The sequence below is a fragment of the Abramis brama genome (genome assembly GCF_963993115.1).
Source record: "Abramis brama genome assembly, chromosome: 7".
Classification (NCBI taxonomy): domain Eukaryota; kingdom Metazoa; phylum Chordata; class Actinopteri; order Cypriniformes; family Leuciscidae; genus Abramis; species Abramis brama.
The window spans coordinates 21192693-21481050 of NC_139969.1; the positions used below are offsets into that span (position 1 = coordinate 21192693).

The following is a 288358-nucleotide window of genomic DNA, read 5'->3' on the forward strand; positions in this document are numbered from 1 at the left end:
CATTACATAAATCTATACAGACTAGAGTGAGCTATATATTTAGGCATACATTTAAAATTTGCATTTAATTGACAGCAGTAGGAAATCCCTGGCAGAAATTATTTTTGATGTGTCACAATTAGGGGCTGTGTGCCATTTTCAAAATGACAGCATGGCAGAAGGCCAATGATATGTGCCAACAGCTTAATGCTGAGCACTATACTGCTAAACCATATTTGAATTTGGCAAAAAAAATAAAAATTATCTGAAATTAGCAGTGTTATTCAAGTATTTTATTTTTAATTGATAGACACATCAACTAGCTGTAACTGTTTGCATAGTATGAATAATTTATGAAAAAATCAATGCATTGCTGTGAAATGATAAAAGTACTTTTTAAACTTATGACATCATATAAACCATTAAACGAGTGGGCTTAGCCTTGAATTTGTTTAATTTAAGATTTGGCTGCAGTTTTAGAAAATTAGTTGTTTATAACATTTTTGCAGTAGGTACGTTTGATCCACCAAAGGTTTCTGGAACGTCAAGATGTGGGAGCAGAAAAGAGAATGAGAAAGAAGTGCTGACAAAAGGCTTTGAAGCGATATGGGACCCTATATGTTTCATAAATAACGTGAAATCTGCATATATGCGTCTCTGAGAGACTGAGAGAGATGCTGTAGGTGGGAGAAGATGAGTGAGAGGCAGTCGACCCACCAGAGGACCTCCGCCTCACAGGAGCTCAACCTGAGACGAATGTCAGGAGCGATAGTCAGGAGGGATGTCAGGTGGAAAAGTTATGTGACGAGTCTAGGGACACACACACACACACAAACATACACACACACACTGGTAGTCCCATCATTATGAGGACATTCCATAAGCATAATGATTTCTACTGTACAAACTTTAAATTCTATCCCCTTACACTAACCCTACACATCACAGAAAACTTTCGGAATTTTTACATTTTCAAAAGACTGATTTATAAGCTGTTTTCCTCATGGGGACCAAAAAAAATATGTAATAGTCATTTTTGAGCTTGTGGGGACATTTGGTCCTCATAACAATAAGGTTGACCACACTGTAAAAAAAACAAACATGATTTGTTATTACAAAATGTTTTCTTTTGTCAAATGTACTTAGATAATTTGTGGTTCAGAAACATAATATTTAGAGTTTCTGTTGATTAAACCAATCTCCTTCATTGTATTAACTAAATTTTTAATTTCAATAAACTTATTTTTAAGTCAACCAGGAAACTTACATTTTTAAGTTAAACCACACACACACACACACACACTGTTTTACAATAGTTAATAATATATAATCATTTCTTACTAATAATAAGTAAAGTAATATGGTTACACTAAAAATGTATACTATGAAATCAATGCAGACTCATTTTCTGAATGAAAATAATGTTTAACAAAATTATTATAATAATAAATATATTGTTATTTCATTTGAAGTCACCATAATGATGAAGTGTTCCCTTTGGGTAAAATATGCCACAATGCACATATAACACCATTCAGCATACAAAATTCAATATGGGGATAATCAACAAACATAACTTTAGATATAACTATAGAGTTTTTTATCTAAAATATAAAACATAAAACGCATATTACAAAAGTTACAACAGCGCTATTACAGTTAACCTGAACATATACAAGATATTTCTGTGATGTCCCATAGTGTTGTCATTTAATTCTAACAAGTTGTATATTAATATCATCCATATATTATATTGCTACATAAATATATTTGGTCAGTATTTACTGAATAAAATATAAAAACATGGAATGTGTTAAAAATTACAAATATTCAATAAAAAAGTTTTTTTTTTTTTTAAGTAAATTCTAAAAATTACTGGAGTGGCTCTTCGTTAAGTTTTTCCATTTATTTCACTGCAGGCAACATGACATTAATAATTATAGTAGCATGAGAATTACAGAATCAAATAATTCAATAAAAATAATCATCTGCTGTCGTTTAGCACTGCTGTATGATGCTGTGTAGGATCATACTTCCTTTAATGGGTGGTTTGGACATCACAGGCCACAAGCCTCCACACAGGAGATCATGATTGACTCTGAATATGGGCAGTGAATACGCAATGAGGTCCATCTGATTACACCTCTGCAAAAACCTGACTTAATTAATTAGTGCTCACTCCTCTGTGTCTTCACTCACATACACACTTACATTTGTACACACACACACACACACACACACACAGGGTTCATCTGTTCCCGCCTTAATTAATTGCAATAACTCCTTCATGCTGCACCTGCGTGCTTGGCTGCACAGAGCATTGTGTCTCTATACCTGGGACAGATTTAAAGCCATTCACTATAAGATAGCCCACACATGCTATGTCCAAAATCACATAAACTCTGAATAGGCACTTCTTTTGAATAAGTACTTATTTTGTGACCATTTAAAAAGTATCTGGAAGTACTAAATTCTTCATATTGTCATTGTCATATGACTTACAGTACTAGCGTCATTGCATCACTTCATTGTAGTTTACAACTCTGGCCTCATGGGAAAGTAAAGTGTCCACTGGATGCGCACTTCAGAATCTCGCAGGAAGTAGGTCATCTTGGTACTTTAGTATGAATGTGTATTAGGACAACTCTTTTAAACTGTTTTTCACCTCCTTTATAGCAGGGGAGACTCAATCATGTAGTATATGAATGAGTAGAATGTTATAATAAATTTCACTGTTGACACTTTTTTGACTCTTTTTTCTGCATGTATAATGTGATCGGCCTACTTTATCATTCATAATGCATTTTCTTGTTAAGCATCTCTTGATTTAATCTAAAGTGTTACACGTAATGTGTAATAAAGCAGTATTTTTGTCTGTGTGTGTATGTGTGTGTGTGTGTGTGTGTGTGTGTGTGTGTTATGAATTTTGAGGAAAAGGCACACAGGGCACTGTGTTTGTTGAGCAGTGTTGGGGAAGCTACTTTGAAAATTTAGCTTACCGAGTTATAAGCTATTGTATTTTAATGCAGTTTGGAAAAGATAGTTAATTGAACACATGCTGACCTTTTGTCACACTATGCAAGTTGCCGTATTATAGACTTTTCTACAACATGTAACTAGAAAAATAAATATGAAACACAAAACTATTTATGAAATAGAAAAACGTTGAATACTAAAACATCAAGCTGCTGTTTTCACTGACAGAAATTGTAGAATACATTTAAAATCTGGCATTATGTAAAAATAAACAATACAATTAAAGGTTGTTAGTATTACTTCATAATTCTCTCGTCTGTGTTATATACACGTGTGTATGATGAAGTTAACTTAATTTAACAGAATTATTGCAATGTTTTCAATCATAACAATTATGACGATAAAGCATGATGTGGAGGGGTCACAGTTGGTTTATGCACTTGAAAGAAAAAACCTTTACTTTTAATTTGGCTAATGAAATGCATAAACTGATTAAAAAATATATATATATTTTTGCAGACTAAAAATATATGTAAAGAAAAATATGAAAAGACATTAAGGCTGGTGATTATGTGTCCATATAAAAAAGCTATATTTATTTTATTTTGTATTATTATTTTTTAAGTTTAAGACTGGAAAACAAATGTGCCAGGGGTGAATCACGAGACACTTGAGCAGCCCTTCACCACAAGCCAGCAGTTATCAACCTAGCTACTCTCTGCACACCCGCTGAAGCCAAGCAGGGTTGAGCCTGATCAGTACTGGGAGATCTCCTGGGAAATCTGAGGTTGCTGCTTAGCGAGTTAGTAGGTGTTAGCTTAGCGGGTGTTAGCGAGGCCAGCAGGGTGTGCTCGATCCAAACGCCCCAATATAGATCAATGAATCAAGAAAGAGTGGGTTTTCTGAGTATCTCAAGTACATCAAACTAGACCAAAGAGGTTTGCACTTAATACACCTAAACGGATAGTTCTACCAAAAATGAAAATTCTGTCATCATTTACTCATCCTCCTCAAGAATGATGAGGAGGATTCCCATTGACAACTATTATTTGGACAAAAAAGACAATGGAAGTTAATAAGAACAAAAACTGTTTGGTTCTACATAGTGCCTGGCAGAACCCTTTAAGGTACTAGAATATTTTCTTCTAAGAGTGTAGCTATAAATCCACAGAATTCCACTGATTTCCTGCCCAATTCAGAGCAGAAACTGTGGAAAAAACACTCCATCTGGGCCTATAATGATCTCTGATGAAAAGTTTGTCTAACTAGTTCATCTGGTTAAAAACCCTAATATGCAGATGAGCAACCCAGATGTTTTGTGCGCTGAGGAGACACAAACACAACACAAAGGTTTGAAACAGTTTCGTGGGAATCTCTTGCTCTTCAGCCTCCATTAAACTCATTCCCCACTTCCTCTTGTCTTTCTCTAACCCCCACCAGCACTTACCCTCACCCCCTCCTTCCCTCTAGTCATTCCACCATCACGTTTTCTGCTTGGTTATTGGAGCTGAACATGATTCAATCAGAGTTGCTGATGAAGAAAACATTTTTTATTGAAACGGGGAAAGTGGAAACAAAGGAACGCATAGATTGAAAAGATGCATCTGGAAAACAATAGCCCAGATTCCCACCAAGGGATGCTGCGAGAGACCACTTTGGGTTTGCTAGACTCAAAGAGTGTATTTTATATTAAATCTGTGAGTGAAAGGACTTATGTTCCCAGTTTGCAATATAAAGTTTCTCTTGCACTGACAACACAGTCTTGTTTTCACCATTTACATCAAAGACAGAGTCTTTTTTTTTTTCTTTTTTTTTTGCAAGGCAGATAAAAATAAAAAAACTGATTTGTCTAGGTAGCCTAACCTTTGTGGAAGTGGAAGATCTTTAGAAAAACACAACTACACAGTATCACAATGTCACAGACAATATATAGACATGAGGGACAATATACCGTATATATTATCAAACGGCATGTGCTAAATAACAATGACAGAAAAGTTTCAATTTCAGAAACCGCTGCATTAGTGAGCTCAACCATCTTGGATTCCAACTTTATTTGTTTTTTATATTCATATTTTATATTTAGTGGAGAAAAATGTAAGTATGATGGGGGTGGAAGTATTATTTTCATGCATATTGTAATCAATCTGTTAACTCATTATATAAGGTAATAACACCAAAAATGTATTTGCTGAACAGTGAGATTTAATACAAGGGGCAAAGGGCAAGAATTTGGTTAGAATTCATCATGGACATATCTTAATGAGGAGCATTAATAAATGAGGGGAAGCGGCAGAGTTCAACAATCTCTGTATAATGATATGAAGAGCAAAGAGCTTTCTTGCATTCCCATTTAAAAAATTAAACCTCGCCAAAATCGCTATTTTCCTTCAGGCGGCTCATTAAACGTGTTGCTGTCCACCTTGCTCGCTTTTTTTAATCAACCTCCCTCTGTTTCTGACTCTCAACAAAGGGGGGTGGATTTAAGAGGGCGCCATCAATGAGCGGCCCTCCCCTACAGCAAGGAGTTTCACTGGATGAAACGTCTGAGTGCCGAGGTAATTAAGACTCTTCTTGCAACTGCAGACTTTACTGGACTCTTCAGCCATCTCAGGAGAAGTGTTACTGAAGTCAGGAGAACAAATTAATCATGGTCAATGTCAAAAATAGAGTGCTAGAACCATTGGCCTTGCTTTTAAAGTTGAGTATTTTTTGTATATGTGCAATGTCTAACCTGCGCATTACACATAGTCTGTATCTTCTTTCCATTTACTTCATTTTAATTTTTAAAGGCACAGTAAAAAAAAATTATATAGTTAGTAGTCAAGTTAGTAGTAGTGTGGCTTGAAAAAATGCTATATCATTACAGTCATTTATGGATCATCTCGAAGCGAGAAGCATCAAGCACACTCAATATCACTCACAAACAGCTTTAGGATTTGTGATTCATCTCTAGCAATCTGGTTTAATAAACTGATTCGTGACTTCCCAGAAGTTCATGCACACCGTTTTTCTGTGTGTGGTTTATTTGTGGTGAAACAAAGGTTTAATTAAAGGGATAGTCCTGTGCCAAAAATGAAAATTCTGCCATCATTTATTCACCCTCATTCCCCGTATGACTTTTTTTCTGCAAAACACAAAAGATATGTTGAAGAATGTTGATAAACCCTGGTTCTATACAGAAACCCACTGAATGTTTGTTTTTTTAAGAGTTTAGCGTTATATGGAGTTGAGAGTATCTACGTTCTTATTGACAACTGAAAGCATTATTAAAGTAAGCAACATATTTTAACAAATAAATAAATAAATGTTTTTTTCTGTTTGTCAAATTTAATTCTTCATTATGTTCAATCCACAAACATATACATTGTTTAATTAGAAATGGAATAAAAAGATGAAATAAGATTAAACTAATAGATAAAACAAGAATAAAGATTTGGTATCTGAGCATGTGTCCACTAAACCATTAAACTGCATGAAAGCCTAGCCTCTCACATTATGACCCAACATTTCTAAGAGAAGGAAGGTGCACTTTTTGTCCCCTAAAACAGATGCCTTAGACTGATCAAGTGAAGCATAAAACATTCTCTCCCCCAGATGTATCAGATGTCTAAATTATAATAAGGTCCATATATCAAACACACTGCAACCATCAAAAACAGGGAATATGGGGCACTCCTACAGCCACTATTATGACTGACCTTCATTACCTTGGCAACTTTCTCTTTTCAACTGATGATAGCCATAAGCTAATTGCACTAAACTTCCCAAAGAAAACATCATTACTCGTGTCTGCTGTTTTAGCCACAGATGTCACTCTTAATGAACCCAATGATGAGACAGACATGAATCTTTTTATCTCACATTACACAAATCTGTATAACTGAAAACATTAAAGAAATATTTCAGGTTATTTTCAACTTAATGTGTATGGACCGCAAATGCGGCATGTTTTTGTTTACCACAGCAAATAAATGTATTTTGTTCATCAGTTTGTAAAAACAAATGGAAAATGTATTTACGGTAAAGGAAATATTTAAAAAAAAAATACTGTTTATATATTCAATTCAATTCAAATTTATTTGTATAGCGCTTTTCACAATACATATTGTTTCAAAGCAGCTTTACAGAAAGTGCATTTCAGAAATGTACATAGAGAAATATAGTTAGTTAATCATGTATTGATTTAGGGCATAAACATATCGCCATCGTCGAGTCGTCTCTTCACAGGCGCCGAGTCATCTCTTCACAGGCGTCGAGTCGTCTCTGCACGGGTGTTGGAGAATCTGTAGTTTCCATGAGAGGCTGGATACAAACTGGAGCTGACGATCTGTATTTACCTTGGGACTGGCGTCCCGAGATAACAACAGAAAAGCAGATGGGAAATAATTAGCGTAGCTGCTGTTCGTAATATTAATGTTAATGCATTCAATCTGATTCAACTGTAGTATAAAAGGTAGGTATTATGTGAATGCTTGGCTAAAGAGATGCGTCTTTAATCTAGTTTTAAACTGGGACAGCGAGTCTGAGCCTCGAACAATATCAGGAAGGCCATTCCAGAGTTTAGGAGCTGAGTTATATACACTCACTTAAAGGATTATTAGGAACACCTGTTCAATTTCTCATTAAGGCAATTATCTAATCAACCAATCACATGGCAGTTGCTTCAATGCATTTAGGGGTGTGGTCCTGGTCAAGACAATCTCCTGAACTCCAAACTGAATGTCAGAATGGGAAAGAAAGGTGATTTAAGCAATTTTGAGCGTGGCATGGTTGTTGGTGCCAGACGGGCCGGTCTGAGTATTTCACAATCTGCTCAGTTACTGGGATTTTCACGCACAACCATTTCTAGGGTTTACAAAGAATGGTGTGAAAAGGGAAAAACATCCAGTATGCGGCAGTCCTGTGGGCGAAAATGTCTTGTTGATGCTAGAGGTCAGAGGAGAATGGGACGACTGATTCAAGCTGATAGAAGAGCAACTTTGACTGAAATAACCACTCGTTACAACCGAGGTATGCAGCAAAGCATTTGTGAAGCCACAACACGCACAACCTTGAGGCGGATGGGCTACAACAGACCCCACCGGGTACCACTCATCTCCACTAGAAATAGGAAAAAGAGGTTACAATTTGCACGAGCTCACCAAAATTGGACAGTTGAAGACTGGAAAAATGTTGCCTGGTCTGATGAGTCTCGATTTCTGTTTCTTGTTTCTGACCATGTCCATCCCTTTATGACCACCATGTACACTGTAAATGCAAACATGGTATTTAATTAAAAATAGTAATTTGACCTTAATCATTTTTTTTTCAACCTGCTATTAACACTCACTTTTAGTAAGTTACTTGTACTTTGAGGTTGAAAAATCTTACCAGCTCAGTCTAATTGAAGTAAGTAAGTTAATGACCTGTGGGCATGCGCAGATCAGTCCTCTCTACGCTAGACGGCGATATATGGCCACGCCAAGACTCACCCTTGAATAGCTACTATTGGCTGAAGGTGAAAACCGTCATTTTAAGCCACCATTGTGGTGATTAGTGTTTGTTTTAGTTGGGCTCTTGACCCTTATATCATTAATTTAACATTTTGTTTGGCTGCTGTACCTGAGTTATAACAGCCAGATGAACAAATAGAAAAGGTGATCTGATGGTGATGGTTGTGTTTTAACATAATCGTTATTTCACAATCATTTGACCTGATTCACTGAACTCATATAGAGCCCAATTTCTGAGTTAGGTTTACTTTATTAATTATAGCAGCACTGTCCTGGTACAGCATAGTATTTTTAGCGTTTTCAATGAAATCCAAATAAATAATAAAAAAAACTTCAATTTTTTTTTTTTTTATGTAGGCACACACAGACATCAAGAATTAGCATATGAATCTCAACAATGGTGACAAACAGATCACCCCTGATCATAAGCTCATTATTTATTCATGCAGCAATGCATGATGGGAGCCATGAATGAGTTTTGATTGGTTGCACCCAGAATGAAAAATGAGTGAGCAGAACTAAAAGTGTTAAGTTGTAGGTATTTAGTAATTCTAAGTGGGGTTAAATTTATATCAAGCAATCCACACAAAATGAAAAAACTAAGTTAACACTAATCATGGCTATTAAGTTACATGAACATAAAAAAAACGTCCTAGTGGTACTACTTGATTTAGTACTGCACACTTAAAATAAACAAGCTTTTCTAACTCACTAATCTAAAGATTACTTTGCTTAATTTTTTTGAGGCAACGAGTTTGCATACTTTTTTTAAGTAAGGTCAACTAATTACATTTTACAGTGTACCCATCCTCTGATGGCTACTTCCAGCAGGATAATGCACCATGTCACAAAGCTCGAATCATTTCAAATTGGTTTCTTGAACATGACAATGAGTTCACTGTACTAAAATGGCCCCCACAGTCACCAGATCTCAACCCAATAGAGCATCTTTGGGATGTGGTAGAACGGGAGCTTCGTGCCCTGGATGTGCATCCCACAAATCTCCATCAACTGCAAGATGCTATCCTATCAATATGGGCCAACATTTCTAAAGAATGCTTTCAGCACCTTGTTGAATCAATGCCACATAGAATTAAGGCAGTTCTGAAGGCGAAAGGGGGTCAAACACAGTATTAGTATGGTGTTCCTAATAATCTTTTAGGTGAGTGTATATACTGTATTTATCTATACAATGAAATTCAATGGTGCTGTCTGAAAATGTACTTGTTTTTTGTGTTCTTCTAAAAACTAAACGCAAACAGTTTGAAATGACATGAGGGCGGTTAAATAATGACAGAATTTTCACTTTGGTGTGAACGATTCTCTTAATTAATGTGAGCTAATTCAACACAATACCTGAACATTTTGCCACAGAGTTAAGTGGATCCTTTAAAAATATCTCATTGTCTTATTTTCTGACAACAACAAAAAATTGACTAAACTGAGTGTAAAAAATGATACCAATGTGATTTAATTTTTTTCATGTGGAAAAATGTTCATAATTACAATTTCCTGAAGCTTATCTACTTCTACTTGAATTATTTAGTAAATATTTGTTTGATGTCTAAATCCTTAATGAAAAATAAATTAAAACAATATTCCCAAAATATGTTTTTTTTTGAAACATTGGTAATAAGGTTTCATTTGTTAGTCAACTAGTTAATATAAACTAACAATGAACAATACAGGGTTTATTAATTTGGTAACACTTTACAATAAGATCTCATTAGTTAACATTAATTATTGTATTAACTAACACAAACTAACAATGAGCAATACATTTGTTACAGTATTTATTAATCCATGTTAATGTTAGTTAATAAAAATCTAGCTGTTCATTGATTGTTCATGTTACTTCACAGTGCATTATCAAAATATTTTTTATACTTTGTTAAAGTTGGTTAATAAAAATGTTCATGTACACAGTTCGTTAACTATGTTAAGAGATGCAACTTTTGATCTTAAAAAAATGTGTTTGTAAATGCTGAGATTAAAGAGATAAATCACACAAAAAATGAAAATTATGTGGTCACCCTCCAGGTGTTCCAAACCTGTATGAATTTCTTTCTTCTGCTGAACACAAAAGAAGATATTTTAAAGGATATTGGTAACCAAACAGTTTACGGGCCCCACTGACTTCCATAGTTTTGAAAAAAAAAAAAAAACATATATATATATATATATATATATATATATATATATTCTATGGAAGTCAATGGGGCAATATTCCAACATTCTTTAAAATATCTTATTTTGTGTTCACCAGAAGAAAGAAAGTCATATAGGTTTGAAACAACTTAACATTAGTTAACTACTTTAGTTAACATGAACTACAATACTTCTACATCATTTATTCATCTTAAGTAATGTTAATTAACGTTTACTAATACATTATTAAAATCAAATGTTGTATTTGTTAACATTAGTTCATTGTTAGTTCATGTTAGAGAATGCATTAAATAATGTTAAAGAATGAGACCTTATTGTAAAGTGTTACCGAAACATTCTGAGTAGAAAAAAAGGAAAAATTAAATAGAAATAGAAATAAAAACAGAATCACTTCATTGTGATAAAAATAAAACTAATATATTATTTTGAGGTAAGACATTTCTAGGCAAATAACAGCAACAAGGCCAATGACTTTTTATATTATATTAGTCTTGATATCTAAAAAGCAGCAATACCAAATGTTAAATGTTTTTCATATCACAGTTCAAATTGTATTTATCAAAATAGTTTTTACCTATGGTGCAGCCGTAGCTTTCATTGCAAGTGTATTACTGTACATGTATTTACTGTTTATTACAAACGAGACAAGACATTTTCTGTGGTTATCGACAAGCCACAGATGTGCTTCAAAGTCGCTGTCTTGAAAATATCCCAGAACATTCTTTTAATGCAGCTTTTGAAACACGGTAAAAGCAATGTGTGGATCATGAGAGAGATTTCCTCCTTTTTTTAAATTCTCCTTGCAGCTTCTCCTCCTCTGCTCGGACCAAAAAGTTTGGTTCAGATCAAATAGGGCTCGGTCCCCAGCGTCTACCCCGTCTGCTCTTCTTCACAGAGGAAGGGAGGATCACCTGTCATCCCAGTGTGTGCACCTGCTCCCCATCCTCCTATCTCTCCATCCTCCACCTTCTTCATCAGATCCTGCTTCCCCTTCATCTTCTCCTTGTCTGCTTCATTTTTTTTTTCATGTTTTCATTCTGTCAAGCTTCCACTTGTCTTCCTGTTCTGCTGTGTGATCTAAAATGTTCTGAAGATGCATTTGTTATTCTAAAAATTTGATCAAAAAATATTAAATACAGCATCTCTGAGCTTTTGAGACAAACTGACTGTGCATTGGCACACATCAATTTTATCTCTGGTCATGAAGAAATATGTTTCTACTGCTAATGCTTCTTTAGATCCTCCGGATATTGCACAAAGCAAATGAGCCTTTCAGTTTTGCTCTTCAAATTCCTGTATAAAAGGATAGACCGGATTTTCAGGAAGCTCAAAAACAAGCACTTAAAACCATGAATTATCACTTGTTTTCAAAATGTCAGGAAAATTATCAGGAGGCTTTCAACAGGATTGAAATGAAGAGGGGAGGAACTAACAGTTACATGAGAGGTTAACTTCAAGTAATTATATTTGTTTAAACATCTTTTGAAATGTTGATGTTGTCCTTTTTTTAATGTAAATTCATGTTCAAGTAACACTTAACCCATTTAAGCCCACCGCAACTATAGTTGCCGCAGTGTATAGTGTCATTTTCCTTTTGTAAGTATTTAGATGTTATCCATGTTTTATGTCTCAATGACATGCAAGCAAACAACCAAATAAAGGATTTCAAGAAAAGAAAAAAAGGTATTCACTTCCTTCCTGTCCAGAGCATGTGAGCGGAGTGGAGCGGGAGCGGGCGGATCTTGGACAGAGCGCAGAGCGGCATTTTTAAAAGGACGGAGCGTCGCCTTATTTCCCGCTCCAATTTCGCTCCGCTCACACCACGAGTCTGAAGCATGCTCAGTCAAACCTAAACCAGGATCCATCTGTCTTGCACAGTCATCGACAGTAGACTATTTTCAGTCAAAACTCGGCTCAATAATGGAGTTCAAAAAGTAGGCTACTTCAAAAAGGAAAATGAGAAGTCATACAGGTCAGGTGTACTATTAATATAACTAACTAACTAACAATGATAATGTGGTAGGCTACAAGAAAACGAATGTGGAGACATCGTTTCATTCAGCAAAGATTCATTTTGGAATCTCAAAAGACACATCTCTCGAAAACATGAACGTGAGCTACGCGAACATGCTGGGAAGAAAACAAAAGGTTAGCAAATTGAATAAGGTAGGCTAACTTGTAACAAAGTGTAAATTAAATATAGCATAATATTCAAACAAATTCCTTTTTTCATTCAAGTAGACCTAATGGTTCGTTTTATTTAGCCGAATTTGTGTCGTCCGTAATAATATTTATATTATTAGGCCCATTTATTCCATTAATTTTACAGCTATTTGTGTGTATGGAAGCCAATTTAAATTTTAATCGTGCGCGTTGCGCAAAAGTTCACTTATCAAAATTCTGGCCTTATAGTTAATTTACTTTTAAAAAATGTATCATATTTTTGTTTATATAATTTTTATTTATATTATTAGGCCCATTTATTCGTTTAATTTTACAGGACTTTTTGTGTAGGCTATATTCCTTCTTACATAGGCCTGTAATTTGAAATAAAACATTTCTATTTGAAAAATGTTGTTGTTACTCGTTAGTTCTTTAGGAGATAAGGCTGTGGTCTAAGCTAAAAGTGATATACATGTAGATTTTTTTCCTTTTTTGGAGCGAGCGGGGGGCGATTTGAGTGGAGCGCGAAGCAAACCTGGTTGAGCGCTGAGCGATAATGAGCGGAGCGGCCTGATGTAGCTTTGAGCGGGGGGAGCGGAGGGGTGAACAGTTCCACTCCGCTCACATGCTCTGTTCCTGTCACATGAGGCTGTCAGCCCTTTAAATGACATCTCTACTGTTCATAAATTGTCACTGTTATTTTTGTTATTTACCATTTTGTTATTTGTTTTTTTGTTTGTTATATAGATATAATTTTTTTCTTCATTCTATTTATTTGTATTTATTTATTTTCATTGAACTTTTTGATATACGATACCCTGTTATGGCTGCACTTTGTTCTGCACTATATGTTCCACCACTTTAAGACAAATGGATTTGTTGTTTGTTGTGTTTTCATATTCAAGAGATTAAAAGCTAGATGCAGCTTTTTTGGGTTCGCATCAAATTTTCTTTGACTTTTATTCATAATAAATTTGTTTATGAATAAAGATTGATCTGTTTTCTCCTTCCGGAGCTCCTCCGTGGGACTCGAGACTGGTGTGGCGGTATACATAAACCCGTGTTACTACTCAAATACACCGCCAACACAGCGGAGAACTATCCTCTTCGGCTTGATGAGACGGCTGTTGGTGCTGCTAAGATTGATGGAGGGAGAGAGCAAGTGACCCGCTCTCCACTTTCTTCGCCGCAGAGCTGCCAAATGCGACCTGCATGGTTCAGGCTGAGAAGGACTAAAATAATAATAATAATAATTTGTTACATTTATAGCGCTTTATCTGGGTACTCAAAGCACTTTACATGGAAGGGGGAATCACCGCAACCACCACCAATGTGCAGCATCCACCTGGATGATGCAACGGCAGCCGCATTGCGGCAGAATGCCCACTACACACCAGCTTATTGGTGGAGAGGAGACAGAGTGATGAAGCCAATCACTACATATGGGGATTATTAGGAGGCCATGATGGACAGAGGCCAATGGGCTAATTTGGCCAGGATGCCAGGGTTACACCCCTACTCTTTTTTCGAAGGACATCCAGGGATTTTTAATGACCACAGAGAGTCAGGACCTCGGTTTAACGTCTCATCCGAAGGACGGTGCTTTTTGACAGTATAGTGTCCCCATCACTATACTGGGGTGTTAGGACCCACACAGACCACAGGGTTAGACCCCCTGCTGGCCTCACTAACACCTCTTCCAGCAGCAACCTGGTTTTCTCAGGAGATCTCCCATCCAGGTACTAACCAGGATCAGCCCTGCTTAGCTTCAGTGGGCAACCAGTCTTGGACTACAGGGTGATATGGCTGCTGGCTACTCGAATGAGGTCGGGTTATATCAGAAACTTGCTACCGATGGTAAAATCAATTACATGAACATGTCATGATGATATAAGTATTGATTACTGACTGATTCTTAATTGTCAAATGTGCCCCTAAATAAATAACCTAATTTGAGGATGCAAGTATTGTTTTCAGAGAAACACGTGATCAACGAAAAACAAAGCCTCACTTTCTTTCCAGTCACATGAATGCTTCACTTTGCGTGTCGGAATGTTTGAACCCAGACAACTACTCTACAGGTTTTTGGAAGTTTATGTCCATTTACTAACATTTTTTTATATATAAATAAGCCTATGTTACATGATCATTCTGACACAAACAGCATAGAAACCATAAAATAATTAGACCAACATTTACTTGAATCAAGCAACTCTGTTGATATTTTTATAATTAGTATTAATATAATTGTTACATTTAATTTATTGCCACACTTTAATATGTGAATTATATTATCAAAAAACTGAATATTTAGCGTTGTCAGGCTTTTATTTGTGCTGAATGGATAAAACAACGGCGCTGTGCGCTCAGCTGCTCATAAACATGGCTGCTATAAATTTGACCTGCATCAAGATGGTGCTGTTTTCGACACTCTTGATGCTTCGAATCTTTTCCCCAAACATTCAGGGGAAGCCTCAGTGCTTCATGAGGTTTCATTTGCCCATCCCTATGGCATGGCATGGCTAGTGACCAGACGTCCCGAAAAATTCGAGACAGTCCCGAAATCTAAGCTGTTGTCCCAAATCCCGCATCCGGCCCTAATTGTCCCGAAAATTATACTAAAGCAAAATCTTGAGTAGTTATTGTCTGATAAAACATTAAAACTGTCCGTGGAGGTTGAGTCGTCCAGCTCATTGGCTGCAGCATCTTTTTTTGTTTCTTTTTTTGAAGTTCTACAAAGATACCATAGGCTCGAATTTAGATATGCGTTGATAAGCTAATTTTCATTCATTCATTTCGTTTCGTTGACATTCCCAACACGCCGCTAAAAAGCAAAAACGTCTCTACAGGTTCAATTTAATGATAGTAGATTGTAGTTTATCTTTCAATAGACATTTGGGCGTTATAGTCACAAGCTGGCCGAAGGAAGATTTAGCTTTGTGTATGAAGGGACTCAATGCAAGGATGGTTTCTTTTTTTCTTTTTACTTTCAAACGTTCCTTATCAGTTCAGGATTCATGACTGGCAGGACATGACTTACCTCTGTGCACATGCTTATTGTTAATTCTTTGTTTTGTTGATCAGATTGCTGTGAAATTTTCAGTGAAGGGGTCAAACATGCCATAATATCAAAGTTGTGAGTAAGCTGCACTCTCTATGTTATGTAATGATAATGTACATCCAGCCGGTTGTTATCTCAGAATAAACCCCAACAGGGTGATCAGGCAGGGACCCAAACACAAAGGTTATTACATGGCTACTTGCCACATAAGTAAATAATTAGACACTAAATATTGATCTGAGTTTAAATATTTTATTAGGTCTTTAAACGCAAAGCTTCAGCGGAGAGAGCAGTTGCTAGAGCAGCAAGTTCAAACTAGACAGACATTTAAGGGATACGGTACAGTCATATCATTTATTACACAGCATTTCGCCACATAAATAATTATGGGGATAAGAGATATTAATTTTAGATAAAACTGTTTTAAAATCGTACGTGTCTGTTGTCTTATAATCCAACATTATACAAAACAATAGTCGCAAAATGGCAGCAGCTGCTTTTGTATGAAATGAGAGAGCGAGTCTGCGATACCGGATGACATAATTAAATAACTGTACACAAAAAATTATTTGACTGAGTTTTAATATTGTATTAGCTCACCAAACGCAAAATTTCCCCGAAGAAAAAACGTTCCTAGCAAGCGTATAACACTGCTGACTTCAGTAACCTGTGTGAGCCTGTGTTATCTGTTTTCAGCGGTTGTTATTAGGGAATAACAAATAACTGAATACTAGGAATGACCCAGTTATGTTATTTTTCCACCTGAATGCGAGGAGTACAGCTTTTTCTTGCAGCTGATTTGTGACATTCACCAGGTCTGTTGCTCAGAAAGACTGCTATTCCAGCAGCAGTTAACCATGCTCTTATTTTTATACATCAGCTTTTTAAAAAGTTTACAATAGATTGACAGAGAGAACTGTGGAGAAAGACAAGATAGAGAGGAACCATTCTTTGATGTTGTTTTGCACATGGCTGCACCACCCCATTATTTGAATATCACACGGCGCACAGTTTGAGCCTGGACACTTTCTTTCTCTCTCCTGATGCTTTTGTGCGAGCAATTAAAGCTTGTGCCACAAAGGGATGTGTTTGTTAATGACATCTAGCATTTAAAAAGCTGTCATTCCTTTGTCACCACTGAGAATTAGTTTCTTGTGTTGCATATACTTTACATAAACTTAACCTAACAATGCAAATTATCTGAAGGGGAGGATCTGTTTGTTTAGTTTGGGTTATTCTGAGCTAATCACCTCCAGAATTAGGAAGACAAACAGGTCTATGAAAAAAATAGTATTTTAGATATTCTTTCCAGAGATTTTTCTAACAGAATCATTTTTCATGCATTACTAAAGCAGCTGAAATTTCTTGGCTGTATCAAATAACAGGTTATTTAGTTGAGGGTAAAATAAAACATGCCATTCTTTTCACTGGCCACCAGTTAAACACAATCAAGCTATTTATAGCTATTCTAGCCATACACATGTAATTAGTGGCTGCACAATCAGTCCCAAGTGTTGAAGGGTGTAACTTTTAATAATTAGCCCCCAACCCTTTCAGTGCTGAAAAGTAGCCATCAGTTGCACGATGTATCACTTCAGTGTAACTCACACTGAGTATATGATTGTACACCTTAATAATGTCAGAGGCCCACAAAATTAGGGCTGCCCCCGATTAAATATTTTCCTAGCCGAGTCGTTCATTTAAGCCATTAGTCGATTAGTCGGGGGAAAAATACCAAACCATATTAATAAGCATTTAAATTAAGCAATCTAGCACGAACATAAAGCTTGCCACGATTAAACATCGCATTAACTTTTCTGAGATCAGAACACAAACTAAATAAATAACATATAATATAAATAACAGCCTTATCTTTAAAAAAAATACTACATTTAATGAAAATAATTTAAAAATGTAGGACATAAATATAAAATTATATTATAAATATAAAGCAAACTGAAACACTTAAAAGAGCAGTATCAGGGCAAATATAATCAGGCAACATCAGAGTTTAGCCTTATAAAAACTCAGAGGTCCGAACACAAAAGAAATACATTATATACAAACCGATTAAATAAAATATATAGCAGGAAACTGAAACACTACAACAATATGGACAATTAGGCTATACCTAGGCTGCATCTGAAATCGCATACTTCCCTACTATATAGTTGGCTAAAAACAGTATGCGACAAAAGAATAATGTCCGAATTCACAGTACTCATAAAAGAGTAGGTGAAAAGTACCCGGATGACGTACTTCTTTCGGCGAGAAGTGTGCATACGATGGACACTTTATTATCCCATGGCCATGAGGCAACGGGAGAGGATTTGTGAATGGCAGTGGTAGGTCATACGATAATGACAACATGGCGAATGTAGTATGTCTAGATTCATACTACACACATTCATACTATAAAGAATATACTTTTTTCTGCTTATTCAAAATAACTACCTTCTCAAGTTTGCAATTTCTGACTCATCCCTAGTCTTGTGTAGACAGACCTTCAGACTGACGGCAGAAGGTCTGGACTCTATCGCAGATTTCATTAGCCAAGGACCGCCCAGAGGCCGCCTGACTGACATGTAATCAATCACAGTTTGATTTGTTCCACGTCAGGTTTAGAGGCGTGAAAATGTAACGTCGATGTCCTTACAAAAACAGACCGGTGTGTAAACTCTTGGATGTATTTTAAAGAGTCTATGCCGTGAACTGTACATACTTTTGAAAATCCAGTGTTTAGTTGATCCTGATAAGCACTCATTGTCACAGTTGTAAACACAACGGCTTGATTTATCCATAAGGGGGTTTGCCGTCATTGCATCTTTGTTTCCAGGTGGACACGCACATCTACTAGAAATCCTGTAGAATTCAACTAATCAGATCATGACTTTGAAACTCCTGAAATCGAGGGCTTGGAGACAGAGGGGCGTAAGTGGCTTTTGACAAACTTTACAGGAGAGACAAAACAAAATTTTGACCACACTTCAATCACCTGTATTATTAACCTTAAACCACAAACATTGTAACCACAGGCATACTTACATGAATGAGTATTTAAGTAATAAACTTATGGCATATTAACACAATGAACATGTTATAAAACATTTTAAAATCAAAAAAATATGGCAAAAACGTCAGATACGCCTTTTTGGCACCAAACATTTCCAAGTCTTCTATGGACATATTGGGCGTATCTGCTGAACAATGCAGAAAATAATTGGTCAAAAGGGGAATTGATTGAATAATTAACACTTGAATAACACTTGAACAAGTAATTCATTTTCATTTAACGCATTAATTTATTTATTTATTTATTTATTTTTCATTTCACTTTTCCATTCTGGGCATCTGCTGAACAGTAGCCTACAGACTGTAATAAAAGTCACTGAACTTGCTAAACACACTTCTGATTGGCAATTCATGAGTTGTTCAATTTATTTCATTACATTCATTCATTTTTTTTTTTTTTCAAATACTCTATACAACTGACAGTTATCTCGTGTTCTTTTTACTCATTTCACTTTTCTTTTTTGTTCAACCATTTCAATTACTCTGTGAGTCTATTCATTGACCACATCCAAAGAATCATGTCACGTCTTATTTGCTTTTCTGTTCACTAGTTTGTTTAGTTCTACTCACTGTCCACTGTCCACTGTCAGAGCATTGTAGAACTCTGCGTATGTGTGAGGAATACCCTCACCTACATGTATTTTTCAGAGCCAGAAGGGCGTAAGTGTGGATTTACGCCCTTCTGGCTCCAAACATTACTCACACTTTTGTGTTAGGTCTTTATTGTTTTGTTGCTTTATTCAATACAGTTTGATCTCAGATAGATTATTTTGGCACCATTGGATAGAGCTCATTGAGACCTTTATTTTGATATCAATAACTCATATTCGCCCAAAATGCCACTTACGCCCCTCTGGCTCCAAGCCCTCGAAATGTTTTTTTTAATTTTGCGTGCCATATGCATTAGACGTTCAGCCAACGGCCGTGGATGTGACGTCTTATTAGGCTGAGACTAGGCTATACCTGACTCACCATCACTTTTTTTTCCTCTTCTTAGTCTTCTCATATTATGAGGAAGGAACACGAGTTTGTCCACATTGTCGGGGAGAAATTAGCCGATGACGACGTGAAAGTTATGCCGTGTTCAGACTACACAATATCAGCCTGATTTTGGCTCAATCCGTTTGACGCTACGTAGGGTGTCGTGTTGATAATGGGCGTCGGGAATTTTTTCATCTCCTTTAGTGTGTCATAGTGGATGACAACCATCCATGTGTCTGTGACGCTTCACTATGAAAAGACAGAAAGACTAGCATGTTTAATTTTTTTTTTGGTCCTCCACAAGGGGTTCTATGATGTTGACCAATAAGAGCACAGAATATGGAGCTAGAATTGTGTCTTTATTACATGCGATAAAATAAATGATCTGAGAGAAAAAAAAAGTTTGAGAGAAAAAGTTATCACACTGATAGCAAAAAAAAGCATTTCATGAGAGAAAAATAATATTTGAGAGAAAAAGTTTTCATACCAATAGCAAAAAATAATAATATTTGAGACTAAAAAAAGTTTTGAGAGAAAGTATTTTCTCATAGAACATAAAAAATTTAAATTTGAAATTTTTAAAATTATTTCTGAGAAAAAGAAATCTCTCTCAAAATACTTTGAAAAAAACTCTCAAATATATTTTTTTGCTATCAGTGTGAAAACATTTTCTCAAAAAAAAAAAAAAAGTGTTTCTCTCAAAACGCTTTTCTTTGCTCTCGATGCATTTTCTTGCTCTTGTGTCAGAATTTTGCTTTTGCTGTGAAAATTGTGTCATGGGCGGGGCCACGTTCCTATTGGCCAGTCGGGTGAGCATCGTCTTGTCTTGGGAGTCGAACTGAATCATTACACCATTGTTCGGTTCACCGGCATAGATGCTCTTCTGGGAAAATGTTTTTAGATAAAAGCTGAAAAAGTTGTCGGAAGCTTAGTGGTGGTGATGTTGAAGTTGAGCGACCGTGGTGTAGTTCGTTTATAGTCTACCTTTACCTTTTTGCTTCTGGCGACTGCATTTAGGCTTCAAAATTCATAAAATCTGTGAAAATTATCTTGATGGACAAAACATGTATCATAAACCTTTGTTGATCACAGAGCTTGTTTTTTTAGTTATAATCCAAAAGCATCCTACTGGGTTTTTGTCGAGGGAACCAGTGTGATGCTAACTGCCAACTGGCCTACAAAGTGACGTCATACCTGCACCACTTTTTAGCTCTATTGGTGCTGCTAGGTGATACTATGTAATAGAGGAAAGGTTCCTGGAGCTATGGCATCAATCCCTTTATGATGTTTCCTAGAGGTACTACCATGACAGAGTGTAAAAAGATAAATGCTGGCTAACGATAGCGAAGGCGCTTCAGCAACCATAATGAGTTTATGGTTATTACCAACTCATGAGTTATCAGCACATAATGTGTGCTGGACTTAGCATTAAGCTAACACACCATTTTGGTAGCCTGTTTGTTTACATTCTTGTTTTCAGAAGTCAGTCATCATTAAAGACGGCAATCAATGATTGGTTGCGAAGCAACGTGTAGTCTTCTAAGTTTCTTGTGTTTGCACCCAGCCTCTGCCGAGACACGTCATGAAGAGAACAGATGTCATTGAAAGAGGGATGGGAGGTTAATTAAAGATTATGTGTACATATTAATAAAGAAAAAAAAAGTGTGCTTGGATAAATCATTTATAACGAACACTGCAAAATTCTGTAAAAAGAAAAAAAGAAAAAAGAAAAATTTTAGATTTTATGGTGACTTTGATATCGGCCATTTTTCAGTTATCATTCATAAAATTTAAATAATTATCAGCTTATCTGTATCAGCAGGTTGAATACAGGTAAATACTTCCTTTAAGGTGCAGTAAGTGATTTCTAAAAAGCACTGTTGATATTTGAAATCAACCCAAACAAACACACCCCTCCCTTCATTGCTCCGCCTCCAAAATGCATAAACAATCTTTATCATAGCAGAAGCAAAGCAAAATAATGCTTTGCAAAATATAAAGCTAAGTTGACAAACAACATGGAACAAAAAAAAATTAACATAACCAAGAGTATATACAAGCAAGAGTTCACTGTTAGTCGCCAGCAGCATACCAGCTCCAGACAAACAATGACACTCAAAACTGTCCTGTTACTATAGCTAACATTACAACAACAGCATATCTTGGTTCTGTGAAACCGCAAAACCAAAGTTGCTCACGTTTGGAGCAGAAAAAACGCAATCACGGTGTCCGTTTTCAGGCCTTCCCGCTTCCCAGCACTGGAAAGCTTTTCTAATATTAACGCAGGTCCTGGAGCTCTTGTCTGATCATATTCCTTCTTTTTCCAGTGATATTCCTCTGACCTTTTCTCTTTTGTAATGTCTCTCAGGCTCAGCCATCTCTCTTTGTCTTTCTTCAAATCTCCCTCTTGCTCACTCTCTCTCCTCCTCCATCATGTGTGGATACACCCCCATGCTGATTGGGTACAAGTGTGTTGTGGTGCTCGTCTGATCCACTTTCAACAGCGTTTCTCAGAAATCCTTAACTATACATTCTCATTAATTATATATATGATAAACTTTCTCTTATATCATTTTTTTATTCTTGAAATATATCTTAACTGAGACAAAAAATAAGTTCAATCCCCAAAGTATGAATTCAGTATGCATAATAACATACAATCTCTAAATCTCTAAAATGTTATAAACAAAAGTGCAGGTACAGTACTGTATGTATCAGGTCCTTTGCTGAAGGTCTAAAGTAAGGGAACAGGGCTGGAGTGTGTTATCTTGGCATCTACTTGTCGCTCATGTGACTCACTCAAACAGCTAATTAGAGGCAGCCAAGCTTGCTCTGTTACCAGGCAACAGCGCCATGGGGCATTGGTGAGATTAGCGAGTTGGCGAGCACCGTGCTCTGGATCGGCTGGATCAGACTGTAGGTCCTCAGCAGGACTGTTTCTCTGAGTCACACCTGCAAGGCTCTGCAGCTGAGCACTCCTGGGGTGAGCCAGGAACAAAGTCGAACACCCTCTACACCTTCGCATGGTGTTAGGGGCAAAGGAACAGACACACTATATAAAATAAGACAAATTTAGGTTATCTACTAAAAATGGATAGAAAATCATATGTGTTTGGTATAAATGCGTCACTCGTACTCGTACACTTTCATTACCATTCAAATATTACTGCATAAAAGGGGACAAGTAATTGAAAAATGGACAAATGAACATTAAAATAAAGATTAAAATGCCCCATTATGCTTTTTTTTTGTATAATTACCTTATATCTAGTATATAATAAAGCTTTTTGTGAATATAAAATGTATGCAAAGTTTTAAAGATTAAAGTGCATGACAAATGGAGTTTTGTCTGCCAAAAAAAGAGCCAATTCTAAACTGCCTGAAACGAGTCGTCAGTAATTCCAGTCTAACTTTCTGTTAGACTGTACAGTTTGTGCGGTTGACGTGTCAAGAAGATGCCATTTTCTGCACTGCGAAAGTAAATCCACTTTTCTAGCACTTCCAAAAGATGTGGACTCGGGCTCAAATTGATACTGTAAAACCGACACCATCATTACTGTTTGTATCACTGTGTATCCAAGTGCTGAGGAAGCCGCTGGGAGCTGAAATTCAGATATGGAGCTGAAATGCATTTAGTTTCTAACACGCGCTGTAAGCAGACAAATCACAACAGACTGGGCCATCTGGCCAATCAGAGGAGGCTCTCAGAAAGGCGTGGTTTGGAAAGGATCCTTCATCAAACCGTTTAAACACTGCAAAAGAGGTGATGCTGCAATGTATATTATGAGAAAATTAAAGTGTTTTTTACCCTGAATGCATGTAAATATATTGTAGGAGACCTCCAAAACAAAATTAAGAGCATTTAAAATAGCACAACAGGGGCACTATGCATATGGCTACATACAATTAATGTATTAGGATGTATTTAGAAAATCTGTCCATCTGCACTTATATTCAGACGTGAATTATTAGAGGTCTTGGAATCTGACCCTGGAGGTCCAATGCCCTGCAGTTTAACTTCGTTCCTAATCAAACTCACCTGCACAAGCTAATCAAGGTCTTCAGATTTAGTAGAAAACTTCACGTTTAGTAGTTTGATTAGGCTTGGAGCTAAACAGGACATTAGACATCCACGCCCAAATTTCAAGAACCCTCTAATCACATATTAAAACATGGAATATTATTTGTAATATAATTGTTGCAACATATTCAGTTAAAATACTGATATAATAAAGAGAAGCAAAGCATTTCATTATGTTAGGACTCAGCTAAGGCAGAGCAAATGGTTTGCTATATTTTAATACTTAAGTGTTCATATGTAACACATGTCCATATGTTTGCAATTACAAGCCAGCACCTTGTAGATGATTGCATTTATATATGCATGGATAAATCATTCACAATAAGACCAGTAACATTCAATAAAAACATTTCCATGGATTCACAGTATTGTACAGGGCTAAAAACAATTTTATTTTCTCATTTTTAACTGTTCCATATAATGTCTCATTTGATTTGTTGTTTTCAGTAGGAAGCTCAAATTGAGGTTGTTTTTAAAGCACACAATAAATTAGCTCTCCGTGCATCTTACTCCCACAGCCAGAATATGAATTTTATTCATTAAGACAAAGAGTTTGTGAGAGGGTTTTTTCTTCTTCTTCCATAAGACCTGTTATGATGATTATTACACCAGAAATTATGTGCTGCATTCATTTGGTACTTTTTAATCTTTTGTATTTTTGTTTATAATATTGACAACATCATTCCATCAAGGTATTTTTAAGCATACAGAATTATCATGCTCTAGTTAGGAGCAAAACAAATATCTGTTGCAATACTATATAAAATGAGACACATGAGCAAATAATAATAAAATTAAACACCTCACAAACCACATCTAGTGATGTGATTTAGAAGTTGTGTCTATTCTATACATTTTCCCCATTTCTCCAAAGCTCACTAAATTTCCTAATTGGTTAATCATACATTTGTCTACATGTTCTTAGCTTAGAAATGAGATGTGATTTTTTTAGAGCCACAGACTAGCAGACTAGATTGAAACCGGAAGTTTGTACCCATCCATTTTTTTTAAACATTAAATGAGTTAAATCAAAACCATGAACACCTGATAGTTGTTTATAGGTGGAATCAGTGGGAGGGATGTTCTCATTCTAGACAGCATTTGATTGGGCAAACATCTGTGTAGTGCAAGATGAGTCATCAATATTTGTGATCCATTTTCCTAAAAGATAAAGGTAAGTTGGTTAGAGCCTGGGCTGACATTTTAAATACAAATCTACTAAAAGTGAATATTATTAACATTTAGGATCACACTTACATATAAATGATCTCAAAGCAAAATCGTGGACTAAAAGCCACAAAACTTAATTTTGATCACATTTAAAGCTAGTTGATCTGGACATGAGAGCCTTATCCCTGTTGCTCTCTCTGTCCTCCTTTGCTTTTTGAGGCTAATTAAAATGAAAAGCAGATTTATGGGTGGGCTCCCTCTTGTCACTTCATGTTGGCAGGACCACTTGTGACTTTCACCTTGAGGGATCTGTGCCTGTTAGTCACAAGTCCTCCCAGCAAATGACTCCCAACCGTTTGATGACCCACTCCAACCTGCTGCAGCGCTGTCAACTCCTTGAAACTAAAAAATCATAATCATCATAATCATCATCATCATCCCGCCAGCCTGGACTCAACCCTGCCCTGCTCTTTACCCCTGCCTGATAAAACCCTAACCCTGAACAACAAACACCAATAGAATGTAAAGAGCAGGCCAAGCAAACTGGAAAGTAATCTACTGATAAATGTAAACGAAAAGAGGAACACTGAACAGCAGTGTTGTATTTAGACATTAATAAACTTCCATGGACAGCTACAGCAGTTTTGTAATTATATTTAAAAGTGCATTATAGAACTTTAGTCTCTTTATCGCTATCTGTGGTTAAAACACTTATTTTACACTAGGTTTTACACAAGACCCACTGACAGTAAGAAAGTCTGTCGAGGCTATACCTGAAAAAAATGTTGTCTGAGCAGGTAAACAGCATATCTGTCACCGTAGTAGCCAGACCTTCTTTTCCTTACTTATGGACATGCCCACTGTTATTTTACTGATACTAAGTCATAATTATGAGGGGGAAAAAAACAAATTATGACATTAAAAATGACCTTCCACTATTTACCATAGTATGACTTTTCTAGTTTTTTTTCTACCAACAAGAATGATTTTTAATAGTTTGTTCGTAGTTAACAATAACAAAACTGGACATGACATACAAGGACAAATGATGAAAGCCTTAAGAAACTGCCAAATCGTAAATTACCAATTATAATATCACAATTCTAGACCTACCATAGTGGATCAGAGTAAGACAAGACAGTTTTGCATGGAGTTTAGTAAAATTAGTCGCACGTAAATTGTGTTGATTTTTACCCAAATAATCATCCGCATTGCACTTTTTAAAAAACAATGTTAAGGCAAGTATACATTGTCAACTAAGGAGTTGAGTGTTTTCAATGCCCTATGACAGTTGACCAACCTTCTCTTGCTCTGGAGGAAGCCTGTGGGTGCAGGCGGTCTGGATGGATGAGGCAACTCAGAGGCCTGACATGATGACTGACAGCCACAGGGAACAGATGTGAACACACTTCTCCGTCAACGTGGCAAGAAAATGCATGTGTGTGTGTGTGTGTGTGTGTGTGTGAAATCTGAAGATGTTTGCATTTGTGCATCCCTTTGTGTGTGTGCGTGTGCCTCTGTGTGTGTGTGCGCGCGTGTGTGCGCGCAATATAACAACCTCCTGAAATGAGATGACGATACACGTGTTTGTGTGTGTGAGAGTGAAGGCATATTTTCAGCAGTATTCTTGGAGGCCTTTCCTCCCCTAAGATTCTCTTTTCACACTTTGCTGCACAACACATCTGCATCCAATGACCTGACTTAATGTCTCACTCAGGCAAATAAGATTGCAGAAGTGAAGAACAAAAGACCTATCACTCACAAAAAGGGACGCTTTCGGCTCAGAGTCATTTGACAGTGTGTAACAGCATCCTCTGAGAGAGTCTGAAGGTAATTGATTTTTTTCTCTTTTTTTTCCCCCATTTCACCCATTCTCCATTGTCTACTAATAGAATTAAATCAGGCCAGAGGAGAAGGGTCCTGTGGAGGTGTTGTCAAGGTGCAGTCATCAGCATGCATTAGCAGGCCCTGAGAGGCTTCTGTGAGCACGCCTCATCTACCGTCCTCCTTCAAGGGATTAACAGACAGACAGCAATAACCAGGGAGATTTACTCACAATTAGCTTCAAACTGTAAACATCTTATAACAAAATGCGATTAGTGGTCTTTGCCGAACATGGAAGTCTTTACATGCTTCATTAATTGTGGATGTACTACTTACGAAATTGTTTGTGTTGTTTTATTATTAGTTATTGTTTTTAATTTTGTGTGCTTGCTTGTTTTCTAAATCCCACTATAACGGCTAATGCTCTAAATAAAATGTGTAGAAATGGAAATTATGCATTTATAATAGGGAAAAGTAACTGATGGACGCTCCCTTTGAAAATTGTTTCAGTAAACAAAGCAAACACTAATAATAATGTGGCAGTATCCGATGAATAACATGGTGCTTTTACTTATGTTACTAAATGTACCATTGTATTTAAAAATAATTTTAAATAATAGTATATAGTAGTAAATATTAAATTCCATGAATATGTTAACTATACACTAACACCACCGTTGGGAGCAGGCTGATATTTACGCTACCATCATGACTGCTTTCATACAACAGTTTAGTAAACATTGAGTTAGTAGTGAGTTACTAACATTTTAGACACAATATTGCCAATGAAAATAGTTCAAAAGAAGTCAAAGCGGAAAGAACTGTTACACGTCTCTGAGCAGCACACTTTGGTGGTTTTTCATTCTTGAATGAATTGGTTGAGTGAATGATTAAAATGATTCCTTCATAGAGACAGTCACCTGTTGCCACCTACTGGTGTAACGGTGTAACCTGCAGTAAGAGTCACTTAAAAATCCCCATCACTAACAAAAAGCAACACAGCCAAGCGATGCAATCAGTGAGAAGTGGACAGTAATATATCAACTTAAAGGGTAACTAAACCCCTGGTCAGAGCCTGACTCCACCCACTGGCAATATTTGAAAAATGCTGGAAAAGTGGGCAGACCCCAGCAGAGATAGAGGGGACGAACCGAGGGCGGGGCCTGAGACCCGCAGTGACTGATTAATTGACAGCTGCTGTCAGACTCTAAAATGGAGAGTGACTCACAGGGTCGCAAGACGATGTAAAGTACATGCATCTGATGAGTTTTATCGAGTTGATGTCAATAGCGCGCGCTCTCTGTAGGCATATTCATATTTTGCCGCTATGTGGAAAAAATCCAGCAAAATGTGCCGGCGCGTTTGTCGACCCCAGAGGATTAACTTTAGCCTAACCATAAATTGTGATTATATGATCACTCACATCAAGACGCCGCTGCGGTGGTGGAGTCCATGCAGGAGGAGCAGCATTTGGCACTGCGTCGCTGTTTAGCGCAAGCTGTGTGGAGAAGCCCATTACCACCTCTATTGCGTTGGAGAAGCAATCCTGCGTAAAATGCAGGTTGCACACTTGAGCTCCACTGGCGCCTAATTTCCAAGTCTGCTGGAAAGCTATGCAGTCCAGCAGTGCTGTTGCAACCACCCTCCTGACCACTGTACTAAATACAGATAAATCTACGCTAACTTGAAGCTATCCTAACTGATGCAATACTATGCGTGTTATCTCGTACCAAGAGAGGGCGTGGTGAGCTGGAACCTGCTTACGTCACGCAGCACCGCAAACATCCAATAGGAAAATTCAACTGCAGTAGCCACCGTTCAACCTGAAGAGGGCAGCACTCAAGACGTTTTTACACCATATATTGTAGAATTAAAACACTTTATACCCAAATGTCAAAAAAGTTACTTGAATCAATGAACAGCACTAATAAAGCCCCATTCTTAGAGATCATTAACTAAAAAAAGTTGGTTTAGGGTTTAGTTACCCTTTAACAGACTTTGTCACTACATAATTTACAAGTAAATGATGTGTGAATTTGATATAATGATACAGTAATATAATATAATTATATTACTTCAATGAATTTAATGCAGCTGTTTAATACAAATTTTGTTTATAATTCTGTTTATATCTACTTAATTTGCTACTTATAATTACTTAATTCAGAATACTTACTTTGTCAAACCTGGGTGGTATGATGTTGGACATCAAAAACTTATTCATCATAACCTCAGGTGATTAAAATATTGGGGTTTTCTTGGAATCAATAACTGTGATCTCTAAATCTTCTCCTCATCAAATATAAAATATGAAAGAAAGCTGTACCTCAAAAAGATAGCTCAGAAAGAGACCTCAAAGAGTTCCAGGACTCAGATTCATGTCTGTGTTCATCCAGACATTTTCATCTCTGTACTTAAACACAATGTTTCACTTTTTCCATTTTTAAAACATACAATGAAAGAAATATAAATAAAAACAGAATTTGATTGCTTCAGTAGAGAAAAAGCGAAAAACTGAATGAAGACTGATTGATTTGAGATCCATCCTAGAGATCTTTTCATTTATTTTAGTTAGAAGCTGTAATCTAATTTGAACTAATCATAATTCAGTCCAGTCTTGTTTGCCTGATATTTCTGTTTTTCCATATCTCCACCTCAGTTCTCCAGTAACTTGTCAGCATTTACACAAAATCTGCAATGTCTTTCAAACATATGGCGTATACTGTACATTACAAAAACTTATCAAACGAACTATTTCCTTTTGGCTGCAATGTCTCAGAGTTCTTTAAACACCGCTCCCATCCAAAAGTGAGTCTTCTTTTACATTCCCCATTGTTGATGTTTGGGGGAGGGGGGGGAGGGAGGGGGGGGGGGTGTATGACAGAATTCAGAGAAATGTGTGCTATACTAAGTCAGGGCTGTGGCAGAGGTTTAAAAAAAAAAAGAAAAAAAGATGAGTTCTTTCATCTGTCCGTTTTTGAAAGAGGAGATAAAAAGACTCAATAAAAATCTCCTTGAATCTATTCCTCTCCAAAATCATATTCCTGACAGATGTGTAACCTCTTGTTATTCATCCCCTTTTTGTTTCACTCCATTCATCCCCCTTACAGGAGCAGAGCTACATGGCATGCGCTGGTTATTTCCAGACATTAATATATGCATTTTAAAGACTTTGCCTTCATTTGAAGAATGCAACGGTTACCCACACCGAGATATCAGAGAAACGTTTGAAGTGAGTGCTCTCCTGCCCGCCTTTGTGTTCTGGGCTTGTAATATGAATGAATAATGTATCAGGGATTAGAAATTCATAATGCTCTTGTTTTCACCTTCCATGAGGCTTTCCCCCTCTCACATATCCCTGCGCTGGCCCGTGAGTAAAATCTCATTATGGCAGATTCCCTGAGGTGGGCAGGGCCAGGCCTCGAGAAACGGCCCGGATGGCACCGGGAGACTGTACGGATGATGGAAGCTGGAGGAGAAGAAAAGTTTTAATCACCTTTCACCAAAACCACTCCACCAGGGAAGGCAGGTTTGTGTTATGTGCTGGAAATTAAAAGCACAAAAAACAAACAAGCAGAGTTTGCCTGTGGTGATTAATGCTTCTGGGGGGGAAAATCAATTTTGTAAAGCAAAAAAAAACATGACGTCTGTGTGGTACATCACCAGGAATGTGTTTATGGAAAGTAAGAGTGCTGGTGACAGGAGCTTAGCTGTACTAAGAGCTTGTGGAAGGTGTCAGTGATCGGTTTACACGTATTTTACAAACCGAAAAGAAACCCGTGGGCAGGGCTTACAGAGAATTTTCACAGGTGAAAATGAAGAACATGTCTCGCACAACATCTACAAAGCAGTTTTGCCTAGTAATGAAGAATATCCACAGGGCATTTCTTTCAGGATTGTTCATAGGATATGCTGATTAGAGGTAGGAGAGAAAGCCCTGTAGCTAATATCCTCTGAGATCATAATTTCAACCAAAAAAAACAAAGAAACCTGTGCCTTCGTTGAGATCATATGGGGAGTGGGGAAAAGATGTCAGTGGCTATACTAGTCTTAAATCTAGCAAACTGTGCAAGTTTTGTTAAGTAAAACATTAATTATGCTCGGTTGCATTTATTTGATCAAAAGTAAAACTTGTGAAATATTATTACAATTACTATTTGAATGAATTTTAAAATGTCGAAGCTGAATTTTGTTGAAAACGGTTGTACTGCTTAATATATTTTGTGAAAACTGAATTTTTTTTCAGGATTCTTTGATTTATAGACAGTTAAAATGGAGAGCTTTTAAATGAAATAGAATCTTTTGTAACATTATAAATGCCTCTGTCACTTTTGGTAATTTTAATGCATCCTTGCTGAATAATAATACATTAAAAAAAAAACAGCACATCCAGACCAGAAAACACTTTTGTTCTCATTGATATATGAATGTTTCAAATGTTGTTAGATTGTCCTGAGATTCCATTATCCTACCTAATGATTGTTTCCTACATTCATGAATTCAAAATGTTTTTCAGCACTAATAACACCCAAGTGTTATTGTGACACTAAAATTATGATGTTTTTGAAAAGAGCAACATTCAAAGTAAGCTTTCTTAACCACACTTTCCTATTGGTCATCTTTTGCATTTGAACTGTGCTGGTTTGGGAATAAAAGGGAATATTTCTCTTCAGGAATATCTCCTCTTCTGTGCAAACATGTAGGGTAAAACTAAAGTTTTCTTTTGTGATCATAAAATCCAGTTAGGAGTAATAAGATCCTGTTGGGAGGAGTTTAAGAGGTGTGGGAGACAAGCAGAACGATGGGTTAAAAATGTTAAGAGCTACAGAGGAACCACTGCAACACTGAATCAGCAGAGAAAGAGTGAGATTTATTCAATTAATAAACTCTAAGGATACAATAGGGAAGCTCTGATATATTTATTTTGCATTGTTGTAGTTATTATTTTCCTAAAAGACTATTGCTTTAAATGTATTATAGGACTGAATAGAGCCACCTCGCCTTAGTTCAAGTAGGGGCAATGCTCGTACTTTGCAGAAGTTGCTGCTGACTTGCCCAGTTTCTGTCATAGAGATCTGCAGGAAGGAGGGTGGTAGGTCACCATGGAAACCCAGGATATTTCATGTCTGTAAGCCACCTAGGGATCAATGAAATATTAAACTCAAAGACCATTCAGCAACTAAGGGTATTAATAGTATTCCAACTTCCAGCCAGTGTGCTCTATAGCCGCAATAGTTTGTAGGTACGCAAAAAGAGAAAGATACTTTATTGATCTCTGAGGGAAAACTGTATAACTAAGCTGATCATCCAACAAGACGATTAAGACAAAATGTTTAATATATATATCTTTGATCCTGATATTGTATATGTGCTTTTCTCTCATTTGAGCTATAACAAAATGCCTTTCCCTTGTTTTTCTACAACTTTGAGGAAAGAGAGGACATAGTCGGCTGACCAATGTATAAATGCAACAAATCATCTCAAATTAAAATAGATTCTAACAAGACAATCCTTTCTTATTACCCCGACCAAGAAGAATAGATTGATTAGTGTGGATCTAACTGAAGGTATTCCTGTGGGGAGAAAACATCAATTCAAACGAAATGCTAAATCTGGATTGATAAATTGAGCTTGCAGCTATGCTGTAATTAAAAATAAACCAATAAGTTGGATTGTCTTAAAATTCATTACAGTTCAAATAACTTAAAATTCAACCAATTAAGATGTTTTTGAAGGGATTTCTTGCACTGTAAGATAAGAATCTGTATAGAAGAAGAAAAAGAAAAGGTACTGATAATTTTATGTCAGGACATTACTTGTTAAGTTTATGAACATTTCAGTCATTACAACTCTTGGAGTGGATTATTTCAAACAGCATTTATTGGTATGGCGTTGGAAGAACCAATCGGCACTCGGTTAGAGTTTCATGCCTGAACTATGTATCTCCTTTAAACCTAAAACACAACAAAAGGCAATGCGTAATTCAAAATACAAGGAAACACCTGTGAAAAGTCAATACATAAAATTCTTTCATATAAAAACATGGGCCCTATTTGCATGGACCTTTGTGTTTCTTTTCCCTCACCCACCACAATCCGGGGTACAGAATTAAGTTTGATATTGTGTATAACATAAATGCACTCTAAATATCAACGGTTCTCCAAATAGGGATAGCAGTAAGTGAGAAATTTGCTCATTAAAATTAGTTTTTATTCAATACTGATCAGTTTCATGCTTGCTGGACTGGAGCAAAGCATACAATGCATAGCAAAAAGGCAGACTAGCTGATACAGAGGTGATCAATCATTTTAATTGAGGCCATATAGATATCTACTTGATCATGCCTTGAGAATCTACACGCTAGAAAATATAAATGGAAACATTATTACCAATAATGCACACATTTGATTTCTCAAGCGTTTTTCTTATTTCTCAAAGTCAGTGGAATTCCAGCAGTTCTGCTAATTTCTTCTCCATCTGCAGGATTAAACACAATTAAAAAGGAAAGCATATGAAATTCCTGATGGGATTAACATTTACAGTACATTCTCTGTGTTACCTTGGTACAACCTTGATACTTTGGAGAAAGTTCAAAATAATTTTCACAATAAATGCATTTAACAGCATTTTCATGAACGTGTCTTCTGACATTCAAGCATACATCTCACGATAAAGATTTACCAAAAATGTACTCTTGCAAACGTAGATGTTTTATGACGGATGCATGTCACCCCTGCACTTACAAATAAATAGAACCTGTCCATCACAAGATCTGAAAAGATGCTGTCATTTTTATTGGTGGAACCACCAAATTGAACTATGATTGATGATGTAGTCCAATGTAATCTCACTTATATGGGAATGTGGTTCAAATCAGCTTTAACACTCTTTTCAGTTTTCTACAAGCTTAATGTCATGACAGCTGCCATATTTATACCATCACTTTTGCTAATTCAGCATTAAATTTGTTTTAACTGCAGGTAGTTTGTTTATATATGCTGTTTTTATTCGATCATATCTTCTTAAAATCTAGTGTGTCATTTTTCTTGTTAGTCTGTTGATGCAAGTAGAATCAGCAGACAATAAAAATGGACAATAAAAGATGTTGACAAAATGAGTAATGAGTTTGATCAATCCTTACTTGGTAAAGCAAATAAAAAAAAATGAAGGTAAAAAGTAAAATGAATGAGATATATCTCATAAATCATTAAAGAGAGAGGACTCTGGGTAGCCAAAGCATCTCAGGAGAAGAAGCCCAGATACAGATACATCATGCATTTGCATAGCAAATATGTCACAAGCTCAACATGATCTCAAAAAGAAAAAACGTAATGGTGACAATTTCATTTGAATTTGTGTGAAACGTAAGCATGAAGGTCCACTCCTAAATATACCCTTCATAAGCAGATAGTACGAAATGTATAAATGAGATTCATACAAATTAGCCACCAACTCACCAAAATGTAAAATAGTTACGAATTACCACAGGGACGGAGGACAAGTTAAAGATAAACATCAGATGCACGTCTTGCTTCCAAGTGTTGAAGCATCAGCATGTAGTGTAGAAAGGTCAACTTTAACATTATTGAGGCACACGCTTACCCAGATTCAGATTTCTGAAATTGTGTGAGCAAACAAATGTTTTGTATGTGTTAAAGAACTTCAGATTTTCTCTCTAAAATAGAGCAAATGAACTACGTGCAATACATGTGTATATTATCAATTAAACAATCAGTGTAAAAGAATAAAATTATTAGCATAATTAACACCATTGAAAACAAAAACATCATCTACATATTTCCTCATTCTGATAATAGTCTAATAAAAGTGCTATCTGGTAGTTTATTTTGTTAAGCATTACAGAAAACAGTTTCCTTATTATCAGGGTGTTTTACAAACGTAATCAACACAACAGACTGCATTCATTGTAACGACACTGGTGGAGCAACAATTCACTTTGGTCAACAGAACTTATTTTAATTTTTTATTTCACCAGCATATAATTAACCTACAAATGGCCCGAGGTGGCCTGAGTTCAAATCATGATTACTATATTTGCAACTCTGCTCCATATTTAAGCAGCACTTTACTTGTGTGAAAGCTTGCAGTAAAGTGTGATGCAACATTGTATGTAGCCTAGTTTGAACAATGTGTGGAATATTTTATTTATTCAACTCTCAGGTGACTTTAGAAGCACTTAGAGTCTGACTCCTCATACAAAACCCTCAGACAGAGCAAGAGTGAGCGAGATATATGCCCAAAATCATTGCCACATGATGTCAGGGCTACAATAGCCCACTGCCATTCTGAAAGCTTGATAACAGTGTTTGAACATGATGGGCAGCATGGACGGCATACTCCCTGAAAGGTTTCCTGTATTGTGGTGGCTTTTGATTGGCCAGAAAAATGGGTTACGTTCTTACCCAAGTATATTGTAGATCTTGGACCTAATCCTCAATAGAGCAGAAATGTAGGTGTGTTTGAATTTGTATGAAGTCCAGTGAGTATGAAATCGGTAAGCTCAACTTTTTTTATAACCTTCAGGATGGTACCAACTGTGCCATCTTTTTTCGTATTTCAAATTTATAATTGGACCATTTTTGTGCAGCTGCGCAACTGTAAGAAGCAAATGCATTGACAACTACTGTAATTTGCTGTCATTCAACATTTGTTAGTACCCTTATAAACTAACAAAAGTAACTTACCTCAACCTCAGTTTCACAATCTGTTCTGTTTCTGAGCTTATGAAAGAGAATATCACACCCTATAGTCTCGTGAACTTAACGGACACACGTATGTGTTGGCCCTATTCACAAGGCCGCAAGTTAACATGTAGGGTGCCATTTGGGAGAGGGCCCTTTCCAATGTAAATTAAATGAATTCTATATTACATCTAATTTAATAGGAAATGTAAATTGTTGCACATTTTATTGGTGCATAGAGTGTGTGTAGGCTATTTTGTAAATGTTTGCAACTCAATCAAAAGCACCACAATTTGACCCACGTGAACACTTGGTCCAAATACAGGAAATAAATAATATATGTGAAAAGTGGTAAAGTGCAAAGGTGTAGGTATTGGGACATGCCCAATGTCTTGTCTGAGTGAGTCCATGGATCATTCACTCAAGTGATTTGATTCAACGCTGATTCATTTGTGAATGAAGCATTGCTAGTGTCTGTTGCCTGCACATTATTTTCATATTCAGAGTAAAAACAGACATCTCAATATTAGCTTCTTGTTTTATTGAACTGTTGATATTCAGAACAACAGCATGCACTCTTGCTTGTGTGATATTGCCTTAATTGTTATGACAGGTCGAGGCAAGGAGAGGACATGTGGATCTTTTTTTTTTTCAGAAGACATATTAAAACAAAGGCGGTATATCCAAATGGAAAAAAAACATAACAGCTAGGCATAATAACATAGACAATACAGGACTGAGAACTGAATCAAACTGAGGGCTTAAATTCACAAGAAAACGAGGGACTAAAGAAGACATGGGTAAAAGTAATTACCACTGAAAATAAACTGGACATGAAAAAAACAGGAACTAATCAATTAGCCTACAAATCAAAATATTTTTAATCTAGTTCTTGACCATTTAAACTATGCTCATGAGGGTCAAAATAGAGAGCAAAATATTTAGCAGTTAATTGGTTGTTCTATTTCTAGATTGATAATTCACTACATGTTCATATCAAGTGTAGCTTAATGTTGACCATTTGTTATTTGAAACTAAAGTAGATGTTTTTCAGGCAGCAAGATAATGTTACTGTGCTGTAGGGTTTTCAGGCTAAATGGCATGTTTCTTTGACCTAATAACATGCTTGTGTTAAATGTGCACTTGCAGATGGTTAAAGAGTTCATGCAGACGTGGATAGCTTTAGAGAGGTGCTGATGGAAAATGTGCTGTGGCAAGCTGAAGGGTTAACGGCCGACTGCTCTTTTCCAGTGGGGGGTTTCTCTCTTGCCTTTTCCCTGTAGTAAAGCAAGCTGAGCACTGGTCAGGGATGCCCACTGGCTCTCATTAAGAGATGCCAAATCATTATGGATCCCTTCCCTTCCTGCAAAGCTCCCCTAAACCTCTGGCGGCTCACGGCTGTGAGCTATCATTAGCAGATGACAAACCCCATTAGAGTGCCCCCTCTCTGGGCTGGAGTGGATCTGACAAGCCCTCTTTAGCCTTCAACCAGTTCAAAAGCGCAAAGCAATGCATTACATTTCCTTTTGGTAAATACATGCATACAGAAGCTCAACAACATGTTACATATGCACATAGCCTTATTTATAGACATTCACGAGAACAAGCCTACATAATTTTAGAGGACTTTTTTCTTCTCTCACTTTTCTCTTCTATTCCCTTTTTTGGCAGTAGCTGCAACTCCTTTTCCATAAAAGTTGGCATGGCAAAGTGTACAGTCATTAGGTGTGGATTTTGAATTGTGCAATACGTAATAAATCAATTCATGAAACTGTATTTCCATTTATTTATTTATCTATCCATCCATCCATCATCTATCTATCTCGATCCATCAATCTATCTACCAATCCATATCCATCTATTTTCTTTTTAAAGCTTGTAGATCGAAAGCCCTGTTAAGAAAAGTTTGGGGGGTTTTTTCCACTTTTTACCATTTGGATTGCTTTTACTTCACAATCCCACCCTGACAGCCCTCCACCCTGCACCAGGTTTTAATTAGAGCTATCTGGTCGGGACCAATAGCTTTGCTTCTTAGTCCCCGCAAAGTCTTGCACGCCTACTAATTTAAAGGGACCTTGATGCCTGTGGGACTTTTTATATCCTTCCAGGCAGGAGTGTGCAACGCATGCCCACTTTCATGTGGAAAACTTTGCATGTGACAAAGAGACTTAGCTGCTAGTAATGCCGCCATTATTGAACCTCAGAGAGGTTTTCAAATGGGCCCTCAGACAGCATCGGTCTGTTTGAGCCTGGATTCAAGTGTGCGTGGCAGCTGTGTAGAGCCTTACCCTGAACCAATAAAGTCTGTGAAGCCTTGTGTGTGCACTTTGTGGTTGTGTGTGTGCGTGTGTGTGATGAGAGAGGGGACTTGCAAGGCTTAATGCACAGCTGGGGTAAATTTACTCCAGGGGCAATAGCGGAGAAGGCCTGCTGTTGCCAAAGTGAAATGCATGGAGAGCCTGTTCAATGAAGTGTGCTTCCATTGTCTGGAAGTAGGGCAGTGGCACAATGAGGACTGGACCTGGGAGACCATCTCACCTTGGCTGGAGAAAGCTGTTGTTACAACAAGCCGATTCGCACAAAGATTTTGAGAGTGTGTCTGGGAAACTATTACATTTATGGCGTCCTGGAAAGCCTTGCAAAAAGTAATCTTGTTAGTAGGCTCACTGACATTTTTAATTTGCTGTAATATGTAAGGGACAATGTACAGTCAACAGTCAACAAAATACACCCTGACACAGAGGGGTTGGGTCTTATTTCTGCCTATATTTTGTGATAATGAACTGTACTTATGTGCCAAATAAATTAATACATGCACATGAGATATTGAGTTTCAATATTTTATATAGGTAATTATATTATCTTTAAGCTTCCACTAATAAAAGAAATATAGCGTACAAATCAAGACGAACACTGCAACAATATTCAAGTAATACTAATACGAAAGTCGTCCAACGTCATTTTCGCGTCACAATCGATAATTGACCCTTTGGAGGGAGTTTGATTGACAGGCGATCTGACCAATCATAATCCACCATTTTTGTCCGACAAAGCAGTCAGGAGAGTTAGTAGATTAACGTTAGAGGATTTGAACTTGAAAAACGGTGTGTACTAACATCTTTCCGCTGTTAAAACAACATTCCTTCTTATGTTAATTCATGATTATTTTATGCTATAAATTAACTAGAAGGAAGAGATGATCGGTTCACGAGCAGCTTTAACTGAGGTGCTACATTAAACGGTACGGTACACTACGGTATTTATTGTTTAAATTTCTTTTAAAAAATGACCAAATTTGAAAGGTGAGACTTTGTTTCATATAACATAACCTGCTCTGTCCTGTCTGTCAGCGCGTTGTCAGTGTCCTCTTTGCTCCGCTATGTATTTTTTACTGTGTGAGAACCATAGGTGAGAACATGGTGTGGCGTGAGAGAGGCGTGGCTTGTCGGACATAGAAACAGTGACTAAAACGGGCGGGTCTTTGTGAACGGTCAATTGAGATTTAAGATGGTGTAAGGTTTTTAACTTGAATCTGATAGGCTTCCGGTGTTATAGCTGCTCCAGTTATTTTGATTGTACAACAACAGTCCGTTAAGCTGCAATTTGATATTCATATTATTTTAATTTATTATCGTATTCATAAACACACTGGTTTGTTGTGCAAATTTTACTGTTTATTGCACTGTGTTGTTCTTAGTTATTTACCTATGCATGTTTCCTAAATTATTACGTTTTGGCAAAACGTAAGAATATAGGGAACATACAATGAACATTTATGGTCATATAGACATTTGACCTATATTTAAAACATCTGGTGGACTAAAGAAGAAAAGGTGGTTGAAATTATAGGCTATTGAAAATCAAAAGGCAACATCTATCAGAATGCCTATTTCCCCGATGCATTGGCCCACTTTCAGCTAGCGGACTTGCTCATATTAGGGGTCACCTTCACACTATGGCATAATCACACATGGCAGGAAGACATTGTCATCAGAATCCCGGGTCATGTCATCACAATTGAGTGACAACTACATTCGTTTCACTGCTTCTCTTATCTCTATCTTTCCATCATAAATCACTGTTCTTTCTGTGGCCTGTCTGTCCACTCCCTCAGTCCAGTGTTCTGATCACCACATGGGTTCAGAAAAAAATGAACTTGGAGGATGGGAAATAAGTCCGAAAATTAGTCAGTGTTATCTCAGTAGGATAGCTCAAGATTGTTTTCGGCCAACTACATGGAGCTTAAATTCTGGATGCTGTCTGTCACTATAAAACCATGAGATGGCCAGGGAATCAGACTTTTTCTTTCTCATAATATTTAACAGTTTTTATGAAGCAAGATCAGTTTGGAAATACAATTTCATGGCTTTAAAAGGTATGATATTCATCGATTCTTGGGATAAAAATATGTCCTACAACTTTACCAGTCATAAGTTTTAAAATAGCTAATGTACCATTCCATTTTTTTCTCTCTCTGGTCAAAATTCGCATTACATTGGCACTCAACATAAAACCACAAAACTTTCATAATAGATTTGATTATATAAAACATATATTTTAAATAAACATTACAGTCTGCCATGTCCTGACAGAAGCAAGATATTCATTTAAAAACATTTATACCTCTTTTGTATCACAGATTTTTGTCAGCATTGTCATATGCTGGGGGGCTAATTCAAAATAATTCTCTATTACACAAGCTTTTTGTATTGTTCATATACAAGTACATGTTGAATAGGGGGAAAATGTTTTATGTGAAATGTTTTAAATGTGAAAACAAAAACCACTTGCATAATAATAAAATGTTATGCCAATATTATTACAATTTATTCCTGTGACGGCAAAGCTAAATTTTCAGCACATTACTCCAGTCTTCAGTGTCACATGATCCTTCAGAAATCATTCTAATATGCTGATTTGCTGCTCAAGAAACATTTCTTATTATTATCAATGTTGAAAACATCTGTGCTGCATTTTTGTGGAGACCATGATGGATTTTTTTCTTTTTCAGAAAAACAGCATTTATTGTTTACATGTCTTTACGTTTGATCAATTTAATGTAATCTTGTTGAATAAAAGATTTTTTTTTTTTTTTTTTTTACAGATCTCTGTAGCTGCTCAGTAATTAAAAGCTGACCTGTTCTGTTCTCTCGGTGTATTAGGATGCAGTGCAGAGTCCTCAGAGATTTTATGTGTTATACTGACATCCAGTGGTACTGCAACAATGGACGTTGTTCATTGCCAATATTAAATGCTCGACAAACAGGAATATTGTTTTAATCTGTGCTCGACTTTTGCCTCTAACTCCATGTCATTATCTAGAACAAAAATTCAGTTTGGCTGAATCACTGGTGTTTGATAAATAAATATCGGAATAACATAAAACTAAAGAAAATCTCGAACAGCTACATTTCTGCCACACTCAATATGGCAGACAACTACAGCCATGTTTCAACTTTCGGTGTCAACGAGACGTAGTGACGTTCATGGGCAATAGAAACCAAAACTGGCTTTATGACATGTAAACTTAAGCGATGGAGGAAGCAAAAGATATGAATTCTCGTTCTGATTTTAATATCACTTGACGCTGAATGCATGAGCGGTGCTCGTGCAGTTAGAGGATGGCGCGCGTTACAGCCGATCTGAATTTTCAAACACTTATCGAGGTAGGTTTACTGTCAACACCAGCAGGCTGACTGTAATGTTTACTGAGCTAACAAGCTAATTACCGATAGTGCATCAAGATCAAAACTGAGCCAGATGATACACTGAACTAGATATTTCAATATGATCAGCTGTCCGGTCAGATATCATGATAAACTCCCTCAGGGATCTCCTTTCAGAATCTTCAGTCATTCTGTTTAACGTTACTTTTAATCCATATTAATCTTCTATTAGTGAAATTTGTCTTGTTGACGTTGTGGTGCATCAGACAGGATCCAGATGTCACTATGTCCTGATCACTATCTTGACATTTTCTCAATAGTGTAATTACTGCTACCCTGATGATGTGCTTGATGACATCAAAGATGTGTCGGCAGTTTTCCCAAACCTGCAACTATACGTGGACTATTACCGTAAGTTGATATTTGAAAGCACAACAGTGGTCTAACAACAGATCTTTGTCAAAGTGTAGCAGGGGTAGTTTGGGTTATTTCACCCAAAAGTGAAAATTCTGTCATCTTTTACTCACCCTCATGTCGTTCCAAACTCGTAGGACTTTAGTTCATCTTCGGATCACAAATGAAGATCTTTTGGATGACTTTCTGTCCCTCCATTGACAGTTCACGCAACTGACACTTTGAAGCTTCAAAAAGTTAATAAAGAGATCGTAAAACTAATCCATATGGATTAAGTGCTGAAGAGACACAATCACTTTATATGATGAACCGATTTAATTGAAGCTTTTATTCACATATATAAACATTCATCAACTTACACATCAGTTTTGGTAAACGAAGCACACAAGCATGTTCGCTCGACGTGCAAGAACCATTGAGGTTTATTCTCGTGTACGCAGCACTTTGAGCTTCCGCAAGAACCAATGAGATTTGTTCTCTTTTGTTAAAGCATGTATGGTTGAACTTCTGTTTATGTCATGGGTTTATGTTCGTTGATCTGTTATGTCAATAAAATCCTAAATTCAATCTGTTATATTAATACATCGAACAAAAAAACAATAGTTGCTAACACTTAAACTAAAATTGCATATACATTTAAACGAATTCAAAATTTTAATAAAAAAGCAGTAGTTAAATGGATTATGGCAGTCGTTTCATGTAAAATAAATAGGGGAGATCATGGCTAGTTGTCTTGTCACACAGGAAAACTAACTATGTCTAACTATGAGTCAAAGGTCTAATTACAGAGGTTTTTTAAAAACAGAGGTTTTTTTAACACATTTGTTCAAACCCCGCTTAAATTTAAAAAAAAAATTGTGACTTCTAAACTGAAACTTCAATATCACCAACAGAACAGTGGACACAATAAAACCACAATGGCATACATGCAGAGAAAAGTTGTCACATGTTTTAAAAGTTATATATTTAAACAATTTATTAATTGTCATTTTTGATTTTTGTTTGGTTTGACAAAATAATAGTCTTTTATTATTATTATTTTTTATTTTCATAATTACTGTTTATATTTTGCCTATAATAGCCTTCTGAAAGGCCTGTAATAGTCTACACACCTTGCACTTGGGGGATATTGTCATACAAGTTCAACACGTTTCCTTTTTTACTAAAAATAACAGCGAGCTATGTTATAAATAACGTGCTATTTTCAATAGCATTTTTTGTTACCAAGACTAAAAAGAAAACAAAATTTTGCTCTAACAAGTCACACACCACAATTATAATGATACCGACACTAAGGAACAATATAGTTCCGTTGACTTGAAATCACTTTCAGAATTATTTTTTTTTTCAGCTGAAAACGATTCACAGCCAATCAAAATCCATTCACATTCATGGAACATAACTATAGCACATACCCGGAATAAACATAATGTCATCGTCCATTGGCATGGATGCTAATAAACACTATCTTTCATAAGTTTGGGGTCTTTTTTCAAATGTTTTTGAAAGAAGTCTCTTATGCTACAGTAAAAACAGTAATATTGTGAAATATTATTACAATTTAAAATGTAATTTATTCCTGTGATGGCAAAGCTAAATTTTCAGCAGTCATTACTCCAAACTTCAGTGTCACATGGTCCTTCAGAAATCATTATAATATGCTGATTTGCTGCTCAAGAAACATTTCTTATTATTATCGATGTTGAAAACAGCTGTGCTGCTTAATATTTTTGTGGAAACCATGATGGATTTTTTTCAGGATTCTTTGAGTATGTGGTAGATTTTTCTTATTACGCACCTGACTACGTCTCCTACACCTTGGGCGTCTCCAATCGATACCAAAGCGTCTACAGTCGACACTTAATATCTTTATCTGGGGCGTCTTCAATCGACACCCAAGCGTCTACAGTCGACACTTAATAATCTTTATACTCTAGCACTGCGTCTACAGTCGACAACTGGCTTCAAGTTGGACGACGTCTCGTCCCTTTTCCTATAACACTATCAAAGTGTCTAGTAAGCTTCCCTTACTAACTTTCTGCACAGCATTAACTAGACAGACTCTAAACAATGCCTTTGAATATGCTTTAATCACGGCCGAGAAAATTCTGAGAGAATCCCACCAGCAAAAAGAATACAACAGTTTTTATAGAATAGGAGCATGGCAAAAATGGCACGATACATTACATAATTTCCCTACAATTTGATTGGTTCTTCATATGCAAACCCTTCTGTTACTAGGTAGAAGCAACTTAGACCTCAAATCATTAAAAAAATGGAAAAGGTTAGAAGTCCAGTTGATTACTCAATATTTCATGAGACTATTCTAGACTGTTATATTTTTTATATTGTCTAGCCAGCATCTCAGAATTTTCCACTGGTTTTGACACAAACTTCAGAGTACATTTTGTTCAAGTGTTAGAATGTTAGGCCTAAAAGAGAAGTAAAGTTAGATGTTAGAATTAGAATTTATTGTTATTGCATGATAGTGTAGTAATCTTTATAGTTTTAGTTCTTGGTGTGAATTGACCTTAAGGTTTGTGCCTATACAGAAATTGACTATTGAAAGTATTGAACACTGATAAATATTCACTGGCGTACAGATTGTACAGATTATCCCTGTCTTCTATATAAAACGAAAACTCTTAAAAACAAGTGTATAACAGATATGTAGAATTTTTGCTTGCTGTGCACATTTTCTTGCATGTGTATTTGCTGAGTTCGGTTGTCTTCTCTTTTTTTTACAGTCTATCCCAACAATGATAAGAAGAAGTTGGTTTATTTGGGTGGCACTGTTCCTGTAACATATGAAGGTAAACTGGTTTCAGAAGATCTACTGCAACATATAACTCATCCCTTCCCATGTTTATATTGTTCTTTGTTCTTTATTTATTCTATTGGCTTTCCACCAACTGAAACTCATATAGTTTGTTTTATGTTGTTACAAAGACTCCAAGTACAATATTCCAGTTTGCATCTGGATCCACGAGACCCATCCCAAAAATCCACCCAGGTGTTACGTCTGCCCTTCACCCTCCATGGTTATCAATGCTAAAAGCAGCAATGTTGATGACCATGGTCGCATTCTTCTCCACTGTCTCAGCAACTGGAAGATTGTAAGTCAGTTGTGTAGTTATTTCACCATTACTTCTTTGAAGTTAATCATTTATATTTGTCACTCTGGATTTAAATGTTTGATTTCCAGGGGTGGTCAAACTTGTCTATAGTTCTGGAGGAGATGATTGCCGCCTTTCAGCGCGAAACTCCTCTATTTGCCACCTATTCTGTCCAAACCCCTCCACTATGTTCTCAAGCAAAGCACCTACCGGCTGAACTGGTAGTTCAACCGAATCCTGTTTCATCCTATGGCAGGTCAGTGCTTGTTTGAGTTGCAGCTTAGTCATTCTTATCAAAAGCATTAGGCCTCAGTCTCTCAGTTTATCACCTTTTTAATGATCAGTGGTACTGATGTTTTCTTCAATTTTCTTTTTTGTTGTTTGTGCAGCAGCTGGCCACATACAGGCAGCAGTTCAATGCAGAAAACGTCAACAGCTCAACACGAAGCGTCCACTTCATCTGTGCCTCAGCGTGCCAGCAACAGTAAACATTGATTTTCCTGCTGAATATTAGATTGCATAGGTTGTTCACTACTTCAGATTTTTAGTTTTATTCATTTTTTTACTCTCTATATACACCAGTGTTATTTTAGTATTATTGAGTTACTATTATAGTTTTTATTAATTTGTGTTTATTTTTCTGTTTTAATTTAAACTTTAGTAAAAGTATTGTAAATGTTTTTGCCATTTTTATTAGTTTTCGATATTTTGCTAATATGTCCATGTAGTTTTTATTCTCTTTTTTTTAGTTTTAGTTATTTTTAGAAAATGAAAAATGTTGACTTGGCAACTAGCTAAAAAGTTTTAATAGGTTTTTTTTTTAATATTTTATTTCAGTTAACTTTAAAATTTCAAGTAACAAAAATATTCTTATGGTTTTAGTTTTAGGTTTTAGTTGACTATAATAACCCAAGTCATTCACAGTCATCACTGTAATGTGTTGAAATAACAGCTGAATTCATACTTGCATTGCCCATCTGATCACCACAGTTCAGTTTGTGAGAGGATGTGATCTTTAGTGAGTTGGTGAATAAAGCTTAAATCTCCATCTTGGAAGCAGAAAGCAGGCAGCATGCTGATCCATTACAGTTTCCGAGATTATCGATTTAGTGCTACGAATTAATGTTTCAGACTTTCACTTTTGATTCCTGGCTAACCATAATGTTTCCTTCACTAGTCTTACCCAAGAGTACAAAGTCCCAAATGAACCTGAATCAAGTCAGTGAAACAGAGATGAGTGGGGTAAGGAGATCATACACGCAAGAGTTGCTGGATTTTGGAATCACATTTGATGCACAAGCTTTGGACACCAACCACCAAACAAACCCATTCATTTCTCCTGCCTCAGGTAATATGTTTATGTAATATGTAAATATGTTCAGGCGATATTTTAAAACGCCCTTTGTACAGTTTTGAATTAATTAAAGATTACCTCTGCTTCAGCTCCCACCAGCAGTACTTCTAATGTAGATGACATAGACGACATGTTCAAAAGCCTTCAGTTACAAAGAGTTGTCAACGTGTACCAGTTAAGCAACAGGGAGAAAGGTAAATTACACATCATTTAACCTTGTTTTTAAAGACCTCAAGAAGTCAATATTGGAGTTTTGTGGCTTTTTGTGCGAGTATACTCTTAAAAGATGACAAAATAAACTTCTTCAAAAAATCATTTTCTTCCAGTGAAACATTTTTCCAATCAAATTATCATTATTTTTATTTCCTTTTAAAATAATCAGAAAAATTCATGACATATCACTTCATTCTATAAAACCTATTTAGTTTGAATACATTTTTAATGCATTTAAGTAGTACATATTGTTATCTTAATTAAGCCCCAAAATGTCCGTTGGTGCAACTGTCTGAATGAACAGACTAAGAAAACTATTTAAAATTGTCTTAATAATAAAAAATAAAAAATGCTATGGCATCATTTTAGGTTTGAACCCTTTCATAAACACATTTTATAAATATCATTAGTTTTTAAACTGTTGAGATAATTGAAAAACTTTTGTCCATCAATTTGTATATTCTCAAATGTCAGGATGGAACAACTGCAAACAAGACTCTTTTATTATGAATTGACAAGGTAATAACGGTAAACATGATAATGCATCATCCAGAGGAGCCCAACTGATCCTTATGGCAGAATGAAACAATTTATCTCTCAAATACTGGTAAAAACGTCTAATTTCAAGTATTGGTAGGTTGGTACACTTTCATGTCAGGTGGTACAACTACAGTATGTATACATACAACTATTTGGCTGTACCACCTGACAATTATTTAAACATTTTGAAATTTTATTTAACAACTGAAACTTGTTTAAACAGTTTGTTCATGACTCAAAAATATGCATTACATCAGTTTTGAAAATATTTTTAAAAAACAGCTTTTTTGAAGCTTTATTTGTCAATGACACACATACTGTATATACAGTGAGGAAAATAAGTATTTGAACACCCTGCTATTCTGCAAGTTCTCCCACTTGGAAATCATGGAGGGGTCTGAAATTGTCATCGTAGGTGCATGTCCACTGTGAGAGACATAATCTAAAAAAAAAATCCAGAAATCACAATATATGATTTTTTAACTATTTATTTGGATGATACAGCTGCAAATAAGTATTTGAACACATGTCTATCAGCTAGAATTCTGACCCTCAAAGACCTGTTAGTCTGCCTTTAAAATGTCCACCTCCACTCCATTTATTATCCTAAATTAGATGCACCTGTTTGAGGTCGTTAGCTGCATAAAGACACCTGTCCACCCCATACAATCAGTAAGAATCCAACTACTAACATGGCCAAGACCAAAGAGCTGTCCAAAGACACTAGAGACAAAATTGTACACCTCCACAAGGCTGGAAAGGGCTACGGGGAAATTGCCAAGCAGCTTGGTGAAAAAAGGTCCACTGTTGGAGCAATCATTAGAAAATGGAAGAAGCTAAACATGACTGTCAATCTCCCTCGGACTGGGGCTCCATGCAAGATCTCACCTCGTGGGGTCTCAATGATCTTAAGAAAGGTGAGAAATCAGCCCAGAACTACACGGGAGGAGCTGGTCAATGACCTGAAAAGAGCTGGGACCACCGTTTCCAAGGTTACTGTTGTTAATACACTAAGAAGTCATGGTTTAAAATCATGCATGGCACGGAAGGTTCCCCTGCTTAAACCAGCACATGTCAAGGCCCGTCTTAAGTTTGCCAATGACCATTTGGATGATCCAGAGGAGTCATGGGAGAAAGTCATGTGGTCAGATGAGACCAAAATAGAACTTTTTGGTCATAATTCCACTAAACGTGTTTGGAGGAAGAAGAATGATGAGTACCATCCCAAGAACACCATCCCTACTGTGAAGCATGGGGGTGGTAGCATCATGCTTTGGGGGTGTTTTTCTGCACATGGGACAGGGCGACTGCACTGTATTAAGGAGAGGATGACCAGGGCCATGTATTGCGAGATTTTGGGGAACAACTTCCTTCCCTCAGTTAGAGCATTGAAGATGTGTCGAGGCTGGGTCTTCCAACATGACAATGACCCGAAGCACACAGCCAGGATAACCAAGGAGTGGCTCTGTAAGAAGCATATCAAGGTTCTGGCGTGGCCTAGCCAGTCTCCAGACCTAAACCCAATAGAGAATCTTTGGAGGGAGCTCAAACTCCGTGTTTCTCAGCGACAGCCCAGAAACCTGACTGATCTAGAGAAGATCTGTGTGGAGGAGTGGGCCAAAATCCCTCCTGCAGTGTGTGCAAACCTGGTGAAAAACTACAGGAAACGTTTGACCTCTGTAATTGCAAACAAAGGCTACTGTACCAAATATTAACATTGATTTTCTCAGGTGTTCAAATACTTATTTGCAGCTGTATCATACAAATAAATAGTTAAAAAATCATACATTGTGATTTCTGGATTTTTTTTTTTAGATTATGTCTCTCACAGTGGACATGCACCTACGATGACAATTTCAGACCCCTCCGTGATTTCTAAGTGGGAGAACTTGCAAAATAGCAGGGTGTTCAAATACTTATTTTCCTCATTGTATAGTGTGTGTGTGTGGACAGAACAACCTCATAGCTCACAGTAGGTCTATCTATAACTGTTTATAAGTTATTATTAAATGTCAATTGCCCATTGGAGATAGTGAATGGAATTTTTACTTTACATTCTACATCTTCCGCAGACGAAAAAGTAGCTAATCAAGATTCATGGCTATAAAGTAGCTTCAAATGTCCCACCCAGATCTTGTTTCAGTCGGAAATACATCAACACAGGAATTGTCAAGCAGTTTAACTGGATTATAATTGAGCTTGAACTGTCCAATTGCTGGACATTTATTTTCTGAATTTAAAACAGATATATTGAACTGTATGTATGTTCAGCGTAACATTCAAGTGATTGTAACATTGTTCCAGTTTGTACTGGTGCCTCTTACACACATTGTGTAAAATAATGCAAACGTTACACTGAATTAAAATTGACTTTAATTTTCTCATGAAGATGTTCTTAATGCTGGAGGACCGTGGCAGGATTGTGGTGGGAGTCCCAGGGTTCACCCAGGATTAGTGGACAACCATCACAAGGTGGTGGTGAGCAGGCTTCCTGTGGGCATCTCTCCCAGTAAGATGAAGAACAAGCTCACCATCTACTTCCAGAGAAAGCAGAATGCAGGAGGAGAGGTTCTGGATATCAAATACCCTGCAGCGCAGCCAGACCAGGCCTGGGTGCTCTTCAGAAATCAGAGAGGTACTATGGGACATAACTGGTAACCAACACTAAACAAAGTTTACTATTTCAGTGAAAAGTTTTAATATCCACTTTTGTGTTTTCTCAGATGCAGAGCATGTTCTGAGGCAGCCTGACAGGGTGATTAGCATTAACGAGCAAGGATTTCTTATTCAGCTGAAGAAGTTTGAGGACATGGAGGTAAGAGAAGGCCAAATCAAGATAGCCTTTTCACCTATTTTTCACTCACCCATTTTGTACAAGATTGCATTATACAAAGAACCTACTGTCAGATCCCAGATGGAGTCCAAGGTGAGAAAGCCGAAATGTTTAAGAGCATCTTGAGTCTGGAGGGGTGCAGTTTCAGCTCCACAGATGTACTGGAAGCAGTGCAGTCATGCCGAGACCTCCCTTCTGCTTTGAAATATCTCTGCCACGATTGCCCTATATGCCAGGAGCAAGTTTCCTTCAACAGGGTGAGAATAAATGAATTGTGTTCTTGACCTAAAAATATGGAGCCACCTTGAAAATGTTATTTACCTCAAATGATAATTATGCATTATATTGATATTTAATGATAATAATTAATACACTACTGTTCAAAGGTTTTGGGCCAGTAATACATATCTTTTTTTAATGAATTAATACTTTTATTCAGCAAGGTAGCATTCAATTGTTTAGAAGTGACAGTGAAGACATTTATAATGTTACAAAAGATTTATATTTCAAGTAAATGCTGGTCTTTTGAACTTTCTATTCATCAAAGAATCCTGAAAAAATGCATTGGGTTTTCTCAAGATATATTAAGCAGCACAATTGTTTTCAACATTGATAATTAGAAATGATTGAGCAGCAGAATTAGAATGATTTCTGAAGGATCATGTGACACTGAAGACTGGAGTAATGATGCTGAAAATTCAGCTTTGCTATCACAGGAATACATTACATTTTAAATGATTAGAGTTGTTTTAAATAGTAATAATATTTCATAATATTATTGTTTTTACTGTATTTTCAATAAAATAAATGCAGCTTAGTGAGCATAAGAGACTTCTTTCAAAAACATTTAAAAAAAGTTATATTTATTATTATTCACTTATTATTGTAATAATCATATTACTATGGTTATTACAATATTTAATACTAATATAATTAAATGATTATGATTACTGCAAATTCAGGACTTAATTTTACAGAACATTTATTTTAAGCATAAAACTCTCTCACTCTGGCCCCAAGACATCCAGCCATTCTTATTGTTTTAGCCCTGATATTAGTTATATCATATTATTGTACACATGAGGATAATACACTGTAGGATATATCTCTTTCATAGTCCTAAATGTAGTATCTGCCTCTCTTTTCCTCTTCAGATGGTCACCATGACACACTGCTCTTGCACATTCTGTGAGAGCTGTTTTAAGAAGTACTTCTCCTCTGTCATTAAGGAGAAGAATATAGTACATGTTGTGTGTCCCCTCTGTAATCTTCCCGATGTACGAGGAGGCCGCAGGGAGGAGTCTATGGAGTATTTCAGTCTACTCGACACACAGGTGTGGAGCTTTTTTTACCTTGTGCCTGATTTATTGAAATATAGACCATATGAAATTGAATATAGAATATGACTAACTGTAAATGTTTTTGTATCTGTAGATCAGGTATTATTTAGACCCCGAGATCCATGAGCTTTTCCAGAGGAAGCTCAGAGACCAGGCACTGCAAGAAATGCCCAACTTCCGCTGGTGTGCACATGTAAGTTCCATCATTCACAGATTTTATAATGCTGTATAATGTCAGGTCTGACCATGATAGCAATTTATGTCTGGTTATATTTTTGTTTTTTTAATTATTTTTTTAGTGTTGCTTTGGACTACTTCATGAAGCAGACAGGCTGAGGATGGACTGCCCCAGCTGTGGGAAAAGCACATGCTTTCAGTGTAAAAGGCCGGTAGGTTTTACCTTTGAAAGCCACAAAGTAATGCTTTGCATCATATGCCTTAGGCTACCTTCAGACTGCAGGTAGTAGTGGCTGATTTTTTTTGCTCATACCTGACTGTTTCAGAACAGTGTGAGCAGCACACTAAATTAGGTCCTAAATCAGATATAGGTCTGGGTCCGTATTCACAAAACTTTATCATACCACTTAGAGTTCTCCTAAATAGCAGTAAAAGTTCTTAAGTAAGAGTTTCCTCTTAAAATCTATTCACAAAGCTGCTGAGACCAACTTTTAATAAGGAATAGAGAGAGGTCTTAAGCTAAACTCGTTGCTATGGATGATCTCAACATGCTTACTAACTATGACTACAGTGATTGGCTGATTAGTTTTTGTCAGTGATTTAATCATAGAAATATTGTAGAACAAGGTATCATGTTACCATATTCAAATAAATGTTTTAAAATAAAATGTTGCTGTATTCAAATAAAGGTTTTAAAATAAAAATGTTGTCATATTCAAATAAAGATATTAAAATGTAGGCTAAGTGTCACTAATTAAACAAGTATATGTTCAGCTAATTGTTAGCCTCTTACATTGTCTGCATCTTAAGAGATTGCAGAATTCAAATGACAAATGATGTTTTATAAACAAGAATCGAGAGGATTGAGGCATATATACATACTGTATATAGTCAGCCGAATTTTTCTGCATTCCTCCGCCACCCCGACTCCTCACTCTCGGCTGGTTCCTATCCCCAGTCGTGGATACGGGGGAGTATTCTGGGTTTGGGCTAAATTCTGAGCTCGGAGCCCTCGATCCCCTCGGACAGCACGCCAAAAATGCTTATTTTACTCTTTTACTTTTTTCGATTCTTAAGCGTAAGCGTAAACTCGTGAAACAACTGCCACAGGTAATGGGACATGGTTTATTTATTTATGACATTTTTGCCTTTTTATTATGATAGGACAGTGAGTAGATAGGAAGCGAAGTGGGAGAGAGAAAGGGGGGACGGGATCGGGAAAGGTCCACTAGCCGGAACTCAAACTCCTCAAGCTTCCCAAAAGGCTATTGGCTCTGACAATAGGACATTATTTTCAACTCGACTGCAATGCTTTATTCTACATAATCAATGCATATTGCCTATACAGAAATTAACTTTTATGTTATGTCATCACAGATGAAAGTTTATAAATCAAAATATTGATTGCATTTATGAAGAAAAGGTTCAGCACCCAAGGCTCTATCACCTATTATAGTGTACAATGTCTTTGGGCGGATTTTAGGATTGTTTGTGATTTGGTCTTATAGTGATTTAGGAGTCCTCTTGACTACCCCTAACTTTTCACAGATTTAGGAGCTGGTTTTAGCTCTAAAATGCTTTGTGAAATACTCTTAGAGCAAAAATTTAGGAGTCCTACAATTAGGACTGACACACCCATTATTTTTAAGGGGTTTCTCCTAAATCGGCAAGTCAGGAGCTACTTAAGCCTACTTAGCCTTAAGATGTTTTGTGAATACGGCCCCTGATGTTTTGCAATGCGACCTCAGTCTGAACAGTCATATCAGAATTCATACAACTTTTATGTCACTCTAGATCAACATTTATCAAAATTTTGCGCTGATGGGTGTCATTCAAAAGATTTTACATACTGGTAGTTCTTTGTTCGCTCAGTGAATATGGAAGATGGCAGTTAGTCAGTCATTATAAATAAATAAAAAATGTTTTTGGGACATTGCTAGAAAGAACATGTAAAACTGGGGCTACTGAAAATGGTGGCCAGACAAGTACACATCTGAACTAAACCATTCTTAGGCTGTTTCTCAAAATGCATTCTTAAGTGATCTTACATCTTTGTGTTTTTGTACTACGTCATCATCAACCGTCAAAGTCTGTTTCCAATACTCAAGAACACAAGTACAGAGAACGTGTGAAAGTACCCGGATGTGTTCTTAATATCAAGGATGCATCAAGTATAGACTTGAGAGTATTGAACGGTTAAAAATCCCAGAAGTCATCTCAGGCGGACTACGTACGGAAGCCTGTAAGCTTGTTCTCACTCAAGAGATTCCTGCTGAAAGCTCATAAATATGTGACGGCTCATGAAAGCAAACATTTGTTGTTTTGTTTGGCATAATTTTAATAAAGTTATAAATACCTGGAGAAAGACTTTAGTACATTTTAATTGGCATATATAAAAGAATCTTGACAAAGCGTAACATTATATATACATACTCGTCATTTACACAAATACGCATGTAAATTAAAAAGATATCAATTAATAGCAGTTATGTAAGTACATATTTTAATAGGTTATGACATCTGTGAAGTTATGTTTTATTTATTGTGTATTGGATGGTGCTGTCCCACTGCCTAAAATGTGCTGAACGGTCAGTTGAGCAACAAGATCACAGCACATCTCAATTCACATAAAGATGTGTTGTGTCCTTCCTAGTTCGTTCTTTTCAAGGGAGCCTGGCAAGAACAGTCTCCGCGAGAATGCAAGTCCGTTCTTTGCATTCTTAGAATTGAGAAGCAGTCTTATTGTTGATTACCTGCATTGTGCTTGTACTTGTTATCTCATATTTATGGATGCTGTTGATCTGATGCTTGTTTTCTAGTGGGCTCCACAGCATGAAGGAATCTCGTGTAAGAAGTTCAAAGAGTGGGAGCAGCTCAACAGCCCCGAGTACCAGAACTCAAGGCTGGAGCAGCTCCTCAGCAGGAACAAAATAGGTAAAACAAAAACTCTCAATGATGGTTCTTGGTGCAAAGTTTCTTGTTGGAACTTTTTACCAGGTTGTAACGTTCTCCATGACCCTTTCAGATTGTCCAAAATGCAAATTTCGCTTCTTCCTGGCTAGAGGAGGCTGTTTGCATTTCAGATGCACTCAGTGCCAGCACGAATTCTGTGGAGGCTGCAGTCAGCCATTTAAACAAGGCTCTGTAAGTTTAGTTCTCTCAGCAGTTGTCAGTGTAGTTACCACAGAGCTCTGTATCAGTTAATTAGCATCTGTTGTCCTTACAGGCCTGTCATTTTTCAATCGAGTGCACAGCTAAAGGGTTACATGCTCACCATCCTCGAAACTGCCTATATCATCTGAGAGACTGGAGTGTCCCGAGACTACGGACCCTGCTGCAGGTGACAGACGTCTCTACTGTAATCTAGCATAAAGGCCCCGATATACTTCAAGCGAAATCAAAGAGCAAACTAGTTTGATGTAATTTCGATCAAAATGAGGCCAAAATTAAGTTCATTTCAGGAGTTCAAAATAGCTCACCAAAGCTGGCAAACACCTTCGAACTACCATGGCGATTACGTATCGGGTAGGTGTGCTGTGAGGCTCCGCCTTCTCCAGTTCATTTCTTCTATTCAGTCCGTTGAGATCAGATGCATATAAAACATGAGCACACTGGAAAGCTGCTTCATTTAAAGCAATGCATTGTATTAACGTGGATTATAAATAAACATGACGTGACTTGACTGGAGTGCCGAAGCTCGTGCAAACATATCTGTGTCGCAATGATCAGATGCTTTCTTAACTGCTGTTTTCTCACCGCTGTCATTTTTGTTGTGTTTGTTATTCAAAGAAATAATACATATTACATATTCATCTAAACACCGCTCTCAGCAGTATGGGTGGCGTCAGATGTTCACTAACGTATACCGCTGCTCATTAACGAAAAAGAACTTCATTGTGAGTTTATCGGGGCCTTAAACCCGAAACATCCATCATACCCTGCCGCAGTTAAAATTGGCTAAGCTACATTTATTTATCTTTTCAGCACTATGGGATATCACATCCTCTCATGTTCAGCCCCAAAGATTCGGTGGGGAGACACTCTAAAGGTACATCATTTGAAATAAGCCTACGTGTGAATATCGGATGTTTAGATGTCACATTTCAGTGCATATTCAAATGTGTCCTTGTAGGCATCTGTGGTGTAATGGAGGTCCAAGAAACAGGAGCTGTGAAAGAGGAGCCATGTGGTCGAGAAGCCAAGTACAATGGTTACTGCACGTAAGGAGAACTTACTTTGATAATCCTTTATCATTCAGTGAAATATGATCTGTCATAAATACAAACCCAGAGATTTTCTCAAATGTCATGCTCACTTTTAGGTTACATTATAAAGAGTGTCTGGTGGAGCTTATAAACAATAGTGCACTGGATCCTGTGGTACTGTTTGATGGTGCAGAGTTGAGGGTAGAAATGGACCGCTGGAAAGTGCAAGTCCCAGACAAACAACCTTTAGAGCCGGATCACCGGTACGAGGAAAGACTGCGGCAGGTTAGTGCTTACTGGATTCAAAGCATTCATGTTACTATGTAATAGACCAAAGCATCATTTGTGCACTGTGTAGTTAAACTGTCATATCCTGTCATTTGAGATAATGATTATTGTACATAATAAGGGAGTTCTAAGTGAAAATAATAATGCCATAAAATGCACATTGTTGTCTTGTGGTTTTAATTGAACCACCTTAAAGAACCCACGCAATCTTAGTTATTTTAATGTCCTTTAATAAGGAATAATAATAAGATAATTTCTGGTTCTTTAGCTAACATTAGCATCGCTTTAATTTATGTACTTAAAGTACGAATACCACAACGATGTTAGACAACCCACACCATACATAAACAGTTTTTTATAGAAAACTGTCATGAGTAGAGTCTCAAAAATACAATTTATTTCTTAATGTGTAAAAAAAAAATTTGGCACCTGAATGCACCTTTAAAATTATGCAAAAAAATTACGAATTTATTATATTTATAATTATTTACATATTTTGTTACACGTAAATATTACATGTATACATTAGTTATTATTTTAATAATGAAAAAAATATTATATTTGTTTGCAATATTTGTTTGCAGTCTTTAAAGAAATACAGTCATACTTACATTACATATACAAGCTCACACTGTGACATTAATAAAACAATGAAGTTGTTAGTTGCAATTATGTGTTATCCAGAATGTTGTGATTGTGACTGCTTCATATCATGTCAAGTGTTGTATCCTCTCAGATCTTAAAAGAGAGGGTGGGTCTGACCAGAGTTGCAGCTCCTGGATTGAAGACAGCTGCTCTTCCCACACCGTCCCCCTCTTCTCCTCCTGTAGCGGGAGCTCCATGGTACTCCATCTTGAGCCGTGCCGTGCCTGAGGAATCCCAGCAACTATTGCTGCTGACTGATTGAAGAGCATGGACTGTATATGCGATTTTGCTGTCACTATTAACACAAACAAATTGGCAAATCTCTGGATCCAGCCAAATTGTTCTTCAATACATTATTATGGAGAAAAAAAGAAAGTCTTTCTTACCCTTACACAATTTTAATGTTATGTCAGTGGAAAATTATGCCTTAAAATGAGCAGAGCGACCAGCAATTACAGATTTTTATCCGTTTTTACAATGTAAGCACTAAAGTTTCTGAATCATACTTATAGTCACTTTACATAACCCTACTTCTGTTAAAGCTTGTGATTTTCAAAACTTCTGAAGTTCTCTAATTGTTGGCTGTGAGTATCTACTCATACTGGTTTTAACTGTTTTATATTAATTTTATATTAAGTCAGCATACAGTATATACATTATACTGAGCACAAGTTTGCACTTTTGGCCCTCGTGAAATGGGTATTAGCATGATCTGTAAGAAGTATGAGAGGTTATGTGTTGCAAAGATTATTATTTTCTGTGTGAATAACGGTGAATAAAACATTTATTTTCTCACAGTCTCATTTTTTTTCTGTTTATGAATGATGAAATAACATGGCTGTTAAAACCAAAGCCTAACAAGTTTTTGTGTGTGTGTGTGTATATTTTCAGCAGCCAGAAATATTTGTGCTTTTATTAAAAAAGCTGGCATGTTTATGTTGGAATCACTCCGCTTGTCGGTATTTGTCCGTGCCAGACAGGCGCTTTTTCAGCAGGTTACATTGTAACGCCAGTAGGTGGGAGAAAGTGGCTTTTTGTGTATTAGTTTTACTAAACCGATTCATGCAAAACACTCATTTGGAAACGACACTACTGTGTTTGGAAACCCAACGGCTGATTCTGCTTTGAAGTCGTTTTAAACAACTGCTGTCGAAGCAAAAATAAGTAAGGTCTCAAAGGTAAGTTACTCATTAACTTACTGTTTATTGAACTGCTGTATAAAATATACAAGTAACAGATATTTAATGGCAATGAACTGGACCTTCAATAGCTAAACGTTTATAATCAAACATTTGCACATAGGTTTAAACAATACATTTTTCACCATTGTAAGACAGAAATAATTTACGCAACATACAAAAGATGATAAAGTACTGAATTTAAAATGTACTATAATATCATACTTCGATAGCACAGGAGCTTTCTTCAAAATACGTTTTATTTTATACTAGGGTCCACCGGTGCGTCATCTCTAACAGCTGAAAATGCCTCAATCTCTTTTATGATTCTCTCTCCAATTATGTTGTTATTTGCTGCAACAACTCTTCTAGACATCAGGTCCATCGGTCCACCTGTGGGCATTTTAGGGGGGAAAAACATGCTTTTAATAAAATAATTTCTAAAAACACATATTTTGGAAAAGCAAACTACTGACAAAAATAGAGTAATGAGATACAGTTGGTGTTAACATTCAAAATAGTGTTATTGTTATCCAACACTATTTTTTAGAATTGTTGTAAAAATAAAATTAAAAATAAAACTTAAGCTTTGAAAAAAACTTCAATGATAAATGTTGCCTTGGCAACTAACTGAAATAACACAACTGAACGCTAGCAAGAGCTCTTTTTACCTTCAACATCCATGAGAACTCCTCCTGCCTCTGAGACTATGACTGCCGCAGCTGCTACATCCCAACAGTGGATCCCAATCTCATAATAGGCCTCTACACAACCAGATGCAACCAAGCACATGTTGATGGCAGCAGATCCAACACCACGTATCCTTAGGAAGGAAATTAATATTCAAGAGGTATTTGTTAATGCACATTACAGTATAATCGTGTACACATGAGCTGTGTGTGGAAGAAACGTGGCACATACCCATGAACTGGCAGACACAAGATCTTCCTCATACTAGAGAAAATCTTATCAACAATTTCAGGATCTCTATTAGAGCCAAACTCTGTAGCGATGATTGACTGGTTAATCTCTGTTATATGATTTGGAAACAATTGGAGAGAATTCAGATGACTGCCGACAAACAAACATGGATCAACATGTTCAAGAAGAAAGGTCACCTTTTTGGTCCGACACTTGCAGCGGCTGTCCATTGCAAAAAGCACCCTTCCCTTTTCGAGCAGTGTACATCTTGTCTTCTATGCAGCTATATACCACACCAAACTCTAACTGCAATAGAAGAATGATGAGTTTGACAGACACTCTTCCCACTGGAAAACTTCCAAACCTTGATAAATGATCAAGAAAACAAAGTAGGAGCAAAGTGGCAGTTTCCGATTTCATCGAACCACACAGTTGCAAAGATCCATTACAAGTGCTGTCAATTTGTTATTCTAAAAGTGCATTTGAAAGCAAATGATGCTTACCGTTTTGTTGACCGCAAAGCCAATGCATATAGCAACACATGGATATCTGGACAAAGGAAAGCATATTTAGTGTAGCTCATGCTAGAAAAGTATGAAAAGTCGCAAAGTATAAGTCAGATATGTAATTGATCAGATATATCACGTCTCACTAATGCCGGGGTCACACTTAACGACTGGCTGAAACATTCTAAGACTGAACTGAACACACAGACTGTGAACACCAACTGAATGCAACTGGCATGATCAGTCGTAAGTATCAAATTACACTCATAATCGTCCTTACTGTCGTTAAGTGTGTCCCCTACTTAAGGGTTTCTCATAGTGATAAAAGTCATTTAACTTTCCTGAACATATGCCAGTGGGGTCCAAAATTGAGACCACATTGAAAATATGGGGTTTAAAAACCCATTTAAACCTGCATAAACTGACATTTTTAAGATTAAATAAAATAAATAAAAGTTATGCATGAAAATTAATAAGAAATTTTGACTTCATGACTTTTTCACTCAAATTGTCATGCTGATTTGTAATTTGTTACAAAAAATTATGTTTTTTACATTTTCATTAAAAAAAAATGTTTTATGTACATTTATAACACTATACTTTGTATTATATGATCTTTGCATCAAATTACAAAAAATATTTTACAAGTGAAGCTGTTTCTATTACAGCGGCTGTGGGAGTGACCAACGCTATCTCACGACCAATTCGTACGAGTGAGTAAAGGTGGCTAATGAATTCATACGATTTGTCTAAACCCACATGATGGGTAGGTTTAGGGGTGGGGTCAGGTGTAGGTCATTCTTACGAATTCATACAAATTGGGCAACTCGTAAAATATGTACGAGTGAGGTCGTATGAATTCGTACGAATTAGCCACCTCGTAAAATTCGAACGAATTGCCGTGAGATCGGGTTGGAGTGACTGTAAAATTTACGTCTTTCTCTCTTTCGAATGCCGTTATCAGTCTCGCTCTATATTTTTCCTCTTTTTGAAAGTTGTGAAAACACTATTGTGGAGTTTTTCTTTTGCTATTTGAGCAAATGGGAACACAAAAAATATATTTAATGTAGTCTCTCATTCACCACTATATAGTTTAACCCAACAATGACAACCCCGGAAATGTGAAAATGGTCTATTAAAATATGACATATTTAATTGTTTTTTCTTTTTTTTCTTTACATTTATTTAATTTCACAAGTGGTCGGAGACCTTTGAACCCCACTGTATCAGTGAATACAATTTTAATACATTACCCATGCACAAAGTTAGTGGTCCCATCCACAGGGTCAATAATCCATGTTGGGTTTTCAGTCAAAACACAAGGTTCTCCTGCAGCCACTGACTCTTCACCAATGAAACTGAAACAAACAGGAGCAGACTATGGTATATTCTCTTTACTTTAGATTCAGTATGCTCTATCTTGGAAACTATAGTGTAATAGGTCTTCTGACCCTGTGTTAGCATGAAGGACTCAATACCTGTGTCCAGGAAACTTCTCCTTCACTGACGTAATAATAAGTTGCTCCACATTCTGGTCTGTTTTAGTGACCAGGTCAACAGAAGAGCTTTTACACATGATCTTTAGGTCATTCTGCAAAGTATCCCTCACAATCTGAGGACAACAGAGATAACAAGGTTTCAGAACAAGAAAATTACAACAACAACAACAAAATTGCATCGTTTAAAAGAACGATGGTATCTCACCTCTCCCGATTTCCTGGCCACAGTCACGGCATGGTCCATAGCATCCTGCCAAAGGTCAGGCATTGTGAGAGCCCCTTTCTGATTGGACATAAAAACATATTTATTCTCATCAATATCAGATGTATATATTAATATGTAATGTTGCTCTAAATCGATTTAGGAGTCACACTAGATAAAAGCTGCATTTTAAACCTCATTTTATTTGATGAGGCAGCTTGTTACTGATTAATTCCATATTTTTACCACTTTTCTGGCAGTCCCTTAATCCCAGCACACACTCCTTATATAGTGTTCTTTCTATAAATAGGCCTCCAACTGGGTCGAGGACTTTCTTTAAAAAGCCCCTACCCTAGCAAAAACGTACTATACTCTTAAGGCCAATTCACACAGCACAGACAAACACCAACAAACACGTTTGTTGAGTCCCCTGTCGGCGTCTGTTGCCGTTGGTCGGGGTTTGTTTTCACCCAACTGAACATGTTCAATCAGAGTTATTCGGTGTCTGTTGGGGCTGTGTGAACATGACAGTTATTTTTCATAACATTCTAAATGCTTAGGACAACTTGTTGGTGTTTGTCTGTGCAGTGTGAATTGGCCTTTAGAACAAAAGATTCAATATAGAACCTTAAAGGGTTCTGTCAGGCGCGTCATAGAACATTTGAGTTCCCATTATGGGATCATTTTATGGATCTAGTTTTAATTAATTAATTTTAATTCATTATTTATTTGGATTAAATTGTATTAATTAAACAGCCCATAAACATACGTCATCACTAGAAAAAAAATTAATAACCCATTAAACATGAAAGTTTTATGTAATCATTTGAGAACGTGTAAAACCTAAATCAATTATAATGTGTGTCTTTCATTTAAGATCCATTTTGACAGTGGTGGCTAGTAAAAAGTGCTTCAGTGTCATTTCCACCTCATCTAATTTCCACCACATTTTGCACAATGAATACTGTAATTGTGTGCACTTATTTCACTCTCTGTTTAGATTATCACAATTTTGAAATGAAATGGAATCATGTTTTTGTTAGATATATTTCTTAGTTTAAAATTCAAAGTCTAAGTCGGGGACAAGGGTAAACGTAAAAAGCTTAAATCAGCTGACAACTAGAAACCCAGTAATATCTGACGGTACTTGAGCATTTTAAGCATTATATTCCATAAAGTGTATGTCTGAGCAATGCATACGTGTTCATCCTAAAACTGCATGACAGATGAGTTCTAGCTCATCTTTAGTGAAGTTACTGTACAAATCTGCTTTTTCATCGCCATTTATCATTTAGCCAAGTATAAACATCGGTGCAAACAATGCATTATGATCTACATGTATATATAACGACATTCCAAAAACGAACTTGACACAATAACACAATAATAACACAAACATCTTACCAATCAATGACCGGCGAAATGAAGACTTTCTGCTGTTAAGATTGTTGTGTTTCCGGGTTCTTCTTGAAGGACCCGACGAGATTAACCCTAAACCATAGGGTTATTTTCGAATAACTGACTAAGCATTTAGTACAATGAAATATCCCAATTCTTCTTTTATATAGTTAAATACTATACGTTTAAATGTTCTGTTTAGCACATAGGTGCGTTCTTAAAAAAAATATATATCTTACTGATGCGCATGCGCCGTATGTCTTTCTTTCTCTTAGCATCCCTATGACAGCAACTGCCTGACCCTTTGAACTGGGCATGTAGCTATGAATCAGTATTTAAATGTGAAATGCTGTGAAGAGTATTCTCTGAATTTACGTTTTGTTCTTTGGACAACAGAAATCTCCCTATTTTTACTTTTCAAGAATAGACATCATAAAAAAATAAAAATTGTAACAAGTCTTCGTGCTTCTTTTCATTGTTGTATTTATTACATGGATCGGAATTGATTTTTGTAAACAAAAAAAGAAAAAATACTATTCGACTTTGTTGTCCCAACCTTTATTGCAGCACTCAAACAAAACATGTACAGTTGTTTACAGATTTGTGTCACCCAAAACTCCCTATATTTTCAATGCCTCAATAACTTAAAATGAGTTAGCCTATACAGCAGGATTTCATGTAAACCTCTGAATAGAAAGCCTTGTGTAAACATCTGTTTGTATGTGGATTTCAATCAAATAAAAAAATACCCCCTATACAAATGGTGTTATTGCTGGTCGTGAGGTGTCTGTCCCTTAAGAGCACAACCCATACTAAAGCTGCTATACCCAACCTTTCACATATGGCTTTGAGAAGTTAACACTTTTGTAGAATTAATTCAATTTGACTATAACGTGTCAAATTCTAAATAAAATAATTCCTTAAAAATCCTAAACAAGAAATGAATACCACTTTAAAAATTCACATTGACTTCAAAAGTGTTAGGGGTCAAAAACACCCTCTAGTTTTGTAGAAAGAAGAAACCCCTAAAAACTACATTGCAGCCATATGTTATGAAACCATTGAAGAGATTTGCAGCATTTCCTAAAGTCTAGCACAAAAACAACATCTATTCTGGCAGGCCCCATAAAACCACAGTGTAACACACAACATTACAATGAAAAAAAAACAATAAAATAAAATCCACAGTGAAACACTTCAAGAGCCAGAATTGGGTTTCCTTTAAAAGATCAAACCGGTTTTCAGTTTCTTAACTGTTTACTCTGCATCAAGGGTGAAAGCTACATTGTTGTGATAAAAAACATGACAACATTAATAGTAAATAAAAACATTTTTTGTCTTTCTGTGATATTAATGTGACAAAATACCATATTCATCTTCCTTTCTGAATGTAGTACAGCAAAACTGTATTGTTTCTATATTGTATTCTTACAGATGTGCCTGCAACAGTTGAAAGGGCCAGAATAAATGCACTGGGAATTCAATCCATAGGCAGTGCATTACATTTGACAAATTAATTAGCACATACTGACTTGTGATGTCTCACAAAAAGCACTAGGAAAAATCTTGCTACAAAAATAAAACCTTTCGTAAAGTAGTTATGTTGGCATCCTTCACCAGTTATTACATAAGATGACAATCCCATTAAACAACACTGTTTCTCATACGCACACTGCACAGCAGCTGGAGTGTCTGCCTGAAATGGAGCTTGTCAAATCATGAGCCTATGACACAAGACTTACTGAAAAAGGCATGAGTATAAATAAAAAAGTTTGATGGGGAGCAGACATGTGCTTCTGAATTTAAAAATGTGAAATCTAAATATGAAGAAATGCAAAAACAAGTTCTCCACTCACTCTCTGAGCTCTTAGCAGAACAGTTACAGTATTGAGGAAAATATCAACAGAGGTACTTAAATGTTGACCATACACTGAAAAACACATAGGAAAACACCATTAATACATACTAGTGAGAAAAATGGCTCAAATGATTGCTTCGCATAAAGTTAAACAAGATTTTTTAAATTGACACAAACATGCACATGCACGCCCATTCATACAAAGTTCACATAGCAATTATCTTGGTTAACCTGCCAGCATAAACTTGTCCTTGATATGCAACATTGGAAATGTAGACTCAATACATATTGGTAGTACAAAACCTAAGGGTAAAAAGAGCAAAAGATCAGTGCAGCTTTGCATAGTACCTTCACATAAAAGCGATTAGATTTAACGAAGAGAGACAATGATGATTGTGAAGATATCTGAGCTACAAAGCAACATGAAGGTGTTTGTACATACATAGGAAACCAAACTATCATCCATGATCATTAAGAAATGGCTACTTCACATCTATGTTAGAGGATAGGGAAAAAGCTTTGTCTGTAATTACAAAATAGGGATTAGAAAAGGGAAGGGGGGGGGGGGGGGGGGGTTGTCAAACCACCAAACAAACGTTGACAAAACATTCAAATAAATGTGTACTTGTACACAAGAGACTACATTATCAATTAACAAAAAGGCTTGTTTTAAAAAAGAAAAAGTCCAGGAAAATGAAAGGGTAATATAGTAGCACTCTCTTTTTTTTACTCCATGGTGGGAATCGGCAGCTGCACACTTCCAGTGGAATGCCATGTGGTGCTGGTCCTCTCCGCATCTTACACACTGCCTAATGTTTTATGTTTCTGCAAAACATGAAATGATTGACATTAAATACACTTAACCAGCTGATGTTTTTAGTTGAAGCAGACAGTGTATTAAGCAGATAGTCCATTTGTACATATGTGAACTGGAGAAAACACCTTTTTGATAGAACAGATTATGAATAAATTAAATAGAATTGTTAAATGCATAAATGCCAGAGTTAAAGAAATTGTCCTTAATCAAATAACATTTTCACCCATTATGAAAAGGAATATAAATGGCAAAACTGTATTACCTGTGGGCTCTAATTGTTCTTCTGTTTGGTTAATATCCTCTGTTAATAAAGAAGCAAGGAAATATAATTGTGTTAGACATTAAGCATAGAATGTATGATTCTAAAAAGTTCTGTACAGATTTTCCACATTAGAAAGTCTTCCAATTCTTTATATATTTTTTATAAACATAAAATTAAATTACCAACCTGCAAAGTCTTCCTCAGTCTGCTCCTCCTCAGAAGCTGCATCCTCTGTAACAAGACAGGCACATTTCACAACAAAGCAAACAAAGAACTGCTCATCTGTTCAGTGTAAATTCTATAAATTTGTCCAATTCCTCTTTTGTCTCCAATTGTGCAGTATCTGATGTTAACAGATGTCTGCATACACATGAATGTACTATTTTAATAAGACATTTTGTGTATTATTGCTTGTTGCTGCATAATCGCCACCAGAGTGAACTTGCAAAAACAAGAAAACGTACCCTCTTCTTCCATATTCTCTTCCTCAAGCTTGGTTTCCTCCATTATGGAGTCTTCTACTTCCTCATCTTCCTCCTCAATAAGTTCCTCTTCTGTTACAGTCTCTTCTACAGGGACAGACTCCTCAACTGTCTCTTCAGGTGTTTCTACTTCTTCCACTTGCTCTTCTATTTCAGGTTCCTCCACCTGCTCAGGTTCTTCCACGGCTTCTTCTACTGGTTCAAGCTCCTCAACAGCTTCTTCTACTGGTTCAAGCTCCTCAACAGCTTCTTCTACTGGCTCAAGCTCCTCAACAGCTTCTTCTACTGGCTCAAGCTCAAGCTCCTCCACAGCTTCTTCTACTGGCTCAAGCTCCTCCACAGCTTTTTCTACTGGCTCAAGCTCAAGCTCCTCCACAGCTTCTTCTACTGGCTCAAGCTCCTCCACAGCTTCTTCTACTGGCTCAAGCTCCTCCACAGCTTCTTCTACTGGCTCCAGCTCCTCAACAGCTTCTTCTACTGGCTCAAGCTCGTCCGCAGATTCTTTTACCTGTACAAGCTCCTCAACAGGTTCTTCTACCGGTACAAGCTCCTCAGCAGGTTCTTCTACTGGTGCATTCTCTTCTACTACTTCTATTGCCTCTTCCACTGGTGCATCACCTTCCTCCAACACTTCCTCAATTGCTTCTTCCACCGGTGCAACCTCTTCAGCTACCTCCTCCTCCTCCTCTGGGGTATCTTCGTCTACTACTTCTATTGTCTCTTCAACTGATGAATCTTCTTCCACTGAAGCAGCTTCCTCAACTGGTATGACCTCTTCCTCTGTTGCAAGCTCTTCCATTGCCTCCTCAAAAGCCTCTTCCTCAACTGAAACAGTGTCTGTATCCTCTGGCACTTCCTCCACAACTTCAGGTTCTTCCTCAGGAACTTCTTGCTCTTCATCAGGAACTTCTTGCTCTTCTTCAACCTCTGGTTCCTCCTCAGCTACTTCCTCTTCTGCAGCAATGGGCTCTTCGTCTACTGTCAGAGGTTCTTCCTCAGCAACTGGCTCCTCCTCCACAGTTTCTGGTTCTGCAAGGGAAAATAAGGTAGCACTTTATTTTACACTGTCCGTGTTACACATGTAGTTACTGTAGCAATAACTATAAATTACACATAATTACATGCAACTAACTCTAAACCAAACCCTAATCCTACCCTATAGTACGTACATGTAGTTAATTATTATTACTCAGTACTAAATGTATAATTACACTGTAACACAGAAAACCTTAAAATAAAGTGTAACCAAAAATAATTATAATAAAATCTAATATACTATGCTCCTATTGTGCCAATATATTTCATACATTATCCAATTCAGAGGTTAGGTAAATTTATGCGAAGATATTTTTTTAGTAAACACTACATGGCATGCATACACCTATAAATCACAATACTTGTGAGTCAAAAAATAGCAACAATTACAGACTGTAACTTCAAAAGGACATCCTAAAAACTGTACCTGGTGGCGGCTGAGCTGCTTCTTCAACTTTAACAGCTTGGATCTCTTCCTCCACAATAGAGTCTGGAGCTAATTCGGGAAAACAATTTTATTACAGTTTAGCTTGTTTTTTTTATTAGTTTTTATTTATTGTTAAAAGCCTTTGTTTATCCATCATAAAGGTGCTTGTGCAATAATGCTTTACGAAGATTTAAACTAGATCAATCATGCATGTCTGCTATTCATAACAAGTCAATGTGATTACGCTCATGTCATGTTACACAAGAGCTTTTTGTGGTATGTGGCAAGACTAGTTTATAACTGGTGGGTATTTCAGATAGGTGTTCATAGGTGACCATCAAAATCATTTCTATATAGTATACAAGTGGTGCATGTGCATATGCATAATAGTACACAGTCCTTGTGTACACAGAGTTAATGTTTAATCCATACGCAAGATAAAGATAATTCCCCTGCAGTCAAACAAGTGTTTTCTTTCATATACTTTTAATTATACATACTTTTAATTAAATTTATTATTTAAATATATATATTCAAAAAAAAAAAAAAAAAAATGAATTTCATGGGCAGGCAATCATTACATTTCATCTTGTAATAATGGCAGTAACTTGCATATTTTCATTGCAATTTCCATCACAATGTCTATTAGGATTATAAAAACCTACATCTAATTTTAGATATTTCTATGATCTATGCATCAATAAATTCTCACTGCACCCTTATTTACTGCTTAAAACTCGTGTGTGATTCTACTTTACCTTCTTCCACAGGTTCAGCAGAGTCTGCCTTAACCGGTTCACTGTTCTCAATGGTGGGCTTATCTTTCAGTCCTGAGGATTTTACATGTGGATGTGCATACATGAGGCAAGTGTAAAATATAAATCACATAAAACAAGCATATGACTCTAATCTATGAAGTGCATTAAATAACCTTTACATGCCATTTGGTTTACTTTTGCACTAGAGATTTGAGTTTTACAGGTATGTATTTAACTTACAGACACAAAGGTATGTGTTTGAGATTTTAAAAACAGACAAAAAGGGAAACAGAGGAGAGGAAAAAGGAATATTTATAGAAATGTTTATAGATAGTATTAAGGGACAGACAAGCATTCTTGTGGAGGAAAAAAGGCCCATTTCAATACTGTGCAACAGTGCAACTGTTTGTTCTTATATCAATCAACACTGAAAAGAAAACTCGAAACACCGAAAAAGCAAATCAGGATACTCATATATTTTATTGATATCACAATAATTTTCTCTCTTAGTTAAGTAATGCAACTCATTTTATTTATTATAAATGAACAAAATCAGAAAAACACCAATGTTGAAATCTCACACTAGCTAGTATTTCGTAAGAATAAACCAAAAATCCTACCCTCAAACAAAAACATTAAGGGAAATAAAAGAAATTCCACCTGACAATCAGCATATAGCACCTTGTTCTGATTCTGCTTCTATTAATCTCAATGTTATGATTAACATCACTGATCATAGAGACAAAAGGTCTTGCCTTCGGCCTATAAGGGGTGGTCTCTGAAAACTGCTCATAACGGACTGAGATCAAGTTCAGCCAGATGTTAACACAATGTACACAAAAGACAACATGTTCTGACATTTAATGCCTTACAGTTTCTTTTTAGCTGCAGCCTTCTTGGATTCTTTGCCTTTTGCATCTTTCTCAACCTTTTTAACGTCATAATCAACGGGTTTCTCATGGGTTTTCTTTTCAACTTCTGGCTTTTCTTTCACCTCATCTTTTTCCACCTTAGTCTTCTTTGCTTCTTCACTTTCTGCCAGTTTCTCTCTTTCCTCCTTCTCCTTTCTAATTCTTTCCATGGCCTTTTCAACATCCTCTTTCTCTATTCTCTCCCCTTCCTCTTTCAGTCGAGCCTCAGCCCTCTCCCAAGCTTTGGCTTCGGATTCCTCTCTGATGCGGTTCAAGGTCCTCTCTTCCTCCTCTTTGGCTAGGATGTTCCTCACTTCTGCCAGTGCCAATTTAGCTATTTTCCTGGCTTCCACTCTTTCATGGATGATGGTGAGTTGCTGTTTCAGAGCTTCCCTTAGCTTCAAACCAACATCTTTGGCATGTGAAAGCTCTGGGGAGAAACTTTGTTTGATGACGCAATCACTGTAACTGGATTTCTAACACTACGCACGCCAAAACGCAATTAGTTGGAAAGATACAAATCATTTCACATCAGAACTCCATTAGTATGTTAGAATATCCTCTACACTCAACCGATTTAACTAAAAGGCCTCCCAACTGTCCAACACAATATTCAAAGGCCGGCCATTTAGGCCAAAGTAGTTCTGTTGTAATTGATATTTTTAAATGAATTATTTTGATTGCAAGTTTCAAGAACTGCATGTTTTTCAATAAATGGTTGTTTATGGAAAACAAAAATCATTACATTTTTTATGAAGTTATATTTTAAATATATAAATAAAAACAAACCTAATTTACATAATTTAAGTCATCCAGTGGCCCCCTTGGAAGTTTGCTTCCCAGATGAGAACCACTGCTCTACACATTACGCTAGAAGATGATGTAGTTAGGATACGTTTATGACAAGTCCACAGTTCCTTAATATTATTTGCAAATGGCCTGGAAAATGTCATTGTTCATGCAGGCTCATAAATGTCAACTACAAGAGGTCTTATTGTTAAACACTCCTTGGTTAAACAGAAAAATAATATATAGCTTTAAAAATTTGATGTGAGCTCAGTCATGCAAACAAACAAGTCGATCAAGTAAACTTAGAAAATCCCAAACCACACAAGAGACTTGTCTGCTGCATGCACAGATCAAGTGAGCAAAATACCTCCTTTTCTCCTGGAAACATCTTTAGAATTTTCATCTAGTGCAAATGAGACAGTGCAAATTTAAGTCAGTGACTGCTACTACAACTCGTACATTTTTGTGTTACAAAACACTGCATGATGACTTATGTAATGGTTGGGGATGCATACTTTTAAATATTGCTGAGAGAAAATAAAATCTTTGTAAATAGTATGCTTATGCTATTGAGACAAACACCTTACAATGTGAATCACCCAACTGAAATCTGCAAGTAGTGGCTATTTGTACAACATTTGAGAATACCCAATCTTATTAACAAATAAAAAGCCAAACAAAGGAAAAATATGGCAACAATGGCAAAATAATTAAACCGAAGGATCTGAATTGCTGATTTCCGAAAATAAACACTAAACCTGTACTTGAAATGTTTGAAGGTATAATTACTTAAGTGGGAATGAAGGAAAAAGTACTAACTGTATCCCTCAATCTAAACCTAATTCTACACACTTAATTCTCTTAGAATACACGCCGTTTTGTAAATAAATCCTGATATGTATGCCGTAAATGTACTTTTTGTGCAAGTACTAATTAAGTTATTGACACTCATAGCCCTCTCAATTCCAATCTAGTAATACAGAAGCCGTACATAAACACTGTATTACTTCAGGCACACTATTTCAGGTGCTTTAGATTGGCAGGTAGGAACTGATTGTTGACGGTAACAGTACTCTGGGGTTCAGGTGACGTCTCCTACACAACGACCTTGAACTAGTTCTTGTCTAGAGCAACTGATGAAATTAATTAATGTGCAATCTCTTTGTTAGATAAGTAATAAGTCTGTACAGACCAGTGGTTCCCAAACTAGGGTGCCTCTGAGTTTTAAACGGGGGCGTGGCAAGGCTAAGGGATAGTGTATAGTCCGAAAATTGTTATGCAAAAGAAATCTCTTCAGGTTGAAGAAATTATTTGCTTATTATGAAACTACTTGCCAAGTAAATTGAACACAAAACATTAATTTGACATTTTATTATCTCAAGATGACTCAGTACCCGTTTGAGCGGTCTGTTATTAGTTGTAGCAGTTGTTAACATGGAATAACAGACCGCTATATGGCGTGATTAAAGAGTCAGAATTGAGTATTGCAGGGAGCCATGTAAAAATATAAATGAATGATGCATGGTTCTGCACTAAGCATGGACAAGTTTGTGAATTGACTGCTAGTTCAAGGTAAACAAAGCAGACAATGAGTAGATTTCACAACTACCAAAACAACGCATCTACACCAGACAGAGCATCACAACATGACAAAATCAATTAGAACCCATTATAATCAGTGATGCCATCTACACTGGATGCAGCACGACGTGACAAATTCCCGACTATAAACTGATGCTCCGCTCCATTTCTGATGTACTCCAAGCACTTGTGCAACTTCAGACACAAAGGACAACTGGATTTGTAATGTTCACATCATGAACAAAGAGAAGCCCGTTGAAGTTGAGAAGTCTGAGAGTGTCTTTATGTAGGTGCATGTAGGTGTACAGTATGTAGATGGGGCTTGAAAATATTTTGCTCTACAAAAGGGGGGCCCGGCAGAAAAAGTTTGGGAAACACTGGTATAGGCAATAGTAAAAGTTTCTTGTCTGAATTTAAAGGGTTAGTTCAACCAACAATGATAATTCTGTCAGTAATTACTCACCCTCATGTTGTTCCAACCCCGTAAGACTTTCGTTCATCTTCGGGACACAAATTAAGATATTTTTGATGAAATCTGAGAGCTGGCTCACTTCTTCATAGGCTTCTATGTAATTGATATTTGCCATCCCAGAAAGTTAGTAAAGACATTGTTAAAATAGTCCAAGTGACTACAGTGGCTCAACCTTAAGTTTATCAAGCGACGAGAATACTTTTTGTGTGCAACTTTATTCAACTATTCATTTTCTTCTGTGTGGGCCTCTGAGTGAGTTCACGTAGTGTAACAGCGCAGCACTTCTGGGTTGTATGTCAGAACGTAGGCTCACTATTTGCCGACGCTCAGATTTCATCAAAAATATCTTAATTTGTGTTCCGAAGATGAACGAAAGATTTACAGGATTGGAACAACATGAGGATGAGTAATTACTGACAGAATTTGAATTTTTGGGTGAACTAACCCTTTAATTGAGGTAATACTGCAAGAGGGGTGGGATATATATATACACATACTTTATATCCAAGCCTATCAATATTCTCTACAGCTTTGATAAAGGAGAGCAAAGGCAACTCGCATAAGAATAAAGAAACAACAACGTAACAACTTGACAATGTTATGTAAAACTGCCTATTTTGTAGTACCAAAAAGGTTAAAGGAAATACAAAACACAAAATGATGAGTTGCTGAGGATGCAAATCATCCCAAAATGCAATTGTGTAATTTAAAACGGCTCAAAATAAACCATTCACTGCCAAAAAATAAAAACGAGAATCAGATTATAAAACAAGAATGTGTCAAATGTACAGTGTTAAATTACAAGACTCAAATAGAAATACATACTATTGTTCATGATATAAGGGAACTGAGGCATGCAGCAAAGGTGATATGTTCATCTTTCAGCAATAAGGTCATATGCAAAAGGTAAGTAGTATATTAGTAGTTAAAAATAGCAGTTGCAAAAGAGCTGCAACAAAGCATAAACTACACAAGTTCAATATTTACAAAGGTGTTAGTGTTCATAATGACATCATCTTCTCAAGAGTTCACAGGTTCCAAAGTGACTGTTGGCAATCTTCCCAACAAAATATTTCTTCAAGTGTTAGGAACAAGCCGTCAAGGGAGTAAGTCCTCGTCTAATAAAGTGCTTCTGTCACAATCGCAGTAGAAAACACAACTATTGGTTTTGAAGGCCTAAAATAACGCATGTCTTTTGGCCCTGAACCCCTTCAGTCTGTGACGCGCCAGCAACATCTTCCGCTGCTGCCTCGGTTTCTTCATCCTCTAGCGTTTCAAAAGGACTCATAACGTCATAAAGGAAGGTGAAGAAACCTTGAAACCAATCAGTGCCCTCTTCTGCTAAAATATCGAGGACTTCCTCAAGTGAGTCTGAGTTTTCTTTGCTGCCATCTTTGGTCAGCCCTACGCAAATGGGAAAATAAGGAAAAAAGAGAAAGAGAGGGAAAGAAAGAACAGTGGGAGAGCAAGAAAACAGAGAGAGGGTGGAGGTGGTTTGGTTTGCAAGGTTTAGTAGATAAGGATTCAGTGCTATAAAAAATGGGTAAAGATGCTATTAAAAGCATATGAGGTAAAGGAGAAAAGGAACATGCATGCATGGGAAGCACCAATGAAGCAGTTTTTAATGAATGTAGAGCTCAGTTACTTGTGAAATCAGTTAAACTACCTGCAAAATGAGAAAATAATTCTTAATTTTCTCTCCTTATGATATGATGTAGCCGTTAAAACATAATATTGGCAAGCTGGTCTAATTCTCAAACTCATGCAATAAGGCAATAACCTCATCATCATGTGGTTTGAAAAAAATGATTACAACAAAGCATGAAAAAGTACCATGCACGTGAATTAGTCCCATTTAATTTGTCATTGCACAAAAGTGAACCAAAGTCAGTCATGCAAAACAATCAGGTAAGAATCTCATTGAAATCAGTGCACTTGCCTAGTAGTACTTTAGCGTCTTCCACATCAAAGTCCCCATCACCATCAGCATCATAGGACACAAGTTTACCTAGTAAAGTAAAGTGAATCTGATTTAGTCATTTGGCAAGCACCGCGAGTAATCCACTGTGCCATATATATATTTTTTTTTACATTAAGGATATTTCTTAATTTAAAGTATCCCAAAAGAGATATGTTCTACACATTCTACAAAAATAATTGTGTAGAAATGGAAACTGCTTTATTACAACTTTCCTTGGCAACTCATTCCATTAACATTAGCATTTATTAAAACCAATCTCGGTCCTGGAGGGCCGCTGTCTAGCTCCAACCAGCTCCAACACACCTGTTTGAAAGTTTCTAGTATGCCTAGTGAGACCTTGATTAGCTGGTTCAGGTGTGTTTAATTGGGGTTGGAGCTAAACTCTGCAGGACAGCGGCCCTCCAGGACCGAGATTAAAACATACATATTGTTCAAAACCCCCCAAAAGTTAACAATATTGCATGTTTATAGACATACATTTATATATTATATGTATTCAAGTATGAAAAATGACACTAAAAATTAAATGACCCTTTCACTCCCCTACATTGAAATTGAAGATGATAGATTATGTCAAAGAAATGAGGTTTATGATGGTGATTATCACTGGTTCAGATGCCATACCTTGTAATACCTCTGAAAGATTATAGCGAAAGTCCTTTGCTTTGGCTGCATGCAAATTAAGGCCAGATACAAAAAACATTAATGTAATAAGAGGATTTTTAATACTACAATCAATACACAAAGTCTGAAAAAAAAAAGAAACCAAAGACTCACCAATTACACCTTGATAGTCAACAAGGTCAAAATACACCACAGCTACAGAGGTCCAGACACCCAGGAGGGCCAAAACCATGAACCAGGTGAAGAACGAGGTTCCTCCTCCAACCTCTGCCTTCTTCCCATTCTTATGCGCCAGCTGCGGCTTGGCCTCTGAAGGACAAAAAAAAAAAAAGGCAGATTATACACAATGTCAAGATGAAATAAATAAAAAGAAAAGTACCAACTGATTCATTAAACAAATTCAATGCAGCACAGCAAAACACTCTACACGTATGAATGAGGAATACATGCTTAAAATTGAACCATGCCTTTAAAAGCAAGATTAGTCCTTTAGTATTACTGCACGCATAAGCATTTTCACTCAATGCCACTAGTTGATACAATATGCTTGTAACATTAGCTTTGAAGCTGAAAATCTATTGTAGACCAATCAATTCTTTCTATATTTAAATGCATGTAGAAGATTCAAGGGATATCTGATTCCCTAAAAGATGTTTAAATATTCCATTTGAAATCTATGGTAATCACAAGGTGACAAAAGTCTAAAAGAGTGCAGTTATTCTGAGGTCTGTTGACACTCCTCATGGAACCGTGGTATAAATACATCTGCATTCAGAGCTCTAGTGGGAAGAATGAACAGGTGTTTTGTCCGCTACGTTCTGCTAGGTCAAACCACACGTGTTCATATACACTACAAACATTAGTAACAGACATACAGAGAGAAATAACAACACTAAAGTGTTACAACAAAGAAATTCTCTTTTTATATGTTGTGCAAGGCATCATATATATACGAACTTCACAAGAAAATTTTATAACCATACATTTGAAAGCACTCCTGCAATCTCCCAAAAAAAAAGACAACATCAAATTTGTACTGCTCATATATACACAAAATACAAATTTAACAAAAAATCAAGTATTATGAATAAATTATTTTTCAAATATTAAGGCTTCCTCTCACACCCCTGTGATTCATTAAATGTCATCTCTTGTCATAAAAGCTTATTCCAAAAACATACAAATACTAATACCGGTTTCTTCGTTCACCACCTTGACCTCTGCATTCGGCTCCCCCATCCCTCCAGGCAAAGTGGGGAAGAAGAGAGCGTCCTCACCCAAATCCTACCCCGGACCCCTGTACAACAGTAGGTCTTCTGCCTTTTTGTTCCTAGTGAATTGAGCCGGAACTTAATATGGAACTCGACCAGCAAATGGATTATTTTTAGAACAGTCCGCTTGAAAGCCAGAACATCTCAAGCACTCATAGGAAAGGGTAGAGGCAAATCCCACTCCATCCTGCTGTTCTTAGTCACATATGAAAGCTGAAATGGCTGATTGGTCACCCAAATCACTATACTTTACAAAAGAGCAGTGCAACTGCAGAATGGAGGATAAAATGCTTGGTCACATACATGCGTTTTAACGACATGCAAATCGAACTTTGGAAGGCTTTTTCAAGCCTCCAGGCAGAGGAGCATGTAAATCTGAGGCCAACTAAGTGACTATTTATCTTCCATACAAGGACCGGTCTCCCGAGTTTCTTGATGAAATAATAAACATGTTAGCGGTGGCTTCTGCTTGGATTTGTCAAAAACAAACCAGCCATATGTTAGCAGTTTCTCTAAAAAAAGTGTCTCAAAAGAAAAATAAGGTTTCAGATACACTTCTTGTAAAAAATACTTAAAATAACTTAAAATATTTTTTTCCATGTTAATATATTTTAAAATGTAATTTATTCATTTTACTTCAGTGTCACGTGATCCTTCAGAAATCATTCTAATATGCTGATTTGCTGCTCAAGAAACATTTATTATTATTATTATTATTATTATTATTATTATTATTATTATTATATTTTTTGTGCAAAAGAGTTCATTTTCTTAGGATTCTTTACGGAATAGAAAGTTCCAAAAGAAAATCTTAATGACCCCAAACATTTTGAACAGCTGTGTACTTTTCATGTGCATTTAATGCAAATCAAAACCCCAAAACTTATAAGTGAAAACTGCATTAAGAGTATGTGAATCTTTCAGATAGATCAAAGTTGCATGCAATGTTTGGAAATAACGAGACACGCCCCTAAAGACAAACACGCTCGGTTCAACTCGTCACTAAATCTACAGGTAGTCAAACGGCTGCCATTGTGTCCTAATCAACAACTTCCCCTCCCCCATTTAAACCTGCTATGTAAAGCAGTGCTTCAAACACTTTTTTTTTTTTTACTCATGCACTGTTTTTGCCGTATCTGTACAAAATGTTCATTGTCCAGCTTACATAATACTGTAGTGGAATGTGTGCCTTGAAATACCTTCTCTTCTTCATTTGTACCTACACACCCCACTGCTTAAAGCAAGAGTTTGTGTCTGGTCAAAGGCACAAACACTGGACATTAACCCCTTATGTGATCTTATCAGCAGCATACACCCCCCCATTGGAATCTTGAATGACCAGCAAACCTCCCCCTTCTTTAGAATAATAGATCACACTGGTTTGAAAGTCCAGTGGGTTGTCCTGATGTCACAAGGAGTTAAATATGTCAGATTATTCAAGACATTAAATTATTAGAATATTTTGTATGCTTTTATAAAGTGTTAAATATTATTGTCATTCATAAGAATATCAGGACTGAAAGGTGTTACTTGTTAAATTACACAAGTGTATTATCAAACTTTGCATGAAACAGAAAATTGAACATTGTGAGATAAACACTGCATTTAACAAAAGCAAATAAAACATTTACTGCACAAACCATGTATGACAGAACTGTATTAGATTCAATGCCCTTGAAAAACAACATGCAAGGTTATTTGAACAGAACTTTGGAATCAAAGAAATGCTTGAGAAAAAAAATTAAGTGCAAGCACATCGTGGTGGACTGTCATTCCTTTACCATTTCTTTGGAAGTCCGCAAGTTATTCTGTGGTGCTGAAAAGATCCCTGAAAGGAATGATTTCGACATTTGATAAAAGAGGGCATTGCACCACTTTACGAACAGCTAAGTTCACTTCGATGAATTTGCTTTGCAATCTAACTTTGTTATAAATGCAGCATTTAAATGGGTGCTGGTCGGCTCTAGACTTAGACTAGATAAATATCACTACAGGAAAAGCTTACCATAATGGATAAAAACCCAATCTATTTTACAGATTTCATATAAGAATAGGCATTCTTATGGCACATAAGCAATTCAGGCTCTAGTGGCACCTCAATGACACCAACATTTTAAATAAAATACATGTTGTAAAAGAGAGAGAGAGAGAGAGAGAGAGAGAGAGAGAGAGAGAGAGAGAGAGAGAGAGAGAGAAAAAAAAAGTTTCAGGATGGCAATTTGTATCTTCCTGTGTCTTTTTACATATCAAATGATGATCTGCTTTATTAGCTTAAAATATAGAGATACCATCATTATAAAACAGGTTGTAACAAGAGATGGCCACAGGATGCATTAAGCTTTTCCATGAACAAAACTGCCTTTACCAAGAACAGTAGCTAATAAACAAAAAGAATGTGCACAGTAGGCCAAAAAAACAGGATAATGCACACAATACCAAATAGCCTAATACAAAAAAAAAATTAGCTCATAAAATGTAATATAACTGAAAATGTGCATGACTGAGAACAATTCTACAGTATAACTGCATGCATTGGAGTTCTATCTATTATCAAGTTTTTGGGGTAACATTTTACACAGCTTTTCGTTCAAATTAACCTTTTTTTACAGTGTAAAGTCAATCTATATGGCGAAATCTATACACACGTGTCTAAACTGTATGGGTTCATGTAACGTTACCTTCAAAAGTCTAATAGTTAACAAATCTACCACTCTTACATAACCACGCAGTTACTAAAGTCAATAATAGTAGCTAGATAGCTAACCCAACACCCGGAGAGTGGGGTCCTGCAATGTGGCAGACTTTCTTTTCACAGGGTCTGTGGTGACATGGGACCCTAGAGGCCACGTGTAACCCCTCCCACGCTCTCCCAATATTGACACGTGAGCATTTAAGAGTTCGCACTGGGGCAACTCTGACTCCAACGATGAGCAAATATTTATATGAAAATATAGGTCATTTGCTGCTGTTGGAATTAGCAAAACAGTATCATAAACTAGGCCTTTTGGGTCTCGTGCAAATGAGACAAAAAAGCATGCAGAAGTTCTGCAACCACTTCCTCCCATTTTCCAAGTACACAGACATGATCGGGGTGGGAGATTTAATACACGCCACTCCGACTGAAAAGTTTTTACCCGCTGCGACGATTAATGAACTATTTGCGATTACAGTGTAACACAACTAATGCAGTTTATATAGCACAACTGTAGTCGACACAATGCACTGTGTATATTCTTATTTTTTGACCTGTTGTATCTTTTTGTTGTGTCTCTTTGTGGCTGATAATCCATAACCAGTGCATTTAATATTACATAAACAAAATCAATGTTGCCGCCTGATTAACTATCAGGCCTTCGCAGAAATGCACATATTTTCGACGGAAGAAAATGTAAACATACATACCTTTTTTAACTGTTCCTTTTGGATTTCTCTTAGCCATTGCAAGTGGTAGTTCTTCGACGTTTCTTACTCTGTACAAAACGAATTGACTGCAATTCCAGTCTCAGTTCTGGTACTGATGCCCTGCAAAATCAAATCCCTATGCCTTCAGACACTGAGGCCCAGCGCAACCCATCCCCTTTTTGAGCGACTGAGCGTTCGACCAATGCTGTTCAGACAAAGCCGCTGTGGGCGGGGAAAATAAAAATGTCATCCAATCGCCGAACAGTGGTCGGTGACTTATTCAATCGTGTGGATACCTGCGGGATACGACCGCCCAGTTCTTTCCTGTTTTTTTTCTACCAGCACTGGAACGTGGCAAGATGGAAGGTTGCACTTATCGCGAGATCCAATCCATGTTATACTGCTGTCAATGCAAAACAATTCACAACATTATTACAGTTCGTATCGATGCGTGTAACGGTCGAATGAATTCGTCGTGTGATGTATGACCTTAGCACTTGAATAGGTTGTTATTTGCAAAATTACTGCAGTCTGGACTCTAGAAAATGAGTTCTGTTCAGCCTCCGATTTACTTGTAAACTTAGCCTGTAGGAAGAAGCACACGCTGAAGGAAACAAAGTTTAGTTTCTCAATTATACGAGCATTTTGTATTAAACTAACTTAATTAAACCGGATTTGTCCTTATAGTAGGCTACTATAGTGAGGGGGTGAAATTAACAACGTAAACTTTGTTCTTTTTTGCTTGGTACAAATTGTCCCATTGTTGCGCCCCACCCCCTTTCCGCTTATTTCCACCTCATCCAAAAATGCAGTAGCACTAGTGTGTAACGTTGAAACTATAATTCGGTTATACACTCTATTGCATTCACATAGGATAATCTTAAACAATAATGTTTATTTTCTGATTACTTGGGGTTTGGACATGTTTTGATCGAAACAGGAATCTGTTTAATAGTAAGTGTAATACAAAGAATGAAGTACCATTTGCTTTTCAGATGTAATGATTGTAAAGATAAAATTTAGCTGAAACCCACAACCAGATATTATTTTACAATTGGGACAGTTACCCTAGGAAAGTGGATTTATCTTTAAAGAATCACACACAATTAAAATATATATATATATATATATATATACACACCATGCACACATATTTGCATTAAATCATTTGTCAAAAGCTTTTGTCAAGACGTGCTTGTTTGGCAGATCTGAGTTATTCTAACCTCTCAGACAATGCTGCCATACTACATGCATGTCAAACATAGTAACTTAAATATAAGAAAGAAGGATTCACTTTGACTTAATTAAATCAATGTAAATTCAAAATCTATTTTGATCCTTTTCAAACAACCATTACCACTTAAGTGATGAAACACTTGAAGATTAATCTGTCCCGCGTGATTTCTAAACCAAAAAAGACAAGAACAGTCTAATATGGAAATTAGAGGCAGGATTAAATATGGCAAGTGTGCAAGACTAATTGTAACTTTGGTAATAGATTTAGTCAATGCTCCAACATAAAATATAAATATACTACAATACTCTTGCTGTGTGCATGAGATGTTCTGAGATACATGATAGGATAAAAGAGGTATGGGAACCATTTGGGCCTTTCCCACCATTTGGCATGTGTGAGAAAGTGTGATTTTCTTCACAGTGCAAATCTCCAGGATACTTTTGCCTATTCATTCTGAAGTGGTAGTTGTCCCCACATAATGTTTCAAAGTAGGGCTTTGGATATTAACAATTGGAGGTATGACATTTTGTACAACATTATGTATTGTGTATTTTTTACCACCAGAGGGCATCTGATAATTGTCTAAAAATATACTTTCGATAGATTCAACACTATCCTTGAAAATTACTGTTTTAGATATGTACACAGTTGAAAGTACCTCACATATGTTGTGCAAGTAATAACATTAAGTTTGTTGCAGCTTGTTGATGTTTTTCCCTTTGGAAACAACGTTTGGTACACCAATTGGAATAACATTGTGTTACAGCCCTTACACAATGACACCATGGTGATAGGGAGGGATTGTTATCTTAGTATCTCCTTCGTTCCCCCTGGAGACATTCCATTTTTATGTCCCTAACCATTACTAGACTACAAAACTATGGTTTTAAAATATTTCTTAGTGATATTCTTATTGTTACTGTTACTTATATATATTCTTATTGTTTAAATCTTACAATCTAAATAGACAGGGAAGATAATGGAAGATAATAAGAATTTGGCAGGAATGTAGTACACAGCCTGGAGCCTCTTCATTCACCCAATTGGATTTGGCAGCTTAACAGTTGAAAACATCTTCACACAATGACATTTGCGATTGTCCAGTTCCCACGTTTATTTGAGTAGCACATTGTGTATTAATGTGTCTGTGTATATCTTTTTATCATTATGGTAATGTACATTAAAGTGGGAAAAAAATAATTAACAGTTGTAGTTGGATAACAATTGATGACAACACAATTAAATAATGAGCCACTAATGTAAAACAGTGATTTTCTTCTGTCATTAGATACACTGTCTGACAGGAAAGGTGCAATAAACAGAACAAGAGGTATATACATGGTTTCAGAAATTCACATTTAAGGTAATCTATAAACAAGAAGAGCTCCAGTAAGGTCATTCGTCTCTGGTTATATTTGTTTAAGAGTCGGAGCAAAAGGCAATAGACCAAAGTGCCACTTTACAAACCCACTTAGAGTATACTAAATAAGTACATGCCCTCAGCTTTTTATTTATTTAAAATACAGCAAAGATTACTGAATGCTGCAGTTTACCATTGCATTACAGATCATTTGACATAAACACAGAGGCTAATGTTTTGTAACATCCTGAGTTTTGTCTATTGTTATGAAAATAATACAATAAAAACAATGACAGTTCAAAAGTAAAAGAAACAAAGGCACTTTGATATTTCAGTCTCATACAACATTGTACACTAGTTGTGTTATTTTAAAGATACTACAAAATCCTTCTTCTAAAAGCAACAAACATCTGAAATATAGTGCTATATTGTATCATCAGAGGTATATCAAGTACTTGCAATGAATATCTGTTTGATATAGAATTCAATAAAATCACATTATCCAAATGTGATAACTGGGAATGTCACCTTTTCCAGTCTGGAATGAAAATAAAAGTAAAGAAAAAAAAATCCTATTTAGTAAAAGATTACAATTACAATTTAGGTCAGCAATATTATCCTTAATTTCATAGAAAGTATGTAACTTGCCACAGCAGAACACAAAGAGCACATGGTGAGAAGTACCTTCATTTTAATTAGTCAAAGGCGGATGACTGAGAAGCATCACCTCCACCGCCTGATTCTTGCGGGTTGCGCAAGTCTATAGAGAGCCTATAGAGATAATCTTCAGACTGCATGATGAACTCAGTCCACTCTTGGCACACTTCATCTATGCCTGGTCCGGTTCCTCCATACACAGGAGGGAGAATAGCCTTCGGAAAGTAACTGCAGAGACTTCGGACATATGAACAGCCATGCATATGAATCTATAAGGAAAAGCATCACCATAGATATTAAACTGATTAAAACGAATCCTCTTAAAATCCCATAGTCTACTTAAATGTCACTAACCCGTTGTTTGATTTTGTCTGGAAGAAATGGACGGATCATGGCAAAGACGGGACGGAAAAAAATGGGCTCGTTTATCAAATGGATGCCGCGTACTTTCAAAGGAAAGGAATCCTGCAAGACAGATTTGTTTTTTTTTATTTGGGGGATTCATTTGAACTCACTCGATCATGTATTCATATATTTTTTTTCCATTTTTAAAATTAATATAAAAAAAGCTAGCTATAAGAGGAGGAGAAAAAACAACAACTATACACTGAAAAAAAAGTTTTTCTAGATGTGGAAGGGGTGTTAAACCTAGATATTTCTCCAGATATCCAATTGATAATTTCTTCACTAAAATATATAATCTTTCGTGAAAATGTTTAAATTGATACGTACCGTGAGTACAGAAGATATCTTTTTTGCCAGGGAAGGATTTATCTGCAGAGCATGAGCAAAGCACCAATCTTGGAGATCAAAAATCACTTTGAGTCCATTTTTTTGAGTCTCCCACTCTCGAACAATCAACTCTGACGTAATGAGGCTCACACGAAAAACCTCGTAAGCTGTAAATTCTTTGGGGTTCCACCGACCTGAAAACAGTGTTTGAAAATGTGTGATATTCCCCATTATAATGGCAGTAGTTTTTATTTTATTTTATTTTTTATATTGTGTGTGTATGTACTTGCCAATCCGATAGATTAAAACTCGACCTCCAGCATCGTCTCGTGATCTCAAAACTCCATGGTAATTGTTTTGGAGAAGTCCTATGATGGATAATGGCCGTAGATCTGCAGTTATTTCTGGACATTCTTGTCTCCATTTATGATAGTTGATTAACAGCTGTTGAAAAACACAAGATCAATTATATATTAGTCTCAAGTTTTTTATTTTTAAGAAAATTATCAGGACAAAAGAAGCATTACTCATTACATTGATTATGGTTGGTTTGACATCTGAACGCAATGTCAGTCAGAAAAGAAAAAATGTGTACATCAATTACTGAACATCCAGTCCCTACCTAGTCAGTATGGCTGAAATAACCTCAAAGTTTCTTTCACTTAAACTAAAGTGAGTGTTTGTGGGCCAGATATTTACAGATGTTTACATTAAACAAATAATAAATAGACAAGAAAACATTGGCATAAATATGCTATAAGCTATAATGTACATAAATGAACTGGTGTATATAATATAAATGGTTAAAGAAGAAGTTAAGATAACTAATTAATAAATAATAATAAACTTGAAAAGAAACAAACAACTATAAAAACTAAAATAGTGATGATACACTTGAAATTGCATTATGCATTATTTTATTTTGCATAAATTCGGAAATTACATATATGAATGGGCGTAGGATACATGGGGGACGTGTAGGCCTACTTTTACCGCACTTGTACTTTTGTACTTTTAATCAAACGTAAATTCGCCCCCCACACTTTTTGGGGGGCAACTATGTTCACATTAGGGATACAAAATTACGAGTTAACGAGTATATATTGGAATTAATGGGAATAAAATTTAAATTTGCTTATCTGGGACGCGTTGCAAGATGGCTCCGCCCACTTTAGGCTTCAAAAATGCTCTTAAGAAACCCACAGGTGACGTCACGGACACTACGTCCATATTTTTTTACAGTCTATATGGTTTGCATGCATGTCTGCTTATGACCAAACAAAATGTATATTTATGTTTGTATATGATACAGTTTGCATAAATTACCCCAAAATTTCAATGAATTCTCGTAAAGTTTCAAAATGGGAATATTTCCAAAATTCCTCAGCTCAACCGGAAATTTTCCACCCCTTTGCAACCCTAGTTCACATAGAGTTTTTCAAGGGCCAATGTGAATAAAATATCTAGATCAAAAGATTCAAAGAGACAAGATAGTCTATGACCTGACATTTTATTCTTATTCAAAACGAGGCGATGTGAACATTATGAAGCGCTAAGTGACTTTGGCTAAACAAACTCATGTAATGTAGGTTTCTTTCATACTCAAAAGCCAGAGGGCACTCCCTCACAGAAAGTCCAAAATGGACTCATAGAGGTAATAACTTATGACAATCCAGGAAATCCCCAATATGGACAAAGGTGTCCAGCTATGGCTGTAGCAGAGTAAAAAGCAGAAAACGTTTGACTGATGAAACGTGAAAGCAATAATCACACGCGTCAATGTATGATTTATATGTTTTTCAAGCCATCGCTGGGTATTTTTATAACAATAAAGTATATGAATAATAATGCAGTGCTATTGATATAGACATTATTACAGTACAGAAGCTATACAATATATTTTCTGTGATATATATATATATATATATATATATATATATATATAGGCCTATATATATATATATATATATATATATATATATATATATATATATATATATATTTATTTTTTTACATCCATGATGACTTATGCACAAGTGTTTGTAGTACATAAACCAATCATAAAATTATCATCAGGACAATATAGGAATGGTGGTGGTGGTGGTTGGGGGTGTATTTGATGTCTTAGCCAGTAAAAAGAATGAGAAGAAAAACTAAAGCCTGTCAATTAGATAGGTATTTGACATATCTGTGATGGCAATTTTATCCCAGCATACATGTGAGAGGTGTTGTGTAATATCAGCACGTAGCCTAAATGTTATTGCAAACCAAAACACGTCTCACCAACGGTGTTACTATCACTACAGAAAGCACGCGCGTCAGTTTACACATTAATCATTTGAGTTCAGTCAAAGTTTAGGTGAAATAGTGTTCCAAACCTTGAACGCCAGTGCCACATCAAAGTCTCTCGCCTGCAAAAAACGTATCAGAAATGTTTTCGACAAATCCAAGTGTCGAATGCTTTTTTCTGCTTCTGCTTTTTGCCTCAGCTCTGCCAAATACGGCGCAATCCGAACAGAATCGACAGGTAAATTATTTAATTCTTCGATGTTGTCAACTTCCTCAGACTTCATATTTGCGCGAGCCGATCGAGTGTCATTTTCTCCGAGCAGCGGTCTCACTTAAAAGGGGGCAGGGAATGAGCCCCTCACATCCCAATGAGAACTATAGCCTAATGTTTTTTTCACCTTTGTACATGTCAAGTTTCGTCAAACATTGACCAAGCCAACTTTGCAGACTGAATTAAATCTCTCTCGTCCAATTAAACAGACAAGACCCACGCCTTATTCAAAACTGAGATCAATTGTTGACAACAACTTGTGTATGACCTACGGCGCAATTCATCCAGATGTTTAAGATGAAGTCAGCATGAGTGTGAAATGAATTAATCATATTGCATACCACTATGAAAAAAGTCCACTGAACTTAAACCCCAAATTCTCTAAAGAAACAAAGAATAAGAAGGCAATTTTATACAGCAATTTAATTCCTGTTACAACTTTCCCTGATTTAACATTTATTAACCCTTTCATGCATACATTTCAACCACAGTCAAGGTTTATTTCCTATATGTTTTTATTGCTCTAAGAGTATGAAAAACAAGATCTGAACTTCTTTTATTTTTCAAAGAGATTTTCAGATGTCCACTTGAGTGGACAGTATGTGTTTTGGTTTTAACTGAAGAGATGTTGTATTAAACATAATACAGTAATAACACAGCTCTGGGAACCCAACTCAGACTGTAGAAAATGCTCAGGTCGAGTATGCCGATTTACCTTTATTATAGCTGATAATTCTGATTATGTTCAAAATGGACAAATTTCTACCGTAGCTCTCCTCTCTGAGAAAACCACAGACTGAAATCTACATTGATCAATTGATGTTTTCAGACAGTGGAAAAGAACTAGCGATCAGGGGTTTTCAATCTCATCTGAAATTAGCAGTATTGGGGATAACGAATTACAAGTAACATGCATTACATAATCAGATTACTTTTTTGATTTCACAAGTAAAGTAACGCACTACAATAACATGCATTACCTAATTAATTTTGCAGATTAAGTAGCCTATTTTCAAGAGCACATAATGGCGCTTTTCCACTGCATGGTACGGCACGGTTCGGCTCGACTCGGCGCGGAACGGTTCGGCTCGCTTCGCTTTTCCACTGCGTGGTACGACTCGACTCGGTACGGCACGGTTCGGTTCGCTTTAGCTCGGTTGCTTTTCCATTGCAGTTAGTACCGCTTCAAACTGTGGGACTGATCGTTATAGTTGCCGCCTCTACTGCCATGACATCATCGTAAACGCGCCACATTTCAAACGCACAACACAGGGGATGGTGCACTTGATTCTCGGCATGTGGATGTTTTTAAATTAAATTAAACGTTCTTATAATGGTTTACTATATGGAAGGAAAATTCTTAACGTGTAATTAAACGTTGCGTTCATATTCTGGGCTCATCTGATTTTTTGTACATAGCATAGCCTACTTTGTTATGATTTTAGTATCATAATGATTAATAAATGCACGCACAATTATCCGTGAACTTGATTTGAACAAATGCCTTTCAACTTGTGTGTGCAAAATGCAGAATTAAATGAATGTGCAGCAATCTTTACAAATAGAGAGTCTAGGCCTAATGTACTGTTTTAAACTAGCCTACTGCCATTAAAAAAGCGCATTTAGTTAATGTTATGTTATTTTTTTCCATCTGCCTATGTTGATTATGAAAAGTGAACAGCACGAGTAGAGACATGGAGCGAGTCGGACATAATTTTGACCACTTCATTAAGTTTTGTTTTGTAGAAAGCCTTTCTTTAAAGTGAATTTCGTTTTGTATAAATTGTATCTTAATTTTAATATTTTTTTCATCAAACAATTACCTGGATTGAATAAATAAGAGCAAAATAGACAATTTAATCATTGAGGCGCCCGAGCGGTCACTTGCATTGTACGTTAACTGGAGCGCATCTCATCCTCAAATACACAAAGCTTGAAATGTCTTTAAACGAAATAATTCAAAACAAAAAGAAATAGGCTACTCTCTTATGTAATCCATTATGTGCATTTCTCTCTATAGGCGCGTTTACTACGAATATGGCGATCGTCAACTTCATCTTTGCCATGCACAGACACTGACAGAAAACACTATTTTATAAATAAAAATCAGTGCACGCGTTTTAATAAAATTAAAACTTTAATTGTGATCATTAAAATAATTGAATATTAAATATTTTGTGGCCAAGTTTTGCTCATTTATTAATAGTATATATATAGGCTATATATAGGCGTAATTTTATTAAATTGAACAAGCGCAAAATTCAGCATTCAATCAAATATTCAAAAAGACTTAATAATAATGTTATTTCAACATAATATCTTGTTATTTCGACATAATGTGCGTGCAACAAGCAAGATGTGCATTTGTAAATCCGGGGATGCGTGCATTGATTTTTATTTATAAAATAGTGTTTTCTGTCAGTGTCTGGCAAAGATGAAGTTGACGATCGCCATATTCGTAGTAAACGCGCCTATAGAGAGAAATAACATTATTATTAAGTCTTTTTGAATATTTGATTGCTGAATTTTGCGCTTGTTCAATTTGATAAAATTAAAACTTTAATTGTGATCATTAAAATAATTGAATATTAAATATTTTGTGGCCAAGTTTTGCTCATTTATTAATAATATATATATATATATATATATATATATATATATATATATATATATATATATACACACACACACACATATGTGTGTGTGTGCCCTCAGCACATGCGTTAAAAATTATCCGGCGCCGCCCCTGACTGCAAGAAACAGTTTGCAAGAAACTTTTTAACTGCAAGAAACTACAACGTTGGCTGTTGTCTACTGGCTATTTAAATCTAGCGGGTTTGTCTCGTGCATGGTCTCGTGTCGCAAATACAATGACACTGGTAGTGACGATTCTGTCTGACCAATCAGTGATCTTCAGTGTTTTCACGTCACATTTTAGTATCGGTACGGTACGCTTGGAACCTCAACAGAGGTGGTACCATTTAAAGCGAGCCGAAGCGAGCCGTACCGTACCGTACCATGCAGTGGAAATGCGCCATAAGTGAGCCGTACCGAACCGAGCCGTACCGTACCATGCAGTGGAAAAGCGCCAAAGCGTGCCGTACCGAACCGAGCCGTACCGTACCATGCAGTGGAAAAGCGCCATAAGTATTGCCACAGCATATCACCCTGTAGCCCAAGATTGGTTGCCCACTGAAAGCAGAGTTGAGTCTGGTTAATACTTGGATGGGAGACCTCCAAACTAGGTTGCTACTGGAAGAGGTGCTAGTGAGGCCAGCAGGGGGCGCTCTCCGGGACACTATACTGTTACAAGCTCCGTCCTTCGGATGAGAGATTAAACCGAGGTCCTGACTCTCTTCGGTCACTAAAAATCCCATGGCACTTCTTGTAAAGAGTAGGGGTGTAACCCCGGTGTCCTGGCCAAATTCCCTCCATTGGCCCTTATACAGTCATGGCCTCCTAATAATCTCCTTCCAATGAATTGGCTCTCACTCTCTCTCCTCTCCACCTATATCTGGTATGTGGTGAGCGCCCTGGCGCCGTTGTACTGTGGATATTGTCGCATTATCCAAGTGAATGCTTCAAACTGGTGGTGCTTGCATGAGGAAAGAACCCTGACATGATTGTAAAGCGCTTTGGGTGAACAGAAGTACATAATGAAAGCACTATATAAATGCCTCATTCATTCATTCATTCATTCATTCAACAACAGTCACAGTATGAATTGTAGCTGATGTGTGATGTCCAATTTATTGGAAAGATGATTAATCAGAATTTCCTTCCAATCTAAAATCAATGCTTGGAAAATTTAACAATAATTTGACTCCCTGGATGTTACTTGATGGTACAACTAGGATAGAAGGAATGGGTTTGGAAGAACAATCCACATACATCGGCTTGCCACTTGGTGGCAGTGTATAGGATGATGGTGCACTAATGTCCAGTGCGCTGTAGTGGTCGATATGCAACTGTGCAATCAAAACCCAATACGCAAAAAATGGCTTGTTGAATAGCTTAGCCTAAATAATAGTTCAGCCTAAATCTTCAGGTGAAATCTTAATCTTAAATAGCCTACCTGAATGTAGCCTATACGTCAGTATGGTTTTACTATGTTAACTTGTTACAGATATTACAAAAATATTGTTTCAGATAAAAGGACATTAACAATGGCTTTAAATTGACCTTTTTCCACGTTTCTGGGTTTCTCAGAAGTGGAAGTCGTCAAGAGTGGTGCAGGTATGACGTCACTTTGTAGGCAAATCGGCAGTTAGCATCACACTGGTTTGCCTCGACAAAAACCCAATAGGATTTTTCAACAGGCTTGTGGATTATCGCAAAATAAAATAAAAAAGCTCTGTGATCAACAAAAGTTTATGATACTTGCGTTTTGTTTATAAAGATAATTTTCACAAATTAACACAACCTTTATGAATTTGAAACCTATAAATGCAGTCGCCAGAAGTAAAAAGCTAATGCTATAAACGAATTAGGCCTACACCATGGTCCTACTACTTCAACATCACCATAGGTAAGCTTTTGACAACTCTTTCAGTTTTTATATCTAAAAACATTTTCCTGCCATCGAAAATATACGACTTCCCACCTCGTAAATATGAACTTCCCAGGAGGACTTGAAAAACACCATAGGTTGCCTTTACGTTGATCTACAGTCGTGAGTCTTTCATGCGGAGACTCTCCTCATATTAATGCATAATTATGCATTTAAAAGTTAATGGCCAAACGGATATAAAAGTCCACATTATATTGCAGATGATATATAATACGAATAACATTAAATAAATATTTTTCTATTAGGTTAAACTTTGATTAGTCGCTCAAACATTTATCTAAACATACGGCCTTATAGTGTGCCAGAGCTGTTGAAAAAAAATCATATTTAACGGCTCTGGACTGGAGTGTGCAAGGATCCACACTTCGAAAATCCACCGGAAATAGTAGACCATCCGGGGACTTCTGGTAGAGGCCTACTCTTTTCAACATAGCCTACTATGCTTTGGGACACACTTATTTTAATCTCACATACTGTTTAGGATGGATATGGACATTGAGACGAAGGGCATGTCTATGTTTTGGCCTACAAAGTGATGTCATACCTGCACCAATCTATAGCGGTGAATGAGAGACTACATTAAATATATTTTTTGGTGTTCCCATTTGCTCAAATAGCAAAGGGAAAACTCCACACTAGTGTTTTCACAACTTTCAAAAAGATGAAAAAATAGAGAGATATTGATAACGGCAGTCAGAGGAGAGAAAGATGTCAACTTTATCATCAGCTGCTTTATTAGAACACCCTCACAGCATAGTTGTTTTGCAATGTAATTTACAAATGTAATATAATACAAAGTATAGTGTTATAAATGTAAATACTCTTTTTTTTTTATGAAAATATTATAAATATGTAAATATATATATTTACGATGTTGATGACCGTTACAACACGTCATCACAGTCTGTGAAAAGGGTAAATTATGGACTATTCTATACAAACCCACTCCTCAGAAACCTCATTATGTATATTTTTTTTAATGAAACAATAAAATAAATTTCACGCTTTAGTGTGTCTGTTTGTCATCTTCCCAAAATGTATGTCACATTTTATAACATCAATCAATCAGTCGTTTGACACGTCATTTGTTGGCTAACATAGCCTGATAGCTAAACTCAAGGACGCAGGGATTGAACATCTGTCTGCATGGTGACGTCACGCGCCTCCCTTGCAATGTAGCGCTCGGCGCAGTTTCCATATTTATATGTCGCTGGCTCGTCATTTATTTGAAAGTCCTCTTTAATATTAAGCAGCGATATGAACACATTTTCATGGCTTCACGGAGGTATGTACATGAACACCTAAATCCTAAAATTAACGTAGATAACAAATCCGTCTCATCCACCCTTGTGGGATGATGCAGTGATGATGCAGGGTAAACGGATGCTGCCTGCCGACGACAGTGGGATTAAATAATAATAACCTTATGAATGTTCTGCGTATTTTGGTTCGATTTAACTAGCAGATATTTTGAATCAATTATACTTTTTTCTTCTAATGTTACATAATAGAGGCATACATTTGGGCTTCATTTGCGAGTGTTGTCTAATGTTCGACGTTATTCTGTGTATTTAATTTCGAATAGGCCTATTTGCCATAGTTTAACTGTTATGATTTTGATGCTTTAGGTCACAGGGATGGAAAGCTGTATTTGATGCCTTGGATGTGCAGGCATTCTGAATGCATTGCCTCTGGCTGTGTGCTTTGTCCATCAGAACACAGGCTTCCAGTAGGCTATCAGCAGACACACCGGATAAGGAAATATTCAGCATTACCAGGATGAGATTCACATCTAAATAGGCCTTAAAGTGTGCTTTTGAATAAATACACCTGCTGGAATGAATCTGATTTGTCTGGCCTGTGGTGCAAGTCATGATGTAAATCTAAAACAGGTTCAGCTGCTCATCAGGTCCTGAAGAATCTCTTTTTGCACTTTTGGCTCTCGCTTTACGTGTTCACAGTGGACCTTGATTTAATTTATTTCAATTAAGGCACGCGGTGAATGCCAAGAGCGGAGCCACATATCCTTCAAAAAATGTAAAGTTGCCTGTTTATGACTATTCTAAAGGTGTTTCTTTCAATTATGTTATATTCCTAGTACTAGGCCTACTTAAAATGTTCATACAATCATACAATTACAAGAAGCTCTTCCATCATCTCTGTTTGCATTGGCATACTTTCACATGGTCATGTATGTATTCACAATTTTGTGAAATTTCAAACAAAATACGGACTCTGGCTAATATTTTTTTTTAATGTTGACTAATGGTCAACACATCTAGTACAATTAAAGGTCATCCTTCTTTTTTATTTTTTTTTAAGGTTTCTGACAGGCTTATGTTTTTCAATTGTATAAATTGAAAGTGTGTACCATGTAAATTCAAAATGTAAATTCTAACATGTTTTTTTTTCTTCTTTCTTTTTGACAGTGCATTGTTGGTTGAAATCTGGTTATCCTGAAGTTGGGTTGTAAAAAAATGTCATGTCACCTCAAATACAACATGATGCAAATCTGAAACTTAGAATGCTTATAACAAATAAAGTATTTGCATGAATATGAAAATTGTGTTCCGTTTGAAACTGTTTAACAAAGATTACTAATATGATCAGCTCTACTGGAGTCCTTGCAACAAATTTCTTCATAGGCTTCTGCTTTACTGATGTGTGAAATTTACTGCTCGTAAGGAGTAATTTCATGTTTGCAATTTAGCATACATTCATTTCAAGGGTTGATGGATTCATTTATTTTTTATGCTGCTTATTATCAATATTATTACAAAAATTACATTTCATTTATTGTCTGGATTGAAATTATTCATATATTTGCACCATTTAAGTGTTTGTCTCAAAATACAAGGCAAAGCTATAGAAGCATCTGAAGTGCATTATACAGACTGTTTAATGCTGCACATACATTTATGCAGGAATTACAGTTGCAGAAATGTTATGAAAATGTAGGCTATATTAAAAAAAAAGATATTTTTATATTTATATATAAAACGGCCAGGCATTCATATAATATTTTTAATCTTACAGTTCAAACTATAATCCGGCCTCTAGTTCATAAATGCCAGAGGAGAACTGGCCCCGACTGAGCCTGGGTTCTCCCAAGGTTTTTTTTTTTCTCCATGGTTCACCTGATGGAGTTTTAGGACACCATTAGGTCACTTGATGGAGTTTTTTCGGTTCCTTGCCACTGTTGCCTTTGGCTTGCTCAGTTGGGGATATTTTGGGGATATTTCATTTTATTTTATCAATCAATAAATTCCACTAGAAACAAACCTTGTTGTATTATTTTATTTTTATTTAATACTGTGAAGCTGCTTTGATACAATCTGTATTGTGAAAAGCGCTAAACAAATATACTTGATTTGATTTGATGTATGACATTAGTGAAAATACAAAATTATAAACAATAAATAATGGATGTCAATCACTGCAAAGTGCTGCATCAGAGTCGTCTTTGATACTGCCCGCTTAAGTGGGTCCAGTGTTGGGTGTAAATCATTACTAGTACTAAGTAATTAATTACTGCAACTTAATTACTTTTCCCTTGAAAAAGTAAAGTAAATGATTACTCTTAATTTTTCTGATGTAATTGCATTAAATACTGTATAGACTATAGAAAAATTCTATATAAAACAATTGTGGCCTATCAAAATTAACGTCTAATGTTAAAATAATGTAATATTTTCCCTTTAAATACATTTGTCAGTTCAAGAATAATTTATGTAACATTATGTAACATGTAACATAATTTGAAAGAATTAAAAGTGCAGTTTCATGTCTATCCTTGTTTTGTTCAACTGGTTGAGGTTGATTTGGGATTTTTTTTAAAGTTTAATGTAAGTAATGCAATACATTTAGAGAGAGTAAGAAGCACAGTAATCTAATTAGGCCACACTGTTAAAGATGTAATTAACTAGTAATTAACTTTTTTTTAGAGTAACATACTGAGTGGGTCAGAGCTTCCATATTTTAGTACTACTTTTACTTTATGCAGCATTGTATTACAGAATCTGCTGGAACTAAAGCACTTCACTGAAAGTTTGGATAGGCCTATTCATATACTGAAAATGTATTTACAGTGGCAAAAATTATATTGATTGACCCATAGCATATGTCTTGTTGCAAGCCAGTTTAGCACAGCAGGTGGCAGCCGCTGGTGTTATTTTGGTCGGGCTTTCATCTGGTAAGGCTAGGACCAGCTTGTCAATGAGTGAAACCAGCTTAACACCAGTTTGGCCAGGATGTGAGATCAGTTTGAAACAGCTGGAGACAATCTTAAAAAAGCAAGACAATCTTAAACCAGCTAAGACCAGCAAATCATCTGCAATAGTAATGTTCAGACTAAATTAGCCTAGGTACCACATGCATTGTACAAAAACAATTATTTTAAAATTGCATCCTGTGACATTTCAATGTCTAGTACATCAATAACAGTTAACATAATGTATACACTAGTACACAGATTGTGCTCATAGGCCTATGCCAGACATTGACAGACTCATCTTGGTCGGTCTTCAGTGTTACGTCAAATGGACTCGTTCACACTGGGAGAGTGAACGCGCTTCACGCGCTTCACGCGCTTGCACAGTGTCTGGCAAAATGGCGGACAAAACGCCAGGTGGGGCGCAGAAAGCCAACTCTAAGGTATTTCATGACTTTTCCATTTCATATCAGTATGTTAAAGCCGACCTTTCTTGTTTATGACAAGAAAGACGAAATAATATTGTGTCTGACTCAGTGGTGTGTCGCTCTGTGATACAAAAAAGGTCCATTGAGCTGCTCGGTTGTGATGCTAACTCGCTAGCAGTGTAGTTAGCTAGAAACCGGCGGCTGCACAGATTTTTTAAAATAATACAAACCCCCGGGCTAAAATATGTTTGCCATACATGCTGCATTTGACCATCTTATGTTTTTTTAATTCTCTTGACACCACCACAGAATATGAAATAAGTTAATGTGTGTTATTGTGTGCTGACAGAGCTAACACGAACGTATCTTTACATTAATATATGGACGCTGTACTGCTATATAGAGAAGATGGGCTTGATATAGCGCTGTGAATATCTAATTTGCGCGTTCAAAGTTGTGCTAACTTGCTCCTTTTGCTTTGACGAGCTAACGTGATAATGTTCGTCTTTACTATAGCCACGTGAAAGGGTCAACAGAAAAGGGAAAAACAGCTAAGATAGTGCCATAAACATATTGTCTGTATTTGTGTTATAGCCACACCAGCTCATCTGTCCTGATGTTTTCAGTGATTGGTGATTAACGTTACTGCAAAGTGCACATCTTATTATGCATGGCAAACAGTTACATCTTTACTTCACAGAAGCTAAACAAATCATCGCCGAAGATAGATAGACATCATTTTTTTTTCCTTCTTGTTTTCCCTTTCCTTTCCTTTGTGCAGTTTTGTTTTTATACGTTTTGTAAAGTATATGAGGAATGCACTAACATCTATTTTTACCCTAGGCAAGAAAACTAAAGGTCTGTGTATTAAGGAAGGAGATGTCATTGCTGACTTGTATAATTAAATCTTTTCATATTTTCATGCAGGCTTTATTGGAAAGTAAATTAAAGGCCTTTAGTATCGGCAAGATGGCGGTTGCTAAAAGAACACTAAGTAAGAAAGAGCAGGATGAACTCAAGAAGAAGGTAAGTAGATGAGGTCCAATACCAGACTGATACCACACATTAAATGACAGAGGATCACACATTAAATGACAGAGGATCACACACTACTAGACTTTTTAAGTCATTCTGAAAACTACAAACTCACACAGAAATGTGCAGATCATTGCTAGGAGAAGCATGTTAATTGAAAACAATGTGTTCTAAAATCAGTTCAAAATATCAAACATGGTTGAAATCCTCTGACTGGACGGTTTCATAGTCTAAAGCTAAAAATGAAATCTGTGCCCAATCGTACACTGTTACTTTCAGTGAAATCTGTTAACTCTGACTGCCCAAAACCTGCAGACTGGCTCTGGCAACTAGCAGTCATAGGACCAAATATGTTTGAAAGGGGCTCATGTTTCTTTGTGATTTAAAAAATATATATATATTTTTTTTCATTCAGAACAACTTGAAGTCTTGAAAGTTTCATTTAACATCCGTTATTTCATAATCTGGTCAGATTTGAAGATTTTAGAGTATTCAATTTCCAGTCTTAATTTTCATTTTAGGGTGAACTATCCCTTTAAGTCATCATTTACTGAACCTGGTGTTGTTCTAATGCAGTATGCCCTTCTTTCTTTTATGGACCACAAAAGGAGAATAAAAAAATGTCCCGCTCACATTGGTCCATATAATGGCAGTGAATACTCAAGCGTTTTAAAAAAGACGCAACAGAATCATCCGATACGACACGTGGTAAATTCCAAGTGTTCAGGGGGGTATAGCATATACATTTGAATTATTTACTTATTTTTGTATTGTAGAAATGTATTATTTAAAACTGCAGTCCATACTTTTTTTTGTGTTAGTGAGTACATCATGAATCAATTTTCCAAACCGTGTTTTTGCATTATCCTGAATCACTATGGTACACCTTTAATAAGTATTTTTATATTCAGAATATTTTAGACTGGTACGGTTCGTACCACTGCGGAGTAGCCCAGTACCTGCTTGACTTGTCTGAGACATAAACAGAGAGAAGTAGCTCCAGCTCCAGTGTTCTTCTGCAAGACGCATGCAGTTCTGTTTATTAACCGCCAGAGCGCCAAAAGTTACGGACTGCAGCTTTGACAAAAATCCTGACCTTGGTCGTTGGTCTTAACTGCACGTTTGTGAAACTCTATTAGCGCCGTAGTTCACTCCAACTGTCCCAGAAAAAGCACACAAGTTGAGAGAAATCAAGATGAATTAAAACGCGACATTAATACAACTCTTAGAAATCCCAAAGAAGTATGTGTGTACCTTCTTCACTGAGTTGAAATCTTTGTTTGTCAGTCAGATGACAGTCAAAATGACAGTTGACAGATGTGAACGCAATAACTTGCTGTTACGACAAACACAACAGATATATTCCCCTCAGAGAAGGCACAAGGGTTGTATTTCATGTCGTGTTTTTGTTAATATAGATTTCTTAAAACTTGTGTGCCTTTTCTGGGCGAGAGGGAGTGAACTGCGGTGCTAATAGAGTCTCACGAACGCGCACGTCGTGTAACTGCACAGAGAAGACCAGCAGCCAAGGTCAGGATTTTCATTAAATAATACATTACATTTCGATTTGCATACTTTCGTATACCCCCAGGACACTTGGAATGTACGGTGCGTGTCACATGGGATCATTCTGTGATACTTTTGTGTCTTAAAAAAAAAAAAATCTTGATGCTGGTTGCTATTTACCGCCATTATATGTTCGATCTAAGTGGGACATTTTTTTTAGATAGGGTATACAGCATTAAAAGAACTCCAGGGTGAGTAAACGATGACTTCATTTTCATTTTAGGATGATTTATCTCTTTAAGATGCAAAATTCAGTATTAACTGACTTGCATTTTACTGATCCCCTATAATGACACTGATTTGCAAAAATTCTTCCCAGTCCAGTCAATCTTCAGTGAAAATTACTCTGTGGCACTTTTCTTAGTGTATCAATATTGTAATTAATGTTAGAAATTTTAGAATTTCACTGCATTATAGTCAGTTATCTTGTTCATATTCACAAATGCACAATTGATAGTACATATTACAGTTAGACCAAAAAGCAGTATTATAAATGCACAGAACATAAACACATTGGTAACTGTCACATCCCAATAAATCTCACAAGTTTAACATAATTCCACATTATTCCACTTTTGCAATCTGTGATTTCTCACAGGAGGATGAAAGGGCAGCTGCGGAGATCTACGAAGAATTTCTCGCTGCGTTTGAGGGAGGTGAAGGAAAAGTGAAGACGTTTGTACGGGGTGGGATTGCTAATGCCACTAAAGGTAGGATTATCATGTGGATGTTGCTGCAGTGACCATAAGGGTTTTTTTCTCTTTATCATTTATAAAATATATATATATTCAAAAGTTTGGTTTTTGACAAGACTTTTTGAAAAGTCTCTTATGCTCACCAATGCTGCATTTATTTGATCAAAATACAGTAAAAACAATAATATTGTAAAATATTATTTCAATTTAAAATAACAAATTTTCTATTTGAATATATTTTAAAGTCTGATTTATTCCTGTGATGGCAAAGCTGAATTTTCAGCATCATTACTCCAGTCTTCAGTGTCACATGATCCTTCAGAAATCATTCTAGTATGCTGATTTACTGGTCAGACACATTTCTTATTATCAATGTTTTGAAAACAGTTGTGCTGCTTATTTTTTATTTATTTTTTAAAACCATGATAGATATTTTTCAGTATTCTTTGATGGATGGAAAGATCAAAAGAACAGCATTCATTTGAAATGGAAATTTTATGACTTAGTGTTTTAAAATTAGGAATCTCTAATAAATAATTTCCACAATACCAAACTTTTGAATGATATATATAAAGTTACTTTGCATTTTCTTTCAAATTATGCAAAATGGCCAATTTTTATATACATTCCTCTTAATTGTCCCTGCTTTAATATCTGTGTGACGTATCCATTACAGAGGAAGCGGCAGTCGATGAAAAGAAAGGAAAGCTCTACAAACCGAAGTCAAGAGTTTTGGAGGCTAAAAGTTTTTTACCTTTGGATACTCCTCCACAGTTTTTAACAATAGATAAACGCAATGTGAGTCTTGTCATTTATTTTCATTTAACATTATTTAAAAAAAAAACAATCTATTTTTTGTTATTTACCTGTTCTTTTTCTATTATATTGCCTAGGCATCGAAGAAGGGGGATAAAGAAAAGAAAAAGAGCAACCTTGAACTCTTCAAAGAAGAACTGAAACAGTAGGTGTTCTTTGCATTCTTATTTAACTAATGACAGCACCTTTAATATGATGATCTCAAATGTAATGCTATGTTTTTTTTTTTGTAGGATACAGGAGGAGCGTGATGAGCGTCACAGGTTGAAGGGCCGAGTCAGTCGTTTTGAGCCTCTTCCCACAATGGAAGGAAAGCGATCCTGTAAGTTCTTTCTTGTTTTTCCCATCAAAACATGTTCACTCATGGTGTCAGACCCAGTCAAGTTTGTGCCCCTCCCACATGTCTCGGCCACTGCCACAATTCAGCAGTGTATACGCTTTCAGATTCAGGAAACAAAATTCACACTGCTTTTCTTCTGCTTTTAGCGGATGGTTCTTCACGAAGAAACCGTCCGTCCAGTGGTAATTTTGTTTTATATACTGTGTAATGCAATGGCCTTTTTGCTGTTTATGTATCCCATCATGGAAGAAGGGATGGTAAAACGTCAGTTGTTATTCAAAGCTTCTTTTTTTTTCAGTCTTGGATGATTCAGCTCCTGGCTCTCATGACGTTGGTGATCCTACAACTACAAATCTGTATTTGGGGAACATAAATCCTCAGGTAGCTGATCTTTTTTTCCCTGGTGATTATTGTTAGGTCTCAAGCACAAAAATGTCCATTCTAAAACTGCTCTTTCACCCTCTAGATGAACGAGGAGATGCTCTGTCAGGAATTCGGTCGCTATGGTCCATTAGCCAGTGTGAAAATTATGTGGCCCAGGACTGATGAGGAAAGGGCCAGAGAAAGGAATTGTGGTTTTGTAGCCTTCATGACGAGAAGAGATGCTGAACGCGCACTTAAACATTTAAATGGTAAATAAATTCTTATTCAGATCTGTTAGTGGTCAACCAATATAACATGATAAATTGGATGCTGTTTTGCTCCTTTTTCTTGACATCGGCAAATAAGGTTTTTTATTTGGCCGATAACTGTTTGTAAAATATTATGTAAAATAACTAATTTAATTGTAGAAATAATACATGTGTTATTTACTATCTTTAAAAAGTGAGATGATATATAGGCCTATATCAGCTCTATATCGGCCGTCTGCCACCCTGCTCTCTAAAGCCACTTTTCCACCGTTGGGCCAAACCATTCTTCTTGCTTTACTGTTCCATTCCGTGCCAATCCGGCCCAGCCGGTACGGATATGGTTTGATTTCCACTGGGGTTGACAACGGATCTTTTTGAAATGTAAAGAGCAAGAGTTTACAGACGATATAAGATGTAAATAGCTACCGTTTTATGAAGGATGATCGGATATTTCTATTATTAACTTGTTTACTTCGCTCAAATAGCATGCTTGGCCAGCTACAGAGAAACTGGCAACAGACAAGTGATCAATCCTGAGTGGCGACGTCAATACATGCATTCTACCAGCACGGTTAGCTGAATAAGAATTCCAGGCGGAGAAATTGTGCCGTGCCAAACCAAACTCAAGTGAATATATAATTATAACCATTCCTTACCAAAAAGTGGAAAAGGAAAAGTGGCTTAAGATTTCAGCATTGGCCATTAAAAAAATGTAACTCGGTCAACCACTAAAATCTATGCATTCTTTATAATCACTTTGTGTTTATTGTTTCCCTCTTGACACTAATGAATAATTTGGCAAATGCTGACCATTTCAGGCAAAATGATAATGAATTTTGAAATGAAACTGGGATGGGGCAAAGGTGTACCAATTCCTCCTCACCCAATATACATTCCACCTTCAATGATGGAGCACACCCTCCCACCTCCACCCTCCGGTCTGCCCTTCAATGCCCAGCCCAAAGAGAGGCTGAAGAACCCCAACGCTTCAATGCCTCCCCCTCCGAAGTGCAAAGAGGAGTTTGAGAAGGTAACTTGGCATACGTGGGACAAAAAGATTTTGGTTAGCATGGTCATAAATGTAGTTAGGGTAAATTACTTTCTTAGTAATGTTTGTTTATATGCATTTTATTTGTGTGTGTGGAAGAAGTGCAGATGTTTTTCATCTAGCTTTTTGTGAAAAGTTTTTGTTCATAGAATTGTGCAATTTGACTAAATTAGCCTTTTTGGTAAAAATCGTATAAATGACATTATATGTGTACCATGCTGATTGTACCGGTAAGTGTTTTGAAGTGTAGATTACTCATTGTCATTGCACAAGACGTTTTATAGGTTTTGAATGCAAGTTAAGATAAAACTGTTCTCCTTTGATACTGTCTGCTTGAAAGAAATGTAAAGAGACTTTTTAAAAATATATTATGAATGTAGATTGTGTATGATTTCACTGCCTCTTTCTCTAAGGAATGTGTTCAGTCAAGTTTTAAAACTGACACCGTAGAACACGTTTGTTGTTGTAGGAGTATATGTTGCATTTAGTGTTATGCTTGTTTCTTTTTAACAATACTCACATATATTCTATGTTTATTATCTGATGTGACTTCATATCCAGACTCTGTCGCAAGCCATAGTCAAAGTGGTTATCCCAACAGAAAGGTACATGTTTTTCTTTTTTTCCAAATTCTTATGAAATGTAGAGAACTTATCCCATCTCTGTAGATTGAAAGATTGGCCATATCCATGCTACCAGAGGCTGGTTTGAGTGAGCAATAGTTGAGGCCTTGCATGAAAATCAGGAGCAGCTACTAACAATACAAATCACACACATGCATTGCATTTCTCTACAAAGGGTTTGCATCATACTGCTCAGATAGTGAAGGTCATATTAGTACAGAGAGTTATGTGGGTTTATCGTTTTGGTTCTGTTCAAAAGTTTGAGGTCAGTCAGTAGTGATAAAGACATTTATAAAGTTGCAGAGATTTCTGTTTTGAATAAATGTTGTTGTTTTTTGTTAACCTAGTTGTCGAGGAATCCTAAAGAAAATGTGGTTTCCATTAAAAAACTGTTTTTAACATTGATTATAAGTGATTCTTGAGCAGTAAATCAACATATTAGGATGATTTCTGAAGGATCACGTGACACTGGAGTAATGATGATGAAAATTCAACTTTGCCATCACAGGAATAAATTACATTTTAAATATATTAAAATAGAAATGTTATTTGAAATTGTATTATTTCTTAATGTTACTGTTTTACTTTATCTTGCATAAGAAATTCTTTCAACAACATTGAAAAATCTTACCAGCCTCAAACTTTTGAACAGTAGTGTACATTTTGAATGAATGCTGTTTGGTGTTTGTAGAGCCTCCTTTTAAACAGAACTGTTTCAGATGTTAGCGTTACGGCATGCTTCCACTGGATTTTGAGAGAGTGGCTCAGGTTTAATCAGACATGCTACATCAGATGTTATTCATTACAGCAATACTAATTTAGCAACTAAAACACTACACAATAAACATTCACCTAGTGTCAGTTACACAAAAAACAGCCCTCTGGCTATTGCTCACTTTAACTGCCCCAGTATCATGGCACAAAAGCAACACCCAATCCCCGTAGTCTCAGTGACCTTTGACATTGGCCTTGGTGAGCAGCACAAGTTGAACTGTCTGCAGCAGCGAGGGACCAGAAAAGCGTCACAGGATGGATTGGGGAAAGTATACAGAATGATTGCCTGACATTGGTATGATCGGCTCCAATACTTGTGATTTGTGTTTCAGTACATTTGAAAAACATCATCTCTTGATTTTATCGGCCACTTCACGAGCCAGTCAGGAAGCCAATTGTTGTCCCTATATCTTAACTGACTCTAGAAGTGCTTACATGATTTTGTCCCTCTCCATCCACACTTGTCTATTGTCAATAAGCAAGAAAAATCACTGTCACTCGGCCTCACATTTAGTATCTCAGTGGCACGTCCAGTTTTAAGTTACAAGGGCAGAATGCTATGGCTGAGACTCAGATGTAGATGTAGAGAGGATTGAAATGTTTTGATTGTTACAAGCTGTTAGACTGCCAGTCAGTTTTAAATGTTAAAAACTCAAACATGTCAATAGACTCATGGATAGTAAGTGCAAGGATGTTGCATTTCATCAAATGTCATAATGTATCAGTAGCATTTGTTTAGGTGTGGCTGTTGATGGCGCTGAATCTGTTTCGCTTTAACTGTGTTTTTCTCGTAGGAATTTGCTCTCTCTCATCCATCGAATGATCGAGTTTGTTGTGCGTGAGGGTCCCATGTTTGAAGCCATGATCATGAACAGAGAGATCAATAATCCACTCTACAGGTCAGTGCATATTTATGAATGAGGCTAGCAGGCTACTTTTTTTTTTTACTTCAAGGCGTGAAATGAAAATTCATCCCATCTATTTTGCACATGCATGTTTAAGAAACAATTTGACTTCATAATTTAAAAATAAAATGTCATAACTATATCTTCCAGTAAAATGACAGACTTCTCCAATCATTGTCTGCTTAAACTCTGCCCCTTTCTTACAATCGACTGCACTCTCGCATTTACATCTGCCTCCATCCAATCTGCAACCAATTAATAGAAATCCCCACCCTAAATTTTTTTTCTCAATAATTCAGTGTTTCGGTTAGATACAAGTCACAATATGGAAGAAAAGATCTTAAGTGATTTAAGTCAGACAGTAGTGATTTTTATAACTGTACTTGTCTTGATTATGTATTCAGAATTTGTTTGTATTCTACAGATTTTTATTTGAAAATCAAAGTCCAGCTCATGTTTATTACCGGTGGAAGTTATACACCATATTACAGGTTAGTCTTATTTATTTTTATGATTTTTTCAAAAAACTTTATTGAAATGTCCAGACATAAAATTTCAAAATGTCCACTCATAGGGCGAATCTCCTACAAAATGGAAAACGGAAGACTTTAGAATGTTTAAGAACGGCTCTTTCTGGCGACCACCGCCTCTCAACCCTTATTTACATGGTACTCCTGAAGAGGAGGAGCGCGATGATGATGATGATGAAGAAAGTGGCAAGAAGGGCACCTTGAAAGACGAGTATGTCTTAGTATTGAAATCTGTCTTAATGGATTCCATGGAGATCTTGAATTCTTCTAGTGTGATGCTACCAGTTTTTTGGTTGTATTCAGTATTGTTGGTTGTGTGTACTAAATACTCTCGTCTGCTGCAGCGAGAGGGATAAACTGGAGGAGTTACTCCGAGGTCTCACGCCGAGGAAGAGCGACATAGCTGACGGCATGTTTTTCTGCCTCACGCATGCCGATGCTGCTGAGGAAATAGTGGAATGCATTGCTGAGTCTCTGTCCATACTTAAAACACCTCTGCCAAAGAAGGTTAATTTGTACTGTAGAATTAAGATTGACAATTTTGATTGATTTTTGTTTCATTCATCACTTTTGTTTACATCTGCATTTCTGTCCTCCCTCAGATTGCAAGGTTATATTTGGTGTCAGATGTGCTGTATAACTCCTCAGCAAAAGTTGCTAATGCCTCTTATTACAGAAAATTGTAAGTTTAACAATTATTTTAAAGTGCGCAATCAAGGTATTAGTTCTTGTTTGTCTTCTTTTTAATGTGTTTGTCTTTTATTCTTTTACAGCTTTGAAACAAAACTTTGTCAGATATTTTCTGACCTAAATGCCACTTATAAGACAATACAGGGTCATTTACAATCAGAGAATTTTAAGGTGCGCCATTCGGCTCAAATTTTTAACCCATACTGGTTTTATAATAAAGTTAACTATCTGGATTTGACGTTTCTCAATTTTGGTCCTCACAGCAACGAGTAATGTCCTGTTTCCGTGCATGGGAAGACTGGGCAGTGTATCCTGATCCGTTCCTGATTAAACTTCAAAACATTTTCCTGGGACTCGTCAGTCTCGATCCTGAAAAGGAGATTGAAGAACTGGTGCCCGAGGTTAGTTTGGTAGAGATTGGCTGATTGAGTTATATTTCATAGGTTGTCAGTGATAAGATTTGAGTTGTCACAACTCATCTCAGCATGGATTGAATGATTGGATGTTTATTGCGTTTTCACTTCACCTCAGCTGCCAGAAAGGACTGAGGACATTGATGGTGCTCCTATTGTGGAGGAAGAGCTGGATGGCGCTCCTTTCGATGATGTTGACGGCATGCCCATCGATGGAGCGCCAATTGATGGCGCACCACTCGATGACCTGGATGGAATGCCCATCAAGGGAACAGATGATGATCTGGATGGTATTCCTTGTAAGAATGCTGACAACATTGTTTATTTACTTACTCATTTTACCTTTCATACACTCAACTCCCACTTAATAGACTTAACACATCACTCTATTCCAATATCGAAAAGAATATACTTTACAATTACATTAGAATTGCTATATGTCATGGCAGATGTTCTAAAAGAAATTTGTTTAGGAAAAAATGTCAGGACTTTTTCTTTTCTTCTTTAGTTGATCAAAAACCAGGTTTTAAGGTCGCTCCGTCAAAATGGGAGGCAGTGGATGGTGCTGCTTTGGAAGCTCAAGGTTAGTCCAGATTACGTTTATCACATCATCTAAACCTTAGTTACCTCATCCACCCTGTACACATAACATTTATTTTTCTCTATTTTTAGCTGTAACCACGTCAAAATGGGAAATCTTTGATCTGCCAGATGAATCTGAGAAAAGTAAATCAAGGTACATTTTCCTAGTTCTACTAGGCTTGGGAAACTCATGATTATTAAATGTTAAAGGACATGCAAACGTCTTAGAAATGTCTGTACTGATAATTTTTTCTTGTTAAGCTCAATTTTAAAATATTAAATTGAATCTCTATAAAGTGATTTCTAAAATTTCTTATAGTAATCACAAAAATCACCAATACATTTGCCATGCAGTTTTGATCTAATTTTCACTTTCTTGTCATAGTTCAACACGTGAAACTGAAAGTAAAGACACTCTCAGAGCTTCCAGTGCTGCAGAGCAGCAGTCCTACAGTAATCCCGTTAGAGAAGAATATGATTCAAAGTCTGCTAAATTTTTTGAGATGAGCGAAGAGAAACGTGCCAAACTTCGAGAAATTGAGGTATACCTAAATGCTAATAAGTGTACTAAACATAATGCTTCACATTCTTGAAGCTTTTAGAGATCTCAGTCATGTTTTTCTTTGTCTGTGTTACAGCTTAAAGTCATGAAGTTTCAAGACGAGCTTGAATCTGGAAAACGACCCAAAAAATCTGGACAGAGTATTCAAGAGCAAGTAGAGCTTTACCGGGACAAGTTACTACAGCGGGTTAGTATCAGCTTAATTGTTTTTGACATTCATTTTAGTCCTTTTATTTTGTTTGAAACCATACTTTTTTTTTTTGGACATTGTTCAGGAGAAGGAGAAAGAGACGGAGAAAGACAAAGAGAAAGAAAAAGAAAAAGAAAGAAAAGACAAAGATAAATCTGATGTGTCCCACAAAGAGAAGGACAAAGATGACTCCACACCAGGCAGAAAAGAAAAGTAAGATCCCTGCATAAGACCCTGAAGCTCCTTCAGCAAATGAGTAAATGTCTTTCAGAAATGGAGAACTCTGAATGCATTTAAGATTGTTTGTTTACAGAAAACGGAGACACAGTCCCTCCCCCAGCCCCACCCGAAGTAGCAGCAGTAGGCGCGGCAGGTCGCCCTCACCACGATCTGAGCGCTCTGATAGATCCTATACAAAAGACAGCTCTCGATTGTCTTATAAAGACTCTCCGAGAGACAGTAACCGCAAGTCTTCGAAAAGGTAAATGATTTCATCTCTTCATCGTTGCAGCATAAAACTCAATCCTGTGTGTTGTGGTGTCGTTGTCATTACAAGCATGTTTATGGAACTAAGCTGAATGTAATAATCTGTATCGTTTTTTTAAATGATTTTAGGTCTCCTTCACCACCAAGAACACCTAAGAGGTCGCGTAGGTCCAGATCAAGAACGCCTAAAAAATCCTCAAAGAAATCCAGATCTCGGTCACGATCGCCTCACCGTTCTCACAAGAAATCCAAAAAAAGCAAACACTGAGACTTCTGGCTATGAAAATATGCCTGGGTTGTCTTTTGTGCCTCAAATTTGTCCTGTAAATCAGTGTGAGGGACATTCCCTCTTTAACCCACCCTTGTTTTGAAGCTCACTCACATTGGCACAAGAACAGTGTTCAAGGGTCATCTATTGGGTGTTTTATAATGTCATTTAGGAGCTTCCTTTGATGTTCCAAATGTCCGAAGAGAAAATAACTGCAGTGGTTGGGGAAATCTTCCTTCAACACAAAAACTATTGTCTTATTCTTTTTTTCTTTTTTTTTTTTTTTTCTTTTTTTTTGTCATTGTTTTTAGATTCCTTGAAACTGACTTAAATTAAAATAGTGTAAGTTTCAGTTGTATAGATGTTTGCTTTTCAATAAAGACAATTTATGTGACTCTCTGAAATGCCTTAGTATTTGCTCTTGCATGCATCTCAAATAAACAGTCTTAAAGTCTTAAACCTAGTGTATTTAAATAACGGACCAATTTTAAGTCTTTAAATTTAATTCTAAACCAGAGGTTTTCAATCTTAGATGACCAAATATGATCATTGTTGCTCAAGGGGAGAAGAATATAAAAATATATTTGTATTTGTATGTATATACTGTATATATTTGTATGTGTAGACTGAAAAAATAATATAAATGTGGGGAAAATATTTAGTTTCAATTACATTTGCATTCTAATTCTAAAATGTAATTTATTTTATTTATATATATATTTTTTAAAAATCTTAATTTGAATCCATATTTTAATAAACTATTTAGTTAGTATAATTAATCTTATTATTTATTACATTTTTACAGTGTTTTTGTTTTTCCACGGTCCCCTTATGCTCATGAAATTCCTTCACGGCGCCTGCGCCTTGTAACTAACGTTAACTAGGAAGTGCATTCGCGTTATTCTCGCGACATTTCTGCAGGTACACAAACAAGGAAGAATCTTTCAGTCGATGTTTGGTCATTCACAAAAATGAGTGCTATAAAGTCCTGCGGGATTTTGTTAAGCTTTTGCTGCATACTTACGAGCTCCTCAGCATCTTCCGAGGTCTTCGATGGTGTTTTGGGAAACACTGCGTCTTGTCATAAAACATGTCAAATGACTTACAGTTTGCACACTTATCCACGGGTGAGTTTGTTTACGGACAAAGAAACGCAATTAACATTTTCAACCATTTGTTAGTTTGTCTTATTATGAGCTTGTGCATTGTAGCTTGTGTTTGTAAAGTTAAATAATTTGTACGGCAATAACAACGGTCTAAGCGGAACTGGTCTATTTGCTTTTTGGCCTGTTTGTTTTTGTAATAGGAGGAGGCGCTGTACGCCTGTCAGAGAGGGTGCCGTCTCTTCTCCATCTGTCAGTTTGTGGGTGACAGCAAGGATCTCAACGAAACCCAATCTGAATGCGAGTCAGGTAATATTAAAGTATTGTCTGAATCCTTAAAGGATTCGCTTTGCTCTATGTTGATAACAGTGTATTTGTTATGCAACCAGTTGAGTGTGTTTGACTTCCTGCAGCCTGTCGTGAAGCCTACAGCCAATCAGATGAGCGCTACGCGTGCAATCTCGGATGCCAGAGCCAACAGCCATTTGCAGAACAAAGGATGGAGCAGGTGTGAAGAACATATGTCAATAATTGCTTTTGATGCTCATAGTCATTCCATGAGCAATTCTAATTGCATGTCACCAAGGTGCTTTTTGAAGTCACTATATGTTTCTTGTTTTTTTCCGGGTATGAAGTTGTTGATGATGATGCCCAGAATCCATCTCCTATACCCGCTGACTTTGGTGAGGGGTTTCTGGGAAGACATGATGAGCCAAGCCCACAGCTTCATCACCTCATCCTGGACATTTTATCTCCAAGCAGATGATGGCAAAGTAGTCATTTTCCAGGTAATGTGGTGATAATGTTATATGAAACTTTATATATATATATATATATATATATATATATATATATATATATATATAATTAGACTGTATTCATAAGGAGGTACTAGTGTATAAAGCAGATATGCCCAAACCAGTTTGGCCTGCCATGCCATATCACAAGGTGGGGAAACCATTGGAGCATCTCAATTTCTAATCTATTTGTTTATTTTTATTTTTTTGTATTGAAATATAAGTAATATATAAGTGAATTAGATTTTTTTTATATATATATATAGTTAAATATAATGTTCCGCTTTATTTTTAAGCCACCAGCCTGTAGTCGATTTTGATATTTAGCCCTTCATAGTAAAAAGTTTGGGCATCTCTGGTATAAAGTAGTAAAGCTTATTTCTGTGCCAATGATCAATATGTGCTCTTCTCTCTTTTCTAGTCTGAGCCGCAAGTTCAGTTTATCCCTCAGTTTGAATTCCAGACAGACGAGACCGAAGAGTCACAGAGCACTTGTGAGCACTGCACATAACACGCTTATGCTTTCCGCTCTGATTAATAAGCAAGATGTGGAAAGTGTCACACTTCATAAACCATTTTATTTGTTTTCATACTTTAAACCAGGATTAGGCCTTAGTTCAATTAGGACATTTAAGTTGCCTTAGAAACAAACATTACTGGTGTGCATCTTGAGACAAAACAATGGCACTGACATATGTTAAGATATGTCAGTACAAGTTGCTTTCAGTTTAAAAAGCTCAAACATTCTTGCAATTTACCCCCAGTTTCACAGACAAGGCGTAAACCCATGTATGAGCTCTTTTAACTGAAACCTACGTGTACAGATGCATCTTAATATATCAGTGCCATTGGTTTGTCTCAAGATGCACACCAGTACTGTTTTCTAAGGGACTTAATAAAAGCTACTTAAATGTATTAATTGAACTAAGGCCTAATCCTGCTTAGTCTAAGCCTTTTCTGTGAAACCAGGGGATAATATCATACTAGTTTAAAGTCACAATGTAACAGAATTAGCAGATCCTTTCTTTTGTATTGTCACGTACATCGGAGTGAAATAGATTTCCAGAAAAGAAAAAAAATGTAGGTCAGGTTATATACATCAGTTGTTGCTTGGACGGAGCCAGATCTGAATGCGAGATCACAGTCGATTGTAAGAAAGGGGTGGAGCTTAAGCAGACTAAATCATTGAAAATATGTAACAGAGAAAAGTCCAAAATACTATAACCAGAAGATCCAGCTATGGCATTTTAATTCAAAATGAAATTCAAAATGAAACCTTATTTGTGAAACCTCTTAGAAAATGTTGCAGTTCTGTTTGAAGCTGCTAGTGTCACAGAAATTACAGACTGCTCTATTAAGAAATTATGTAATGAAGTATGTAAATATGTAATGAAAGCCATGATTGGCCAGCAAAGGTCCTGACTTAAACGTGTCACTTTCCACTACAGCCTCTTAGCATCCTTCTCTTAACCCTATAAAGCAACAGTTTTAAGGCCTCTGATTTATCAACATGATCAACTTTTTGCACACAATCTACTACATGCCTTCTGTCGTCTGATTGATAGATAATTGATAGATAGCCCCCTTCAGGTCATGGAACAGATGTCGTTTTGCTGTGAAATGATTTTTATAAAGTAAATGTAAGAAGAACTTTTATATTAGTAATATTTCAAGATTAACATTTACTGGACTGAAGCAACTTAGGGGGCTTTTACACTACACCATTTTCAACTAAAAATGGAAAACTTGTTATGCGTTTTGGCCGTTCATTTACACGACAGCGGCGTTTTTGAAAACGGTAGTGTTATCATCTCCGTGTAAACTACTAAAACATGAATTTGTGAAAAAGGTGACGTCATGCACATGCGTATTGCATGTTCAGTCTATAGGCGTGGAGTTTTTCTTTACAAAAGTAACATCGCCATCTACTGGCCTGGCAGCAGAATACAGCGTTTTTAGTCATTGTCGTGGATCCGTGTGAAGAGGGATCGTTTTGACAATATTGATAAGGCCTTTCCGTTTTTAGTACATCGTTGTCATGTATACATACCCTTAGCTTTACTTAATTATCCATTTATTATTTTTAGAAAAAATCATGTTAAAGTGCATGTATCAAATATGATACAACAGATATTTGAGGAACGTTTATTTGTTATTTTATCATCATTAAAGTGATAAGTATGAGCTCCATTTTCTCCTATATCATAATATATGAGCGATAAAAGCCTGATGGTTTAAATTTGATACTCAGCAAAAAAAACATTTACATTGTCTAAAGGTTAAGTAAACTTTCGATTTTTCTGACTATTATTTAATATACTTCACAGGGTTAATACAAGTTTTAAGATCACAATACTAATATAGCACCCCTTGTTTTTTTTAATAGTTGTAGATCAGGGGATGAAAAGCCCTGTCTATAAAGACTACCCTAGGAGCTTCATTCAGGAGAGAGACAGAGACATGTTCATTGATAGAAGCAACTCTGATGACGATTACAAGCTCTTCAACTGCCTTTCAAGGTTGGGCACATCTTGATCTCTTATTATTCGCAATCTGTTGGCCTTGTTGAATATAAACCATCATGATCTTGTGTACTGGTAGGAACCCGTGGTTGCCTAGCTGGATCCTGACCACCACTCTGGTTCTGTCTGTCTTTGTTCTGATCTGGATCTGTTGTGCCACAGTGTCCACTGCTGTTGAGCAGTATGTCCCCGCTGAGGTAAACTACTTCACGTTTCTTAGCCAATCACATTTCTTAGTCAGTTCCATTTAACCAACTGTTTCACACATTCTCATCCTTTCAACAGAAGCTAAGCATAAATGGGGATATGGAGTACATGAAGGACACGAAACTGACCCCTTATCTGCAGTCTTCTCTAGTGATCATCAGATCTCCTGGGGTGGAGGAGCAGGAAGCGGGACCCCTTCCGTCAAAGGTCAATCTGGATCAGTCTAACATTTAGTCAATCTAACATCCAAAGGAATTGGGGTCTCATAGATTTGGTTTTCTCTGTTAAAGTTGTGATTATTGCTCTAACTCATTTACTATGGGTTTCTCATTTTTCAAATTTGATAAGCGTGGACTATGGGGAATATATTGTGTTGATGTTTTGGCACTTTAAAGGCATTACCTATCAAAATGAAAGCTCTGTAGGATCTCAGTTTTCCAGGTTACTACCCATTTGTAGAAATGGTTTACTTTTTTCTTTTTCTTTTTTTGAGTGTTCTCAGTGTGCTCAATAACAGCTTGTGATTTGAGGTATGTGTGTTGAACAATGAAACATTAACATTTTGATTTATGCTTCAGTTGCAGTGGGTGAACATTCATTCACATCATGAAAGCCTTGTAAATTAAAATATTTTACAACCTCAGATTTGTCATCTTGATATTAATAAACAAACCTACAAAAAGTGTTCAGTCTCTATTTTGTATTTTGTATTTTTGCTGTGCATTTTGTCATTTGTTTGGACTAGTCAAAACTGATATGATTTTTGTTTGTGTGGGCATGTCATCGCCGGAAACAAAGATTATGCACAAGTGCTAATGATGTTACTATTGTAAGGGGATAATACAGATAAAGAACCAGATAAGATTAATGAAGACCCGGAGTCAGGAGTGCAGTCAATTGAAGAAAAGTTTTACTGAAGATAGTTGGTAGCTTCAAATGCAGAAATCAGCTTCAAGACTCACAAGGAGTTCATAGGCCTCTCCTTACAGTTAAAAAGATCACAGCAATTATACCCTTCACCAAGGTCTAATGGCGCTTTTCCACTACACAGTACCAGCTCGCCTCGGCCCGCCTCGACTCGACTCGGCTCGGCTCTGTTTGGTTTTCCATTGTGTAAAAGTTGTACCTGTACCTGCTTCCAGGTACTTTTTTTCGTACCACCTCCGGCGAGGTTCTGAGCGAGCTGAGGCGATACTAAAATGTGACGTGAAAACATGGCAGACTGCTGATTGGTCAGAGAGAATCGTCACTATTCACTGCGTCATCATTGCACGCGCCAGACGGAGTATCCTGAATAAAAAACAGCAAAAACCAAAACATCCAAAAACATCATACACTCGATTTCCTCCATTGTCCTGTGTGTGTGGGTAGCGGGTGTGTCTCGCGCGTCTCGCGTAAAAGATTAAGTCACGGCAGTTTCCTGCGGCGTCGCTATGACGACCAGTAGTATTGTGGAGGTACTATCTGCAATGGAAAACGGAGCGAAAAGCAAAGCGAGCCGAGCCGAGCCGAGCCGAGTCGAGTCGAGTTGAGCTGGTACTGGTAATGGAAAAGCGCAAGCTACGTCATTAATTCAGGTTGAATGATTCTGATTGGCTAAGAAATAGACAATTCCACACATGGACTGATTGGCAGTAGCACATCTCCATAGTCTGTACGGCTGCCACCAGGACCCTGAGTTAGGTACGAGTGTCCCTCCGAGGTCACAAGTGTCTAGGCGCCAACATGCTGAAGAAAACAAGTCAGTCAATCTCCAATAATGCCAAACCAACAAAACTGTTAACCTGTTCCTTAACCTGTAACCAACAATACTAACTAACACACACAGAGAGGCATCGCTCCTTCAAGGTTGGATTTGGTCGGCTCTAACTATAAACAGGAGACTCTTCCCAAAACATCCAAGATAACATGTTCTTTCTCTCAATGAGAGGACACTTTAATATAGAACAGTAAAGTAAATGCTAAGAAATGGTCACTTAAAATATTGGTTCCAATGACCCTTGTGACCTATAGTTGTCACGGTGAGCTAGAAGAACATAGGTATGTTTTTTAACACATGTTGAAGACCTTTCTCAAACAAAACGAATCCATGTTTCATCTCTGGAAGCCGGGCTAAATGAGCAAGCACTGCATTCCTGGCATGGGCCAGACCCTCAGTCACCTTTAAAGAATACATGAAAAGAACATTTTTGGTAATCACACTCATAATGTATAGAAGAAAAATATTGATCATTAATTAATAACTTGATTGTAAACCATACTGTATATGTAAATCACTCATCAAACAAATGGGCATTAGAGACTTCTTTTAAAAATATTAAACAGCATTGCTTTGACTGGTCTAATGAATACATCTGCATCAGAGGCTAAAAATACCAAGATTTCTGAAAATGAAGCAATGTACTAAAATAAATTATTGGACATTTTGTTTTGTTTTTGAGGTCAGATGTGTTGTCTGACAGCATTGACTCTATGTGTTCACACTACCGTTTGTCCTATTTTGTAATTTGTTTTGTTTTTTAAGGCTGGAATACACTACACAACTTTGGTCCAAATTTTTGCCCTTATTTGCAGTCTGGATGAATCAATGCTAGTTCCCAAATCTCAGAGCCAGTGTTCAGTTTTGAGTTGACAGATTTCTCAGAAAATTGTCACTCTCAGACATGGGAATTTTTTGTGTTCAGAACGACTTGAAAGTCTGGTAGTGTTTTTTAGTGTCCATTTTTACAAAGTCAGTTAGTGTATTTTAAAACCTGTTCAGATTGTAAAAGTTGTGTAGTGTATTCTAGCTTTAAAGGGTTAGTTCACCCAAAAATGAAAATTCTGTCATCATTTACTCAAGTTGTTTCAAACCTGTATGAATTTGTTTCTTCTGTTGAACACAAAAGATATTGTTAACCAGACAAATGATGGTAGCCATTGACTTAAATAATATAAAATTAATATATATATATAATATATATATATATTTTTTTTTTCTGCAATATTGCACTATTTATTATATATGATCTGTCCATGCACATCATTGTTTTAAAATTCATGCCCTTGTTGTCTTTAACTCCCCCTCCCTCTAGCAGTCACATCTCTTCTCTTCTCTGATGACGTGTTTACTGGAGCAAGGGTGGGGCAACCTGTCACTCAAATGACATCACAGCAATAGCAAACCTCAACCATCCAATCAACAGAGTGCTGCAGGGATAACGTATTTGTATAGGCCAAAACCCAGAAACGAGTAAACATTTTAACACTTCCGGTTCCATCGTCCTCCTGAAGTCAATGGGTTTTTGGTTAAATGCTTGAAATAAGGTCTGTGGTGAACTAAAGCTCAAGATATTTTCTAAGACATAAAATACATCATTAATACCCTCTTGTGATTTTTTTTAAAAGCATTTACATGTCTTGAAAAAGGCAGTTGCTAACAAGCGGCTAAATTGGACTACAAAGGTTGTCAGGGACAGTAAACGTCATCAATCGAACAGATAATCTACTCACTTGTCAAAGCCTCTTTGCGTTTATAATTGTGCAAACTATTATACCTCAAACTTTCAGGGAAAACGTTCTTATAGAAAGGGTTGTCGGAAGCTTAGTGATGGCGACGTTAAAGTCATGCAACCATGGTGTGTAGTTTATTTATAGTCTATGTTTAGCTTTTGACTCTGCCATTGTATTTACACTTCAAAGTCCTTAAGAGTTGTGTTAATTTGTGAAGTTTATCATGATGGACAAAATACGTAAGAATCTTAAGCTTTTGTAAGTCACAGATCTTTTTTTTCCTACAATAATCCAAATGCCAATTGATAAATTTGTCGAGTGAACCAGGATGATACTACTTTAAAATCAAGTCCCGCCCTATATATATTTTTTCATGTTCGAGAGGCAGTTGCACATGGATATGCCACGATGAAGAAAAGGCTATCGCATCTTCCGTTTCATGTCGACTTTCAGTGATTTACTCTATGATTTTGTATAAATATACCCATGATTGACAGCCAGTCAATTTGTCTGAGAAAATAAAAGATTGCAGTACAAAAATAAAAAGCAAGCTGTTTTTAATTGTAAATAATCCAAACTAAAAGCATTTCAGTGTCATGTTCCTCACAGAGGAATGCACTGCATACATGTGTGTGTCCACTCAATAGCTATTTAACAGATCTAAGTCCTCCGCAGACAGAGCTGAGAAGGATTGGCGCTTTGCCACAGGAGTTGAACTTTGCTCTTCCTCTGATAGTCTCCTCTTCTTTCCCTTGTGTGCTGCTGCCACTGCTGATGAATGTGTGTTGTGTTCTGCTGTTGAGCTCAGGCCACAGAGATCAACCGTATAAAAGTGAACTGGCACAACCTTGTCTTTGTTTGTGGTGGCACTTGTCTCACACCAGGAGTTCAATGTCTCTCGAACAAACTTTTCTCTTCCATCTACAGAACAAAATTAAAATCATTACAATATACAAATTATTATTATTAATATTAGAATTATTTTTTATAATATAATTATTTATTAATATTATATAATAATTAATGTGTGATAAAGTGAACATGTAGCTAAAAAGAATAAACTCACAGAAACGGAGAGCATTTGTTCTTGGTTTGGAGTCTTTCTTTGGTACTTCTGAAGCTGTAATTTCCCATTGGTTTATTACCTGATTAAAAATGAGAGTTTTTATACAGAGAGGCCACAGTATAAAACCTCTACCACCACAACTTTACATTCAACATTACCTATCCATCATGGATGCTATATAACCTTATATGTGTTACCTGTTCAGCCCAGCCTTCTGTGTTGCAATCCGAGTGTCCAAACTCCTTCAATGGGGTCTCTGAGAGGACCATTCTCATCTTCATTCTGAAGAATCCTTTCAAAGACACATTCACCTAAAAAAAGATTGTTAATACACAAGACCTCATTTAAAACTTCAGCAGTTCATACAAAGTTAATGAAACTCATAGATGTTATTGTTGTGTTACCGTCACATTCGTCCTAGATATGTCTAGTTTCTGTAGTGCTTTAAAGCACGTTAGATATCCAAGACCTTTCTCGGTGATGGGATTCTCTGTTAAGAAATAAACCGAAGTACAAGAGTGTAAATTAGCATAAAATTATGTTTTATTGTGCATAAAACACCTGAAAATAATTATGTAACACTACCTTTCAAAAGTTTAGGGACATTTCTTTCTGCTTAATATTTTTGAGGAAACCATGATACTTTTATTTGGAACAGAAACCTTTTATAGCCTTATAAATGTCTTTACTGTCACTTTTGATCAATTTAAAGGTGCATTGTGTAATATTTAGGAGGATCTGTTGACAGAAATGCAAAATCATATACATAACTATGTTTTCAGTGGTGTATAAACACCTTACTTAAAGGTCCCGTATTATGCCCCTTTTCACAAGATGTAAAATAAGTCTCTGATGTCCCCAGAGTGTGTATGTGAAGTTTCAGCTCAAAATACCCAACAGATCATTTTTTACAGCATGTTTAAATTGTCATTTTTTGGGGCTCAGAAAAACGCGCTGTTTTAGTGTGTGCCCTTTAAATGCAAATAAGCTGCTGCTGGACGACCCAGGGGGCGGAGCTTCATGAGCTCGCGCTCAGTCTCTCAGGACAATTTCATCTCACGGAATGATGATAATATCAGAAACTCTCAGTAACGGTGTTCATTTCGAGTCGGACACTAATGCCTACAGAGTCAGAGTGCTGTATAGAGATGGAACAGGTATAGTTTAGTAGTTTAATTACGGTTATTATAACGTATTTGTCATCTGCTTGTATGTATCCATTATTTATTAATAGCCTACAAGTCTGCTGTTTCGGACCAGGTCCGAATGATGATCAAACATATACTGATGAGTTTAATAAAGTTTATTGTACATCACACAAAAGATGAAGCGTCAGTTTTACTTAAGAAAATCACCGTAAGAGCTGAGTAAACACAGTAAGTTATAAGAAGTGCGCAAGTACATAAACGAATTTCGGTAGAGTTGAGGGAGCATTCCTGTGGGCGGAGGTTAGTCAAAAAACGGTTCTACTGACGTCATTAAAGAAGGAAGTAGAGGGATGTAGTCCAAACGGGCCGTTCGCTGTAGGCGATTTCTGTTAAATAAAATATCTCGCTTGGCATTGAACTTTGAGCTTTATAATTTTACAGATATTATTTATGCTCTAACAGCAACATTACACACTAACTAAAGTTTGAAACATGGGATCACGAAGAACGGGACCTTTAATGAACCGTTATGTTTTTATTACCTTAAAATGAGCCATTTCCTTACATTGCAATGCACCGACATGTTTCTACAGTAGCCCTAAACGGACAAACGCGTTTCGTCACTATGTTGTTCTTTGTGCAAAGAAGCTAGCTAAAGTCAGCGAATAAAACACTGACACAATGATGAAAAAGTAACAATAATATTTGCAATAACATATCGATTTACTGAATAATTAAGTACAGCTAATTTCTTAATTTATCTTTGTAAAGAAACCTCATTGCTTAAAGGACAAATCCAGTGAAAAATGAACCTGGGGTTAATTAACACATGGTTACCGAGTCGATCGTTCCCTGCGATGCGTTTTCATGAAAATCGAATGTAAAGAGTTTTATCTTTAAAAACATTTTAGCTCATAACACTAGTATATGGGGCACAGAGTAAGTAAAAATAAATCGCTAGTTAATACCACTAACAAGGCTCAAAATAGCCTCACACTAACACGGTAACATAATGAGGGTCCTTACATACAAACCGAAGCATTGAGAACTTTGTAAGTGTACAGACAGTTTAATAAGAAGATACTTTATAAAGACAGTACATTACGCGTTGACATGCAGGATCCATCTTGGAAAACAGTCTCGACTAATCGAGTCACGAACGCCGTCGATAGGATAGCTGGTCGATAGGAATTACGTTTGTGAAATCTAACGTAGCACGGCGTTCGTGGCTCGATTAGTCGAGACTGTTTTCCAAGATGGATCCTGCATGTCAACGCGTAATGTACTGTCTTTACCGTGTTAGTGTGAGGCTATTTTGAGCCTTGTTAGTGGTATTAACTAGCGATTTATTTTTACTTACTCTGTGCCCCATATACTAGTGTTATGAGCTAATCTGTTTTTAAAGATAAAACTCTATACATTCGATTTTCATGAAAACGCATCGCAGGGAACGATCGACTCGGTAACCATGTGTTAATTAAGCCCAGGTTCATTTTTCACTGGATTTGTCATTTTACTGGCTACTAACTCTCTGCTGTCTCAGACAATGACATCTTTTCCTGTCGGCCACCGTAACTTCTCTTGGTTGCAATTCGTAATCTCACCACTAGATGTCGCTAAAAATTACACAGTACACCTTTAAAGCATCCTTGCTGAAAAAGAAAGGTAGTGTCTGACTATACAAATACATTAACTAACCAGAGAGGTCCAAAAGCTGCAGGTTTTCTAGGCCTTTCTTCATCACCCTCACCGGCGCAGTCAGCCTCTGAAGGCCTGCATCAGAAAGGCAGTTTGCACCTATGAAAAGTTTCACAAGACTACAGAAAAAAAGGAAATGTAAGGGGAAAAAAGAATGTGATTTTACTATTTATCACAAATTAGAACAAATTGAACACCCAGCTATCATTTGAAATGTTTCTTTTATTTATGCAATGTACACAATTATGTGTTAGCCATACCTAGCCAGAGCTTCAGAGGTTATGTATTTAAAAACCTCATGGTTGTCCCCTAATCTACATCCATAGAGGTCCAGGCACTCCAGACTCTGAAACTGTCTGATCTCTTCCAACCTCTCAGGTATCAAAAGGTACCTGAGAAGACAATAATACTGCCGTAAATGCTAGTTTCTTATTATAACGGGTATATAGGCCTACCTAGGCAGCATTTTGGATGCCTCTAAACCTTTCATTGGGTTTTGAGATAGTCATATTGTTGTTTACTTCAGGGGTTTTCAAAGTGGGGGCCGCAAGGGAGTGAGGAAAACAGTGTTAAGATTTAAATAATTATAATAATAATTTTAAAAAATATTAAAATTATATTAAAATCATAAAATAGGTAAATAAGATAGCAAATAAATAAATAATGCATCTAACAGTACAGTGCTATAATGAGTAAAACAAATTTATTTATCAACTTAATAGAAACGAAATATGTTCCAAATAATATTTAGACATATTTATAATATACATTTTTCATAATTTAAATTGGGCCTTTATACAAGAAAATAAATAAATAGGTGGCTTTGAAATTTGAGGATGGGCGATTTTTGGGGTCCGTGGCATTTAAAAGTTGATTGATTGATTTTGTTGTTGTTGTTTTTTACATTTAATACTAACCTGTTTCTCAAACACAGGGATTTCAACACCAGCTCTCCATAGGCCTCACAGAAGACCTGCAGTGCTCTGGGTGCAGTTTGTGGCTCAGTGAATTTGTGTCTCTCTTCGGCGGCCGAGAACAACTTATCAGCCATTTGCTCAGGAAAACCGACTAGCGAGTCCACATGCTCAATGTGATCAGCGATGAACTGTAATGATATGTCAAATAAAGACTTCACCGTGTACCGCAGACTCCCCTCCTTGTTGTAGGTAAATATGAAGTGGTCTCTTCTCTTTGTGTGGCTGGCGGAGGGTAAAGTGTCGATGCAGAGTTGAAAAGAGAAGTCTCTGTTGAAGAGTCTGTGCTGCGGAGCATCATTCTTGTCTGCACTGACATATCGCAGTTCTCCTTTCTCCCTGACATACACAGCGCCGCAGTCCTCGCTCAAATACATCCTCCTTACCACCTCTCGACACAAACCGAGAGTTTAATGTCCAAAATATTCGGTTGTCTTTTTAAATTCAAGGGTATACTGTCGGAAATATCGAGAAGTTTGGAAATCGTAAAGAGATTTAAAAGCGACGGGCTGTTGAAGTAACATCCCTCCTCTGTGTCGAGTTTCACGAGCATTCCAAAATAAAAGTCTTTACTGAAATATTTACACTATAATGTATTTAAACTCGCATTGTACTTCGCAGAAAACTGCAGTAGTTAAAAATCTTCTGAGTCTTTTACCTTCATTCTTTTTCCTGCGGTGCCTTATAACTCTGACGTGATGTTTTCACTGAACCACAAGGTGAAAAACACCAGGTTTAAAAATAATTTGAAAGGCCTCATTATGGACAACTTTTATTTTGCTACGCGTCACTGTGATTATTTATTTCCGCGTTTCCATTTCCACAACTTCAAAGCAAAGTTTAAGCTCCTGAAACCTTTAAGAAGTTTATTTAACACGACGACAACATTAGAAGTCTTGTTTTGCTATAACGTTACTTACAGGTATGTAAAGGCATCTGAGAGACTGCAACTTCTTAACACAATTTGTTACGTTCTAACTGCAGTTTTGTGTTTCTGGTGTATAATATCCGCATACGTCTGATTGTCAACAGGTTGTACAGTGTCTCACTCCTGCTATACATGTGATCAGGACACTTCAGTTACACCAATAAGTCATCTGTCGTTCATGTGGTACGTACATCTTAATACTTAAAGGGATAGTTCTGTCTTCCGAGGAACACAAAATAAAAAATTTTAGGAATATTGAGAGCCTCAGTCATTATTTACATTCGTGGGAAGAAGATGCAGGGAAAGTAAATGGTGACTGAGGCTGTCAGTCCCTCACATTATGCCTAATATATCCCTTTGTGTTCCACAGAATAAATAAAGTCTTAAAACAGAATGAGTAAATGATTGTCATTTTGCTTTAACTATCCATTTAACAGCCTACAGTATCAACAATATCAACAACATAAACTAAAGCTTGTCTACTTATCGATCTTCTATTGATGCCTTCATTCACAGAGCACATAGACCTGTGATGGCAAATACTGATTTTCATCTGGAATTTCAAGGTGAGTCCCCAAACATTTAACAACATATTTGAAAAAGGAATACCAAAAATATCACCCGAAATAAATAATTACTATTTATTTATTTATGAATGAAAACTGTTCATTTAGCATAATAATAAATAGGATATTGTGGAGTCTGCCTATTGCTCTTGAAATTTATCCAAAAATATTTTCATTATTGTGCTAGAATTTGAAGATGATCAAGGATTCATTAAAAGTAACCAAGGTTCCACAACAGTGACCATCGATGACCCCATCAAATCACGAAAACAACGAAAAGCTACTGGAACTGCCCCGGAAGAAGAAGAGATTGATCCATTGGACAGCAATGACCAAACTGAGGTAAATGGAACAGAATCGTGAACATCTGACATATTCATTTCCCCAAATGAGGTATTGACTCAAAATATATGTTGCTTTGTCAAACAGCTTCTGTCAGGTGAAAAAAAAAGTGCACCTTTCTGGACGTTTGAGTTCTACCAAACATTATTTGATGTGGACAGCCATCAGGTCAGCCAGCTGAATCTTTATTGTAGGATTCACCGCTCGCACTACAGCGATTCATCAAACAGTTAAAACGCATTCATTGTGTATTTCACACTTTCTAATCCCTTTTAAATACAGGCTAAAAGATGAACTGCTGCTGTTTTCCCCTTTTAGTTATTTAAATCCAAGCAGTACTCATGCACATGGAATGATTATTTTGTGAAGTGACTGAAAAGATGGCAACAATATGCTGTCAAGATAAGACAGAAATAACTTCTGTTTGTTTACTTATAGGTAAAGAACAGAATAGTTGGTTCGATTCTGCCTTGGCCTGGGAAAAACTTTGTCGAGGTCTATTTACGGAGTAGCCCGGACCTGTATGGTAAGCTAAATTAAACTAAAATTGATTGATTACAGCAAAGAGAAAGAAGTTGATTAAAACTTGAATATGTTCTAGGACCTTTCTGGATCTGTGCAACTCTTGTTTTCGCCATCGCTATTAGTGGAAACATCTCCAGTTTTGTGGTGAACCACGGTCAGCCGAAGTACAAATATGTGCCAGACTTCAGGAAAGGTTAGAGACATGTTGTATGAAATAATCTTGTTTTATGGCCAGGAAAATGAACAGCATTTTCTAGAGTTTTAACAAAAATATGTGATACACTGTTACATTTTTAACAGAAATGAAGAAATGACATAGGACACGTTAATGTTTAAGATTAAATGTTTAGATACACTACCATTTCAAAGTTTGGGGTTGGTAAGTCTTTTTGAAAGAAGTCCCTTTAAATATGTGATATGCTAATTTGCTGCTCAAGAAACATTTCTTAATTTATCAATGTTGAAAAAAGATTTCCTGCTTAATATTTTTACAGTGACATTTTTTTTCCAGGATTCCTTGATGAATAGAAAGTAAAAAACAGCATTTATTTGAAATAGAAATCTTTTGTAATATTAAAAGTGTCTTTATTCTCACTTCTGATCAATTTCATGCGTCCTTGCTGGATAAAAGTATTCATTTCTTTCTGAAATTTTTTTCTTAACTACACCAAACGTGTGAACAGTAGTGTATTATGCTGTGAATAGCTCTAAAGAAGAATAAAGAAAGAAAATGAGCAAAATAATCCAAACAAAATAGACCCTTCGCACTCACCCTAAAAAAAAATGACCCTGTTTTGGTGATTGTTTTCCAGTAACCATGGCAGCCACAGCAATCTACAGCTATGCATGGTTAGTGCCTTTAGCTCTATGGGGTTTTCTCACCTGGCGAAATACGAAGATCACAAGTCTGGTGTCCTACTCCTTCATGCAGATAGTTTGTGTCTATGGTTACTCGCTCTCCATCTACATCCCCGCTGTGGTGAGTAGTACAATCATAAAATATGCATTAATATGATAATGCATTAATCTGTGCATAATTAACACATCTGATAGTTTGTTTTCAAGTATATTTTACAGATACAGTGTAACAGTTTATTTACTTGTTTGTGTGCCTTTGTGAATAACAGATACTGTGGATAATACCAAGTGAAGGGTTGAGGTGGTTCTCCATCGTGGTAGCTTTGTGTCTCTCAGGGTCTGTGCTGGTAATGACTTTCTGGCCAGCCATCAGGGACGATAAACCAAGGATTACCATAGCCATTATAGCCACCATCGTGATTCTTCACGTCTTACTTGCGGTTGGTTGCAAGGTACCTTTTTTCAAGAATCCTTATACATTATAAATGAATGTGATTCTTACTATATATATATATATATATATATATATATATATATATATTATTACATAATATACATATTCAGGATGCACAACATTTAATTAAGCAGTGTCAGTCCATGTCGGGTATTTAGTTGTGCATACTCGTTTTCCCTATTTTTACATTTTAAATTACCTTCACTGTCACATAAGTCAATTTTTTAAGCCCCTTATAATTTATTAATTATGTTAAATGTTTAATCTTTAACATATCTTTTGCAAATATCAAAATAAAATATCCATCTTTCATACTATAAATAATAATGTTGTAATGTCTAAATGGAATGATAGCATTTAAACATTTTATTTATTTATTTAGACAATAGAATTGTAAAATTGTCTATAACATGATAAGTACTGGCTTGTATGTGTTTTAATATCACTGCATCCCTAATATGAATGCATATGATTATGTACTATTTAAAATATATTGGATTAAACTTAACTTGATTAAAATGGCATCTTTTGAGAGCTGCAAAAAATGCTGTTATTTTATAACAGTAAAGTTTATAGCTGTAGCAGCTCAACATCAGAGCTCCGGCACTGCTTTTTGTAGCGTTAAAGGATCAAACAGTTTGGTGTCAAATGTATTTTCCCAGTGGAGGGGTGTGTTCTTGGAAACACTGGCAATAGTCATTGACTGGCTTTGGAAACGTGCCAGTTTTGTGAGCAGAACCATATCCTTATGGCTATCATGTGCCTTCAATTACATTCATTTAATTAGGGAATGCCATGTTAGCGGAGTTTAAGGAACAAAAGTGCTGTCAAAGTCTGAAAGATTTGTGTCCTCTCTCTTTTTTCAGGCATGTTTCTTCAGTAGGCCTACATACGAGATGGATCCATCAGAGGCTCACGAGTCATTGAGAACGACAAGCACTTTATCATCCACATAGGCAAACTGAATAACAGCCTTGGGTAAATACAGGACTTCAGTGATGATGTGGCACTCTCATGTTTTAATAATGATGAAATGGTATAGAAATGCCAGCACTTTTAAATGAGCCAAGTCATTTGATTGTAGCTGCTATGGGAAAACGAGACATTGCATTTGGCAAGATGTTAACATTAGACAAGACTTCCTGTACATAATCTGTGCTCCTTGAGAAACTGTTATTCTTCTGTAATTGCAGCTTCTCCTCTTGCCTTATTAGAGAGAATCAGGTGTCTTGATAATTCGATTGTGGGCTGTCTGGATTTCTTCATTTTATATTCTGTGAAGGTGAAGTCTTAATTTTGATGGGTTTATGTTTGTAGGTGAGCAGCCGAACCTTGAGATAATCATCTACAACATGTTAGAAGTTTTCTGATTTGAGGTTCTGACACGTTACTGTTACGAAGCAGAGGATGTGTATATACTGTGTAGATGTTGTTTAAATATGTATGTGATAATTGAGCTTGAGATGGTTTTCAAAAGGGTCACTCTCCTGTTTCTACCACTTTGAGACATGTACATGTACTTTAAATGTTTTAACACTTTAAAACACTAGTGTCAGCATAAAAAAGGAATGGAAAAATAAAATAAGCTATAAATGTCCTTAACACAATACGTACTCACATTAATTGATTACATATTTAAATTATAATGAAGTTGGAAGTTTATCTAAATATTTTACAAACTTTCAGTTGATTTTTTTATTTATTTTTATTTTTTACATTCTATATTTGTCACAAATCCATCTCTTTTCTTTGAACAAGACACTTGTAGACAAAATGCCTAGAACAATTAAATGTATTCCAAGATGTCATGTTGAAATAAATATTTAGCAGTTTTTTCCCCCATTTAAAATGAAATGCATATAAATACAGAACAAAGTGGTGAGCATATGTTAAGTGTATAAAGTTTTGTTTTTCCATGTATAATGCCTCAGTGATTGATTGTGATATTGAGAGCCAAGTGGTTTTGGTGCAGATCATAGAATTTCATTCTGATCATCATCAAGATTCACAAACAAAGGTTTATTGTCATAGATAACATCTATCTTGTCTTTGATGTCAGGATCTGATACAGTGCAAAGTTTCGTATATCTCCGAGTACCATCAGCAGTGCACTTTTAACCTTCCTTCATCACTGTCAATAGATTAATTAGATATATATTTTTTTAGTTGGCACTGGCATTATGAAATGGCTGAGCTACATTTTCCAAATTAACAAAATAGAAAATTTGTGTCACTTGAAACGGTGCCAATGTGCGGTGTGTGTGTCCTAATTAATGGTCATTCTAGCCTTAGCTTAGAGTTACACCGAAGCTGCCTCCCAAACCTATAACCTTTGTGGAGGAATGTCAGCTTCACAAGTCACTGTTTCCCTTTACACAGTGGATTAAAAATAAGGAGGCTTTATTTCTGAATTCACAGGTATCTGCTGACATTGTTATTTTAATGACCTGCAAATGGAAACCCTATTTAAAGAGACTTTGACCTGACGACCTGTATCAAGGAACATGCATTTTCAATATTGCATTTAAGACTGCAAATGAATCATGGCTGGGAAAGCGGAAAAGGTGTCCAAATACGAAACTTCAAAGCTTCTGGAAAAGTGTCGTAAAGAAAGAGACGATGCTTTGCACCGCGAGAATGTGATGAGGGAGAAAATGAGACAATATGAGTCTCGAATGAGATCAACCGAAGCTCTCAAACAGAAACTAAAGCAATTGACTATGGACAACAAGGAGCTGCGGAAACAAGTGAAGATTCTGAGGGCTGAAATTGGTTTAGAGTCCAGTCCCAAATTTCACGGTAAAACCACCAAGGATATAATCAACGACCTGCACGAGAAGGAGCGCGAGTGCAGTTCACTCGTCGAAAAAGCGGGAAAGTTAAGTTTGACCATTGATGAACTAACATCTGAACTGGCGAACACTGTCACCTCAAAGACTCTGCTGGAGGACCAGGTCCATTCCCTGCAACAGAACCTGAAGGACATGACAAACAATCAGCGGCGTCTTCTGAAGCTCTGGGAGGACAAGAAGGCTCAGCGGGAACAGCTGTCCCTGCCCGTGATACCGCAGAGACCCGGACAAAAGCCGGTGGTGCATAAAGGCATCCAGACGGAGATGTCCATCAGTTCAACCCAGATATTACCCACTAATGCGTTTGAGACCAAGACCCGCCGAGAGATCGACAAAAGCAGAACTAATCTGGAGAGACGCAGCATCACGTTAGCAAACGGCACTCATCGGGAGAAAAACGCGTTAATTCAGAATGAAGCGAAAGGAATACACAACTGACAGTTATTATTCCATGAAACATTTGTTTTGTCTGTCTAGGCTGCTCTAAATAATTCTATAAAACACACATATGTTGTTTTTAAAAAATAATTAAGAAATAACATGATAGAAGCATATTTGAAGACTGTGTAATTACCAGTTATTTCTTATGTGTTGGTTCATTATTACATTTTTTTAGACTGCTGTTTGATGTAATGCTCACAACATTGTGTATAATGAATTACTGTTTAACATTAAATATAAAATGTATTCATTTTTATTCAGCTTTCCTCTATTTAATTAGGATAATGTAGGCTAATTGATAGGACAAGTCATTAATCTATATGTAGGCTAATTAATTTATAATGATAAAACATATGCTCCACTATATTTTAAAATCAAGTAAAAGAATGGATAATTAATTTGCGCAGAATTACAGTGTTTAAAGGGAAAATCTACCCAAAATGTCGTTCCAAACCGGTATGATTTCTTTATTTCTCTGCAGAATACAAAAGGAGATATTTTGAAGAATGTTGATAACCAAACAGTTTTTGTTACAATTGACTTCCATTAATGGAATATGAACGCAATTCTCAGACATTTATCAGAATATCTTCTTTTATGTTCCACAGAAGAACTTAAGTCATACAAGTCTGGAACTACATGAGGGGTGAGTAAATAATGACACAATTTTAATTTTTGGGCGAACTATCGCTATAAGTGTGATTGTACTCAGGCAGTAAGTCGGACGCACTCGTAGCGGTCCTTATGAGGTCCTTCGAATTAGTGGCGCGGGTACTATCCTCACTTTTGCCATGTTGATATGGATTTTACTCAAGTGATGCAGAACTGAAACAAGCATGACAAAATGTTTTCGCTCAAACAGAACTGTTGGTTTATAAAAAAGGTAAGGACTGGTTAAATATAAACCGTATTTAAAGAACTGGACGGTAACCAACCAACTTTGGTTGGTAGTTTTGTGTGCTCTCGTGTCTGTTTCTGATAAATTGATAGAGTATTACATTGTATTAGTTATTTGTAATGAATTAGAGTTAACTTTTAAAATTATAATCGTAGAAAGATTGTCTTTGAGAAGGTGTATGAAATGCGCCTGTACAAAACCAAATTCTCATCTTCTTTATTTCCAGGTTGTAATATGGAGGGCGGTGGCGAGTATTGCATGGTCGGTGCTTCTCTTGCCAGTGACAACTGCAGTCTTTGTGCTCTTGAGTAGATTCAGCCTGTTTCACCCCATCCAATGGATTTCAGGTGAGGAAAGGAGCAAGAAAAGATCATTTTACAAACTGCATTATTACAAGAAGTTACTGATACCGAGAAGTGCTGGAGTCAGTGGAGTGTGAATTCATTATTTATATAAGCAGTAGTTCTGACCCCAAGGAACATCATACACAATGTGCTAAACCACGTAAAGCCTGACATGTGAAATACATTTTATTTTAAGTTAAATGCATGTTTGTTTTGTATCATATTTGATCCAACAGGCTTTTATGGCCCATCTAGTATGATATAGTGAGGAAATGGAGCTCACACTAGGAGGGGAAAAAACCTGAAAAAAATGTAAATTCACATTTATTTTCATAGCGTTTTTTTACAATACACGTACTAAAATACCTTTTATTTGCCAAGAAAGTATGCATCTTCAATCAGATGACAGAAGGCATGCCGTAGATTTTGTGCAACAGGTTTTTCAGCAATGTTTTGATAATGTCAGTAATCTGGAGGCCTTATTTTTTGGCTTTATATGGTTAATATCTAAATTGCCCTTTAGTCAGCATCTCAAACATTGCTTTCAGAATGCACAAGTCTTCTTACGGCCTCAACCACCATATTTTCCCTTGTCGTGCTGTGTGGAGTGGTTCTGATGATTGGCTTTTTCAACCTGGAGTTCTACACTTGTGAGTAAATTGACTAAATAGATTTGTCTTTCATGAATGCGTAAAATGGTTTAATTTGTAATTTTTGTATTGAATTACACGTGATGCTGATTATTGATTTCACTCTTTGTGTTTCTCTAAGTGGTTCCTTCCATTCGGTGTTCACGTATGGCTCTTCTGGGGACAGTGCTCCACCCGCGACAGTGTGTCCATTCTTTGGTCTACTGCACCATGGGCATGCTGGTAATGTGGTGTGCTTCTGTTACCATCGGTGGACGTTACAGCACTCTAGGAACTCCCTGCAGGCAAAGTGAGAGGTGGGTTATGACCGGATTCTGTTCGTCCCACATTCACTGAGCCGTCGACATGCACAGAGGATCATGTTTCAATAATTGTATTCTAGGCGCTGCGGTTCTTTCGTCCCCAGACGAAGAGATTGACACGCATACAGATATCTTAAGTTGTTTTAATTAACAGTGTAATCTTATCTCAAAATTACCGGAGGTCATTCTTACCCTAATATAGGCCAAGTGCACCTCTACATTGCAAATGAAATGCATTCTCTGTCTGTGCTTGGTTTTTAATGACAGGTGTTTTTGTTATTATGCAGTTTCTACCAATAACTGGAATGACTGTCCTTTATTTTATGTGGACTTTTCTAGTGGTGAATTCGTGACCTGTCTGAATGAGTATCATCTCTTTCTTCTCCTGGCTGGGGCCTTCATGGGATACAGTCATAGTTTTTTGGGAGTGGTTCAAAATATGTACTATGTGTCCTTTCAACCCATACAAGTAAGTATTTGTCTATTCAGGTCATTTGCTAAATGTCATGCATAGTAGTCGACTGATATGGAATTTTTTTTTTTTATGGCCTATGCCAATATCAGACCATTTAATTTAAAGATTGTAAGTAACACATGCATAACAATTTCTGCCATTAAATTGATATTTAGTTTACATAATATTAAGTAAAATATTTAGAAATTAATAAATATTTTGCAAATGAATCAATATATATATATATTTTTTTTTTACTTTAGATAGAAACTTTTGGATTCTGTAATCCAATTATTTATTAGACTTTCAAATACTTGTTTAAATGATATAAATGCGTTCTTGCTATAGTAAGTGAAAAAGGTAAATCATTTGCCTTTCAGTTATGAGACAAAGGTTAATCAATCTTAATTTACAGTTGTTTGACAGTTCTGTCTGTGAGAAGGGTGCTAGGTTCACAACACTGTCAAAATAAAAGTCCTGTTTTTGACTCTTTTCGGCCAATGCTGGTAATTTTTAAAAATTACCAAATATTAGCCAATTTATCGGCCTTGGATATATATCAGTCCACCACTATTTCTATTGTCTCGTATTCATTAAACTTTTGATAGTTGCAAAAGTCTTTAGAAGGATTGAATAAGAATTAGCTGAATCATTAATGCTTTCAATATAAGTTATCAATGCAAAACTCCTTTCTCTCCCACATTGGTGGTGAAGCAATACAAATATCCACGGTTCAAGGGCTGTCTACCAGCGGTGGTGAAGGGCAGTGTTATTCAATCCTTATATTCAGCCAGGAATTTTGCTGCTCTCTATTTCTTTTTTGGTAAGTTACATTGATGATCAGAGATACATACTCTAAAATACATTTATTTTCCTGTTAGATTCTCTTTAAATGTTGTTTTAACTTCTTTAGGTTATGTTCCTAAGACCTGGATCGCCAGCACACTTAATCTACAGATAGACAGGTCAGATTTGGAACCACAATCTACCAAAACTGGAATATTTAATGTTTACTAATATTTGATAAATGTAGTAAAATCAACCTATATTCATAAATCTTTATATCTCTTTTGCTACTTTAGTTCTCTCCAACCACTAGATTCATTGGCTGGACTTCTAGACTTCTCCCTCTTCTACCACCTGGCAATCAGTGGCACTTTCCTGTACCTAACCTGGTACCTCACTGTGCTTCTCTTCAGGATTTATGTCACAGAGGTACAGAGGTTTGATTCTTGGATGTATCAAAGCAATTGGCATAGTAGTACCTGTTTTGAAAATGATTCTGATGGCTTGTTGTGCATCTTCAGGCCTACAGTTTTCCAGTGCAGTCCACATTTACTGAGGATGCAGAGCAGTGTCTGCCCAAAGTTTTGACTGAGAAGAACACTTCAGTCATGAAGGTCAGTTTTCTTCCTTCATTTTCAGAAAAAAAGGCTCATGGAAATAAATAACATATTACGGTTTGGGAATTTCTATAGTGAATGTAATTTTTGTGCAAACTATAATTATCTGTTGAATATTTATTTTTGTAAGTACAACCTCAGTAAAATAATGATTGAGAAAATTTGCTATCGAATTTTGCTCTTTTGTTATATTTGTTATTACCAACTGGAAAAGTCATGGTCAAAATTAATCCTGAATGTCATTGATACTTGTTTGCAGATTTTATAGTTCCTCTACTGATTAACTGTCTGTTTCACAGTTTTTGGCTCTGCAAGACCTGGCTTTGTTATCGCAACACTCTCCCTCACGTAGACTGGAAGTCTTCAGTCTGAGTCAGCCAGGTACAAACTAAAAACTTTGAAAGAACTCTAAACTTATTCCTTTTCATCACTGGTAAACTAATGTAACCTGTACATGAAGGTGGTCACCCTCATAACTGGAATGCCATCAGTAAGGAATGTCTGTCTTTGCTGAGTGAGCTGACACAAAGACTGGTGGCTCATCAGGATGCGGTTGCCTCTAATGGCCGAGTCAAATCTCAATCTGCCAGCAGTGACATCAGATCAGCCTCTTCAAGCAGCTCAGGTAAGGCCGCTTGGATAAAATCCAACAAGGGCAAAATGTCCAGCACTGCCCTTGGTGACATGTTAGAGGAATCAAACTGCTCCAGAGAGAGTGATTTTTATTTTTTCCTTTCATCTGTAGTGATGTCAGGAACAGAGGACATTCCTGAGACTCCTCGACTCAGTGTCCCGCTAAGGACCCCTGGTTCAGTCTTCAAGTCATCGGTGGGGGGTGCGCACAGCGCTCTGACGGCTCCTTTCACCCCAGACGTGGACAGCCCTTTCTCTTCTCCTGCTATCCGACGTCTGGTTGGCCAACAGGAACCCCATTCTCCCTGGTTTGGTACTGTACAAAGCCCCCACGTCATGAGGAGGGGCCCCAAACTTTGGAGTGCCTCCACAGGTGAGGCAGATTAACCAAAACTATCTCTGTCTGTATGCATGCATGCATGCATGCATGTATGTATGTATGTATGTATGTGCTAATATTTAACAATGAAAATAATTATTTCTATTATTTTCATTGTTAAATGATAGATAATTAAAATAAAGTTAAAAAATAATTTAATTCATATTGAATTATAACTAAATATTCAAATTTAAATAAATTTATAATAAATTGAGATTTTTATTTTATTTTATAAATTTCAGTTTTTTTAATTAGTATCAGTTATTTATTTAATTTATTTATTCATTATTTAACATAATGAAAAAAATATATAGGATTTTATTAGACTTTTATTATAACTATTTAAAAGGTATTGCATTATGTATTTTTAAGTGTCATGTTTTTGGAGTTCATGTGGTTCTGTGGACTTTGTAAATCGTTTTGAGAAGCCAAAAACAAATTTACACACTTGTGGACAATAATTTTCAATCATACTGTGATATAACCTAGCTTACTTATTTTTTTCATTTAAGAGTCACAAACCAATGGCAGTCCTCTGGCCTCCCCAGCCACCGTTCCCAGCCCTCCTGCAGCCAATCAGAAACCCAGCTTCCTGACCCAGTGGATGCAGAACAGGAGAGAACAGGTAGAATCTTCATCTAATTCCAACTGACCTGTAAATGAAGCCTTTATTATTTCATAAGGTTTTCTTGGTTTCCAAGTGTGTGTATCCATAGGAACTGAAATGACAAGCTTTTGGGTGTCCAGTTCGGTTGCTGGAAAAAAAAAGAAGCCAGTTCACGTTACAGTGTGATACCGTGACATGGCCTAGAGACACCTGTTAACAAATGTTCCTGTCATACTCTCAATTGTTCTGCCCAGGTTAAAAGCTTTTTGGCAAAGCGGGTGCTGATAGTGTATTTATTTAACAAGGTAAGGTTAAGCATGCATTACTTGAATGGAGGATCTGTCTGCAAAGGCATGTTGCATGTCCCCACAACAGATTTTTAGTTGCAGGAATCATTAATGCATGTGTCTAGATTCTGCCCATGTTTAAATTAACACTAACACCATTAGTCTCCCCTGTCCTTCTAGTTCTGTAGGTCAGTTGTAGTGTTAGATTATAGTGACCCAGTTTACACAGTTTTAAAAAATGCATGGCATATTACAGTTTATGCTTTAAAAGTTTGACTTTAGACAAAATCAGTTTAATCCTTATCCATCCATCCATCCATTATAATGCCATTATTAGAGCAACTGTAGATAAACTGGGTCTGTATGTTGGGGTTTAGTCAAGTCCACTGTTGTTTCTCTCACTGAGATTGTCAGGTGAAGGGCTTCCAAATCATTTGAATCCGTTTATACAGTGCGTGTTTGTATACCTTCTTGCATGCATCAAATCACGTATGAAATTTATTTCAGACTCAATATAATTAAATCATGCTTTTTCCATATTAAAAAGTTTCTTCTATTGAACAGCTTCCAGAAGCCTCTAGCCAAGCTCTGTTTGCTGACAGCCAGGCTCATATCTGGGCTCTCCAAGGTCAGAAAGTAGTGATTCATTTTTAAGAGATGCCATCTTCCATGCTTATTTGTTTGAATGATTTATTTAGTCTTTTGTTATTTCTATTTGTTAGGACTATCTCATCTGGTGGCGGCCTCTTTCTCCGAGGATCAGTTTGGAGTGGTGCAGACTACATTACCTAGTATTCTTAGCTGCTTAGTAGTCTTGTTAGAGGTAAAGCAAGTCATTTTTGGACATTTAAGTGTTAAAAGTGATGAGCCTATGAATTCAAATGGTGACAGTCTGATTAATTTGGTTAATCTTACTTATTAATTGTAGGCTGTTGATAGACACTTCAAACTGCCACATGCTTCCAGCAAACCTGCAAGGACAATCTGCAGCATGGGTGATTCCACTTACAAAACTCTAAGGTTTGCACTGAGGGCTGCGCTGAAGACAGCCATCTACAAGATAACTACCACTTTTGGAGAGCACTTGAAGTAAGTCGCATCATTCTTTGTAGTAATATTGTTGCGAAACGTAAACGGGATAGTTGAACCTGCTTTATTTAATAAAAAGCTTTATCTTCCTTTTTTACAGTGCAGTGGTGCATGTTTACGCTAAATCTTATTGTTAATTTTCTTTGTTTACAGTGCTGTGAATATTTCATCAGAACATAGAAAAAGGCTTCAACAGTTCTTGGAATTCAAGGAATAGTGCACCACACAACCTCGTCCTCTCAGATGTCTTTGAATGTGTGTGTGTCAGGAGGGAAAAGAGACAATGTGCTGCTTTGAAAGGTCTGATATTTGGGGGATTAGCACTGTACATCACTCAAAGCCTTATAAAGTATATCGCTTTACAGCCTGGTGCTGCACTGTATTTCCCCTTGAAATCCCAGTAACTTTAACATTTACATCTTTCATACACAATTCCATAACCTGGGAATTTTGTTTGTGTATATGTACCTGTGTACTAGAATGTGATGAGAGAGTTTAAGTCTGGTGGACTTCAAAATCATGGTGGGGATTTGAGGAAATGTTTAAGATGTCATCACTTTTCATCTTGAGTATATTTAGATTTTAGTATGCTACCTTTAACAAAAATGAGGGGTTAACACTTCCCATTTGAGTCATTGTTCACGTTCTATGTTTGTGATGTTTTTAACAGCACTCTGGTTGGATGGTAAATTATCAAGGACCTTTTGCGTTGCATGAATTTTCACTATGCTCCATGTATTAACCTGGTTTACATGGTATTTGTTTGCCAAGAGATCATCGATTGGGTTATTTGGTTAAATATCAAATATTTACTTTCATGTAATTAAATAAACTTTTCTGAAATGTCATGCAAATGGCTGCAGATACATTTTGCAGATTATTCTAAATGCCCAGTTCCTCCGGTTATACAGCAGATGTCACTGTTTGTATTCTGCGCTGCACATCATCAGTTATATTTAGTATTACATGTAAGTGTTTAGTGTAATGTAGTTAATTATAATTGGGTTTTATCAATGAATATTATATAAACTTCCATGCAGGGAGACTTATAGATTTTTTTTTTTTTTTAAGTATATCTCCACAAGTTAATTTGTAACACCAAACACTAATGACATGTTTCCATAGTGATTCCTTAAACGTCATTTGGGATAAGTATAGATTTAAAGAAATAATTTCTTGTTTAAAGAGTTCGTAAGTGCGCATGAGTCGCCAGCAGAAGTCTATGTTCCATTAAATCAGTATTACACTTTTATAGACCATAACGCCGATTTCCCTCGAATGATGTTTGACTGTCTCTGTTAGTTTTGTCAGTTAGATTATATTACCGGTTTACACGCTTTAAGAACGAGAAGGCGATTATGTTTCACTGTCAGGCGCTTTTTTAGAGGAAGAGATGAAACAAATTCAAGGTTATGGGTTTGGTCTTCACTCTTGAGGGAAGGATGGATGAGTCTTACACACTAGTGTCGTTTCTGCAGCAGTGGACCAACAGTGATTCGACTTCGGGTAAGTTCACTGTAGTTTTACCACCGTGCATGAAAACAACACTAAACTACCTCTGAACTTGTTTTTGTAATGCGACATCAATGTCAAACCGTCATATTTTGGGATCAGCTCTTTTGGCTAATGAATAAAATGTTTTCAGTTAATCGTTTTGTTTCATGTTAATAATATGTTTGCTGTTAGACATACTGAAGACGAGCATGCTCTTTGGTTTGGCGTCTACTTGCAAAACGTGTTTTTCTTTTTTCTTTATTTTTAGATAAACATGAGACTCGATCCTGTAAAATAATGCACGTTCAGCCTTGTGATTATGAAAGGCTTGGTTGTAGGTCCTGGAAACCACTCACAACAAGGTAATATCTTTCTTACTAAACACAAACTTGATTTCACTCTAGGTCATATTACAGATAATTTATGAAGTTAAGTTTATATGTTAAGACTTCAATAAACTATAAAAGGGATGGTTCACCCAAAAATGAAAGATGTCACGTTTGTAACGTGGGTGAGCAAATGACAGTTAATTTTTTTAAAAGATCTCTAACCCTAGTTCCTTTGACCCTAAGATTTTCTTAAAATCATAGAAGAGAGAGAGAGATTTATCTATGGGGAAATAAGGGTAAGATTATTATAATGAGCATATTTTGATATCCAGTTGAAGCCTATGGCTGTTTTGAATTTAGCACATAATGAAAATACTGCTGCAATCTTCATCTGCTGCCCATGGCTATTTTGTTTCGGGTGAAATGTTAAATGCATGATGAAATGGTTTAGGTTATAGACTTTTCTGTCTCTTTCAAGAGTTTTTGTTTCTCACTGACCAAAACACTATTCTAGCCCTTTTCCTTTTTGTGTAATACATTGTATTTTTTTATGAGGACTTGAATTCATCCTACTAGTCCTTGTCCATCTTAGGGGTTCAGTTTGGATAAATATTTAGAATTAAAGTTTATGATGAATTACAATGTTTGATTGCCTAAATTTATTATAAGAAAATGTCTGAATGTCTGACTCTTATGATGGTGGATTGATTCATGCGTTTTTCTGTATGTTAGACATTTTAGGAAATTGCTACTTTTCATGAAAGAAAACTTGGTTTTCCTGCACTATTGCTGGAGCAGCAACAGTTACGTTTGTGTTTAACTATAAAAAAGTTGGCCAGAAATTTTACAAATTGATCTGTTTACAGTGAAATCCAATTCATAGTCTCGCATTGTAACTGTCAAGCAGAGGATAATTTTACTTGCATCGTGTGCTATAAAGATGGACATAAATGGAAAGCTAAAGGTTCTACATTTACCAGGAGCTGGAAAAAGTTATTCTCATAAAAACTTTATTAATAATGCAGTTATTAAAATACAATCATGGGCTGTAAAAAGTTCCTAATGTCATCAAATATGTGAATGGATTGGGTTTGTTTTTCAGCCTCTATATATGTTTGTGGTCTAGTTGAAGTTGATCTAAATTTAGGTAATTTTTTTACTTCTTTTCTCTTTTTTGCTGTTTATTATTTTTAGTAAATATATATTTGTTTATATACTTATTTAGTTATATACGTATTTACTTATTTAGTATTTAGAGTGGATTTTAAGAGTTTTGTAAGATGTGTTGGTTAACTGCTCAGACATAGTGTAATAGCAGAGACTTCAGTCAGACAAGTCAAGTCACTCCAGATTTGAACTAGAGACTTTACCAACAGTGAGTGAAGTGAATCAACACAATGTCTGTAACGGGGGGAAACCAATGCTCAAACCTGTGGCACTAGCAACGCCTAGGTCATGGGTTCGATCCCTTGGGAATTATATCTTGTATAGTGATCTTGAATGCAATTTAAGCCATTTTGGATAAAATATATGCCAAATACATGCATGTAAATGACTTACTACTACTATTTTTAAATAAATTGATTACATTTATCGTCCTGTGAGAGAGTTTGTAAAATGCCCCTACAGCACAGAGAAAACGTACCTAAAGATATTTGAATCTCGTGAAAAAAAAGAGTAAGACTTGAGCCATCACTTAGTTTTGGCCTTGAAATGCACAAGACTTGAGCTGACCCAGACTAAAGACTTTAGTCTTGACTTGAACACAGTGTTGGAGACTTGTAAACTTGTCTGGGTGATAGTTACAGTTTATCTGATAAAATTATATTGTGCTGTAACAAGATGAGAAATATCCAGCAACAGGCACCTCAGTATAAACTCATGTGATTTTTATATGGAGTGCAGGACTAATGGTCGGCTGGCTCTTCTTCACAACCCTTGTTGCTGCCATGTTAAATTTTTTGTAATATGCTGAACACACTGATTCACAGTGTCTCTTGATTCTCTGTGACCATTTTGTGGTGCTCCATTATATGTTGCCAGTAGTGTTGCAGTGCTGTAAATCACTACAGTGACAAGTTATTTTTATTGGCCATTTAATACTCCAAAAAGTTCATTTAAACAAACGCTTCAGTGAGTGTCAAATCTATTTTCATGTCCATGTAGATGTCTTGAAAGCATTATAGCACTCATGCTATTTGTATTACTGTGGTTTTAGTATGCTCTTAAAGTTAATTGAATGTGATGATGAACGTGTTGACAGGGACAGTAAAATATGACTTTAAGTTTCCCGTTGACTGTGGCTTTAACCGTTTAAAAAGAACCGACCTCACGTATTGGGCCGTCATGCCTAAAAGCCAAGATTCCATAAACTGTTATGGAATGCTGGGTAATGTGATCTGAGACCAACAAGAACACTGTGGGGGATCATCAGATATTTTCACTGCAACAAGCCCCAAAACGTCACACTTCTGAACGCAGTTTTATTTGTGTGGTGTGTTTTATTGGTGAAACTCAGATTTGTCTTTTTATGCATTTTTCTTTCGCTACATCCTCGAGAGAGGTTTACATTTCAAAGATTTATTTACACTAAGAAAATTTAAAGGAGCTGAGGTTTGGAAACCTGATTGGAAATACAGGATGGGAATTTTATTTTATATGGCTGAGGAGTTTTTACAGAGGCGTACAGGGCTACTGTTAATACTGGAGCTACAGATGGGACACTATACTGTATATGCAAGTATATCCAAAAATCAGTCTTATTCCCACTTTAAAATAGTTTTCATTTTTAGCGAGAAAAGGAAAACCTGCAGTAAATTGCTACAGTAAAAACCTATTTCATATGATCAAGCATCACAGAATGTAAAATTTATGATTTTGCCTAGTAAATAAGTACTGTATGAATCACTGTATGGGAAAAAAAAAATCCAGATATCCCTGTTTGACACTGTGTTGTGTTGTATTGTATTTTATATATAAAATATTTTTTTTATATATATATATATATATATATATATATATATATATATATATATATATATATAAAAGGGTGTTTTGTTACATTTTCTGTTACATTTTCCCTTATGGTTGTTTGTCTTGCACCATCTGTTTACAAGAATTGGCCTTGTTTTATGGACAGGCCACTTATGATGAACTCTGTTGTGATTTTTCTATTGTGCCACTTGTATTACTAAATTGATATAACTGTATTTAATCAAATTATATAAATATAAGTATAAAGTTCAGGCAACCACAGCTGAATTATTATTATTTATTTTAACCATAAATTTAACAGCATATTTTTACAGTGCACTTCCAATGTAATTATCTCACCATAACCTCGATTTTAATTTAAATTTTTTAAAGTCACAAAGGAATAACAATTACTAACAGATCTTATTTTTATGGAACGTTGCCGTGTTTATTATGAGTGATTTATCCATGCACATCAATATTTTTTTATATATCTGTTGGTAATATTTAATCAAAACATCTTTAATCAAAAACTTTCAATCAAGAACGTTGTCCAAAGGCCAGATGAGTTTCACTTCTTTCTCTCTAGCAACTTGTCACTCACATGAAATGATTGCAGCAATTATCAAATTACAACGATCCAATCAATTCCATTCCTATATATTTTTCCTATATTCCTCATTCGATTACTGTTTCAGTTCATCCTCTTTGGTTGCATTTTCCTTTTCATTCTAACATTGAAAAAAATGAGGGATTTCTTTTCTCTATTTTTGTTTTTTGTTGGTAAAATCAACATTATACCAAAAATGCAAATTGATGGAGCTTAATTTATATTTCACCCGGAGTATTGCTTTACATTAAATCGTTTTTCATTTGTTTGTTGCTCTTCAGGTCTCAAGTTACTCCTCATTTAAACATTTAATTTTGTAAATCCATAATCATAGACATCAACTCAACCAGAACCAGAATAGTTTTATTGAAATATGGAATGCAAGTCACAAACAATTAGCCGCATGTAATTTAAAGATGTCTCGTCTCCTTAACGTGGCAGATGCGTGGAGTGTGTAAGTACTGGCTCCACGTACTGTCCGCCCACCGTATTCAGTAGAGAAGCTCTGTCCATGTCTGGCGGTTTGGATTCAACCACTGTCATTTCAGTGGAATTTCCTAGCTTCAGAGTTCAGCTGAGTTTTTCTCACAGATTTGCACTTGCTTGTATATGTTTGGACTGACGAGGTGGCTGTGCGGTCGGCTTTAGTTCTTCAGTGATGCGTCCTTCCGTCAGTGCTTTAATAAGCCGTAATGTGAGACGCCAGGATCCTTTTATATTGTTCTTTATATTGTTCATTTATGTTCCCTGTAACACAAGTCCTCGTATCCAGACATCTTCCATCACTATGCAAAGAAAATGTTTACTTCCTGGCGCCACAATATGGCCTTCTTTTTTTATATATATATGAAGGCCATATTGTGGTGCCAGGAAGTAAAAAATTTCTTTGTATAGTGATAATATAATATATATATATAGGATACACACACACAAACTAGTGGTTTTTCAAAGTTACTATCCACTCAGCATTTTCACTGGCCACAATTTTGACATCAATACCATGGGGAAAAACTGCCATATAGATATTTTTAATATTATCTCATAATTTGGTAGCAGGTACTGCATAGGCTGCTGTCACTTTAAGACCTGACGCACGGATCCATTATACTGTTACACATGCGTTTTCTTTCTCAGCTGTTTTTACATTCACTTAAAACATAACTGACTGTGTTAACGTGAATATTCGCCAAGACCAGCATTTTGACATTTTGTGTGTATTTGACTGTTTAAGCTCACTTTGGGTGTGAGCACAATATCTGCGGGAATGAGTAAAATTAAGCGCAATCCCTGTTGAATCACCTGTTCAAGCCAAGGTTGCCAAGTCTGCAGTTTTCCCTACACCAAACATTATTTGTAGTGCCCCTTCCATCCAATAATCACAAAAAGCTTTGTGCTTTGTTACTTGTGATAAGAAACAGCTGTCTGAGCTTTCAAATTCTGTCAATTTTATCACGAAATTCAAACAACAAATGGTGTTTTGATGCTCTTAATGTGAAGTGACATCTTTAATGCAAGAAAAAAAACGAAAAGTAATGAAAAAACTTACATGAACTGACATAACCAACTTGACTTTCCAAATAATATTTAATGACGACAATTTCCACTTATGGAAAAAAATTAAGAGCTTTATGACCTGATTTCAGGGGTTTGGATGAGAAAGTGATATTTTAGATGGAATAAAATAACTGTCTGGATTTTGTCAAAGCAGATTAAACATAGTCATTGAAAATTTCACATAATGAATACTCGCAAGTTGACGTGTAATAAATGTTTTTTCTTTTCAGTTTCACTTTTTTCATAGAATAGAGAACATAACACTAAGTAAATACTGAATTAGAGGAACATAGAAAGGCAGTTCTTGTTGGCCCTAATATTATTAGATTAGTAGTTCTTTATAATTACTTTATTATGCATTGATTTAACATTTTCAGTGTTAATAACGGTGACAACTTTGGTTGGATGTGTATGAAGATACAATACATTTAAAAAGCAGTTTCTCCTTTGTCTCTGTAGTATCTTGCATTGCATTTATGTGGAACTGGATTAGTAACTTGCTAGTGAGGAGTTTGAACTGCACTCCTTTGCTTCTCAGGTGAGAATTGTTCATTTGCTATTGTAGTAAAAACAAAATCCTATTATTAATCAGTTTTTGTTTACATTTTTGTTTTCTGCTGTAGCTTCAGTATTACTCTTGCTTATTCTTACCCTGGAAATCCAGAGTTCTCGCGAGAGCACAAGTTGAATTTGCTCAGCGAGTTTACTCCGGTGTCGAGTAATGATGCCCATTAAATATGCCCTTGTATCCGAGCTGCACCAATCACATCGGGTTATCTGATATAGGCGGGCCAGAGGCGAGCTAAACAGATGACAGCAGCACTGCGACGTCGAAGTCATTAGTAAACATTGCAAGATGGCTATGGATGAACACCAGTTGTTTGAAACGGCTTTGGCCGCTACAATGAACAAGTTAGACTTGGCTTTTTATCTAAAAGAGGAACAGAAGACGGCGCTCAAATCGTTCCTTTGCAAGAAGGGCGTTTTTTCTGTTTTGCCAACCGGATACGCCAAGAGTCTAATCTACCAGACCAGTTAGCTCTGCTGGTAGCTAAAGCGTATGGGGCTTATTGTTGTGATTGTTATCCAGTAGCGTGCAGTGAGATTTTCAAATGCATGCTTGGTGCCGCCCCTCGAGCTGGCCGATTTTCATTAGTCGATGCCAGACCATTAATCTTTCAGATTTAGGTCTGGATTTCCAGGTTTGCTTATTCTTGAAATATATATTGAAACTTACCAAGTATTGTTGGCTCTTGTATAATAAATTAGTACTGTTTGTAATGTTTCTCATTTGTAAGTCTCTTTGATTGAAAGCATCTGCTATACACGCAAATGTACATTTGGTAAGTGATATTATTCCTCCCTTCAAGGCCAGGCCACGTCTCATAGAGCTAGTGCTGATAGTTTAGCTGGAATCATGTCTTTGAATTCACTTCAAAGATGTCTCACTTGCTGAAAGTGGCAGAGTTGAAAATTACACAATACTTTCTAAACCTTAACATCACAGTTAATTATGTCTTTTCCCTCTGTTCAGTTAACAGCTGCCTGGCACCTGCTGCGAACTAATAAATAAGAGCAATTACAAAGCAGATTCGTTTAAGTCACCTTTTCATAGTCGTTCTGTAGACAATAAACATGCCAGCCACAAGTTTGACCCACAGTTTACACAACATTACACTGCATAATAAAAAAAGAATGAAAGCATATGAAAACATTATTTTCATTTGTCTGATTAATCTGTCATGCCATGGCACATTTTATATACGATCATAATGTTTGTTCTAGCATAGAAGTGCTCTGAAAATGAAGACTAAATAAGTATTAATTTCCCAGTCAGATTACACAGCTGTGTTTAGCAATCTGTGGTTATATTAAAAAGAAAGAATTCCTTAAATTAAATCATATGGTTCTCAGTCTTATGAATTTGTTCCAATTATCACTTAGAAATTTCCTTTAAAACTTAGTTTTAGTTTAAGCCAATTATTTTGCAGGTTATTTCATTCAGCATCATTCTTAAAATGTATGATAATAAAATATTATATAGTGAATGATACAAAGTTCCTTTAAATACCAAATCGAATGTCTTGAAAATTGAATTTAGCTGAGGTGTTTAATTTCATCCTCCTAACACTTATGATGTTTCTCCGTTGAGCTCTTTAGGGATGAAAGCGTAATGGACAACAATGCATTAGTGAAGCACTACTTGAGAAAACAGTCTGATGAAAAGGTTCATTGAGTGCAAAAGGTGAAGATACCGTGGGTTCAGGGAATCTTATTAGGCCAATTACACTGAATCAATCCATTAGTCATGCTGTGATGTAACTTGTGTGTTCTCATGAGTATGTAGAGATTTCGTATTTTATTATTCAATTCACATTTGTATAGTGCTACATATTCACAATACATATTCAAAAGCAGCTTTACAGAAAATGCATGTCTACATTATATTTTAGTGATCTTTTATCAGAGGTGACTGTGTCTAAGTAATGTATTTCAGAAATGTACATGTACAAATCACTCAGTTAGCTTACGTCATGTATTAATTTTAGGCAGAAACAATAAGCTCATTGAAGTAATCATTACAAATAATATGCACATTTGTTTTCTTTATTTTCTGTGGGTAACCGACCACATTTTTGCAATGAACCATGGAAATCTACAACAATTTTGCTAAATAAGTGTCTACTTTTATTTATTGTTCTTCAATTTGTGTGTCTTTATTTTGTTTGTCATAAATGATAATTCTGAGATGTAATTCTGTGTTGTGGTTATCGGAGTTATAGTAAGTATAATATTTATGATAGTCTGCCAGACGTTTAGTCATCATTATATTTAGCTAACTGGATTCCTCGCCACTTATTCTGCAAGAGAAAACCACTGTGACCCATTGCTGAATGTTTCCATTTAAATGACACATTCTGTAAGGCAGCATGGTTGTAAACTTAAACTGACTTTTAAAAAAAAGTGAGAGAACTTTTTGCAAGAGTAATTGATAAACTTATGATATTGTACCTAAATGTTTATACTCATTTACAATATAGTATTAATAGAATTTGGGAAAAGGATTTTGCATACTAAGCCCTTTTGATGTGTTTAGTCAAAGCAGTAGCGTGGGGCAGCGCCCTTTACCTTAAAATCCTCTTGCCAGCCCAATTATGGCAGCACATCACTGGATCACTTCAGCGAATGTGTGCGGCGTGTTAAAGTGTGCATGAACTCAACACAGTAGTTTGACTGTTGGACAGGAGAGACCTTTTGAAGACCATTCCCCACTGTTCCAGGCCTGCTTCTCGTTAGCTGAGGGATGTGGTACATTAGGATCTCTGCATTTGGTACCAGATCTCTGTATCTTCTACTGCCAGAGGTTCCAACCAACCTGTCAGGGCACAAATGTGTCACTGTTTCTCTTTACTGGGCCAGTGTGTCTGAACAACCTGCACACCCAAAGAAAAGCAAAACAAACACCATGACCAAGTCCAATGCATGAGAGGACTGACAGAGTTGTTTTTTATTTTAACCATATTGGGTACTAATGCATTCTGCCATGTGCAGTGATTCTGACCTCAGTGGTCATGTATGTCACCCCTGCCCTGTGGAGCTTGGTGAGGTGGTATCATCCATTAAGATGAGCTGCCATAACAAAGGCATTCTTGCAGTCAAAGGGTTAGTTCACCCAACAATGAAAATTCTGTCAGTAATTACTCACCCTCATGTTGTTCCAACCCCGTAAGACTTTTGTTCATTTTTGGAACACAAATGAAGATATTTTTTATTAAATCTGAGAGCTGTCTCACTCCTCCAGCCCAGAAAGTTAGTAAAGATTTCAACTATTCTTTTTCTTCTATGTGAGCCTCTGGTGAGTTCACGTAGGGTAACAGCACAGCGCTTCTGGGTTGTACGTCAGAACGTAGGCTCGACGCTGGTCGTGTGTGATGCGTGTGATGCTGGCCAATAGTGAGCCTTCGTTCTGACGTACAAGCCAGAAGCGCTGCGCTGTTACCCTACGTGAACTCACTCGGAGGCCCACACGGAAGAAAATTAATAGTTGAATAAAGTCGTTATTTTTGTTTGTTTTTACGCACAAAAAGTATTCTCGTCATTTGATAAACTTATGGTTTCAATTACATAGAAGCTTATGGAGAAGTGATCCAGCTCTCAGATTTAATAAAAAATATCTTAATTTGTGTTCTGAAAATGAACCAAAGTCTTACGGGGTTGGAACAACATGAGGGTGAGTAATTACTGACAGAATTTTCATTTTTGGGTGAACTAACCCTTTAAGACTAGGTTTAAAAGGAAGTTCACACTGACTGAGATTCGCAATGAAAAATGGTTTATTTTCTTTTTACTATGTGAGACCAAGCAGGAACACTTACTGGAAACTAATGGCTGAAGACTCTGTGATCCCCACCTATTTAATCGCTGTCATTGTGAGCACAGCATAATCCAGCTTTTGATAAGACAAGTAGTACAGTATTCGCATTACTCAAATACAGTGCTATGCATAAGTTTAGACACCCATGCTAAATCTGACTAAAAAGAGGAATAAAAAAATCATCTTTTGGAAATTGAACTTAATGCCTTAATTAAAAAAATTAGGAAAAATCCAAACTTTAAGGACACCAATTTTCTTTGTGAATGAATAATGTATTGTAAATAAATAAATGTTCTCCCTTAAAATACAGGGTGCATAAGTCTGGACACCCCTATGTTAAATTCCCATGGAGGCAGGCAGATTTTTATTTTTAAAGGCCAGTTACTTCATGGATCCAGGATACTATGCATCCTGATAAAGTTTCCTTGGCCTTTGGAATTAAAATAGCCCCACATCATCACATAGCCTTCACCATACCTAGAGATTGGCATGGAGTACTTTCCATAAGATCATCTCTCAATGCAAATCAAACCAGCTATTAGGCTAACTGAAATAAAACCATGCCAATCTGTCACACTAAGTCAGAACAGTATGAAGGTCTGACCCGAGTTTGGGGTTTGTATAGTTAAAGCTCTAGGAGGAGTTAGAGTTGAAAAATTTTGGGTCAGAAGAAGTTTAAATAGGATTTCAGTAAGTTGGCTTTCTCAAGCCAACTTAATAATACTTTTCTATTTGAATATGTTTTAAAATGTAATCATCACTGTGATGGGAAGGCTAAATTTTCAGCATCATTACTCCAGTCTTCAGTGTCACATGATCCTTCGCAAATCATTCTAATATGCTGATTTGCTGCTCAAGAAACATTTCTTATTATTATCAATGTTGTGTTGGTTAATATTTGTGTGAATACTTAGATACTTTTTTTCAGGGTTCTTTGAGGAACAGGATTTATTTGAAATGGAAATCTCTTGTAAAATTATAAATGTCTTTTACGGTCACTTTTGATAAATTTTGTGCATCTTTGCTTAATAAAAGTAGTCATTTCTTTTTAAAAAACAACAACCTTTGAACAGTATAGTATGAGGATGTGTTCTTTTCTCGTTCACCTGATAATTGTAATTATTATATTAATTATAATTATTACCCTATAATTGTTTTCCGTTTGTAGTAAATAGTGACTGGTGAAAGGGCTGAACAGCGCTTTGCATTCTGTACCAGTTTAGAAGATGGAACCACCAAACTCCGCTTCAACATGCACCAGTTCCTCTTGAGGTCTTCCACGAACACACTTGATCTGAAATCTCTTGTTTGAATTCACTGTCCAAATGCGTACATTTTTCTGATGTTTTTTCCAGGTACCTTGGGAATCATCACAGGTGCATCTCTACTTAAAACATTTGTGGGACCCCTGAATCATTTCTACAGTGGCCATTTGATGATCTGCATTCAGAGGGAAAGTAACTTGAAGAACATCATGAGGCCTGCTGGTCTCAGCCCAGCGGTTGCACAGCTGGAACAGTGTGGCCCGGTTAACAGTGATGAAAAGTACCTTACCTCTTTAAATCAAGCGATTCACTTGGAAGGTCTGAAGATGTGTAGCTTGTCTGAGTCACCTGTGTCGTTAAGAACAGATGATCACGATTTGGTCTGTTCCACAGAAAGTGCCATTGTGTCGTATTTCAGCGGGGTTAACAGTGACTCATCCTGCACTCTCTCGGTTGGAGATAACCTATCGCACGTTAGCGACACATTGTCCCCTTCCTTATTCTACTCTTCCATGTCTTCTTTCAGTGCCTTCTCTCCGTCCTTCTCTTCCCCTTCCTCCAGCCACTCATCTGGCTCAATGTCAGAGCTATGTTTGACTTCTCCATCTTTTTCAACTTTCTGCGGTCCACCTGAGGCCCAGGACCTTCTCTACAGCTGCACGCCACAGGAGAAATCTCCAGAAGGATGTTTGTATTCCAAGTCTCCTAAGCAAGAACCTGTTGTTGAATTTCATCTTTGTAACAAGAAGCTTCTACACAAGGAAGAACTGCTTCATTATCTCTGCATTGACTCGGACACAGCCAAGGAACAAACCCAGCACCTTAATTTTGAAGAGCTTCCCACACAGCAGCAGTTCAAGAATGGTTTGGCACTGAGTGGGATGCCTAGAGTTGAGGGAATGAATGGACACCTGAGGGAAGAACAGCCATGTAAATGGATGGATTGTAGGGCTACCTATGGACAGAAGGAAGAACTGGTGAGACACATAGAGAAAGTTCACATAGATCAACGAAAAGGGGAGGAATTTACCTGCTTCTGGGCAGGATGTGTCCGTCGGCACAAGCCCTTCAATGCTCGATACAAACTGCTTATTCACATGAGAGTCCATTCTGGTGAGAAGCCCAACAAATGCACGGTGAGTTTATTTATTTTATTTTTTAGGCCGTATACATGCATATTTGCCCTTTTACTGCAAGAACAGGGCATACAAAAAATGTCCCAAAATTCCACAAACTTGTGACATCATCTTGACCTGCGTGTTAGGAAAACAAGTAAATAATCTAATTCCATTTTCATCGTTTTTACACAAAAGCCACGGTCAGGCCAAACCGTTCTCATTGCCGTTCTCATTACGTGCTGATCCGGCCCAGCCGGTAAGGATATGGTTTCATGTTCCACTGTGGGGCTGATAACGGAGCTCTTTGGAATGTTACACTAATGTGTCAGTAGTTACCTTGGTAATGCAACAGTTTACAGACTATATGAGATGTAAATAGAGACCATGTTATGGAGGATGATCAGATATTTCTTTTAATTTTATTATTATCTTGTGTTAACTTCACTCAAATAGCATGCATTTCCAGCTACAGAGAAACTGGCAGCCAGACAAGACAAGTGACCAATCCTGAGTCGCAACGTTACTACATGCATTCTATCAGCACGGTTAGCCGAGAACGTACCGAGCCGAGCTCAAGTGGAAATATAACTGGAACTGTCCCTTACCGTTCTTAGAATCGTTCAGCCTGATGGTGGAAAAGTGGCTAAACTGTAGCGTTGACTTCATTTTTCGAGCTAAAACATTTAACCCCGTTACCAAAGTAACCAATCGAAGATAAAAGATGGAAAATCTGCATTTATCAACACCTACAAACAAATTAAAATTTTTCCAAAACTAGATCTAGCCTGCTATTATTATTCAAACAGTTGTTGGTAATAAACAAATCTTATATAAAATGAATAGAAATTTATATATAAATGATATTTGGTGAGCTGCATAAACATCATTTTCTGATGTCTTTTTTACCCTCTTGTTGCTTACTTACACAAGTATCACATCTATATCAAATTGTGCCAGACTATGACTCAGGTGTTGTTTTACTAATACATAATTTGTATCAATCAGTAAAAATTCAAGAGATTATTCTTTTAAACCATGCCAATTCTTTGAAGTAAGACATTTGTGAAAGACTGACATGTGGCCTCAATTTCTCTTAACCTCCAAAGATGGATGCATTGCAGATCTGAGAGATTTAGACATTTTAGAGTTGTTTATAGTTCACGTACAAATTGCCTTCGTGAGAGATGCTTGAAGTCTGATATTATGCAATGAGCAATTTAGTCAACTTATTCCAGGATAACTTTGAAGACGTTTTTTTAGACTACGATTTTTTTAATTAATTTCCTGATTGTTCTTTAGGTATTCAACAAGTGTGACTTGTAAGTGCCATTATGCTCTGTTAGCTGATATTGAATTATAAGAACAAGAATTGTATTTAATACTGTTCCGTCTCTTATTTTTGCAGAGAGATTTGCAGATATATATATAATATATATAATACAGACTATAACACAGAATGCAGTAACTGTTAGCAGTTATATCCATTACATGCTCAAATATATTATTGTAGGCAGGGATAAACTATAATAATTTAATACTTTAATGAAGCTGTGTTTCATTTCCTTCACAATGAGCCACATAGGAAATGTGTTTCTTTTTAGTGACGTAAGATAGCCATGGGATATTTTTTTTTAATCTATTTGCTGTTTTTATTTGTTTTATTTTTCTCTTTAAACTGTGGTGGCCGAAGGACTAGAATTTGGGAACTATTGTCAGATTTTTACACTTAAATGTAGTTGGATTATTAAACTATGTAACATTGTGATTTTTAATATAGGCCTATTTTTTTATATATTTTTTTACAGCATAGCTATCAATACAAAATGAACATTCATATGGATTTTGTAAAAATGTTATCAAGATCAAACATATTTTAAAAGTAAGAGTATATTATACATAATGCAGAAATTGTCTACTTTAACGTAAGTGTAATTCACCAAAAGTATATTTAGTTTGGATAAATATGTCTGCTAAATTAATAAATGTAAACGTCAACTTAATTTAAATTTTTTAGTTTTTTATGCATAGATATAAGGATGCTCAGTGAAACCCTATTCTTTTTTCATATAACCTCATCATGACATCACACCTGTGACCGCCAAAATGTGTTTTATAATTTTGCAGAATTGCTCCAACCAAAAGTCTGCATGACTGCGGCTGCCACCTTGAATCAGCCGGGCTTATTACTGACTCCCTCGCTGGCCTCTCTCCAACTCAAACATCTTAGCAGAGCCTTGTTCTAACAGGAACCAACTTTGAACATGTCTGTTTAATAAACTTTGTGGAGTGGCATGTGCTTGTGTGTGGATCTTCAGAACAGGCCTCATAAATGTGCATGAATTGACAACACAAATGGCACTTTTTGCAATTTACAACTAAAGGAACATTACAGTTTTATGTGGCTTGATATCTGTAATTTCCCAACATAATTTTTCAACTTAAAGCAGTTACCCACATGTCTTTTGAAAGCCATATGCCTTTCTTTCTTCTTGCTTTCTAATGTTCTGTGGAACACTAAATGAATTATTGCTAACTTCAACAGCTAATGCTAATACAATGAAAGTGAATGATTTTTGAGTAAATAATTGCTTAAATGTCAGTCTTTTCAGAAGAACTTGGAAAATATGCACACAAATAGAAGTCGCATGCATGGACTTCTTTTATGATGCTTTTTTTTTGTGTCATTTTGGAGCTTGACACCCCCATTCACTTTCATTGAATGAAAGGCAGCAGCTTGAACATTCTTCAGAGGTTCCCCTTTTGTGTTTCATGGAAGAGAGTCAGTCATACGGGTTTGTTACAACATGAGGGTGAGTGAATGATGCCAGGGTTTTCATTTTTGGGTGGACTACTGTTACATAACTGTCACTGTGGCAAAAGCATTTTCTGTTTCAAAACTGGTATCATTTTGAGTGTTAAAAAAAGACATGGAAAATGTTTCATGCAAGCGTTTTTTTTAATTTTCTTGGTATCAGACAAGAAATGTGGTTGTCGTTGTTTTTTTTTTTTAGGTGGAATGGCATTAGGTGACATAGTTTCACCAAAACCATCTGCCTTCTGTTTAATATCATCCTCTAATTAATATTAATTCCTGCTTGCAGTGCAAAGCATGTTGTGCTCTCTGCCACTGGACTATAAGTCATAATTTGCATGTATATGTACATTCTCATACAGTGAAGGACCTGGAGATATTTGTGAAGACTTGTTTTCTTCATATTTCTGTGTGTATGGGTGCTGTCTTACAGTTTGAAGGCTGCAGTAAGGCATTTTCCCGTCTGGAGAACCTAAAGATCCACCTACGCAGCCACACCGGAGAGAAGCCCTACATATGCCAGCATCCCGGCTGTTTCAAGGCCTTCAGCAATTCTAGTGATCGCGCCAAACACCAGCGCACACACCTGGACACGGTATGCATTACCGTTCTTACTGCTCTATCAGGTTAAAAAACACACACACACACACACACACACAAAAAAATGCACTGCAAACAATTATACAATGGAGTTCAAAAGACTGGGAAGAGAAAAAAATTAATATAAAATATTGAATTAATGTAACATTTATTCAGAATAAGCTCATAATAGTATTTATATATATGTGTGTGTGTGTGTATTAAAGGGATAGTTCGCCCAAAAATGAAAATTCTGTCATCATTTACTCACCCTCAAGTTGTTTCAAACCTGTATGAATTTCTTTTTTCTGCTGAACACAAAAGAAGATATTTTGAGAAATGTCGGTAACCAAAAGTTGATGGACCCCATTGACTTCCATTGTAGGAAAAAAAAAATACTATGGAAGTCAATGGGGTCCATCAACTGTTTGGTTACCGACATTTCTCAAAATATCTTCTTTTGTGTTCAGCAGAAAAAAGAAATTCATACAGGTTTGAAACAACTTGAGGGTGAGTAAATTATGACAGAATTTTCATTTTTGGGCAAACTATCCCTTTAAGAGCTTATTCTGAATAAATGTGTATATATATGTACAGTACTGTGCAAAAGTCCTAGGTATGTTAGTATCCTGGGTGTTAACATGCCTAAGACTTTTGCACAGTACTGTATATATATATATATATATATATATATATATACACACATACATATATACAGTACTGTGCAAAAGTCTTAGACATGTTAAAATGGTTTAAGTCAGTTATTTATATCTTTTGCTGTAGTGTGTCAGTAGGAAATATCAGTTTACATTTCCAAACATTCTTTTTGCCATTAATTGTAATAATCCAGTGAGATTTGTGTATGCACAAGGAGTCTGACAACAGCCAGGATGATCTGATCTCACCATCATCGAGTCTGTCTGTGATTACATGAAGAAGCAGAAAAAACTGAGACTAAATCCAGAAGAACTGCGGGAACGTCTCCGAGATGCTTGAAGAAACCTTCCTGCAAAGCTACCTGAAAAACTATGCGCAAGTGTACCTGGACAAAAGCCGTTTTAAACGCAAAGGGTTGTTACACCATATATTGATTTGAATTAGTTAATAGAAGTTAAATCATAAATAAATTCAATTTGTGATTTTATTTTTGAAAGCATTCTCACTTCACAGCATTTTAACACAAGTGCCAGTACTTTTCACAGTAGCCTAATGTAGCTTTGCAGGAAGGTTTCTTCAAACATCTTGGAGACGTTCCCGCAGTTCTTCTGGATTTAGTTTGTCTCAGTTTTTTCTTGTTTCTTCATGTAATCACAGACGGACTCGATGATGGTGAGATCAGATCATCCTGGCTGCTGTCAGACTCCTTGTGCATACAGAAATCTCACTGGATTATTACAAGTAATGGCAAAAAGAATGTTTGGAAATGTAAACTGATATTTCCTACTGACACACTACAGCAAAAGATATAAATAACTGACTCTATATATATATATCTATATCTATATCTATATATATATATATATATATATATATATAATTTTTATTTTTTTTAATTTTTTTATACAGTACTGTGCAAAAGTCTTAGGCATGTTAATACCCCCCCCCCCCCAAAAAAAAAGAAAAAAAGGTCACTATTACTATAACAGGTTTTTTAGGTCACTAATTAAATCAACAAACTAAGTAGTTATGTTTCATCATGAATATACACTCTTTCATGTGTGTTACCCAGTCTGAAAAGGTATACACCAATAACGAAAACAAACAAGTGAGGAAAGCTTACTTGTCACTTTTTCCAGACATGGTAGTCCCCTAAAATAACAGGGTTTTATTTACACTCAATTCAGAGTAAGGAATTATAGTCTGGAACAGTGGAGAGGTCTCCTTTTACTTTAATGACTTAAGAAAAAACTTAAGCCACTTCAGTGACTACTAGCTCTGGCTGCACATCTCTTTCCGCAGCTCTCATGCCAGCCTGTAAAGCTGTGTAACAACCAGCTTGCAAGTGATATCTGTTTCCTAAGTACATATAAGTCAACAGAGCTGATTTATTCAAAACAGGGTGGTTTGGTTTCATTCGCTGCTGTCAGTAAGGTTTTGATGACAGCTATAGCACTTCTAATTGTAGACATGCTAACCGTGCAAAAATCATAATTCGTCACTTAGATGAGTGGAGCACATCTGTGAAGGGAATTGTTATCACTGTTATCATTATGTCACTATGTATTATTAATGCAAACCTTGGGAAAGTTATCCAATAAAGCATTTATTTTTCCTTCTCACCCTCTAAATGTGCAGCTGAAACATATGATGTAAGAAGTGCATTGCTAGAGAGACAACATTATTGATTAGTCTGTGCTGTTTTCAGAATTTGTGTAGCTCAAGGTGACGTGTGTGGTTAATATTTGAAGTGGACAGCTGCGGAGATTTCATAATATTTACTGAATGTTTTTGTGTGCGTATCACTCTGCACATGTGTATCAGCCTTTGGAGGGTTTGTTTGATGTTGTCATGTGAAGAACGTTTTTTTTTCTTTAGAAAAGTCATGAAAGTATTTATTAATTTTCATAACATAGTGTATTTTTAATTTTGGGATTAAAATTAATTTTGCTTCATAAAGTCAAAAACAACAAAAAGTGTTTTCAACTGTTAATATAATGAAGAAAATTAAATTAAAAATTAAAAATGTAATTATTCAAAAGAAAACCTTAACTAGTTTGGCATATAGACTACGGTTCAAAAGTTTGTAGATTTAAAAAAAAAAGTCTCATACTCACCAAGGCTGGATTTATTTTATGAAAAATACAGTAAAATTGTTAAATATTATTACAATTTTAAATAACTGTTTTCTATTTGAATAAATTAAAAATGTAATTTATTCCTGTGATGATAAAGCTGAATTTTCAGCATCATTACTACAGTCTTCAGTGTCACATGATCCTTCAGAAATCATTCTAATATGATGATTTGATATTCAAGAAACATTTCTTATTATTATCAAGGTGTCATGTGCTTGTAGTTAAAATCCCAAGGATGATGTGTGACACAGAATGAACAATAACAGACTCAAATATGAAAAGCAATTACACTACACAAGAACCATAGAACTCAACTTAACACTAGCTATTTTTCCATCCACCTTTTTTATGCGCATTTTGGAATATCGCATAAAAAACTGCTGGATGGAAACGCCAAGATGCGCATAAATTAGAAAAATGTGTATAAAAAAACGTATGTGCTCATTTGAGTTGGATACATTCTTTATCCGATAAGAAAACATGCGCATAAACAATGATGGAAACACATTTATTGAATAAATTCCTCCATGCGCATCAAAAAAATCATGTGACTTTGCGAATTGCGATGGGACCGCATAACTGGACTAACTAGCGGACTGATCTTTTTGCGCAGCATCTGAAATGCTGTTTTGATTGTTCTGAAATGCTTGAGCAAAGTCTGTCATCAGTAATAATTACCTTCCAGAACGATCTTACATGACTGTATTCCCAAACAGCAGGCATCTTCCTTCGAAATGCGTTTATTGCGTTTCGTCTGCGCGCTCTATTATATGTGAAAATTATTATATACAGTAGCTTCTCCTATGCTTCCTAGTGATATTTAAAGGCAGTTTATCAGGAAGTGATGATTTTTTTTTTCTCTCCGACTCGCAAACAATGCGTTATTCCCATTTTGCGCATAAATTGAATTCGCAACTTTGGATGGAAACATAGTACTGACGACGCACAATCATGAACTGAAGAAACAGAGGGTTAAATACACAAGGCTTGATAATTAATGGAACAGGGGAGAGGTGTGAACTAATCAGAAACCATGACAACTAATGATGAACTCGAACACAGGCAAAACAGTGACAAAGAAAACCATGGCTGCATCCGAAAGCTTAAATACATTCCAAGGTAGGAAGGCATCAAGGCACGTTCAAATCCAAAGTTAATTTCACTTCCTGTCTCCTGAGATACCTTCATCTGACTGATTTTTGAAGGCAGAATAGATGTATCCTTTGCTGCCTTTGATATCCCACAATCCTATACGTTCCATTCGGTGACTGTTGAGCTACAAAAAGAAAGATGGCGTCTGAACTTTGCGGATGCTGGTCAGTTTGTGTGTAAATGTTTGACCAAAGAAGGTTTGACCAAAGAAATGACTACTTTAGTAATTAAATATTTGTTTAGTTCTCACCAAAGCTCTCTCTATTTTGCTGATTATCATTAAACTGTTACGCTGCCGAAATCGTGAGGTGCCTTAATGCGCAAACACTGTCTACAGAGTCATTGCTTATAAGAACAGCATTTATTTCAAATTTAAATGGTTTGTACAATTATAAATGTTTTACTCTCACTTTTGATCAGTTTAATACATCCTTCCTGAATAAATGTATTAATTTCTTTTAGAAAAAAAATCTTACTGGTCAAAAACATTTTTGAACAGTACTTTATTATTAATATTATTATTATTTTAAAGCAGTGAAGCTGTTTTGTTTTATTTGTTATTATTTTGTTGTATTATTAATATGTGAAAACCTTTTTTCATCAAATTAAAGTCATGTGGTACAACATGCAGGAAAAAAAAAACAACAACGTAAAACTGGAAATTATATCATAGAGAGGACCCCTGCATACCCATATGACAAGCCAAGGTTAGTTCAGGTTGTAAAATGTCATGGGATTTGACCACTCTAGAAAATATAATGATATTTATAAATGAAGTATTTTATAATTTGCAAATATTTCTTGTTATTTTATATTTTATATTGTTCATAACTCATTGAATTAAGCATATGAATGACTAATTTATCCTTATCTATTCTTCTGTGCCTCTTGCTTTATTATTTTATGCAACGCTCTTCATAGAAACCCTATGCATGTCAGCTCCCAGGATGCACCAAACGTTACACCGACCCCAGCTCGTTGCGCAAACACATCAAGGTCCACTCCACTAAATCCCTGCACGCACAGGACAAGGTAACGGTTTCAAGTGTTTGTTTTTGTATCGGGAGACTCTTGTAACAATCTCACCCTCACTCCATAACTTAATAACCTAAAAAAAAAATTGCACACACACATCTAGTTAGATGAACTTAATTACCTGATAAATTATGTCACATTGTTTATTGCATTAACTTCATCTGTAATTGTCATCTCAGAGACCTTTGATGAAAATGCCTATTGTTTTATGGGCTGTTCCTGCTTTCCAAACAAAAGAGAATGAAGGAGATCTTTGTGTATTCCCATGGTTTTGGCATTCTAAACAAGAACACATGTGTTCCCGTAATACAGTTAATAAGCAGTGCAGTTCTATTCCTCAAGACGCCAGATGTGACATGCAAATAGCAAACATGCTCACCAGCTCCACTGAATGCTCAAATGAATCAACAACAGAAAGTTTTCTCAGCCTCAATAAGACTTTGCCACTCTCACAGTCAAGCTATAGATCCTTGCAAAAACGTTATGAGCGGTACTGCTCTACAAAGGCAAAATGCGGGAAATGCGATACGTTGGAACAGAAAAATGCTTTCATTTTTTATTTATTTAATTTCTTTGATTTTTAAATTAGTTTTCACGCTTTTTGACTTTGCTTGAGCCAAATCCATGTCACAGGACAGATCCTAGTCTAAAGGCTCCATACTGGTCATGACCTGATTTTGACATCTGGTGATTGTGTTTCAGATTGGGACATCAGTGCTTTCTATTTTATAAGATATGTTTTCTAATATTGACAGGTCCAGCTAGGCAATAAGGTGGAGCAGGAAGTTATGGATGTGAGCCTTGGCTTGCAGCATCTCCATGGCTCTACTCCTTCAGTACACAGCCCAAACTACAGGTGTCCCACCTCCCTCCCTAAGATTCATCAGGAAGGCTTTACTGGTAGGTGTGCTTGTGGGCAATGCTGCATTGGGCTTTTTGCTATGGAAGGCCTGAGAGACATTTTCCAGCTTGTGCTGTATAACTGAAGAAAGCAAAGTGTGCCTGATAGAAATGACCAGCATGTTGTGTTTTAAATGCTGGTCCTGGCATCTTCTTGGCATCCTAACTAACCAGCTTCCACAGAAAGACTCCAGCTTCTGGAAATTTATTCTGGTCTTTGGCTGGTCTTTTCTGCATGAAAGAATATTTGAAGCTATAATTGTATCAATGTACAGCAAATTTCACAACTAAAAAATAAATAAAATAAAATAAAAATTCTTAATGCGTAAAATTAAGAATTTAAGGTCTTAAAAATAAATAAAAGATGTTTAAAATAAAAATCTGAATGCGTAAAAAAGTCAAAATACAAAATTCTAATATTTTAAAACTAAATATAGTATAATAGTATAAAACTAAACATAATACCAGTCATTATTATTTATACGACTATAGGATTCATCTGACGGAATGTGACAGCAACATCTACTGTATCTCTAGATGCATTTTAAGTCTTTTTAAACCTGAAAACTGATAAAAGCAACGAAATTGTCAAAGACACCATTTAGTGCGTGTTTACATATGAAAACAATTGATAAACAGCTCTGTTTGTTCTCCCGATAGTGTCTGTTTTTTTAACTGACTGAGAAATGGCTTCAGATGATTCAGTGCAGAAAAGAAAAGAACGTTTTTCAGGGTTCCCACGGGTCCTTGAAATCCTTGAAAGTTTGTGAATCTAAAAAAAAAAATTCAAGGCCCTGGAAAGTTTTTGAAAATAAACATACATAGATACAGGTCCTTGAAAGTGCTTGAATTTTTCTGGAAAAAATTCCATATTATTCCCTCAAGTCCACTAATGTGTTATTTCGCCAACACTTCGTGGCCTATGCATACTAGCTTGCTTGATTTACGTTAGTTACGCGCATTTTCGCGTTACGTTAAGTGTTTCCCGTTAAGTGCTTTCGCACCAAACTCCAACGATGGTACCTCAACGTTTCATGCAAAAGTTAATATCAGATCATTTTAGAATACAGTATAGGATGTACCAAATATTCTTCAGTTTTATGCAAATCAGAAATACGACAAATAGAATATCTGATCTCTGTCATATGGCCAAAAAAAGTTTTTTTGCATAGTTGTGTTTGAGACAAAAAAAAAAACTGTAACAATGTATCTTACAAGCTAATACGATGTAACCTTGCTCTCACTTGAAATGTGTCCCCACATTAAGTCCTTGAATTTGAGGATATTGGACCTGGAAAGTTCTTGAAAGGTCCTTGAATTTGAAGTTAACCAAGGTGTGGGAACCCTGGTTTTTGCAAACACGTTTGGCCAATTCGCCCAAAAAGAAAGAATCAACCCACAAGAATCATTACTTCACGAATGATTGGAAACGCTGGTTTAGTCAATAGAAATACGGGACATAATAACTGCTGAAATATTTGCACGGAAAACGTTTCTCAGGTCAGTCGGAGAGCTCATGGTAAGCACAGTGTGTACAGCCACAGTAAGATATACAGTAAGATATACTACCATTCAAAAGTTTGGGTACAGTATGATTTTTTTTATTATCAATGAATTTTGCTGCTTAATATTTTTGTAGAAACTGTGCTACATTTTTTCAGGAGTCTTTGATTAATAGAATTTATTATCTTTTGTAACATTATAAATAAATATTTTTACTGTCTTTTAATCAATTTGATGCATCCTTGCTGAATACAAGTATTCAGTTCTTTAAAAGAAATCGTACTGACCTCACACTTTTGAAAGCTAGTGTAAAAGAACCCAATAATGAGAGTAAAAGATGACATTGTGTAACCCTGCACACAAGCAGTCTGTGTAATTCCAGCTGCTATCCAATTTTAACCAGTGCACAGAAAATAAGTTTATATGTGCATGCCATTTAGCATTATAGATGTGTCGAGTGGAGTATGTGCTCAGAGCAGCGTCCACTCCCTTCCTCATTTCCCTATACCCATCATTTACACTACGTACTATTTCTGACATCAGCTGTTCCGACAAGCTCAAAAGGCCAGTGTTTGCGCAGTCACTGGGCTCACACCATGGGCAAACGGCCACCACACGCATGTCTCTCACACTCCAGGATCTTTTCCATTCCAGCTGTTTTTCCTTCAGATGCTTGAGACTGAGTCAAGAAGCTGTCAGACAGTGCAGGGCTCTTTTAGTCAACACCTGAAGTGAAAATGCATGAGGGCAATGCACACTAAATGCCTTAGACGACTTTTATAAAAGATGTGACGGGCAGACAGAAGCAACAGATTTTTCAGTCGTCTAATTCTGCCTAATAAGAAAGAAGCAACTGTTTCGAATGAAGAATGACTGTGAAAGATGTTTAACATCAACAAGCCAAACTGACTACATTATTACATGATTTCTGACCTTGATCAATCAGGAAGAATAAATTAATTTAAACGTTAATGTTGTGACTTTCAGTTCCTCTTCGGTTCTTCAAATTTTAAACCACATGAATGTAATTAAAAATTCTAATTTTAGGTTTCTTCAACATTTTTGCCACTAAATCAGCAAGATTTTACCCAGTCTTACAACACATTATGTGATATAACTTTACCTAGTGTGTAATGTTGCTGTTTGAGCATAAAAAAGATCTGCAAGGTTACAAAGTCCGCTCCAAAGGGAGATATTTTATTTAACAGAATACACTTTTCAAGAACTACAACGAACGACTCGTTTGGACTACAGTGCACTTTTTCTGGATCTTATGAAATCATAACGGAATATGCAAAAAAAGTTAACCGGCACTAGAGAAGATGGAGAGTGTCGTTGCTGTTTTTTACACCCCAGTAAAAGTTTGTCTTAAGGCTGACAAACTTAATGGTTAAAATGTATTTTTAACACTGTTCCTGAACAATATTACCTCAACATTTGTCTGTGCGCTGTACATTTTACGGAGAACAGCTTTCAGAAGAGAGTACAAGGCAGGCTATATGCACAAAAGCTTTTCCTGAAAGACATAGCCATTCCCATTTTGTCGGGACAATCTGTTGTTTATGGATCACAACTTGTAAGTATGTCTTATTATTTGTAGTTGTGTTTTCTATTAACAGTTCCATTTTTTTTTTTTTTTTTTTTTTGTAGTTTTATGTAGTTGCTAAGCTATGATGTAAATGATGTATTGATGTAGTGTTTACTTTAGCTTTTGTAAGCTCTTGCTTTTGTAAGACTTCACCAGCCCTTAGGAAAATTATCCATGATTTTGTGATTGATTACTGTTTGTATTACCATAGTTTTCCGACAAATATGAATAAATTGTGGATAACATCATATCTATAAGAAAAAAAAAGAAAAAAAAAACGTACCACTCTGAAACGTCCTGTAAAATCCGTGCGTGCAAAGACCGTGCTTGAAATCCGTTCAGCACAATCCTCTTGTTCATTAACATTGTCCATTAAGCCCGTCTTTAAAAAAAAAAGTCACTTGTCCTCACCAAGGCTGCATTTATTTGATCAAAAGTACAGTAAAAACAGTAATATTGTGAAATATTATTACAATTTAAAATAACTGTTTTCTATTTTAATATATTTTCAAATATAATTTATTCCTGTGATGGCAAAGCTGAATTTTTAGTCTGATTTGTTGCTCAAGAAATATTTCTTCTCAGTGTTGTTTGAGTTCATATTGAAATCCGATTGTAAAAGACTTAATCAGTGTCTCCTTTTGCTCTTAATTGCATTGCTGTCTTGAAGAAGCAACTGTGAAGTACCTGTAAAGCGATCTCGTTTGTGATTTTTCTTCTTTTTTTTTTTCATTCCTGTTGGTTTACAGCATACTCAGAGGAGGATGAATCATGTAGCGGAGTCTTATCTGGAACCTCCAGTGTAACTCTGGAGCAGCCCAGAATGGAGCACAGCAGCATCAGCCTTCACAACCATCTGCACAATAACAAGCTCAGTCAGACGAGGTGAGGATCTTGATTCTTTTGTGAACAAAGTGATGCCCATGTTTTTGAGTGCACTATTTTGCATTGTGATGATAGTGGACATTTCGGTGGCAAACATTAGTCGGCCACCCCAGGATGGCATCCTAGTAACGCCACTGCCTCAAAACATAGCATAATATAAATTTTAGCAAACATAAAGCATGGAATCCAGTTTGCTTCTCTGATACATATGGGAACAGTTTTACTTGAGTCTAATTGGCTATTTGTCACTGACTGGAGGACTCCATCTGCAGTGCATATATGTGCGTCAACCACAGCAGTTAGCAACATGTGCTTATGATGTGAAACATTAAAAAAGCACAGCCGATGAGATGGGAGCAAATCATCCCTGCCCTGAGAACGAAGACATTATGATGTGTGGCAATGCGTTTCCTCAGTAGAAAAATATGATCATTATGCTTTCGCATTATGCATTATGGTCTTTTTTACAACACAGTTAACCCATGACCTGTTCTCTCAATATTACTGTTGCGCTGTCATGCAAATATGTGCCGATTGTGAAGGGATTTGATCTAATATGGATGTCTTGCATTAAGATCTTAAGCCATATGGACAATTCAGAGATCATAGGGATTTCTTTTGCAATTTTGGTCACTGTTGTGGTCACTATTGTGTCTTGTGTAAATTTTGGTTCTTAGAAAATGCTTTAATAATTATTCTTGTCACTTCATTTTTCTTTAATGTTGTCGTTAAAGAAGGATATTGTTATGTTGTCGCTCACCACAAACAGGCAGTGTTTGTTTCTGAACGTTTGCTTATCCAGACGTGTCCGGAAAGGGAACACATGCCATGACTTGCTTTATGTAAACAACAATCACTCTTGAGGTGATGTGACAAAAACACTGTGCAACAAACTCTGTGTCTGTAAACAGGAAATGTGTTTTATCAAATAAAACATCAGCAGAGCCTATACTTCCTGCACACTATTTGTTGCTAGCTAACCTACCATTGACTATGTGACAGAAACATTGAAGGCTTGGGTTTGTGATCCCAAAACAGAAAGCTCATTTTACATGATATTAAACATTTTATAACTAAATCATCTTTTCTAACTCCCGTCATCAGAATCTGATCCCATTGCAAAATGTGTTTCGTTTGGCAAAAAAATAAGCATTTAGGAGACGTTGCTTACTGAGTACTGAGTATTGTTATTTCAAAACCCTGTTATGAAATGTGAGATTTTGAGTGACTTGTGGTTGATTTTTGTGTGAATGTGGGTGTATGTTGATGGACTTGCTTTTAAAACATGTATCAGAAAAGATTCTATCATTTAGAGTTCCTCTGGATATTTCATCAGTTATTAGCCATTAGATCTTCCTGCCAAACCGATGATTCAGTTTGATTTATGTTTGCATTAAAATATATGGGTAGTTGAAATACTCTGAAGATGACATGTTCTGCAGATTGACCAGCTTTACTTCATCTAAAACTATTTGAGCATTTTCCACATGATTTTATAATTTATGTGCATGCTATTTTATGACCTCATATTAAAGGATTTTTTGTACTTTTTAAAAATGATATACATCACTTCACACCACCATTTACTAAAAAAGTAGCTAAAAAAGTGATTCAAATTGTGGAAAAACTTTCACAGCTTCTAAAAGACATACTTTTCCTTTATACAGTATAATACCATCGAAAAGTTTAGGGTCAGTAAGATTTTTATTTTATTTTATTTTAAGAAAGATACTTTTATTAATCAAAGATGCATTAAATTGATCAAAAGTAGCAGTAATTACATTGTTACAAAAGATTTATATTCCAAATAAATGCTGTTCTCTTGAACCTTCAATTTCTAAAAAAAATCCTAAATTTGAAAATATTAAGCAGCACAACTGTTTTCAACATTGATAAAGATAAGAAATGTTTCTTAAGCAGTAAACTGGTATATATAATAGGAATAAATGATGATTTAAACACAATATTTAAAAATATTAATGTTTTTACTTTATTTCTAATCAAATAAATCTAGTCTTGGTGCTTTTAGAGCTCCTTTAGTTGTCAGAGCAATGTTTGATAATAGTAATAACTTTTCTTCCACCTGTATGTTTAAAAGAGGAGGACTGTTGGATCCATAAAATCTTTTCCAAGATGAAAGTTCCTTCCCTGTAAAGTTGAGTCATTTCATTAACTTATTGAATGACATCCTCAAACATGACAGGATACGTTACCTAAAAGTCTTTAAACAGGTCTTTCACTTCAGTGTGCTTGCTGAATGTAACGCACTGTCAACTAAGAGGAGGATCAATGTGATTGGTAAATTGGGATTTTTAAACGCTGCATGAAAGATTCCTCTCATTCCAGCCTAAGGGTGCGTACGGGCAGCTGGCTGTGATTAATGCATGTAGAGAGGCTCGCTGTAAAATATATAGAGTGGAACTGTTTTCTGAGTTTTGTGCTGACAGCCGCTCTATTGGGACTCGGCCCTCTGCTCCACACACATGAGCAGCGCTGCAGCGCAACGCCCTCCCCCTCCAAACACACACAGAGCACTTATCTTCCTCTTATACTCTTTGATAGGACACAGCACCACAAACCATGATGGATGGATGGATGGATGGATGGATGGATGGATGGATGGATGGATGGATGGATGGATGGATGGATGGATGGATGGATGGATGGATGGATGGACGTCTCATATTCTGTGTTCATTTGACTAAACCCTTTGAGCTGACAAGTTTTTAAAATCCAAGTTTAGGTTTAAGTTAGATACAATTTTGTTTCTAATATGGTGGGTAAATTGAAGTTACATTTCAAACCAGTAAAATGTATATTCAGGAACATCCAGCCCAAATATTTGTGTATTAAAACAATCAAATTGAATTGAAATTTATTTTCCCTGAATTTTTTCTTTTCTTAGACTTGTGGACCTATACACAAAACATTGTCAAAAACATTAAATAAATTAGAACAGTAAATAATAATAAATATTATTTAATTAATAAAATTGAAAAAAAAAAATGTAATAACCTAAAATATTTTTTTTATAACAAAATAAAGATTACAAGATTACAAAAAATATATATATATTATACAGTTGTGGTCAGAATTATTGGCACCCCTGGTAAATATGATCAAAGATGGCTGTAAAATGTAAAAAATAAATCTGAATTGTTTATCCTTTTGATCTTTTATTTAAAAAATGCACAAAAATCTAACCTTTCATTGAAGTAAAATTGAAAATGGGGGGAAAATCACATTATGAAATAAATGTTTTTCTCCAAAAACATGTTGGCCACAATTATTGGCACCCCTAGAATTTTTTTTAATTTTTTTTTTTTAGTAAAATAACTAAGAGGTATATTCCCATTTAATATTTACTTTTGTTTAGCTCACCAGGGTGACTAGGAACATGAAATTGTCTAACTAGACTTCTTTTTTCACAGGAGTTTAAATATGAGGAAACACAAAGGCCAAATTCCCTTAATCATCCATCACAATGAGTAAAACCAAAGAATATAGTTCTGATGTGCATCAAAAGATTGTTGAGCTTCACAAAATAGAAAGTGGCTGAAAGAAAATAGCTACAGTAAAGCATTGAAAATTCCCATTTCCACCATCAGGGCAAAAATTAAGAAGTTCCAATCAACTAAAGACGTTACGAATCTGCCTGGAAGAGGACGTGTGTCTATATTGTCTTAATGTACGGTGAGGAGGAGAGTTTGAGTGAGATTACTTGAGTCTTGGGGGTCAGAAAGCCTAAAAAAATATACAAACAACCCCTACATCACCACGTTGTTTGGGAGGGTTTCAAGAAAAATCCTCACTCATCCAAAAATAAATTCCAGCATATTCAGTTGTCAGACATGGCTGGAACTTCAAAAGGGACCGGATTCTAATTCAATGGTCAGATAAAAAAAAAAAAAAAGAGCTTTTTGGCAGCAAACCCACCAGATGTGTTTGGTGCAAACAGGGATAAAAAGTACCCCATGCCCACGGTTAAATATACTGCTGGATCTTTAATGTTATGGGCCTGTTTTTTTCTGGAGGTCCTGGACCTCTTGTTCAGACACTTGGTATCATGGATTCTAGCAAATATCAACAGATAAAAAATTAAAACCGTACGGCCTCTGCTAGAAATTTTATAATGGGCCGTGGTCTTCCATCAGGGCAACGTTCCAAAACAAACATTCAGTTCCCTGACCTGAACCCTATAGAAACTGAGTGGGGTGAACTGAAGAGAAGCACCAACATGGAGCTGGGGATTCTGTATAGAGGAATGGTCTCTGGTCTCTTGTTAGGTGTTCTCCAAACTCAGCTCATCTGTTTATGACTGGTTAGTTGACGCTGGGGTGTAGCTCTATTTATGCTGATGTGAGTTATATTGACAAAAGAATCTTGTTGATGAATAACACTGAAGATCTTCCAAAAGATGCTTGGGCCGAACTCCCTCTGGCCTCTCTGCAAGGGACCACATAATTTAAATGATGCTTCTTTACAGGCTAGCTGTGAGTCCCTCTGAGATAAAGCCTATGGCTCTCAAGAGGAATGAGTTCGAAATAGAAACATTCTTTCATCGGTTACTGAACTCTAGCTGGATTCATGTATTAGACGTGCTCATTCCTCTTAGTTAGTACTGCATGTGAACTATTTGTTTTTATGCATCATGACAATCTTTTTTTTTTTTTTTTAAAGCAGTTCTTGGCAGAATTTGACATGCACTAGAATGAATGAATGAATGAATGAATGTAAAATTGATAACAATAAAATAAATACATACAATCTTAATGCATTTTTTATTCTTGATGCACTATATTTGATCTATAAAGAATAATGATTAAATTCATGCAACAATGAATCATGGGACTTGAAATTTAATCATTTGAAGGTCATTAAATACATTTTAGTAGACGTTAAGCATGCATGAATTTAAAAGCAACTGCTGTGTTCTTTCAGACTTTCTCCACTGGTTTGTGGAATCAACCTGGTCACTGGTACCAATGAGCTCCAGTTGGTCTCTGAGAAACACAGCTCCTTCCTAAACCCACATCAAAAACTCAACCAGATGTTTAATGAAGTACCAATAAATCAGCACGGTAAGAAAGTTATTCTGTATTACCTTCATTAATGCTAAAATTTGGTGAAAGGCATTCTTCACTCTGCTGGTTTTTATAGTCTCGATATTTCCGCAAACTGACAACTTGTTGGCACCAGGGTGGGAATTATGTAATTTTAGGGGCAAGGCCATTTGGCCTCCACCTTTTCTTTTTTTTTAGGGGCACCAAGGCCATATGACAGGGCACAAAGGCCATTGACTACAATTCGATGGTTTTCCCATTCAGATTGATACCATAACATCCTAATTTGGAATTAGACATGGATTATGACTTTTTTAATTAAAAAAAAACATTTTTTAATGAGAGAGAGAGAGAGAGAGCGCCATTACATTCAGAAGGTATACACCCTCACACAACAATAGAAACAACATAAATGCCAATAAAAGCATTCAAAATATTCATTCATATATCATGTGAGAATGTGAGTGTGAGAGAGAGAACCATTTCATCCAGAAGGTATAAAATAATCGGATAAAAAAAAAAAGTGTGTGTTTTTAAACAACCAAAACAAATAATGCATAACGAAAATGATGTGGCTGTAAAATGATCAAGCATTTAGCTTTTATTTCTCAAAATAAAAAAAATAAAAAAATAAACAAAAACAGAGGTAGGCTATTTATTCCAACTCCAACATTTGGTTCCAAAACTAAGCCTATTTATTGTAATTTTTACCCATTTAGTGCCAGTGCCAACAATTATATAACAATACAGTTAAGTCAACTTTATACTGTAAAACATGTATAACATCTAAAACTATGAATACAAACTTAAATAGTAAAGGCCATTTGGCCTTAGTTTTGACTTCTTAATACAACATTACAAAAAAAGGATTGCACCTTCTTCAAATTACCCACCGGAGAACAAAAATAAATGAAATGAATATAAAATATCAAGCCAAACAGGTTCACAATGTATACAATTTATATATATATATATATATAAATAAAAAAAAAGTGTAGCTTTGAAAAGGGGAATGTTTTATTGCAAATATGCATTTTGTTAAACAGAAAAAGAACAGCATTTTGTTTTTCACTTAGGCTAGTTGAAGTATATTAGCACGTTTTGTAGTATTATATTTTTTTGTTAATTGAAAATGTTCTATGCTCAATTACTTTGGTAGCCGATTATGTCTTCCCCAAAAGTACGAGTGGATTTGGATAAGCAGGCTGGGGAGTTTCATTTTTTGTTGTTTTTTTACAAACAAGGTCTCTCAAAGACTGCAATACAATATTTGTTCCTCCATCACGTCCCGGTGTATACAGTGAATGCATGCTGAAATTACTGTTGCGTGACATAAAAGTTTAAGCATAGGCTATGTGATGCATTGCCGCAATTGGTCTGACTGGCGCGTGAGAGAGACGAGGGTGCGTGTGTGCGCGCGCGCGTGTGTGTGTGTGTGTGAAGGGGTTCTTTTTTTAGGCTATACTCTCTTGCAATTGAACGTGAATACGTTCGTTTACTACTTAAAAACATCAAAGCTAAACATCATATCCAGTCAACCCGCATCACGACATCGCTACAAATACAGTATGGGATTAAAATCAGCGAACATCAATGTGTAGGTTTCGGCACGGGCGGAAATATTGGCGCTGGGTTAAAAAAAAATGCGAGGGACAGAATCGTTACCTTGTTTCAGCGACGCTGAAAGGAAGCGATCCCAAACTTTAGACATTCTCTGCCGTCTATGGATCACGCGCTATAGTGTGCTTCCTGAACACTGAACAACGGTCCGTGTGAAACAATCAGATCCCCGCTCGCTGTAATTCAAAGCAAGCCCACTATGCCGCACTGGCGCTTTATACATGGAACTTGGACAGGACCAGGGCACACAGGCCACTGTGGCCGTACGATGATTTTTTTTTCACGGGGCATGAAGGCCAAAGTGTAGGGCAACGGCGGCCATGGCCGCGTGGCCGCGGTATAATTCCCACCCTGGTTGGCACCAATGCTGGAATATGCATTAACTTTACAAAACGCAGCAGCGTTAGTCAGCAAAGTAAGTCTGGGACAAAAACCTCGTTTCAACTGATTTTACGGCCTGTTTCAGGAAGGCCTTCATTTACGGGAACACAGAGCATTTCATGAAGAGGTTCATTGTTGCTGTTTAAGATTTATAGTTGGATTTACTTGTTTCCTATTGTCTACGTGGTTAGTTTATAATAACAAGTGGCAATGATTAAAATCTGGCTCTGTTAAATCAGTGTTCAACGATAGCTCAAAAACCGCTAAATTAGATAATTTAATCGGACCCATGTGCATGTTGACTTGGCTGGAAAGATGATTAGACCCCTTTGTAAACAGCATGTGAGTTTTTAGGATGCTTCATAAATCCTTTAAATATTGAGGTGATTTAATTTTAAAAAGATGTTTGTATTTAGCTAATTCTGTACTTTCTGTGTCTTTGTCTAGTTTTTCAGGGCACTTTTAATCGTGTTGAGCAGATTTCCAGTAATGAAAGAGATGATCTGCATAATTTTGACCAAAATGGATTTCCTTTTACTTGTATAAACTCCTCTGGTAAGTGTCAGTTTATGTCAGTCAGCTCCTAACCCTCATCTCTGGTTCAGTTCTTCAAACCTCCCTCTTTGTTGACAGGATACAGCCTAACTCAGGACATACGGTAGGTGAGTGGGAATCGCCCCTGCTCGCTGTCCTGCTCCGGTCCGGATCTATATGAACACTGCCACGGACAGATTTGCTCTCTATAGACTGAGACACACATTTGACCCACCGCACCTGAGAGCAGCAGCGTAGGAACGAGGAAAGCATGGGCTTTGAGGAAGTGGAGCAACATCCACTGAGAGATTCCTTGAGCATTGAGTCAGAGAAAAGAGAAACTCCTTGGCTTGGGCACTGGTGGTGTGATGATGATGATGATGATGATGATGATGATGATGCAGCCTTATGCTTTGATGCTGAACAGACACTGTAATTTTCTGAGTGTGAACAGAGAATGTTAGGAGATATGCTGTTTACACTGAGTTGGTAACATGACACATTCTTTATGTAATGTTTTGCTGTATTTTCAAACATTAGTTTCATGTGTGATGCCTGTATCACATCATATGGGTGTATCATTTTGCCTTTTTCAAATAAATGACAATGTAAAAATCTGTCTATCTGTCTGTCTGTCGTGCAACCTGTCTATCGTTCTGTCTGTCCATCTGTCTATCAATCTATCCGGATAGTTTCAGGCGTTTGACCATGAAATGCTCGTCCGCAGGCTAACAGAAGGAGAATGCTTCCATCTTGTGGTTAACTCGAATAATAACTCCTAAAAAGTTCGTCCTCCTTTTACTCGCACTGTAGGCTAGTTTAACTTTCAGCTAATAAAAAAGTGACCAGGTTTCTGAAATGAAAACCTCCAAGTCACTTCCTAGTTCACTGGTCCAAAAAGAAAAAGATCTCATTGAAATCTCATTTATTAGGCTATAATGAATATCTATCTATAAATTACAGGAACGTCTGTCTGTCTGTCTGTCTGTCTGTCTGTGTGTGTGTCTGTTAACCGCATATCTCTCGAACCGTTAGTCCGATGGATTTCAAACTTGACAGGTGTCTCGCTACGGGCACGAGTAAGTGCAGTGCCAAGTTTGACGTTGTTTGGATGAGAAATGCTAAAGATATCGTTAAATATATCATTTTTAAAAGGTTGTGGTTTAAAAATAAACATTCTGACATTAGAGGGTTGTATCGTTCAAAGAAGCCCCAAGAAGGATGTGGTTTAAAAATAAACATTCTGACATGATTCTGTCAGCTACACTGTTTACTTCTGAATATTATAGTTTGGTTCTAGAACGTGATAAATCCATTTTGATTAATTTGAGTAAAAATGTGTTTTCTTTACCAAGAAAGTGGCAAGATGAAAACCACTATTTTCTGTTTCAAACTTTCACATAGCATCTTTAGGTTATAATAACATAAAAAATTCAAATCCAGATTTGGATTTTCAAAGATCTATTATAAAAACGGATTATTTTTCCCCAAAAATGCAATAAATTCATGACACTTTTTTTTTCCAAAATGCTATCATATTGAAACTGTTGAAATCAGCCATCACTAAGGAATATCTCCTGAACTTTTTTGACGGCGATCAGCTCACAAAAACTGATTTTGCACGGGCACTTTGCACTGCTCCCTGAATCCATGCGCTTATTCATTTGTGGATGTAAACTGAATCTGTAAGTCAGCTATGCTGTTTACTTCTGCATATTATATTTAATTCTGGTGCGCTTAAAGTTATCGCTATTGTGTAATAGTAGCCTATGCTATTCACCAACTAAACATATCCTATTCAATGTGTTCACAGTCTCTTTCACGGGCTTCATTTGTAGTAGCCTATTCACAAACTGTTTCCTCAAGCATAGCGTTTTCTCGGAGTTCACTGTGTGCTTTCTACCATGCACAAATAAAAATGTCACTGAACTTTTGCTGTGTAATTGTAACAATGAGCACTCAAACACACCAAACCAACAATTACTAAAAACACACTCAAAAACTGATTTTGCACGGGCATTTTGCACTAGCACTTAGAAGGTTGTTGTATACATTCAATACATACATAATTACATAATTCAATGCGTTCACAGTCTCTTTCACGGGCACCAAACCAACAATTACTAAAAACACACACAAAAACTGATTTTGCACGGGCATATGCGTTGCGACGGCGGAACTTTGGCGAACGTTTAAAATTGTGTGCAAATCATGTTCAGGCCCTTTTATGTAATAATAGGCCTAACGTTACATACAAATAATATTACTTATTACTTAATATTACTTACTTAATTTAACATGAGTAAGTTAGTTATAATGTGACTACCTTGAAACCGATAGCTTTGTCTCTTCTTTATTGATGATAATAGTGATTGCTCATCGATCATGTCTCGTCGTAAGTTCTGCATGGCTATTATTAGTATTGGAGCCAGTGGAGCGCGTTAGCGCAACCATGTAATCAGTGTATATTACCCTCTGTTGGTGAAAATAATCACTACACGACTGCTCTGGCAACCAGCAGTCTCTGTTGGTCGGGCTTTTGCAGTTTATTTTCGGGTTGTTTTGAACGTGCTGTAAAAACGGGGGCATTTTCGGGGACAGCTCTTAGTCGGATACAGAACTCCAAAAACAGGGACTGTCCCCGGAAAACAAAACAGACGGGTCTGATCAGCCTAGCTATAAAGCAACTCTGGGTATTTATATTATTCTTATATTATTCTAAAGTTGATTCTAAGGTTCAGCTCTTGGTAGGACATTTTATATAAAATAATCAATATAAAGTATATTCTAGCATTCTGATTTTACAGAAAGAGCGCGAGCAGCGTGTTGTTGCTATGGTTACCACATCAGGCGAACGCTGCAGTTTTCTACCGCGCTTCTTAGCACACTCTTTTATGGTTTGTGGACTTTTACCCAACTCTTGTGGTTACTAAAACGTTGTTTGAAAATGCTCTTGAAACGAATATAGTTTCATGTAAAAGGAATAGGCCTTTTTAAGACAGCCCCATCCCCCTCCAAACACCCCACAAACTCAGACCCACATGAAGCAAATGAGGGAAGTCTGCCCTGCCAGGTAACGTTACGTTTCCCTCTCGCTGTGTTCACTCACTCACACACTTTCCTCTGCATCACACACACAGGAAGCAGAATTTCCACATTCCAGCCGGTGTTGTGTGGATCCTGATTCAGGACACACCCAGCGCTCGCTCACACACACACACACACACACACACACTGTACAGTAGAGACGCGATGGGACACACTGCTGCTCTAGCGCTCATTGAATGAACGACAGTTATACCAACAGCTCACAATCATGACAAGTGAAGGTAAGCGTCACTTTAACGCTTTACCGTTGCTCTGTTACTATTAACTTACACGCATATATTTGCCCGAGTGGATTTTAGTAAATTAGAATTGCTCCGGGAATATACAGAGGTGCACATAGAGAGGTTGGTTTGTGTTCATTAAAATAAGTCAATTTATTAATTAGAAACGTCTTATGTTGACCGTTTCTGCTTTGCGGACATACTTTTATTGTGTTTTTTAATGACTTGTTGCTGTTTTATCAGTGTTAACCAGACTGACACATTGTGAAGCTGCGCTTGAGTAAAAGATCCGCTATCTGAGAGGAAAGTGCTGGACTGGGTGTAACAGCGCGCATTGTTCTGCCATGAGATCATGTAGGATAGGTAGGAATATATATCTCATCGTTTTAATGCATTCGTTCACTCATTAGGAAGAAAACTTTTAGCATGCATGTCATAATAGTTGGAACAAACCTTGCGCTCCAAGTACCTTTAACCTCACAGAATTGATCTCCCTTGTACAATATTGATAACTCAATCAGTCACAATAACTGTCATAATGTTAAAGAAAAGCAGTCGATGTTTCTTTATTATAGGCTGTCTCCTTAAATAGTTATATTTCCAAGTGAGCTCATATTTTGAGGACTAGCCCAGTTACATCTGGCTAATATATGAAATAACGGAAACACAAAGACCGGATTTGTTTTAACATTTAGTTTAAAAAAGTTATCGCTGGAAGGATCTAGTTGTTTGTTTGCGTGTGTGTGTTTGGGACAGGTTTTTTCTACATTGAGAACCACCACAAGACAGACAGGTTTCTGTGATGGTCCGGTTTAGGCTTACAGGATAGAAAATATCATTAGCTCAGTATAAAACAATAGTCAATGGAAAGTCTCGACCATGATAGGAAAACAAACCTGTGTGCATGTAAGAGAGAGATTAGCACTTATCTGATGCTTAAATCAAAATTGAAGTGATTGTTTTGTTAGTTTGCTGAACTTAAGCCAAGAAGATTGTTTCTCTCCAATGGTATTAAGTGCTTAAAATAAAATAAAAATTAGAGCACATTATAAAGGACTTAATGTGGGTTTGGACATCTTATATTAAATCTGCAAATCTTTAAATTGTGCTACTTCATTATAAGATTTACTCGTATTAGTTGATTTTCTGTATTAAATACATCTAGGTTTATGATGTTTGTCACTTGTGCATGCCTTATAATTTCAGTGAGACAGAAAATCCAGGGCTGGTGTTGTGTAAGCAAATATCTGTTGATGATATCTAAACTGAATTGAGTGTTTCAGCAGTAGTGAATGCAGGGCTGGATTGGCCTGGTTCCTCAGCCCTCGTTCCTGATGTGGATAGTCTGTGTTGTCAGGGGGTTTGCACATTCCACCTCCATTGTTTACATCAGGAAAGTCTGATGCCAGGCCTATACTTGTGAGGGAACAAAAACATGTACAGTCCTCTGTACAGCAGGGGAAAAGATACTGGAGTAAAGTTTTCTTAAAGATAAGATTCTGAAACTACTCATGAAAACATTTACTAATAAAAAAAAGTATAGTAAAAAACCTAAAAGCATTGTTTCACTAATAAAAGAAAAACTTTAGGATATATTGTTACATGCAGTGATCGCTGTCAATAATCAGTGTAAGCATTTATGATTGCTTCACTTCGTTTAATGAACGTGAAAACTAAAGCACTTATTGTCTTGCACCTCAGCCAACAAAGGATGTGTGTGTGATATATTTGTTCAGTTCCCAACCAACCGTGAGCTGCATGGTTGCCAGATAAGATGTTTCTCCGTGAAGCGTGGACTCGTGATCCCAGACTCACCTCATCACCATGCCAACTCCCACACTAATGACAACAGTGCCGAAGCCCTGAGTGTTGCCATGCACATGGGATCTTTACCTCTCTGCTCAAACTGAGCAAGCAGATCCCTGGAGGTCAAGCTAGAACATAACAGAAAGAGAGAGAATTGGCGTGCATGTTATATTTCACTCTGAAGATGCAGAATCAGAGAGCATTAAACTGTCCTTTTTCAAGTAATAATGACACAATTTGTATTCAATTTAACATTTTAAAGGTTGGGTTAAGTGGGTAAGTGCCAGAATTCTTCTAAACGAATTGTTGTTGCTCCAGGATTTTAAATAGAACAGAATGAAAAAAATGAATTAATTAAATATGATACCATGCATAATAGTATGATTATATCATCCTGTTAGTTCAGTATTTCGTGAGCATTTGTACATCTCTAAAAGTATGTTTTAGATGCAGTCAATAGATTAATGTATAGGAGTGTCTGGGAAATATCTTTGGAAACCATCATTACCATCATTCCATTTGGTGCCACACATGGTATAGAAATTCACAGTTTAAATATTATAAGTCTGATATTTTGTCTAATCCTTGTTTGTTTTACTTTTTGTAGGGCTTGTGTTTTTATGCGGGTTGGGGATTCTCCAAATGCTGTGTGTGACTGAAGGAAGCACTGGGGGATGTGGGTGTCCAGCGGCCAGCATTTTGTCTGACTTTCCATCTAAGGTACCCAATGACACATGCTGCTTGAACTACTCAGGATCCACATTCAACCAGGTGTCTTGGCCGGCTTTTTGGTCACATACACACCTGCAGGTTTTGGACCTGACTAACTGTAATATCAGTCACATTGACCACAGTGAGGTCGGTGATGCTGTCAGTTCACTGAGAGTGCTGCATCTCAGCCAGAACAGACTGACATCTCTCCCAGCTGACTTCCTCGCTAAAGCTTATAGTTTGGAAGTGCTGGATTTGGGAGTGAATCATCTGAAGGATCTGCCCGAGCGATTTCTGCAGAACTTGGACAAACTGCGGGTGCTGATCCTGGGATGGAACCAGCTGAGCGCTCTGCCTCATTCAGCGCTTAAGCCTTCGCTACAGCATCTGGAGCTCGTTGGAAACCCCTGGGACTGTACATGCTCGCTGTGGAAGGGGCTTCAAGGTGGTCTGCATGACAACTCCAGCAGCCTTCAGGACCTCGTAGGTAATCTGACCTGTGCCTCTCCTCAAAATCTTGCAGGGCAGACGCTTTGGTCTTTGCAGACCAGTGACGTGTGTCATTTGCCCAACCTGACCCCTCTCTTCATCCTGCTTCCCTTGCTCCTCCTCCTCAGCTTGGTGCTGTGCTGGTGCTGTGGCAGAAAGAAGAAGAAGAAAGAGACCGCCTCGTTCAGCCCAACTCGCAAAAGGGCCGACAACTCCCATTGCAACGGACGGTGGCCACATGCCAAACTGCCCACTGAGGAGTCAGCAGTGTCTGTCGACAGAGGAAAGGAGGTCATACTGAGGAACCAGCTGATGCTTCAGCCCTCGTCCACCCTGCTAGACAGCACTCGGGATATTTATGAGGAGGTGGAGGTCAAACTGGGCTCTGTGGACTCGCTGGCTCCTCCGCCGTCCACTTGCTCCACAGAAGGGACCGCGGGAAAGCAGGACCTGGACACGGTGAGTGTGAGCGAGGTGATGAAGGACTCGGCCGATCGGGAGAAGGCGTACTTGACCCAGTCCACTGAATACTACAGCCTGGTTCCTGGGATTGAAATCGAAGACTCCGATCATGGAGAGTATGAAAGCGTGGACCTCTCGTGACATTACTGGAAACGCTGCATTTGGTTGAAATCCTCAGAGATACTATTAAGTACACTGGAGTTTTGTGTCTATGAATTGAATTGGATCTCTGGTTATTACTTTGTCCATGATGTTGGTGATAAAGGAAGTCACTGCGCCAGTGCGAAACCATTAATTTTGCATACAACGAGAATGAATCACTGTACTGAGAAAGTGTCAAGCGAAGCTGTTTGCAGACTCAATCAGTCTGTTGTCAAGATAAGCTATCATATAGCTGTCGCCTGGATATTTTCATTATATTGAGATTTTTATATCTTCGTCTTCTACTGTAATTTAGATGGGAAGTTTTTTTTATTATTGTAATATTACTGTTTCAAATTCAGTTACAGTGTTTAGTGTCAATGTACGATGGATTTGGTGTCACATATAATTTATATATCATGAAGAGGAACAAGAGAACATTAGACAGAACCACAGTCCAGCCTCTGGTCCTTATCATAAGCAAACAAATCTGCTATAGTAACTATAAATGAAAACAATGCTTTGCTAAAATTTGATGTATGGACCAACATTTCTCTCCTACACAGAAGTATAGAGGGTTACTGTTTTTGTAACTAATATATATATATATATATGTTAAAAACAGTGACCATTTATTCAATAGTATCTAGCCTGTATCCGGCCACAGCAGATGTAATCATTATTTTTGGCCTTGTTAATAATTAATTTACTCTTAGCAAGATAAAAATGTGCATAATGAAATCAACAGAAACAGCTATACTGGTCAAATGAAGTGGCTTTCAGATAATGTCAGGCTGACTCAGCGAGTAAAATTTAACATAAGCAGATTTCAGTGCAAAAACTAAATAAAGCAAAAGAGGTCGAGTAAATACACCATACAGAACACATAACACTCAACTTTTATCTATAAAATGACTTTCTTTTTTTTTGTCTCATGTCCATTTTTATTGTTAACTAAAACTAAAGCTATTAAAAATTTAAATAGTTTTCGTTAATTAAAATAAATCTGATTCTAAATCAATTATAAATATCAGGTGAAAAACTTAAACTGAAACCAAAATTTGAAATTTGATGGAATTTTACTATACAATTGAATTATTATTATTATTATTATTATTTTGTGTGTAGTAATGAATACTGTAATACTATATTAAAAACCAATATTAAAATAACACTGCCAATCTCATTATATTTACAAAATGGCAGAACAAAATCTCTAACATGAGTGATGGGGAAACAACATATATTGACATGCAAAATAAACAAAACACAGTTTTTGTAATCTTGGGTACATGAGTTACACTGGATATATGTCATTCTGTATGCTTTTAATATGAGAGCTCGCAGCATTAACAAAGAATCCTGAAAATAATAAATTATATTTCATTCTTGGCTTCAAATAAATGCTTTTTCACATAATTGTTGTTCTGATGTTTTTGGGACGTTTTCAGTGTTATTTAATTGGAGTATCGATATCATTGGCTGTTTAACTGAAATTGTGAAAACATTTTTTAAGTGAAATTTGTTCATTTTATTTGTTCATAGTCCTAAGGGAGCAAGTAGGAAATGAATACAGCCCTTCCAGAGTCTCACACTGACCTTCACAAGATGCCATTTATCTGCTTCTGTGTCCCCATAATGATTCAGCCCATTCATTAGTGGCTGCAATCACTCAACAGTAATAAAAAGCTAGCTCTGATTTCCTCCTGTGTGGGAGTTTGTAATTATAGCATTGGGTTACTCAGTCCCAGTAAGACCTGCAGCGCTCTAATGGCATCTATACCTGCCCTGCTGCATTTTGTGTGAATCTCTATTTTGAAACACTCAAGATTATACCTCTGAGAACAAAAGCTTGTTCTTTTTTTAGAAGCATTATTTTATTTAAACCATCATTGCAAGTATGACCATACCATAATACAATTTATAATTGCTTAGCAAACTACTTCTAATAGTGTAACAAGACAGTTCATGTAGTTGTTACCGAAAGGGTCATATTTCACACACAAAAAAAAAAAGAAAGAAAGAAAATAAGCACACTAAGATGCCTCTTCAAAATAGATGTTTGTTTGAATAATGAAAATGCATGTAATGTTCTTTTAAGAGGAAACATTTATCATCAATTAGCCTACAGTTTTTTACTAATTCAGGGACAGTTACCATTTAAAAAGGAATTGACTGTCTTGATGTATCTATTTTACATTTAAAGGAACTAAAAAGAACTTTTATCATGATTATTCTCGCCTTAATGAATTCATCTGATCAAGCGTTTGCTGTATTTAACTAGGGAGGAAATGTGTGTTCTGCGTGAATGAAGTGAACTGGAATCTCAAGCGCTGTGATGGGTCTCCCGCAATGTACTTTCTTTCTAGCAGAGTGTCTAGCGCCCCCTAGTGTTTGTCACCCCTCACACCCAGTGCATCAGCTGGTCATCTGAATAAGCGCATTCTCTGGAAATAGTTTGAAACATAGAATTTAAGAAGAATTTAAAGATGAATTTATTTGATATTTTAATTATTTAAAAAGCATTTCAACATGTAAAATTTACATCTGCATGAAAAATGTTATCTGTGTAACTTTTAACGTTTTTAAATAAATAAATACAATTTGAGCAGCAGGATTCATGGCTCAATTTTAAGCCTTTTGAACCTTTCATGTTCAAGAACATCTTCAATATTATCAATGGGAAAAGTCTAATAAAGACTACAAAAGAAGAAGGATATAACCCAATTCAACTCAACAGCAATCAGAGTTAACTAATAAGCTCTCTCTCCTAGGTTGTTTGGTTGGATTTAAAGCACTACTGGTTTTAAAATCACTGTTCTTTTGGGTGTGTTTGTCGATGAGCAGTTCACACGAGAATGGTTTTACAGCAGTGACATAAAAGAGGATTTATAACTTAAGTAAATATTACTACGGCCTTTCAGAGAATTCAGGTTTTATTGCATATGATGTAACTAGGAATTCCTAGATTCTTTTATACTTGCTGCTATTTAAAAATGAATATTAACATGCATCAGAGAACAGGGTTTCCTATACAGTGGGATTCCCAACCATTCTCCCAAGACGTTTGAGGCTTGCATAAGCTTTTTTTTTGTTCTTACTAAAAAACTATTATAAACAAAGAACAAAATCTTGATCAAAAGATAATTTAGCAAATGCATAATCAAGTGATGAATAGCCTACCTAGTCATAAATTTGACCTTTACTGTGTGTTTTCCAGAGTAATCATTCATAATGATGAGACCTGTGTGAAACTGACATTGACCACAAACATGTTCTTTTAAACTGGGTTCCCAAACCATAAATCACAAGATGGATTGATAGGTCCACATTAAAGACACATATAAAGGTGAAAGCAAGAGGTGTTTTTTTTCTCTGAAAGAAGACGGGCTTGAAAAGAGCTTGAAGTAAGAACAAAAAAAAAAACTGTTCAAGTGACAGAACTGTGATGACTTCTAAATTCCTTGGGTTTTCCCTAGAATTCCACCATGACGGTGTCCTACACGCTAAAGGTGGCCGATGCTAAGTTTGGAGGCTTCTCAAAGTTGCTCTTCCGATGGAAAGGAAGCATTTACAAGCTTCTATACAGAGAATTCATGGTCTTCTGCTTACTGTACAGCTTCATCAGTGTTATATACAGGTATTGTGACATTTCCAAACATTCTGATAATCCACATTTACAATAATCGATCATTAAGAAGGTGATCAGTCTATGTTGCATCTTACAGGTGTGTCCTCAATATCGAACAACAGGAGATGTTTGAGCGACTTGCACGTCATTGCAACAAGTTTGCTAAACTCATCCCTATGTCATTTGTTCTTGGTGAGCATAAATGTTCTGACCAAATGTTCAACATGACATTACTTAATCTTTGGATTCCTTGTAACAAGTTAAACTGGTCTGTGGTCCTTGTTAGGGTTCTATGTCACACAGGCGTTTCAACGCTGGTGGGGTCAATATACAAGCTTTCCCCTGCCAGATAACCTGATGATGGTGGTCTCTGGGAATGTCCATGGCACAGATGAAAGAGGCCGTCTGCTGAGGAGAACTCTGATGAGATACGCAAACCTGTCATCGGTCCTCATCCTGCGCTCCATCAGTACACGAGTGCGCAAGAGATTCCCAACCCTGGAGGACATTGTGGAGACAGGTAAGATCTAAATTCGCATCTGATCATGTTTTGGAGGAATTTGAATAGAAGTACTGTTAAGGTGTTTTCCATATCTTCATTATAACGAATGAAGTAAACAGCCACTGCATTGTTTGTATACGGTGCAGGGGTTTTCAAACTGGGATCCGGGGACCCGCAAGAAGTGCTAGCGGGTCAGTGGAAAAAGTTCAGAGAAAAACAGTGTAAAAAATGTAGGCTACCTATTAAAAAAATGATAAAAATATAAAAATTAATAATTAAAATGAATTAGATGAATATTTTCAAAAAATAAGGAATTTATTAATAATTAATTAATTGAAATAAAATAAAAAGATTCAAATAAATAATGCACATTAGATTCATATTGAATAGATTATTTTAAGATAAATAAATAAATATTAAAAATTAGGTTAAAATAAAATACAAATGTGATTTAAATAGATAATAAATAAAACATTTAACAGTACAGTATTAGAGTAAGTAGAAAAAAAATTAATGTAACTGAACAGATGTGAAATATTTTCCAAAAATTGGTCTTTATCCATGAAAATATATAGTTCCCTTTTAGATGGGTGTCCCTTGCAAGGATGATCTTTTTTGATGGGTGGTCTCACTGAGGATTCACTGTAAAAAATGATCGTAATTTTAACGGTAAAAGACTGTAAAAATGCTACAGTGAAAAACTGTTAATTGGTTAACAGAAAGTTTCCGTACTATATACGGTAAATAACTGTGATAGATCTAACGGTACATTTAATGTAATTTTACTGTAACATACCGTTAAATTTACAGTTTTTGAAAGTGAAAAAACAACTCATTGTATAATTTACAGTGAAAAACCGTAAATTGACATTCCCACAATTCCCTGTGACACTTCACATTTGATGTATTTTTGTTGAAATAACTATGTTTGTTTCTTCATAGTTTTCTTCGTTTTTTCTAATCAGTTATGTACATTAGGGGTTTATGTTACATTTAATGTTGTTAAATTAATGTTTATTGCATTTTTAAAATTACATGTGTTACCATGATGGTGTTTAATGTTTGTGTGAATGACACTGTGCAGCTTCTATATATATTAGTATTAACTTTCTTGTGGAAGAACTGCTTGTGTTGAGCTTTGATTGATCATGTGACTCTCATCACTGCTGTGATTGGTGGTTATCAGTGTACAAAACAGATATTAATACTTCAATAGGACGGTAAATTAACTTTATATCATATTACTGAAAATTACTGTTATATTTACTGGATTATACTGTAAAATTGACATGTTGTTCAGAATAGCACGTACATTTTACAGTTTAAACCAGTAAATATAACAGAACTCCAGTGTGTTATATGCTGGTTTAAACTGTAAAATGTACATGTTATTCGGTAAAAGCAATTACTGTTTTGTTGTATATTTTACGGAATTGTTCTGGTAACCCCAGCTGCCAGTTTTTTTCCGTAAAAACTACGGGATTTTTTTTACAGTGTTGAAATCCTCTTATTATTATCTATTTTGCAGGATTCATGACTGCAGAGGAGCTCAAGAAACTAAACCATCTGTACTCTGACTTTAACAAATACTGGATGCCACTTGCATGGTTTGCAAACCTGGCATCACAAGCGAGAAAAGAAGGGCGTGTGAAAGATGATATAGCCTTGCGACTGCTCATGGATGTAAGTGTGTTTAAACATGTCAAGATAATGCATATGCACAATAAAAGCACACTCATTTGTTATACTTTCTTCCTCTTTGTCAGGAGCTGAACAACTATAGGTCAAAATGCAGCATGCTCTTCCACTATGACTGGATCAGCATTCCCTTGGTCTACACACAGGTGAAGCTCATATCTCACAGATCTTTCATGGGTTTAGCTCACAGTATTCACCTCAGGTCATCTCACTTCTGTTTGGATGCAGGTAGTGACCGTGGCTGTCTACTCCTTCTTTACATTTAGCTTAATTGGACGGCAGTTTGTGAAACCTGAGAAACCTGAGGAGAAGGTTGTGGACTTGTATGTCCCGATTTTCACCCTTCTGGAGTTCTTCTTTTACGCGGGCTGGTTAAAGGTACGATGGGTAGCATGCAAATAGCATTTTTTTTTTCTACAAAACTGATTCAATTTCTCTAAAATCAAGAGTGCATTCATTCCTAAAGGTAGGCGAACTTATCATTAACCCATTTGGAGAAGACGATGATGATTTTGAAACCAACCAACTCATAGATCGAAACATTCAGGTCAGTAAATTGATACATACACTACTGCATTTCAAAGGATGCATGTTTGATCATAACCACTCATGGAAATGTTTATTTTATCTAGGTTTCTATGCTGGCTGTAGATGACATGCATCAAAATCTTCCTCCCCTTGAGAAGGACAAATACTGGGTGGATAAGGGTCCTTCATATCCATTAGCTAATACGAAACCTGTCTTCATGGGTTCTACACATGACATGAGGTGGAGAACTGAAACTTATTTATAATTCACTTCAAATTTGTAAATATCAAATGGGCAGAATTGTATGTAGGGAGAAACATCAAAAATAGGTGTTTATCCCATATTACTCCATATCATTATTCCAATCACGTGAAGTCGGTTGGTCACTTAACTTGCTATGGAATAATCAAATGCATTGGCTAAGTTGTTTAACTGTAAATGTTATCTTATCAAACATAATAAATTAGTAGGTTCTTGGTGATTAAATAAAGTAGTGTTAAACAGAAACAGGTACTGAAGAGTAAATGGAAACCTTTATGTTGTCAGTATTTATGCATCAAATTCTCAAAAGTCTTCTTGCATTATTGACTGTTGTAATTCTGTATTTATTAGGATACTTGAGGATGATAATGAGGAATCTGTACCAACCCCCAAGACACAAATGCTTGCCATCAGTGTGTGGCCGACTACACACAAAGTAAAAAAGCAGAAGAGCAAGAGCTTGCAGCAGTTATGTCTTTGCTGCAGATCTACATGTAAGGGAGAGCGCTGTAGACATGAACAGCCTTCCAAGAGCAGCGTCCTCTCACCACAGCAACAAAACATGACCATTCAACACGTCTGCCAGGAACAACTCTTGGGGTCACCTGAAACTACAGGACCAGCAAACCAAGACCCATAGATAAATGTGCCACTTCCCACTCAGATTTGACTTGTCATGTATTCATGTACTTGATGCAATATTTAAACCCTCATCCCTTCTTGCACTTTTGACAAATGTACACCACTGTTCAAAAGTTCTGGGTCAGTGAGATTTTCTAAAAGAAATTATTTTATTCATCAATTATGCATTAAATTGTTTAAAAGTATCAGTAAAGATGTGTTAGAGCACCAGTAATGGTGAAAACTCAGCTTCGACATTACAGGCAAATTACACATTGAAAAGTTACATATAGAAAATATATTTTAAATTGTAATGATCAGCCTTGCAGTGAGTATAAATGACTTCATTAAAAAAACAACTTTTAAAACTTTTTTTTTTAAACAGTAATATGCCTTCTTGACTTTTCCAGTGATTAATGAACAACTGTTTTTTTAATCAATGTTAATTTATAAAGACTCTACCCAGACAGCAACAGTCGAGCCAGATCCGGTGGATTACACACATACCAGATGTGGGCCAACACTGTTGCTGTCTGGTTGTTTGTTACAGCTTCAAATTTTAAATGCATTTCTTCATATGTAATAACCAGTTGTAAAAGTTGTAATGTGTAGTTCTTTCTTGATCTTAGAATATTTTGAAGAGGAGCAGAACTAAAAATAAAGATATTCAAAGTTTATGACTCTGAAAGGCTTGCCATTCACAGTATGCATTTACATGTAGTAGACTACTGATCAATTTGGATTGATTGTCAAGAAATGTACACAAGTATTGCAATGACTACTTTCAAACAGTAAATTAAAAGAACAATTTCAACACTTGTGGTTTTTCTAGGAGTTTACAACCAGTTAATGCAGTACGAGGCCAGCTGCTTAACTTTCTCAATCCTCCTTTTAATAAAATGTTTGTGTGGAAGATCAGAGTCATTTTACTTGTCATGTCAACATACACCAGAAACAAATTGCAAGATATCATTAGGGGCCGAGTCTCCTCTTGGCAAAGACAACTACACATTGTGTTGCATGAAATGAGAACAGCAGAAACATGCAGAGTTGGGGAATTTTCTTTAATGGTCGTATCAAACAGAGCTGTACATTTATTTGCCTTTCTTGGCTTTAATCTTCCTCAGGTAGAACTCCAGTTCTTTGCCCTCGATGATGTAGCCATCGGCCCTGCCACACTGTCCTGGTCTGGAGGCAATGCAGGCTGGAGAGAAACAAAACCATAGATTAAACACTTAAAGTGAAGGGTAGCGTTGCTGCAGAAAACATTTCAGTGGGAATCAGAAATGGTATAGACTTCAGCACTGTTGTCTCAGTAGCAGAACTGGTTAAAGTTTCATCATGATCATCACATCAGTATCACTTAAAGGCCTCTTCAACATCTTACCAAGAAGCTTCCCCTGCAAGAACTGCTCCTCCAACAGAGGACTGATTTTGCTGGTCTTTCTGCGCACGTCAAACTTCTTTTGGACCTTTTTCGACCTCTTTTTGTTCAGGATCTCCTCTTCCTCAGGGGTCTGGATTGACAAATCAAATACAATTAGAATTATGCTGAAACATTGTGCATTTTAATATTTAAGGCTTATGAACTACAAGCCTTCCTCAGAGTCTTAAACTGCATCACTCTCATTCAGTAGCAGAACTGACAAATATTATCATCAAAGAAAGACCATCACTTAAAAACTGAATTAGGAAATTTGATTGGATTTACCAGCTTGGCACCCTTCTTCCTGCCAAGTGGGAGGGCGTAGTGAGACTCAAACCATTGTCTGTAAGGAGTGCTGTCCACAAGGACCACGCAGTTCTTCACCAGGGTCTTGGTTCTCACCAGCTCATTGTTAGAGGCGTTGTAGACCACATCAATGATCCTGGTCTTGCGGGTACAGCCTGAAATGTCATTAATATATTAAAACAGCCTGAAACTGAACATCCAACAAACGCTCAGAAAACATGAAACATCAGGCTGAATGTATCTTTCTCAGAGTTAGAACAATGTTATCCATCATGCACATTCAGTAGCAGAACTGGACAGATTATCTTCATTGAAAGAGCTACACCTGTTTAAGCAGCACCAGACATTTATAAACTTACATTCCGAGCCCCATGAGAAATTGCCCACATCAAGCCTCAAGGCACGGTATTTCTTGTTTCCACCACGGACTCTTATTGTGTGAATGCGGCGAGGTCCAATCTATGAAGAGGCACAAAAATGTGGTTATATAAAGTAACAAAGATCCATGAAGACATACTTTGAGTTCGGCTGTGTGTCAGAGTAACTATGACTAATCCTAACATCGGAAGGTCAAAGACTTTGACCAAAACGGCCAAAAATGACCAACCTAAGGACGTGTTTACATCATCCACATTGGCATGAAGAGATACTTTCTGATAGCAACACACATTTAAGCTAGGTTTACCTTGGTGTTTGCAGGAGGACGCCCAAGCTCATATTTCCTTTTCTTGTGGACGGGCTTGCGTTTGCCACCGGTCTTACGGCGTTTATGCCAGTTATCCCTTGAGATACCTGAAGTGGAAAGATTGAGATGCATTACAAACAAATAAAAGAAATCAGAGAATTCACTTCTATCGCATGCATGAGTGTTCAGTTCTCCAAGGTGTTATCCGCATGAAAAATCGGATTCCGCAAATGGATTCATCATGTACACTCAAGTTTAAAAGTAAAAAAAAAAAAAAAAAAAAAGTAAGTCTAAGTTACGCACCCTCATGTCGTTCCACACCTGTATGACTTTCTTCATAGAACACAACTCAGTCATCCTGCCTAAAATCTCCTTTCGTGCTCTATGGAAGAAAGTCATACAGGCTTGTAACAACGTAGAAGACGGCAGGTTTCATTTTTCGTTTAACTGCCCCCTTTAAGAGCAAAATCTGGTGTGATCACAAAAACTGCAGTCAAAAGGTTCACATTAGCAATAAGCTAACAGTTCGGACGTCTTTTGCTTTAACTTCACGAGCCACCACAATAACACATTGGTAAAAGCTGCATCCCATTTAAGACGACCAATATTAAGTAAACGACAGCTAGTTAACATTTACAACTAACGTTACCCAAATCTAACTTTCAGCTCACGTTAGATGGCCATGCAGCCTCCAGTGGTTAACACGTTACGTTATCTTCTGCCCGTTTAGCCTGTCGTGTTAACTGGTTTCTCAACTAAAGTTTAGTTCCCAAAAACGAAGAACCTTTATCTAGGAATAAATCCGCCTTGTTCAAGTCTAGGCATAGAACCACAGCCCTAACTACACTCTAAACGCTGGTTGAGAGCATATTCCGAATGAGCGCAGCCATCTTGTGCAATGGCTTCAGTCACTTTCCTATTTTTCTCGTTAAAATATCTGAAAAAAAGCATCGCATCGTCTAATTTGTGCCTATATTACTTGAAATCTACCTTTGTGATATAGCACAGAATAAGTTTAAACAAAAGCATCATCGGATAGATCAGATGATGACGGATTGTCCCAGCGATGAGAATCTGAAAACACTTACCCATTCTCAGGCGCCGGCTAGAAAGAGGGTTTGCAAAGGCTCATGGGCGGGTTTCAAGCAAACACATATCGCGAGAATTCCTGGAGAAATCGCGAGAGTAGCGGTTTGGGTTCAGTGGGAAAACACTTGACTGCCACCACGCGTTAGTAGGTCATAACTCCGAACATTTCCAGTGTTTTTATATACTAGTGCAAAATGCCCGTGCAAAATCAGTTTTTTTTTGTAATTGTTGGTTTGGTGCCCGTGAAAGAGACTGTGAACGCATTGAATTCAGGGAGCAGGCTAGGTTACTACAAATGATGGCCGTGAATAAAATATAATATTCAGAAGTAAACAGTGTAGCTGACAGAGTGTTTATGTCAAGTTTCAAGTTTGCTTTATGTGTATAGCACATTTAAAACAGCCAAAGACTGACCAAAGTGCTTCACAACAGAGGAAAAGCATTAAAATACAATCAAAACAAACAGACAGATTAGACAACAGCGAGAGTTAAGAAAAAAAAAAAAAAAAAAAAAAGCTAATATGCCAAAGAAAACAAATGGGTTTTTAAGAGAGACTTAAAAATGGTCAAACTCGGAGCCATTCGAATTTCCACAGGCAAGTCATTCCAGAGACGCGGGCCAAATACCGAAAAGGCACGATCACCTCTACGTTTAAGTCTAGATTGTGGAATTGAAATAAGATTCTGGTCTCCAGATCTTAGGCTTCTTGAGGGGGAATACTGATGCAGCAGATCAGATAGGTAGCCAGGTGCTTGATTGTGCAATGATTTAAAAACAAATAATAAAATTTTAAAATGAATTCTAGATTGCACTGGCAGCCAATGAAGTCAGAATGTTTATTTTTTAAACCACAATCTTCTAAGTGCTTCTTTTACCGATATATACGGTGGCCGAGAGAGCTCAACGCGCTGCAACTGAAGAAAACACATGCAAATAGAAAAAACACCCGCAAATTAAGAAAACATCTTCATCAGTTTCACAACACATGTGTGCTCCAAATACTCACAACACAACCAAATACAGAAACGCGCTGCAAAAGTTCACAACACAAACAAATACAGAAACGCGCTGCAAATAGGACAGAACACAACGGAAATGTTTCCGGGGAACCCAATAAGTGACGGCTCGTGAGCTTTACCTATGCCCTACTCTCTTAAAAGGGCAGACGGCAGAGCCCTTGAATTGGGCACTTTGGAGGGAGCGGGGCACTTGTGTGCCATTATGTTGATGAAGGGAGCAACGAAAGACAACGTAATTTCCTCATTATTTTCACCTGGGATGTTCCCATGACAACGCAGCGCGTGTCCATCAGCTGAATAGCTGTTCTTACAATATAGTATTATAAATATAGTATTATTGCTGTTAACATAACTGTTGCAAATAAATATACATTTTATACAACAAAGTTTTTAAAATATGCGTTATATCTGTGTGTGAGTGTCTCAACTTTAAAACTTGCCGTCTCATATTTGGACCTTAGCTGCATTCTAACATTTCTTATGAAACTTATTTTAACATAACATGACAAAATGTGTACAATGTAACTGATGTATAGATTAATGTCTTTCCCTCATGTTCTTTTTCTCTATCTTTATTTATTTATTTATTTATTTATTTTAGTCTTCAGCTCATTGTTCTTTTTAGAATTCTTATGACATTGAACATATATTGTAAATACATTTTGTATATTGTATACAAAGTTGTATGTCATAAACGTGTCATCTCTGTATGTTTACAACTACAAATGATGCCTGTGAAAGAGACTGTGAACACATTGAATATTATGTTTAGTTGGTGAATAGCATAGGCTTCTATTAGGCTACACAGTAGCGATAACGTTAAGCGCACCAGAATTAAATATAATATTCAGAAGTAAACAGCATAGCTGACTTATAGATTCAGTTTACATCCACAAATGAATATGAATTACATCAACAATGAATTACATCCACATCCGTCGATTCAGGGAGCAGTGCAAAGTGCCCGTGCAAAATCAGTTTTTGTGTGTTTTTAGTAATTGTTGGTTTCTTGGTAAAGAAAACTATAATATTAAGAAGGAACCAAACTATAATATTCAGAAGTAAACAGTGTAGCTGACTGAGTGTTTATGTCAGAATGTTTATTTTTAAACCACAACCTTCTTGGGGCTTCTTTGACCGATACAACCCTCTAATGTCAGAATGTTTATTTTTAAACCACAACCTTTTAAAAATGATATATTTAACGATATCTTTAGCATTTCTCATCCAAACAACGTCAAACTTGGCACTGCACTTACTCGTGCCCGTAGCGAGACACCTGTCAAAATCAGTGTGTTTTTAGTAATTGTTGGATTGGTGTGTTTGAGTGCACATTGTTACAATTACACAGCAAAAGTTCAGTGACATTTTTATTTATGCATGGTAGAAAGCACAACGTGAACTCGCTATGCTTGAGCAAACATTATGCTTGAGCAAACATTTTGTGAATAGGCAACTACAAATGATGCCCGTGAAAGAGAATGTGAACGCACTGAAAAGGATATGTTTAGTTGGTGAATAGCATTTACACAGTAGCGATAACGTTAAGCGCACCAGAATGAAATATAATATTCAGAAGTAAACAGCATAGCTGACTTATAGATTCAGTTTACATCCACAAATGAACATGAATTACATCCACATCCGTCGAGTCAGGGAGCAGTGCAAAGTGCCCGTGCAAAATCAGTTTTTGTGTGTGTTTTTAGTAATTGTTGGTTTCTTGGTAAAGAAAACTATAATATTCAGAAGGAACCAAACTATAATATTCAGAAGTAAACAGTGTAGCTGACAGAGTGTTTATGTCAGAATGTTTATTTTTAAACCACAACCTTTTAAAAATGATATATTTAACGATATCTTTAGCATTTCTCATGCAAACAACGTCAAACTTGGCACTGCACTTACTCGTGCCCGTAGCGAGACACCTGTCGAGGTGGAAATCCATCGGACTAACGGTTCGAGAGATATGTGGTTAACAGACACACACACACACACACACACACACACACAGACAGACAGACGTTTCTGTAATTTATAGATAGACTAGTGCAAAATGCCTGTGCAAAATCAGTTTTTGTGTGTGTTTTTATTAATTGTTGGTTTGGTGTATTTGAGTGCTCATTGTTACAATTACACAGCAAAAGTTCAGTGACATTTTTATTTGTGCATAGAAGAAAGGGATATAATATTCAGAAGTAAACAGCATAGCTGACTTACAGATTCAGTTAACATCCACAAATGAATAAGCGCGTCGATTCGAATTAGGGAGCAGTGGAAAGTGCCCGTGCAAAATCAGTTTTTGTGAGCTGATCGCCGTCAAAAAAGTTCAGGAGATACAATGTAATAATACATCGTGAAATTATAACTTTATTACGTAAGGAATAATTGACGGTTATGAATGTAATTTGATACTTATTGATCATGTCCAAACGCGTGTTCAGCGCATTCAGTCTGTGTTCAGAGTCGGTGTTTAAAATCTGCAGTCGATGAAAACAGTCAGAGAATGTGTCAGCTAGTCGTGTGTCCCCAGCATTAGTCTGCTATCACTCCGCTTCGCGTCGTGACCGCATTACCACCTCGGGTGTGCATTATTTTTCTAATAATTCAACGGCCTGAAGTCAATTATTCCGCTTATACTACAGTTACCACACCTCGAAACATTGTTCAGATTATGTATTTCAAGACGTTTGTAAAGTTTTTGTCATTAAAACGCTCTTGTATGTAGGACTAATTTCTTACGCATCTAATCCCATGCCTCCGTTGCTAATTCCAAAACGTCATTTTAGAGTTAGTAACGGAGGTTTGAGCCACTGATAGCAGACTAATGCTGGGGACACACGACTAGCTGACACATTCTCTGACTGTTTTCATCGACTGCAGATTTTAAACACCGACTCTGAACACAGACTGAATGCGCTGAACACGCGTTTGGACATGATCAATAAGTATCAAATTACATTCATAACCGGCCTTAAAGTGTGTCCCCGGCTTAATGCAGTTATTAATGCAGTTTAGAGAGAGATGATGCAATAATGAGACAGAAAAGCATGTGCGTCATTATTATTTTTTATTTATTAATTCAATTCGTTTTAATTAATTCGTTCTTTTTTTTTTCCTATTATTGACAGATGACAGTAGATTAGCCAAATAAATGAAACACAAAGCCCTTTTAACAAGTAGGCCTATCAATAATTATTTATTTGTTAAATTATCTGCAATAAAAATCCGTGCTGCAGACTATCCATTTATTTAGCCTATATTCAGTTTAATTTTCTATTGATTATATAGGACTATATACTTTATCTATTCAAATTAAACTGCATGTTTCCATTGATTGTGAAGCTAGACATTGAAAATTGCAGATCAAGCGCATGGGGCTAAATGTTTTTTCTTGTTATGAATTGTATCCTATTTTCCGTTATTACAGTTGACTACGCGAAGTGATATGGAACTGTAATGCGGTCAAGACCTGCCTGGAACTACTTTAGCCGTGCGTTTCCCTGAAAATAATGCACACCTTAGAACGTTTGTCAGCCAATCAGATTCAAGCATTCAACGGCCCTGTAGTATAAAGTGTAATAATGCATTGTGAAATTATACCTTTATTACAGTGTAATAATACATTGTGTTATTATACATTTATTACAATGTAATAATACGTTGTGTTATTATACCTTTATTACAGTGTAATAAAACATTGTGTTATTATACATTTATTACAATGTAATAATACATTGTGTTATTATACATTTATTACAATGTAATAATACATTGTGTTGTTATACATTTGTTACAATGTAATAATACATCGTGAAATTATAACTTTATTACAGTGTAATAATGCATTGTGTTATTATACATTTATTACAGTGTAATAATACATTGTGTTATTATACCTTCATTACAGTGTAATAATACATTGTGTTATTATACCTTTATTACAGTGTAATAATACATTGTGTTATTATACATTTATTACAGTGTAATAAAACATTGTGTAATTATAACTTTATTACAGTGTAATAATGCATTGTGAAATTATACCTTTATTACAGTGTAATAATACATTGTGTTATTATACATTTATTACAATGTAATAATACATTGTGTTATTATACATTTATTACAATGTAATAATACATTGTGTAATTATAACTTTATTACAGTGTAATAATGCAGTGTATAATTATAACTTTATTACAGTGTAATAATGCATTGTGAAATTATACCTTTATTACAGTGTAATAATACATTGTGTTATTATACATTTATTACAATGTAATAATACATTGTGTTATTATACATTTATTACAATGTAATAATACATTGTGTAATTGTAGCTTTATTACAGTGTAATAATGCATTGTGTTATTATACCTTTATTACAGTGTAATAATACTTTGTGTAATTATAACTTTATTACAATGTAATAATACATCGTGAAATTATAACTTTATTACAGTGTAATAATGCATTGTGAAATTATACCTTTATTACAGTGTAATAATACATTGTGTTATTATACCTTTATTACAGTGTAATAATACTTTGTGTTATTATACATTTATTACAAAGTAATAAAACATTGTGTAATTATAACTTTATTACAGTTTAATAATGCATTGTGAAATTATACCTTTATTACAGTGTAATAATACATTGTGTTATTATACATTTATTACAATGTAATAATACATTGTGTAATTATAACTTTATTACAGTGTAATAATGCAGTGTATAATTATAACTTTATTACAGTATAATAATACATTGTGTTATTATACCTTTATTACAGTGTAATAATATTTTCTGTTATTATACATTTATTACAATGTAATAATATATCGTGAAATTATAACTTTATTACAGTGTAATAATACATTGTGTTATTATACCTTTATTACAATGTAATAAAACATTGTGTAATTATAACTTTATTACAGTGTAATAATGCATTGTGAAATTATACCTTTATTACAGTGTAATAATACATTGTGTTATTATACATTTATTACAATGTAATAATATATCGTGAAATTATAACTTTATTACAGTGTAATAATACATTGTGTTATTATACCTTTATTACAATGTAATAAAACATTGTGTAATTATAACTTTATTACAGTGTAATAATGCATTGTGAAATTATACCTTTATTACAGTGTAATAATACATTGTGTTATTATACGTTTATTACAATGTAATAATACATTGTGTTATTATACATTTATTACAATGTAATAATACATTGTGTAATTATAACTTTATTACAGTGTAATAATGCAGTGTATAATTATAACTTTATTACAGTATAATACTACATTGTGTTATTATACGTTTATTACAGTGTAATAATATTTTGTGTTATTATACATTTATTACAATGTAATAATACATTGTGTTATTATACATTTATTACAATGTAATAATACATTGTGTTATTATACATTTATTACAATGTAATAATACTTTGTGTTATTATACCTTTATTACAATGTAATAATACATTGTGTTATTATACCTTTATTACAGTGTAATAATATTTTGTGTTATTATACATTTATTACAATGTAATAATACATTGTGTTATTATACATTTATTACAATGTAATAATACATCGTGAAATTATAACTTTATTACAGTGTAATAATACATTGTGTTATTATACCTTTATTACAATGTAATAAAACATTGTGTAATTATAACTTTATTACAGTTTAATAATGCATTGTGAAATTATACCTTTATTACAGTGTAATAATACATTGTGTTATTATACGTTTATTACAATGTAATAATACATTGTGTTATTATACATTTATTACAATGTAATAATACATTGTGTAATTATAACTTTATTACAGTGTAATACTACATTGTGTTATTATACCTTTATTACAGTGTAATAATACATTGTGTTATTATACATTTATTACAATGTAATAAAACATTGTGTAATTATAACTTTATTACAGTTTAATAATGCATTGTGAAATTATAATTTTATTACAGTGTAATAATGCATTGTGAAATTATAATTTTATTACAGTGTAATAATACATTGTGTTATTATACATTTATTACAATGTAATAATACATCGTGAAATTATAACTTTATTACAGTGTAATAATACTTTGTGTAATTATAACTTTATTACAGTTTAATAATGCATTGTGAAATTATACCTTTATTACAGTGTAATAATACATTGTGTTATTATACCTTTATTACAGTGTAATAATACATTGTGTTATTATACATTTATTACAATGTAATAAAACATTGTGTAATTATAACTTTATTACAGTTTAATAATGCATTGTGAAATTATAATTTTATTAAAGTGTAATAATGCATTGTGAAATTATAATTTTATTACAGTGTAATAATACATTGTGTTATTATACATTTATTACAATGTAATAATACATTGTGTTATTATACATTTATTACAGTGTAATAATACTTTGTGTAATTATAACTTTATTACAGTTTAATAATGCATTGTGAAATTATACCTTTATTACAGTGTAATAATACATTGTGTTATTATACCTTTATTACAGTGTAATAATACATTGTGTTATTATACATTTATTACAATGTAATAAAACATTGTGTAATTATAACTTTATTACAGTTTAATAATGCATTGTGAAATTATAATTTTATTACAGTGTAATAATGCATTGTGAAATTATAATTTTATTACAGTGTAATAATACATTGTGTTATTATACATTTATTACAATGTAATAATACATCGTGAAATTATAACTTTATTACAGTGTAATAATGCATTGTGAAATTATACCTTTATTACAGTGTAATAATACATTGTGTTATTATACCTTTATTACAGTGTAATAATACATTGTGTTATTATACATTTATTACAAAGTAATAAAACATTGTGTAATTATAACTTTATTACAGTTTAATAATGCATTGTGAAATTATACCTTTATTACAGTGTAATAATACATTGTGTTATTATACATTTATTACAATGTAATAATACATTGTGTTATTATAACTTTATTACAGTGTAATAATGCATTGTGTTATTATACCTTCATTACAGTGTAATAATACATTGTGTTATTATACATTTATTACAATGTAATAATACATCGTGAAAGTATAACTTTATTACAGTGTAATAATACATTGTGTTATTAAAACTTTATTACAATGTAATAATACATTGTGTTATTATACCTTTATTACAATGTAATAATACATTGTGTTATTATACATTTATTACAATGTAATAATACATTGTGTTATTATACATTTATTACAGTGTAATAATACATTGTGTTATTATACATTTATTACAATGTAATAATACATTGTGTTATTATACATTTATTACAGTGTAATAATACATTGTGTTATTATACATTTATTACAATGTAATAATACATTGTGTTATTATACCTTTATTACAGTGTAATAATACATTGTGTTATTATACATTTATTACAGTGTAATAATACATTGTGTTATTATACATTTATTACAATGTAATAATACTTCGTGAAATTATAACTTTATTACAGTGTAATAATGCATTGTGAAATTATACCTTTATTACAGTGTAATAATACTTTGTGTTATTATACATTTATTACAATGTAATAATACATTGTGTTATTATACATTTATTACAATGTAATAATACATTGTGTAATTATAACTTTATTACAGTGTAATAATGCATTGTGTTATTATACCTTTGTTACAGTGTAATAATACTTTGTGTAATTATAACTTTATTACAATGTAATAATACATCGTGAAATTATAACTTTATTACAGTGTAATAATGCATTGTGAAATTATACCTTTATTACAGTGTAATAATACATTGTGTTATTATACATTTATTACAAAGTAATAAAACATTGTGTAATTATAACTTTATTACAGTTTAATAATGCATTGTGAAATTATACATTTATTACAGTGTAATAATACATTGTGGTATTATACATTTATTACAATGTAATAATGCATTGTGTAATTATAACTTTATTACAGTGTAATAATGCAGTGTATAATTATAACTTTATTACAGTATAATAATACATTGTGTTATTATACCTTTATTACAGTGTAATAATATTTTGTGTTATTATACATTTATTACAACGTAATAATACATTGTGTTATTATACATTTATTACAATGTAATAATACATTGTGTTATTATACATTTATTACAATGTAATAATACATCGTGAAATTATAACTTTATTACAGTGTAATAATACATTGTGTTATTATACCTTTATTACAATGTAATAAAACATTGTGTAATTATAACTTTATTACAGTGTAATAATGCATTGTGAAATTATACCTTTATTACACTGTAATAATACATTGTGTTATTATACATTTATTACAATGTAATAATACATTGTGTTATTATACATTTATTACAATGTAATAATACATTGTGTTATTATACATTTATTACAATGTAATAATACATCGTGAAATTATAACTTTATTACAGTGTAATAATGCATTGTGAAATTATACCTTTATTACAGTGTAATAATACATTGTGTTATTATACCTTTATTACAGTGTAATAATACTTTGTGTTATTATACCTTTATTACAGTGTAATAATACATTGTGTTATTATACATTTATTACAATGTAATAATACATTGTGTTATTATACATTTATTACAATTTAATAATACATTGTGTTATTATACCTTTATTACAGTGTAATAATACTTTGTGTTATTATACATTTATTACAATGTAATAATACAATGTGTAATTATAACTTTATTACAGTGTAATAATACATCGTGAAATTATAACTTTATTACAGTGTAATAATACATTGTGTTATTAAACATTTATTACAATGTAATAATACATTGTGTTATATACCTTTATTACAATGTAATAATACTTTGTGTTATTATACATTTATTACAATGTAATAATACATTGTGTTATTATACATTTATTACAGTGTAATAATACATTGTGTTATTATACATTACAATGTAATAATACATCGTGAAATTATAACTTTATTACATTGTAATAATACATTGTGTTATTATACATTTATTACAGTGTAATAATAAATTGTGTTATTATACATTTATTACAATGTAATAATAATTGTGTTATTATACATTTATTACAATGTAATAATGCATTGTGAAATTATAACTTCATTACAGTGTAATAATACATTGTGTTATTATACCTTTATTACAATGTAATAATACTTTGTGTTATTATACATTTATTGCAATGTAATAATACATTGTGTTATTATACATTTATTACAGTGTAATAATACATTGTGTTATTATACATTTATTACAATGTAATAATACATTGTGTTATTATACATTTATTACAGTGTAATAATACATTGTGTTATTATACATTTATTACAATGTAATAATACATTGTGTTATTATACATTTATTACAGTGTAATAATACATTGTGTTATTATACATTTATTACAGTGTAATAATACATTGTGTTATTATACATTTATTACAATGTAATAATACTTCGTGAAATTATAACTTTATTACAGTGTAATAATACATTGTGTTATTATACCTTTATTACAGTGTAATAATACATTGTGTTATTATACATTTATTACAAAGTAATAAAACAGTGTAATTATAACTTTATTACAGTTTAATAACGCATTGTGAAATTATACCTTTATTACAGTGTAATAATACATTGTGTTATTATACATTTATTACAATGTAATAATACATTGTGTTATTATACCTTTATTACAGTGTAATAATATTTTGTGTTATTATACATTTATTACAACGTAATAATACATTGTGTTATTATACATTTATTACAATGTAATAATACATCGTGAAATTATAACTTTATTACAGTGTAATAATACATTGTGTTATTATACCTTTATTACAATGTAATAAAACATTGTGTAATTATAACTTTATTACAGTGTAATAATGCATTGTGAAATTATACCTTTATTACAGTGTAATAATACATTGTGTTATTATACATTTATTACAATGTAATAATACATTGTGTTATTATACCTTTATTACAGTGTAATAATGCATTGTGTTATTATACCTTCATTACAGTGTAATAATACATTGTGTTATTATACATTTATTACAATGTAATAATACATCGTGAAAGTATAACTTTATTACAGTGTAATAATACATTGTGTTATTAAAACTTTATTACAATGTAATAATACATTGTGTTATTATACCTTTATTACAATGTAATAATACATTGTGTTATTATACATTTATTACAATGTAATAATACATTGTGTTATTATACATTTATTACAGTGTAATAATACATTGTGTTATTATACATTTATTACAATGTAATAATACATTGTGTTATTATACATTTATTACAGTGTAATAATACATTGTGTTATTATACATTTATTACAGTGTAATAATACATTGTGTTATTATACATTTATTACAGTGTAATAATACATTGTGTTATTATACATTTATTACAATGTAATAATACTTCGTGAAATTATAACTTTATTACAGTGTAATAATGCATTGTGAAATTATACCTTTATTACAGTGTAATAATACTTTGTGTTATTATACATTTATTACAATGTAATAATACATTGTGTTATTATACATTTATTACAATGTAATAATACATTGTGTAATTATAACTTTATTACAGTGTAATAATGCATTGTGTTATACCTTTGTTACAGTGTAATAATACTTTGTGTAATTATAACTTTATTACAATGTAATAATACATCGTGAAATTATAACTTTATTACAGTGTAATAATGCATTGTGAAATTATACCTTTATTACAGTGTAATAATACATTGTGTTATTATACATTTATTACAAAGTAATAAAACATTGTGTAATTATAACTTTATTACAGTTTAATAATGCATTGTGAAATTATACCTTTATTACAGTGTAATAATACATTGTGGTATTATACATTTATTACAATGTAATAATACATTGTGTAATTATAACTTTATTACAGTGTAATAATGCAGTGTATAATTATAACTTTATTACAGTATAATAATACATTGTGTTATTATACCTTTATTACAGTGTAATAATATTTTGTGTTATTATACATTTATTACAATGTAATAATACATTGTGTTATTATACATTTATTACAATGTAATAATACATTGTGTTATTATACATTTATTACAATGTAATAATACATCGTGAAATTATAACTTTATTACAGTGTAATAATACATTGTGTTATTATACCTTTATTACAATGTAATAAAACATTGTGTAATTATAACTTTATTACAGTGTAATAATGCATTGTGAAATTATACCTTTATTACAGTGTAATAATACATTGTTATTATACATTTATTACAATGTAATAATACATTGTGTTATTATACATTTATTACAATGTAATAATACATTGTGTTATTATACATTTATTACAATGTAATAATACATCGTGAAATTATAACTTTATTACAGTGTAATAATGCATTGTGAAATTATACCTTTATTACAGTGTAATAATACATTGTGTTATTATACCTTTATTACAGTGTAATAATACTTTGTGTTATTATACCTTTATTACAGTGTAATAATACATTGTGTTATTATACATTTATTACAATGTAATAATACATTGTGTTATTATACATTTATTACAATGTAATAATACATTGTGTTATTATACCTTTATTACAGTGTAATAATACTTTGTGTTATTATACATTTATTACAATGTAATAATACAATGTGTAATTATAACTTTATTACAGTGTAATAATACATCGTGAAATTATAACTTTATTACAGTGTAATAATACATTGTGTTATTAAACATTTATTACAATGTAATAATACATTGTGTTATATACCTTTATTACAATGTAATAATACTTTGTGTTATTATACATTTATTACAATGTAATAATACATTGTGTTATTATACATTTATTACAGTGTAATAATACATTGTGTTATTATACATTTATTACAATGTAATAATACATCGTGAAATTATAACTTTATTACATTGTAATAATACATTGTGTTATTATACATTTATTACAGTGTAATAATACATTGTGTTATTATACATTTATTACAATGTAATAATACATTGTGTTATTATACCTTTATTACAGTGTAATAATACATTGTGTTATTATACATTTATTACAATGTAAAAATACATTGTGTTATTATACCTTTATTACAATGTAATAATACATTGTGTTATTATACATTTATTACAATGTAATAATACATTGTGTTATTATACATTTATTACAGTGTAATAATACATTGTGTTATTAGTGGTGCTTTTTTAAAAGCATCACTATTGTTATTGCTCATACTTATTATTATTAGTGGTGCTTTTTTAAAAGCATCACTATTGTTATTGCTCATACTTATTATTATTAGTGGTGCTTGCTGAAAGCAAGGCATCACTATTGTTCTCTTGCATACTTATTAGTGGTGCTTTTTTGAAAGCATCACTATTGTTATTGCTCATACTTATTATTCTTCTTATTATTCTGGACAAAGTTTGGCGCGAAACTCGCCCCGCACCGTTTGTCACAGACCCCTGAGTGAGGCGTCAAATCGAGCGGCTCATTGAGGAGAGGTGTGCTATGACTTTTCTAAGCGATCGGGTGTACGATGTTCGCACAGCGGACGAAAAAGCGGCCAAAAAAGTCCCATTGACTTTACATTGGGAGTTCTAAAAATATTTGAATCCCAACCGACGTTTTCACACACACAGACTCCAAAAGGGCCTGACACCCCTGCGTCTCTCCCTCTCTCTCTCTCTCAGAGGATTTATATTATCAAGCAGCCAATAAGTAATGGCCTAAAATCTTCATAGCCACACCCTAGCAACCAGTTTCAGCACCCTAGCAACCACTAAGAGCTCCCTAGCAACCACCCTAAACAAAAAAAAAACATTTTTTTTATTTATTTTTATTTTTTAAAGCAATTTTACTCTCATGGCCTTGCGATATCGCTCCATGCTTGTGCCTATTCGGCCATAGGCACGAGGCCGCAGGCCGAGTGCCGTACTGAAGGCACTCGTTATTAAAGATTTTAAGAACTCTATAAAAACTCCATAGTAACCATATTTGACAACTACCAACCACCTAGTAACACCATAGCAACTACCAAAAATACCTTAGCAACCACCCTGAACACCCTAGCAACGTCTAGAAATGCTCTAGTAACCACCAAAAAACTCTAGCAACCACACAGAACACCCTAGCAACTGCCTAGCAACCACCCAGAACACCTAGCAACTGCCTAGCAACCACCCAGAACACCTAGCAACCACATAGAACACCCTAGCAACTGCCTAGCAATGCCCTAGCATCCACCCAGAATACCATAGCAACTGCCTAGCAACCCCATAGCAACCACCCAGAATACCCTAGCAACCGCCTAGCAACACCATAGCAACCACCCAGAATACCCTAGCAACTGCCTAGCAACGCCCTAGCAACCATCCAGAATACCCTAGCAACACCATAGCAACCACCCAGAATACCCTAGCAACTGCCTAGCAACGCCCTAGCAACCACCCAGAATACCCTAGCAACCGCCTAGCAACACCATAGCAACCACCCAGAACACCCTAGCAACCACCTAGCAACTGCCTAACAACCACTAAGAATACCCTAGCAACCACCCATAATACCCTAGCAACCGCCTAGCAACACAATAGCAACCACCCAGAATACCCTAGCAACCGCCTAGCAACACCATAACAACCACCCAGAACACCCTAGCAACTGCCTAGCAACGCCCTAGCAACCATCCAGAATACCCTAGCAACCGCCTAGCAACATCATAGCAACCACCCAGAATACCCTAGCAACTGCCTAGCAACGCCCTAGCAACCACCCAGAACACCCTAGCAACCGCCTAGCAACACCATAGCAACCACCCAGAACACCCTAGCAACTGCCTAGCAACGCCCTAGCAACCATCCAGAATACCCTAGCAACCGCCTAGCAACATCATAGCAACCACCCAGAATACCCTAGCAACGTCCTAGCAACCACCCAGAATACCCTAGCAACCGCCTAGCAACACCATAGCAACCACCCAGAACACCCTAGCAACCGCCTAGCAACCACCCAGAATACCCTAGCAACCGCCTAGCAACCACCCAGAATACCCTAGCAACCGCCTAGCAACACCATAGCAACCACCCAGAACACCATAGCAACCACCCAGAACAACATGAATAAGCCATATCTCAGCACCAGAACATCGTACAGACATGGTTGTTGGCTCGTATGCAATCATGTATAACACCCTAGCAACCGAGTGGCGAGTTTTGCCACTGCAAGCACCACTTCACATTTTCTTCAGGAAATGTACATTCTAGTTATTATTATTCTTCTTATTATTCTGGACAAAGTTTGGCACGTAACTCGCCCCGCACCGTTTGTCTCAGACCCATGAATGAGGTGTCAAATCGACCGGCTCATTAAGGAGAGGTGTGCTATGACTTTTATAAGCGATCGGGGGTGCGGTGTTCACCCCAGGGGTGAAAAAGCGGCCAAAAAAGTCCCATTGACTTAACATTGCGACGAACTTTGACCACACGTAGCTCTGAGCGAGGATTTCGCAGAAACATGTGATTTGCCACATTTGAAGAGGCTGACAGGCTCTGTAACAACATACCTCACAATGGGGTAAAAGTTGCACCCCTGGGGGGCAGGAGATGCCGAAAGTTGCCCCATTGACTTACTATGGGGAAGGAACGTCCCGTGAAACACACATGCTTTTCCTACTATGGTAAATTGCATAGGGACTTTGTATTGAATGTAGCTCTGGATCACAGTGTCATAGAGACAAGGGGGAGGGCTCATTTTACTCAGACGACTAATCAGTCTCTCAGGATCATTGTGAAGCTATCAAGCCACGCCCTAGCAACCATTTAGAGCCCCTTAGCAACAAGTTCCATAGACTTCCATTGAAAGAGTTCAAAGAGATATCTCCGGACTGAATTGTCATAGAAACATGGGGGTGGTCTCATTTGACTCAGGGCAGCAAACAGCCAATCATGAATCACCTCAACACTTCCAAGCCCCTCCCTAGCAACCATTGTCGAGCACCTTAGCAACCAAAATCCAAAGAGGGATATCTTCCATTCTGAATGTCACAGAGGCATGGGAGTTGGTTTATATCATTCATAGTGACAAGAAGCCTTTGGACTTTAATGATTGGCAGCTGACAAGCCACTCCCTAGCAACCAAACAGAGTACCCTAGCAACCAAAATCCAAAGAGGGATATCTTCCATTCTGAATGTCGCAGAGGCATGGGAGTTGGTTTATATAATTCATAGTGACAAGAAGCCTTTGGAGTTTCATGATTGGGAGCTGACAAGCCACTCCCTAGCAACCAAACAGAGTACCCTAGCAACCAAAATCCAAAGAGGGATATCTTCCATTCTGAATGTCGCAGAGGCATGGGAGTTGGTTTATATCATTCATAGTGACAAGAAGCCTTTGGAGTTTCATGATTGGCAGCTGACAAGCCACTCCCTAGCAACCAAACAGAGTACCCTAGCAACCAAAATCCAAAGAGGGATATCTTCCATTCTGAATGTCGCAGAGGCATGGGAGTTGGTTTATATCATTCATACTGACAAGCAGCCTTTGGAGTTTCATGATTGGCAGCTGACAAGCCACTCCCTACCAACCAAACAGAGTACCCTAGCAACCAAAATCCAAAGAGGGATATCTTCCATTCTGAATGTCGCAGAGGCATGGGAGTTGGTTTATATCATTCATACTGACAAGCAGCCTTTGGAGTTTCATGATTGGGAGCTGACAAGCCACTCCCTAGCAACCAAACAGAGTACCCTAGCAACCAAAATCCAAAGAGGGATATCTTCCATTCTGAATGTCGCAGAGGCATGGGAGTTGGTTTATATCATTCATAGTGACAAGAAGCCTTTGGAGTTTCATGATTGGCAGCTGACAAGCCACTCCCTAGCAACCAAACAGAGTACCCTAGCAACCAAAATCCAAAGAGGGATATCTTCCATTCTGAATGTCGCAGAGGCATGGGAGTTGGTTTATATCATTCATACTGACAAGCAGCCTTTGGAGTTTCATGATTGGCAGCTGACAAGCTACTCCCTACCAACCAAACAGAGTACCCTAGCAACCAAAATCCAAAGAGGGATATCTTCCATTCTGAATGTCGCAGAGGCATGGGAGTTGGTTTATATCATTCATACTGACAAGCAGCCTTTGGAGTTTCATGATTGGCAGCTGACAAGCCACTCCCTACCAACCAAACAGAGTACCCTAGCAACCAAAATCCAAAGAGGGATATCTTCCATTCTGAATGTCACAGAGGCATGGGAGTTGGTTTATATCATTCATACTGACAAGAAGCCTTTGGACTTTCATCATTGGCAGCTGCCAAGTAACTCCATAGCAACCAAACAGACTACCCTAGCAACCAAAATCCAAAGAGGCATATCTTCCATTCTGAATGTCACAGAGACATGGGAGTTGGTTTATATCATTCATACTGACAAGCAGCCTTTGGAGTTTCATGATTGGCAGCTGCCAAGCCACTCCCTAGCAACCAAACAGAGTACCCTAGCAACTAACATCCAAAGAGGGATATCTTCCATTCTGAATGTCACAGAGGCATGGAAGTTGGTTTATATCATTCATAGTGACAAGAAGCCTTTGGAATTGCATCATTGGCAGCTGCTAAGTAACTCCATAGCAACCAAACAGAGTACCCTAGCAACCAAAATCCAAAGAGGCATATCTTCCATTCTGAATGTCGCAGAGGCATGGGAGTTGGTTTATATCATTCATAGTGACAAGAAGCCTTTGGAGTTTCATCATTGGCAGCTGACAAGCCACTCACTAGCAACCAAATAGAGTACCCTAGCAACCGTTTATCAAAACGTATATCTCTGCATCAGAACATCGTATAGAGATGGGGGTTGGCTCATTAGTTTCAGTTGGAAAACAGTCTGTAAATATCACCATGGTAACTGTGTATTCACACCCTAGCAACCATTTAGAGCCACCTAGCAACCATATTGCAACATATAGAAGCCATATTTCAGCTCCACAACATCGTACAGACATGGTTGTTGGCTCGTATGCAATCATGTACAACACCCTAGCAACCGAGTGGCGAGTTTTGCCACTGCAAGCACCACTTCACATTTTCTTCAGGAAATGTACATTCTAGTTCTTTTTATTATTCTGGACAAAAGTTTGGCGCGTAACTCGCCCCGCACCGTTTGTCACAGACCCCTGAGTGAAGTGTCAAATCGACCGGCTCATTGAGGAGAGGTGTGCTATGACTTTTCTAAGCGATCGGGTGTACGATGTTCGCACAGCGGACGAAAAAGCGGCCAAAAAAGTCCCATTGACTTTACATTGGGAGTTCTAAAAATATTTGAATCCCAACCGACGTTTTCACACACACACCACTCCAAAGGGCCTGACACCCCTGCGTCTCTCCCTCTCTCTCTCTCCCTCAGAGGATTTATATTATCAAGCAGCCAATAAGTAATGGCCTAAAATCTTCATAGCCACACCCTAGCAACCAGTTTCAGCACCCTAGCAACCACTAAGAGCTCCCTAGCAACCACCCTAAACCAAAAAAAAACATTTTTTTATTTTTATTTTATTTTTTAAAGCAATATTACACTTGTGGCCTTGCGAAATCACTCCATGCCTTGTGCCTATTCGGCCATAGGCACGAGGCCGCAGGCCGAGTGCCGTACTGAAGGCACTCGTTATTAAAGATTTTAAGAACTCTATAAAAACTCCATAGTAACCATATTTGACAACTACCAACCACCTAGTAACACCATAGCAACTACCAAAAATACCTTAGCAACCACCCTGAACACCCTAGCAACATTTAGAAACGCTCTAGTAACCACCAAAAAACTCTAGCAACCACCCAGAACACCCTAGCAACTGCCTAGCAACCACCCAGAACACCTAGCAACTGCCTAGTAACCACCCAGAACACCCTAGCAACTGCCTAGCAACGCCCTAGCATCCACCCATAATACCAAATCAACTGCCTAGCAACACCATAGCAACCACCTAGAACACCCTAGCAACCACCTAGCAACGCCCTAGCAACTGCCTAGCAACCACCAAGAATACCCTAGCAACTGCCTAGCAACCACCCAGAACACCTTAGCAACTGCCTTGCAACACCATAGCAACCACCCAGAACACCCTAGCAACCACCTGGCAACAGCATCTTGCTAAAAACATGCTGGCAACATGCTAATCAAGCTAACATCATGCTGGCAACATGCTAATCAAGCTAGCATCATGCTAGCAACATGCTAATCATGCTAGAATCATGCTAGCAACATGCTAATCAAGCTAGCATCATGCTAGCAACATGCTAATCATGCTAGCATTATGCTACCAACATGCTAATAAAGCTAACATCATGCTAACAACATGCTAATCAAGCTAGCATAATGCTAACATCATGCTAATCAAGCTAACATCATGCTAGCAACATGCTAATCATGCTAGCATTATGCTAACAACATGCTAATCAAGCTAGCATCATGCTAGCAACATGCTAATCATGCTAGCATAATGCTAACAACATGCTAATCAAGCTAGCATCATGCTAGCAACATGCTAATCATGCTAACAACATGCTAATCAAGCTAGCATAATGCTAACAACATGCTAATCATGTTAGCATCTAGCTAAAAACATGCTAGCAAAATGCTAATCATGCTAGCATCTTGTTAAAAGCATGCTAGCAACATGCTAATCATGCTAGCATCTTGTTAAAAGCATGCTAGCAACATGCTAATCATGCTAGCATCTTGTTAAAAGCATGCTAGCTACATGCTAATCATGCTAACAACATGCTATTCCTGCTAGCATCATTCTAACAACATGTTAATCATAGTAAATCATGCTGGAATGTGGTAAATCGTAGTACATCATCTTAGAAACATGGTAAATCGTGGTAAATAATGCTAAAATATGGTATATCATGGTATCACAACATGTCAATTGTGTTAGCATCTGCCCAGTGGCGAATTTTGCCACTGCAAGCACCACTTCACATTTTCTTCAGGAAATGTACATTCTAGTTATACATTACAATGTAATAATACATCGTGAAATTATAACTTTATTACATTGTAATAATACATTGTGTTATTATACATTTATTACAGTGTAATAATACATTGTGTTATTATACATTTATTACAATGTAATAATAATTGTGTTATTATACATTTATTACAATGTAATAATACATCGTGAAATTATAACTTTATTACAGTGTAATAATGCATTGTGAAATTATAACTTTATTACAGTGTAATAATACATTGTGTTATTAAAACTTTATTACAATGTAATAATACATTGTGTTATTATACCTTTATTACAATGTAATAATACTTTGTGTTATTATACATTTATTGCAATGTAATAATACATTGTGTTATTATACATTTATTACAGTGTAATAATACATTGTGTTATTATACATTTATTGCAATGTAATAATACATTGTGTTATTATACATTTATTACAGTGTAATAATACATTGTGTTATTATACATTTATTACAATGTAATAATACATTGTGTTATTATACATTTATTACAGTGTAATAATACATTGTGTTATTATACATTTATTACAGTGTAATAATACATTGTGTTATTATACATTTATTACAGTGTAATAATACATTGTGTTATTATACATTTATTACAATGTAATAATACTTCGTGAAATTATAACTTTATTACAGTGTAATAATACATTGTGTTATTATACATTTATTACAGTGTAATAATACATTGTGTTATTATACATTTATTACAGTGTAATAATACATTGTGTTATTATACATTTATTACAGTGTAATAATACATTGTGTTATTATACATTTATTACAATGTAATAATACATTGTGTTATTATACATTTATTACAGTGTAATAATACATTGTGTTATTATACATTTATTACAGTGTAATAATACATTGTGTTATTATACATTTATTACAATGTAATAATACTTCGTGAAATTATAACTTTATTACAGTGTAATAATGCATTGTGAAATTATACCTTTATTACAGTGTAATAATACATTGTGTTATTATACATTTATTACAAAGTAATAAAACATTGTGTAATTATAACTTTATTACAGTTTAATAATGCATTGTGAAATTATACCTTTATTACAGTGTAATAATACATTGTGTTATTATACATTTATTACAATGTAATAATACATTGTGTAATTATAACTTTATTACAGTGTAATAATGCAGTGTATAATTATAACTTTATTACATTATAATAATACATTGTGTTATTATACCTTTATTACAGTGTAATAATATTTTGTGTTATTATACATTTATTACAATGTAATAATACATTGTGTTATTATACATTTATTACAATGTAATAATACATTGTTATTATACATTTATTACAATGTAATAATACATTGTGTAATTATAACTTTATTACAGTGTAATAATGCAGTGTATAATTATAACTTTATTACAGTATAATAATACATTGTGTTATTATACCTTTATTACAGTGTAATAATATTTTGTGTTATTATACATTTATTACAATGTAATAATACATTGTGTTATTATACATTTATTACAATGTAATAATACATTGTGTTATTATACCTTTATTACAATGTAATAAAACATTGTGTAATTATAACTTTATTACAGTGTAATAATGCATTGTGAAATTATACCTTTATTACAGTGTAATAATACATTGTGTTATTATACATTTATTACAATGTAATAATACATTGTGTTATTATACCTTTATTACAGTGTAATAATACATTGTGTTATTATACCTTTATTACAATGTAATAAAACATTGTGTAATTATAACTTTATTACAGTGTAATAATACATTGTGTTATTATACATTTATTACAATGTAATAAAACATTGTGTAATTATAACTTTATTACAGTGTAATAATACATTGTGTTATTATACATTTATTACAATGTAATAATACATTGTGTTATTATAACTTCATTACAGTGTAATAATGCATTGTGAAATTATACCTTTATTACAGTGTAATAATACATTGTGTTATTATACATTTAGTACAATGTAATAATACATTGTGTTATTATAACTTTATTACAGTGTAATAATGCATTGTGTTATTATACCTTCATTACAGTGTAATAATACATTGTGTTATTATACATTTATTACAATGTAATAATACATTGTGTTATTATACATTTATTACAATGTAATAATACATCGTGAAATTATAACTTTATTACAGTGTAATAATGCATTGTGAAATTATACCTTTATTACAGTGTAATAATACATTGTGTTATTATACATTTATTACAATGTAATAATACATTGTGTTATTATACCTTCATTACAGTGTAATAATGCATTGTGTTATTATACCTTCATTACAGTGTAATAATACATTGTGTTATTATACATTTATTACAATGTAATAATACATTGTGTTATTATACATTTATTACAATGTAATTATACATCGTGAAATTAAAACTTTATTGCAGTGTAATAATGCATTGTGAAATTATAACTTTATTACAGTGTAATAATACATTGTGTTATTATACATTTATTACAATGTAATAATACATCGTGAAATTAAAACTTTATTACAGTGTAATAATGCATTGTGAAATTATAACTTTATTACAGTGTAATAATACATTGTGTTATTATACATTTATTACAATGTAATAATACATTGTGTTATTATACCTTCATTACAGTGTAATAATGCATTGTGTTATTATACCTTCATTACAGTGTAATAATGCATTGTGTTATTATACCTTCATTACAGTGTAATAATACATTGTGTTATTATACATTTATTACAATGTAATAATACATCGTGAAATTATAACTTTATTACAGTGTAATAATGCATTGTGAAATTACAACTTTATTACAGTGTAATAATACATTGTGTTATTATACATTTATTACAATGTAATAATACATTGTGTTATTATACCTTCATTACAGTGTAATAATGCATTGTGTTATTATACCTTCATTACAGTGTAATAATACATTGTGTTATTATACATTTATTACAATGTAATAATACATTGTGTTATTATACATTTATTACAATGTAATAATACATCGTGAAATTAAAACTTTATTACAGTGTAATAATGCATTGTGAAATTATAACTTTATTACAGTGTAATAATACATTGTGTTATTATACATTTATTACAATGTAATAATACATCGTGAAATTAAAACTTTATTACAGTGTAATAATGCATTGTGAAATTATAACTTTATTACAGTGTAATAATACATTGTGTTATTATACATTTATTACAATGTAATAATACATTGTGTTATTATACCTTCATTACAGTGTAATAATGCATTGTGTTATTATACCTTCATTACAGTGTAATAATGCATTGTGTTATTATACCTTCATTACAGTGTAATAATACATTGTGTTATTATACATTTATTACAATGTAATAATACATTGTGTTATTATACATTTATTACAATGTAATAATACATCGTGAAATTAAAACTTTATTACAGTGTAATAATGCATTGTGAAATTATAACTTTATTACAGTGTAATAATACATTGTGTTATTATACATTTATTACAATGTAATAATACATTGTGTAATTATAACTTTATTACAGTGTAATAATGCAGTGTATAATTATAACTTTATTACATTATACTAATACATTGTGTTATTATACCTTTATTACAGTGTAATAATATTTTGTGTTATTATACATTTATTACAATGTAATAATACATTGTGTTATTATACATTTATTACAATGTAATAATACATTGTTATTATACATTTATTACAATGTAATAATACATTGTGTAATTATAACTTTATTACAGTGTAATAATGCAGTGTATAATTATAACTTTATTACAGTATAATAATACATTGTGTTATTATACCTTTATTACAGTGTAATAATATTTTGTGTTATTATACATTTATTACAATGTAATAATACATTGTGTTATTATACATTTATTACAATGTAATAATACATTGTGTTATTATACCTTTATTACAACGTAATAAAACATTGTGTAATTATAACTTTATTACAGTGTAATAATGCATTGTGAAATTATACCTTTATTACAGTGTAATAATACATTGTGTTATTATACATTTATTACAATGTAATAATACATTGTGTTATTATACCTTTATTACAGTGTAATAATACATTGTGTTATTATACCTTTATTACAATGTAATAAAACATTGTGTAATTATAACTTTATTACAGTGTAATAATACATTGTGTTATTATACATTTATTACAATGTAATAATACATTGTGTTATTATAACTTCATTACAGTGTAATAATGCATTGTGAAATTATACCTTTATTACAGTGTAATAATACATTGTGTTATTATACATTTAGTACAATGTAATAATACATTGTGTTATTATACCTTTATTACAGTGTAATAATACATTGTGTTATTATACCTTTATTACAATGTAATAAAACATTGTGTAATTATAACTTTATTACAGTGTAATAATACATTGTGTTATTATACATTTATTACAATGTAATAATACATTGTGTTATTATAACTTCATTACAGTGTAATAATGCATTGTGAAATTATACCTTTATTACAGTGTAATAATACATTGTGTTATTATACATTTAGTACAATGTAATAATACATTGTGTTATTATAACTTTATTACAGTGTAATAATGCATTGTGTTATTATACCTTCATTACAGTGTAATAATACATTGTGTTATTATACATTTATTACAATGTAATAATACATTGTGTTATTATACATTTATTACAATGTAATAATACATCGTGAAATTATAACTTTATTACAGTGTAATAATGCATTGTGAAATTATACCTTTATTACAGTGTAATAATACATTGTGTTATTATACATTTATTACAATGTAATAATACATTGTGTTATTATACCTTCATTACAGTGTAATAATGCATTGTGTTATTATACCTTCATTACAGTGTAATAATACATTGTGTTATTATACATTTATTACAATGTAATAATACATTGTGTTATTATACATTTATTACAATGTAATTATACATCGTGAAATTAAAACTTTATTGCAGTGTAATAATGCATTGTGAAATTATAACTTTATTACAGTGTAATAATACATTGTGTTATTATACATTTATTACAATGTAATAATACATCGTGAAATTAAAACTTTATTACAGTGTAATAATGCATTGTGAAATTATAACTTTATTACAGTGTAATAATACATTGTGTTATTATACATTTATTACAATGTAATAATACATTGTGTTATTATACCTTCATTACAGTGTAATAATGCATTGTGTTATTATACCTTCATTACAGTGTAATAATGCATTGTGTTATTATACCTTCATTACAGTGTAATAATACATTGTGTTATTATACATTTATTACAATGTAATAATACATTGTGTTATTATACATTTATTACAATGTAATAATACATCGTGAAATTATAACTTTATTACAGTGTAATAATGCAGTGTATAATTATAACTTTATTACAGTATAATAATACATTGTGTTATTATACCTTTATTACAGTGTAATAATATTTTGTGTTATTATACATTTATTACAATGTAATAATACATTGTGTTATTATACATTTATTACAATGTAATAATACATTGTGTTATTATACATTTATTACAATGTAATAATACATCGTGAAATTATAACTTTATTACAGTGTAATAATGCATTGTGAAATTACAACTTTATTACAGTGTAATAATACATTGTGTTATTATACATTTATTACAATGTAATAATACATTGTGTTATTATACCTTCATTACAGTGTAATAATGCATTGTGTTATTATACCTTCATTACAGTGTAATAATACATTGTGTTATTATACATTTATTACAATGTAATAATACATTGTGTTATTATACATTTATTACAATGTAATAATACATCGTGAAATTAAAACTTTATTACAGTGTAATAATGCATTGTGAAATTATAACTTTATTACAGTGTAATAATACATTGTGTTATTATACATTTATTACAATGTAATAATACATTGTGTTATTATACCTTCATTACAGTGTAATAATGCATTGTGTTATTATACCTTCATTACAGTGTAATAATGCATTGTGTTATTATACCTTCATTACAGTGTAATAATACATTGTGTTATTATACATTTATTACAATGTAATAATACATTGTGTTATTATACATTTATTACAATGTAATAATACATCGTGAAATTAAAACTTTATTACAGTGTAATAATGCATTGTGAAATTATAACTTTATTACAGTGTAATAATACATTGTGTTATTATACATTTATTACAATGTAATACATTGTGTAATTATAACTTTATTACAGTATAATAATACATTGTGTTATTATACCTTTATTACAGTGTAATAATACTTTGTTATTATACATTTATTACAATGTAATAATACAATGTGTAATTATAACTTTATTACAGTGTAATAATACATCGTGAAATTATAACTTTATTACAGTGTAATAATACATTGTGTTATTATACATTTATTACAATGTAATAATACATTGTGTTATTATACATTTATTACAATGTAATAATACATCGTGAAATTAAAACTTTATTACATTGTAATAATGCATTGTGAAATTATAACTTTATTACAGTGTAATAATACATTGTGTTATTATACATTTATTACAATGTAATAATACATTGTGTTATTATACCTTCATTACAGTGTAATAATGCATTGTGTTATTATACCTTCATTACAGTGTAATAATACATTGTGTTATTAAACATTTATTACAATGTAATAATACATTTTGTTATATACCTTTATTGCAATGTAATAATACTTTGTGTTATTATACATTTATTACAATGTAATAATACATTGTGTTATTATACATTTATTACAATGTAATAATACATCGTGAAATTATAACTTTATTACATTGTAATAATACATTGTGTTATTATACATTTATTACAGTGTAATAATACATTGTGTTATTATACATTTATTACAATGTAATAATACATTGTGTTATTATACCTTTATTACAATGTAATAATACTTTGTGTTATTATACATTTATTACAATGTAATAATACATTGTGTTATTATACATTTATTACAGTGTAATAATACATTGTGTTATTATACATTTATTACAATGTAATAATACATTGTGAAATTATAACTTTATTACATTGTAATAATACATTGTGTTATTATACATTTATTACAGTGTAATAATACATTGTGTTATTATACATTTATTACAATGTAATAATAATTGTGTTATTATACATTTATTACAATGTAATAATACATCTTGAAATTATAACTTTATTACAGTGTAATAATGCATTGTGAAATTATAACTTTATTACAGTGTAATAATACATTGTGTTATTATACATTTATTACAATGTAATAATACATTGTATTATAACTTTATTACAGTGTAATAATGCATTGTGTTATTATACCTTCATTACAGTGTAATAATACATTGTGCTATTATACATTTATTACAATGTAATAATACATTGTGTTATTATACATTTATTACAATGTAATAAAACATTGTGTAATTATAACTTTATTACAGTGTAATAATACATTGTGTTATTATACATTTATTACAATGTAATAATACATTGTGTTATTATAACTTCATTACAGTGTAATAATGCATTGTGAAATTATACCTTTATTACAGTGTAATAATACATTGTGTTATTATACATTTAGTACAATGTAATAATACATTGTGTTATTATAACTTTATTACAGTGTAATAATGCATTGTGTTATTATACCTTCATTACAGTGTAATAATACATTGTGTTATTATACATTTATTACAATGTAATAATACATTGTGTTATTATACATTTATTACAATGTAATAATACATCGTGAAATTATAACTTTATTACAGTGTAATAATACATTGTGTTATTATACCTTTATTACAATGTAATAAAACATTGTGTAATTATAACTTTATTACAGTGTAATAATGCATTGTGAAATTATACCTTTATTACAGTGTAATAATACATTGTGTTATTATACATTTATTACAATGTAATAATACATTGTGTTATTATACCTTTATTACAGTGTAATAATACATTGTGTTATTATACCTTTATTACAATGTAATAAAACATTGTGTAATTATAACTTTATTACAGTTTAATAATGCATTGTGAAATTATACCTTTATTACAGTGTAATAATACATTGTGTTATTATACATTTATTACAATGTAATAATACATTGTGTTATTATACATTTATTACAGTGTAATAATACATTGTGTTATTATACATTACAATGTAATAATACATCGTGAAATTATAACTTTATTACATTGTAATAATACATTGTGTTATTATACATTTATTACAGTGTAATAATACATTGTGTTATTATACATTTATTACAATGTAATAATAATTGTGTTATTATACATTTATTACAATGTAATAATACATCGTGAAATTATAACTTTATTACAGTGTAATAATGCATTGTGAAATTATAACTTTATTACAGTGTAATAATACATTGTGTTATTAAAACTTTATTACAATGTAATAATACATTGTGTTATTATACCTTTATTACAATGTAATAATACTTTGTGTTATTATACATTTATTGCAATGTAATAATACATTGTGTTATTATACATTTATTACAGTGTAATAATACATTGTGTTATTATACATTTATTGCAATGTAATAATACATTGTGTTATTATACATTACAGTGTAATAATACATTGTGTTATTATACATTTATTACAATGTAATAATACATTGTGTTATTATACATTTATTACAATGTAATAATACATTGTGTTATTATACATTTATTACAATGTAATAATACATTGTGTTATTATACATTTATTACAGTGTAATAATACATTGTGTTATTATACATTTATTACAATGTAATAATACATTGTGTTATTATACATTTATTACAGTGTAATAATACATTGTGTTATTATACATTTATTACAGTGTAATAATACATTGTGTTATTATACATTTATTACAATGTAATAATACTTCGTGAAATTATAACTTTATTACAGTGTAATAATGCATTGTGAAATTATACCTTTATTACAGTGTAATAATACATTGTGTTATTATACATTTATTACAAAGTAATAAAACATTGTGTAATTATAACTTTATTACAGTTTAATAATGCATTGTGAAATTATACCTTTATTACAGTTTAATAATACATTGTGTTATTATACATTTATTACAATGTAATAATACATTGTGTAATTATAACTTTATTACAGTGTAATAATGCAGTGTATAATTATAACTTTATTACATTATAATAATACATTGTGTTATTATACCTTTATTACAGTGTAATAATATTTTGTGTTATTATACATTTATTACAATGTAATAATACATTGTGTTATTATACATTTATTACAATGTAATAATACATTGTTATTATACATTTATTACAATGTAATAATACATTGTGTAATTATAACTTTATTACAGTGTAATAATGCAGTGTATAATTATAACTTTATTACAGTATAATAATACATTGTGTTATTATACCTTTATTACAGTGTAATAATATTTTGTGTTATTATACATTTATTACAATGTAATAATACATTGTGTTATTATACATTTATTACAATGTAATAATACATTGTGTTATTATACCTTTATTACAATGTAATAAAACATTGTGTTATTATACCTTCATTACAGTGTAATAATGCATTGTGAAATTATAACTTTATTACAGTGTAATAATACATTGTGTTATTATACATTTATTACAATGTAATAATACATCGTGAAATTAAAACTTTATTACAGTGTAATAATGCATTGTGAAATTATAACTTTATTACAGTGTAATAATACATTGTGTTATTATACATTTATTACAATGTAATAATACATTGTGTTATTATACCTTCATTACAGTGTAATAATGCATTGTGTTATTATACCTTCATTACAGTGTAATAATGCATTGTGTTATTATACCTTCATTACAGTGTAATAATACATTGTGTTATTATACATTTATTACAATGTAATAATACATTGTGTTATTATACATTTATTACAATGTAATAATACATCGTGAAATTAAAACTTTATTACAGTGTAATAATGCATTGTGAAATTATAACTTTATTACAGTGTAATAATACATTGTGTTATTATACATTTATTACAATGTAATAATACATTGTGTAATTATAACTTTATTACAGTGTAATAATGCAGTGTATAATTATAACTTTATTACATTATACTAATACATTGTGTTATTATACCTTTATTACAGTGTAATAATATTTTGTGTTATTATACATTTATTACAATGTAATAATACATTGTGTTATTATACATTTATTACAATGTAATAATACATTGTTATTATACATTTATTACAATGTAATAATACATTGTGTAATTATAACTTTATTACAGTGTAATAATGCAGTGTATAATTATAACTTTATTACAGTATAATAATACATTGTGTTATTATACCTTTATTACAGTGTAATAATATTTTGTGTTATTATACATTTATTACAATGTAATAATACATTGTGTTATTATACATTTATTACAATGTAATAATACATTGTGTTATTATACCTTTATTACAATGTAATAAAACATTGTGTAATTATAACTTTATTACAGTGTAATAATGCATTGTGAAATTATACCTTTATTACAGTGTAATAATACATTGTGTTATTATACATTTATTACAATGTAATAATACATTGTGTTATTATACCTTTATTACAGTGTAATAATACATTGTGTTATTATACCTTTATTACAATGTAATAAAACATTGTGTAATTATAACTTTATTACAGTGTAATAATACATTGTGTTATTATACATTTATTACAATGTAATAAAACATTGTGTAATTATAACTTTATTACAGTGTAATAATACATTGTGTTATTATACATTTATTACAATGTAATAATACATTGTGTTATTATAACTTCATTACAGTGTAATAATGCATTGTGAAATTATACCTTTATTACAGTGTAATAATACATTGTGTTATTATACATTTAGTACAATGTAATAATACATTGTGTTATTATAACTTTATTACAGTGTAATAATGCATTGTGTTATTATACCTTCATTACAGTGTAATAATACATTGTGTTATTATACATTTATTACAATGTAATAATACATTGTGTTATTATACATTTATTACAATGTAATAATACATCGTGAAATTATAACTTTATTACAGTGTAATAATGCATTGTGAAATTATACCTTTATTACAGTGTAATAATACATTGTGTTATTATACATTTATTACAATGTAATAATACATTGTGTTATTATACCTTCATTACAGTGTAATAATGCATTGTGTTATTATACCTTCATTACAGTGTAATAATACATTGTGTTATTATACATTTATTACAATGTAATAATACATTGTGTTATTATACATTTATTACAATGTAATTATACATCGTGAAATTAAAACTTTATTGCAGTGTAATAATGCATTGTGAAATTATAACTTTATTACAGTGTAATAATACATTGTGTTATTATACATTTATTACAATGTAATAATACATCGTGAAATTAAAACTTTATTACAGTGTAATAATGCATTGTGAAATTATAACTTTATTACAGTGTAATAATACATTGTGTTATTATACATTTATTACAATGTAATAATACATTGTGTTATTATACCTTCATTACAGTGTAATAATGCATTGTGTTATTATACCTTCATTACAGTGTAATAATGCATTGTGTTATTATACCTTCATTACAGTGTAATAATACATTGTGTTATTATACATTTATTACAATGTAATAATACATTGTGTTATTATACATTTATTACAATGTAATAATACATCGTGAAATTATAACTTTATTACAGTGTAATAATGCATTGTGAAATTATACCTTTATTACAGTGTAATAATACATTGTGTTATTATACATTTATTACAATGTAATAATACATTGTGTAATTATAACTTTATTACAGTGTAATAATGCAGTGTATAATTATAACTTTATTACATTATAATAATGCATTGTGTTATTATACCTTCATTACAGTGTAATAATACATTGTGTTATTATACATTTATTACAATGTAATAATACATTGTGTTATTATACATTTATTACAATGTAATAATACATCGTGAAATTATAACTTTATTACAGTTTAATAATGCATTGTGAAATTATACCTTTATTACAGTGTAATAATACATTGTGTTATTATACATTTATTACAATGTAATAATACATTGTGTAATTATAACTTTATTACAGTGTAATAATGCAGTGTATAATTATAACTTTATTACATTATAATAATACATTGTGTTATTATACCTTTATTACAGTGTAATAATATTTTGTGTTATTATACATTTATTACAATGTAATAATACATTGTGTTATTATACATTTATTACAATGTAATAATACATTGTTATTATACATTTATTACAATGTAATAATACATTGTGTAATTATAACTTTATTACAGTGTAATAATGCAGTGTATAATTATAACTTTATTACAGTATAATAATACATTGTGTTATTATACCTTTATTACAGTGTAATAATATTTTGTGTTATTATACATTTATTACAATGTAATAATACATTGTGTTATTATACATTTATTACAATGTAATAATACATTGTGTTATTATACCTTTATTACAATGTAATAAAACATTGTGTAATTATAACTTTATTACAGTGTAATAATGCATTGTGAAATTATACCTTTATTACAGTGTAATAATACATTGTGTTATTATACATTTATTACAATGTAATAATACATTGTGTTATTATACCTTTATTACAGTGTAATAATACATTGTGTTATTATACCTTTATTACAATGTAATAAAACATTGTGTAATTATAACTTTATTACAGTGTAATAATACATTGTGTTATTATACATTTATTACAATGTAATAAAACATTGTGTAATTATAACTTTATTACAGTGTAATAATACATTGTGTTATTATACATTTATTACAATGTAATAATACATTGTGTTATTATAACTTCATTACAGTGTAATAATGCATTGTGAAATTATACCTTTATTACAGTGTAATAATACATTGTGTTATTATACATTTAGTACAATGTAATAATACATTGTGTTATTATAACTTTATTACAGTGTAATAATGCATTGTGTTATTATACCTTCATTACAGTGTAATAATACATTGTGTTATTATACATTTATTACAATGTAATAATACATTGTGTTATTATACATTTATTACAATGTAATAATACATCGTGAAATTATAACTTTATTACAGTGTAATAATGCATTGTGAAATTATACCTTTATTACAGTGTAATAATACATTGTGTTATTATACATTTATTACAATGTAATAATACATTGTGTTATTATACCTTCATTACAGTGTAATAATGCATTGTGTTATTATACCTTCATTACAGTGTAATAATACATTGTGTTATTATACATTTATTACAATGTAATAATACATTGTGTTATTATACATTTATTACAATGTAATTATACATCGTGAAATTAAAACTTTATTGCAGTGTAATAATGCATTGTGAAATTATAACTTTATTACAGTGTAATAATACATTGTGTTATTATACATTTATTACAATGTAATAATACATCGTGAAATTAAAACTTTATTACAGTGTAATAATGCATTGTGAAATTATAACTTTATTACAGTGTAATAATACATTGTGTTATTATACATTTATTACAATGTAATAATACATTGTGTTATTATACCTTCATTACAGTGTAATAATGCATTGTGTTATTATACCTTCATTACAGTGTAATAATGCATTGTGTTATTATACCTTCATTACAGTGTAATAATACATTGTGTTATTATACATTTATTACAATGTAATAATACATTGTGTTATTATACATTTATTACAATGTAATAATACATCGTGAAATTATAACTTTATTACAGTGTAATAATGCAGTGTATAATTATAACTTTATTACAGTATAATAATACATTGTGTTATTATACCTTTATTACAGTGTAATAATATTTTGTGTTATTATACATTTATTACAATGTAATAATACATTGTGTTATTATACATTTATTACAATGTAATAATACATTGTGTTATTATACATTTATTACAATGTAATAATACATCGTGAAATTATAACTTTATTACAGTGTAATAATGCATTGTGAAATTACAACTTTATTACAGGGTAATAATACATTGTGTTATTATACATTTATTACAATGTAATAATACATTGTGTTATTATACCTTCATTACAGTGTAATAATGCATTGTGTTATTATACCTTCATTACAGTGTAATAATACATTGTGTTATTATACATTTATTACAATGTAATAATACATTGTGTTATTATACATTTATTACAATGTAATAATACATCGTGAAATTAAAACTTTATTACAGTGTAATAATGCATTGTGAAATTATAACTTTATTACAGTGTAATAATACATTGTGTTATTATACATTTATTACAATGTAATAATACATCGTGAAATTAAAACTTTATTACAGTGTAATAATGCATTGTGAAATTATAACTTTATTACAGTGTAATAATACATTGTGTTATTATACATTTATTACAATGTAATAATACATTGTGTTATTATACCTTCATTACAGTGTAATAATGCATTGTGTTATTATACCTTCATTACAGTGTAATAATGCATTGTGTTATTATACCTTCATTACAGTGTAATAATACATTGTGTTATTATACATTTATTACAATGTAATAATACATTGTGTTATTATACATTTATTACAATGTAATAATACATCGTGAAATTAAAACTTTATTACAGTGTAATAATGCATTGTGAAATTATAACTTTATTACAGTGTAATAATACATTGTGTTATTATACATTTATTACAATGTAATACATTGTGTAATTATAACTTTATTACAGTATAATAATACATTGTGTTATTATACCTTTATTACAGTGTAATAATACTTTGTTATTATACATTACAATGTAATAATACAATGTGTAATTATAACTTTATTACAGTGTAATAATACATCGTGAAATTATAACTTTATTACAGTGTAATAATACATTGTGTTATTATACATTTATTACAATGTAATAATACATTGTGTTATTATACATTTATTACAATGTAATAATACATCGTGAAATTAAAACTTTATTACATTGTAATAATGCATTGTGAAATTATAACTTTATTACAGTGTAATAATACATTGTGTTATTATACATTTATTACAATGTAATAATACATTGTGTTATTATACCTTCATTACAGTGTAATAATGCATTGTGTTATTATACCTTCATTACAGTGTAATAATACATTGTGTTATTAAACATTTATTACAATGTAATAATACATTTTGTTATATACCTTTATTACAATGTAATAATACTTTGTGTTATTATACATTTATTACAATGTAATAATACATTGTGTTATTATACATTTATTACAATGTAATAATACATCGTGAAATTATAACTTTATTACATTGTAATAATACATTGTGTTATTATACATTTATTACAGTGTAATAATACATTGTGTTATTATACATTTATTACAATGTAATAATACATTGTGTTATTATACCTTTATTACAATGTAATAATACTTTGTGTTATTATACATTTATTACAATGTAATAATACATTGTGTTATTATACATTTATTACAGTGTAATAATACATTGTGTTATTATACATTTATTACAATGTAATAATACATTGTGAAATTATAACTTTATTACATTGTAATAATACATTGTGTTATTATACATTTATTACAGTGTAATAATACATTGTGTTATTATACATTTATTACAATGTAATAATAATTGTGTTATTATACATTTATTACAATGTAATAATACATCTTGAAATTATAACTTTATTACAGTGTAATAATGCATTGTGAAATTATAACTTTATTACAGTGTAATAATACATTGTGTTATTATACATTTATTACAATGTAAAAATACATTGTATTATAACTTTATTACAGTGTAATAATGCATTGTGTTATTATACCTTCATTACAGTGTAATAATACATTGTGCTATTATACATTTATTACAATGTAATAATACATTGTGTTATTATACATTTATTACAATGTAATAAAACATTGTGTAATTATAACTTTATTACAGTGTAATAATACATTGTGTTATTATACATTTATTACAATGTAATAATACATTGTGTTATTATAACTTCATTACAGTGTAATAATGCATTGTGAAATTATACCTTTATTACAGTGTAATAATACATTGTGTTATTATACATTTAGTACAATGTAATAATACATTGTGTTATTATAACTTTATTACAGTGTAATAATGCATTGTGTTATTATACCTTCATTACAGTGTAATAATACATTGTGTTATTATACATTTATTACAATGTAATAATACATTGTGTTATTATACATTTATTACAATGTAATAATACATCGTGAAATTATAACTTTATTACAGTGTAATAATACATTGTGTTATTATACCTTTATTACAATGTAATAAAACATTGTGTAATTATAACTTTATTACAGTGTAATAATGCATTGTGAAATTATACCTTTATTACAGTGTAATAATACATTGTGTTATTATACATTTATTACAATGTAATAATACATTGTGTTATTATACCTTTATTACAGTGTAATAATACATTGTGTTATTATACCTTTATTACAATGTAATAAAACATTGTGTAATTATAACTTTATTACAGTTTAATAATGCATTGTGAAATTATACCTTTATTACAGTGTAATAATACATTGTGTTATTATACATTTATTACAATGTAATAATACATTGTGTTATTATAACTTTATTACAGTGTAATAATGCATTGTTTTATTATACCTTCATTACAGTGTAATAATACATTGTGTTATACATTTATTACAATGTAATAATACATTGTGTTATTATACATTTATTACAATGTAATAATACATCGTGAAATTATAACTTTATTACAGTGTAATAATGCATTGTGAAATTATACCTTTATAACAGTGTAATAATACATTGTGTTATTATAACTTTATTACAGTGTAATAATGCATTGTGTTATTATACCTTCATTACAGTGTAATAATACATTGTGTTATTATACATTTATTACAATGTAATAATACATTGTGTTATTATACCTTCATTAGTGTAATAATGCATTGTGTTATTATACCTTCATTACAGTGTAATAATACATTGTGTTATTATACATTTATTACAATGTAATAATACATTGTGTTATTATACATTTATTACAATGTAATAATACATCGTGAAATTAAAACTTTATTAAGTGTAATAATGCATTGTGAAATTATAACTTTATTACAGTGTAATAATACATTGTGTTATTATACATTTATTACAATGTAATAATACATCGTGAAATTAAAACTTTATTACAGTGTAATAATGCATTGTGAAATTATAACTTTATTACAGTGTAATAATACATTGTGTTATTATACATTTATTACAATGTAATAATACATTGTGTTATTATACCTTCATTACAGTGTAATAATGCATTGTGTTATTATACCTTCATTACAGTGTAATAATACATTGTGTTATTATACATTTATTACAATGTAATAATACATTGTGTTATTATACATTTATTACAATGTAATAATACATCGTGAAATTAAAACTTTATTACAGTGTAATAATGCATTGTGAAATTATAACTTTATTACAGTGTAATAATGCATTGTGAAATTATAACTTTATTACAGTGTAATAATACATTGTGTTATTATACATTTATTACAATGTAATAATACATCGTGAAATTAAAACTTTATTACAGTGTAATAATGCATTGTGAAATTATAACTTTATTACAGTGTAATAATACATTGTGTTATTATACATTTATTACAATGTAATAATACATTGTGTTATTATACCTTCATTACAGTGTAATAATGCATTGTGTTATTATACCTTCATTACAGTGTAATAATACATTGTGTTATTATACATTTATTACAATGTAATAATACATTGTGTTATTATACATTTATTACAATGTAATAATACATCGTGAAATTAAAACTTTATTACAGTGTAATAATGCATTGTGAAATTATAACTTTATTACAGTGTAATAATACATTGTGTTATTATACATTTATTACAATGTAATACATCGTGAAATTAAAACTTTATTACAGTGTAATAATGCATTAAGAAATTATAACTTTATTACAGTGTAATAATACATTGTGTTATTATACATTTATTACAATGTAATAATACATTGTGTTATTATACCTTCATTACAGTGTAATAATGCATTGTGTTATTATACCTTCATTACAGTGTAATAATACATTGTGTTATTATACATTTATTACAATGTAATAATACATTGTGTTATTATACATTTATTACAATGTAATAATACATCGTGAAATTAAAACTTTATTACAGTGTAATAATGCATTGTGAAATTATAACTTTATTACAGTGTAATAATACATTGTGTTATTATACATTTATTACAATGTAATAATACATTGTGAAATTATAACTTCATTACAGTGTAATAATGCATTGTGTTATATACCTTCATTACAGTGTAATAATACATTGTTATTATACATTTATTACAATGTAGTAATACATTGTGTAATTATAACTTTATTACAGTGTAATAATACATTGTGTTATTATACCTTTATTACAGTGTAATAATACTTTGTGTTATTATACATTTATTACAATGTAATAATACATCGTGAAATTATACCTTTATTACAGTGTAATAATACATTGTGTTATTATAAAATAAAATGTTATTATATCCACAAAATCTGGATTTGAATTGTTTATGTTATTATAACCTAAAGATGCTATATGAAAGTTTGAAACAGAAATTAAAGCTGCAAGCAGTGATGAAAAGGGCCCTCGCACCCCTGCCGCCGCCACACGGCGCCTTTAGTAAAGGTCTTAGATTACACTCACCAAATTTGAAGAGGATTAGATCAAAACTGTAGGAGGAGTTCGTTAAAGTACAACATCAGGAAATGGCAAAAACTGCACAAAATCTGAGAGGAAGTTCAAAATAGCTGACGTCCTGTTGTGTTTAGGGCTGTGCTCCAAGAGACTTTTTTGTAGGTATTGGGTCATTACATGTATGTACCAAATTTCATACCTGTACGTGAAACGTAGAGCCGGGGCAAAATGTAGGGGCAATAATTAAGCCATTTTGCCCCACCCAATTTTGAAAACCACATCACACGTAAATTTTCACCACTTCTGAAGCGTGTGCAAAGTTTCATGATTTTTCGAGCATGTTTTGTATTTGCCACACTTCCTGCTACCAGCAGGTGGCGCTATTGCTATAACCAAATATGAGCATGGCCATGTGTTCAGGACAGGACTCTTATCAAACGTGAAGTTTGGGGCAGATTGGAAATTGTATGTCTAATGCCTGGTTCAGATTACACGATTTTTTTGTCTGTTAGGATAGTCACGGTGTCAGATTACACGATTTTGACTCCTACAAATCTTGTCATGTCGTGGACAAGAAACATGTCAGACTGCACGTTGTTTTCCGACCAGTCATAGCGAGCCGTCTCACATACTCATTCACTCGCACTATACACACGCTCACTCACAAAGCCTACACGCACTCACACACGCACGCACTCACTTTCTCTCTCTCTCACACACACACACACACACTCACTCGCACTCTCCCCCTCTCTCTCTCTCTCACACACACACACATGCTCTCTCACTCACACACTCACTCTCGCGCACACACACAGTCACACACACTCGCTCACTCACTCACTCGCGAACACACACTCTCACTCACTCTCCCTCACTCACTCACTCACTCACTCGCGCGCCGTCATCGTGGAGGACCGTTAAAAAATTAAACATGCTAGTCTTTCTGTCGTGATGTCGTGAGGCATCGCAGACGCGACGTAGGTTGTCGCCCACTATGACACACTATACGAGATGAAACGATCGAATCTTGCGTCCCGACGCCCGTTGTCGTTTGCGAATCCCCACGACACCCTACGTCAAACAGATCGTGCCAAAATCGGGCTAAAATCGTGTAATCTGAACCAGGCATAAGTTACTGCAGGCTGTCTGTGGTTGCCTAGCAACATCGGAACTGCAAGCAACATTAATATTGAACTTATCTGATCATGCATATATCACCAAAAGGCCGAAATTGGGTGAACATTTGTCAGGCCGCCGAGGGCACACCCTTCGACGAAAACTCAAGATCTTCGCAATTTAACGTTGCAAAGGCCTTAAGATTACACTCACCAAATTTGAAGAGGATCAGATCAAAACTGTAGGAGGAGTTTGTTAAAGTACAACATCAGGAAATTACGAAAAATGCACAAAATCTAGGAGGAAGTTCAAAATAGCTGACTTCCTGTTGTGTTTAGGGCTATGCTCCAAGAGACTTTTTTGTAGGTATTGGGTCATTACATGTATGTACCAAATTTCATACCTGTACGTTAAACCTAGAGCCGGGGCAAAATGTGGGGGCAATAATTTACCGAATTTGCCCCCCCCAATTTTGAAAACCATATCACACGTAAATTTTCACCACTTCTGAAGCGTGTGCAAAGTTTCATGAGTTTTCGAGCATGTTAAGGCCCTCTAAAACGCGATTCACTTTGGAGAAGAAGAACACCATCGGTGCTCGGGCCCTAATAAACGGAGCAAAAACAATAGGGTCCTCTCACCATCGGTGCTCGGGCCCTAAATATGGTTTTCATCGTGTTTATATCAGAATGTTTATTTTTAAACCACAACCTTCTTGGAGCCTCTTTGAATGATACAACCCTCTAATGTCAGAATGTTTATTTTTAAACCACAACCTTCTAAGTGCTTCTTTTACTGATATTTTTAACGATATCTTTAGCATTTCTCATCCAAACAACGTCAAACTTGGCACTGCACTTACTCGTGCCCGTAGCGAGACACCTGTCGAGTTTGAAATCAATCGGACTAACGGTTCGAGAGATATGCGAAGAACAGACATACACACACACACACACACAGACAGACAGACGTTTCTGTAATTTATATATATATATATATATACATAAAAACAATAATTTATAACCATGCTCTACATATTTAGTTTTCTCACTAATTTGCTGCACCCAAGGTCATAGAACTACTGGACTTATGCAGTGAATCAGGCGTGCAACATGGTGTAATGTACTATAAATTGCATCTGTTTTATTTCTAGCCTACATGAAAGTTTATTTTATTGAACAAATTGTTACAATAATTTTACTGAACACATCTTTTTGCATTAGACCAGTAGGATTAGGTGCAAAAATAAAAAAAGGCTTGGGCTTTTCTTGTAAATCCTATTCTACCATCACAAAAAAGTTTTTTTATTTATTTTGTACAGGAAATTAACTCATTGTGAAATATACAAAACCTAGGTTTCACTCAGTCCCAAGTATTTATATTTGTGTATATAAAAATATTTATATAGTATATTATAAGTCGTCTTTGTTTTTGCTCATAACAAGTCCATAAGCAATGTTCTTTTGAGAAGAGTAGCCTACATGAAAGTATGTCAGTAACTGATGTCTGGCCTTGAAGAAACAACATTCACTTTACTAAACATTGATGGCTTTAACTTTAAACACTGGGGATTTAGAATTAGGATTTTTAGGCTTTTGAAAAATGTAAAACTAAGAAATTTGATTCTGGACTATGACATTGCTCATATCTGTCATATGTTCTGACTTGAATTGAAGCACAAGCTGTTCTGTTAGATCATGGCGTTCTTGAAGTTCATGTAGCTTTGTTTAGTGCTGCTGTCAGTAAAGCAAAAGGGGGACATTACAAAATAAAATTATTTCATATTCAATAACATTTATTTTTCAGTTCAATTTTTCAAATTGTTATAATGGTAATATATTTAGCAAAAAATACAAAACGCTAAATTGAAATTGTCATGAGTGGTCTCTGTCGATTTTCCTACAGTTTCAAACAGTTTAATTATTAAGCTTGAAAGAACTGCAAACCAGGAGTTGTTTTTAACATATTTATTTATACTGTACAGATGTAATTGGCAATAGTGTAGACAAGGTCATGTGCACGGTGCTACAGTTCGTTTATGCCAAAACCCTGCTATGTAAAATTAGTAAACATGGCAAAATCAGGTCACTCCTCCCAAGGGCTCATGTCTGTGTCTATGGCCACACAGTTATATGCAGCATAGCGAAGCTTCTCTTCACAAACTTTAGCACTGCGGATTAAACACATTTAAAATACAGTCAAAAAAGGTAATAACTTTTATTCCGTTATTATGAAATCATCCAAATATTATATTACATAAACACACCTTGGGTATTTGGGTAGATAAAGGGTGCTGGAACATGTGGAAGATTGAGGAAGTGCATCTGTGGATTCAGACCTAGACACAAATGCATTTGTTTAATGTTTATTCAGATCACAACCTAAATGAACATGATCTCTTGTTATTTTCTTTACAACTTACCCTTGTTTGTCTGGGAAGATGTAAATGGGAGCAGGAAGACGACTTCTGCCAGTCACAAACCTCAAAAACCTGCTACGATCCTCTGGCAAAAGTGTAAATAAATCAACATGAGAAATGTAGGTACTTCCTTTTGCAAATAACTAGAAACAGTTGTTTCACGTATGATAAGGAACCTTACTAACCATTGGTGAAGTTCATCAGGGCTTCCCATAAGTACTGCACTCTGACATCTGTTTGTTCCAAGTCTTCATAGCGTGCTGATAGAAAATAATAATAATAAAAAAATTATATATATATATATATATATATATATATATATATATATATATATATATAAATATAATGCAAGTATTTTAATGTAATATATATGAAAATTCCCATTACATTAACAAACATTTGATAAAATTCTAGCAAAACAAAACACTTAATTCAAATTCAATATAAAACTTGTTGAAAGTTTAATAAATAATAAAAAAGTTGAGAATGACTGCTGTACAGAACTGTTATACTTTCAGCCACTATTCGGTTCAGCGCCTTCGAGAATTCATGCTGAGGCAGAGAATATCAATTATTTAATGCTCATGTCAGCTGCTGTATGACTCACTGAGGCGTTTAAGGGCCTCCACTGTGATCTCTGGGTCTCCGCACACTTTCTTCTCCACTTCCTGCCATGTCAGGAGATCAAGCACAGCTTGCGGCACCACTTTCACCAGTCCTGCCTGCATGGCAGCTACCTGTAGTGCAGGAACACAGCTTGGATTAAGCACAGGATTTAATGGACTGATTGAGAAATATATGCTTAGTACGTCCTCAAAAAGGATGTTGTTTATTCTGTTAATTCCAAATGCAATAGTTTTAACAGACTTTTTTTCCTCTTGTTTTTACCTGTTCCCGGCTCTCTTCTAGTCTTGATTTCTGTACCAGGCGTATGAACTCCATGCGATCCTCATATCGGACCACCACTCCACTTCCTCCTGGAATCAGCTCCACCAGCCGCCCGTCACTCAGGGGTGTGGTGTACACAAGCTCCTGGCCGAACTTAAAGTCAAATGTGTCCTTGTCCATATGCTCCATAGCCTCCAACAACTTCACCTAAGGAACAACATCAAACATGTTCCATCAGTTCCACTGATTCCAGTAGTCAGCACCAAGATGCAAAGAAAAGACTGCGGGAGAGATATATGGGCTTCTTACCAGCACTGAATCTACTGCAGGAAAATCTTTCGTCCAGCTGACTGTTTCTCCAATCAGCTGCTTCCACACCAGCCCTGGCAAAGCCAGAACCTAAAGGATAAATATTATGAAATCTCCTTTTCTACCAAATGATCAAGGAAAGCCAACTTTAAATGAATACTAAGGTCCCACTGCAATTACACAACACAACTGACCAGAAAGTCTTTTCCACGAAGAGCTGCACCCATTAGTTGCCCAATCCACTCAAACTTGTGGAATTCTCTGCATGAAGGATTTGGCACATAGAAGTCTCTGGCCTCTCCAGCTCCCTAATACAAAAACAGTTTAATCTTTAGATAAAGAGAGGTTCATAACTACCTTGTCAGTTACATTAGAGTTAACTCCATTGCAATGGATTACAGCAGGGTTAAAAAAACAAACAAACATAAAATGTACAATTACAGAAAGTGCATGCAATCACTTGTTTGTTACCTGGTTAGAGGTTCGAGTGAAGAATGGCAGTGGTACAGGGCACTCTGATGAGCTGGGACAAAGCTCTTCAGACATGTCTGCTAGGCTGTCTCGAAATCCACCGCCTGCTAGAAAGAAATCTCAGATGAGGATACTGTTTAATTTCAGACATGTGAAATAAGTTTATCACTGTATGACCTTGATCGATGATGCCTTCTGCAATGAATTTACACTCCCACCACTGGTCATATCGTGCTGGCCACCTGTAAAAAAAAAGAAAGAAAAAAAAAATTATATATAAAAAAAAAATATATATATATAAAAATATATATATATTTGTGTGTATAAAGTATAATACAATTATTGTTTATTAGAACTAGTATATTTGTTGTTCATAGCATTTTGACTATTTAAAAACATTAAGTACAATAAAGTCCAGTAACTTCTGTGACTTCACCAGATATATATATATATATAGAGAGAGAGAGAGAGAGAGAGAGAGAGAGAGAGAGAGAGAGAGAGAGAGAGAGAGAGAGAGAGAGAGAGAGAGAGAGAGAGAGAGAGAGAGAGAGAGAGAGAGAGAGAGAGAGACTACCTGTAGTCCAGAGTTTTTTCATACTTGTCAGACGGCTTCAGACCCTCATACACCTACATAACGACAAATTAAAATTATAAACACTACTATTCAAAAGACTGGGGTGTCTTTTGATCTCTGTAAGATTTTTAAGTCTCTAAGGCCGTGTGTCCACCAAAGCGTTTTTAGCCAGCTGAAAACGCTGGGCGCTCTGCTGAAAACGCCTAGGCTATCTGTGGGCGCTTGAGAGCGTTCTGGCAGCGTTGCGGTTTTTTTTCAGTTGAAACACTTTGCTTGTTATGATACGGAATATCCGCGAGAGTGTTACTAGTATCTCATTTCACACATATTTTGTTTCTGTGTTGATTCTACATAACAATGTCGATACAATATAATGTATTTTCTCTGGCTCTTGTTTTAAATGATTTTGTTCCGTTATTATGCTTGTTGTTGTCATCTGTTGACGTTGTACAAGCAGAATGTGGCGGTTGGTCGGTGTGGTATTAGTCCCGCCCCTCCTCCACTGTGATTGGATGGTTGGGTAAAAAGTGACAGTGATGAGCGCTGCGTTTTACCCAAAGTTGAACATTCTTCAACTCTCGGCGACCTGTAAAAAACGCAGAGCGCTCGGCGCTTCAGCGTGAAAAAAACGCTCAGCGCCTCGCTACGCTCATGGCGTTTTAAAAACGCGGCGCTCCCATTGAAAACAACTGAAAAAACACGCCAGCCGCGAGTAAAAACGCTTTGGTGGACACACGGCCTTATTCTCACCAAGGCTGCATTTGTTTGATCAAAAATACAGTACAAATGGTAATATTGTAAACATTGTATAACATTACAATAAAAATAAATGTTTTCTATTTCAGTATATTAAAAAAAGCTATTTATTCCTGTAATGGCGAATCTGAATTTTCAGCATCATTACTCCAATCTTCAGTGTCACATGATTCTTCAGAAATCATTCTAATATGATGATTTGCTGCTCAAGAAACATTTCTAATTACTGTCAATGTTGAAAACAGCTGTTTAATACTTTTGTGGAAACAATTTTTCATGAATATTTGATGAATAGAAAGTTCAAACATACAGCATTTATTTGAATTAGAAATCTTTTTTTAATATTTTGAAAGTGTTTTGCTGAATGCAGCACTAATTTCTTAAAATAAAAAAATAAAAAAAACCTTTGCACGGTAGTATATGTGTTAGGCAAACACAGAACAAATACATTTTGTACATATATAGGCACATGTTTTGTGGACTACCTGAGTGAAGACAGCATTTTTACACGTGGAGTCCAGAGTGGGGTTGTCACGGTGCTCCATGGCAAGGCGACGGTTGATGTAAAGGCGGGGCATGAAGTTAGGCTTACTGGTCTCAGAGTCCTTCAGGCACTGGGTGATGAGGGCAGAGCGACGCTTGGACAACAGCAGGAACTGCTTTATACACTACAGAGCAGCACAAAGTTTGCGGAAAGAGTTAAAAAAGAGAGTTTGGCATGGGGTGTGCGATATGACAATATTAGATTGTGAGTGATTAAAATGTCTCTAACATTCGCCCCATGCTGCACATTCCTATCGGTTACAGTTTTTTTTTTATCATCTTTATCGCGGTTACTCTCGTGTGACATTACGGTTTTTCATCATCACGAAAGTTTATTATTTGCATGCGATTTAAAGCCTTGCCAGTTTAAACTTCTGATATACAAACAAGACACACTTGTCCTAGAAAAGAGCACTAACTTTGATCTGGTTGAATGTTCCAAGGCTGTAGTCCCATGCAGGCACCATATGTGGCAATAGACTATCGAGGAGTGTGATGAACCTTCAGACAAAAACAAAAAAAACAATACTGAGTCAACAAAAGCTCACATATAGGCCTTACCAAATCACATATTGCTGGGTGTTACCTCTGAATGACCAGAGCACGGCGATAGAGGACATCAGGAGGGGTGCCCTCCAATCTCGGGTAGCGCACTAGGTTGGGAGACTGGAACACGTCTGCGTTGAGGCCCAAGTCACGCTCGCAGGACGATTTGATCTTTAGACCCCTGATCCGTACATCGATTCCTTCATCTACAGCAAAATATAATGACAAGAAATAGCTAAGAATCGAGATGAACAGTCATGAGTCTGGCTTTCTCTTTCAGATGACAGCATGTCATGTCAGATGAATCTTACCTCTGCATTCCTCAATCCTGATCTCAATGACAGGCAAATGTGATGTCATGTCCTCCAGAACACAAACCTCTCCTATTAAGTTGCTATTAGAGAAATAAAGCCATACTGTTGCAATATTCAAAACTGTATACAGCCTTTACATATTTATAACTTGAAAATGGTGCTACTAATATAGCATGAGCATATACATATAAAATGATAACTGGCCACAAAAACTGGGCTTTTAAACCACACTTAAAATGTATGAAAGTTATTGAATTTGATAACAAAGAGACATTTATTTAAGAAAAATGTAAATATCCCAAGCACACTTTCCAAACAAAACATTGCACCAAAAAAGTTTGGTAGGCTTTAAATAATGAAACACATTACTTACTCATCTATTGTTACATCACTGTATTTCTTGAGATTATCTCCCTCTCCACCATATACAGTCACTCTTTTGGGCATGTAGTTATCATCTGTTGAGTCCACTGTTAATATCAGTTTGCTAAAGGAAGAGAAAATAAAAGAATTTATATGTTTTTATGTTCAGAGTTTATAATCTGACTCAAATACGTTCAGATCAAATATGATGTTTACAAACGTGTTTTGGAATGCGATCAGATCGGATTTCATACGATGTTGACACACCGAATATTGACAACACGGTCTCAGCAAACTCTGATTTCAGACAGTCAGTCTCAAAGGTTTGGATTGATAACCAAACCAGGTTTGAGTGCATTGTGAACAAAGTCCATGATAATTAGAGTGACTAGCAAATCAGTTGTCCTTACTTTACCACAGTGCCTCTCTTCATGTGCAGACGGATCCAGTGCTGTCCCTGCATGCCATCGCTCTCCCAGAATGTCTCAGTGTCTCCATCTGTCAGGCAGCTTGCACCACCACTGGGGTCCTCCTTCAAACGTAAAAACTTACTTACTACTAATGCTACTTAGTACTAGTCTAGAACATCTTATTTATATGTTCACTCACAGCACTCTGCCCTTCACTAATACACAAAATGATACTAAGCCCTCACACACCGAACTAGAAGACACATCAATGCTGGTCACGCATTGCTTCACACTGCCAAGATTTTCATCTTCCTTCCCAATGTGGTCGTAGAAGTAGTGTACGAGGTCCTCGTCACATTCAAACATCCATGTAGGAGGGACATACCTGGAAGACAGAGATTGCATACAGTACCTCACAGAATTAGGGCAGATCTAAGTCAATAACATGATGCAAATTTTTTTTCTGGATCTACTCAATTATTCAAAAAAATGTATTCATACTGTACAGACAATTATTTTAGTTTTTATTTTAATTTTACTTGAATACACATCCTCTACAAAAGCATGTTTTTAATTTTCTGATATCATAATGAAAAAAAAACAGGCTAATTAAAAAAAAAAAATAATAAATAAATTATATATATATATATATATATATATATATATATATATATATATATATATATATATATATATAAACATATTTGGACAAAACTTCTTAACTGTTTATTATTAATATTAGAAAATATGAATTAGACTAAAACAGGAAATATCAGTTTTTTATTTAATTATATTATAGAGAATTGTTTTGTCTTTTTAAATTTTTTGTGTCAGAGGCAGAGCATCCGTTCACCTCAGCTTTCGAACAGCGGCCTCGTCCGGCTCTGCAACCTTGGGTTTGGCACCCATGTGTAAGGAGTTTTCCACATCCACCACCTGCTCCCACCTACATAGCCATTAAAGAAAAATGCTGGTTATTTATATCCATTGAATCGTCAGAATTGTATTAATTTTTTTTACTATCAACAGTTTTATATGTTAATACACGCATTTCACATTGACAGTCAATTCAAGTACTGAGCCATAACTAAACTGAATATGTCAGACTTCCTAGTTAAATTTTAATGGCAGTTTATTTTATAGAATGCAATTAGAACATTATAAAAGTTTTATCCCCTGCCTTCTGACCAGAGATATAGATTACCGATGTGTAGAAAGGCCAGGTATAATAAGAGTTTTGTTCCTGTATCTATACGAGCTCTTAAACACATAGGAAATCGGCCATTGATCCTGTATGTCATCTTATGCTCTCTCTTTTTTTGTGATGTCTGTGATTGGTTTTGATTGTATTATGATATGTGACCCTGGACCACAAAACCAGTCACAAGTCGCACGGGTATATTTGTGGCAATAGCCAACAATACATTGTACGGGTCAAAATTATCGTTTTTTCTTTTATGCCAAAAATCATTGGGATATTAAGTAAAGATCATGTTCCATGAAGATATTTTGTAAATTTCCTACCGTAAATATATAAATCATTTTGTGAGTGAATGCAGCACAATCGCGAATATAAATGGACAACTTTAAAGGCGATTTTCTAAATGTTTCGATTTCTTTGCACCCTCAGATTCCAGATGTTCAAATAGTTGTATCCCGGCCAAATATCCTAACAAACCATACATCAATGGATGGAAAGCTTATTTATTCAGCTTTCATATGATGTATAAATCTCAATTTAAAAATTGTGACCCATGTGACACAGGGTCACATATGTCGATAATTTAATGTTATGTGTTGTCTGTGTTATTACTGTGTAACTAATTTCCTCTCGAGGACAAATAAAACTATATCTATCCATCTATCTATCTATCTATCTTTGATGTCACTTTTGATCAATTGATGCATCGTTGCTGAATACAAGCATTTATCTTTAAATAAATAAACGTACTTTTGAATGTCAAAATTTTGCTCACAATTTGAAGATTCACAGTGTAAGTTTACATGGGGCAGGGAAATAGAGAATGGTGGACATTTAAAAATTCACAAACCTGCTACAAGGCTTGTGGTCATAGCCAAAGAGCTGCTGTTGGCGGCTGATGGTTTCGGGAGATTCCACCGGCACAAGTCTGTCTCCACCTTCTGTGTGTTTACACACCAGGATCCAGCCCTCCTCTATGTCCAGACCAGCACGATACTCCTCCAGCTGCTCCTGTGATGGACAGAGCACTCAAAAAAATCAGAGTGACAAACAAAACAGGCTGACTCTCATTTGAATGTCCATTGAACTGAAGAGTGGAAGATTCCGGGAGCCACACCAACACATTACATGCAGTGACGTCATGAACCAGGAAGCCCCGTGTATTCTGATATCAATGATGATACAGCAGATCAAAAAGAATAACATCTGACTCTGACACCAGTTCCAGGCAACACATAATAATACATATAAGTTACATGTTCTACCTTGCTTATTTTGACCCACAGGCCATGGCCGTTGCAGTACTCCTCCCCTGTTGTCCGTATACATGTCGATTTCTTGGGCTCGATGTTGCACTTGCATGATTTCTTGTGTGGCGCCTGATGCGGGCTCTCCCTCACCGACACCACGCTTTTGCCACCCGAGGTGCCAGCTGTTGACGAGGACGCGGAAACGGAGCCCGACGACGAATCCTTGCAGATTTTGTAGCAAACCTCTTTCGGCACGTAACACAGGGACTCCGGCAGATGTTCACTTTTTCGGAAACATTCAATGCACTTGTTTAAAAAGCGTATTCTCCCCAGGAGGATGTTGGGGTTGACGTCCGGAGACATCCCCTCCTCAAGTTTGAGTGCGCTAGCCGGAGAGCTAGCTGAGGATGTGTCAAAACTGAGCAGTTCGGCCGTCAGTAAGCATTACACTCGCATATGCTTGTCATTTAGTTACCTGTCTGTCCGCTTTTATTGATATCCGATGTAATAAACGAACAGTACGACAAAAGACTAGATACAGTTAAGCATTTTTACTAGCGCCAAAGCTATGGATACTGGCATCTGTCAAGACAGCTATGTCACCGGTCTAAAGGGCGACCCGCCCATGTGTGTGTTTACTCATCCCCCTACTGGAAAGACTGCCTTCTTCTTCTTCTTCTTTTTGAGTTTTTAAGGCATCCTTTAAGTTGCATTACTGCCACCTTTCGGTTTTGGAAAGACTGCCTGCTACACTCCACTCATTTTGGTTTATTATTTTTCTTATTCATTTTAAGTCATAACGTTTTTAAATCCTATTTTTTAAAATAAGAATTAGGATTATTTAAATAATTTAATTAAGATTGGATAGTATATGAATAAATGAATTACATACATACTGTATTACATACAGAAAAGAGGGTTGAAGCAAAGGTTATTTCTTTAACATAATATTAATAAGATTATTGAAGACACGATTGGTCTTGTCCTCCAGATCTTGAGGATTAAAAACAAATCTTCATAAAAAGATGTAATATTTTTATCATCTTTGCGGTTTTATAACAAAAGTAGGGCAAAAGTCACTAGAGCGACGGTGCTTAATCACGTGATAAAACAGAGGTCGTTGATTGGTTGGCACTTCATGATTTCTGTTTGGTGAACATTGTAAGGGCATTGAAGGATCTGAGCTGCTGAAGCTGAGAAATAGCGATGCTTTTTAACAAGGTATTTACGCATTTCTCTTGACGTATTGGCGAACAGTAACTATTTTGTATATGCATGCCATTTTATTTGTTTCAAATCTACAATCTGGTGAATTTGAGAGATAGCTATAGCCTAACGCTAGGCTGTTAACGTTAGATAGCTGAATTCCTAGTCGACGGAACAACTAACGTTAGTCTACGCAGTTAAGAGATAATATCATTACATCTGGGATCATGAAGTTTTCACAAATGTGATACGTTTATTGATTAATTTGTTGAAGTTTCTGCTCTTCTACTCGTAGTTTTTGTAACCCTGTCTATAAACAAAGTGCCTGGCAGGATATAAACCAAGTATTGACTGTACTGCAAATATAGCATACAGTATCATACTTTTGCCAAACTCATTCTATATTAGAATTATATTAATTTAATTAGATTTTATTCAATTAAGATGACAGTGATTAAATGCAATACTAATGTATAGGTTAAATTGTGGATTATTTGAATGACGGAATTTTACAGTGGAAAATCTTTAAAATAGTAAGGTCAGTGCAAAAATTTGTAATGATCTGTATTTAATCATTGTCCAACAGGTTTTGAGGGCAGGTGTTCAGGCTGGACTCAGGTTTCAGAGTTCTGGCCCTCAAGCTAGTGCCAGAGCAGCGACTGCCAGCTTGAAGGGAGCTCATGGAGGCTTCAACTTTGGTATGTATGATCATCCTCTGATTATAATGTTACTTCTGCTCACTGTGTTTTCAAAAATGCCAAGGCACCATTACACCATCTCAACACACTATTCCTCAAATTTAACAGAATTAACTGACCAGCAGAAAGAGTTCCAGGAGCTGGCAAGAAAGTTTGCACGAGAGGAGATTGTCCCAGCTGCCCCAGCATATGACAGAAGTGGTGAAGTAAGTTATTTAAATCTACCTGTCCACCATATTACATATTTTGATTTGCCAAAATTGTAATGGGTGATTTCCTCCTGGCAGTATCCATTTCCTCTCATTAAGAGAGCATGGGAGCTGGGTCTAATGAATGGACATATTCCTGAGGACTGTGGTAGGTACTAGGTCCTAGCATTATTGAGTGACCTGAAGGCTGATGCCCAAAATTATCATTCTGTCATCATTTACTTGTCATTCCAAATCCAAATCCAAACCTAAACCAAAAAAAAAAAAAAAAATTCCATTAAGCATAAAATTTTATATTTTAATAATCTACTGATTGCTAGTTATACCATAAAAGCACCATAAAAGTATCATAAAAGTAGTCCATATGTCTAAAGCCATACGAAAGCTTTGTGTAAAGAACATCCTGACATTTAAGATGAAATTAGCTGAAATGCAGCGTGAAAGTCAAATGGAACCCTTTTATGGCAGGGGTTTTCAAAGTGGTGTCATAGGAGTTTGGATCAACATGAGGACACTATTCCTTTAATTCTGACCATGTTGGATATTGCAATATGTTCCAGGTGGAATGGGTCTGGGCATATTTGATGCCTGTCTCATCACAGAGGAGCTGGCCTTTGGCTGCACTGGTGTACAGACAGCCATTGAGGCAAACTCTCTGGGAGTAAGTGGAGTTTTAGGACCTTATTTTTGAGCGTGATTCATTTAATAATTATATTAAATGTTTTTTTTTTTCCCATGCAGCAAATGCCAGTCATTATTGCTGGTAATGATGCCCAGAAGAAGAAATATTTGGGCAGAATGACAGAAGAACCTCTAATGTGTGTAAGTTTGTCATCATTTCTCTAATAATCAATATTTATGAAGCTTTCCCATAGAAATAGTAAGTACATATATACACGCTTTTGCATGTGACCGTGTTGACAGGCGTACTGTGTGACCGAGCCGGGAGCAGGCTCTGATGTGGCTGCAATAAAGACCCGGGCTGTGAAGAAAGGAGACGAGTATGTGGTCAACGGTCAGAAAATGTGGATCACCAATGGAGGAAAAGCGAACTGGTAGGTGAACTGCTTTGGATTCATAACTATTTTTGGGGCAATTATAAACCTTTTTGTTTGCATTTAAAGGTACTTCCTGCTGGCCCGCACAGATTCCGATCCCAAATGTCCTGCTAGCAAGGCTTTCACAGGCTTTATTGTTGAAGCTGACACCCCAGGAGTCCAGCCTGGCAGAAAGGTAAGAGCTGCCGACAACCGCAGTCTGATGCACTCAGACGATACTTAGACATTATATTAATACCACTTTGAGATTTTGCACTATTTGCTTATGTCTACATTCTCCTGTTTAACAGGAACTGAACATGGGCCAGAGATGCTCAGACACCAGGGGCATCACGTTTGAGGATGTAAGAATCCCGAAGGAGAATGTTTTGATCGGAGAAGGAGCCGGCTTCAAGATTGCCATGGGTGCCTTTGACAAGACCAGACCACCAGTAAGTGTCCTTTTGCAGTTATTACTTCTAACAAATTGCAGTTGTCTAATTCATAATGCCATATCAACCATATCTTGACGCTTTTCAGGTGGCTGCCGGTGCAGTGGGACTTGCACAGAGAGCACTGGAAGAGGCCACAAAGTACGCTTTGGAAAGAAAGACTTTTGGCAAGTTTATTGCCGAGGTAGGTGTATGTTTGACAACAAAGTTAATACAGTAAATTCTAAATTAAATCTACTTAATTCTACTGTAATAATCTGCTTCTGTTTTCTGACCCCCAGCACCAGGCAGTGTCATTCCTTCTGGCTGAAATGGCCATGAAAGTGGAGCTTGCCAGGATGGCCTATCAGAGAGCAGCTTGGGAAGTGGATGAGGGCCGCAGGAACACCTACTATGCATCGATTGCCAAGGCTTTTGCTGGAGACATTGCAAACCAGTGTGCCAGTGATGCTGTTCAGATCTTTGGTGGGAACGGTTTCAATAGTGAATATCCTGTGGAGAAGCTGATGAGAGACGCTAAGATTTACCAGGTCAGGATTGTAGACCTTTATTAATTTGTTAATTTTTAAAAATGCTGAAATTTGATTAATGGCTTATTGTCTGAATCCACAGATTTATGAAGGGACTGCTCAAATCCAAAGGCTCATCATCTCAAGAGAACATCTTGGGAAATTCAAACAGTGAACCTGTAAACCCAGGACTTCCATGCCAAGAGCTAATCGTTTGTACATGATGATGTATTTGATCAATAGATCTCAGGATTGTATCTAACAGATTGTAAATTGCCTACACAGAACTCACGTTGCCTTATGTCATATCAGCATGCCTTGCCATCTTTGTGTTTGTAGCGTTAAACAACTAAGTTGATCAATTGTTAAGCTGAACAAAGTAACATGGTTACATAGCTCTGTCAGAATTTTTTTTGTAACTATTACGTTCTCAAAATAAAAATAAATAATCTGCTTTGAAAAAGTGTTCGTTTTCTTGCCTGAACGATTGTGGCCAGTAGTAGAAACTGTATTATTGACATTTTAATTACAAAATAAGTAATATTTAGCAGTGTCTTATATAACTTTTTTTTTTCGTGCAACTGTGTGACCTAATGATTGGCCCCATTGTGAAAAATGTAATAAAAAGTGTGATACTCAAGAAGTAATGTTGGGTAAACGAGTAAAAAAATTCATTCTAATCACTTCCTATTTTTTTCTGAATGTTTATTATTCAATTTGTTTGTTTTTTTTTAAATCACGATTTTAAATTGTATTTAAACATGTCTACAATTTTGCTAACAGCGTTGCAACCCCCCAGCGTTGCAAAAATGAATAAACTATAAAAACGGCTTATATAAAACTTGTTCCGTATGACAATCTATAATGTTAAGATTATGACAATAATCTGGGGAAAAAATGGTAAAGGCAACCTATATTGCTTTCTCCGCTTTGTGACATAATGAGTGAATATCAGAATCGCATAACGTCCCCAGTAAATGCGTTTTGTCCTTCATGAGCACCCGTAGAAATGACGAGTAATGTGATGATGTAAAATGTGTGTGACTGCTGAAGTACGCCTGTAGTCCTCTCTTACTTCTCCGCCAGTATGGTAATGTAAAACACTACTTTGCTTGTATAGTTATTTAATTGTGTATCAAATAATGTTTCCCCATAAAGAAAGGGCATGCGATTGTGAAGAAAACAGCGTACATTAAAAGAGGAGAATGATTGCAGCATGTCATGTCATCCGCCCAGTCAATTCAGCACAATTTACAGCCTGAGCTAAAAGGAATGTACCAGACTGCAGTATTATCAGAAATTGATAACAATTATTTTTTCTTTCAGGGAACCCAGGTTAAAGACGTGATCATTAAACCTGATGCTCCAAACACGCTCTTCCTAGACAAGCATGCAGACTATATTGCAGCCTATGGCTCCAAGAAGGATGATTATGTAAGTTTATGGCTTATAAAAATGCAATAAGTAAATACAATTAGAGGCTAATTACCATGAATTTGGCACCGGCTCCTTGCAGGAGTATACACTGTCAGAGTACTTGAGAATGAGTGGCATCTACTGGGGTCTGACAGTAATGGACCTGATGGGTCAGCTCTCTCGAATGAACCGTGAGGAGATCATAGACTTCATCAAGTCCTGCCAGCACGACTGTGGAGGCATCAGCGCCAGCATCGGCCACGACCCTCATCTCCTTTACACCCTCAGTGCTGTACAGGTCAGTAGGAATCGGCATCAAACTGAAGTTGCCATATATATATATATATATATATATATATATATATGTTACATATATCCAAGGAAAACTGCTTTCTGAACAAGAAAAAAATGTAGGGTGGGAATTGATTGGATTGTTGGATGGTTGTGGTTTGCTATTGGTTGATCTCATGTGAGCAAGGCCGCATTAATGCACAGGCTTACCTGGGCTGAAGCCCAGGGACCTCCCAAGTTCAGGGGCCTCTCATGTTCAGGTTCATGATGAGCTGAAAAGGTCATATTGTTTTGTAACTTGTCAGGTTTTCTGTCAATCACTCTAATCGCACGTTACATGTCTGCTGATTGAGTGACCCACGTGACCCCATAAGCCCCGTTCACACAGCCAGCGATTTTGTCGCTGTATGTCGCTAGTCTCTATACTGTGAAGTCGCTTGTGGGCGTTGGTAGTGCTGTCGCTCTAATGTGGTAGACTGCTCGTCTGGCCACATCTATACAAAACACCATCACAAATGATACAACTATGTTATTTTATTTTGACTAGGAATTAGGCTCAAAAGAAACGGTATGCTGTTGAGAGAGTGTTTTTATATTACCACACAGCAGTGTTCAGTGGATTAAATAATTTACTAGATTAACGATCGATCAATCTACAAATTAAACTCATACTGTCATAAATTACTAAAACGTCATCCGAATTTGACAAATAATCTTTTTTCTTGTCCCTAATAGTCAACATAATGCAGGGGAAACTGTAAAATGAACTGCAGCAGTGCTAAACTTGCATCATAAAACTACAACACTCGAACTATAAATGTATGTATTAAACTCACTGAGACTGTCGACAGTTTCTTTTCCATGCATCATTTTATTATATCCATGTTTGTGGTTAGTTACAGTCAAATCATATAAAACAGTGAAATCGCCCTCGAACTCTTCTGTCTTGCCTGCACTGCACTCGAGACGGTGACGGGAGCTGAGCTCCACTGAAAGGCTTCTTTCCTATTGGTTGTCGCTCGCGAAAACTGTGATGTAGATTACCTAGATATTACACTTTTTTAAAATGAGACTCTATAAATCGAGGGGATGGGGGGCCTACAAAACCTCTCAGCCCCGGGGCCTAACATTAGGTTAAGGCGGCTCTGCATGTGAGAGACAGGTTGTCCTGCCCTCATGCCAGTAAACACGTCGTCAGAGAAGAGAAGAGATTTCGCTGCAAGATGGAGGAGGAGTTATTTTGATTAAAGATTATGAGGGGTCATACTTTTTCCAAAAATAATGAAGTTCACGGATTCATTCTAATAAATGCTGCAATATTCCTTACAAGGTGACCACACTGATTCATAAATGGCTGTACAAAAATTACTACACAGAAGTGGAAATTCAAGATTCAAGAAATTCAAAAACTTTTTTTTTTTTTTTTTTTTTTTTTTTATAGATCCTGTCCTTGTACGATTGCATTAATGTCATTGATGTGGACAAAGTGGTGGACTATGTTAGAGGACTGCAGCAGGAGGACGGCTCATTCGCTGGGGACAAATGGGGTACATTTAGATATATTTTTTCTTTCTTTAGTTAAATAAACAACATTTAAATGGTACATGACTACATGAAGGCCTGTTTTTTTCCTTAACAGGTGAAATAGATACACGGTTTTCCTTTTGTGCGGTTGCGACATTGGCACTACTGGTACTCCTTTTGCATTCAATATTTTATTCAATTGCCTTTTATGGTGTTTCCTGCAACCTTTGAAGGTTTTAAATGCATATAACAAGACAAATTTCTCTGTAGGGCAAGTTGGATGCTATCAACATGGACAAGGCCGTTGAGTTTGTGCTGTCCTGTATGAACTTTGATGGTGGGTTTGGTTGTAGGCCTGGTTCAGAGTCTCATGCTGGTCAGGTGAGATATTTGAGGTTTTTTATGCCCTTTTAGTGTATTTGTAAGCGATGCTCTGTCTCTCAGTCATGTTTTTCTCATCCTGTCTTCAGATTTACTGCTGCACAGGTTTCTTGTCCGTCACTGGGCAGCTTCATCAAGTAAATGCAGATTTGTTGGGCTGGTGGCTCTGTGAAAGACAGCTGCCATCAGGAGGTCTGAATGGGAGACCAGAGAAGGTAAGATGTCTTGCAGATCATAGGTATTAATGAAAAATAACTTTAATTAAAATAATATAAAAGTGTAAAAAGAATAAAAACTAATGGTATTACAGATAAAATGACATTTGTTCTCATAATTTCTATCAATGCTGGAAAGTATGATTTAATCTGACTTTTAACTATCAGTGCATTCTGCTCAGGAAGAGAGCATCTGATCAAGTCATTGTTGCGGGGTCATAAATAGTATATTATTGTATAATTGTCTCTTTTAAGTGTTTTGTATTATATTGTATTTTGTATAGTCTGTTTCTGTTCTTTTTTGGAAATAAAAGTCTGGAAATAAAGTACAATTGAGTACAATTTGTGGTGTTACTTAACCTTATAGCCTATTGAAACTAAATACAAATAATTAAAATATATTTTTAATTATTTCAAAAATCAGATTAAATTAGATTTATTTGTTCACCTTAAAACTAAATGACCAAATAAATAAACAAAATAGAAAATAATGAAATTTTCACAACTATGTCCTAGATACTATTTTAGATCTGAAAGAGAAAATACAACTGTGGAAGATTTCTTTTTCTTTTTTCTAATTTCAGCTGCCTGATGTCTGCTATTCCTGGTGGGTTCTTGCGTCTTTAAAGATCATTGGCAGAATTCACTGGATTGACAAAGCGAAACTGCGCAATTTTATTCTTGCTTGCCAGGATGAAGAGACCGGCGGCTTCGCTGACAGGCCTGGAGACATGGTAAGCTCTATGGAGTTTGTCACACAAAAATGTTGCATATGCATAAATATTTTGCTTGTTATTTCTGTAGGACTTACCATTCTTTAAACAGATCTTATCAGTCTCCGCAGTTCATTGTTATGATTATAATAAATATTTTTAATTCGCCTTTCTGTCCAGGTGGATCCTTTCCACACTCTGTTTGGTGTGGCTGGTCTGTCTTTGCTGGGGGATGAGCAGATCAAACCAGTGAACCCTGTGTTTTGCATGCCCGAGGATGTGCTTCAAAGAATTGGCCTCCAACCAGACTTGCTGAGCTAAATTTACATTTTCAGCATGGCCGTTTTACACTTCTCCTTCACCTGCACAGCCAGCCCAGTTTTAAAACGAGCAAACCGTGGAAAGCTCTAATGATCGGCACACCGCTTAGAGGGACCAAGGATTTTAGAAAAACATTGTGTGCTTTTGTTCAGAGATTTGTTCTGGTCATCATGTAGGCACAATATTACAGAACTTGCATCCGTTAGTAGGCTTTCTTTCTTTAAAGATGCTGGTCGAAGAGGTACATCTGGTATTATTACAGCTTTCACTGTGTATAGAAACGTAACTTTATTTATATGACTAATTCAGCAGGTCACTTTTTGGTATCACAAGCATTTAGTCAATGAGGGGAGAGATCACTCACTCATCTCTGATGGCTTTTTCAAAGTGAGTATGCAGAACTAACATTTACATGTGTTACATCATACTTTTCTTGCATGAGATAAATTTTATGTCCAAATTCTCTTACTGTAGTTTGTTCACACCAATCATCAAGGTTGTGTTAGTCGTCACATCCCTAAAGCATTCATGAGAACTATTGTGCGACCGTTTTAAAAGTCATGTTCGGTTTGCAACTGATTTGGGAGAGAGTTTTGCTGTTGTGGTATGAATGATGAATTATTCTTTTGTTCTGGCATTGATGCTAGTGTGTGAACATGCCTGTGGTGTGGGATGGAATAAATGTGATGTTAATATAAAAAATTCAAGTGATTTTGCTTCATTGGTGTAATTTGGATAATTCATTGTCAGGTGTTAATCTGTTGATGTTCATCACCCCTAGAGCTTCTGACACTGATTGTGAAGAGATTTCGGTGGCCTGCTGTTACATGATGTTCCTCAGTAGTGCTTGTACATTTCTTTGCACACTGTAGGTTAGAAATTTGTATCAACCTTTCAGTTGAATTGATTGCCAGTTTTAGTCAATCATGCTTTCAATCAATGTCACTAATTTTCTTATGATGTTGTGTTTTCTAATATTCAGTTCAAAATAGGCTTTTCATACAGTGCTTTTCAATTTGTATTCAGAAAAAAAAAAAAAAAAATCTGTAAAACTTTCAAGTAAATGAGCACATAGTTGGGAAAAGTGAAGAGGCAATCAATTCAGAGTGTGTGAAATCATCAGGAGAGCAGCAATCTACAGATCCCTGACTGATATGCAGAAACAAACACAAGGGTTGTTAGGCTACGCTGAAACCCCACCGGCTCTCATTACAACCTGTTCAGAGCGCGAGCGATGTGCCCTCCTGGCACTCGTGTTGTTGTTACACAACACCATACCTCTGTTAGTTTTATTAAGACATTTGGATCAGTTTTAACAGTTAAAAAACCATAACACCAAAAGCATCGAAACCGTTTTAAATGTAATCATTTTATTTCAGGCAAAAACATGTAATTTTGTAAATAAGTCATTTTTGTTACAAACTAACAAAAACTGGGTGTTGATTCTATTAACACGCTACAAGTCAAATATTTTTAAGCATTTGCTCATAAGGCATTAGATTAAAGGTTTGGAATAGTGATTCTCAATAAGGCTAACTTTTTTAATTTTAGTTATCAGTTTCTCTCAGTTGCTTTGGTACATTTCTCAGATCACAATTGAAATCCTTGTGACTGCTTGTTCAGCCTGCACATCATAAAAGCAATTTCTCATTTGCTTAGATACATTCATGCAGTTGATTATGTACAATTTCCTTTTCCTTTAATCCCTCCCTTGTCTAGCTTATGCTACTCTAAGCAATGATGGACACTTTGTATTTTTTGAACACTTCTTACACTTCTTTGCCTCTTCATGATGAATTGCTTGCTGTATTCCTTGTTTGTATGTCACTTTGGATAAAGGCGTCTGCTAACTGACTAAATGCAATTGTGTTGCTGTATGTAAAAAAATTGTATGTAATGCAAATAAGGATGATAAGAGAAATGTACCAAAATGACAAAAAAGTTCATCTTAATTTACATCCTACAAAACACTCAAAATAAATATTACATTAAACTGAACTATATTTAGTAATATTACATTAAAATAAAAAATGTTGAGTTTATTTGTATTACAATAAAGAACCTGAGGTACAAATGAGCTTAGATAGGATCTCCTTCAAATAATCTCTTGGAAAGAGTCAGAAAGGTTTAGAACCACTGGTTTATGTGACAGGGATACAAAGATGTGCTTAAAATGCATTAGCCTGTTTGGTTTCTCTAATGAAATAAGTTTGCTCTGGAGGTAATTCATAGCTAATGTTTACTCGCCTGTAAATGTTTGGCTTGCTTTATGAGATTTACTTGATTATGATAAATTAATAAGACATGGGAAAATCAGTACATAACTTTGCCTACATAATCTTCAAACACGGTCTTTTGTTTGAACCATTTTATTCATCCACTAGAGAGAGAGAAAAAATCCAGCTCTGCATTTGTGTTATAATAAGAAAAACAAGCCACATGGAAAGACATCCCATTTGCATCAGCCTCTCTCTGACAGACACCTTTTTCAAGTAGATAAAACAAGTACATCTTTTTCATGTCTGTGCTTCTTTTTCAAGCCTGGAAACATTGCAGAATGATATTGATGGCTCTATTGATGACCTGAATGTAGGGCATTATGTCTATCCGTGCATGAAGTGTGAATCAGATAGAAAGGAATTGAATCCCTCAGAGGATGATGAGTGAGTTTCATATAATAGTGTGGAAAGATTTACCAATCAATTGCTCATAAATTCAAGACCCCATAGCCTATAAAACAAGAAACTGATTACTCTACTTTAGGATGATGGTTATCATCGTTATCTGACGTGTTATGTGAGTCTTTATGTGCTAGTTCTAAGGATCCTCTGTTATATTAAAATAATAAATTATAATGTTGGTTTATTTAAAGGAACACTCCACTGTTTTCTGAAATAGGGCTTATTCACCGTCTTTCCTACATTTAGATAGGTGGGCAAACGCATTTTTGTCTCAGTGCATGCATTGTTTTAGTTTGGCAGTGCCGCCGATAGCTTAGCTTAATGAATGGAATCCTTTGTTGCCAGCTAGCATGTCATGAGTAAAAGTGATAAAAAATTTAAAAAACGAATTACTTCTTGTGGCCTGCGTATTCACAACGAGTACAAATAGCAATGCAGATTAAGACTAGGCGATTTCCTAGGCAGATATTGACATGGGACTATATTGGGGGGAAGCACAGGCGAAGCACTGCTACTTGGGATATCACGCAACACCTGAAATCCCCCAACTTCCGTCAACATATCAGCGTGAATAGTAGCCGGCTATTTTTCCTACAGTAGACATAGTGAATGGCGATGAACATGGCGGATTTTGTTAGAGACGAAGAGGGTGACTTCTTAGACAGTCGAGCCAGAACCATACCATGAACTATGAACCAGAGTTTTCAGAAGAGGAGCTGCGTGCTTTGGAAATAGAACGACAGGAGGAGGAGGTTGCGATGGCTCAACAGCCTGAGGACGTGAGGATGAGAGTCAACACGAACTGGTGGTGAGTGTGATATCTCTGCGCCCAAGTAGCAGTGCTTCGCCTGTGCTTCCCCCCAATATAGCCCGAAGTCAATATCTGCCTAGGAAATCGCCTAGTCTTAATCTGCATTGCGTACTCATTGTGTATACGCAGGCCACAAGACATAATTAGTTGTTTTTTTTGTTTTTTTTCACTTTTACTCATGACATGCTAGCTGGCAACAAAGGATTCCATTCATTATGCTAAGCTAAGCTATCGGCGGCGCTGCCAAACTAAAACAATGCATGCACTGAGACAAAAATGCGTTTGCCCACCTATGTAAATGTAGGAAAGACGGTGAATAAGCCCTATTTCAAAAAACGGTTGAGTTCCTTTAAAGTCAAACAGAAGAACTAAATTACAGAATGTCACACGTCACACCTGAACTCTGAAAGCTCTGACACAAAGTTAGACACCTTTTCCTCCAAACCCCTCTGCTTGTTGTTGCTCACCATATCAGCATTTTGAGAAGGATTGTATTCTTTGATGAGCAGATCAAGGCTGTGCTTAATGGCTGCTTTAGATATGTAACTTCTGCCATTGTCCATGCCATCTTTATTTTGTAAGTATCTTGACAATGACTTGCTGTCTTGGACTTGCTGCTGTATACCCATATAACGGCAATGGTGTTCAAGCAAAGGGTTCCTCATTCTTGGAGAAGGACTCTTATGAAGAGTGACTTTTTGTTGTCTTTGATGCACTGGTTTTGCTCTTCTGTCAAGGGTGAAATGTCTAGGAGTCGAGGAACTGTTCTTCAGATCTGTCTCTGCGATATATGAAGGGCTCTTGGGCAAACTCCTCTGAGGACATCCATCACTTTTATCCTCATCTTTTTCACTGAACTCAAAATGAGACAATGAGGCTTTTAAGTAATCCTTATTGTTTTTTACATCCTTATGTGGTGAAATGTAAGTATTAGTGTTGGATTTTTTATATGTTTGTAGAGTCATTGTATGATGTTTGACTTCTGACAGATCCTTTTCACAATCAACAGAGGTTTCATCACCCAAACCGTCATGCTTCTGGCTAAACATGCGTTTGGACTTCACTGAGTCACCGCTTTCAACATTGAAGTCAATACTACCACATGTGTTTTCTTTCTTGGATTCTTTGCAAGTTGAAAAGGCAATACTCACTGATCTCAGATGAGCAGCGTAGGCTTCATGACAATATCCGCTTATCAGGTTTATGTCCATCAAAGTCTTTTGAAGCTCTTGTATTTCTTTGTTGATCAAAAACATCGATCTCCTGTGATCTCTGCACAGAATTTCTCGCTCATCCATAAACCTTTTCATTTCATAATAGTTTTTGAAGTGTGCACTCTGTAGATGTTCAACTCTCGATGTGTTCGCTTTTCTCGCTTTCAAAGAGCTCATGCCTCTGACAGATTCAACATGTAATGACTGTTCAGGAGCCTTGAGACGTGTGTGTTTGTGTTGTACCTCAGGGAACTGTTGGATGTGCCGCAGAGATACAGGAATAAGAGATTGGTTAAAAGGAAATAGTCCATCCAAAAATTACAATTCTGTTATTTACTGACCCTTATGAGTAAATGATGATATATATTCTTCCGATATTGTGAAGGATGTTGATAACAAAAAAAATTTGGTCCCCATCGGCTTCCATTACATTGACAAAAGTTGTAATGTAAGTCAATAGGAACTGAAACTCTTTGGTTATCAACATTCTTCAAAATATCTCCTTTTGTGTTCACCAGAAGAAAGAAATGCACAGGTTTGGAAATACATGATGAGGGAGAGTAAATACGGAGAAAACACTCAACAGACCAAGAGTAGCTACTAAAAGGTCTCATTCACAAGGGGGCAGCAAACGGCTATTTTTCATGAGGAAATCAGCATGTAACACGCATGCTGTGTTTCTTATATTGAGTCTAACATTTCATTAAAATTATCTAAAATGATTATTACAAATGACAGCTTAAGGCACATCATGCTGTGACACAGAACGAATATGCAAGACATAAATCTTTTGCTCACTATTTATAGGCTACTAGCCATTTTAATCATCAGTAAAAATAATTCTGAATGCCTCTAACATCAGCCTCAAACTGGCGGTTTGGTTTGCATTTGCAGCACCATCTCCAAGTCTGCAAATCCTGCACTGATGCTTTTCTAGCGCATGTATTTTTTATCATAGTCTACATTGCATAAAATATTCAGATAGGACATTCACTTTTCTGAGCCCAGCCAGGCTACTGATCCCTCACCTAATAGTTGGATGAGCATCCAGGCCAAAGCCTAGAGCCGGTATCAGCAGACACCCGCCTGAATGTCAAGTCATGTATGACCATGACTCATTCCATCCGTCCCGCATCCGAAAACACAGCGTCAAAGCAATCACATCTTAAATGTCTGTGTAAAAATAAGCTGAATAGCTTCTGCTAAAGTATTAAACATGTTTAATCACATTTTTCACGGTTTAGGTAAGAGATTTCCTGAGGCTGGTCTTTCAGGACACTGGACAAAATAATCCAAAATTATACAGCAGGGTTAAAAGCTTCCCTTTAAAGGGTTAGTTCACCCAAAAATAAAAATTCTGTCATCATTTACTCACCCTCAAGTTGTTTAAAACCTGTATGAATTTCTTTCTTCTGCTGAACACAAACACAAAAGAAGATCTTTTAAAGAATATGGGTAACTAAACTGTGGATGGTAGCCATTGACTTCGGAAAAAAAATTACTATGGAAGTCAATGGGGCTTATCAACTGTTTGGTTACTGACATTCTTCAAAATATCTTCTTTTCTGTTCAGAAGAAAGAAATTCATACAGGTTTGGAAAAACTTGAGGATGAGTAAATGATGACAGCATTTTCATTTTTGGGTAAACTATCCCTTTAAGGAAAGGTTAATGTCAAAGTATATGACAATAATAATAGTAATATTCATAATAATAAAACATAAAAATAAAATTATATTGTATTTAATATAGATGAAGCAACACAATCTGTGTGGGGCAAAAAATGCCAAAAGGAGTTTTTCAAGTTAAAAGGTATATGTAAATGGAGCTACATGTGCACTCACTATAGTGATATAGTGTAAATATAGTGGAATATTGGAAATAGCAATATTTTTGAACTAATGTACTACGTTTCTGTTTTGTTTACTTTCATAACCTCAAGTATTATTTAAAATCTGATACATTATTTTGCTTTTAGTACATTATGGCATACATTACTGTACAGAAGTTGGGGTTGGTAAATATTTTTGAAAGAAGTCTCTTATGCTCACAAAGGCTGCATTCATTTGATTTATCTATTGTCAGTATTATTATTATTATATTTTTTAATTACATTTTATGAGTTATAATATAAGTACAAATTCTATAAAATGTAGTTTATACTTGTATAAATTGAATAAACACAATTCAATAAATGATAATCAATACAGTAAAATAATACAGTAAAAGAAAAATACAGTGAAACAGTAATATTGTGACTTATCATAACATTTAAAATAACTGTTTACTAGTTCATCATTACTCCAGTCTTCAGGGTCACATGATCCTTCAGAAATCATTCTAACATGATGATTTGCTGCTCAAGAAACATTTCTTATTATTATCAATCACGAGCAAGCACCACGCCACAACCATGAATGTTGGAGAATTATTTATTGAAGAAAGTTAGGGATGAATAAGGAGAGGATGAAGGGGAAAGGGATGGTAGTCAGGTTGATCTGGACATCTGGTGTTGGTGGCCTGGAGACTCAGAGTGGGGGCATCATCTCAGTTAAATGTAGGCCGAGACCCCCTGAAACAACCTGGAAGGGGAGAGAATATGGTATGATGGTTGAATCATGGATGAGAGTGGGAGGGGAAGGGAGGGTTCGAGAGAAAGAGACAAACAGTACTGTAACCTCAGTTAACTAGTTAACTCCCTATGTTAAAAACAGTTGCTTACTATTTTTGTGGAAACTGTGATTTTTTTTTTCATAAAAAAAGAACAGCATTTATTTGAAACAGAAATATTTTTAACATTATAAATGTCTGTCACTTTTGATGGATTAAATGCATCCTTGTTGAAGAAAATTATTAGTTTCTTATAATTTGCTGATTTAATCACCTTGAACAAAAGTGAAAATCAAATCATACACAGGGCGCCTAAAGCTGTTTTTTTTTATCTCAAAATATATGTCTTAATATCAAGTATTCTCTTAAGCACATCATTTTCTATAATGTTCAGTTACATAAAGTTACTTAAAGGCACACTGTGAAGGAATTGTGTTTTTGTCAAACAGCGACCCCTAGAGTCGCTATGGAATACTTGCACTGTCGTAAATACAATGATTTACGAATGAACAGCATATAAAAAAAACATAGGCCTACTACAAGCAAGCGCAACAACATACAACATAGAATGCAAACAAGTTTACAAATAAGAGATTTATTTACTGGCCACTTCATGCGTTTTCTCAGATCGGATAGCTATCTGATTTATCAAAACAATTCCATTTACACCTGGTCACATAAATGTGTTTTTGCGAAACGGATTTAAATCCGATCTTCAATTCTCGCGCTATATGCAGATTTAATGGAGTGCACGTCACCGAAAGCAACAGATATGAACAGCATTTTATTGATCATCAGCTAAAATTTCAAAATCAAAGACCGCAATAAGAGAGAGCAGTCACAGCCCTGGTAAGATCATTTCATTTCTTTACTTTTAATGATGATGATTGTGTGTTAAGCGTCTGCGACTTACTTTCACTTTGATTTGCGATAGTTTGCACGTTCTCTTGATGACTATGCTCAGTTGCTCATCTGCGGTGATGCGTGTTCCAGTAGCGTCGTCATATCTGTCTATAACATATAGCCTATAACACGCTCTCACACGTTTTTATTTTTAGCATTTTTGAGAGGAGTACAATTTACATGTGGTTTCAACAACCAGATGCATTTACACTTGTCCAGTTTCGTCTGGAATGCGGCACAGACCTCCTCCTGAAGTGGTTTGAGCGATCGGATTCAAATCCGTCTTGAATGCGTTTCGGAGGGCATTTACACCTGGTCTTTTCACAATCGGATAGCTATCCCATCTGAGAAAACGCATGAAGTGGCCAGGTGTAAACAGCCCCATGACAAAAACATACGCACGAAAGCCGAAAACAAACGCTGGTTGGCCTCTCACGTCCAAATTTGAGGAAGTGGTGGGGGAAGTGACGTATGCCGTAAAGCAGTCGAATTTTGTAGTTCTTTTTGTGCTTGGGTTACTACCCGAACCCCGAAGTTACATAGTGCCAGTAAAAGCGATACAGACCCCGTCAGGCTATGGCAGACGTGTCATTCAACCTATTGTAAGTCGATGTACCATCACAAGGGTCTTGGAAATATATTATGAAGGTTGAAAAGTTTCACAGTGTGCCTTTAACAATCAGTCTTTAGATACTGTACAAAATGGATCAAACTTTACAGATCAGGAAAATTTAAGTAAGTTTTTAGATATGTGCTGTGTTGTGTTTTGTTGTCGTTTGATTTTGGGAGGAGAAAAAAATCAAAAAGGCCTTTTAGCACCTTTAGCATTAATGTCTGCAGAGATCATCTAAAATATTTCATATAATATCTATTCTATACAAAGCAGAGTCAAAATGTTACTTGTCAACTCTAGACAATGCATCTTTTCTCACATCTCGTAGACAAAAATGCTTTATTTTTTTGTTTTTCATTTCTGCATGTTTCTTCAGTTTGACAGAACATGTTGGCTGTACAAAACGTCACATGAAAAAGAGGACACAATCAAATCAGATGGAAAGAAATGCTTTCTGTCTCTTTAAATACTGAATACAGTTTGACAAGATCACAATAACAACAGTAAGAGTGAGAGTGGGCCCATCTGAATACGTCCGACTGCTGACTCACACACTGTATCGCCACTAAAACCATTCCTCATACCACATGAATAATTAATGTTGCTTTTAAATGCTACAAAAATAACATGAAATAGAATACAAAAAATCCATTTCCTTTTCGCCCATGCCCGCAGTGCGTGCGTCGGTGAATTAAAAGTGGCTAGTCCCTGACCCTCACAGATCGTTTTTTGAAACACACACTGCGTTTCATTGCTTGTTTGTCCCACAGAGCTGGAAAGAAAAAACAATGCAGAGTTTTATTAAGCGGCATTTGGGTTTGCACCAAAGCGATTATTCTCATCTCGGAGATTCAGTGTCCTTGTCCCGCCAGTAGACATATAGTTTGGAGGCGAAGGCCAGCAGTGAGCACTGACATTTGGCTGCGTCTCATCCAAACTCCACCAGCTGAGCCGTACACTGAACGAGTGGCTAGAAGGTCTACTTTTGTTTCCTTTTTGCTAATAAAAATATATCGTTACTATTGTAAGAAGATCAGTTTGTTTCACAGTGTTTCACATGCACGTGAATGTCTAACACTAAGTCCCTAACTGCTGGCTACCACAAAACACATTTCTTCTCTCCCTTCAAACGGAAAATAAAACTAAAACTCTGAAGAGAGTCCTTTGGTGTCATTTGTTATTGGGGGGAAAAAATCCCTTAATTTCTGGGTAAACAGGGGCTGAGTATGGAGTAAAAATGATGTGGGGGGGCATTATAGCTAACCAAATAAGTGAAATCTGAAATCTTTTGTAAACTGCTATGCCCTGAAATGTGACAAAATGGCACATGAATACAAGCCTCGATTACATGACAGCATATATAAAAGGTCACATTCCACGACAGGTGTCTAAGTCTCACAACTGCTTTACATGAGCCGCTAAGCAGGGCGAACGTCTCTGTCCTCGGATCAGCTGCGAGGAGCTCGTTCAGTAAAAAAAGAGGATGACTGCGCATTAGCCTGTGGGCCGGAGGGGGGCTGGATGAGAGGGCTTCCCTGAGGGAGTATGGATGGAGGGAGAGCGGTAGGCAGTCTGGGCAGCGGTGGAGCTTCTTAAACGCGGGCCAGCAGAAAGGCCAGAAGCAGGAGCACAGCTAGGCACGGGCTGTCCGCCTTGCAGCGCTGGCTCTGATCAGTCAGGAAGGGCTCTGGAGACTCATAGCCAGAACCATCTGAAACACACAAACACAGAGAGACAGCACACGGAGAGGAAGCGCTAGGAAATGCATACCTTTACTCAAAGCAGCAGGGGCCCACAGCAGTGACCTAATTAGAGTTTAATTACTGAGGCAGAGGATCTGGTTCACATTTCACACACGGTTTTCATAGATTACACCAACCTGACATATCTGTGCCAAAGAATTTAGAATAAATGCTGTATATCCAAATGGAGCTTGAACGGTGTTGTTCTGAACCATGGGCGTCCAATCTTGCTCCTAGAGGGCCACTGTCTGGCAGAGTTTAGCTCCAACCCCAATTAAACACACCTGAACCAGCTAATCAAGGTCTATAGGCATACTAGAAACTTCCAGGCAGGTGTCTTGAGGCAAGTTGGAGCTAAACTCTGCAAGACAGTGGCCCTCATGGACCGAGTTTGGACTCCCCTGATCTAAACAATTAGCAATGACAAAGCACCAGGAATACTGTTTAAAAGTTTGGGGTCGATATGATTTTTTCTCCAAATGTTTCTAAAAGAAGTCTCATGGAGACAGTAATAAAAATAAATAAAAAAACTTGTGAAATATTATTACCATTTAAAGCTACAGTCCATAGTTTTTCCTCTTTGTCGCCATCTCTGTTCGGAATCTGCAATTGCAGTTATTCGCGGAATTATCAACTTTACGTGGGTTGTGTCTCGGCACGACACAGCGCGGATGAATCCAATGTTTTGAGGAGAATGTGCGGCTGTCAGTCACCGCGCCGGTGTGGATACTGTCATTCGCAATCACAGATTCTACTTTTTGGAAGTATGACCAACATAAGAATTTTCACCAGAAAATGTCATCTGAACAAGTAAGTAACATCCACTTTTTTAAGGGGGAAAAAAAACATTGCAGTAAATCACGCTGATTAATTCTAACGATCGCTTATCATATCACGTCAAACCGTGCAAATTATACTTTGTTCTCAAATTGTTAATGTTAACAACATCAGCATTGCGTGACATTTAATGCCTTTCCGATATTTATTCTTGTTTTCGCATGGGCCCTTCTTTTTTATTTTCAACGGGTGAATCTCTAGATGTCACTGGTGATTGTTGTTTGAACATTTCTGGATCCGCCATCAAATTGATAAGTTTAATTATATCAAGTGCTGTGAGAAAAGGCTATAAATCTCCACCTCCAACATCCTCACATGCAATATAGCCTACTAGCCGAGACTCCTTCTTTATGTGTACAGATGTGACGTAATGACGCAAAGACATGCTCAAATTTCCCGCGGAAATCCACCAGTACCACTGGAATTAAAAACATTATTACAAGCTTACCGTTTTGAATCAAGCTAAGGCAAGCAGATAGTTTTGAACACTGGCTGGTTATGTATTTGCTCAAAAATTTATTTTGGATCATTTTTAACCCAAAAAAGTTACAGACTGCAGCTTTAAATAACTGTTTTCTATTTCCCAGCGTAAAAAAAAAAAAGAAGTCACTGCCAGCATTTTTTATCATTTTCACAAAAATTTCATGGCATTCAGAATATTTTGCTGTATGAATATCTGAACAGGCTATATATCAAAAGAAAGAACAGAACCTCTGCTTAAAAAAACCCAAACTGTTTTATTCTAGCTTAATGCATTCTTTTTTTTATCAACGCTTGAATGTGGGCAAGTTTCATAAAAAAAGCAACATTTTGAGCAAAAATCATTTTTTGTCAAAAACTACTGGATCAGATTCAGAACGAAGATCAAAACATAGATATTCTAATATGCTTATTTTGTGCTCAAGAATCATGTCTTATTATAAATTTTGAAAACAGTTGTGCTGCCTAATATTTTTGTGGAAACTGTGATAATATTTTTTCAGGATTCTGCATTTGCCAACAATAAATGGGATAGTATGATTTTCTTTCTTCTGGGTAACACAAAATAAAATATTTTGAATAATGTTGAATTGAATAACCAGACATTGGCTTTGGTGACCAAAAACTTGCATCGTATGGGGAAAAAAACAACAACACTGAGACATGTCTCAAAATATCTTATTCCACAGAAAAAAGAAAGTTATACATCATACATAAATGATGACTGAATTTTTATTTTGGGGAGTTTCCATTGGTGAGTAATGAAGGTAAAATCCTAAAGGAAAAAACCACAATAGTCCTAATCATTCCCATTAGACCTCAGCAGCTGCAGACTGCATTTGAACACATTCTCACAGCTTGAAAATAAATATGACATCTCATTAACAAAATGTTCCTGGAAAATGTGTCAAACACTGCTTATTATTGCATTCCTGTTATGCCTAACAGAAGGCTGGCCTGTAGACATGAGGGGATATTATTTTCTACGCCGGCGGGGCGAAACAGTTAGAGCGTGACTTACTTGTAGGCTTCACGTACACCTTCAACTTTAAACACGGCTTGCCAGCGTGGTTAGGATGAGGAGAGGCTGTTGAAAAGGAAGTAGAAGAGAAATAATGAGCTAAATGTGCTTGTGACAAACAGAATCATTCAGCAAGACATTGAATCAATCTGGTTTAAGATCCTCTTGCTGTTGTGAGGTGACACTTGTGAATGTTTGACCCCTTGACAACCAAATCAAGAACAAAGTCTGAGATTTTCTTCATTTCAGGGAAACTGCTGTGACCTTCACCAGCTTGGTGTCTTCATATACAATGGCCTGCGACACGCAATGTTCCCATAGCAAATTACCCCACATAGCACTCAGTGACCTGAGAGCAAAGAGTCACTATTGAGTCAGCCAGCAGTCTACCATCAGATCGGCTCCACCAGAACATCAGCAACACCGTTCATCTCTGCTCCCCAGACACAAGCTTTCTGACAGATTACTTCATTCATCTCTGCACTCCAGACACAACACATCTCCTGCTTATTTCCTTATAGGGTCTTGTGTGAAAGAAGGGGGGAGTGAAATCATTTATTTGAACTTGGCCGCAGTCTAATGTCCACAAAGAAAACCCAGCACATGAAGAAAACAGCATAATGTACCGCTCAAGCTGGTGAGTACGAGTCACAGTCGGAGTGGTCTAGATTCCCATCTGAATACAGGCAAGAAATGACGAAAGTTTATATATATATGGGGTCAGAAAGACCTTTTTTAAGTTAGGATGCCTTCAATTGACCAAAAGTGACAGTAATTTAATAGTAACGTATTAAAATAGAACCCAAACTTCTCTCTCTCTCTCTCTCTCTCTCTCTCTCTCTCTCTCTCTCTCTCTCTCAGGGTTTGGGTTGATGAAAGTAGCAAGGACTCAAATGCAGAGTGATGGGTTTTTATTAAGCATTAAATAAAACAAAAACAAACAAAAACTACCCTGTGGGGGAAACAAGACTGTAGTGATGTTCCATTTAACACTGAAGCTTCAAAGCGTGTATCGAGTACACAGCGCAATTTCTCATGAAGCTCCGTGCCGGAGCACGTATTGTTTTCAGATCAACGAAAAACGAAGCCTCACTTTCTTTCCAGTCACGTGAATGCTTCACTTTGCGTGTCGGAATGTTTGAACCCAGACCACTACTACTACAGGTTTTTGGAAGTCCATTTACTAGCATTTTTATTTATTTATAAATAAGCCTACAGCCTATGTTAGACAATTGACAGGAGAGCACATGGCACAAGGAAACATACATGACAAGCCATGTGCTCACACCAAACATGACTAAAACACAAGCACATGGCACAAGGAAACATACATGACAAGCCATGTGCTCACACCAAACATGACTAAAACACAAGCACATGGCCAGTAAAACAAATCACAAGCCATGTGGTAACACAAAACGAGACATGAGCATGCAGCCAATGAGAACACTCATAAGCCAAAATAAACTCAGCATTTTTTTTTTTTTTACAAATTAAATGTGATTGAGAAACATGATGTTTCCAAAAAGAAATTATTGGCTTTTTTATTTAGTATATAGTTTTATCACCATATTAAAGCCAAAAATGTATTAAAATTATTCAAATATTATCCTGAAAATGTTTACAAATTATGTTGCCGATGCATCTTTTCTTTCTAACCACTATTAGAGTATTGCTAGATATCTTTTGAATTTGCACTCAAATTTTCAGTGGACCCCTGAAAAAAATCCAACCCTGGTCTTGAGTTCGTCATCTTCAACCTGAACAACCCTCCCCCCCAGGTCATTGTGTATTCTTGTGGCATGCCCAGCACACCGGATCCTAGGTTCATTGGAGAGCACCCAACCTCAACCGCCGGCAGCTGTGTAGAAGACGCCTGTCAAGATGTCATCACAGCCGATCAATACGGGCGGAGAGATGGAAGTCCGGGGGTTAAGTCTGACCAGGTCTGATGGACGTGTTCTTTTACTAGCAGACAATCGAGATCAGCCCCCACTTCCCCGTGATAACCTCTCAGATCCATCTCTCATCGCTGACCCCACCGACCCTGCCTCAAAGCATCAATCCCCCAAGGGACCATGACGCCCATAGAGCTGCCGGTAACCAAACAATCCTCTCAGGGAGCGGCTGGGGTGCTGAATGGGGCCGTCTTGGTGGGGGAGCAGGGGTGTCCGAAGGCCTTTTCCAGCCCTGACCCTTCAGCCTGAAACAAAAGCCTTCACAATGCAGGACCTGGCTCGGGAGCTGCGAGGCAGATGCATTAAAAATCAGTTTGGGGGCAGAAACACAGAGTTGAAGGGTATCTTTGAACTTTTTTGCCTGCTTATTATGGCGTCTCTCTCTGGTGCACGGAGACAACACTGCGGCGTTTATGATAAGCAGCGCTACGCCCTGCTGATTTAGGGGGGCTTGGGCGGAGGGGATGTTGACTCAGAACGACGCCCCCTCCGCGCCTGCTACGCTCCCTTTCAGTCTGAGCTGTCAATCAGGGAATAATCAGCAGTCAAATGAAAAGCATGTAGGATCTTTGGCAATCTCCATGGGAGAAAGGAAGGCCCGTCCGGCCGCTGTGCGAATGGCTGCTGATGGACAGTGCGGTTCTGCGACACAAAGCCGACGAGAGCTCAAAGTCACCAGACTCTCTGTACTGTACACAGGTGGCTCCCGGCCCAGCCACATCTGCCCACGACACAGCCTCCCATGTCAGGAATTGTAATTACCATATAAATTATTGATTTGCTTGCCGCTCCCTGTTTTCTCCCGGCATCTTACTGATAAAAGTCTTTCGTGTTATCATTATTAAAACAGCTAGGCGGTTGAAGTACAAAAAAAAAGATGTTTTTTGTTTAATGTCTACTTTTAATTTGGTTTAGCCACACTAAATTGTCTTCACTAGAGGAGAGTAAAACAAATGCTTGAAGGACAAGTTTTCCATTTGAACACACCAGTTTAAAGCTTTGTGAGGATAATGGGAATGAGCTGTTGGATGTTTGTTCATTTAGGAAAAGCTAAAGCTTTTGAGATTAAAGCATCTCTGTTTCAGCATTTCTATATCTCTCACAAACTATCCACGTCTTTCTAAATGCCCTGTAACTTTAGAACGTTCTGCCCGAGGATGGAAGAAAAAAAAACCCAAAACAAATAGTGTGAAATACAAGCTCAAACTGTGCGTAAAACACTGATTTTTCTCAGGTCCACCAGCTGAGGTTTCAGAGTTAGGCAGCGTCTCTTTTGCTTCCCTGCAGCTCATTGTGTTCTCAGAGATTCCAGTGAATGCTGAACGTGATGGGAGTCTGAAAAGTCACAGAAAGTCTCTGTGATTGGCTGATTGACACTGTCAATGCGATAATGCCTGCCTGTCATGTTCACAGCCAGTCCACAAATCCACACGAATAGGTCAAATTGGTGGAAACAAACTAATTACAAAGAAAACGACTCATGTTCAAATTACGTATAGTAACTACTCAGATATAATTAAATTAAAGATGTACCTCTGCTTTTGAGACCATAAATAAACCTATTTACCAAGCATTCGTTGACTAGTGTTCCAAAAAATTTATATAAATAACAGCTAGTTGTAGCCAATACTATTACTATTACTACACAAAATATGCTTATGTAATATATATATGCCTATATTCATTTTTAATTCATAAACTTTTTGAGACTTGGATTTAATAAGTAATATTTCCCCTGGTTTCACAGACAAAGCTTAAACCTAGTCTCAGACTAAAATGCATGTTGAGCTGTTTTAACTGGAAGCAACTTATACTGACATATCTTAAAATATGTCGGTGCCATTGTTTTGTCCCTAGATGCACAACAGTAATGTTTTTTTTCTAAGGCATGTTTATAAAAGCTACTTAAATTTCCTAATTAAACTAAGGCCTAATCCTGGCTTAATCTAAGCCCTGTCTTGAAACCAGACCTTTATGTTTTATGATATCAATAAAAATTATAATAGCATTATATAAAATATACAATGATGTTCCTTTTACCTCAAAACTGTGTAAACATCACATGTAAATGGAGCTTGTTTGTCCTAAATAAATAAGCCGCAGTGCAGTGGTTCTTAACCAGGGCCTCCCAGAAAACTCTGGAATCTCAAGATGACTAAATTATTTAAAATAAGCCAAAACAAGCACAAACAAGATATTTCTTATTTGAATTTAACCTCCACAACAACTGGTTCACACTGTCTTGGAAAACGTAAGCGAGGCAGTGTTGTAATAAGTGAATAAGTGAAATAGGTTATTTGACCAAGCACATAACAAAATGATTAAAAATGAAGAGTTAAAACTGAAAATGTAAAAATAAAAGCCAATTAAAAAATAAAATAAAACATTTATAGTAAAATAATGATTAATGCTAAAATACACTCATGTGGTAGCCTAATTTTAAAAGTGCCAGTCAGTCACATTTATTTATAAAGCACATTTAAAAACAACAAGTGCTGTATAAAGTTAAGAAAATAATATTAAAACTAGAAAACAAAACAATCACATGCAATGTACAAAGTAAACCACTGCACCTACTTATGACTATATGCAGTAATAAATAGATGAGTTTTCAGAAGGGATTTAAAATCATCATATGTTGATTTAATGTAAAGTGGCAGATTATTCCAGAGCTGTGGAGAAGCCACTGAAAAGGCACGATCTTTTTTCAGTTTAAGACGTTTCTTGGGAACAATGAACCATAAACTACTGGTTGATCGGAGGTGTCTGGAATGTATGATGAAATGAAAGAAGATCAAAAATATAAGGAGGAGCCAAACCCTGGAGGCCTTTATAAACAAACAATAATGCTTTAAACTGGATACAATATTTGACTGGAAGCCAGTGAAGAGAGACCAGTACTAGTGAAATATCATTTTGAAAGTGTGATTTCTAGACAAATCTAGGTAAATTAACAAAATCTTAAATTGGGTAGAAATTGAGAGTAAAAAATCCTAATCCTTATCCAGTGAATCACAATGGTTTCACTGGTTTAAGAAGATTCAGTTTTGAAATCTTCTGGAATCCTAAAATTAAATTTACAGAAACTAGAAGTGTTAAGCCTTCGAATACTGTTGGGGACGTTTACAATGGAGAGTAAAAAAGGTTGAGAACCACTGCAACATTGAGTCGACTTTGACTTCTCATTTTAGAAGTTTACCACAAGCCACTTCTGAAACGTGCACACACTTACATATGTAATAGTACTCATGCCCAGGCCGAAACTCAAAACCAAGTGAGAAGGGGGTGAAGAGCTGAAACTTCTCAGAGAAGCGCAGGGGTCCGTCGGGACTCTGGGGCCGGTTACACTCCCACCGTTTGAAGCCCCTCATGCGGTGCTCACAGGTGAGGTAACCATCATGGTTCACCATGAAAAGGATGTAGCGCTCCATGCGACTGTGAGGCTGAGGGCTCTCGTAGTACGGACAGTACACATCCAGGTAGTCGTTGATGCTCACGGCCACCGTGTATTCGCCCTGCCAGAACCTGCAACGGAGAGTCAAAGCATTAGATTAGGATGACTGACATAACTCCTGTTACAGGGAAAACTGAAATATTCTTTAGTTCAGTTTTTTATTTGGCCTCCATTCAAACCATACAGCAGCAAAGAACGATGTTTAACACACAAAGGCTAAATCTGTTGGGCAGAAAATCACAGGGAACACAACAGAATAAGCTGGAATGAATAACCACAATGCATATTTTCTATCTAGGTCACCATTATGCAGAGAGAGAATGGCAAACCAGAACACACAGAAAACCAAACTCTCGATGTAATACTGTAATGAGAAGGGGGATGTTTAAAAAAAAAATCTTTGACTAGGGCCTAAAATAGACCTCTTGAAAAAACAACTTAGTTTTGCCTTTGTTCATATTTTTGGGTTAGTGCAGTAGCAACATTTATCAATGAAAATGTTGATTATATTCACAAAAAACACAAATTTAGTCAGCGAGTTGAGCTTGTCATATAAATCATCAACTTCATACTAAATTCCACCCTTAATCCAAGCTTTGAACCACACTGGCACCATAAAATAATTTTTCATGCTTCGCATTTGATTTTCTCTCTATATAGTGCACGTTTCATGAAAATGCAGCTCTCAGAGTGTAGGAAGAAGGGAGAGGGAGAGAACGGGTGGAGAGGCAAAAGATAGCATGAGTGAATCAGTTTGAAAGTCAGTGTGACCTATAGAGGCTGCGAATGTGTGTGACAGTACTGTGTTGTCAGAGTCCTGTGAGTATATTCCTTTGACTGAAAAATAAATTGCTGTTGACAAAATAAAAAATAAAACAATAGATGTATTGAGGTTTTTATGCTTAAAACAAGTAACAAATGTACCAAATGATACAAGATAAGACACTTTTTAAAGACATATTTTTTTTTTAAAACAAGTCTCACTGCCTTAAAGCAATTTTGTTTGGCATGGATGTCAGGGTCATCTTTTATCGAAAAAAAATAAGATGTTTTTTGCATGATACAATTATTCAAATTATTGTACCATCAAGAATTATTGCATTATTATTATTATAATGCAAAAAATGTCACTAATGCAATGGATTTTTTAATATTGTAGTGTTTACAATACACAACATGGCTGTATTTACTGTACTGATTTTAATTAATACAAATAAAAGCATTGTTTTTGTGTTTGTATTACAGTAGTGAAATTTAAAAGAACAACAAAGCTTGCAAACTCAGATGTGAAACATCTACACACACACACACACACACACATACACATACATACACACGTGCTAAATATATAGACCTTATGCGCCAGAGAAACAAGTGTGCAGCCATCTTTAGAATATTGTCTTTGAATTTCCGTTTTAGCGGTAGCTCTATGTATTTCTATGGCATCGCTGTGGAAGAGTAATTAGCTGGTGAAGTGGATTACTTATTGTAGAGTTAATGAAAGTTATCACGAGCATTGTAATGTTTAAAGCAGATGTCTAACATATATCAGTAGACCGGGAAGATTTTAAAACGGGCAGTTCATTCATAAATTCTTAAGATCGCTGTGGAAATACAAACCGGAAGACAAAAGACAACAAGCGCAGCGCTGAAAAGGGGCGGGGCTACATATATGTATGCATTAAACTGATCAAACGTGACATCAAAGACATTTATAATGTTACAAGAGATTTCTATTTCAAGTAAATGCCCTACATTTGAACTTTCTAGTTTCTAGAAATCCTGGAATTTTTTTTTATCATGGTTTCCATATTAAGTAGCACAACTGTTTTTAACAATGATAATAATCAGAAATGTTTCTTGAGCACCAAATCAGCATATTAGAATGATTTCTGAAGAATCATGTGACAGACACTAAAGACTTATACTGAAAATTCAGCTTTGCCATCACAGGAAGAAACTACACTTACAATAAAAAAGGTCATTTCTAATTGTAATAATATTTCTGTTTTTGATCAAATAAATGCAGCCTTGGTGAGCATAGGAGAAAACATAAAAAATCTTACTGACCCCAAACTTTTGAATATATATATACAGTGTGTGTGCATTTCTTTTTTCTTTTAGGGTGAAATATGACCAAAACATGTTTTCGTGAGATGCATCCATTTTGTTTCATGAATGTTTAGAAATTTGTACTGGAAAACAAAACAAGACAATGATTTTTCAAACTGCACTGAGTAACCGAAATTTAACCAAGAGCACAATATTTTCTAAAAGTGTCCCTGTGCCACATGTGAACTACTCTACGAACCTTCCTTTTTTATAGTACATGTCGTATCTAAGTGAAAACAGCAGAAAGCACTCACACCTCTGTAAGCGAGGAAGGACCATCAGGCACTGGTCCATTTGCCTTCAGTGTTCAGTATATGAGGTCCTGTGCTCTCATCTACACAAGCTGCCCTCTGCAGCACCTGCCTGTCTGTCCTTTAACAAGACAAACTCTTGGCACGGTGATTTCCTCACAGTGCAGCCCACATCATGCTTTTCTAAAGGCAGCTTGTTTTGCCCTCGATTAATGACTCTTTCAGATGTTTGCAGTCACATTTACACACACACAAATACCCGCGCACCATAAAACGTGCCGTAAATTACTTCCATGCGGCGGAACATCTCTGGATATGTTACTGTAATTCAGCTCTCACAGTCTAAATCGGGTCCACCTGTTGTAGATTAGCCACACTCCCAAACTGTTACCTCAATTCCATCTTTCTTCAGCCACGTTTACATTAAGCGGACAAATGTATTTTAGGTCCTTTCAAACAAGTCCAAGTGACTTGTTTGTCTAATCACTTGTTTATACTATCAAAAGGAATAAATCTCCAGAAAGTTTGGAACTCCTGACCTTCAACATAAACGCTGCGGAGATATTTCTTTCTAATCAAGCATGAACAGATTACAGAGGGGACATATATCAGTTTGAGCAGAACATCCCAGATGTTGAGGGATCACAACCTTGTGTGTGTGTGCGTGAAACTCATCCTTCACAATCTTTCCAGGAACACATTTCTCCTGTTGAGTCTGACCTTCTCAAACTCTCCCAAAGCACATCAGGAACTTGTTTATGGTTCATGGTGAAATATCGATTTGTGAATTTACAGTGGCTTCCATAACCTCATTAAAAATAACCGCGGATTGGTTCTAACGGCAAACGCGGGATTGCACAATAAATGGATTTTTTTTTTTTTCGACGGTGGTTCGGGAGGTGGGGTTGGGGGGTTGGGGGGGCGAGTGTTAACAGACATGATGAGGAGACAGCTGAATCATAAACAGACTGACGCTCGTGCTCAGAAATATCAAAAGATCTCTCTCTCATGTACATACATACACACACGCACACACATCTCCCTGCTTTCCCAAATAGGCGGAGCATCATGGAGAATTCTAAACAAACACTCTTCAGTTCCTCACAGCATGCCGCTCCTCATTCACCTGCTGTCGTCTTCCCTTTGTCTCTTACAACTTTGATATTCAGAAGATCTTCACATTCAAGTATCTGAAGCTGCTTTTAGACAGAGAGCTCGATGGATCTAAACTGTCACAATCGGAAAAAATATGCAACAATACCGGAGCTGAACATTCATATTCTGGTAAACAACATTTGAGAAAATTGTAAACGTTGCACACACAAGCTTTGTGAAGGACATAAATGCGCTGGTAGAAAAACCTCTAAATATGTTTATGCATAAATAAGTCAATCCCAAAGGAGAAAAACATCTTTGTGAACAAGAAAATAATTATTCTCAATTTTCTTTTATCAAAATAATGTGTTTTGAGAGATTTCAGTTTAATAGAATACTTCCCAACTTTCATCAATCATGTTGAATTTAAATTGCTACAAATACACAATGACATAAAGTCAGACAAACATTTAGAGTTATAGGTAAGGGTCAAATGTCATCATCCATGGTGGTTTGCACATGATTGGTTAAAAATGGATTTCCACCATAGTAATTTAATTCTAAGTAAATCACTTAGAACAATTCAAAGAGACAAAACAGAAATAATGCATTTCTACAAACATTTCATACACACGCACACACACAAACACACACGCACACACATTAAGCAAGTACATATATTCTATGGCAGAGTTCAGTAAATCTGCAAATTTTGCTATTAATAGTGAAGATGGCAGCATGTGAGCATTTCTTTAAGCCTCGAAGGAAGTCTTGTATACTTTTTTCCCCGAGTCTTTGTACCAAAGGATCACTTGAGGCACATGCACGCACACACTGCTGTAAATCCAAAGGTGGTAGAGCCGAAACTCTGGCATTACACACACTTGCGTTACACATTGTGAGGCATTGCTGCGGCTCGGTACGATGTGATTCTGGAGGCTTTCCAGTCCCACTTATTGTGTTCTTGCCACAAGCAGGCCTTTTGCCATCATGCCAGCCCTGCTAGACACTGGGGGCTTTTAATGATATGGAAAAGCAAAGGGCTGCCACAATGTTGTGAATGCAAAGCTCCAAGGCAAAGCTCTTCCATGCGAGATAAAAGAGAGGAGAAAAGCCACTTATCGCTGGGGCTATCTGCTGCCCGCATCTGATGCAGGGGCTTGGGAACCGGACCTTGTTATGTCAAGAGGAGCGAGGATGTACTGACGCTGCCAAAAGAGAAAGAGAAAGGGACAGCGAGAGAGAGAGAAAGAGAGAGAGTGCTGCCATTCTGAACAAGTTTCCCCAAATGACAGCCATGCTGGATGAGAGGGCCAAATCTAGCCTCCATGATGATGTCAACACGGCTGCTGTTTCCAGGGTACTTCATAAGGTTGATACATCATTTTAAATCAGCACAATCAAAATGATAACAAGCGATATCATAGAGAACGCCTCATGGCTGTGTGTCAAGGTCAATAAATGTCTTAAAAATCACCAGATCATTTGACCTCATGACATTATGACAAGGCAAGGCTAAATTATATTTATGAATAAATAATGACATTTGCAAAGAAAAAATACTTTTCAATACTTTAATATATTAAATATTTAAAAACTAATATTTATATATTTTCTTTGTAATAAAAAATGTCAATATTATTAAATATATTCAATGTTATGAAATCATTAGACCGGTAAGATTTTTTAAAAATGTTTTAAAAGAAGTCTCTACTGCTCACCAAGGCTTCATTTATTTGATCCAAAATACAGCAAAAACAGTAATATTGCGAAATATTTTTACAATTTAAAATAACTGTTTTTTATTTGAATATATTTTAAAATGCAATTTATTTCTGTGTTGGTAAAGCTGAATTTTCAGCATCATTACTCCAGACTGATCCTTCAGAAATCATTACAATATGAGGATTTAATGCTTAAGAAACATTTATTATTATTATCAATGTTGAAAACAGTTGTGTGCAGTTTTTTTCAGGATTATTTGATGAATAGAAAGTTCAAAAGAACAGCATTTATCTGAAATAGAAAGCTTTTGTAACATTATCACTACCATTCAAAAGCTTTCTATTTCACATAAATGCTGTTCTGTTGAACTTCCTATTTATCAAAGAATCCTGAAAAGAAATTGTACACAACTGCTTTCCACAATGATAACAATAATACATGAAGACTGGAGTAATGATGCTGAAATTCATCTTTGATCACAGGAATAAATTACATTTTAAAATATATTCAAATAGAAAACAGTTATTTTAGATTTCACAATATTACTGTTTTTGCTGTATTTTAAATAAAATAAATGAAGCCTTGGTGAGCAGAAGAGACTTCTTTTAAAACATTAAAAAATCTTACCATTCTAATAATTTTGGCCACCACTGTATATATTTTAAATAATCAATAAAATGTGTCACATGTACTTGTGTACACATGTAAGGTTTGAGGAAAATATGTTTAATAAGAGGAAATTCCATTTACTTGATCACACCACATGACAGTTGTTAATTAAAACTTTCCTATAAAATGGTATAGAAGCTTTTCAAAACCATACGAAACCAACATGAGAGCATTTCTAAGAACCTGACAAGTGTGTATTAAGATTTCACGTTTCTTTTATCGTGGACACTCTTAATAGGGTGATATCAGGTAAAATGGGCCATCAGGTAAAATGGGCCATTTAAGGTTTAGGGGTCCCAGCCCCTCTGGAATTTAGAGCCAATGACTGCAAAGGATTTTAAACTGTTGTCATAACTGTGCTTAACAAGTAACAGGTGATTTTATTGGTTTATGGTTGCTATGGTGGGCTGGGCAATAATTCAAATCAAGACTGCACCAGAAAGCTGCATGGTAAGTAGCCTGGCATACCAAATCTAACTAAACTATTATAAGGATGATAAATCTATAAAAAAACAAACATGCACATAAAAAAACTATGCATAATATCTGTCTTGATGGCATCAATCAGAAATAATGTTGTTAGTTTGGTATATGAATATATTTTTTGAAAAAGTTATGTTTTTCTTGGCGGCCCAATTTACCTTAACCCACTGAGGTAAAATGGGCCACATGGTTTCAGCTAAAATGGGCCATCATCTGTGTCACTCACAAACACACATACACATGTGTTTGTGTGTGTGTGTGTGTGTGTGTGTGTGAGTGTGTGTAACTAAATAACTATATTTAATTAATTAATAATTATTATAATAGTCACATGTTTCCATTTATGTCCCCTAATTATATATACACACACACACACACACACATATATATATATATATATATATATATATATACACACACACACACACACACACACACACACATATTGATACATCATCATCCTCTGCTAAACTCATCTTTAAATATATTACAATTTAACAGCTAATGCACACTGTTTTCAAGAGTGGCATCTTACTACATCTTCTTACCCTGCTTAATGCATCTAATGTGTATATTTACATATATATATTTCTCCAGCCCAACCCAAGCCATTCCAAAAAAAATTTTTTTTAATTAAATATAGTTATATAGTTACACACACACACCACTGACAGCAGTTCACTGATCTATTCTGTTCCAAAATGGACTTTTTTAATTGCACATTTGAATATGTGGGTTTGCACCCAAAATGTTTTTTTTTTATTAATGGCACATATGAATATGTTTGTTTAATGCAGTTTAAATGTTATGTGGCTGTATAAGCAATTGTTTTAAAATTAAAATTGATGATAAATTACTATTTCCCTTTGCAGTTTGACTGGCCCATTTTACCTGAAACCACTGGCCCATTTTACCTGAAACTGCTCATGCAAAAAAAGTTGGCACAGCTGATGTTTCAAGAACTGTAGGGCCTAAATAATTATATTTTATTACATAATTTCAACACAAAATTATCAAAAACAGTCATTATGAATCATAAAAACACATGGAAAAGCCATATATGGTATTGTATTATTGTCCCAAACGATTTACCAAAAAGTGGCCCAATTTAGCTGATATCACCCTATTTCATTGAGCAATTACTGACATTTTCTAGAAAGATTCTAAATGACTTTGCAACACACATCGCAGCGAGTGACTGAATTCAGGCACTATGCAATCTAATCTATTATGTGGCATTGATAAAGGGCGTAAAAAAATAAAATAAAGCCCTAATATCCAGACTCAATCAGCAATGCTTGGCCGAAGTGATTAATCAGGGCCATTGACTGCTTTAGCAAGCTGCTGTATGATAGATGGCGTCTGGATCGTAAGTCTGCCTCTGGTCACAATGGCAAAAATCTGCAGTCAGGCTCCTGGGCTCTGGAGGGAGCGACCCATCCTGATGATGAAGGCCGTCCACAGCCTCCTTGCAGCATACAGCCGGCCTCATTATTCCCCTCCGCTCAGACAGAAACACAGCAGGGATACTGCAGCATCTCCATGGGAAGAAATAATACTTTTGAATACAATTACCGGATCGGGAGTGTGGCATCTTACCACAGGCAGTGTCGGTCTTAATATTTGACTCATTGTTAGGCAGCTCGGTTTGCACGGCTAGCTCCGGCACCGAATAGAGAGCGACGTGCCAGCGGGGAGCCTGTGCAGCCTCACAGGGGCCGTAATCATTTTAAACGTGAAATTATGAGCTTTCACGTACGGAAGTCACAACCAGGAGATTTGTCCGCTCTTTTGCATGATACTGGAGGCAGGACCCGAAGCTTTGGCTCCTGTGTAACTTATTAAAGAGGGCAGGACATGAAAAAAACATCATTTTTTATTCTTTTCTCATGGAATGAATTTTAGAGCATCAAGTCAAACAGAAGCAGTCCAAAAGTGTCTTATTGTTAGACTACAAAATGGATAATGACAATTATAGTACTTTTTGTCTGTAAATTGTCAAGGGTCATTGATGAATCCTTTAGGAGGATACAGTAATAATGGATAAGAAAATCCATCAACGGAAAAAAGGACAAAGCAAATTACTGCTTAGTACAAATCCAAAGCTATGTCTATGTTGTATACACTATTGTTTAAACGTTTGGGGTCAGTAAGAATTATTTTTATTTTTTTCAAGGATTCATTAAAATGATCAGAAGTGACTTTTGTACATTATTACAAAAGATTTCTGTTTCAAATAAAAGCTGTTCTTTTCAAACTTTCTATTCACCAAAGAATCCTGAAAGAAAAGGTTTGTTTCCACAAAAATATTAAGCAACTGTTTTCAACACTGATAATAATATGAAATGTTTCTTAAGCAGCAAATCAGCATATTAGGATGATTTCTGAAGTATCAGGTGACACTGAAGACTGCTAAAAATGTAGCTTTACCATCACAGGAATACATTTAAAAAAATATTAAAATAGAAAAAAAATATTTGAAATTGTAATAATATTTCACAATATTACTTTTTTACTTTATTATTGATCCAATTAATGCAGCCTTGTGGGCTATTTACACAGAATGCGTTTTTTTGTGGGTAAAAGCATGAGATGCAGGTCAATGGGACGAGAAAAAAACACACACACAAGGTCCTTAGACTCGTATTTTAAAAGCTGAACTTCTTTTAACTTGAGAGCCTTGTTTTTAGAGCACCGTGTCTGCAAAAGACACAAGCACAGGGGTCAAACATGTTCGTCTAGCGCAGTGGAATATAAAAACGCACTCTGTGTACACTTGTAATACTCCCGAACGGGGTTAATTGACTTTATTAATTAACCTTATTACTAATTAAGTCAATTAGTGTTTTGTAGTCTAATCTACACCAAAAAAACATGAAATGTGTTAGCAAACCCAGTTCTGAATCGATGTTTACAAACCTGATCCAATATGTGTTTTGTGATTTTTTTATTTTTTTTATTTTTTGCAATCTGATTCCAGATATTCCAGTCTCAATGGTCAGATCAAGTGTCAAGTAGTTTTTTTTTTCTTATTCAGTACATGACATGCATGTAACAGAATACCAAGTATTATTAACTATTGGAGCTCAAATACTCTCATTATTGCTCACTGTTTCATCATATATCGAACTGTGAGACATGATGTGTTTAGTAGTGAATGAGAAATAGAGTCAGCAGTTTTAGGCACACGATATTCCTTGTGAGTTCAGCATCACAGCAAGATGTCATTATGGACATGAGCAGAGGTACAATTTCCAGTTTTGCGTCCTCTCCTTTTACACTGACAGTTATTTTCAGTCGTTTTAAATGAAAGTCTCTTAGATTTGTTCTGACGCTTACATATTCAGTGGATATTGACTACACGCTCTGAACAAACGGATCAGATTTTATCACTTGCTAAACGACAGTGCGGACGGATCAGAATGAAAACCAAATCGGATTTGCGTGCAGTGTGAACAAAGGCTTTCTGCTGAAGGGAACCGAGAGGTTTTGAGTCTCGTCTCACTTCACCTGCAGAGGTGATCCACAGTGGGCACGTGTCTCCCTGATGGAGGAAGCCTAATGATGCTGGACAGCTGTCCACAGAGGAGACACTCAGCCTCTTCGTGAGAGTCCTACAGATGAAGCTAGGCTCAGAGCTGTCGCGGAGTAGATTTTACACTCGTGCCTGAAACTAAACGAGACTCTTGAATTCCCACAGTGGATCGAAAACTGAGTGAAAGGGCCTCTTCTCTCCACTGACAGGACTCCAATGAGGCCGTGCCCCTACATGCAGCTCACCTGACTTTCATCACCCACTTTACAACATGATTGTGACCTGTGCGGAAGGAGAGAGAATGAATATCCTGATTGCCTTTACATGCAGAAGACTAGCTCGGTGAAGGTGACTGCTGAGGAGTCTGCACAGATCCACACAGTCGAGCTGAAGCCCGAACATGGCCCATAAACGAGACCCTGTGACTCGACTCCAAAATCCAACACAAACCTGAAATTATACATGAAAAACTTCCAGAAACTGGAACAGACCAAAAGAGCAAGTTCATGTGCCAATTGAAACTGTGATTGTATAAAGCAGCAATATCTACCAGATTATTTAGTAACTGCCTTGCACCTTATCTGGAAAACATTGAAAATTTATGCACAGAAACCTCTTTTATAGGTGAGATAATATAATGAGATATGAACTAAATATGTCTGCGATATGGCTTTATCTGCTATAACAGACCTTTATTACTCTCGAGAGGTAAACCAACTTCAATAAATATAACAAATTTCGATATGCAACCCCTACGCCACTGATGATAAATAAATTAGGACTATTTGAAGTGAAGGTCGGGGTAGGTTGATTGATTCTGTAATTGCTCTGACAGATGCAAAACATTACCATCTGTTGCCTTTTTCAGAGCATTAATCAACAAATACAGCATGTGTTCAGCAGTCCTGCCAGTTAGACACAATTCACCGCTTTCCCCATTTCTCTTTTTTGTCCCATAAACACAGCTGAAAAATCGGTTTCAGACCAGAGCTCTTGGGAGATCCATCTCTTACGAGACAACTGACCAGGCCGGCCCCCCCTTCTGCTGCAAATGAGAGCGTGCTGCACACATAAAAGAGCGACCATACGGCACGGTCCTGAACAAAAATTCCAGATGAATGTGTGTACGCTCTAAACAGTACTTTGCTCTGCTTTCACCCTCCATCGACTCTTCTTTGACTGGCTCTAATCAGGAGGGCTCCTGTGGAAAGCTGTCCTCACTACTGAAATGCATGACTGGTCTGAGACAGAACGGTCAATTTAACACAGAGGCACAAGGCTACAAACTTGAGAGGTGGTATAGAAAGTGATCGGAATACTGAGTGCTTTAAGGACCTAAACAGCTAAATTAAATCTTCAAGTCCTTCAACAGCTGCAGCAACAATAGCAACAAACAAACACACACACACACACAAAAGTAGCATAAATCAATGTTGACAAATATAACAGGCCTATAATATAATATAATATAATATAATATAATATAATATAATATAATATAATATAATATAATATAATATAATATAATATAATATAATATAATATAATATAATTGAAATACAAGTTTAATATATAATATAGGGTGCATTAAACATTTTTAACACCTTATTTTTCCATAATTAATTCATTACATCAACACATTAAATCGATAGCCCTAATACATATAGATCCCCGTGTGGAGCACAACCGGCTGTTGTCAAACTCCTTGTGCATACAAAAATCTCACTGGATTACTACAATTAATGGCACAAGGAATGTTTGGAAATGTAAACTGATATTTCCTACTGACACACTAAAGCAAAATATATAAATAACTGGCTTAAAACCTTTTTTTATGGTGAAAATGCCTAAGACTTTTGCACAGTACTGTATACACACACACACACACACACACACACAGTATAACTCCATTGTATAAACAAATTCTCCATGTAGTGTCTCAATTAATATGAGGCCACAAACCGGCACAATTGGAAAAAAAGCAGGACTCTGCTGCAATGTGTCATGTCAACCGCCCTATTAAAGTGTGAATAATTTTGCTAGTTATCTCTGTTTATTGTAGATGGGGACTCTGTCTCTAGAGTGTTGGAGCTATAACTACAGCAGTTTGTGGGAGGTTTGGCTAATCTCTAAATTGCCAGTACAGTGCTCTAAAATGGCAGTTGCTCTTGTTTAAACGAGGACGCTATTTTTCTCCTCCACTGACCAAACCTTGACCCTCGTAGAGCTCTTGAAATAGGTACATACTCCAGGGAAAAACAGGCTCCTGCAACAGCCTAATTTTAAAGCAAATGAACAAATCGCTGTCTTGGGACTACAAATGGTATTTTTTATTTATTTTGTACTCCTTTTACAAGCAGAATACAAAAACTACATTACTGAGAATTTCAGCATTACGAAACATCTACATCCAAGATAATCTAAGCAGAGAGATGTTTCTGAGCTGAAGGTTTACATTATGTTACATAACAGAACATAACATAAAACATGACAATTTATCTACATATAAGATAATATATGGAGAAAGGTGCTTCCGAGCTGAAGGAATGAATTTAGGGTTATGTTATGTTATTCTTACATAACATAAAACATAACATAAACTTAATTTGTCTATGTATAAAATAATATAGGCGGAAAGATGCTTTTGAATTTAGGGTTATGTTGTTATGTTACTGTCAGGTGTTATTGGTAGCTGTAAAAATTGCACGGCACAGGAAATACAATAATAAATTCTTTCCTTAGAAAATACGTACAACCACTTCCATCATAAACGAAGCTAAGGGCTTAAATACACTAAATGAACAACTTGAACAGAACAGTATAGAATTTAGGGTTATGTCATGCATTATATATGTTGTTGTGTTATGCTATATTGTTATGTTAGGTAACATAACATGTTCTACGTAGATAAATGATTTGGCAATTCAATTGGCATAATCTTCTACATCTTTTTCATTTTGAGTTTCCTCAACAAAATAATTTATCAGTCACTTCTTAGTTTCATTAAGTAGCTTCACCTTAATCACCTTAACAGCGGCGAAACTAGCTTCCTCTTGACTTACATTACAGGGTCAATGCTTTGTTTCCTTTTGTTTGAATGAAAGGACTGCTTACTGAAATCCAAAAGTACAGAATGAAGGGCTATGTCTTGGGGCATCAGCTCAAAATAAAAGAGTCCTCTTACAAACATCAATTTTTGATGTTTCCCACGCAAGCGCAGGGGAATAGCTGTCAAAGAGGTGACTCAACAACAAAAGAACCCGCTGACTTTCATATCTAGTTCTATCAAGGTCAACGAAAGACAGTCATTCAAATAAAAAGCTTGACAAACATAATTTTATATTATTTAGCCATAGTAGGTGACTTTCGAGCATTAGCTGGTGCGAATTCAAATTTCTCTCCCAACAGTTTAGCCATCGGGCCAGAAGAGTGTTGCGGGATGCAAGTCTAACTGGTGAACAGCTACTGAACCCCTTGGGTTAAAACTGATGCTAACAACAATGTAGACACAAAGCCTTTTTCACCCCCCAAAAAAAAGAAATTCGGCACCAGGGTAAGCACTTCTGCTTAATTATTCACTTAACCAAACTGTTGCTTCTGGTTTTACTCACTTTTAATATTTTCTTTTGAAGTTCATTAATTAGCTCTGCTAGCTCTGCTGTTTTTCTTATCCTACTTTCCTTCCTTTAGCCCCTCGCCGCCTTGTTCTGTGCCATTAGCTAATTAGACTCAAAAAGGGACGATCCTTCTCCTCCTGTTTAACAGCCTATAAAGTGAAGCGTAAAAAGAGTGGATGTTTGGCATGCGGTGACAGTAGCATCACAACCGATTTGTGACAACCACATAATGTTGAAATAGCCCTACAGTGTGGATTAGCCGAAGCTAACATATGTAATGTTTAGCACTTTACGTGCGACTCTAAATGTAAGCTGTCAAGAGTCTTTGTTGATTTTTAATTAACTGCTTGACTTGGTTTGTGAATGAGCTATTGTCTCTAAAAACTGCATATGTAATAGGCCTTAAGTAAACAAAGCAGGAACTATTTTCAAGCAACAAACATTTGACTCTGTAGGAATGAGCCGTGAGGGTGACATGTCAGGAATTATCTTCTTCAATGAAGCATTCAATCAGTTTGAAGCAATTCATGCCTGACTAACACTCTGCGGTATGAACCGAGTCCTTTCAGTCCTTCCAGATCCTTCTCCTGATCGTACCGCGAGGACAGTCAGGTGACAGACAGGCTCGCAAAGATACAGACACGGTTTTTCACTTACCATGAGACTAGATCTTAGGTGTGGAAGCTCTCTGATTGGCCCTTAATGAGTTTGCAGTGTCAGGGGAAGGGACAGACCACCAAGGTCTGGCCTATAAATACCCCTGATAAAAGCAGCACTGTCATGTTGCATTGATCACAGCAAGATAACTGTGAGGGGAAACATCTGAATTAAGTAGTGTCCTGCTATCTCCTAACTCACACCTGTGAGGAAGAAGTGCTGCTGTGTGCTACTTGAAAACAGGACAGTGACAGATAGGCATAAGAGCTCAGCAAAGGAGGATGGGTAATACTGTAACGCTGATATATTCTCGGGACTTCTCTAGGGCCTCTGAAGGATAGCTGAATAGCATTAAATAACGCTGATTTAATTACGACACACTCTGATAATGCCCGCTGAGCTCGTTTCCTTTTCCTTCACTCTTCATTTCTTCGGTCACTCAATGGATAGATGACTGAGAAACACACTGAGGCTTTGGTTTGAAAGAACGACATAACTTGATGATATTTCCCACTACATTAGAGGTGAGGAACGCAGGATGGCAGGGCTTTACAAAAACATGGTAACGTGCCATAGTATCATACCGCCCAAAATATCATGGTAATGGCATGATATAGGGTACAAGGGGGCTAAAAGCACACTTTAAGAAAAATGCTTTTCACTACTCCCATATAGTGTATGATTGCAGGAAAAAAAGAAGTTTGTATTTGAACATTGATGAAGCAACAGATTTTATGTTAATATAAATCATAAAAGTTGTTTATTTTAGTTGTTACACACCTTAAATAATGGTACCATGGTATTCTTGGTATGTTTCAAAGTACCATAGTATTAGCTTCTGTTACATCACTGTACAAATCTTACCATACTTTCCACAAAAATACAAAACATTGTTTTTAGACATGGTAACATTGTATTAGCATGGCGTTTTGAAAATGTACGAATTTCATGACAATAACATAATAATTTTGTATTATCATCTGTTACCATCACTGTACCATAGTAATGCCACAGTACATGTTTATAAGTCAGCAAATATATGGTAAAATTATTGCAAAATGTATAAAAAACAACAATGATAATACAACAGTACCATGTCCAAAATACCATGGTAGCACACTTTGAAAAGAACCAAAAAGGACTGTGTTTTTTTTTAAATAATGCTAATGCTTGGCATAATCCACAAATAATGTTAATGATATCTTGCCCAAGTCTCTGAGATCAACGGCCCCTCGGCAGGTGGTTTCAAAGGGGGAAGACCCTCCTAAACAGATGGCGAGCAGTTTGTCACATCGATTGATTTCCCGGGTCCCTGGCACTGTGCTGTGTCTGAGGTTTGGTCTGTGTCCAGCAAATGATCGAGGTCTGGGATAAGTATTGCACTTTGAGCCACTTAAAGAGCAACTTGCAGGTAAAAAAAAAATCTAAATGAATATATAACCGTGTATGAAAATACCATATGAAAAGATAATGCAGGATTTAAAATGTTTTAAAACGACATAATGACACCAATTTAGTAGATAAAGTGAGCGTTTCTTTGACTGCTCATACAAACCGCTTTTTTTTCAACATCGCGTCATTTTACGTCACACGAGGGAGACGTGTGCTGTGCTCTGCCGCAGCTCAGTGCAGAGTGGGTTGGTATTCAGTAAGAGCGGTCGTGAGACAGTGTGTTTTCAGTAGTTTTTGTATTTCAATTTATCATCGTCATGGTAAATTTATGTGTTTGTGGAGCTTGCAAAAACTCCAGCCTGTCAGGACATCGAGTCCACCGGTTTCCTAACAGGAAAAAGGACGGTGCTATCTTTCGTGCCTGGGTGCGGGTTGTGCAGGTGAAGAGACGGGATTTCTCTTCCGCGTCGGCTTCGGAAAACGCGGTCGTGTGTAGCGTTCACTTCAGATCGGAGGATTATCGTCCCGGCGATATGAAGGAGTTCAACATGGGATACCGAAGTAAGAACCGGGTGAGACTCAGAGCTGGTGCGGTTCCTTCAGTGCACGCATCTTCGGGTTCTCCCGCTGGATGTAGGCGCGAGCACAACATCAACTGGCAAACGCAATGTAAGCGGAACGAAACTGAGCTAACAGTTACTCGTTATTGTGTTTGTGTGGACCGTTTATCAGTTTGGACCAGTGCAGCGCGAGCCTGATCAAGCAACACTGTAGCCTAACTGCGAGATCCAGTAAATAAAGAATTCGCCACTGAAGTAATAACATCGCTGCGAGATCTAGTGAGAAATATTCACATTTCTCCGTTATTAACGGATCAAACAGCGCTGACGTGAAAACCAGGAATAAACATTGTGCAATGAATGAACGAACTATCCAGTGTCCATAGATCAGCAACATTCACCATGGCTTTACTGTAGTAACACTAACTGCAACCATGGAAAGTTTGGCATTTTCCACTAAGGCCCAGTATGCATCCACCTCCCTGCAACACTGACTTTCCTCAGCTGTAAACATTGCCTCGCATTTCCCACACAAGCACCTATGGAACAAAAAATGTATCAGGAATAAATATCTCTCTGTCTCTCCATGAGAAACTGCTAAGTTATATCACGTAACGTTAGTCTGGGCGGATATTAATGAGCATGACAAACGCCTGATCAAAGCTTAGTTTCTGTTATTGTAAGTTCCAATATGTTCTGTCTAACATTAATCCTGGCCTGTCCCTGCTCTCTTGGCAGCCTAGCAGGCTCATAATTGTATGGCTGTGGTCCGTAAACAATTTCCTCAGCGTCCGAAATGTCATTGCAATCCATATTTCCCTGTTGTTTGAATCGACCGCTCTCCCTCGTGCTACGTCACGACTCTCGCCCGTCACGCCCATTTTCAGATGCGGAAGTAAAATTTTCTCACAAAAACGACTCCAGAAGCCACTGTAGCATATTTATAATTTTTTTTTAAAGAAAATCTAGTTCCTACATTATTTTTCTATACATTGACTTGTTGGGTCTTCTAACCTGCAAGTTGCTCTTTAATTTCATCCCACTACGGCACTTTCTAGCCACACTATCTTCACTCCAGGATTTCTCTTTGTTTCAAGTGATTTAGTCAGATAAACCACAGGTCATAGCCTAAACTAGAGCTGATATACATTTTTATAAAAAATGTTTAAAAAAAATGTACGGAATGCACACAGTCTAATGATTTTTATTAACTTTTTTCCTCACAAATCCCTAAATATTATTTATTGAACTAAGAATATTTAGAAACAACACTGGCTGCAAATACTCTCTACTAAATTTCCTCAAGGTTTTCATAAATAATTTATGAAAAGATCTTTTGATATAGTCGGCAATTACCATATTAAAAATAAAACAAAAGATTACTGCTGAAAACCCTGGTCACAAGCTTATGTTATGTTGGACAATGTTCTCCAGCACGCAATGCTAGTTTATCCAATGAGGTCTAAGATCCTAAAAGAAAGCTATCTGTTAGCACTCCCATTCATCTTAATGGCAGTTTCTCGGCTGATATAGAGCTCCCTGGAAGTATGAGATTTGAAATGTGCCATTTCTGATCCTGGACCATACTAGAAATTTGATAATTAATAAAATATTCTGTCAGAATACATGACTTAGGCTTCAATGGTGAATTATATATATATATATATATATATATATATATATATATATATATATATATATATATATATATATATATATATATTTTTTTTTTTTTTTTTTTTTGCAGCCAGATGGTGTAGTTCAGGAATCTACAACCAGAGGCTAACTGGGCTATGCTAACCAAATAAACCCTGACCAAACCAGGAATTTCTTAACCAGCAAGGCTACTTTTGTCAACCACCAACAACCAACACCAAACCAGTACCATCCAACTTGTACACAAATGAAACCGAATGTTGTTCAACGCAGGTCTTCTCAGCAGTGTAATTAATGAAGCCGTGGTATCCACGCACCAGTAATCAGACTATGTGTATGAAATATTTAAATCGAATTAATAAGATGCAATGCTAAACTTCAATCAGCTGTGCCAGATGAGATTCCTCTCTAACTTTCCAAATCAGCATGCACAACTTAGTACACGCTTTAGTATTCGAGTCAGGCATAAGAAACAAAGAGAATATTTACTGAGGTTACGTAATACAGATGGAGGTACTTAAGTGAGTTTGACCTTGAGCGGATTGCAGCGTTCCTGTTAGGGTAAATAAATAAAGCAAAAGCAAACTGCGGATCGAGGACAAAAGTACAGTACATTAGTGAGCACTTGGATGGAGTAATTCATACAGTGAGGAAGTGAAAGGCGAAGAGAGAAAGAGAGAGTGAGGGGGTTGGGTGGGTGAATCTGTCCAAGTGGTCTGTGGGAATCTTCCCTCTTCCTTCCCATCCCAACAGCCGCCCTCCCCCCACCTATCTCTCACTCTCTTCCATCCTCCACCTTTCTCCCCCTCTTTAAAATTCCCTGAGTGGATAATGTATTCCCGGGTTCTCCCACCGCCTCTCAGTGCCCATGGCTAAGCGGAGATCAGACACTGAGATCTATCGGTCCTCTCTTGGCAGCACTGGCACGCTGCCTCTCATTGGCTCCCAGCGCTCTGCGTTATGTAAACATACTCTGCGATGGGGAAGGAGAGGGAAAAAAAACGACCTCCGCTCATTTACACATCAAAGCAGCCAGAGATGCTAGTCATCATAAGGAAAGTGGCATGTTAATTGTTGTGTAGGTTAAACTTGCTGATAAAAGAGATAGAAGGGTTAGTCTCCTCAAAATTAGATGCCTGACTGCTCTGCGCATTTTAAAGAACGTTAGGCTAACTGAAGCTGATGTTGAACCGAGCTTTGATTTTATTCCCCTGTGAGGCTTGTCAGTTGATCTTAGCCAACCTTCAGGAAGTTCCTCCAGCTTGACAATATTGCTCATTTCCCCCTTCTCTCACAGCTTTTAACAACTTTACACTCCACCTCTGGCACATAAATGATCTTTGAAAAAAGAAAAAAAGGCAAATTGATTTTGCTGACTATCTCCCCAAAATCGATGCTCAAGCGAGAAGCTCATTCACGGCTTCTGTTAAAGCCTGTTTCACACCAACACATAAGCAGCGTGTATGCATTTTGGCACCCACATTAACAGGTCACAGTCTTCGCACTGCTCATGTAAGCAGCGCGACTCTGCATTGCTAAAAACCCTGGAGAAAACACATAGAAAATGCACTACAAAAATATTTATGAACAATCTTCTGAAATAGGCTTTTATAACATGACAAAATATTGCCACTAACTATCTACCATTGGTAAAACAGTAAATGGGAGACATTAAAATTCTAGGTAACACTTTATTTTACAGTGTCCTTGTTACATATGTTACATGTACTTACCATAGTAATAACAGTGTATTATGCATAATTACATGCAATTAACCCTCAACCAAATCCTAATCCTACCTTTACCCTATAGTAAGTACATGTAGTTACTTAATAGTTTTGACACCTTAAAATAAAGTGTAACCAAATTCTATACTGTCTCAAAAAACAATTACGTTAAACTAAATTAAATTACACAACATTATAATGTACTCGTTCAAAAGTTTGGGGTCTGTAAGATTTTGTAATGTTTTTGAAAAGTATTTTATTTATTTGATAAAAAAGTAGAAACAGTAATATTATCACAATTTAACACATTTCCAGCATTATAATTCCAGTTTAGAGTGTCACATGATCATTCAGAAATCATTCTAATATGCTGAATTGCTGCTCAAGAAAATAGTATTATTATCAATTCTGAAAACATTTGTTGCTTAATATTTTTGTGGAAACAGTGATACCTTTTTTCAGGATTTTTGTATGAATAGCAAGTTAAAAAGAACAACACTTATTTAAATAGAAATCTTTTGTAACATTATAAATGTCTTTACTCTCTTTAAATGAGTAATATCGACCATTAACTGATATGTTACTGATAAAGCCACAGCTCTGTCGTGCAGCAAAGATGCTGTTAGTTAGGCTGCAGCTTTGCTTGCGCACTGCTTATATATGCAGAGTGAAACAAGCCTAATTTGTGACGGCGCACACTATTCATAACTCATACTCATCCTATGAAGTGGCATCATGATGAACTATGGCCAGTGACATGTCAAACCAATCACTGGCTGTAGCTGAAAACCACTCCACCTACGATCCACCTCTCAGCCATCATAATCACACAGAGTCATTAACAAGCACTTGGGATATGAGTGAATCTGTAATTGTGATCGATCCTGGTCTTTCGATCTATTCCATAAGGCCCTCTTCCATCTCCCACGCTCCTCCACCGCTGACAGAACTATTCACCCGGGGCCAATTAGAGTTATCCAGGGTGTCTGCACTGTCCCTCAAGAGTTCCCACCCTCCCACACCTGACCAGCCTGTCAACAACACAGATGAACACAACACAACTGCAGCATTTTTTTCAACACAAAATTCATCCTGCTGCTACTCAGAAAGTCATCTGAGATAGCCTGTGGCTGAGTGAGTGTAGTCAGTTTGTGCTGAGGACATTTTGAAATATCAACACCCGTTGGTCTCCCCCCCCCAACTTTCCAGATGCTTTTTCTCTCCCATTGTTAGGAAAAAACAAAACCTCATTCTTGTGTTAATGGAGAATGAATGGATTCATTGTAGCAATTAGCCCTTGGGGTAGTGGCGCATCAAACGGTGCTTGAAAATGAATGAACCCATATGAAATCAGTAAGCATCATGCACTACAATAAATTAATTCAAATTAAAAAGGGAAAGTGAAATTTATATTTCATACATATGTATAAAATAGACCATTTCTATAGGAAGCCACACAATTAGGAATTACGTGTGAGGCTGAAAGATTTTCCCACACAGACTTTGCAACGAGTTCAAGTTCATTTTGTGTTGGCCAACAGAAAACTGCTTGATTTGCCATTCACAATTGACAATGGACCTTGTTTTCTGCAAAATATTGCCAAAATTTCTTCAATTGGACTGCACCTTAAATATAGTATTTGGAGAAAGTCTGCATTATTTCTCGGTGACTAATCAAATAAGTAACTTTGTGACTATAATCATGTGAATTTTAATAAATGATCATGTGACACCTTTGTACAGATGGGCAGATGTTCCTAAACATTCGCAAAACATGCTTGGATACAATGGATAAGCACAGTTGTCATTAAAAAAAAAGAGGGACAATCCTAAATATTCAATTGTTCAATTCAATATTTTACTCAAACTGTTATGTTGAAAATATTTGTGACAAAAATGTATTAAATACATAATATAAGTATTCTACTGGTCTCTCACTTCTGTACCCCATTGTATTTACAATGTTTTCTGCTTCATTGTGCTGTTTATCTACAACTTTAAATGATCATCATGGTTAGACAAAATCTGTAGGAAAACATCTTGTTTATTACCCTGCTGACACTGCGAAGAATAACATTAATGTCAGCTAATGATCATGGTATTTTCACCCTGTACATCATACACACACACATATCTGTAGTTGTTGGCATATGGCAGTCAAAGTTTCTCATGAGTGTGTCACAGAGCTTGGGGATCAGATGATGAAACTAATTGTTATTGAGAGCCCCTCTGGAGCTTATTAGCATTGATGAGACTTACTGTAATATATCTCTACCCCTGCAGACCATTATGCTTGGGGGAACTGTCCCGTTACTGTTGTGTAAGTGTAGTGTTATTACTGGCAACAGCTGTCAAGAGTTCACATTCATGGAGCTAAGTGCTAGGGGCAAAGAGCTCCACATTAGCACATAACACGAAATCTGTCATCTTGATCTAAGACACCATTTTGTGCCTCACCCTATAATGGTCTAATGGTTCTGTTGGGCAAAAGGTATGTTGGCCTACTAGAATTTCAATTATAGGCAAAATGTTAAACTATGCATGACTTGGTGCCCTTAAACTTTTCATTTTAAGAATGCTAATGAAAGCGCTAAAGCAGATTTTTCAGTAGGTAAGGTGAGAACACAAAAGTGGCAGAATCTATAGAATACGTGTGGTCACAGTTGTCTATATCAGCTATTTTATGCAACCTAGGCTCACTGGAAAAACGTGCCTCCACACTTACAAATACAATTCACTGCAGTTTCCAGCTAAATGAACTCTAGTGGCAGTAAAATTGCAATAACGTTTACACTTTTTCCCACAAATTATGATTACAGGAGCAGATTATCAATTAATAAAGACTTATTTTCATGCGGTAAACTAATTAATTTGCATCACTTAACCAGCTCTATATGAATGGCTTTTCTAACATTGCTCAGTAGTTTAACTGGAACAGCACTGCACTTGCGATGTGGAGCGCTCGGGTACGAGTCCTGCGCATTACAATAAAAGAGCTCAAAGCATTCTAAAATAGCATGGTTGCTTCAGCAAATGCTTTTTTATCTCACATTTGCTTTTGTTAACAGTATCCGTTAGGTTTAGTTGAACCAAAGTAAGTTATTATGTCTAGCCAAGTCAGGCCATTAAAACAAATAGATTGCTATTCCATTTGGTGCCACTAGTGGCAAAGAAACCTCACTTGCACACTTCATCAGTGAATAAATGCCTCTAGCAGGTAAACACTTTATTAAATAACTTTTACATACAAAGTTAACTTTGCACTAATTATGCTAGTACAAAATCTCTATCTGCAAGTTAGAACACAATGTGGTCTTAAACATTTACCCACACATTGTAATGTGCAATGACTCAGTGATTCAGTGACTTTTACTGAGTCATTGGGGACTTGACTGTCTTACATAACTGCTGTAGGGCACCTTTAGTGACTGCTCGACTTTGTGTTAACATTTATAGGATTCTTGCAAATGAAATTCTAGCTTTTTAAATGTCACTTGATAAATAAATTATAAATTTCATGAGAGGAGACACACTGAATCCTCCGCATGATCAAGTCAAACAGATGGATAATTACACTCCAGAACACAGAAAAACATGAGAAATACAGGAACTGGAAGAGAGTGTAACTATCTTTCCTTTTTTAGTTTTTCCAAGAAACTGGAGGCACACCGTGTAATATCACCTGATATTACTGATATTATGTCAAAATAATATTCATTCTCAATACACAGTACACAACTTCTCAGAACCTATTAAAGAATAAATACACTTTAGTGTACAGTATTTGTATTGTATGCACTAATATACAAGCATACAGTACTCATACATTTGAAACAATAGTAATAAATACTGTAGATATCAGATTTGTATTTGCACATTAACTCTGTAAAATTGATTCTATGCAAGAACCAGATGCATCAAAGAAGTCATTTGATGAAACTGCATAGCATAATGACGTTAACATAACCAGCTTTCCCATGAGCTCTCACCTCTCTTTCATGCAGAATTATCTCAGCCCTTTTATGTTTTTAGACCTTTATACTCTTAATGATGTCTAACAAGATGCATTTATATCGAGGGAATTTGCCGGATGGCTCTCACTGTTCTGCCTTTGTAGAATCGCTTTATGCTCTTTCTAAGCGCTCTGCAAGTATAGGCTAGTACTTGATTCAGCTCTCAAAAAGTAATCCCCCATGTTAAATATGTGAGTATATCTGTGACAGCAGATTCTGGATGCTTTTAAGTAATCAATGTTGTACTATGTCATTTCATATGTCATGAATTTGTGTTTAGCACAGTCAACGTCTGACAAGTACTTTATTTGCACATCCACGCTGCTTCCCTGTCTCTCTGTTGGCGCACACCTCCACCAGCTCTATGATCATCTGCAAGAAAGAGGCAATGTGAGCTTCATGCTTATCTCACCTAGTCCTGTTACTTTTAAAGTATTGGTTCCACCAAAACTGAAATTTGGGTTCTGAAATTATTTAAAGACTCACAAGCTTAAGAGTTACCATTTGAATCAATCTGACAAGATAGCAAGTCCAGTATAGCAATTACTGAATCAATTTCAAGTTATTATTACTTTAGTAATTAAAATTTGAATTAAATTGGATCAAGAGCTTGTGAATCAGAAATGAATCAAAGCAGATTGATTCAAAAATGTTTGTCGAAATCCAGCCCTACTTTTTTCCATATAAGACCCTTTGACTGTCAGGCAGTGAAAACTGAACCCTGAAATGGACCATAAGATTATGAACTGCTTTTTAAGGTGTTTTTTTTTTGTTTTGTTTTTTTGTCATAATTGGAGTTTTACACCCTTTCCCAATTCACTTTCATTTTTTGAATTTATGAACATGTTTAAAAAAAAATCTCCCTTTATGTTCCACACAGGTTTGGAACGAGAGTGATTAAATAATGACACAATTTCCATTT

At 35.3% G+C, this 288358-nt stretch overlaps 18 protein-coding genes and 1 long non-coding RNA gene across 28 annotated transcripts in view; 12 read left to right on the forward strand and 7 right to left on the reverse strand.

The window, feature by feature from the left end:
• The first annotated feature begins 41093 nt into the window (after positions 1-41093).
• Positions 41094-57257, forward strand: LOC311086072 (uncharacterized protein). 2 transcript variants are annotated; one of them, XM_084118756.1, is made up of 21 exons: positions 41094-41339; positions 41660-41750; positions 44501-44566; positions 44703-44869; positions 44959-45125; positions 45259-45353; positions 46047-46217; positions 46313-46417; positions 49366-49611; positions 49700-49791; positions 49884-50066; positions 50964-51143; positions 51244-51342; positions 51449-51538; positions 54146-54260; positions 54352-54470; positions 54553-54666; positions 55311-55374; positions 55459-55546; positions 55648-55816; positions 56556-57257. In XM_084118756.1, the coding sequence occupies exons 1-21, from the start codon at positions 41295-41297 to the stop codon at positions 56724-56726; spliced, it is 2637 nt and encodes an 878-aa protein (XP_083974882.1). In that variant the 5' UTR covers positions 41094-41294; the 3' UTR covers positions 56727-57257. The 2 variants fall into 2 exon arrangements, with proteins under 2 accessions (XP_083974882.1, XP_083974883.1); XM_084118757.1 differs by having other exon boundaries at positions 41159-41339; positions 45262-45353.
• Positions 57258-57643: 386 nt separating this feature from the next.
• On the reverse strand, positions 57644-62426 carry impa1 (inositol monophosphatase 1). The gene is made up of 9 exons (XM_084118758.1): positions 62175-62426; positions 60774-60851; positions 60548-60681; positions 60323-60427; positions 59067-59112; positions 58761-58869; positions 58564-58672; positions 58314-58465; positions 57644-58035 (listed from the first exon to the last, which is right to left on the reverse strand). The coding sequence occupies exons 2-9, from the start codon at positions 60834-60836 to the stop codon at positions 57902-57904; spliced, it is 852 nt and encodes a 283-aa protein (XP_083974884.1). The 5' UTR covers positions 60837-60851; positions 62175-62426; the 3' UTR covers positions 57644-57901.
• A 278-nt stretch (positions 62427-62704) lies between these two features.
• asph (aspartate beta-hydroxylase) lies at positions 62705-79023 on the reverse strand. 4 transcript variants are annotated; one of them, XM_084118883.1, is made up of 10 exons: positions 78839-79023; positions 74319-74474; positions 74166-74210; positions 73500-73568; positions 67808-67879; positions 67050-67118; positions 65570-66616; positions 65292-65336; positions 65106-65144; positions 62705-64851 (listed from the first exon to the last, which is right to left on the reverse strand). In XM_084118883.1, the coding sequence occupies exons 1-10, from the start codon at positions 78873-78875 to the stop codon at positions 64844-64846; spliced, it is 1587 nt and encodes a 528-aa protein (XP_083975009.1). In that variant the 5' UTR covers positions 78876-79023; the 3' UTR covers positions 62705-64843. The 4 variants fall into 4 exon arrangements, with proteins under 4 accessions (XP_083975009.1, XP_083975008.1, XP_083975011.1 ...); XM_084118882.1 differs by lacking the exon at positions 78839-79023 and adding an exon at positions 75359-75506; XM_084118885.1 differs by lacking the exon at positions 74166-74210.
• A 2144-nt stretch (positions 79024-81167) lies between these two features.
• Positions 81168-85508, reverse strand: ttpa (tocopherol (alpha) transfer protein). 2 transcript variants are annotated; one of them, XM_084118985.1, is made up of 6 exons: positions 85203-85508; positions 83115-83268; positions 82825-83018; positions 82447-82557; positions 82120-82361; positions 81170-81973 (listed from the first exon to the last, which is right to left on the reverse strand). In XM_084118985.1, the coding sequence occupies exons 1-5, from the start codon at positions 85395-85397 to the stop codon at positions 82131-82133; spliced, it is 885 nt and encodes a 294-aa protein (XP_083975111.1). In that variant the 5' UTR covers positions 85398-85508; the 3' UTR covers positions 81170-81973; positions 82120-82130. The 2 variants fall into 2 exon arrangements, with proteins under 2 accessions (XP_083975110.1, XP_083975111.1); XM_084118984.1 differs by having other exon boundaries at positions 81168-82361.
• A 5586-nt stretch (positions 85509-91094) lies between these two features.
• LOC311087204 lies at positions 91095-93397 on the forward strand. Its single transcript, XR_014607190.1, has 2 exons — positions 91095-91239; positions 91583-93397. It is a non-coding gene; the product is annotated as an uncharacterized lncRNA (long non-coding RNA).
• Positions 93398-94500: 1103 nt separating this feature from the next.
• On the forward strand, positions 94501-107151 carry u2surp (U2 snRNP-associated SURP domain containing). Of its 2 annotated transcripts, XM_084120030.1 has the most exons (26): positions 94501-94607; positions 95520-95618; positions 97792-97903; positions 98565-98686; positions 98782-98849; positions 98938-99026; positions 99191-99226; positions 99343-99425; positions 99511-99676; positions 100495-100706; positions 101286-101329; positions 102916-103020; positions 103451-103517; positions 103601-103767; positions 103901-104063; positions 104159-104238; positions 104330-104417; positions 104510-104647; positions 104778-104958; positions 105168-105242; positions 105332-105395; positions 105627-105783; positions 105880-105990; positions 106079-106206; positions 106307-106474; positions 106609-107151. In XM_084120030.1, exons 1-26 carry the CDS (start codon positions 94563-94565, stop codon positions 106745-106747), a joined length of 2907 nt encoding a protein of 968 aa, XP_083976156.1. In that variant the 5' UTR covers positions 94501-94562; the 3' UTR covers positions 106748-107151. The 2 variants fall into 2 exon arrangements, with proteins under 2 accessions (XP_083976156.1, XP_083976157.1); XM_084120031.1 differs by lacking the exon at positions 99191-99226 and having other exon boundaries at positions 94507-94607.
• A 492-nt stretch (positions 107152-107643) lies between these two features.
• Positions 107644-112061, forward strand: tmem59 (transmembrane protein 59). The gene is made up of 8 exons (XM_084118759.1): positions 107644-107874; positions 108054-108159; positions 108264-108358; positions 108486-108638; positions 109069-109141; positions 111034-111166; positions 111249-111366; positions 111455-112061. The coding sequence occupies exons 1-8, from the start codon at positions 107719-107721 to the stop codon at positions 111608-111610; spliced, it is 990 nt and encodes a 329-aa protein (XP_083974885.1). The 5' UTR covers positions 107644-107718; the 3' UTR covers positions 111611-112061.
• Positions 112062-115408: 3347 nt separating this feature from the next.
• Positions 115409-120564, reverse strand: lrrc42 (leucine rich repeat containing 42). Its single transcript, XM_084119443.1, has 7 exons — positions 119698-120564; positions 119041-119172; positions 118781-118899; positions 116339-116424; positions 116132-116245; positions 115935-116013; positions 115409-115789 (listed from the first exon to the last, which is right to left on the reverse strand). The coding sequence occupies exons 1-7, from the start codon at positions 120129-120131 to the stop codon at positions 115509-115511; spliced, it is 1245 nt and encodes a 414-aa protein (XP_083975569.1). The 5' UTR covers positions 120132-120564; the 3' UTR covers positions 115409-115508.
• yipf1 (Yip1 domain family, member 1) lies at positions 120555-125314 on the forward strand. 2 transcript variants are annotated; one of them, XM_084119445.1, is made up of 10 exons: positions 120555-120676; positions 120787-120865; positions 121120-121248; positions 121436-121590; positions 121678-121758; positions 122029-122116; positions 122192-122308; positions 122928-123094; positions 123243-123425; positions 124294-125314. In XM_084119445.1, the coding sequence occupies exons 3-10, from the start codon at positions 121215-121217 to the stop codon at positions 124381-124383; spliced, it is 915 nt and encodes a 304-aa protein (XP_083975571.1). In that variant the 5' UTR covers positions 120555-120676; positions 120787-120865; positions 121120-121214; the 3' UTR covers positions 124384-125314. The 2 variants fall into 2 exon arrangements, with proteins under 2 accessions (XP_083975571.1, XP_083975570.1); XM_084119444.1 differs by having other exon boundaries at positions 121199-121248.
• Positions 125315-125854: 540 nt separating this feature from the next.
• Positions 125855-126968, forward strand: LOC311086922 (uncharacterized protein). The gene has a single exon (XM_084120131.1). It carries the CDS (start codon positions 125971-125973, stop codon positions 126715-126717), a length of 747 nt encoding a protein of 248 aa, XP_083976257.1. The 5' UTR covers positions 125855-125970; the 3' UTR covers positions 126718-126968.
• A 479-nt stretch (positions 126969-127447) lies between these two features.
• Positions 127448-134614, forward strand: ndc1 (NDC1 transmembrane nucleoporin). Of its 2 annotated transcripts, XM_084120132.1 has the most exons (18): positions 127448-127603; positions 127845-127965; positions 128511-128612; positions 128734-128908; positions 129254-129383; positions 130083-130191; positions 130282-130333; positions 130451-130583; positions 130676-130768; positions 131071-131152; positions 131232-131396; positions 131517-131777; positions 132296-132408; positions 132645-132695; positions 133242-133305; positions 133400-133500; positions 133606-133766; positions 133920-134614. In XM_084120132.1, exons 1-18 carry the CDS (start codon positions 127565-127567, stop codon positions 133981-133983), a joined length of 2016 nt encoding a protein of 671 aa, XP_083976258.1. In that variant the 5' UTR covers positions 127448-127564; the 3' UTR covers positions 133984-134614. The 2 variants fall into 2 exon arrangements, with proteins under 2 accessions (XP_083976258.1, XP_083976259.1); XM_084120133.1 differs by lacking the exon at positions 132645-132695 and having other exon boundaries at positions 127450-127603.
• A 526-nt stretch (positions 134615-135140) lies between these two features.
• On the forward strand, positions 135141-168941 carry glis1a (GLIS family zinc finger 1a). The gene is made up of 11 exons (XM_084120134.1): positions 135141-135272; positions 135529-135622; positions 146270-146373; positions 146457-147502; positions 150730-150891; positions 155744-155854; positions 156613-156757; positions 160598-160733; positions 165675-165814; positions 168245-168352; positions 168431-168941. The coding sequence occupies exons 4-11, from the start codon at positions 146537-146539 to the stop codon at positions 168457-168459; spliced, it is 1797 nt and encodes a 598-aa protein (XP_083976260.1). The 5' UTR covers positions 135141-135272; positions 135529-135622; positions 146270-146373; positions 146457-146536; the 3' UTR covers positions 168460-168941.
• A 2617-nt stretch (positions 168942-171558) lies between these two features.
• Positions 171559-176686, forward strand: LOC311087402 (uncharacterized protein). The gene is made up of 2 exons (XM_084120722.1): positions 171559-171660; positions 174074-176686. Exons 1-2 carry the CDS (start codon positions 171648-171650, stop codon positions 175267-175269), a joined length of 1209 nt encoding a protein of 402 aa, XP_083976848.1. The 5' UTR covers positions 171559-171647; the 3' UTR covers positions 175270-176686.
• A 2071-nt stretch (positions 176687-178757) lies between these two features.
• On the forward strand, positions 178758-183715 carry best4 (bestrophin 4; the record flags this gene model as incomplete). The annotated part of the gene is made up of 9 exons (XM_084119365.1): positions 178758-178909; positions 178998-179092; positions 179187-179420; positions 180931-181085; positions 181169-181246; positions 181329-181478; positions 181567-181647; positions 181733-181869; positions 182242-183715. 9 exons carry the CDS (start codon positions 178758-178760, stop codon positions 182528-182530), a joined length of 1371 nt encoding a protein of 456 aa, XP_083975491.1. The 3' UTR covers positions 182531-183715.
• rps8a (ribosomal protein S8a) lies at positions 183558-186123 on the reverse strand. Its single transcript, XM_084119364.1, has 6 exons — positions 186017-186123; positions 184929-185035; positions 184603-184702; positions 184223-184398; positions 183899-184028; positions 183558-183715 (listed from the first exon to the last, which is right to left on the reverse strand). The coding sequence occupies exons 1-6, from the start codon at positions 186018-186020 to the stop codon at positions 183606-183608; spliced, it is 627 nt and encodes a 208-aa protein (XP_083975490.1). The 5' UTR covers positions 186021-186123; the 3' UTR covers positions 183558-183605.
• Positions 186124-228557: 42434 nt separating this feature from the next.
• On the reverse strand, positions 228558-237314 carry hectd3 (HECT domain containing 3). The gene is made up of 21 exons (XM_084118839.1): positions 236665-237314; positions 236250-236410; positions 235052-235144; positions 234448-234583; positions 234199-234320; positions 233799-233912; positions 233423-233505; positions 233152-233317; positions 232985-233066; positions 232508-232690; positions 231267-231319; positions 230870-230934; positions 230693-230796; positions 230416-230529; positions 230222-230311; positions 229913-230119; positions 229632-229761; positions 229210-229284; positions 229028-229109; positions 228872-228943; positions 228558-228775 (listed from the first exon to the last, which is right to left on the reverse strand). Exons 1-21 carry the CDS (start codon positions 237010-237012, stop codon positions 228691-228693), a joined length of 2565 nt encoding a protein of 854 aa, XP_083974965.1. The 5' UTR covers positions 237013-237314; the 3' UTR covers positions 228558-228690.
• A 191-nt stretch (positions 237315-237505) lies between these two features.
• acadm (acyl-CoA dehydrogenase medium chain) lies at positions 237506-241223 on the forward strand. The gene is made up of 12 exons (XM_084120151.1): positions 237506-237870; positions 238442-238553; positions 238662-238759; positions 238841-238910; positions 239323-239423; positions 239504-239584; positions 239687-239817; positions 239887-239995; positions 240111-240251; positions 240340-240435; positions 240533-240781; positions 240864-241223. Exons 1-12 carry the CDS (start codon positions 237856-237858, stop codon positions 240933-240935), a joined length of 1275 nt encoding a protein of 424 aa, XP_083976277.1. The 5' UTR covers positions 237506-237855; the 3' UTR covers positions 240936-241223.
• Positions 241224-241753: 530 nt separating this feature from the next.
• On the forward strand, positions 241754-246323 carry rabggtb (Rab geranylgeranyltransferase subunit beta). The gene is made up of 9 exons (XM_084119189.1): positions 241754-241850; positions 242087-242194; positions 242277-242474; positions 243909-244014; positions 244107-244159; positions 244262-244372; positions 244462-244587; positions 245172-245321; positions 245481-246323. The coding sequence occupies exons 1-9, from the start codon at positions 241848-241850 to the stop codon at positions 245619-245621; spliced, it is 996 nt and encodes a 331-aa protein (XP_083975315.1). The 5' UTR covers positions 241754-241847; the 3' UTR covers positions 245622-246323.
• A 7192-nt stretch (positions 246324-253515) lies between these two features.
• The window catches only part of efna2a (ephrin-A2a), a 62599-nt gene continuing 27756 nt past the window's right edge, over positions 253516-288358 (reverse strand). Inside the window, exons 2-4 of one of the 2 annotated variants that reach the window (XM_084120165.1) lie at positions 263723-264015; positions 258533-258598; positions 253516-256163 (exon numbers count right to left, since the gene is read on the reverse strand). In XM_084120165.1, the coding sequence (XP_083976291.1) occupies positions 256045-256163; positions 258533-258598; positions 263723-264015 (478 nt within the window). In that variant the 3' untranslated portion in view covers positions 253516-256044. Of the gene's footprint in view, positions 256164-258530; positions 258599-263722; positions 264016-288358 lie in introns of both variants that reach the window. The other variant, XM_084120166.1, reaches the window with a different exon arrangement.

Coding starts and splice junctions, on each gene's coding strand:
- LOC311086072 (XM_084118756.1), top strand. CDS start 41,295: ATGGCGCGCGTTACAGCCGATCTGAATTTTCAAACACTTATCGAG. Junction 49,792..49,883: donor AGAAGTTTGAGGACATGGAG/GTAAGAGAAGGC, acceptor ACCTACTGTCAG/ATCCCAGATGGAGTCCAAGG. Junction 55,375..55,458: donor GGTGGGGAGACACTCTAAAG/GTACATCATTTG, acceptor GTGTCCTTGTAG/GCATCTGTGGTGTAATGGAG.
- impa1 (XM_084118758.1), bottom strand. CDS start 60,836: ATGCCTGACCTTTGGCAGGATGCTATGGACCATGCCGTGACTGTGGCC. Junction 60,428..60,547: donor GAGAAGTTTCCTGGACACAG/GTATTGAGTCCT, acceptor TGTTTGTTTCAG/TTTCATTGGTGAAGAGTCAG. Junction 58,870..59,066: donor GCTTTGCGGTCAACAAAACG/GTAAGCATCATT, acceptor CTTCTATTGCAG/TTAGAGTTTGGTGTGGTATA.
- asph (XM_084118882.1), bottom strand. CDS start 75,404: ATGGGGGAGCCGAATGCAGAGGTCAAGGTGGTGAACGAAGAAACCG. Junction 74,211..74,318: donor TGACTATCAAGGTGTAATTG/GTGAGTCTTTGG, acceptor ATTTGCATGCAG/CCAAAGCAAAGGACTTTCGC. Junction 65,337..65,569: donor AGAGAATATGGAAGAAGAGG/GTACGTTTTCTT, acceptor GTCTTGTTACAG/AGGATGCAGCTTCTGAGGAG.
- ttpa (XM_084118984.1), bottom strand. CDS start 85,397: ATGAAGTCTGAGGAAGTTGACAACATCGAAGAATTAAATAATTTACCT. Junction 83,269..85,202: donor ATGTGGCACTGGCGTTCAAG/GTTTGGAACACT, acceptor GTTTTTCAACAG/CTGTTAATCAACTATCATAA. Junction 82,558..82,824: donor AGATATCTTCTGTACTCACG/GTACGTATCAAT, acceptor TCTGTCTTGCAG/GATTCCTTTCCTTTGAAAGT.
- u2surp (XM_084120030.1), top strand. CDS start 94,563: ATGGCGGACAAAACGCCAGGTGGGGCGCAGAAAGCCAACTCTAAG. Junction 99,227..99,342: donor AAGAAACCGTCCGTCCAGTG/GTAATTTTGTTT, acceptor TTTTTTTTTCAG/TCTTGGATGATTCAGCTCCT. Junction 99,426..99,510: donor TGGGGAACATAAATCCTCAG/GTAGCTGATCTT, acceptor TTCACCCTCTAG/ATGAACGAGGAGATGCTCTG.
- tmem59 (XM_084118759.1), top strand. CDS start 107,719: ATGAGTGCTATAAAGTCCTGCGGGATTTTGTTAAGCTTTTGCTGCATA. Junction 108,639..109,068: donor GCAAAGTAGTCATTTTCCAG/GTAATGTGGTGA, acceptor TCTCTTTTCTAG/TCTGAGCCGCAAGTTCAGTT. Junction 109,142..111,033: donor CGAAGAGTCACAGAGCACTT/GTGAGCACTGCA, acceptor TTTTTTTAATAG/TTGTAGATCAGGGGATGAAA.
- lrrc42 (XM_084119443.1), bottom strand. CDS start 120,131: ATGTATTTGAGCGAGGACTGCGGCGCTGTGTATGTCAGGGAGAAAGGA. Junction 119,173..119,697: donor TCCCTGTGTTTGAGAAACAG/GTTAGTATTAAA, acceptor TTGTCTTCTCAG/GTACCTTTTGATACCTGAGA. Junction 115,790..115,934: donor AACAAATGCTCTCCGTTTCT/GTGAGTTTATTC, acceptor TTTGTTCTGTAG/ATGGAAGAGAAAAGTTTGTT.
- yipf1 (XM_084119445.1), top strand. CDS start 121,215: ATGGCAAATACTGATTTTCATCTGGAATTTCAAG. Junction 121,591..121,677: donor ACAGCAATGACCAAACTGAG/GTAAATGGAACA, acceptor TTTGTCAAACAG/CTTCTGTCAGGTGAAAAAAA. Junction 123,095..123,242: donor CCATCTACATCCCCGCTGTG/GTGAGTAGTACA, acceptor TGTGAATAACAG/ATACTGTGGATAATACCAAG.
- LOC311086922 (XM_084120131.1), top strand. CDS start 125,971: ATGGCTGGGAAAGCGGAAAAGGTGTCCAAATACGAAACTTCAAAGCTT.
- ndc1 (XM_084120132.1), top strand. CDS start 127,565: ATGTTTTCGCTCAAACAGAACTGTTGGTTTATAAAAAAG. Junction 127,966..128,510: donor CCCCATCCAATGGATTTCAG/GTGAGGAAAGGA, acceptor CATTGCTTTCAG/AATGCACAAGTCTTCTTACG. Junction 130,769..131,070: donor AGAACACTTCAGTCATGAAG/GTCAGTTTTCTT, acceptor TCTGTTTCACAG/TTTTTGGCTCTGCAAGACCT.
- glis1a (XM_084120134.1), top strand. CDS start 146,537: ATGATCTGCATTCAGAGGGAAAGTAACTTGAAGAACATCATGAGGCCT. Junction 150,892..155,743: donor AGCGCACACACCTGGACACG/GTATGCATTACC, acceptor CGCTCTTCATAG/AAACCCTATGCATGTCAGCT. Junction 160,734..165,674: donor AACAAGCTCAGTCAGACGAG/GTGAGGATCTTG, acceptor GTGTTCTTTCAG/ACTTTCTCCACTGGTTTGTG.
- rps8a (XM_084119364.1), bottom strand. Junction 184,399..184,602: donor TTTCTCATGGGGCTCGGAAT/GTAAGTTTATAA, acceptor ATGACATTTCAG/GCTGTACCCGCAAGACCAGG. Junction 184,029..184,222: donor GGAAGAAGGGTGCCAAGCTG/GTAAATCCAATC, acceptor TTGTCAATCCAG/ACCCCTGAGGAAGAGGAGAT.
- hectd3 (XM_084118839.1), bottom strand. CDS start 237,012: ATGTCTCCGGACGTCAACCCCAACATCCTCCTGGGGAGAATACGCTTT. Junction 233,506..233,798: donor AGTGATGTAACAATAGATGA/GTAAGTAATGTG, acceptor TTTCTCTAATAG/CAACTTAATAGGAGAGGTTT. Junction 229,762..229,912: donor TAGAAGAGAGCCGGGAACAG/GTAAAAACAAGA, acceptor CCTGCACTACAG/GTAGCTGCCATGCAGGCAGG.
- acadm (XM_084120151.1), top strand. Junction 238,554..238,661: donor TCATGGAGGCTTCAACTTTG/GTATGTATGATC, acceptor CAAATTTAACAG/AATTAACTGACCAGCAGAAA. Junction 240,782..240,863: donor GAGACGCTAAGATTTACCAG/GTCAGGATTGTA, acceptor CTGAATCCACAG/ATTTATGAAGGGACTGCTCA.
- rabggtb (XM_084119189.1), top strand. Junction 244,373..244,461: donor CAGAGTCTCATGCTGGTCAG/GTGAGATATTTG, acceptor TCCTGTCTTCAG/ATTTACTGCTGCACAGGTTT. Junction 244,588..245,171: donor TGAATGGGAGACCAGAGAAG/GTAAGATGTCTT, acceptor TTCTAATTTCAG/CTGCCTGATGTCTGCTATTC.